This window comes from Lampris incognitus, chromosome 3, assembly GCF_029633865.1.
Source record: "Lampris incognitus isolate fLamInc1 chromosome 3, fLamInc1.hap2, whole genome shotgun sequence".
In the NCBI taxonomy this organism is placed as follows: domain Eukaryota; kingdom Metazoa; phylum Chordata; class Actinopteri; order Lampriformes; family Lampridae; genus Lampris; species Lampris incognitus.
Window position 1 is genome coordinate 14489742 of NC_079213.1, and position 270149 is coordinate 14759890.

General features: G+C 44.2%; 4 protein-coding genes and 1 pseudogene across 6 annotated transcripts; 2 read left to right on the forward strand and 3 right to left on the reverse strand.

Moving 5' to 3' along the window:
• Window positions 1-20322: 20322 nt before the first annotated feature.
• On the forward strand, window positions 20323-23149 carry LOC130110588 (transmembrane protein 60-like). The gene is made up of 3 exons (XM_056277745.1): window positions 20323-20423; window positions 20957-21062; window positions 21281-23149. Exons 2-3 carry the CDS (start codon window positions 20979-20981, stop codon window positions 21596-21598), a joined length of 402 nt encoding a protein of 133 aa, XP_056133720.1. The 5' UTR covers window positions 20323-20423; window positions 20957-20978; the 3' UTR covers window positions 21599-23149.
• Window positions 23150-32164: 9015 nt separating this feature from the next.
• On the reverse strand, window positions 32165-70585 carry LOC130109667 (lysine-specific demethylase RSBN1L-like). Its single transcript, XM_056276666.1, has 13 exons — window positions 69962-70585; window positions 63429-63477; window positions 63141-63299; window positions 57491-58041; window positions 56788-56946; window positions 42565-42702; window positions 41622-41764; window positions 34946-35116; window positions 34690-34798; window positions 33557-33842; window positions 33288-33352; window positions 32661-33200; window positions 32165-32485 (listed from the first exon to the last, which is right to left on the reverse strand). Exons 1-13 carry the CDS (start codon window positions 70583-70585, stop codon window positions 32165-32167), a joined length of 3315 nt encoding a protein of 1104 aa, XP_056132641.1.
• A 3900-nt stretch (window positions 70586-74485) lies between these two features.
• Window positions 74486-148269, reverse strand: LOC130109302 (tyrosine-protein phosphatase non-receptor type 12-like). Of its 3 annotated transcripts, XM_056276134.1 has the most exons (19): window positions 147756-148269; window positions 117178-117286; window positions 115378-115454; window positions 113686-113781; window positions 111738-111776; window positions 111339-111410; window positions 110535-110594; window positions 109718-109860; window positions 107330-107396; window positions 107075-107152; window positions 105104-105202; window positions 102357-102442; window positions 89244-89433; window positions 87158-88157; window positions 83340-83411; window positions 81860-81913; window positions 81313-81399; window positions 79744-80171; window positions 74486-77028 (listed from the first exon to the last, which is right to left on the reverse strand). In XM_056276134.1, exons 1-18 carry the CDS (start codon window positions 147852-147854, stop codon window positions 80110-80112), a joined length of 2490 nt encoding a protein of 829 aa, XP_056132109.1. In that variant the 5' UTR covers window positions 147855-148269; the 3' UTR covers window positions 74486-77028; window positions 79744-80109. The 3 variants fall into 3 exon arrangements, with proteins under 3 accessions (XP_056132109.1, XP_056132110.1, XP_056132111.1); XM_056276135.1 differs by lacking the exon at window positions 83340-83411; XM_056276136.1 differs by lacking the exon at window positions 83340-83411 and having other exon boundaries at window positions 81309-81399.
• Window positions 148270-174239: 25970 nt separating this feature from the next.
• On the forward strand, window positions 174240-177163 carry LOC130110772 (dual specificity protein kinase Ttk-like; annotated as a pseudogene).
• A 2565-nt stretch (window positions 177164-179728) lies between these two features.
• On the reverse strand, window positions 179729-259020 carry zgc:113263 (uncharacterized protein LOC503753 homolog). The gene is made up of 24 exons (XM_056277182.1): window positions 258770-259020; window positions 239280-239482; window positions 237592-237696; window positions 233584-233679; window positions 222236-222346; window positions 218222-218345; window positions 216760-217159; window positions 215898-215959; window positions 215474-215729; window positions 208432-208610; window positions 202284-202506; window positions 201885-202057; window positions 201134-201225; window positions 198731-198888; window positions 198420-198565; window positions 195146-195395; window positions 194925-195043; window positions 194347-194584; window positions 193851-193990; window positions 193305-193551; window positions 192294-192424; window positions 190606-190849; window positions 184369-184478; window positions 179729-180953 (listed from the first exon to the last, which is right to left on the reverse strand). The coding sequence occupies exons 1-24, from the start codon at window positions 258816-258818 to the stop codon at window positions 180928-180930; spliced, it is 3882 nt and encodes a 1293-aa protein (XP_056133157.1). The 5' UTR covers window positions 258819-259020; the 3' UTR covers window positions 179729-180927.
• Between the last annotated feature and the right edge of the window lie 11129 nt (window positions 259021-270149).

Here is a 270149-nt window from a genome sequence, read left to right on the forward strand (position 1 = left end):
TGTGTGTGTGTGTGTGTGTGTGTGTCAGTCAAACCAAACCGGTGCTTTCCATAAAGCGAACCAACACAGTGTAGTTTTGTGCACGTTTGACTGTGCATGCGTTCCTTTTTTACAGACCATTTATGGAAACAGGACATATAGCTTACCAAAGACACACACAGACCCAAATGTGCGTTTTTACAAGTGCGCACATGTGTATTTGTGAGCATGACATGAGGCTATTTTCCAATGGCTCTCATAATATTTTACATCATTGCTCATGTAAGCAACTAAGCCTTTTTAATCTGATCATTTAAATCCGTCATCTGTCCTCCGCTCCACTCCAGCACGCCAACGCTCTTCTCTCTGCTCTAGATGACTCACATTGCCGTACCATTGTTAATGCCTCACATAAACTTGTGAGCATTTTGTCTCTATACAAAGACAGTCAACGAGCCCCCCCCCCCCTTTATGTTACTGGCCATATCTCCCAGACAACATTAGCCACTAATCTTTCCTAAATTGCATGAAAAATACTTCTATATATTTCTTGCCGTCTACTCATCAGACATGGAGGACTGAGCATACTTAAGGCTAAACGGTTGTCTGAGCACCGACTGCCAGTGAACACAGCAAACAGCTCATTTGATAAAACTCTTTGCGGAAGAGTCAATTCCCTCTGAGAGGGCGACCTTGGTCACTTTGCTCCTTTATTATTATTTGATTAGACCATGTCCGGAAATTTCCTCAGGCTGGCAGAGCATAAGAAAATGACGTTAAGGTCAGAGGGCTGAAGGCTTCCTTTCCCTTGGACCCGTGGTGTGTAACTGTATACTGGTGCCTCCTCCTAATCCTCTGCCTCTGTCAGGGAATAAGGGACTGGGAGGGGGGCCGGCTGGGCCAGCGAGCCTGTTTTAACTGGTCACACATCCGACTTTGTTTTCTTGAATCCCCCCTTTAAGTTCCCTTCGGCATCGCTTTAAAGCTCCTACGACGAGACTTTCCACTGATCAGTCTCAATCCAATTTCTTTTTTTATCCCCAATTGTACCCGGCCAATTACCCCACTCTTCCAACCCATCCCGGTCGCTGCTCCACCCCCCTCTGTCGATCCGGGGAAGGCTGTAGACTACCACATGCCTCCTCCGATACATGTGGAGTCACCAGCCGCTTCTTTTCACCTGACAGTGAGGAGTTTCACCAGGAGGACGTAGTGCGTGGGAGGATCACGCTATTCCCCACAGTTCCCCTTCCACCCCAAACAAGCACCCCAACCAACCAGAGGAGGCGCTAGTGCAGCGACCAGGACACATACCCACATCTGGCTCCCCACACGCAGACACGGACAATTGTGTCTGTAGGGACGCCTGACAAAGCCGGAGGTAACACAGGGATTCGAACCGGCGATCCCCGTGTTGATAGTCAATGGAATAGACTGGTATGCTACCCGGATGCCCCCAGCCTCAATCCAATTTCAATGCCTCTATATAACCGCCATAACCAAATGGGACAATCAGCGAGAAGATCAGATATGATGATTCCTAATGCTCGTCTCTGGGTCTCTGCTTGGTGTCTCTGCTGTGGGTAAACTGTGAATACATGTATCATCTTAGTACTAGGTGTGTCGGCCCTGTGATGGACTGGTGGCCTATCCAGAGTGTCTCCCCGCCTTCCGCCCAATGACTGCTGGGATAGGCTCCAGCATCCCTGCGACCCTGAGAGCAGGATAAGCGGTTTGGATGATGGATCTTAGTACTCTTACCATGTACTAAGAGGAGGAGTGTGTGGGCCCAGCCCTAAGAGATAAGGCATGGGAACAAACATGTAGTGGTCCTGGCAAGAAGAGATGATAAACTCTGAACTTCTGTTTGAGATGTGGGGTAACTCGGATAAGATCAGATATGACATGGAGCCGCCCTATGTGTGGTACCAAGATGTGTTTGCCAATGTGTAGAGACTACCACAGACGGTCCCAAGAAGAGCGTATAAGAACCCTACATAGACGTGTGTTTTCAGAACCAGGCCACGAACTTGCTGGTCTACTTCTCGGCAGGCTTCCCATGAACAGCGTATCATCATATCTACTCAACCCTGAAGTCAGTACTTATTCCTTTGGGCTTAGCAAACCCTCACAACAGATTTAAAAAACGGGATTTCCATGACACAACAACAACTCTAGACACTTACTTGTCTGTATCTGGCTGCTATGGTGAAGATACAGGACATGTAGTAAATGCATGTCAATAATGAGGGACTCCTTCTGTACCTCACTCTGTCAGATTTGCCCAAAACGGTGGTTCTGATGAAAAAGAATACCAGTACTTCGAATTCGGTACCAGCACCTTTTTTCGGTACTTAACTATCTCTGTAATAACAAAAACATTATTTCTTTTGTAAAAAAATAGTTCCAACTTCTCAGTTTCAACATGGTTGTCTGTCTGTGTCTATCTAGAACATTTTGTTATTTATTTAGAACATTTTGTTGAAACACTCCAGACAAAATAAAACCCCTCCCTACCCCCCCACAAACTGTCCCTACGGCCTCCAGCCTGTCAGTCACCAGGGCAAAGCGTCGTGGGTGTGTGTGTGTGTGTGTGTGTGTGTGTGTTTGTCTCTCTCTCTCGGAGGAAGCACGTGATATCCTGATCTAGAAGTCGTAACAGCCAGGATAGTTACTGTAGTGGGGTTGGGAAAAGGGGGGAAAATGGCGGGGGAGGGAAAAAAACCCAAAAACAAGAGCAATTTTCGGCTCGCCCTTGCCCTGACTGTGTTGGACTTGAACAAGCTGAAGGTTTAGGGGTCTCTCTCTCTCTCTCGCTCTTTCATAAGGAATCTTAGCAATATTTATTTTTAATTCACAACACAACCCAGTTCAAGGTACTGGAATTTGGCACCGATCGATCTAACGCGAGTAGGTACTCTGCAGTACGGACGTAATTCAGTCGGTACTCTTAAAAGTAGTAGGTACTGAACCCTATGTGTATGATTTTAGCTTTAGTGAGATTGGAAAGATGATCTAATGTCTTGTGAGGGTCCGTTAGCTTTCCCCATAAATGATGCCTGTGTATCAGCCCTCCGAGAAGCCTGATGCAAGAGCAGAAGTGAAGGCCTCTTGCAGCAACTCGTGATGTGTAATCCAAGACTCTCTCTCTCTCTCTCTCTCTCCCCGCTATCCAGGGGTGCTCTGCATATTTCATAAAGTGGACAGGTTACATCTCTTAGCTGGAGAAAGGGTGCAAGTGTGTGTGTGTGTGTGTGTGTAAGAGAAATAGGACACTGCACAACCAAGGATAAAGAGGCAGAGGTGTCAGGGGATTCAGTGTGTGCGTGCCTGTGTGCGTGTGATCATGTTTTCCATTATATGGGGTGATTCCTTAACATTATCCAGTGACACCAAACGATCCCCCCTGCACTTAAGGTACCCTCAATATAAACACATACGCACACAAATATAGAATATATGATCATACCGGTAAACAACGGGGTTGTGTGTTGATCATATGTTGCTTTTTTTTGTAGTTCATTTGATTTTGAAATCAAGCCAGTAATCTCTACTCTCATTAACTCAACTGTCTCACATGTTAGTTTTTATTATGATGATGGAAGAATAATTTTTAAAAAAAAACCTCTTTATTTGGATTTTTTCTCCCCCTTTTTTCTCCCCAATTGCATCCAGCCAATTACTCCACTCTTCCGAGCAGCTGTCCTGGTCCCTGCTCCACCCCTTCTATCGACCCAGGGAGGGCTGTAGACTACCACATGCCTCCTCCGATACATGTGGAGTCGCCAGCCGCTTCTTTTCACCTGACAGTGAGCAGTTTCACCTGGGGGACGTAGCGCGTGGGAAGATCACACTATCATTCCCCCTAGTGCCCCCTCCCGCCCGAAGAGGGGCCCTGACCGACCAGAGGAGGCGCTAGTGCAGCGACCAGGACACATACCCACATCCGGCTTCCCACACACAAACACGGCCAATTGTGCCTGTAGGGCCTCCCGGCCAAGCCGAAGGCAACACAGGGATTCGAACCGGCGATCCCCGTGTAGCTAGGCAATGGAACAGACCGCTACACAACCCAGATGCCCCGGATGTTAAGTTTTTATTACAATGTTGGAAGAATTTTTTTTTTAATGCTTTATTTAAAGATGCAACATTAGGTAGAAGAAAACAGTTATGAATGAGCTGTGTCTCATAAAGTCTATTGTTTTGGCAAGTTTTGCTTAAAATATTTGCTTGTAGTATTTCTAATCCAGATGCATTTTCACTTTGCACACGCTGTCCAAACCCTGTCGGCACAGTCTAACAGCAGACATTGTTCAGAGGCTAGCGAAGCATTTGAGTTTGTTTACTTCAACCTGTTCGAGCCGTCCTCAGATATACACTACCGTTCAAAAGTTTGGGATCACCCAAACAATTTCGTGTTTTCCATGAAAAGTCACACTTATTCACCACCATATGTTGTGAAATGAATAGAAAATAGAGTCAAGACATTGACAAGGTTAGAAATAATGATTTGTATTTGAAATAAGATTTTTTTTACATCAAACTTTGCTTTCGTCAAAGAATCCTCCATTTGCAGCAATTACAGCATTGCAGACCTTTGGCATTCTAGCTGTTAATTTGTTGAGGTAATCTGGAGAAATTGCACCCCACGCTTCCAGAAGCAGCTCCCACAAGTTGGATTGGTTGGATGGGCACTTCTTTGAGCAGATTGAGTTTCTGGAGCATCACATTTGTGGGGTCAATTAAACGCTCAAAATGGCCAGAAAAAGAGAACTTTCATCTGAAACTCGACAGTCTATTCTTGTTCTTAGAAACGAAGGCTATTCCATGCGAGAAATTGCTAAGAAATTGAAGATTTCCTACACCGGTGTGTACTACTCCCTTCAGAGGACAGCACAAACAGGCTCTAACAGGTACTATTTAATGAAGATGCCAGTTGGGGACCTGTGAGGCGTCTGTTTCTCAAACTAGAGACTCTAATGTACTTATCTTCTTGCTCAGTTGTGCAACGCGGCCTCCCACTTCTTTTTCTACTCTGGTTAGAGCCTGTTTGTGCTGTCCTCTGAAGGGAGTAGTACACACCGGTGTAGGAAATCTTCAATTTCTCGCATGGAATAGCCTTCATTTCTAAGAACAAGAATAGACTGTCGAGTTTCAGAGGAAAATTCTCTTTTTCTGGCCATTTTGAGCGTTTAATTGACCCCACAAATGTGATGCTCCAGAAACTCAATCTGCTCAAAGAAGTGCCCATCCAACCAATCCAACTTGTGGGAGCTGCTTCTGGAAGCGTGGGGTGCAATTCTTCCAGATTACCTCAACAAATTAACAGCTAGAATGCCAAAGGTCTGCAATGCTGTAATTGCTGCAAATGGAGGATTCTTTGACGAAAGCAAAGTTTGATGTAAAAAAAATCTTATTTCAAATACAAATCATTATTTCTAACCTTGTCAATGTCTTGACTCTATTTTCTATTCATTTCACAACATATGGTGGTGAATAAGTGTGACTTTTCATGGAAAACACGAAATTGTTTGGGTGATCCCAAACTTTTGAACGGTAGTGTAAATGTAACAGATATAACAAATATCCTGGACTGCAGCTCAGAGTATCAAATAGAGAAGTTATGTGCGTATGTGTGTGCACATGCGCGCATGTGTGTGTGTTTGTGTGTATGTGGTACAGGAAGCCAATAACCTCAAACTACATGAAAGAGGCATACAGATATACCCACCCAACACACCCAGAGACTCCTTTACTCGTTGCTCAATGCACAAGTTGCAGTATCCTTCTAAAACTGCTGCCAGTCTACACAACACACACACACACACACACGCACGCACGCACGCACGCACGCACACACACACACAATACAGAGCAGTATTTTTCTGTAATGCTTCTCTAGAGAGGAGGGGAAGTAGACTTTCATCTGTCTCTCCCCCTTTTCCTCTACCGCTCTCCATCTCAAGTTCTTTCTCTCTCTGCACCCCCCCCCCTTCATGGATTTCCTCCAATGTTCTGAACCTTATTAAGATCAGACCAACTTGTAGAGTGGCATGACCAGTAACTCGGGTAAAAAAAAATATCACACATGCACAAACACATCCGCACACAATGTGGAATGGTGTCACTGTGTTAGTTAGCCAGGTCACAGCTTTGTGTGCGTATGTGTGTGTGTGTGTGTGTGTGTGTGTGTGTGTGTGTGTGAGTGTGAGCGAGAGAGAGACAGGAAGCAGACACACTCACGTCATCAGAGCAAACAGCGTTAAAAGGGCATGTGATGTGCAGGGAAGAAAAAATAGTAGTTACCCTACATTAACTCCAGTTCTATCAAGCAAGTGTGCAGCCCTCTAACGGACTTCACTATTGGTTTACCCAATCCAGGCTCCGCCTCAGTACCTGAGAAAGATCTTTACACTCACCGTCCAATTAGGTGGTAGGAGCCACACAGCGCTCCAACCCCTATAAAACCCCTGCGTCTCCGCTGGGGCCTGCTGGGCTTATGACTGGGGCCAGCTGGGCTTATGGTTAGAGGGCTACGTATGTACTAGAGTTACATTCAGGGAAACTACTATGTCATATGTGCTCCACCCTTTAACGTGCTTCACTACTGGTTCACATCGAAGGCGAAGACCGTTATGGTCCAGTGTACTCCCAGCTCAGCCCGAACTGACACCAGTCCAACACCTGCCAAACAGCAACCTACACAGCAGCAGTCCAACAGTCGAGTACTGACCCTTTGAGGGTCTTGTACTGTACTACAACAACCTGCCAAAGGCTGGGCACAACAGACATCCCAGTCAGCTGAAGACGAGGCCCCCCCAGACAGTGTGCCAAGCACAGAATGGGACATAGCGTCAGCAGTCCACTGACACGCCCCTGAAATGTGTCATAGAGGATGCAATGCCCATAGTAGAGTGTGCCCTGAGGCCCACTGGGGCGGGGTGGCCCATTGCATCGTAACTCTTGTGGATTGCATCAAAAATCCAGTGAGCAAGCCTCTCCACAGACAGAGGGTCCCCCTGAGCCCGACCGCCATGGCAGACAAAAAGATGATCGAACTTCCTGAAAGTCGCCAAGTGCTCCACATAACTGTAAAGTGACTGCACCAGACAGGGTGTGGAAGCGCTCTTCCTCCCTGTCAGAGTGAGGAGGAGGAAAGTACGTTCTCAGACGGATGACTCTCAACCTGAACAAGGAGGCAATGACCTTCAGCCGGAAGGACGAGTTGAACGCAGTTCCACCAACCTCTTGTCACTGACCGACACGCAGGAGGGATGTACCGACAAGGCACACAAATCCCATCCTCCACCCCCCCGCCCACTCTCTTGGCTGAAGAGAAAGAGAACTCCCATCTTGATAGACAAAAACTCTTGAGTTCGCCTGACCTAGCGGCTCAAAAGGCGGGCCAGTCAATTCATCCAGGCTAGTCTGCAGGTCCCACTGAGGAACAAAGTGTTGACTAGAGGGCCTCAGCCTGCAGACTCCCAACAGGAAGCATTTAACCAAGGGGTGGCTGCTGACAGTGAAGTGACCAAAACCATCATGGCGCGCTGTAATCGCTGCTACAAACACTCCCAAGGTGGAAACAGCACAGCCACCATCAAACAGGTCCTGTAGGAACTGCACAAAATCTTACAAAAGGTAGGCGCATGGGTTGAGGGCCCTGGCATTGCACCAGTCTACAAAAGCCCGCCAGCACGTAGTATAAGCCCTGGAGGTGGAAGTGGCATGTGCATTCTGAATAGTTGTGACAACCGTGACCGAGAGGCCCATGTCGCTAAATCTCATCCTCTCAAGCTCCAGAACAAGAGGTGCCGTCCCAGAACTGGACACGAGAGAATTCCAGCCTCTGCCTGTTGCAGGGCTGTGGACAGATCTGGGACGGGCCACAGACCCACCACCATTATCTGAATTAGGTTCGGGAACCACCTGGCACCCGGGCTCTCTGGTGCCATGAGTATCACTGATAGGTGTTGAGTAAAGACCTTGTGAAGCAGTTGCATCATCAGCCGCAGGGGCGGAAATGTGTACAGCAGGCCGACAGGCCACACTGGATGAGGTAACGCATCCACCCCCAACAGGGGAGCATCGTCCCTGTTTGATTTTTATGCCTACCTCTGTTTAATTAAATTTATTCATTTTTGTTATGTTACATTTACCCTATGTCTTGATAACATATTGATTGTATTGTTGTATTGACAATGAAGCCATACTTTGTTATAGTATCCTTACTTTATAATGATGCCTTAATATGTTCTGTTTTTGTCTCAGTGTTTGTTGAATGTTTGTTATTGGAATACTCGTTTCTTCAATAAAGAGGCAGTGGGAAAAAAAGACATACCAACACCTAGCAAACGAAAATGGCGAACAAGCAGAAATGGATAGAGTTTTTTTCAACTAGTGGTTCAAAGGCAACTAAAATCAATGACACAGTGGTTACTGAGCACAAGGCCGAAACCACAGCTAACAGCACCACCACAGCCGAAAATGAACCAACGCCGGACACTTCAGCAGAGACTACAGCTAACGTCAGCAGTGGAGGGGACACTGGGCATCAACAACAAGCCACTAACGTTGCCCATGCCAATGTTAGCACTGCCCAGCATGATGAACCCTTTCACCCAAAAATTAAATTCCCAGGAAGAAAATTTGGCACGGAGAGCTTTGAGAGAACATTCCAATGGGATTGGTTTGAGAAATGGCAATGGTTGCATTATGTAAAAGAGACCAGCTGTGTGCTTTGCGTCATCTGCAACAAAGCAGTGACCAAGGGATTATTGCATTATACCAGTGACAGTTCTTTCGCTAAGGGGGATTTAGCATTGGAATAAAGCTCGAGAAAAGTTTAATCAATACGAATTATCAGACCTTCATTCAGATGCAATGCGCACGTTAGCTACGCTCAAAACTACTACTCCTATCAGTGCTATGTTATCAGATATAACAGCTAGGGATCAGAATACTGCCAGGACATTTTTGGAACTTTTATTTAGGACCATTAAATTTCTGGGCCGTGAGAGAATGCCAGTCAGAGGGCATAGCCATCGCGATGGCATTCTTTGGCAGCTTATGCTGGAGAGGACGCACTCATTACCTAAAGCCAGAGAATGGCTTTTATGCAGAGATAAGTGTATGTCGGATACGATTCAAAACAAAATCATTGAAATGTTTGCTCATGCAATACAGCGAGAGAAAGTTTCTGAAGCTCAGCACTGTTCTTTTTTGGGACTTGTAGCAGACGGAACAACAGATATTAGTGCCTGTGAGTAATTCTCGTGCTGTTTGCAGTTTGTGGATTCCTCTAGTTTGACAGCACGTAACGTGTGCCTGGGGTTTTACAATGCGTGTGACTGATCAGCAGAAACACTGTTTTCATGCATTAAAAACATTTTCCTGCATTTTAATTTGCATATGAAACGTCTGCAAGGATACTGTTTTGATGGTGCATCTAATATGTCTAGGTATTTCAATGGTGTAAAATTGAAGGCATTGTGCCCAGAGTCCCTGTATGTCCATTGCAGCAACCATGCATTGGACCTTGTTCTACAGGAAGTAGCAAGGGAAGTGAGGCTAGTTGCTGCCACATTAAACTTTGTCCAAGGAGTTTCTGTTGTCATTTGAGAATAATTCATCCACTACCTGAACCGCTTATCCTGTTCTCAGGGTCACGGGGATACTGGAGCCTATTCCAGTAGTCATTGGGCGGCAGACAGGGAGACACCCTGAACAGGCCACCAGGCCATCACAGGGCCGAGACACACACACATACAAACATTCATACCTAGGGACAATTTATTATGGCCAATTCACCTGACTGACATGTCTTTAGACTGTGGGAGGAAACCGGAGCCCCCGGAGGAAACCCATGCAGACACGGGGAGAACATGCAAACTCCACACAGAGGACGACCTGAGATGACCCACCAAGGTTGGACTACCCGGGGCTCGAACCCAGGACCTTCTTGCTGTGAGGTGACCGTGTTAACCACTGTGCCACCATGCCGCCACCATTTGAGAATAATCAAAACGGAAATTTGTTCCAATTTGTTCCAGTCGCTTTTTGGAACCGAAGAGGGGGTGTGCAATGTCTTGGGACTATGCCCTACTCAGTGGTACATCCAAACTAATGCCATCTCACGAGTTATCTCAGCATACATGGCACTTCTTGAGACTCTAAAAATATTGGAGACAGACAAGAAAATGTGGGGCAAAACCCAAGCCAAGATATCTGGACTGAACACACAAGCAAAGAAACCGAGTACAAATTTCGGCTTGGTGTGCAGCAAAGCTCTTTTCAGACCTTCCAAGACAGTGGCCAGAAGTCATCAAAGCACAATGACCACTGCTTGTTCTTTGGCAACAGATGTAAACACTGAGGAGAAGGATTCAGTAAAGCAACTTATGGACAAAGTTAACACCTGTGCAGCCCGCAACAATCTGGAAATGCCTGCTCTCAGCAGGATGAGCAAAACCCCATCTCTTCACAACACCACTGAACCCGAAAAGATGGTGTCCAACTCAGGAGAAGTGCAGTGGAGACGTCAGCTCTATGAAGTCCTGGATTTAGTCGAAATGGAGATAGGACGAAGATTTGACCAAGAGGGGATGTGAGTGGCTGACGAGAGAAGCCACGCTCATTGTTGATGCTGCCAATCGAAACTTCTCGGGACTGAATGAGGTTCCCCTCCCAAAACAGGTGGACAGATCACGTCTGCAATTGCAGCTGACTTTAATGGGTGACCTGGCCAAGGAAAAAAACATACAGCTCTGCACAGGAGGTTGCCAAATTTCTGGCAGCATTGCATCCACAAACCTGGGGGCTGTTTAAAGAAGTTGAGAAATTTGTTGAACTTTGTTTGTGTCTCGCTGTGTCAGCTGCCTCATCAGAAAGATCATGTTCCACCCTATGGCGACTTAAAATTTGGTTGCGAAGCACCATGATCCAGAAGAGATTGACACATCCAGCTATAATGCATATTCACAGTAACATTTTGGACAGCTTGGCCGTACCATCCCTCATTAGACGTTTCATTAGCAACACATCAGAACGCAAGGCTAGGTTTGGTGCCCTATAATTTCAGGTAAGACATGGATTTATTGATAACACTGCCACTGTGCAGTGAATGTATTCTGCACTTGTTGTAATAGCAAATCGTTAATGTTTTTCATTAGTAGCGCTGCCACCGTGCAGTTAGTTTTGGTTGTTAGAGTAGCCTAAATCAGTTGTAATAATAGAATGACGTGAGTTTTTTGTTGCGCCATACAGTTTGTGTTGTGGTTGTTAATGTTGCTTATTGGTTCTACGTATTAAAAGAGAGAGCTGAATAACCGTCCAACAGTTTCTGCCCATTTTGTTGTTGTGTATGCAGATCAAAAATAAAAGGGCAGATTCCCAAAAAAAAGTTGCCTGTCTTTGGTCATTTACCATTCCAAATCTGCTACACATGCACCTAACAAAACAAAACAATGATGTCATATTTTAGTTGGCAGCCCCCCCCCTTATTTAAAACATGTTCCCATGCGCCTGGATGGTAGTGTTGATGCATATGCACTTAACAGAGTGGCATAGTGTGTCTTTGCTAGGGGGATACGGCGGGTTATTAGCTTCTCACTTAGTGAGGTGGGTTTTTCAGTGAGGCTGGGTAGAATGCTGTTCTTGATTGCCAGTCCAACACAATACAATGTTGATGCTGTCCGCCAAGGGGATAGACTCTCCAGAAAAAGGTGTACCCTCTTCCTTCCTCTCTCAGGGAGCCTTCACCCAGGAGCCTGGTTTCACTGAGAGCAGCGGATGTCCATGTTCTAGCGTCTCAGTTCCTCAGTAATTAGCACAGTCTTTCGATGCGGTCTGTTGGCATCATGATCAAGGAGAGTCCTAACATCCCATGTTGCCAATTTGAATGCGATCATTTTATTGTTTTTACCGCAGGATGGAATTCCCGGTAGGTGCGGTAACATACCCAGGAGGTTGGTTGAGTGGGCAGTTTTTAGGCCACCTTTTCGAGGCCCCACCCCAATTAGGGTGAGCAGTGTGGTCCCTAAATAGGGCCGTTCAGTCACACGGGGATCTGCCAAAAGCAGCTGCCACTAAACCCCAGCTGCTAGTGACCATACACCCCATGCCGCTGATGTGCAGGGCTCTGACTAAGAGTTCCCAGGGCAATTCTACCCTGCTCCCATCGCCAGACACCCCAACACTACCAGACTTCAACTGGATATTGTACACCATGGCCAGAGGCGGAGACCTACGCAAGGAGGTTTTTAAGAGTGCCACAGGGGGTGCACAGTCCTCAGTAGCACTGTCTTTGCCAGGACAAGTTGGTCCTGGTGGCAAGGGCTTTATACCCAGGATGACCAGTCACCCATCATTACTGCAGGAGGCTGCCGGAAACTCCAGACTGTTGAAGAACCGCCTAATGTGTGCCGCCAAACATGTTGCTTTTCTCTCAGGGTGTGCTCCCCTAGCCTTTATCTCAATAGACTTCCCACGAAGCAGCGGGGCAGTGGTTGGCCATGAACAGCCTTTAGGGACCACTGCAACTCCAAGATCCCCTACCAAGTTTGCCTGAGGCTGCAAGGTGCCCAGTTACCATGTGTGGCCACGAGGAGGCCTGGCTGGGGTCTTGGCGAAGGAGAGGCTACGTTCTGGTGGGGGAAGGCTTATGCACTGGGCTGCTTCCTTGTTCACCACAAGGGCTAGCCAGCGACAGCAAGCTGTAAGTGAGAGGTTAGAAAAGCAGGCGGTAAGCAAGCACGCATCTTTCCTCTAACTACTGCACTAAATGCATCACATCACCCTGTGCGAAACACACACACACACGAACACATACACATTACCTCTGGTTGTTTCGTCTTCACAGCCAAATTAGGACAGGAGCTAGGCATTTGGAAAAAAAAAAGAGAATGATAGAGGGAGAAAGAGAGAGAGTCAAATAAATTCAAGAGCATGTCTGATCTACTAAAGCAAGAATTTCAAAACTACATTTGAGATTCAAAGCAAAGGACCAATGTATTTGCGTGCGTATGTGTGTCCATGCTTGTGTCTGTGAGTCAGCTCTTGGTAGTGCTTTACATCTTAAAAGCTGTGGTTAAGAATGTACTTCAGTGATGAGAGAGGACTTATGCACATAGGCACATGCACACACATTAGAAATAGCCTTGAGGTTATGTAAACACTACTTCTGAAAGATGCCCACAATAAAACTGCTGTGTGTGTGTGTGTGTGTGTGTGTGTGTGTGTGTGTGTGTGTGTGTGTGTGTGTGTGTGTGTGTGTGTGTCTAAGACCTTATGATGCAGGTAAAGTCAGTCAAGAGAAACATTTTGGCGTCTAATAATCTGTCTAATGATTGCATCTAATGCCTGCAGCAGCTGTCTGGGCTTCCGGAGATTTTCTGATTTTCTGTGTGTGTGTGTGTGTGTTTGTGTGTGAGACGCTCTAGTCCTTTCCAAACTTTGGGTTTGGCTGAAGGAAGACAACACAGTGAGGTTTGAAATGCCTCTTTCCTTTGTATTTGCCCCCACATGCCAAATTGGAAAAAACACGAACCAAGGACCCACGCATGCACACACTTAACTGTATGATTGCTTAGAAATTGTGATAAATATCAAGCAGTAGCAGAGCAAAGCAACGCCGGCCTATTCACCGAGCAAGACTCCTGCAGCTTCTGAGGTACAGAAACTGGACAGTGTACAGCACGGCATAGTAAACACTGGTTTGACAACACAGTTTTACTTTCATCTGTTCCTAAAAAGTGGAACAAGAACAAACCACAGCTAATGCTCCAAAGCTGTTTTTTGCTGATAAAACAGCAATTAGTGTAGACCTAGTACTTGATAACATCATAGCTAATGCTACCAAATTAGTACCACTGTCAAACCTCATGGGACCTAACCAAACCATTTGTTCACCAGCCAGGTCGCAAGATACTAACAGATGACCAAGAAAGAGATAAGTAATAAGGACTGTATGTTGTGGAATCGTGTCGTCAGCTTTTTGCTGAAACTCAAAACAATGTCCTTGCCACTGTCTCCATCCTGGCCGGCTTCTGGCCACCATCCATCTAGATGTCTTGATGCATGCTCAATAATCCAGGTAAAGAAATCCCAGAAAGCTGAATCAGTTCATCTGGACACAAAGTTTATTGGGAGAAACGTTTCACCACTCAACTGAGTGACTTCACCAGTCTCAGCTGACTGCAGGTATCCCAACCTTATAGCACAGCACAAGCCTTGAACTTATACGGTGCATAAGATGGTAGACTACAGGAACAACCTGAGATTCAGCCTCAGATGCAGACAGAGCAGGATTACGCCAAAGAGCCTGCAAATCAAATCTTCTGTCAAGGGCCACTGAGCTACCAAGATCCTCCAGAAGGCACAGAGCCAGCTCTTATACGAACAGGTGAGACAAACTAATTTTATCATCAATGCTTTGGAAGCCAAAGAGGAACAGATCCAACAGATACTTACATCGCATCTAGATGAGACCACTTTCCAACATGTGGTTGATTTCACGGAGCAGGCTCATCTAGCACAACATGGAAAGTCAGAAACCAGGCAGCAAAGGAAGTTCAACCTACTTGCTGCATGCCAGAGACATCGCCAGACAACGGACAGCACCCTCAATGGCAGACAGAGAGATGGACGCCAGACACACGCCGGCAATGTGGACAAGTGGGTGAAAAATCTGTCTGATAGACAACTCACCCTGGCGGGAAAGACATCCTTGCTAAGGGGCTGAATTTTGCTGTCACGCTGAGGCAAGTCCCGCTAGTGGAACTGATCACAGCCACGGACTCGGCAATCCATAACAACAATATCATGGACCCGGAAGCAGAGCAACTGTGGACAAAAATTTCAGCCTGCCTCAGCAATGCGAAACCGCCACTGTCCAACATCAGTAGAGATGAGAGGAATGCACTCACAGCTGTCAGTAAGGACAATAACATCATCATCCTTCCAGCGGATAAAGGTAGGTGCACTGTTTTATCAAACTAGACAGACTATCATGAGAAAGTTATGATGTTACTTAGCGACATAAATACTTATGAGCCCCTGAAACGAGATCCAGGTAGTGGTTACAAGAAAAAGGTGATAGATTGTCTGAAGCTGTTAGAACAGGTCAACGCTATTGACAGAATTTTGTACCATAGATTATACCCAGGGGAAGCCACACCTAGTCTTATTGGTTAATATAAGATAAATAAACAGGATGTGCCATTATGGCCTATTGTTAGTATGATTAACTCAGTGACTTAGAACATCTCTAAGTTTCTGGCATGGCAGTACTGAACATCACATTCAGAGCACTATGGATTTTGTGGATAAGGTGAGGGACATTATTATGGAGGCGGATGAAACAATAGTCTCTTATGATGTTACGCCCCTCTTCACAAGCGTTCCTGTTGATGAAGCAGTGGCGATAGTCCATATGAAATTACAAAACGACCCCACCCTTAGCAAGAGGACCACCCTTAACACTGACCAAGTGTGTCTGCTCCTGAAGCTGTCTTCAGTCCACATACTTCACATATAGAGCGCAGTACTATAGGCAGAAACATGGGTGTGCTATGGATTCCTCAGTATCACCTATAGCGGCCAACTTGTATATGGATGAAGTGGAAAAGAGGGCTCTGATGTCCTATCCTGGGACACCACCTAGCCATTGGTTCAGATTTGTGGACAACACATAAGGTTAAAATTAAATCTCAGAATGTACCACATTACACTGACCCCATTAACTCTGTGGACAACCACATCAGGTTCACCAGGAAGGATGTGAAAAATGAAAAATGACAGGTTAGCCTTCTTAGACTGTGAAATTGCAAGTGGTGATGGGGGACATTTGATTGTTGATGTTTACCATAAACCAACACATACTGATCAGTACTTAAGGTCTGACTCTCATCATCCACTGGAGCACAAACTAGGAGTCATCAAGACGCTGTACCACCGAGCTGACAACATCCCTACCAACACAGCGGCTGGGGAAGGGGAGAAATCCCACAGTAAATAGGCCCTGGTTAAGTGTGGTTATCCTAACTGGACATTTGTAAAAGCCAGGAAGACGCCCAAACAGTGCACCAGCTGATCGAAGAGAGGAGAAGGACAACAGCTGCCTAAGCGTAAACCAGTGGTTATTCCGTATGTGGCGGGAGTGTTGGGAAAGTTAAGACACGTATTTTCCAAACACTGCTTCTCAGTTGCTTTCAAACCCCAAAACACGCTGCACCAGAAATTGATCCACCCCAAGGATCGGGTCCCCCAGCACAAAGAGAAGCGTCGGGGGATTGCCATGAATTGTACATTGGGGAAACCAAACAGACTCTGGCAAAGAGGATGGCACAACACAGAAGAGCCAACCATCTACAGGCCAGTAACTCTATCAAGGATGAGGATGTGCACATCCTTGATAGGGAGGAATGCTGGTTTGAACGGGGAGTCAGAGACCATCTTACAATGCTGTGATTGCAACTATTCCCCAATCCTCTTTGAATAGTACACGTGGCCATTTTAACTCAAATCAATGGCCACGGCAATTTGCATATGAAACCGATCGCTGGTTTCGGTTGTGACAGAACTCTGTCGGTTTCGGTCGTTATGCAACTGTGCTGTTTATATGGGTGGAGATACCTGCAGTCAGCTGAGACTAACGAAGTCACTTAACTGAGTGATGAAATGTTTCTCCCACTAACCGTTGCGTCCAGATAAACGGATTCAACTTTCTGGGACTGTCTAGATTGACAATACTGGTAGTAGCGTCACCGCATTCGCCATACTTCCGTTGTCAGTCACCAACAACTCCACCATCATCACTTCCGCAAGCAGCCATTGTCAAATCTCTCAATGGCACACCCATCATCATCATTACCACTGTCAACTCAACCACTTTCACTACACTATTAAATCATCACCATCATTATCTGCACCACCACGGTTGCAATCAGCAGCAGCAGCAATTCACCTTCTGGCCTTTAAGTTAAAACAATAGGAATCTAATTAATAAGAGAAGTAACACTTTATCTCCTCAGGGTTTGACTTCAGTTTTTGCTAAAGCCGTCACTCGGGGATGAAATAAACATCTGGAAGCTCTGAAATAATAAATGAAGAAAAATAGCTGTTCTTTCCACTGGCCATAGCAACAGATGTATCCCGAAATTTCACCAGCCACTTTAAGCACATTACCAGCTAAATACCACTCTTAGAATAGACATGATCCACCAGATCTTATACAAGGCTGGCAGAGCAGACATATGGACTAGCCACAGCTGCAGCTTTTGGCTGGTGGGTAGTGACAGCCTCGGTAATCTTTCATCGAACATGCTCTCTATGAACAGAACTGGTTCTTCCTTGAGTAACATATCACCCTAATCTTTCAGAGAAAATGTTGCTGTATTCCGTTACAGTTCGTCTGAGTTGACAAAACAGCTTGTCGTCTGGATATTGCGATAGCTAAGCCAGTCAATCTTTGCCTATGGTAACAAACAAACACTTGCAGCCACTTACGATATAAAAATGACAGGATTCAATATTGGACTCATTGTCGTAGCTTTCTTCAGTCCACCTCTGTAATGCAAAACGATATGGCAGTCTCGGCTATGATGTAACTATATTGCAGCTGGTGATGTAACCAGCACTCCAGGCAGATTCAACCCATACAATACACGCCGCCTGTCTGAGAGCTTTATGGACTGAGTAAGACCGAGATGGAAAAGAGAGCGTATAAGAAAGAGAGAAGAGAGATACAACAGAGGGACCCAGTCTCTCTCACACACACTTCTCTCTCTGAGACAATAGACTGCAGCAGGTCGGCGGAGGGTACAGTTAAAGACACACACACACACAAAACGAGACACTTAACTATGCAGTCAGTCAACCACTGCAGTTCACAATGGGCCAATGCACATACAAGTGCACAATGCACTGAGGGCTGAGCTCTGACCGCCGGCTGCTAAAAAGATGCCGGGAACATTTGGTCTATATGACTCTAATTCACTGCTGAGTGGGTCAATAGCTTAACAGGCTGTCCCCCACCCCCAAACTTTCCTTTCCTCTCTAATGAAGGTAAGGGTCTACTAAATGTGTATACTTTAAAAATAATCAACCATATTCCCACAGTGGAAAAAATTCACACCCGTTGTAACTTGAAGTGTCCCATACAAACGCTACCCTACTCTCAAGCACCACGTGGCTTCCCTGGTGCATTAGTTGATCATATGCCTTGCTCAGGGGCCGCTCAATAATGGCTGCTGTAGGATGGAAGAGAGTTGAACATCTTACAGCTGGATCAGTTTGCAGATGAAAGCTAAGTGAAAATCCTATATACCTTCTCGGTAATTTCAAAAAGTTGACCTTTGACCTCTTTTCTGATGAAAAAGTTGTTTTGAAAGCTGTTTTTTGCAGTGTATTCTACATGTGAATATCACGGCTTTTAGCCGAGTGTATGACTTGCTTTACAGTGGGAATGAATAGTACGGTATTCATTCTCATGGCCCATTTTGTTTGATGTTGGTAATCATTGTACATCCCTGTGGATAAGAACGTCACTGAAATGCCTAAAATGTGAAAATGCGAACAAAGGAATAGCCCAAGATATTTTTGCACATTCAAGTATCTCTTCCTGATGACAACTCCATCTCAGTGAAACCACCAGAGATAAAGTGTGTGGATTAAAACAGAAATCCACCACATGATATGTCTATAGCTGGCAACCCAACATATTAACTTGTTCCACAAATATGTTGAAATAGCTAACAATGATATTTATACAGCCTAAATATTGTGCCCATATCAAAACATATGTCCTCGCAATACATTTAAATACCGTGAGGCGCTACTTCAAACACTTGCTTTGCATTACTGCTTCTTGGCACATCCATACATCTTTCTAAAGAAAAGAGAAAAAAATAGCTGGTACACTATACAGCCAACAGCCCAAGTATTGAGGAAAGTGGTGTTACACTGATCTTATATGATGACTGTAAAAAAGCCCATTACCTTGTGCAGTGTTTGCTCCATAGTGCTGAATAGGATTTTACTGGTATGAAAGCCACACAACAATGCAAGTGTTGGGTGCATTACTATTAAAAAAAAATTTTTTTAAATCTCCTATATATACCTACTGGAATCTCCCTATGCAGTGCCTGTATCACGGAAAATGTCAGTGAGTTGTGACAACACCAATCAGACACTGGAGGAGCCAATCTATCTGGATAGGAATATCCATGTTGGATGATGGGCAGCCTTGCCAAACTCCCAGCCTGAAGGGCAGCTCAGATCTGTGACAATTTTCCAGCCTGCTGCTCCAGTCGTACTGGAAAGGTACGACTGGAGCCCATAGTTAACGCTGGTTAACTGTGCCAAAGGCCAAGTGAACTAGAATAGAAGTTTGATTTTCTTTTTCACCAAACTGAGCATGGACTCGGCTATCTTTATTTGTATGGCTCCTACAGCTTAGCCTGCTCTTCCGCCCGCTACCAACGAGATGCAGACATGTGTAGAAATGTTGGGTTAATTCAACGAGCAGCTTGTCTTATTGCTCAGTTTTGCCGGAGCTGCTCAGCCAAAAGCCACTGAGCACAAAGACCCCGGACAGCTTTCCCTAAAATGAAATCCTGATCAGTGTTATTCAAACATGGCATGCAAGGCAAGGCTTACCTCCTCGATAGCAGCGATAGCAGTCCCAAGTCCACAGGCGAGACAAAAACTTATACTCTCTTTAACATCAGTGTGGACAGAACGAATCTAGCCGGTCTCGTCCATTGTCTGTCCAGGATCCTGACTGAACGTCTTTCGCCGTCGATTTTTCGAAGCGACAGCTTTTCCCTTCTCTCACTGTGAAAATACAACTTCATCTGCTACGGCCGAAATGAATGGCTTAAATGCGCACTCGCTTTTGCGGCCCAATTTCGATTTTGACGGCCACGCTAATTAAACAGGATGCGCTGCAAAGTGGGCGCGCTGTCATACCCTCACTTTCATCGCTGTGACCAAGTCTGGCACAGGCTATCTGCCAAAATGAACACCATTGTTGCCGTTTCCATGATGAGCGCATTAAAATCGTTTGTATAGCAGCAAGGAGATGGATTCAGAAGAATGTCACTGACCTCTAGGGCCGGACAAGCTTTACTGCAGAGGAAGGATTCAGTCGTGCGCTTTTGTACACACTTTACGATCAAGGTCTATTGTGATTGACATCAAGTCAATCTAATAGCAACCGACCAATATAGTGCCTCAAAGAAATGAGCCAATTGATGTTTAAAATAGGCGGGGCAAATTCAGATAACGGAACCAAATACTGGATCATTAACGGATATATCGTTAGCTATTCATGTGAAATATCAATGACGTTGGAAATCTCCCTGAGAAGTACCAAAACCTCTGGGGTTTTTTTAAAAATGGAAGCGAAAATGCCACTTGCCACTCTCGAAATAGCCTGAAACGAGGTAGTTGGATAAATAGTGTCTGGCTACGCTGCAAGATGATAGTTTTCATGTTTGATGCTAGCAAGCCTTGCTGTGATGAAGGAAGGGTAATTAGCTAGTCTAGCCACCGAAAACGACGATTAAATTACATAACGTTAGTAAGTTTTTTTTGTGTGTGGTTGTTGGAACCAACAAAGCCTTATGTTTTTGTAATGCCAATGTGTCTTTACTGATGTGTACTGTGCAATATCTAATTTCATGTGTTGTGTCTCTGTTCATATGTGATAACTGTAGTACAGTGTAATGTCTGACATACTGGGTCAGACATTAGTCCATTTGTGTCTGGGCTTGCATTATTGTGGTACTTGCGCTGGCTGAAGAAGAATTTCCTCTCAGAGGACAATAAATGATATAACTATATATCAATCATTTTGTTTCTACAATTTCCTTAATCTAGTTCATGTTAAGTTTGCTAGGTGTAAATAACATAGCAGTAAAAGTGTTAGTTGACATGTCTGTCCCTTTATTCAGTCTTTCTTTCCTTTTCACTCCAGAATCTGTCTACAAGTCACAGATATGTCTCTGGCCCAGAGGGTCTTGCTAACTTGGGTCTTTACCCTTATCTTTCTTATCATGCTGGTACTTAAACTGGATGGGAAGGTAACTGGCCTCATTTTAATATTCAGCCACATACGTAACATTTAAGGAGAGCGCTGATGTATATTCTCTTCTGCAAAATTCAGAATTTCTTACAGTATGGTACTATACTGTAATGTAACTAACACTGGCGAAGTAATAGGTTTAAGCTTGGACTCTATATGAAACTTTGTTTTGGAAAAGTATCTTTCATGTCATCTGAACATTTGCTTTCATTGCAGGTACAGTGGAACTGGTTCCTCATCTTCCTCCCTGTCTGGGTTTTTGATGGTATCCTCATCCTCATGCTCGCCGTCAAGATGGCTGGCCGCTGCAAGCCTGGCTACGACCCGCGCAACGGCTCTCCAGACCTGCGTCTTCGTGCCTGGTACCTGACGGCCATGTTACTCAAGCTGGCCTTCAGCCTCACATTGTGTGCCAAACTGGAGAAGCTGGCAAACGTCAAGCTGACATTTGTCTGTATACCGTTGTGGACTATGTTGCTAGGAGCTTTGGTGGAGCTCGGCATGAATATTTTCCCTGAAAGGAGAGAGGCTTAAGGAGAGGAAATCACGGTGTCAGACTTGAACGTGAAGCATCGAATGAAGAGAAACCTAATGTAAGAATGAGAGAATGGGGTGATTAGTGGACTAATGGTGTGCGTATACCATTGTGGGCTGTGTTGCTGGAAGCTTTGGTAGAACTGGGCTAGACATATTTCAGGTGTCAAGGGGGGCTCAAGGAGAATCAAATTGTATAAAAAGAACAGTATTAACCCAATGACTGTGTGACCTCATGAAAAAAGATAAATTTTAATTTGTGGGTCTACCTCAGACTACTTAAGTAGGAGCGTTGATGGAGTTTTGACTCCATCAACATGGAAGATAGCTACATCAAATGGCAAACAGCACATTAAGAATCAACCCATTTGACAGTTGCAAAAACTCCGCAAAATAACAGGGCTCATTTTCTAAGTATTGTTTAAAAGAAGGTAGGAAGGGAGTCGTTCTAAAGACTCGCCTTTTGGAGCCCTGTGAGAGACTACTGTGAAGCATACACTGGAAAGGACAATGTGGTCCAGCAATGGTCGTCTTTTAATTTGTCATCTGTAATATCCAATCTCCTGCTGTAGACACTGACACTGTATATAGTAAGCTAGCACAACCAACTGCTCTCATTTCTGAATGTTGATAGGAGGGAAAAAAGCAGTCATTTAAAGAATTTGAGGACTGACTCTGATTATATGCTGTGAATTTTGAGGGGGCCAGGGGATTTTTCACATTGTACTATTTTATAATATAGAACATACGTCATTGTGAAGGATTTCAAAAACAAAATAAGTCACCAGTGTTTTGTGTAGGGTTTGAAAATACTGAGTTACAGCATGAGTCAGTGTGAGAACCAGTATCCATAGCAGATCATGGTCTTAATTCCATGCAAATTATCTGGCTGACCAGGCAATCCAGTATCCAGTACCCCTCCAGAGTTTTATCATACAGGCTAAACCTTTTAAACGGCATGTTTCCTTATTCTTGCCTCGTGTGTTACTTATACTATGTACTGTGAGCCTCAGTATATTGTTAGTATCTCTGTACTAATGTCACCAAGACAAATTCCTGTGCAGATATAAGTTTGCAGTTGATAAGATTCCTCTGTGTTGACGATACACACAAAATTATTGGCCCCTTTGACCCGTGCAGTTATTGGACGTGGTGATTTTAAAAGTACCGTCTGCTAAAAACAATCTACCTGAAATGCGTTATGTCACACTGAAATATGATGTTATCATTAGAACAAAATATCCTCCATTGTGATGTGAAACGTCACACTGCCTGTAAATGCTCTCCAGCTGCCAGAGAATTACTTTTCATCAGCAGTTGGCCTTGTGGCTGTGTTGATTTAAAAGTGTGTGCATGGGGACATTTCCCATTTCAGTTATTTAGTAACAATACTTGCATGGGGACATTTCCCATTTCAGTTATTTAGTATCTATACTAACAGCTGAGATTGTGCATGAAAACAAAAAATTGTCTTTGTGCAATTTGGTTTGTGAGTCCCATTATAATGATTGCTCATTATTTCACTGCTCTTTGCATCATTTTGCACTACAAAGAAAATTGCCATTTTAAGATGAAACTATTTCATATATCATTTATGAATGTCATGTGAAAATAAATTGGTTTAAATTACATTGTAGGATGTTGATTCCTATCAGTGCTCTGCAAGTATTTCTTAAAGCTCCCATTATTCTTGGTCTTCCCAGAATCTTAATATGATGGGTGGTACTGATTCAAACAAAGTAAACAAGCCCACAGTGTCATCTATTGAAGTTCAAAAAATGGCAGACATCGGCAAATGTGCTGTGTAGCTGATACCTTTCTGTTAGAATTTGCTTGCCTCCTTTGTTTCGAGTTGCTGTTCTTACGTCACAGAAAGAGAAGTCAGGATTTACACTGATCAGACAAAACAAAACCACTGACAGGTAACTGATAACATTGATTATCTCGTTACAATGGCACCTGTCAAGGGGTGGGGTATATTAGGCAGCAAGTGAACAGTCAGTTCTTGAAGTTGATGTGTTGGAAGAAGGAAAAATGGGCAAGTGTAAGAATCTGAGCGACTTTGACAAGGACTAAATTGTGATGGCTAGTTGACTGGGTCAGAGCGTCTCCAAACAGCAGGTCTTGTGGGGTGTTCCCAATATGCAGTGGTCAGTACCTACCAAAAGTGGTCCAAGGAAGGACAACCAGTGAACCAGCAACAGGGTCACGGGCACCCAAGGCTCATGATGTGTGTGGAGAGTGAAGGCTAGCCCATCTGGTCCGATCCCACAGAAGAGCTACTGTAGCTTTTGCTTAAAAAGTTAATGCTGGCTATGACAGACAGCTGTCAGAACACAGTGCATCACAGCTTGCTGTGTATGGGGCTGCGTGGCCGCAGACTGGTCAGAGTGTCCATGATGACTCCTGTCCACCATCGAAAGCACCTACAATGGGCACATGAGCGTCAGAACTGGACCACGGAGCAGTGGAAGAAGGTGGCCTGGTCTGATGAATCACATTTTCTTTTACATCATGTGGATGGCTGGGTGCGTGTGCGTTGTTTACCTGGGGAAGAGATGGCACCCGGATACACTATAGGATGAAGGCAAGCCAGTGGAGGCACTGTGATGCTGTGGACAATGTTCTGCTGGGAATCCTTGGGTCCTGGCATTCATGTGGATGTTACTTTGACATGTGCCACCTACCTAAACATCACTGCAGACCAGGTACATCCCTTCATGGCAATGGTATTCAGCAGGATAATGCACCCTGCCACACTGCAAAAATTGTTCAGGAATGGTTTGAGGAACATGACAAAGAGTTCAAGGTGTTGCCTTAGCCTCCAAATTCCCCAGATCTCAATCTGATCGAGCATCTGTGGGATGTGCTGGAAAAACAAGTCTGATCCATGGAGGTCCCACCTCACAACTTACAGGACTTAAAGGATCTGCTGCCAACATCTTGGTGCCAGATACCAGAGGACACCTTCAGAGGTCTTGTGGAGGCCATGCCTCAACAGGTCAGAGATGTTTTGGCAGCACAATGGGGACCTACACAATATTAGGCAGGTGGTTCTAATGTTTTGGCTGATCAGTGTAAGTAGAATTCCATAGCACACCGCTAAACTGTCAACTGGTACCCAAAGGGGCCAGTAGTCTCTACTGGATCAAATGTGAACAGCTCAGTTACAAGCTGAGACTAATTTTCAACGTATTCTGAGTTTGAAAAAGTAAAGAATTTTGCAATAAGTCACAATTATATTTCATTCATGCAGTTATTAGCCTTACTATAAAGTGTTAATACTAGTACTACTTAAGGTAGAATTTGCATGTTCTCCCGTAGTCTTCGTGGGTTTCCAAAGGAATTGAATCAAGTGCAACTGGACTTGGTTATATAGCCGTGAAGACGTTTTGCCTCTCATCCAAGAGGCTTCATCAGTTCGTGCCTTTCTGACTAGACCAAGAGTCAGAAAGGCACGAACTGATGAAGCCTCTTGGATGAGAGGCGAAACGTCTTCACGGATATATAACCAAGTCCAGTTGCACTTGATTCAATTCCTTTGGATAACTATGACCTGGATGAATGAGAACATTCACAGACATGTTTGTGGGTTTCCCCTACATTTCCCTCCTACAGTCCAAACATGTAAATCAGATGAACTAAGACTCTAAATTGACCATAGATGTAAATATGAGTGAGACTATACACACAATGTGTGTAGATTTTTCATCTCGCAGCCAATGCTCGCAAGAATCAACCTCTATCCCCCTGCTATGCTGATTAAGAATAAGCAGCAAAAGTACTAATACAAATCATAAGTAACAGGCTATGAAATGCATACTAACTACAAAGTATGGAAGACATCAAAAATTTCAGTGTGAAATCTATGATCTGAGTCCAGTAGCAACAGTATTTTAATGGCCCCTTTGGAAGGTAATGAAATATCTCTAAAGTGAACTTAAAGGTTGGCTTTTCATGGAACGAGAGATTTCGTGTGTTTAGTGAAAATACCAGCAGAACAGACAGGAAATGTACCGAGACATTTTTTAACCACAGAACCAACAGCAGACTGTGTGTGTGTGTGTGTGTGTGTGTGTGTGTGTGTGTGTGTGTGTCTGAGCTGCACTTCTTATTAACATCACTTCCTCTTAACACTCGAGACAGGGCACATAAATACATGCGTCTCACACACGCTCACAGCATGGTCACTCGCCTCCCCCATCTCAACTCCAACTACCCCCTCTCGCTCTCTCGTTGCTCTCCCACCGCCTCTCTCTCCCACTCCTGCTAAAGGTCAGCTCTCTTCCTCTGGCGTTCCTGGTTTGTGTTTGAGAGAGCGAGAGCGAGAGAGAGATGGGGAGACCATGAGGGAAGCAGTGCGAGTTCAATTTGACCTGACATGCACCAGCCTCCAGTTGTAGGGCTACCGTGGAGTGTGTGGGTGTGTGTAGGCCCGTGCTGTCTGCTCTAATCCTGACCAGCAAAACTGCTGAGCTCATCATCACTGCAGACTGCGGCGTGTGGGTGGCTTGCATAACATGGCGAGAGAGGGAGAAACAGACAGAGACACACACAAAGAGAGAGAAAGTTACTGCTGATATCCTTTCCTTTTTTGAGTCATGAGACGTCTCCATAAACCCACATACATGAGCACATACTTAAAATGACACCTTGCCAGACTCGCCTAGGGTGGGTTGCTCGACCCATCCGGCACCTCCCCCCATAATCATATCAAAATATAAATATATTAGATAAAAGAAAATTAACATTTCCAATACGGCCATTTGTACCTCCAACACGAAAACAAGTTTTTACAGCTCTTAGGCCACGGCAAACCGTTAGTAATGCATTACATTGCAATTTTCTATGATGTGTGGGTGCAAACCGAAGAATGGGAAGCATGCGTTGAAAATGAAATCAGGAATTATGACCTCTGATGGAAGATTTTTTTGACACATTGAACCTTTTATTAGCTAGGCTCATACTTTAAAGTAGAAATCACACTACAAGGTTTTTCCTCTTTACAAAACTTCTTATGTACACTACAGTGCTGACAGTTAAAAATCACAGGAACAAAATAGCAAAAAAATAAAATAAAATTAACAGATAAATAATCTACGAAAACAGCACAAGCCCCTGAAGACTCCTGTTTTAGAACCACCTCTGTCTCATTTATACAAAAAATATAGAAGTTCCTATTTGCTTTTTGTTAACATCTGAAAACCAAAAAAGCATAAAAAGAGCTGTAGAGCACCTTGCAGCTGGCCTCAAATGCTTTTATTGTCGCCAGGCTCTCGCCCGGGCCGTATATAGTACAGAGTTCTGTCGCTGAGATGAAGCCAAGTGGCAAACTGACCCAACAAGGCTGCAATATTTTTTCCATCCAGGCCAACTCTTTTTTTTTCTTACACCAGAAAACATTTGTAAGTGTGTGTATAGGCTATTAGGAAGGCTACTCAAGAAAAACATGCCTCTGCTTTTGAGCTGCTTACCCACTGGACCACAGGCTTTAATCTACCCTAATTTACACCACAGGGGATTGGAACGTTCTTCACACCAAAATACAGCTGGTAGCTTTTAGACCCCCAATTTATGGGCTCTCTATGGTATCGCCGTCAATGTTCAACTTGGGCTCCGACTCTCAACCAGCGTCCTAAAAGGACAGAACTCCATCACTATATGGCTCTGGGCCCTTCACAGTTAAGGACAGGCACTGGGGAAATGTTGTGGGCTACATTAGCAAGTGGACCGATCTCCCAACATGTATAAAACACGGCCGAGAAAGCGGTCCTGATATCGGACCAATTCTGAGACCAAAAGTGAATAGTTTGATTCCAAAATACGATATCCACCACTTCAGAGAAAACATCAACTCACTGCTAATTATTACCAGTATCAACTCAGAAAGTGATTTATTGTACTTTTTAAAACTACAATACTGGTAAAACAGACCAGTGGGTGACATAAATAAGTCTTGTGTACGGGACCTTCTGTTCTTGAGAATATTGAACGATGAACTGTAGGTATTGTCTGGTCAAAGGGTTGATGTAAAGCGCTTCGAAAGAGAACTTTTCAATTATTTGTTGCAGGCAGGACAAGGTTGTTTCAAAGTAATTTATAGTTTATCACTATCAAGGCCTGGTTCACAGAGGTGCTAAGGCCCAAATGCATCACTGGAAGTGCTGATCTTGGAAGAAAATAAAAGTGCCCTTAATCTACATATTCCGTCTCGTTATTTTGGATAACCCGGGCTTGATTTTGACAGGAAATAACCCAAAAATAATTTACTTCTTACTTTTCCCCAACCAAGTGATGGAACCAGTAACCTTGGTATTTATATGCATTTAAGATGTTTTGACCCAAGTCTATGGTATTGGTATGGTTTCCAGTCAGAGCGTCTTCCTCATTCAGATGCTGTGAGATAACAGACATAACGGCACTGCATTGTGGTCTACTTGAGAGACTAACTCTTAACATAACCAAGTTGATTAAAGTAATAGATTTTGGATTGGGCAGATATATCAAAATATATTACTTTGAATGGCATTATAAATCTATTCCAAATATGCCCTCTTTCCTGAGCCCTCATCCATGTGTGTGTGTGTATGTTTTTATATATTTATAACTTCATTAAATGAAACCTTCAATGGTAGGGAAAGTGCTCAACAAACAAGGAGCAAAATAATCAAGTAATTTTTTAACTAGACAGTACAAGCCTGTTTCAAGCTATGTGCAATCATCAATCAAGCTCTAATGACTGCTGATGACTGCACATAGCATGAAACAGGCTTGTACTGTCCAGTTAAAAAATGACTCGAATCACTGTGTGTGTGTGTGTGTGTGTGTGTGTGTGTGTGTGTGTGTGTGTATATATATATATATATAAAATCCAGTGAGTCAAGTAAATTCTTTATGAGACAGCAAAGCCTATTTCATGCCATAAGCAACTGATGATTGCTTATGGCATGAAACAGGCTTGTACTCCCCATAAAGAATTTACTTGACTCACTGGATTATTTTGCTCCTTATTTGTTGAGCACTTTCCCTACGCTGAGTGTTTCTTTGTGAAAGTTATATGTAACTTTGTGCTGTAACTTCATGTCAAGTAAGTTCTTTATGAGACAGTAAAAGCCTGTTTCATGCCATAAGCAGTCATCAGCTGCTTATGGCATGAAACAGGCTTGTACTGTCTCATAAAAGAATTTACTTGACTCACTGGATTATATATATCAGGGCTTTTTAAAGCCTGGACCTCAGTCCGGGTGCGGACGGCAAGTCAACCCAGACCCAGCCTACACCTCATGTTATGAATACAATATGTTTAGAAGTGTAACGTTCTCTATTTTGTGTATTGCTGCTGCCAAGGTCATGTTACACTGGGGAATTTGCTTTGGGGGTAGTGTGATGCTTTTATTGCACTTACAGTAATGTAACGAGCGTAGTAGTTGTCACCAACTCGAGTAACACTAACTTAACTTCACCCTGGTTCAGTGTCTTCTCTGCTCTGCTCGGTGTGTGTGTGTGTGTGTGGAGGGGCTGAGAAACACCATCATTGAAACATTGAGCAGAAGAGAGGAAACTAGCGTGGCCATAAATGACAGTAACGAGTAGCGTACCGGTACGCGACAAACAATGCCATTTCTCCCACTAGGCTCGAATGTATTTTGACTATTGACCAGGTTATGTCCTAGTTCAGCTGGCTCGCAGATGCCTGGTTTCACATCCAACTTACTGAACTGTAAATCTGAATACAGAATTTTACTGTAAGGGCTCGGTCACAACAAAAAAGTTGAAAACGGGACCACTAAAACAATTTAAATAAAATACATTACTGTGTTGTACTTGAGACGATTGTACCGGGATTCAATACAGTCACACTGACCGTTAATGTCAATATGATATTTAAACCAATTTAGAGGAACAAATCATGAACCCATTAGATGATCCATACCTTTTATATTATCACACACTCTTATTCAGGCTAACTCTTTTTTTTCTATTTTGAAGAAAATGGTGTGATAGACAATATGGTCTTACACTGACAACTGAAATGCAAATGAAAAGATAACTTCTCTCAACATCAGTGTTCTCGGCAAAGTACTGGGACACTATACCGCCTGGATTATTGCTCATAATACAACAGTAAAGGTACTGAGATATAGCATGTCTAATATTGTTTAAGGACAAAATATTGTAGGGGAGAGCATGGCAATGTTATGATGTATCAATATATTATTGTATGAGAATACAATCGCGTGATATTGTACATCAATACTGTTTTACTCTTATTCTAGAAAAAGTATGATCAAAAAACAATTTCAAAACTAAGAGCAACTTGAGCTGCCCTTGACTTAAGTGACCACAACAAAATGGAAGCATTAACTGTGAGTGAAAACAGCAGTAGACAACTTTTTTGCTTTAACTTACCACGATGAAGAAAATGTTGACTGCACAGTGTAATGGCTATAGAATAACGACACCATCGGCGTTTACACTGGTTCCCTATAAGCCTCGCTTTTAGCCTTACAGGGAAGCAAATTCTGTTTGCCACCGGGTACGATCTCACGGGAAAACGAAGGCTCGGTTTATAGCACAAAGGAAGTGCGTCAACCATTGCACAACCAAAATAGGGAGAGGATAGCGCCGGTAGCTATCCCCAGCAGCGGAAATGGCGGACGGTGGAACAACCGAAGTGACAGTGGAAAGAGAAAAAGAACCCCATTGATGGGGGAGGCAAAGAAGGCAAAATGGGAGAGTGATAGAAGCAGAGGTACAACAAGAGTGAACCTCAGACGGGCATTCACTCAATGGAAACAGCTTTCATATTGTATCTGTTTCCCCATCGAGATGTGTTTCCCCCTAGCCAGACAAAGGGTTCACATGGAAACAGGTTAGCTATCAGGAATTATTAGGTTAAGGTAAGTGTTAGGTTAAGGCTAATCAAGCATCCCAGTGTTGTATCGCACTCTGGCTTGGGGGGGAACAGATCTCGATGAAGAAACAGAGTTTGATACAACACCTGGGACTTGAGAGGGTTCCAAACCGACATCCAGTAGGGATTCTTTCTACTGGATCAGTAAATAACACAACCTACCTACTTATTAATACTACTGAGTGTTTTAATCTGCCTTTATCATAGCACTGAGATCAGGGTTTCTAGTTCAAATTGGGATTCTTATGGTTGTTTCTTGCTTTGGACAGTAGCCAGGCTGATAATAAATGTAAAGTGATCAGGCTGTCTTTGCAACAGCGGTGCAACACAATAAAACAGTTGGAAACACTGGGGATGGGGGGGGGGTTGAAAAGTTGTCTACAGGCGCTTTAAGAAAAACCCTCATGACCTTTGTCATTTCCCGTATTTGAGACATCAGTGACAACAGCAGAGACCTTGCATCACTTCTGCTTCTTTTGTTTACTTATTGTACCTTACAACCAACAAAGTCCTCTATGAAGAAAGCTTTGGGATATTTTGACCAAGCACAGGGATGTCCAAGAGGGGAAAAGAAAATGTTTTTTTTCCCTCCCATTTTTATAAAGCTGAGATATAATGTCTTATCAGACCACCGGTGACATTTGGATAACTGAAAGGGTTATGCCCATTTCCAAAACAAGAACCATGCAGCAGACAAAGCCTGTTTGACTTGACTTGGGCCTGAAAACTTTAAAAATGGTCTAACCTGAATGCCAGAAACTCTACAGTTTAAAACCGAAGCCAAGTCCCATGGGAAATGGGTTTTTATACTCCAACGACCAACAAAAGTCCAAAGCTGTCAATAAACCTATGACTAAAAGTTTTAAAAGTTGCTAATAACAGCCTTTAACATTTTTTTCCCGAACCTGAACACAACCCAAGCCCGAGCATAGAAGTGTGAAATTCAGTCCATTCCAGCTCTATCAAACCCACTGAGTGCATATAAACATCAAGCTCTGATTATATACTAATACACTTCACTGTTTCCATACCAACAAACTCTATTATCATCTTTCTCATTCAATTTTTACATTGTTTTACATCAGAACCCCCAAATAAAAGCTTGAACATATACTCCTTTAAAAATGGGTATTACTATGTACAAACAACCCATTATAAAATCTCTTTGTTCTCCTCTTCATGCATTGGGGGCTGCACAGGAGGAAGGGGAGGGAGAGAGGTGGAAGGCTGGGGAGGAGGTGGAGGCGGGACAGGTGGGGGAGGAGGAGGAGTAGTATGCAGGGAGGAAGACGAGAGTGGGAGATGGGAGGATGAAGGCATGTGAAAAGACTGAGACGGAGGGGGCTGAGAGTAGGCTGGTGTTGAGGTTTGGTATTGAGGCCCCGGATGGAAAGACGCTGGGGGGTGAGAAAGGAGAGACTGGGAGTGAGGGGGAAAGTGGGAGTGTGGTGGGGGGAAAAATGCTTCAGTGGGTGGGACGAATTGGTGCAGGTGAGAAAAGTGAGGCAGATGGGACTGAGAGCCATGGGAGGACTGAAGGCCGACTTGTGGAGACTGGTTCACTTGAGGGGCTTTCAGTTGTGGTTGACTCATGATACTGGGGCCAAATGTTTGGGATGGGGTTTTACACGTGGCATGCAGGCGATATTGAGTTAAATGAGCTGAATGGGACTGGGAATGTGTGTTTGGACTGAGAAATGCACACTGCATTTGGCTGAAATGGGCAGGGCCCGGAGGTCGGGGTTGAGCGAGATGGGGGGAAGTGGTAGTGGCTGGAAGGTGGGCATGCTGCAAGAGGGGGGGGAATGAAGGGGCAGGGTTTTGTTGGAGGTGAGGAGAGGGGAGATCCTGTGGTGTGTATTGCTGTGCATGTGTTCCTTGGGGAGGGCACTGCCTCCCTGCGTCCTGTGGTGTGCACGTCGCTGGGCCCGCAGGAGTGTGCGAGTCCGAGTCCACACTGTAAGTCCATCTTTCTGAGAGCGAATGTGTCCGTGTGTCCGTCAGAGTGAGACTCTGTTTATCAGCAACTGTTTGTGTCTGTGTGTCTCCTTGAAACTCTGAGGACGCATGTGTTTGCATACCCAACTGTGTGTGTGTCTGCACATCCCCTGGGTGTGTCCATTTTTCGGGTGATGCATGACCTCTGACCTCCGACGCCATGTGTGTTCGTGGGTCTGCAGGCGCTGGCTGAGCTGTTGTGTCCGACTGCATGCGTGCACACGTGTCTGAGTGAGCGTTAACCTTTGGGCTGAGCAAGTCCTTGTCCTTGGTTTGATCTGGCTGAGAAGAGGAGGAATGATGGGAGGAGAAAGAATCAGCGTAGAGCCCCGCGGGCTTGGGAGTGGTGAGGAGAGAGGGTGAGGAAGTGGAGATTGACGATCTGGAGGAAGTGGGGGAAGAAGCAGGATTGGGAGCAAAGGAGGACAAAAAAGAGGGAAAGGAGGAGCAGTGAGTGACACTGGGTTCTGTTAAAGGAGTGGAAAAGGGATATGGAGGGACAGAGAAGGAGGGGGAAGACATGGAGGGGGAAGACTTAGAGGAGGCAGAGCGGGATGGGGAGACTTTGGAAGAGGAATTGGAGCCTGGGCTGGAAGACGATGTCCTGCTGTCCAAGTTATGATGAGGCTGTTGAAGATGGTGGTGAGGAGAAAGAGGTGAATGGTGTTGGTGTGCTTTGGGTCTCCCATCCTGATGAAGAGGTAGCACGGGACAGGAGGAAAAAGGGAGGTGTGGAGGAGGTTTGTGAAGGGAGAGCGTAGAAGATTGTTCTTTCACCTTTGGAAGAGAAGGAGAACCCACCTCTCTGGATCTCCCCTCAATGTCACTTCCTTTGCAGTCCGCTGAGGGGGAGAGTCGCATGGCCAGTGGAAGGTTTTGAGGACAGTGACTGTCCTCTTTCTCCGCTTTGACCACCGCCAAAGTCCTATATTTCATCACCTCCTCCTCCTTCATCCTCTCCTTCACCCCTCTCCCCTCCTTCTTCTCCTTCTTCACCTCTGGCCTCCTCCTCCCTTCCTCTCCCTCTTTCCGTTCCATCGCCCCACTCTCCCCCTTCAGCTCTGGCCCCTCATCAATCGCACTCTCTTCTTCCTCCTCTTTCATCACCTTGCCCTCCCACTCTGCTTGCTCCATCTCCTCACCATCTCCTCTGTGATACTGTTTTAGGCGCACATGCCAGGCCAGGCTGCTGACAGCGGAGACCGTCTTGAACTGGTGGACCACGTTGCGGGGGATGAAGTAGATGTCGTCATGACACAACCGGATGCGGGCATAGCGGATGCCCTCACGACGCAGCTGGTTTAGCTTGGCATCATCCACCCACTGGACACACTAGAGAAAGAGAAAGGGAGAGAAAGAAATGGGTGGCAGAGAAGGGGGAAAAGAGGAGTTTAAGTAAGGGGTGAAAGGGTTGCAAAACACTCATGTAATATTAGCCAGCCCCCCCCCCACCGCCAAAAAATAAAATGAATAAAATATAAAAAGAATTCTATTAGAAATTAAATAACCATTTATACCAGTTTTGCAACAGAGATCATTTTGAAATCTTATAGAGGCACTTTACTTAAATATCCCAATACTTTCCACTGTAAAAAAAAAAATTAAACATAACTTGCAAACAGACAAGTTAAAGCAATGTTCATTAATTCAAGAGCTTATGAAAAGATCTGTCCTTTATAAAGATATTAGCTCTGGACTGCTGCAAAACTATGATGAACCACCAGGTGGTAGGCCTTCCCTATTAATTTCCACTGCTTGCAAAACGTCATGATATTGCCTGGATTATGTAATGCTAAACAAGTGATTTTTCAAGAATTAATCTTATTCTTTATGATATTAAAAAGAAATTAAACAAAATTTTATACTTAAGTCTGGAAATGATAATGACAAAATTCTAGTAATATTGAGCAATGGTTATTGCTGATCCCCTCTATTGTCACCTTTGTTTGCATTAGTATGTCGGCTTGTGTACGCGCATTAGTATGTCAGCTTGTGTACGTGAAGTCCTAAACTCTGGTCCAACAGCATCCTGGAGAAATTTCTTATAATGAGTAACTCTACTTCATGCTGCTGCTGTGTGTGTGTGTGTGTGTGTGTGTGTGTGTGTGTGTGTGTGTGTGTGTGTGTGTGTGTGTGTGTGTGTGTGTGTGTGTGTGTGTGTGCAAGCATGATATATCACCTGAGACAGTGGTGGTTCATGTAGGTCCAGCTGTAGTCTCTGCACTACATCAGGGAAATCACCAGCATGGAAACACACAACATCTTTGGTTACAAGAGGAGGCTCCATGCTAACAGAGAGAAACAAAGAGGAGGTAGAGGAATAAGGGTTACATGATATCTGCATGAGTGCAATATGTGTATAAACTGTGTGATTGTACGTGTGTGTTTTATAGACAATCAAATTGACATGCTGTTGTTCTGCAGATGAGACATACCCTTCTCCTAAGTGTACGGCCTTCAGCACCCCCACGGCAGCTGTGGTTTGCCGCTCAAAACCCTGACCGATGTGATCAGCGTGGGCGCGGGTTCTATCCTCAAACAGCATCTCTCTGGGCTCACTGGTCCTGGGCAGGTACTGGAGCAGGTTTTTCACCTCATTTGTAGACCTTCAAACAGACAAGACAAAAAAACAGTCGATCAAGCCATCCAAAAAGTGTCAATGTGTGGATGGTGATAGCTGAGGGCCAGAGCTTTGTCTCCTGCTTTGTTCCCTGATCAGGCTCCCTCAATTCTTCTCAACTTACAGTTTGAAAACATTGAAAATGAGCTGACTGTTCTTGTTCCTTTAAAAAAAAAAAAACACCACTTTGGTATGATGGGAAAAAAAAGAACAGTGCAAAAGAGACACCTGAGCAAGGCGACACATCCTCCCACCAGCGTTTATTACCATCTTGATACTATGAAGGAGACCCATTTCTGCTGCAGGCCTTCGGACAGCTGGGAACCCTGCTTGCCCTGCCTCCTCACTCCCGCGGCTGGTGTGTCTGCGTGTGCGTGCATGTGTGTGTGTGTGTGTGTGGGGGGGGGGGGGGGTCATGGAAATACACCTGTGAACACTCTGGACTAGTAATTACACAAAACAATGAAACAATGATGGTTGACGATAAAAGACATGTAGTATTGTACAATACAGGATATGACAGGACAATTAGTATTGTACCATACGTTGAAACGTCTCCCTGCATTCTCTCACTGTACCACTTAGAGAACTACACAAGCAGACCTCATGGGCCTGTCCCTGTATTCTCCCTGAACAAAGATGTCAACCCATTGGCCAACTTCCAACCATACATTTTCCTATGCCTCACACCATAGTTCAAACATCTGGTCATCGCCAGTTAGGGGCCATATAGAATTACAAGACCCTGTAAGTTAAGCAGGGAAGATGGGACAGAAGATAACACCCATCCCCCATTACAAATATTCCTTACTCCCCTCTGGAGAGTTCACAAGACCTTTCTTTAAAGCAGATTTTATCTACATAGTATAGAGAAACAAATACACATTGAATAAATGATCATTCCTAATGTTTCATACCAATTTTCCTTCACGGGGGTATTTCAGACAACAGACCCTTGTGCTATGGAACACCACTAATCCCCGCCAGGCCCTTCTGCAACTTCCTACACCATGCTTTGCTTCTTCCGTTTACTGTCATAAAGTAACTGTATGCTAACCAAGAAAAGTTAGTGTAACTGGATATTTAGATGGATACTGCAGACCATTCTCTGTGTTGTGTATGCCCTGCCCAAGGGTCAAAACACCATCAATCAAAGTGAATTCAGTAAATACCTTGTCCTGCCAACATGTTCCACTGGACACTCCAGAGAATCCCTTTCATCTATAATATTATTTTCACTCTTTTCTTTTTTTGGTCAATATCGTTATTGCGCTTTCTGATATACAAACAAGTTGAAAACAGGCCAACAGACCAAACAGTATCAAATGGGAAGGCTATATCACACACTAAAGAAACATAGGGGGAGATCACATCTTCATCAAAGACGTCATAATTTTGTATTTCCCTATATGCAGTACAGCATCAGAAACACTAAACACATACAAATACAAAGATAAAACAACAAATTAAACAGTAACAAAAAGGGGGAAGCCATGTTATACATCAAAAACAAACTTCTTCTTTCGGCTTGTTCTCTGTTTTTCAGGGGTCGCCACGGCAGATTTTATAGTTTCCATCGGTACCATGTGAGGGCACAGCACCAGTGGCGGCCATTGTTAACCCGGGCCTCGACCGATTCAGTATGGTCTTGTCAATCTGCATACTGATTTGGCAAAATGTTATGTTGGATACCCTTTCTGACACAACTACTAACCCTATGGACGGGGGCACAGGTAAAGCGCTGGACGCCATCCCAGTATTCATGGACTTGCGCCCATGCCTGTCACCTTACACATCAAAAACAAACAAAAATTGTAAAATAAATATAGATAGATAAAAAAAGGGTGGAATCATCCCAATCAGAGACAGCATTCAAGTCTTCATTCAATCAGATCTAGAACTGGTGGTATTGAGACCTCCGGATTAGTAAGAGACAACAGCACATTGTCAGCATACAAGGAAATTTTATGAATATTACTCCCAGCTGAGATACCTGTAATAGAAGGGGTGGGTCTAATAGCCTATGCCAAAGGCTCGAAAGCAGTTGCAAATAAAAGTGGGGACAAAGGGCACCCCTGTCTAGTAGCCCGGCCCAGGTGGAAATAAGATGATCTTTTGCCATTTAGTAACTTCTCCCAGCTAATAAAGCCCATTTTCACTCTTTTCTGGCTCATTTCTTTCTTTGAGTCATCTAACTGTCTGTGTGTTCATACTTGACAGATGAACACCACAATACCATGGTGAATGATTGAAGAATTTCACTTAATTTACCACAAAATGTTACAAGATGATAAACTGGAGCAGCAGAAATCAAATCTCTGACAGCAAAGGACCAGGAGCTGTGTGTTCAAATAGTGAAATCTTAGAAAATACAAGGTGAAAAATCAGAATCTTGGTTAAAACCTGGAGTGCAAAAAGAGGCATCACTTAATAAATATCACTTAATAAATATGGACAAACCTGGACTGAAGATGAGTTAGGACTGACAGGACATGGGCTCAGAGGAAAAACAAATGGATGAGAACACACACAAGGAGTTAAAGTCTTACAATGGGCTGTGTTGCTAAACAACAGAATGTACCGCAGTCAGCTCTCTACTGGATCAGTGACTCACGCTGGAGCTGTAGTCAGATTTATACAAGCGCATAACACGCACGCACTCAGACACACACACACCTGCAATGAAATTCCAAGGAAAGCTTAAGACTGTGCAGTTGTGTGTGTGTGTACGTACACACACACACACACACACACACACACACACACACACACACACACACACACACACACACACACACACACACACACGACAGCAGCTACACTACCAGTTCTGAGCACTGCAGCCTGTATTCATTCATTCAGAGATTAAGGGAGAGAGAGCCAGACAGAGAGAGAGCCAGAGGAAGGTGGGAGAGAGAAAGGAGCAGAGGAAAGAACACAGAGAGTAGCAGGGAGAAGAACACACACACGCACACACGCACACGCACACACACACACACACACACACTAAATGAGCTGGGTGACAGTAATAAATGTAAAGCAAGGAAAGATAGGAAAAACACAGGAAAATGGGTGGGGTGGAGGTAAAAGGGAGGACGGAGAGAGCAGAGTGATATAAAACGTCAAACATCCATTATGTTGTGCACGGTCTTCCTCTGGCACTGTGTGTGAGGTCCTATTGTCCTGCTCACATATGCGGCAGCATTCACTGTGTCCCTAACTCTACCATGTCGATTAACCCTGGAGACGGGATTCTCGTATAATTGCTGTCAATTTAAATGATTCTGGTTTTGAGGGGCTGAGTTGAAATGTAGAATGAGAAAAAAGTGAAAAGAACATGAAGGACAGAGAAGCAGAGGGCGAGAAGTGAGAGGGTGAGGGGTGAGGAGAGGAACATAGTAAAAGGGAGTGGAGAGGGGAACAAGGGAGAAAGAGAGGATGAAAGGAGAGGGAGGGGAACCATCATCTGATGACAGAACTGCTCATGGACCTCTTCTTAAAGAGACAGCACACGATTAAACAAGATGTGCGGTGTTGAGATGTACTGTGTGCTATGCTCATCACAGTGTCAGCTTGTCATGCCCCTCTCTTGCTATCAGGACAGCACCCAAAATAAGCGGGTTTTTCAAAGACCAAAACAAGGAAGACTCAAATTGCACATAGCTGGCTTGCTCAGCGCTGTACCCATCCACAGGCTCAAAGGAAATCCCTTTTACTGACTTTACAAGAAGGGCATCTAGGAAAAAAAAAACAAAAAAAAGAGTGGACAGCGCAACTTTTAGCTGGTTACTGAACATAACCCAAAACTTCAAGCACTGATGTGCAATCTCTGTGGCTATAAACATGTGATCTCGCCTAAAAATAATGCTAAAAATGTGATCTCAGCAGGTAAAAACACAAACTTTCTAACCTAATTTCACAACTTTCCATTACCTCAGTCATATTTCCAGGACATGTAATCAATTTTATCATCTTCCAGGTGTTTTCCATGACTATAAAACTAGTCTATAAATCTCCAGGTTCTCCAGGACACATGCTAACCCTGCAAATAGTGTGTTTTCAGTGGAAGAAATGACTGCTTACAGACACAGATTGGCAGATGCAAGCACTGAACAGGCCATCGTTCAGTTATGCGACAGTCTCCATAACAGGTAATTTACCTTACCATTTGTGTCCAATTAGAAACAGTACATTCTGTGGTAGCATCTGTCTAAGCAACTCTTCATCACCTGGTAGCACTAAACAGATGCTTTTGGGAAGCAGTGGTCAGGGCTAATTAGTCCCTTCAATGTAGATACAAAACCAGTTTGTTTCAAAGTATCTTACAAAATGGCAGGGGGCATGCGAAAAGTACAAATTAAAATTTAAGCAGTAAATCGGCAAAATTTTTTTTTAAACAACTGGTTAAACTGAAAGGCCAGAGAAAGATAAATAAGGTTTAAGACAAGTTTTAAAAGTTCAAACAGATGACTCACTATGCAATTATTGAAAATCCACTTCAAGAATGGCGCTTTACCTCTAAAAGCTGAAAGCTCCCTTCAACTTCAACTCTGGACCTCTGAAATCCGCGCTGCTCATCTCTTAGTGCTGTCAGATATGCGTAACAGCATGCGCTTTCCACTGACAGCAACATGAATTAGAAGCCAGAGTTGTATGGAGAGGATCCCTGTGGACACCCTATCTCTCTTTCAAACACAACATATGTCGATGCTGCAGACAAAATCTCATTGCAAACCAGGTCACAGCATTCTCTCTCACTCTGTCTCTCTTTCTCACCATCTATATCAATTCCTATACATCACTTGCTTCAAGACAGTGCTCTCTCTTGCTTGCACACACACAAAAGCAGAAACATATACATGTGATATGTTATCCTTGTGGGCTTACCATAGAAAGGATGAATGATGTGACATGAGACAGAAAGCATGAAAGAAGGGAGAGGGAGAGGGTAAACAATTAGAGGTTAAGAGGAGAAAAAGATTAGAAAAGGAAAGGTGGAGGGTGGGGAGAGGGTGAGTAGATAAGAATGGGAGTTGACCATAAATGAAATCATAAAAATTGTTGCATTTCACTTTCTTGTATTATGGCTCTGCTATTGAGAAACAGGAACTTGATTGCTATTGGAAGATGCTGAGAGTGGCGGTGTGGAGGGGAGAGCAGGGAGATGGAAGGAGAGAAGAGAGGAGGTGATAACCTGACCACTTTTCATTATGCGTTTTTGCAAAAAAACAGATTTCTTCATCCCCGGCTGCGTTTCTGACAGCCAAGTGTACACACACACACACACACACACACACACGCACGCACGCACACACGCATGCACACACACACACATTCTTGACATCAAGCCCTTCAGACAGTGTCTAGACGCTGGTCCAAGTGCCCTTGAGATTCGCCCATCCTTCAAGTGCACTTGATAGGCCCCCCACTTAAGATCAAGAGCACAACGGTATATTCTTGTTCATCGGCACAGGCGCTGTGCATCAGAGGTCAATGTGTATACGTATATTCATATGCGAGTCTATACATTGCTTAAGTCTAGACACTAAATAACTTTCATTCAGTAAGGTTTGACTAAATGCAATGGACAGGTCCCAGGTGGGAACATGTGCGTGAGTGTGAAGGAGAAAAAAACAGAACTGCCGAAAAAGCACGTGTGCCCATCAAAGCTCAATATTGCACTGATGACACAAAAAGCCAAAAAAGAGGATTTTTTTTTTTTAGGCAAACATTTCAGAAAAAGAAAGATGTGTTTACTGTGTATATAACTCTGTCTGTGTGTGTGTGAGATGACACACATTTGGCTGGCTGGCATGTGAAGTAGCGTCTCTGTCTGGCCCTGATGTCGCTAACATTAACACAACGATGATCTCATCTAGGTGGTGAACCACACACACACACACACTCCCCCTCTCTCTTTGCCTCCTAGTTCCTCTCCTAGAAAGAGTGTTTTCCTCTCTGTGTACATGTATGTTGTTGACAAATCATAGTGTGGAAAACAAGATACTATACATTCACATACATACACACACACACACACACACACACACACACACACACACACACGCATATGTGAATATGAGATAGATTGATAGCTAGAAAGCGAGAGAGTCATGTTTGTGCAACTTAAAAATCTGTCTTCACAGGGTCTGAAGAGCAAAATGGCAAGCTGTTAGTTACATGGCTCAACAAGGAATGAGGACACAAATACTTGTGTTATTATGGACTCAAACAAACACCACTTAGTTTTACAGCCAACACAAACAACATTCAAAGAGACTCAAATCCACTTAATTCTCTCTCTGTCCCTTTGCAGCACTTAAGGGGAATCCAAACCACCGACTGGTATCATTACCATGCGTGCCAGTTTTGTTTGTGTGTGTGTGCATTTGTGTGGTGTCAGCACAGAATACATTTTCAGCATGCTTTTGTACTCATGAAGTCTTTTGAGACTGTGCGAGAGTATGTGTGTGTGTGTGTGTCAAACTCACCTTTTTCTCCTGAAGGGGGACTTTGGTATGTCAGCCACAGGTATCATCTGCTCTCCTGGTCTAACCCACATGATGGGACCATCGTCACTCTCTGTAGGGCTCATTAGCCTCAGACTGGAGAATGATCCCCATGGCAGCGTACACTGGACCCAACCAGACAAAGAGAGGGAGAGAGAGAGAGAGAGAGAGAGAGAGAGAGAGAGAGAGAGAGAGAGAGAGAGAGAGAGAGAGAGAGAGAGAGAGAGAGAGAGAGAGAGAGAGAGAGAGAGAGAGAGAGAGAGAGAGAGAGAGAGAGAGAGAGAGAGAGAGAGAGAGAGAGATCCAGCAAGAATGTGAATGACAGGAAGGGCAAGAGAAGGACAGAGACATACAGAGGGAGACAGAGACAGGAATGTTAAGAGAGGAATAAAGATGAAGGGGTGAAGAAAGGAAGAATTGAGGGAGAGATGGGGAGGGCATCCAGAAGAAAAAAAGAAAAATCTAATTCAATAATTGATTCATTTGTCTACTTAGTCTTCTATTTATTTGTTTATTACAGAGCTGTCCCAAAAATTATATCCATCCATCCATCCATCCATTATCCAAACCGCTTATCCTGCCCTCAGGGTCACGGGGATGCTGGAGCCTATCCTCGGTACAAATTATCCCTCCACAAAAATACCACGGAAGTGCCACAGTATTCTAAATTTGTATAGTTGGATTACATTTTGATTATAATTAGATTACATTTTGATTATATCCAGATAAATTTTGATATATCTGCAGTTTGTTACACGTTGTCTCAGATCCGATTGTTCCATGAACTCCATGACAGAAAAAAAAGCCTTCTTTAGTCCATAAACACAGAATCGCCATCCCACCGTAACACACAATAACTCATTCATTTGTGATCCATCCACATAGCCATTTGCTATTTCTCCTCTCCACTCCATTTCTGACTCACCTCCAAGAAAGGTGACTCTTCCAGCATGCTGAGAAACTCTGGGAAATAATCCCCGACCTCCTCGTCCACGGCGCCCACCAGGCTGATTTGTCGCATGGCCCCAGCTCTGTAGGTACCATGGCTGTATGTTTTCTTCACCTAAAACAACCATAGGAGATCAATGATGGCATCATCCAGCTGCCTCACGGCTCTGGCTCTACAGGCAGTGCAGAAGTCGAGGCTGTGTACTCTTGCAGGAAAAGACCCACTGGTAAACACAGTGCATATAGTACACAATTTGACCCTAATAACCAACATATCTATGGATGCAATGATTATTTTCAGTATTTATGAATCTTATTTTTTCTTAATTCATGGATTAGTAATTTCATCTAAAAATATCAAAAATAATTGCAAATGCCCATCACAATTTCCCAGAGCTCCAAGTAATGTTTCAAAACTATCAAATCTGATCAGCAAAAAAAAAAAAAAAAAAAAAACCTCAGCAAATGAATGTACCATCTCTTTGCCTATGAAATTTATAAAACGACTTAAATGAAAAGGGTATGAGGCTCTTTTCATTTGGTGACCATATGCATTGTTGTGTTTTCAACCCAAAAGGTAGGTTACACAAAGTAATAGCGGCATACTGAATACATTCCTGGTTTAGCTTTTTCTAAATTGTAGATATGACTAGATTTTCAAGTTGCAGCCAGTTTTGATTCACTTTGCAGCCATAATCGATCATCCATCCATCCATCCCTTATCCAAGCCACTTATCCCAACCAGGGTCGTGGGATGCTGGAGCCTATCCCAGCAGCCATTGGGCAGCAGGCGGGGAGACACCCTGGACAGGCTGCCAGTCCATCACAGGGCTGACACATTGACACCTAGGGACAATTTAGCATGGCCAATTCACCTGGCCTACATGGACAACCCCGGGGTTCGAACCCAGCACTTTCCTGCTGTGAGGCGGCCGCGCTAACCACTGCGCCACTGTGCCACCCTTGCTGTGAAGCACACACAAACACACAGTCCCACAGTCCTACTGTATTATTTTTATTATTTTATTATCAATCATTACCAAATTAAAAAAAAAAAAGTTCTGTTAGTTGGAAATTAATTAAAGAGAGTGAAAACTCCTTACAAAATAGCCTTGACTGAGAGTCTTAACAGCTCTCAGCCTGGATTACAAATCTGTAACTGAATTTTTAAATTATTTTTTTTTCCACCACTACCAATGAGAGACAGAGCGTTACAGGCATAGTCCTTTCAAGTGACGATCCACCAGGATAAGCCTTTCAACCATTTTAGTCTGAAGCTCAATATTCCAGCTTGAACAATGTATTGTAAAACACACTAAACCAGTTTTGAATGTTAGCGTCATAATCACTTAGAGAAAACTACTGAGGTGTCAAAACACAAGCTACTTGCAAGGCCACTGACCATGTATAGGCTTTTTTTTGTGTGTGTTTACATGTGTGTTTGTCTGTTTAGTCGGTGGTGTCAGTTGATGTTTCCGCTCTACCACGGACCAATATGACTCAACAAACTGCTGCTTTTTACTTGGCTGACTCTGTTTTTGTGTGGATCCCTTTCTGCCATACACTTGGCCTCAAACAATGTGGACATCTGTGCACATGTGTTTGTGTGTGCTTGCAGCACATGCATCATGTGGTCTGCATGCTGTACTCTTGGCTGAAATCTCAGTATGACTGTGTGTGTGTGTGTGTGTGTGTGTGTGTGTGTGTGTGTGTGTGTGTGTGTGTGTGTGTGTGTGTGCGTGCGTGTAAGACAGATGCTTGGCTGCACGCCTCCAGTGAGTCACCACTAACAACAAGGCGGAGAAAGGGAGAGAGAGAAGAGGGTGAGGATGGGAAGAAAATAAAAAAGGATGAGGTGAAGACAGACAGATGAGGAAGAGAGGATGGACAAAATGGAGAAAGGAATGAGAAACAGAGGGAGCAAAAGACAAAGACAAACAGCAGAGATGACAAGGAAAACGAGGAGAACCCCGTGTTACCTCCGGCTTGGTCAGGCGTCCCTACAGACACAATTGGCCGTGTCTGTGGGTGGGAAGCCGGATGTGGTTATGTGTCCTGGTCGCTGCACTAGCGCCTCCTCTGGTCAGCTAGGGTGCCTGTTTGGGGAGGAGGGAGAACTGGGGGAGAATAGCGTGATCCCCCCACGCACTACGCCCCCTGGTGAAACTCCTCACTGTTAGGTGAAAAGAAGCGGCTGGCGACTCCACATGTATCGGAGGAGGCATGTGGTGGTCTGCAGCCCTCCCCAAATCGGCAGAGGGGGTGGAGCAGCAACCGGAATGGTTTGGAAGAGTGGGTAATTGGCCAAGTACAACTGGGGAGAAAAACGGGGAAAAATCCAAAACGCAAAAAAAAATGGAAGGAATGAGAGACAGGGTGCAAAAGACAAAGACAAACAGCTGAGATGCCATGGAGAACGAGATAGGATGAGGGTAAAAATAAGGAGGAGGAAGAAGAGGAGAAGAAGGAGCAGGGATGCAGAGGGTGATAAGGAGACAGCAGCGAAGGAGGACAGCAAGAAAGGCGACGTCAGACAGGAATAAGTGGGGGGGGGGATTAGAGGAGCGAGAATGAGGAGGAAGGCTGAAGAAGAGGTGGAGAAAGAAGGCCGAGACAAAGCTGATAAAGATGGAGGCGACAAGAAAGAGCAGGAGACAGCAGGGAGGTGCCTGGTAGCTCCCAGGTGTGCCTTTAAATGAGCCACTTTTTCTCTGAATTGCTCCAGTGGAGCTGCTCGGAGGCCAGTTGTAACAAGATTGTGATCATACAGCTTGTAAACCCCAAGGTGTGCAAGTGTCTGCAAGGGGATGCCACACATGTTCACACAATTACAGACACACAAAGACTCCAGCACATGTACCTGTAAATAAGGACACGATCTTAAGTCAACTCAGCCCAGTAAAATGGGATATTATTCCAAGTCAGCCAGCCTGGTTTAATAAAATCATATTTGAAGTTAACTGGTTTATAAAGCCCTATTTGAACTGGATTAGTATAATTCTTGTGGAACATCTATATGGGATAAAGGATTTCTGTATTTTCTCCAAAATTACTACACATAGCCCGGTGGTAAAACATCATTATTACAATTTTTTTTTGAGTTAGCAATTGAGAGCAAATACTCCATTGCACAGAACAAACTGGAGATAGGCACAGTAGCTAACGAGTTCGATCTAGCTGGCGACACTGGAAAGCACAATCACACTTAGTCAAACAAAGTGAATGTCAGTTCCCACTGGACTGCCATTATCAGAGAACCTCAGTTTGATGAAATACCAAAGGTAATTTGCTCTAGTTTTTACTTTTCAGACCCTTTACTTTACAGATACAAGGTTTTTTAGCACTATGTTACAATATTAAAGAATAAAAAGGCATTACATAATTTCACCAGAGTTCAAATGTCGAGGCTCCATTTGCAACACTGTAGTAAGGATTAGTGTGATTTAGAGAGGGACATAAGACAGTTGTCCAAGAAGTCATTAAATCAGACTGAATTATATCATTTGTCAAACACAGAATAATTTTTGTCAGGAGTAGTCATAGAAAAAGCAGACCTTGCTAGATTTTGTTTTCTACCAAGTGGGAGAAATTTTAGCCCAACATGACTGATGGGACCAATTTGCCCTACATTGCATCACATTGTATCACTTCGACTTTTGCATGTCAATTCTGACATGATATACTTTATTACATCCATCCATTATCCAAACTGCTTATCCTGCCCAGGGTCGTGGGATGCTGGAGCCTATCCCAGGAGACATTTTTTTTACTTTATTAATAATTTATTACAATTTTATTTGTTTTATTTTATTATTAATTAATCATTATTTATTAGTATTATTATTATTTTCTAATTTTATTATTTATTAATACTTTACTACAATTCATTACAATTATTCTGGTGGTAATCATCTGCAGGACTCCCCTGACAAAACTGATCCAGTTGAAATAGGTGCGCTTTGCTTCGGAGACAGGAAGAGTAAATAGCTGCTCGTTCGACCAATGAGGAACATCTGTGTCTTATCAGCCTCTTATTAGAAGCCTGGCTCCTACATGGAGGCTTTCCACTGTGCAGCAGAACAGCGCTGAACTGCTGTCTACAAACCCTAAATGGGAGAATTTATCGACAGATATATGACTGCGGTAGTGCAGCGGAAAGAAAGCATCGGTTCCAACATGAGCCAGGCGTTTGAGGTTTTGGTTAACCAATATGCATAGTGCTCCAGAACGCTCCTCATTTGTGTCTTTTCAACAAAGTACTTGAACCTTGTTACAATGATCATGTTCAACTAAGTTGGTTAAATAGGAATGTGTGAAACCAGTGAACAAAACAGTTTTACACTCACACAGCAAATAAATGGTTTCCCACAACTATGGTATTCTATCCACATGGGACAGCCCTAATTCTGTCTTATTGATGTTTTAAGCAACAGCACATCCAGGGAACAGGTAAGACATGGTGAGTGGATTATAAAGGTCATGGGTTCAATCCCCACAATAGCTTTTGACTGTTTGTGAACAAATCAGGTCTCCTATCAAAACATCGAACCCTACCAGTCTGGATGAGAGAACTCACTGAATGCTTACGATGGAAAAACAGTTATTCCATCCATCCATTATCCAAACCGCTTACCCTCCTCTCAGGCTCACAGGGATGCTGGAGTCTATCCCAGCAAGCATTGGGCATCAAGCGGGGAGACACCCTGGACAGGCCACCAGGCCATCACAGGGCACGCACACGCGCGCACACACACACACACACACACACACACACACACACACACACACACACACACACACACACACACACACACACACACACACACACACACACCTAGGGATAATTTAGTACTGCTGATTGACCTGACCTCCATGTCTTCGGACTGTGGGAGGAAACTGGAGCACCTGGAGGAAACCCACACTGACTCAGGGAGAACATGCAAACTCCACACAGAGGATGACCTGGAACGACCCCCAAGGTTGGACTACCCCGGGGCTCGAACCCAGGACCTTCTTGCTTGAAAATGGTTATTCTTGTCAAAAACCCCTTTGGGAAAATAGTTCAAAAAATATTTAGTTTGGCTTTTAAAATTTAGCAAAATAACGAGGGAGAGGGTGGGGATAGAGAAGGTGTGCGTGTCTGCCAGAACGACTCAAGAAAGAAAAAATAAAATGAAATAGGCTGAAGTGCTCTTGTTTAACCTGAGTGAAAAAAACAATATTAATAATATTAGCATATTGCTGTACTAGGTAAGGAAAGATAAGGTAAGAGGAACATGCAGAGGACAGGAAGCGATGGAAACAGATGATCCGCTGTGGCGACCCCTAATGGGAGCAGCTGAAAGTACTAGTAGTAGTAGTAGTAGCTGTACTAGGTAAGGATCTTAATATCACTTCAGAGAAAAAATAAGCTTGAGCGGCAAATATAATAAAATTTTGGGTATTTAGTGGACACTGGGTCCTGTGATGGACTGGTGGCCTGTCCAGGGTGTCTCCCCATCTGTCGCCCAATGACTGCTGGGGTAGGCTCCGGCATCCCTGTGTCCCTGAGAGCAGGATAAGCGGTTTGGATAATGGATGGATGGATGGAATATATTTTGTGATGTGATGTAATATATTTTGTGATTATTCTGTGATGGACTGGTGGTCTGTCCAGGGTGTCTCCCTGCCTGCCACCCAATGACTGCTGGGATAGGCTCCAGCATCCCCGTGACTCTGAGAGCAGGATAGGCAGTTTGGATAATGGATGAATATATTTTGTCTGGGATGGACAGGCCAAGCTACATCTGCAAGGGTGTGTGTGGGTCTATGTGTGTGTATTTGTAATAAAACGTGTTCTATGCAGACGAGTTGAAAATACAAGTCATACCTAAAAGCTTGGAATACCTAGGCTTACTCTACATATATTAACAGCAACTACACACAAACACCACATTAAAAACTCCCACTGAGCCCTAATCTAGAAACAGAAAGGCTCTGTGTGTGTGTGTGTGTGTGTGTGTGTGTGTGTGTGTGTGTGTGTGTGTGTGTGTGTCTCAGCAGGGCGTCCCCTGTGTTGTGTACGGCAGAGAACAGCCTCTCACCATCACAGTAGTGCACTATTAGTTTGCATGGCCCTTGCTTCAGACAAATGGATGAAGTTAACCATCTGCAACCTACATACATATCTTGAACAAGCACACAAAATGTTTTCTCCTGCAGAGAAGACTTTTACTGCTTGGATTACACACTCCTTATTATCATAATTAATTCCGATACAGATGAAGATACACACACACACACACACAAACAAACAGGCACACACATATATTGAATGTTCAACGAGAAAGCACAAGGAACCAGGAAATTAAATAAAGTGATTTCCTTGAAGCCTTCCTGTTCATGATGCTTTGATCCTTACACACACACACACACACACACACACACACACACACACACACACACACAAGATGGAATATGTATACTAGAGCATCTAAGCGAATTCAGAGGGCAACTCTGCTGACATATACGACCACTGGCATGTTTTCCTCCCTTATGAGACAAGACAACAAAACTGCCAGACTCAGTGAACAGTCTTTGAGAAATGTAAAACACAATCACCCTTTCTTTACAGTCCACTGTTATTCATACTGACTGAGACCAATCCGCTAATCCCCTGCCAAAATTTAAAGGACAGTTTTTAAAAATATGCCTTTAACGTTGGTCCAGTCCATATTTGTGCAGTCTGATTTTAAATCATAGACATAAAGCTTTGGGTCTCTCAGCCTTGCGATCCATACTATTGATCGCTTGATACCTAATATAGGCAGCCAACTAAAGCAATTGAAGTTCCTCATACATTTCTTTTTGCACCAATTACAATAACCTTGTATAACAGTGTCCACTATCCAGCCCATCCATCCATCATCCAAACCGCTTATCCTGCTCTCAGGGTCGCGGTGACGCTGGAGCCTATCCCAGCAGTCATTAGGCAGCAGGCGGGGAGACACCCTGGACAGGCCACCAGCCCATCACAGGGCCCAGTGTCCACGAAATGTCTGAAATTTTATCATGTGTGCCGCTCAAGCTTATTTTTTCTCTGAAGTGATATTAAGATCTTTACCTAGTACAGCTACTACTACTATTACTACTACTACTACTATTACTACTACTAATATTCCTACTACTGCTACTTTCGGCTGCTCTCGTTAGGGGTCGCCACAGCAGATCATCCGTTTCCATCTCTTCCTGTCCTCTGCAGCTTCCTCTTATCTTAATCTTTCCTTACCTAGTGCAGCAATATACTAATATATTAATATAATTTTTTCATTCAGGTTAAACAAGAGCACTTCAGCCTATTTCATTTTATTTTTTCTCTTTTGAGTCGTTCTGACAGACGCACACACCTTCTCCATCCCCACCCTCTTCCTTGTTACCCAAATCCCCAGTGGGAAGTCTATTAGATCAACTCTCTCTCTTCTCCCATTCTCCACTCCACTCGGTATACCCAATTCTTAATTCAATTAAATGAGTCTTTTTTTCTCTCTAAAATCCTTCCCTCGCTGTCTTGTGTGTGTGTCTCTCTCTCACACAGACACACTCAATGAGAAAGAATCAATTCCCCCCATCAAATCACCTCTTTACTGTCCTATACATCCCTTCCCCTCCCCTCCATCCATCCCTCCTTCCCTGTGAGTTTCTCTCTTTAACTCGGTCTCTCTTCCTTTACCACCATCTCTCCGAGTCAGCCAACCCGCGGTATCTCCTGTGTACCGGCTCCATGAGTCTAGTGATAAACCTTTACCTCCTCCACCCTCCTTTCCAAACAGATATGAGCGATTTCGTCACAGTTTAACTTGGCTGGGATGTCACTAGAATCAACAAAAACAACACATAAACGCTGTTCAAGTACGTAGGGTACGGACAAGGTCGTTTGTGTCATAAGCAGAAACAAGTCTGCTGAAGATGCCTCACTGCGGGTTACTGAACAGAAAATACAAGCACCACGCCCGCAAAACAGCAGCCGTCTTTGGGACCTGCAGACACATAATTTGATAACAAAAGAAACACCGACTGTGTCGCACACAGCTCATTATCAGTTACGATCCACGTAATTAGGTTACACACACCGAGGAGCAAGTGCGTGCTTGTGTCTGTCCTACGCGTGTAAGTCGTGCACATGTGTCCTCTGTCAGGCGTTACGAAACTGTTTTACACTTCAAGGGCCCGCGTTTGACATTTCCCTCTCGGCCCGAACCGAGTACATGTACGACAGAGTACACACAAGCGCACACACAGCATAAACATAAACACGTGAAAACATCACAAGAGCAAAATCGTTCGCATGCAAATGCCCCCCACACACACACAAACCCATTGTGAAAAAAGCAGGCAAACACAGTCGTCTGTGTGCCTAGAGCGGACCCGTTTCCAAACAGCAAAATATAAATAGAAGGATAGAGCAAAAAACAAAACAAAAACAAAAAGTTTTACCAGAGACAAAGAGAGACGGAGGAGAAAGCTGGGGGGCTAGAGTGAGAGGGAGGGAGGGAGACGGGAACAGAGAAGAAGAAAGAGAGGGAGAGGGGAAGATGAAAAGCCTGTATGTGAGAAATCCTCCATCTGTGTGTGTGTGTGTGTGTGTGTGTGTGTGTTGCCTGCTAAACCAGAAATGTGCATTACGAGGGTGGCCATTTCCCAAGGTCATTGTTAGCCTTCCTGTATGTAAGCAGGGATGGGAAAATTTAAAAAAAAAACATAGCAAGAGCAGCAGACAATATCGAGAGCCTAACGAGAAATACCACTGTTGAAGGGAAACATTTGAAATAAATACTCTCTATTTTTATCTTTCAGTTAATTGGGTTAGCGCCACTGAGATTAAGGCTCTCTTTAACGAGGTAGACCTGGGCGGCAGTGGTGCACACAAACATACGGACATCTACAATATTGACGTCATTATTATGAAGATGTTCAAGTACAGAAGATAGGGTGTCTGGGTAGCGCAGCGGTCTATTCCGTTGCCAAACAACACGGGGATCGCCAGTTCGAATCCTCGTGTTACCTCCGGCTTGGTCGGGCGTCCCTACAGAGACAGTTGGCCGTGTCTGTGGGTGGGAGGCCATATGTGGGTATGTGTCCTGGTCGCTGCACTACCGCCTCCTCTGGTCGGTCGGGGCGCCTGTTCAGGGGAGGAGGGGGAACTGGGAGGAATAGCGTGATCCTCCCACGCGCTACGTCCCCCTGGTGAAACTCCCCACTGTCAGGCAAAAAGAAGCGGCTGGCGACTCCACATGTATCGGAGGAGGCACGTGGTAGTCTGCAGCCCTCCCCGGATCAGCAGAGGGGGTGGAGCAGCGACCGGGATGGCTCAGAAGAGTGGGGTAATTGGCCGGATACAATTGGGAAGAAAAAGGGACAAAAAAAAAAGTACAGAAGATAGCCAGAGAGCAATCCGGATTTACCTCATGCCACAAAACTGCACACAAACACACACGCAAATGCACACACAGACCATACAAACACATCAGTACCGAACGAACATGGGACAACGATATAAATAGGACAACTGGGAAAAAGTCTGGGCATGTCACCCTGTCCAGAAAATGAATTAATAGACACCACCAGTGACACACACACATATATTGTTACGACACAACACACACACTTGTTTTCCTAGTTGACTTCAAAAGACTTGTAGAGTATGTTGAGAAGAGTGAGTGAGGGGCCTCGAGCTACAATAACCTCATAATTTATTTTTTTAAAGGACAAAAACGAGAAGTAGACACCGCTTCCTGTTTGTATGGGACTCTGTAGCCTCATCACCGAACGTCTGCAGTCTGCCTTTCAGCTGGTACCACTTCTGTTTCTTTTGGCTTCTGGCTCTCCCTCCTGCTCTCCTCTCATCATTTCACCGACTTGCTCTCTCTCCCTTTAAACCAGTGTCGTGCTCTTTCCTTCTTTCCTGTGTACATACGTATGCAAACAACCCCGACTCCACGCTCAACCCTTTTCCATTTCCTTCCTGCACTTGTTTTTTCTCCTCTTCTCTCTCGCTTTCTAGAGCTGGGAACCACATTCGATTATATGCCAATATCGATATTCTGATATGAGATATCATGTGGAATACTGAATCATAATATCGTGTGGAATACTGAATCATAATATCGTGATACAGCATGATAAACGCTGTCATTTCCTGGTCTTAAAGGATGCATTACAGTATTCTAATGTATTACTAATGATCATTTCTCAATTAATTTTCATCTCATTTCCTTTTGTGTAAATATCTTATGAAAGCACTAATAGCCTGCCTCAAAATTTCATTACCACATTACTGATATCCAAGTATTTCATCAAAATTATAGTTGTGGGCATCCAGGGGGCATGGCGGTCTATTCCGTTGACTACGAACATGGGGATCGCTGGTTCAAATCCCCGTGTTACCTCCGGCTTGGTCAGGCAACCCTACAGACACAATTGGCCCTGTCTGCGGGTAGGAAGCCGGATGTGGGTATGTGTTCTGGTCGCTGCACTAGCACCTCCTCTGGTTGGTCGGGCGCCTGTTCGGGGGGAGGGGGAACTGGTGGGAAATAGCGTGACCCTCCCATGCGCTACGTCCCCCTGGTGAAACTCCTCACTGAGGTGAAAAGAAGCTGCTGGTGACTCCACATGTATCGGAGGAGGCATGTGGTAGTCTGCAGCCCTCCCCGGATCGGCAGAGGGGGTGGAGCAGCGACCGGGACGGTTCGGAGAATGGGGTGAATGGCCAGGTACAATTGGGGAGAAAAAGGGGGGAGAGACCCCCCCCCCCAAAAAAAATCAGTTATATTTGTATAGTAAACCAAAACCTTAGGAAATGTAGTCGAGCCTAATCTCTCACCCTTCATTTCTTGGTTGTTCCTCACCTTTCCTATTTTCTGTCTTTCACTCTAAGATTTATGAGGAGAACTGATTGATCAGTGACCACCTAGTTTTAGATGAACCAGCTGAACCCTCATCTTAAGATGAATTAATTATGAAATTAGTCCAAAATTGCTGCCTCTGAGCAGGGCACACCTGAGCTGATGGTACTGTTGATAATGTAGTCATTTAGTCTGAGAAACCACAGACGTGGGCTAAATCATCTCAAGCTGTTGTTCTACATTAGAAAGAAGTGAACAGATGCTTTAACCAGCAGGTTATGACCACAACAACACAACTTTTCTCTCACTCTCGTTCCGTCTCACTACACTTACTCCTGTCTACTTCTGAATCTTCCCTTTTTATGTCGAGTACAAACACCCCTTTATTTTCTTCCTGTATTTGAGCCAAAATCCCTTTCTCTACCCATTTCTTAACACCGCCATCCTCCCTGTCCCCCAATAAACAACGCCCCCCCCATTTAAAAAATATATATACATTTTGAGGGGTAAATCATTGGTTACTAGGAAAATCAGGATAAAACAAGACACGAACTGAGTTTGACTGAGATATAAATAAACCTGCAATCATATCAATGCACACTGACCCTGATGTTAACACCAGCACCCAAACTTATCACTCATACACACAAATGACCACCCACAAACAGAATGGCACTTACAATGCACAAGGTCTTATAGAGACGGAGGCCTCATTCTATGTTTTTGGCTGGATCGCAACAGCGGGGCCAGCCCCTACACATGCGGTTGTCTGTGAGTGAGTGCCTGAGTGAGTGATGGATTTTCACCATTGGTCGGATGGCCGAGTTGAAGTTTCCCCATTGGCTGTTGCTCTTTCTAAACGAATCAACGCATTTTCCATTACGTCATCAGATTTTACACAGAACCAATGTCACAACAGGGACTGTTTACACATAGTCGCGTAAAAACAGCACTTTAATAAATGTAGTCGCGGTCCAGCCATATATATTAGGTTTCAACCTAGTATATATGTGTGTTGACCCTCTGGTGCTCTCCTGCAATCACAACTGTTGTTGCTGACATATGCACAGAGACATGCAGGCCAAAATGAATACAGAAACAAAGATATCCAAGACACCCATAAATATTGTTCACTTTCTCTTGGGCCAAGCCAAACCACAGACACACCTTTTCAAACTCTTTGTGCACGTGAGCAAATTTCGTACTAATGACCCCCATGGCTCTGCAGTCAATGCACAAACCTGCAAAGCAGCTCTTAAGTATATTATTTGAACAGAGACCAACACACCAGTGTTTCTACACTAGCTTGGATATACACTCAACACACATACAGTTACTGGGTTCAACTTGAAACTACACCCCACAAACACATGCACACACACACACAGACACACACACACCCCTACAGAGATGCAAGACACACTCCACTAACCATGACGGTCATTTCAACAGACCACATGGTTAAAATGCAGAGCCAGCAGACAGACATGCAGGTTGTACATGCATGTGCGTGTATGCACGCATTTGTGCATGTGACTATGAACCATGTAGGTCATTAGTATGTAGGTTGCTTGTGGACATTAAAAGAGTGAATTTATGCAAAAACAGTGAAGCTGCTTTCACATTACCACACAGTTGGTGGTGCTGACTGTACACGGTTTTAGCAAACTTGTTAATATCCATCTGGCTACACGCAGATAAATGCTATAGAGCTCCAGCTGTATAACTGACAGTAAAACAAAACACTTCTCATGCAAACATGGTAAACCCATTTACAAGGCGACATTTCACCATGTGTACACCTTAATTGTGGTTTCTGTATGTTGCTATTATATTGTTGTACAGCTCAAGAAATTCACACAACTACACACACACAGCTTCTCTTCCGTTTTGGGAAGGGCCTGGTAATATAAATGGTGTTACAAACTATCACAAGGACCATCTACTGTGCAGATATTCCTTGTACACAGACAGGTCAGTAACTTTAGGAGACAAGGTTCACTTATATGAACTTTCAGCGCAACACACATGACAGTGTTCTGCATCAGTTCACGCATAACCCTTGCTAGTGACAATCGAGAAAAATAGCACAAGCAAAACCATTGTTGTGCTGTAATTTGAGTGTGTTTGTGTATTATGAACATGCCAAAGTCTGAAGACAAGGACAACTGTGATGTGGTATATCATAGCCTGACATAGCCTATGTTCTTACTTGGCATAATTTATTGTATGTGGACAACACCACAAGACCTCATATTATGTGTGTGCTATGCCAGGTGCCTCAATAACTGTGTTTAGTAGGTAACAAGACAAAATTTTAGCAGGATAGTGTGGTTTCGCACTGCGTAGCGCATCACTGAAGCATAAATACAAGAGGAAAGCTGTAGTATTGCAAGCTATGAGCTGGTGTTTTGTTCAGCGCCAAACACTTGGGAAAAGCTGATATTTAAAAACCTGGTATTTAACCAAGAAAATATACGTAGTAGTCCCCATGAATGTTAAGCCTTTAAAACATTTTTAGCTCCTTTTCTAGCTAGGAATTACACAAATTAACCTTTTTTTTCAGGGTGTAAACTCCTGAATGAAAATTTACCTTCATCTACTTAGCGCATAATTACAAGTATTTTTTTCGGATGACTGTAAGTCAGAAAAACCAATCACAGCACATGCTCTCATGTAGATGCCCCTCATGGCATAAAGATTTATGAAGAGAGCAGAAGATTGGTCCCTTTGGTTTCTATAATGCGAGTCTACAACTACCGTCCAGGCTCCCTCAAGTCAGAAATCCCGTTGCTGGCCATCTTGAGCACAACTCCACTAACAAAATACACTTGGCAATAACTAAAAACAATAACTAAACACAAATAACCACTGAAATCTGCTTTGGATTTTTGGAAGAGTGATAGAAAAACAAATGCCATTATCTAAAACTGCAAGCTGAAGCGTTATGCCCAATCCTCTGTCTTGCTGCCCATTAGAAATTATCCATCAAGGAAGTCCATGTCCTTTTTCTCTATCTGCATCCAGCCCTCCATCCAACACAGATTTCTCATCCATCTCGTGTATCCTGTGTGTGTGTGTGTGTGTGTGTGTGTGTGTGTGTGTGTGTGTGTGTGTGTGTGTGTGTGTGTGTGTGTGTGCATGTCTAGAAATAAGCTAGAAGCTGTGTCTGTATTAGTTTGCTTCCATTAGTATTTCTGTACATCCATATGTTCTGTATTTTTGTTAGCATTCAGATCCCTGTGTGTGTGTGTGTGTGTGTGTGTGTGTGTGTGTGTGTGTGTGTGTGTGTGTGTGTCTGAGAAAGAGTCAATCCTAACCTGAGAGTAGAAGTTAGTCATAGTGGTGGTCTCTATATCCTTCTTGCCCAGTATTTCCATTTTAACTGGAGCTGAGGGAAACTTTGTAGAGAAGTAGTCTAGGAAGTCAGGTAGGTAGGTAGCTGCCCCATGGACAATCCCCATCACATAGTGGGCTGCCTGGAAAGCATAGTCATTTAATTAAAAGCCAGTTAAAAGTAAAACTGTACTAGACATTTCAAATTAAGGTAAAAGTGTGATCTTAAATAATACAATCACAATTTTTTTCTTCTAATACTGATGAAGGGTTTCATCTCTTCACAGTCACAAATGTAAACTAAGCTCTTCTTGTCTCAAAACGCAAACAAAAATCATGTTTAACTGTGATATATACACAGGCAACAAATATTAATGTGAATAAAAACTTCAATCAAAAGAATCACAATAAAAAAGCCAGTGATGGGGCAACAGATGGCACAGTTATGCAACAACAGGCAAGAGCTTAAACTTCGAGAACTCCACAACTTTTCATATCCAAACTTCAACCCAAATTCAATTCTAATTAGAGTGAAATATATAATCATGAAAAGACAAGATATGAAATATGTTATAAAATATGTTTATCAGTAAAATCACTAAGCCAGTGGTGGGGTGATGTGGGAACCAAAGCAAATGCAATATGGTTCCCTTTGTTAATGATGAAGATCAACTTAAATCTATAAACCTGTGCAGAGTCTTCGCTGAATGCCAGTGTGACGAACTCCTGGGCGAACTTCTGCCTTTGGGCCGAGGAGAGAGAGGAGAGCTGCGACGTGTACGCATGGGCTACCAGGGCCCCTCCATTAGGCTGGTTCTCTATGTGGATGTAGGGAGCAAAGTCTAAGCCCTTCATCCCAGGATAGATGCACCGCTGCTGGGATTTGCTTGCCAGAGTGTGGGGGGACTGCAGGGTGTTAGGGAAAGAGGCGTTGAAGAGGAATTTGGATGTGACAGGAGGGGAGGTGGAGGATAAGAGGTGGGTGTTTTTGTTGTTGTGAGGAGATGCATGGATGGGCAGTGGGGGTTTGAAAGGAGAGGAAGATGAGGCTGAGGAGGAGGAAGGGGAGGGAGAGGAGGGAGGCAGGAGGAGCAGACCAGCACAGATGGTTTGGCTGGAGCGGTGGTACATCTTCACCCGCTTGTGCTTCTCCCCCTCTTTATGTTTCTTCTTCTTTTTTTTCTTGACTTTTTTGATCAGCAGCTCCTCCGAGTCAGTCTTGACTTTCTCCTTTTCACCTGGACATTGAAAGGTGGGAGAGAGTGGAAGGGAGGGAGTGAGAACAAGAGATAGAAATAGTGGTAAGAGTGAAGGTGGTCTAGCATAATCCATGAATTGAGATTTCAGAAGGGCAAACTTGAATGACTGCTTACATGAAAAATAAAAAAATATTATAGGCAAAATGGTTCAGTTTGTACTTGTTTGCTAAAACATACCATTACACCGCTTATACTTGGCTGAGTGGTAGTGATTGAATTAAAGTAAACAACTCAAAACACAGGAACTGGCTTCTTGGTTGTTTTGCTATTGTTTGATACCAAGTCCCCCCTCCCCAAAAAAATGGCTCCTACTTACAGTCTTAAGCAAACTATGCAGCAACAGCAACAAACAATATCTACTGTGGGCAGCATTTGAAAATGGCAGATGCCAGTGGCCAACATGCTGGCTAACCACTACCTTTCTATTTGAATTTGCTTGTCTTACCGAGTGCCCAAGCTTCATTTCCATTTTGAAACGTTGTTGTTCGCATTGCTCAACAACCGAGGCCAGCATTTAGCTACAAAATCACATGAGACCCATCTAAAACTGTCTTCGGATAGCCTAAAAATGACATAACTGATTATTTCAACAGTAAACCCTGAAGTGATTTCCTGTCATACCACCAATTATTTAGCAAACAGCTAAAATGTCTCTTCTCTTAAGAGTGACACACACACACACACAAAAAAGAAATATGTGTGTGTGTGTGTATATATATATTTTTTTTTAATATATATATATATATATATATATATATATACACATATACATACACACATCAACAACACGGATACAGGAAAAAAGATTTTAATACATTGCAGTACAGGCCTGTTTCATGCGTCTCGCACTCATCAGCTGCTAATGTGTGTCAACAAAGAATCATACAGTTTGCGTTGCCCGGTGTCACACCTATATATATATATATATACGTATATATATATATATACATACACACACACACACACACACACACACACACACATATCATCAGTGATAACTCCTTTTAGTCTTTCTATCCGTTTGTCTGATGCAGAGATGTACACAATGACACTGTGTGTGTGTATGTGATTTGCATATATGTGGTGGTTGGTCAACGCTCACCAAGAGATTATATAAGTATTTGATGTTAGCATGGATTTAGCTTAGCCAACAGTAACCATAATAATGATAATAATCATCTTTATTTATATCACACCCCTTATAAACAGTAAGAGCATTATCACTGTGCAATGCCACACGTCACAGGCAAACATCTGTCAAAACAACTGTACTCTTGAGAGAGTGTGTTTGTGGCGCGCATGCCTGTACACACACATGCTTGTGTATGCACGAGTCATGTTTCAGGGGCAGTGCTGCAACCTCAGCATAATTCCAGCACTAGCTGCAATCTCTCGCACGCGTGCGCGCACACACGCACACACACACACCTTCAGACAAATTTGTATCCTATACACGTCCAACACCAGATAAAGCAGAACAGAGACGAGCAAGGACTAATATCATATATATATATATATATATATATATATATAGCTTTTTTCCCCCCGAAACCGTCAATGGTGTTGTTATAAGTGCTCAACTAATGAGGAGCGGAATATCAATACAGATACAGGAAAAAAAAGTTTTAATACATTGCAGTTCTTTGAGGAAACATTTAAACTATAACAACCAATGGGGTACGTATTTATGATGCACAGCAACCAATGGAGGGGTAGGAAACATTACAATCACTGGGTTAAGGGACTGGGGCTTGTTTTGACAAGTATTTAGGGACCAGGGTACTGTTGAAATGGCGTACATTTAAAATATAACAAGGTAATTTATGTGAATCGCATAATGGGGTGGTGTAATACTGCAATGTATTCAAACTTTTTTTTCCTGTATCTGTATTGATATATATATGTGTGTGTGTGTGTGTGTGTGTGTGTGTGTGTGTGTGTGTGTGTACATTTTATATATATATATATACGTATATATATATATGAGAGTGAAATTATGGGAGAAGGTACAGCAGTACAGCTAATCCCAAGTCTGCGTGCACGAGCGCACATGCGCACACAATTTTGTAGTAAAATAACCGAGGCCCTGCGATTTATTGCACTCATCCTGAAACACTCACCTCAACCTTCATCAAAACAAAACTCAAGTGTAAAACCTTACATTTCAGCATGTATCAAAGTAATTTCAACATCAACTCACATCAGCTCAAATTTATTCATTTATTCTCCATAAAGAAGAGCTTTTGTTACAGGGACAACCAATGACAGAAATACGTGGAAATAACAAATAAAAGAGAACAAAATCTCACATTACCCCTACACTTACCCTTAATGTAGCTTCTGCTCTGGCAGTTCGACTTTCCAACAAACAAACATCTAGACTCACATCACCTACACATGCGTTGTGAAGAGGAATGAGTCTTAGCAGGGACTGCATCAACAAGTCACTGAAACCCCGCAAGCTAATTTACTGAAGGCCGGGTGAGCGTGTCAGCCTAAGTACCAAAAATCTAAGTGTAAAGTGTTCCCTTATGACTGTTCCAAAGTTTAAATGCCAACGTGTCCTCACTTTGGAGGGATTTCCCCATTTAAATGAGGATATCCTCGCTAGGATAGGATCATACACTCACAAACACACACACACACAGTCATTTGCAACTGGGCCAGTCAAGAGTCAGCTAGACGGTCATGATTAATTTAACATCAGACGTGATCACGCATATGCACACGTACATGCACGTACACACACACACACACACACACACACACACACACACACACACATACACAAACACACAGAGTTAAGAAAGATCAGCGGTTGTAAATCAATGTCAGAATGGCCACATGCCACTTATTGATCTCCGATATCTGCTGTTTTCCTGGCACATCTCCCCCTTCTGGCTCTCAAGCTGTAAATCTAACACTCCCTTCCTCTCTTCCTTTCTCTCACTCGCTCCCCATGATAGTTAACTTAACACACTATAATTAAAAGCTGTGCACTCTTTCCTGGTCTTCTCCCTCTAATGGGTTCCTCTTCCTCTCTCTCTGCCCCGGCTCTGACTAAATACAGCTCTCTCTATCTCCGTCTCTGTGCTTGTAAACATCACACTATCTGAATAAAAACTTTCTGCCCGTCTCTCTCGCACTCTCTCTCTCTCTGTAGTGAGTGAATAAATCCACGTTACAGAGACTGGCTGCCCGTTCCGCAGACAGCGGGCAGATTAAAATGGCTAGCCACATTATCCCGTTGTGAGCGGTATCTATAGCTACTGTCTAGTTTATAGTGCCAGAGTCCCTGAAATATCACAATGTGGCCACAGAATACTTGCACATAATAATTGGAGGTATGAATGAGACCAGAACAGCGTGACACCGAGATGATGTGCGCACATGTTTAAAAAGGTCAAATCTAAAATAAACAAGAGGGGGGAAAAAAGAAAAGAACCTCGGGTGACAAACGGAGTTGCGCTGCAAGGCTCCGATTACAGAGAGGAAGAGCGAGAGAGTGGGAAACGAGAGAAAAGAGAGAGCGCCAACATGTCAGGCCACTTCTCAAATAATTCACCGCTGTGAAACGGTCAACAAAGAAACCGCACACTCGCTACGCAAGGTGTCACACAAAGGACACACAGATATCTACACACACACGGCAATATTTGGGGAGCAAACTTTGCCGAGCATCAAGAGAGAAACAGGCACACGGAGAAAGGTGGGTGAGAGAAAAAAAACAAAACAAGCTATTCTGTGTAATAAAAGGGAGAAGAGTGCTGGAAGGACAGCGAGAGAGAATAAGACAAAAAAGAGACCGAAGAAAGAAGGGAGAAGAAAGAGAGGCCTGAAAAAGAGAAATGGACATTTAGTGGTAAATGGCAAAAAAAGAAGGGGGGGAGGGGGGTGTTGAGAGTGAGAAGTAGGGTGTGCCCTTGCCTGCCCCTCGGCTTCTCCCATTACAGTCCTGGCTACCAGACACGTAACAATCACACACGCGCACACGCACATACGTGCACACACACACACACACACACACACACACACACACACACACACACACAGGCAGTGGACCAGACTAAATATAAACTTCTGGTGCAACCCCACAGTGTGAGGACCCATTGTTGCATGGTCAGAGGGTCAACTTAATACCAGGGACCTACATTTTGGGTCCCTGCATACTTTTCAGAAACTTTTCCATTACTCAGAATTGGATCTGTATGGGTCTACTCTCAGTGCCGCAAAGCCCAGAGCAACCCAGCAACTGTGTATGCCACTTGAATGGTACAAATGTGGGAATGATATCGCAGACAAGACTCTCTGAAAGTGGGCCAGTGCCACATACATTTGGCTGCTTCACCAGCGTGTGTAATAGGATATTTTTAGTGAAACTGACTGTGCAGAAAATGTTAACATTTTTCTCTATGACGTGGTGCAACACTGCATAGAAACACATTTATGCTGGTTTTAGTACAATGGTAAATTATGAAACAGGTTGCCACAGTCCAGCGTTCTGACTGGCTGATACCCATACCACTGTTTTACCATGCCAATGTTTCTCAGCAGTTTTCAAACAGGCAAATGTTAAGTATTGATTGTTCAAACTTTCAAACTGTTACAAAAGGTCAGATCTCATGTTTTAGGGACTACTTTGATGCAAAACAATATCTTTGGGTTCATAAAAATTAAAATAAATTGCCATAATTAAGTCTTGTAATTGCCATAATTCATTTTAATAATTTGAAGGCAAACAAAGTCATCTGAGCTGTGATTTATACTGATTTTGTGAATTGCTCTAGGTAAATGATAGAAAGATGTAAATAAAAATGCTGAGAAGTAAATATAACACAGAATTAAAAAAAAACAATGGACAGGTTGAAAACAAGTACAGCTCTCTAGTTGTTGGGTTGTTCTGTGAAATGGAGAGATAACCGTGTACAATGTCAGAATGGAGAAGAAAATTTTTCTCTCACACCCTAATTTCATGAGTCACTGCATAATTGGTGTATAGTATTAATCATAGGCTTAAAGTGTACAAGTGTGTGTGTGTGTGTGTGTGTGTGTGTGTGTGTGTGTGTGTTTCTACCAACCTTTTATTGGCTGCTTCACTTCTCCGTTTTCCCTCTTGATCTCGTTCATCACTTTGTGCTTCTTCTTCTCCTTCTCTCGCTCCTTTTCTCTCACTCCTTTCTTCTTCTCCCTCTCCTTCTCCCTCTCCCTCTCTTTTGCCTTGTCCTTGCTAGAGTGCTCTGTGGGAGAGGACATGAGCCCATAAACATACTTTAGTGACAGACACATGCACAACCATGTACGCAAATTCTGGTGTTGCAGGTGTGAGAACATTTGCATGAATTTCCGTTCATCCCCTGACGCTTTACCTCGGTACTGCCGACTACTGCAAGGCCTAGAGATTTCAAACCTGAAGAGCTGCACACAAGCAAATGTGTTTTTTGATTTCTATCACTTTTGCAGCCGAGACAACAGATGCATGTCCAAACCGTGAACGCTTCTGAAGTTTTTCGTTTTATTTATTTATTTATTCAAGGAGAGTGGGTAGTCCACTCAACAGTATTTTATTTATTTATTCAGACCGAAGGAAAGATGAAAGTGAGGCAAGGAGAGAAGGAGCTGGTGGGATTCAACCCTCGGCCAACAGGGATAACAATGTGATATCAGAGGGAGCGGACATAACCACTTGACTGTATCTGACTAACCTCTGCACAAAGCCGTTTGCTTTGGGAGCTAAATGGTAAAATGGTAGATGGACTGCATTTATATAGCACTTTTCTAGCTGCAACAGCCACTCAAACCGCTTTACAATAAAAAAAAATAAGAAAAAAAAAGACATGCATGTTAGGGTCAGTACTCCCGTCTGTGCCCATAACAGAGGCATGGCAAAACGAACTGGAGTTGGTCCCTGGGCGCTGCACGGCGGCTGCCCACTGCTCCTAGCTACACAGCTAGGATGGGTTAAATGCAGAGAAAGACTTTCCCCACAGGGGATTAATAAAGTAGCAAAAAAAAAAAATGCCTCACATTCACCCATGCACACACTCATACACTGACGGCGGTGTCAACCATGCAAGGTAACAACCAGCTTATCGAGAGCAGTTAGGGGTTCGGTATCTTGCTCAAGGACACTGACATTTTTTGCAAGGAGGAGCCGAGAATTGAACAGGCAACCCTCCAGTTACCAGACGACCTGCTCTATCTCCTGAGCTACTGCTGCCCCCAATATGGGGCCGCTAACTGGGAGCACCTCCATATCACCAGGCCTCGGTCCAGACCTGTATGCCAGCCCCATGCACCACATCTGCCACCAACGGCCGCTTTCCACTTTCTCCCTTTCCCACAGCGGCCATCATCCCTCCGCCCGGCCTTGAGTTCTTCGCCCTGGCCCCTCCCGACTCCTCCATCGCTGCTTTCCGTTTCTCATTGTAAGTCGAAATCTCGTCTCCTCAAGTACTTCCTGTCCCCTTCTTGAACCACATTGCCCCTCCCCGTCTTCCAGCTCAACTTGCTCTAATATGCCCCCATGTTGATAATTAAAACAAATCCCCGTCTACCTTTTTTGCCCTCTTTTTTGTTCCCTCCGTTATGGGGTACTTATGTTTTATCCATGAATACAATACAGGTATGTTTTCTACATCTGTTGTCTCGCTGTGGCGGCTTTGCCCTTCGCACTCCCTTACAATTATCAATCTAGGAATTTAAGTTTGATGTTATAGTTCTTGTGAATTGTTTGATGTAACCACTACGTAAATGTACCAGATAGAAGAAGAAGAAAAAAAAACATTGGACATAGTGAAAACAAGTACAACTCTAGTTGTTGTGGTGTTCTGTGAAAGCAAAAGCTGCGCCCGAACAGTCAGAATGGAGAACATTTCCCCTTACACGCCCTTTAATGACACACACACACACACACGCACGCACACACAAATACACACACAAATGCACACACACACATACGCACACACACACACACACCCTCTCGGGCGATTCAGCATCTCTCACCTCCAGCTAAGCCAAGAAGAAAGGCTCTCGAAGATAATCTTTGTCTTAGTCATTCTATAAACTATATTCACCACTCTTTATTTTCATACTTAGTTGATTTTTAGGCCTACCCCCCCTCCAAAAAAAGACCCTCGTTTATTTTTATGTTGTATTTTTCCTTTCAGCTCCCGTTTTTTTAATTCCTTTTTTCCTTTTCTTTTTGTTTAACTCTTCCCTGTTCGATAGAACTTTCTCTTTTGAACTCGGCCAGAGCCGTCTTGAAAAGGAAGCGGTGTTTTCATGGCACTCGCTCTCCGGCGGACACGGCGAGTGTCAGAGCGAACACAGTGGGGCCGGCTTCACTGTTTGCAGGATCAAAAGGAGAAAATGCTTGGAAAGTAAGACGACTTAAGGGAGGCGGTTTGAGAATTAGCAGTACATGAATAGGACACTTTCCACTGACCAAATTGTGAGCACTTGGAGAAATGCCTCGACTTTTCAAACCCGAGTTGGCCGGTTGTCTTCGCTAGATGCTGAGCTGGTTGGCTTGCCATTAAGACATAGGCCTGCACCTTGGTAATTGTTAAAGGAATGTTAAGAATCCCAACAAGCCATTTTTACGAACACAGAGATGATTGTGGAAAAAAAATTCCCGTAGTGTATTGAATGGCTTGTGTAGAGAATAAGCAGTAAAACTCGAAATATCAAAGCGTTACCTAAATTTAAGCTGACACGCTTGAAGGAATGAGGACCAACAAGCACAATGGAAGATTTATGGCAGTGCAATGCCACTGTACAATTACTGCATTACTTCAACCTGAAAGGGGATTCTTATAATCTATATAAAGGCTGGCTGGGGAGACACATTTTCGGCATATGGCTTAGCCGATCAGGGACAAAATCGGCAAAATCTTCAATTCTCACAGCTGGAACCAAGCGTCACCTACCAAAAAAAAGAATAAAAAAAATCTAACTTTTAACATCCATCCATTATCCAAACCGCTTATCCTGGTCTCAGGGTCTCAGGGATGCTGAAGGCTATCCCAGCAGTCACTGGCAGGTGAGGAGACACCCTGGACAGGCCGCCAGGCCATCACAGTACACACCGTATTTTACCAAAAACAGCAGAAGCTCAGTAACGCTCATAAAATTCACCAAAAGTCACCTAAGTGCATCAAACATGTTACACGAATAATGTGCAAAATATATTACAACATGTGAATCCACAGTATTAGCACAAAATACAATAATTTTTAATTCTGTTAAAATCACGTTGATGAGGAGAGCATGGCGTGATGGCCTATATGAACTTCCCCTGATTTTAAAAGGTCATAGGTTTGAATGCCCGATCATGGTCAACGCGTCCTTTAACTGACATTTGTCGTGATATTGTGCCACTGAGCAAAACCATGAAACCCAATCTGGTCACTCTCTGTCGCCATCAGCGAACAGCAAGTGTGGCTGAAACCAACAGGGTGATTAAAGAGGAGGAAAAAGCTTGGAGCCAAAATGACATTCTCTGTACTGTGACGAGATTCTGATCACATAACGCCACTAACCATTTTTCATTAAGACATTGGGACTTTTGTTTTTGTGTAAATACACACATACATGCACACACACGGTCTCCATTACGATGTCAATTTTTCCAATCCAGAGACATATTTACCTGTTTTTACACTGTCTTTCCTGTCACTCTCTTGAAAATAAGTTGTCTCGCCAGTGCACATGAGCCTAACTTGACATTACAACTTTTGCTTTCCACTTCATCTTACAGGCACTTTAAAGAATTTCTTTTTTTACAAACTATTCGTTTAATTTTTCTGACAACAGTCTGGGTGCGTCATAATTAAATAGCCTAGCTTTCTACATCATTTCGTTACGAATACACACAATTATATCCATATTTCACAAACAGTAGTTTACCCTGGACGTGTCAGCGGCCCGTCGTTAACATCATAGATGTGACCAAAATTCTGGTCTACAAAAAAAATGGAAGAATTTTTTCCCCATACTCAGCTACAGTACATTGCCTCATGGGGTGCTGGAAACTAAATGTCCTCCTTAAGGACACCTCACCAGGCTGGACATTGTGGATTACGGGGGACCGTACCTGGACTACCATGGCTACAAAATGGTCTCTCTCACCCCGTCGTTCCTAAATCTCAGCCGTGACATTTCTAAAATGTGGCTGATAATCACTGGTGGTGCGTTCAGCACATGCCGTTGGCCTTGCTCAAACAGCAAACTTCCTACTAGCCTGCACCATGTGACCCCACGCTGAATACACACTGTGCTCTCCAATTCAACGACCTGGAAACAATCCAAATGGACAATCAGAGATGTAAACTTAAAAAGTGCATTTACAACGTCGAGAAATAAAAGGCGGAAAACTGAAACTCAATATTACTTTTTTCGCAGGCACGTACAGCCATGCTTAATCCTGTATTTATCCAAGGAAGCGCATCGTGAATGTTCTTTTTCCAGCAACACTCTGCTTCACACATATTCAGTTACAAATATTTACACCTGTGAGCTTTTGGGTACAACCGCATCCCCTTTTAATGGGCAAAGAAGCAAATCCACTGATGTGGTTAGGGGTCAGGTTTCAGTTCAGGCTCCTCAACAGAAATTACTCATAAGAATTAAGAGGTTTATCGTCTTCAGATTTCCCCAAATGGTTAAGAGCTTCGAAGCCAGAGATCTTACCATCACAAGTATGATTCTCTGGCTTTTAGGCTGTCAAAACAACAGTCCAGCAATGCAAAATAATGTGTTTTTTTTGTTTGTTTCAGTTATCACGAATGCAACGCAGGCTATTTCATAAAAAAACACAATGACAGCATTATTGATCATATATATATATATATATATATATATATATATATATATATATATATATATTCCACTCCTCATTAGTTGAGCACTCACAACACCATTGACGGTTTGGGGGGAAAAATGCTCTCTATATATGTATATATATATGTATGTGTGTGTGTGTGTGTGTGTGTGTGTGTGTGTGTGTGTGTGTGTGTGTGTGTGTGTGTGTGTGTGTGTGTATACACACACACACACACACACACACACACACACACACACACACACACACACACACACACAAGCCAAAATAAATCCCAAATCAAATCAGTACACGAGTGAGGCCTATATTGTATGACAGAACAATAACATTAGTTGTAGTACTATAACCATTATCATTTCTTATCATTGTAGTAATATTTAATTATTAATATCAATGAATAAAATATTCATTAAATGTTTGCCATCTTTTTTTTCATCAAGGTGTATTCCATTTCACGCCCTGCTGAACAATGCCTCTTAGCTGTAACGCACTGTAAAGTACAGCTTGTTGCAGCACCGCTGAATTATAATACAACGTCTGTTGAGCTCTGTAGCGACACTGGTCCGTAGGTCAATAAGGCTGCACGGCTTAATATCATGACTCGTCTTGACGCGCCTTCCGACAGTTGTGGCTGTCCAGAACATGTCATGACCTCCTAAACGAGTCAACTGGAAAACAGCGACGATGACATCATTCCCATCACACACACACACACACACACACAGGCACACACTCACAGACACAATGCGCGCGCGCGATGACCCTACCCGAGTAATGGGGACAAATAAACAGAAGCATGCACATGAGCGCATCCTGACAAACACACGCAAACAAATAAACCCTCACAAACAAGCGTCGTTCGTGATACGGACACGGGTTTTCATTCGGTTTGGAAGCGATTTAAACCGTATCTGTAATTTGAACGCCACGAAATGGTAGCATAGCTTATCGCCATGAAGAGTGCATTTGTTGTAATGAATGACCTTACGTCATTTCTGTCTGGGGCTGAAAGCGAAAGTTGGGACACACACGGACACGAGTAAAGGGTGTTTTATCCATTTTTTGAATAGTGTTAGACTAAATAAAACGAGCCATTGCGTACTTAATTCTATTCGTCGGTTGTTATAACAGGATGTGTTAGCAGGTATATTGCTCCCTCGATCGCCTTCTCCCTCTCATAGCTAAAGGTTATAGAGGGGGGCGTGGTGTTGTATCAAAACACCACTTACTCTATAATGGCGGGCGACTGTCATATTGTTATGACAACAATATGCAATTTACACACACATACATACACACACGCACACACACACACACACACACACACTCTACATCAGAGGCCGTAAAATGATACGAATCAGATATACCATTCACATATCCTTAAATTCGGTGCAATAAGCAAAGATTGGCGCTTGTTTATAACGTCGCATATTAGTTCTGCACTACATTTGATCCGTTCTTGGCCGTGAAGCAACAAAGCAAAGCGCTGAATGAAGAGCGTTTAAACGCGCCTTTTCAGTACGATGCAACATTTTGCAGAAGCACCGGTGCATCCGGTTAAAATGTAATAACGGGGCCGCTGGACCGCTGCCCCGGGAGGGCTCTGGAGCTCTCGAGTTCATACGCGGGTGAACAGGCTACGAAGGCAGCTACGGCTGCTGCAAATAAACGCCTAAACCCGGCTAAAAACGACCACTACACCCGACATTTTTAAATGTTTATGCGGGTCCTAACTACGGCCAAATGGGCACCAGCTTGTTACGGGCAAGTTCAGGTGACGTTTGGAAACGTATTTCGAGCAGGAGTCCGAAAATGGGACTGTGCAGGCAGGCGCACGCGCGCACATGCACACACAGACACAGGGCCACATGTTCCTATCCCCGAGTGGCGAAACCCGACAAGCAAAGTATTTGAAAAGGGACTTCTCTATCTGTGAACACAAGCAAAAGAAAAACAAAACTTTCAATGAAATGTTTCTATCCTGACGAAGTCGGCTGTTTAGGTGCGTAAAAAAACAACCCCAGAGCGCAAAAAGCGATTGGGATCACACGGGCCTACCTTTCTGTGGCAATATGACATCTCCGTTTTCTCTCTAATTGCAGAATTGTTAGTGATTCCGCTGATGACGTTGTTGTTGTTGTTATTATTACTACTCTCGGTGGTCAGTAGCTTATGCTTCTTCTTCTCCTCCCCTCCTTTACCCTTCTCCCTCTCTTTCTCCCGCTGTTTATCTTTGCTGGGTTTCTTGGGTTTGGAGCAGGAAGGCGCCTTGTGGAGGAAGAAATCGCTCTGTTTGAAGACTTTGTGGATGTTTGCGGGCTGTTGGGATCCGACGAGAGGCACCGAGGAGGGGCTGTCGCCGCTCACCCTAGCCGGGCTGAAGCCCCACAGAGCCGCGTCGGCGTAACTCTGCTTGACGGGCTGTTGGAGCCTCTCTTTAGTCAGGCTGTTTCCTCCCACTCCCCCATCGCGGTTGACTTTCTTCGGTTTAACGCTCTTCTCCTCCACTCGGACCTTCTTGGGTGGCGGCGGGTTGAATTCCCGGGAAGACTGAGAGCGGTTGTCCGCGGCTCCTTTCGCCTCCGTCGGTTTAGCGAGCGGCGGGACCTTGGTGGGGGGAGCTGCCCCGGCTACCGTGCTAGCAACCCCGGCGAGGTGACTGGAGCTCAACGAGTCAGCCATCTTGAGCCTTCTCTCTCTATTTACTCGCTTCCCCCAACGGCCACCGCCGCCGTTTGTCGGGAGGGGGCGGGGCAGATGTTTGACGGGCAGGCGAGGGGCGGGGGCGGGGCGGGGCAGGAGCTTGACTGACAGGCGGGATTTCACGTCCGTCTATGTAGTAATGTCGCAGTGAGGGTTAACGTATCAGGCGCGTTTTTAACATCACGGGATTTTTTCCCCCATTTATTTTTCCCTGCGGCAATTTGAATTACATAGGTAAAATGATAAGTCAAGTCAATTTTAATTGGGCATGTACGATCACATACAAGGAATTTGACTTGGCACATTGCTCTCAGATGCACAACATAATTAACGCTGTCAAACATTGTTATTATTATCATTATTATTACTGTTATGGACTTTGTCATTGCCCATATTACAATGAAACGTGGAATTACATGTTCTCAGGATAGTGCATGTATCGTGCATTTTGCTCACATAAGTTAAAAACAGGTGCAAGGAGGTATTATGTGGTATTAAGGCTGCCATTGGTAGTAGTGATATAGTCAATATGTTATGGTTTTACATGGTGCAAGAGGGGCAGGAGTAAAAAGATATGCACATGGTTGCAGTGCATGGTAGTGCAAGAGTAAAGAGATATATACAAAACAAATTTTCTACCCCTGTCCACTGCTTGATTGGACAGGGGACATTTTTTCTGCAAAAAAACCCCCCAATAAAAATAGCCTTTTAAAAAAAATTCACAAATTGGATCAGTCAGAATGTGTTTTATTAACCAAATGAGTTTATGCATGCAAGGAATTTGACTTACTTGCTAGCATAAAACACACAACATTGTGTGACATTAAAAAATGATTATGTAAGTTGTGTTGGCAAGGGAAGTAAAGAAGTGTAGGGAATAGTGCAAAAGAGAGAGTGCATAAATAGAAAAAACAAAACAATACAAATTGGGGTCTCTATTCAAACATGGGTATATTGCACCAGCTAGCGAAAACATGAAAAGGAACAGGAATACATACAGTCATATTGTCCTGAGTCAGTGGTTTTTAAAAAAAGTATAAATGTGGCTACTGATTACCAACTGTAGAGCTGGTGTGAGTAAAAGGAAATAACTAAAGTCAGTGGGTACTGGATACCAGCACTGGAGTATTCATTTCCATTAAAGTCCATGAAGGTACGGAAGTGCCTTTGGTACTGAGGTGGATTCAGCAGCAGTTCAGTTATAAGTAAAAGGTCAAGGCATAAGGGGAGAAACTTCTCGTGCCTAATTGGTTAAGTTTTAATTGTCTGGTGTCTAGAACTCTGAATGTGCAGTGGCCGGGGTGAGAAGGATGGGTGATGATTTAACTTGTGTGATGACTTGCAGACGGGTGGCTTGCAGACAAGGGTCCTCTCTGCAGACTGGGTGTTGTGCTGTATTATCCCTGCTCTGTGAGGTGGCTGATCCAAACCAGACCCGCATAGAAGAGGTGAGAGTAGACCCGCATGTACACGTTGGTGTCAGGTTAAGTGTGTGTGTGTGTGTGTGTTGGGGGCTTCTCCTGAAGTCAACGTACAACTACACAATCAGCCTTCACTGTCCACCCTCAGATTGTTGTAGCAGCACCAGGGAGCCAGCCGCTTGACTCCTCGTCTGTATGCCAGACCCAAAGACAAGCTGCAAGAGTGGATTATAGAATTTGAATTGCAGGGACGAGAGGTCGACAGTTTTTGAAATGTTGGCTATGTTATCTAAGAGTGTGTTGATTTGGAATGGAAATGATGAAAAGAAAAGCTCTAAGCTCGCCACTTCACCACTGAATGATCTCATCCCATGTCTTTCTCTCTTGTAAGGACACCCGTAATCAGTACACGATGCTACTGCCATCGTTTCATCTATCATGAATTTACAACACATATTTTCTGGATTATTATCACCCCCAGGGCACTCGAGCAACCACAACCTTACCTTTGAAAAACTTTGTGGACCCTTTCTCAGTCATCTTACACTGTGGAAGAGTAACTTTCAACATATTACCCATGTACCCCCTGCATAAATCAAGCTTTTTTTTTACTTGAAATTCACATGGGAAAAAAATCTAGACTTGAGCCTTGAAGGAAAGCTGCGGTCAGTCTGAGCAATTTCATCCTGCTGTCACTGCACAAATGCACCGTTCAGTGATTGGATGTATTTATAAGTCATTACGTAACATGTTAAACTGCTCTATGGGAAAACCAAAGCGACCCATTTCAGACTGCAACTTGGCTCTGTTTATGCCATACCCAAACCCTGATACTTTGCGCGTGTAAGTGTGGTATTTTAACGGAAAAAAAACAAACTTCATGTTATCTGGTGTGCAGCCCAGAAAACAGAAGGAGAGAGTGAAATATGAAATAACAGCGATCGAGTGTACAACACTGAGAGACAGACAGCAGTGAGGGAGCCATGTTATCTATAGAAGCAGCTCTGGTTTGGCATAACTGGGCATTTATCAAACTTAATATCAGCTGGAGTCTTCTCATATGCAACATGCTCTGGTAAAATATGGGCCAATCAAACGTATTATCAATCACGTAAAGCCCATTCAGGTTAGACTGCATACATATACTGCTTAAGTGTTTTTATCGAAGAAATAAATCCTAGTATTATTTTCACGGTTAAAGAATCTGTTTTCTGTATTTGGTGGCCAAAGTGCTTTCAGAATAAGTTATTTGATACTGTAATGCAAGTGATGGACCCTCGCTGTCAACAGATACACCAGTTACTAAATGACAAATCCTCCCAATGCTATAATGGCTAGAAAACAATCGCGAGAAGCCCCATTATGCAGAAAAAAATAGGCCTTTCAGAAATGTAATTGATCGCAGTCGCTATTTTGTACATACATACAAAAGGCCTCATGATTAGAATTAGTGGGGGGGGGGTTGTGTTTTTTTTATCAGGATAAAGAACGTAGAGAGGGAAAGGATTAGCTCCGCAACCTGCACCTAAATCCAAAACTGGGACCAAAATAAAGGGGCAAAACATGGCAGCGAGCCAAGACTACCCCCAAACACCACCGGCTATAGCAGTTACAAAGGGAACACTGGGCCGTTCACGTGGGGAATAAGTTAATCGCATGTATTGGCTCCGTGCAAACAGCAGGGCCCAACCTCCCCTCTAACCGCTCCCCACTCAGCATGTGAGACCACCCGCGGTGAGTCTAAATATGTTTAAAGTGAATACAAATGTGAAAACCATAAAATCTGTGGGTGTGTGGTTGAGAGAGAGAGAGAGAGAGAGAGAGAGAGAGAGAGAGAGAGAGAGAGAGAGAGAGAGAGAGAGGGAGAGAGAGGAAAAGAGGGTGCATGAGTGCCTATCCCACCTGTGGTGAGTAATTAATTGTCATATTAGTGTGCACGTGTGAATGTGTGTTTGTTTGTGAGCATATTGTCCACTCAGTGTGTACATGTGTACCTGTCAGCAGTCCCCTGCTGTGTCCAATATTTAACTACGTCCCTTGGAAACACGGATTTCATTGCACACACACACACGCCTAATTACTGAAGCCCTTCCTCTACAGGCAAAAGGCCGGGATAATGGATACCATTTTTTCCTCAAAACTTGACTAAGTAAATCTCCCATAACGCAATGTCCAATGACAGCTGGTAACACAGGCGTATCAACGAGTTGCAGGACTCGCTATTAAGAGAGGATATTGTTCCGGAGAGCGCCTAAGGGTCCTGTTTTCATAGATAGCGCTTCCAAGCAAGTATTAGTGAGACATGCAGGAAAAATCTCATCTATCATCATTTCACGTGGCCCTGAGAAACAAATGTTAAAATGATTTTAATAACCCAAATTAACTGCTGACAGGCTCCCATAAGTAAGTCCGTGTCCTTGTCTCTGACCAAGTAGCGGCGTACGCTGCACTACAAAAGCAACCAGCAACTGTTTTATTGTTTGTAAAGGTCATAGGTTATGACAGAGGTTTTGAAAATTCCTATCACCAAATACTATACACATAAAAACTGCACTGTTACACAAGCTCAAACAGCAGATTAATGTCACAATTCCCATTTTATTCATGTCATTAAAGCGCTACCTCCTCTTGAGCTTTGTAGGGCAGCACACCTGCCCGGGTCTGACACGTCAGGCCGAGTCTCGGCTCTCCGGCGCACCTCTCGACACGCTTCCGTTACCAACTCAACACTAAGAGAAATGAATCGTTGACTGATCTTTCCTTTGCATGGGCACGTCAATAGAAAAACACATTTTCTTTCTTTCCCCTCTGCCAAGTTTATGGATTGTGCACACTTAAAAAAAAAACACACACACACACACACACAAAGCTATTTAAAATGAAATACCCAACGAGAGGCACAGCATTACGTAATATTCATTTTTTACTGATTGATTTCTGCAACATACAAACACAATGGGTGTGGGTGTGTGTGTGTGTGAGGGGGGGGCATGAAGGAGGAGGCGTGGCCAAGTGTCACGCAGGAGGTGATGGGCAAGCAGCAGCGAATCACATCACTCACTCTGCTAAATACAACAGGAGGGGGGCGGGGCGGGGGAGGGGCGGGCTCTCTCTTAAAGGCACAGGTGGGCTCTTTCTGAGAACAAGGCTACTGCTTTGGAGACGGGGTGGGGAGGCCAAAGTGAAGCTATGGATGAAGAGAGGGAAAAAGCTGGTGTACAGAAAGTGTCAAGAGGAGGCGGACGGGGAATCGAAGCGGAGGGAGAAATAAAGTGAAAAGGTAAAACAAAAAAGGGGCACGTCAACATATCCGCCCGTCTACTTGACGGCATATTGTGTCACCTCGAGACATTGTTGGAGATGCATTGGTAATGCGTTGCTAGTGAGGTGTGTTGTGCAGAGAAGCGTCAGGATGTGTGGGGAAAATATCAGCATTTTCAAGAGTTGCTGTGTAGAGGAGAAACGGACAGCAGCAGAGGGAGAGAGGAGGCTGAACAAGAGCAAACAAAAGGAGGAAAGAATGAGCGAGATGAAGAAAGGAAGGCCTAAGATGTAAATATCGAATTACTTTCCGTGTCACTCTCAGGTTTTTTTTTGTTTTGTTTTTTAAATCCTCTTACACATCTTGTGAACTAATTCAAAAAACGGTTATAACCGTGCACAAAGAGTAAGCAGAATGAAATAAGACCTTGTGTGAAAGAAGTACAAGGTGAAAGCAATACTGATGAGAGAGAGAGAGAGAGAGAGAGAGAGAGAGAGAGAGAGAGAGAGAGAGAGAGAGAGAGAGAGAGAGAGATGAAGGGAGGCTGAAAGAGTGAAGTGGAGGGCGAGGGCTCCGTGGACTTGTGACAACCAACAACTGCGTATACAAAAATAACTTTTGAAATACCATTTACAAAAAAGACCATTATTATTATTATCATTATTATTATCATCATCATCATCATCATCATCACTACAATCTTATTCGGAGCCCATTGTAGCCATCTTGAAGGGGGACCAGTTGGCAGTCGACGCTTTTCTTTCACCAACTGAATAAAAACATATACTTTATTAAATCTTCTAAGCATATAATTCAAACATTAAAAAAAAAGACAACCCTGAAATATTTGCCAAAAGCAAAACCAAAGGGCAGCAGAATAATTTACAGTTTTGAGGGTTAAAATATCGTGAGGGGGCAGGAATCATCATGCATTGACTTTCTTACATCTTCTGTTAATAAGAATATTTAAAAGATAGCAAAAAAAAACAAACTGAAATATTATATACCTAAGTTGCCCTGTACATTTCTTTATTTTTATAAAACAATGCATATATAGTTACGGTAGCTATCGGAGAAATAAAAGTTAGCAGAGAATGATAAATCAGGAGATAACAGTAGTCCTGGGTTCCTAGTCATTGCCGTCCTGTTTTGTCGTGTTTTTTTTGTTTTTATTTTTGGAGTCTCTACACATACGGAAACAGGTAAAAGTAAGTTTCACTGATGAAACCATCAAATGAAGTCCAGCGTGTGGAAGCAGATTGTTCAGAGAAACTAGACATCACCTCTGCGCTTCCCGGATGTGTTGCAGGATTAATTCAACAAATACATATACGGGGGGAGAGAGAAGCCCACTTGATAAACCTACAAACATGTTCTCATGTTCCCCTTCCCTTAAAACCCCTAGCCGGGGTTTAACCGTGTACTGTAGGTGCTCAGTGTAGTTTCATATCACAAAAAGACTGCTAAATCACACCTTTTGAAAGGGTAAATTTTTCAGTTGGTTTCAGTTTAATCAGAAATATTTCAAAAATCTCATTACCTGAAGACTTTCACTTCAAGTGTCGCGTGCACTCGTTAACAGAAGACAAATGAGATTGTGCCGTTTCACAGGATGTACAGTGTTCTCCATCAGAATGAGTGAGGCTGGCCCGGGTTTACCATGGTTAACCTTCTGCGACTGTTTAAAATAACTCAGGATGGGCTCGTGTACGGTCCCCTGTCCGAAGGCCTCGTTTACACTGCGGAAACGAAAACAGAAACGCGGAATGGAAACGTGGAGCAAAAATGAGGAAACGAAAACAGAGAGGAGAGTTAAGAGTTTGATTAGAGAAAGGTCAGGGACAGGAAGGAAAAAAAAAGCAATAGAGCCAAATATAGGGGAACAGAACTGAACAGAAGGGAGGAAAAGAATTAAGGGGGAGTGTCATTGGCTGTCTTCTCTGAGAAGTGGAGTAAGGCAGGCTCATGGTCCCAGCAGTGAAGGCCAGAGTCACAGACAGAGTTTAGTTATTACTACCAAGAGTTTCAAGTCATTTGCACCCATTTGTGATATGGATCTGGAAAAGCGGGACAGTCCCCCCCCCCCCGCCCCAGGAACTGTATTTAGGGCTGTCGCATCAATATAAGCACAGGACAAAAGTCTGGAAAAATACAAATGCTAACATAGCAACCAATCCCATTTGACAATTGTTGCCTTGATAATCGACACAGCTTGAATGAGTCTTTGTCCAATTATATTACTTGTCTCAAATCTGCAATGAAAGAATTTCCAAAAGATGTTATCGACAAATTGCTATTATTACAACAGGTTACACTTTGGGCACCGTGTTGTGTCCTCCTATTCCTAAGTTGCCAACGTGTTTCAAATATCTAACAATGGCTTGAGTAACATTGCATGTGAGACGCTGACATTCTACAGGCCTGCTGGCATTGAATCAACAGCTACTAAGCAACAGCTACTATAGAGCGGGACTATGAAGCTAATATGGCCACCATTGATACTTGCATTGACCAGCTATGTCAACTATGGCTCTGGTGAAAAGAGAGGGCCGGCATAGAATTAGAAGGTACTAGAAGACATGACTGCAGCTATGAAGGAGTCAAGGGAATGGTGAAAGGTTGGCAACAGACAGCTCTAGTCATTCTGTTTCTATGCCGAACATTGGAAATGTAGCACCAGCGGGGACAGAGCGAGAGAGCGGGGGACAGAGAGAGAGAGAGAGAGAGAGAGAGAGAGAGAGAGAGAGAGAGAGAGAGAGAGAGAGAGAGAGAGAGAGAGAGAAAACCCTGGCAACCTGTACATACCCAGCAGCAAAGGTTGCATCGTGGGTTATCGATTATCTAGGTTTGTTTTCAAAGATTGTTGCTCATTCATTCAGCAGAGAGAGGCAGAAAGCGGGAGTTAATATAATCCTCGGAGCAGACCAACAATCAGCTCCCCAAAGCTACTTCACTCATGAAGGATAATTCCTGTTTTAGTTCAAGATAAAAGGTAGGAGTTTCACAGAACAGTCGACTATCAAAAGCACTAGTCGACACCGTGCATAGTTGTAGACTAATTGTACATCTGTGGTTTTACCACTGTGCAGTAATAAAGCAATGCAATCTACAGCAGATACGCAGCTGGGGGCGCTGTGGTTCCAACATAGATTTGTTGGAAAGATCATGCACGTTATGCCATGTCAAATAAACAATAATTTTCTACATTATGCTACGTTAAATAAAAAGAATTTAAGGTATCTAGTGAAGGAAAGACTCCCGCTATCCCTGTGTTTCGGTTTAACGAGTGACCATGTTAACTGATGACTTTAGTGACGGCTGCTGTTGAAAACACAAACAGAACACTTAGTGTCATCCTAAAAGCCTTTAATTTTACTTTAATCCATTTTAAATACATTCATCCGTGTTTAATATCTACACTAACCATTTGTGTAAGTTAAATTGTGCTCTGCAAGACTCGTTCACTTCTCATGTTTCTTATAATGTGGGAAACAAGCCGCAGCTGTATTTTATACCGTTATCCCCAATCGGAAAATGGCTCATATTCAGTCATTTAACCTGTAATGTCAAATTCCTCATTAGATGCTAGCTGCTCTGCTAATCTGTTTCCCCCCCCCATGTTAAAAGTAACTTTGAGAAATGTGAATACTTCTTGTTGGCAACACCATTTAATTTACATAATGTAGGACAAAAGGGACCAGACAAATATATACTGTATTGAACCTTCAATACTGTGTTGAACATTCAATCTAAGATAATTTAAGGCATTTCAACAGCTGCCGTCGGCTGAAAGTCGCCAGAATACGGTCACAGTCGCGTTGTTATTGCAGTCAAATAGAATATCTTCAGCCCAGACAGGCTCGCTGGGGGTGCAGACCAATCACATTGCGGCTCATTTGTAAACAGTGTCTTAGAGCCAATCGAGGACTATTTCACCGACCCCCAGGTTGGTCCCACCTACATTGTTTAAACCTTAACTGGTTGTATTTGAGACCATTTTGAAGAGAACTGATCGTTGTTAAGGGGGGAAAATATATATATCTCCCGCGATTAATCAACTACTTTTTCGGACTACTAAAATGCAGTAGATGTGAATGCCCTAATAAAAGGTTACATTTTTCATCAGTTGGCATGAAATAAAGTAAAGCTTTTGTTCATTAAAATCAACGCAACATATTCCTGTAGGTTCCTGCAGTGATAAGTATTTGCCCAGCTAGATTTTTCTGTAGAAAAACTTGCAGCTTTGTTTTTTTTTTTTTGCAACGTGGTCCCTGTTCATTTCTGCAAACTCACTACTTGAAGGCAGCGCCTCCTACTTCTGTCGACTGAACGCAAACATTTTTATAACTTCATTTGAGTACAACACAATGAGTGAGTTTTACCTGATTCTTAGACAGCCCGCTTGTCAAAGAATCATGTAAATATGAAAAACAAAACAGGAAATATCCTTTTACCATTAGTGGGGAAATTGTCAAATTGATCTGAGGTCAGTGTCTAGAAAAACCCTAACATCAGGAATCTGAAAAGGTAGAGGTGGGACCAGGCCAGGCAAATCATTTGTCCAATCAGTGTTCGTCTCCTCTGCACAGCGGCACTTTGATGGAGGGTCCGGAAGGAGGACTGGAGGACGTGGAGGAGATAGGTAACTTAAATTGGATCAGGTGTTGACACAGATTTACATAGGGTGTTTCTATGTAAAAATGTGCTATTTATGTAGCATCTGTAGCCTTGGCGTTGGATCGACCAGGTGGGATTAGAGAAGTCCATCTCCTGGTGGTAATGTGAGAGGGGACCAGTAGGTGGATGGATGGACCACTACATCATGTCCACTCCACAGGGGGATCTTGGGGGCCTTTAGGCTGAATGCAGCGGTTACCGAATCCTACAAAGGAAAGGAAAAAGAGAAATCTGGATTGGGTCTATTTCTCTTTACATAAATGGAAAATACACCAAAAGGTTTTTCCTTGAGAAAATAAAAGAGAAAAAAGTCTTGTAGGGTTAGTCTCGGTCACCAGGGATCATTTTCTGTTTTTCACATCATATTCATGATCATATTCTGATATCCTGCCCCATTTGTATTAACCTGACACAGTGAAGACTTGAAGGGGCGTGAGATGGGCGGAGATGTTTAATCCTATGATTTAATGAGATTTGCTGCTAACAAGAACTAGCTTGTACTGTGACTTCCACAGGGAGGATGAATGACATTACACTGAGACATTAAAATGAAAAGACTCAACTGATGTGTATAATTAATTACAAACTGGACAAAGGATCTGACATTCAATGTTGTCTGTGGTTATCTGACGTGATCCTCTGGTAAGAGGCTGTAACAAACGAGAGAAATAGCGAGGGGGGGGGGTGAGTAACGCCTTGTCCACACTAATACGGACATTTTGCGAAATCCTCTACGTTTTGGCCTCTCATCCACACGCAAACCGCGTTTTAGGTTACCAAAACTGAGATTTTTTCAAAACTCCTTCTGAAGCGCAGATTTTTAAAACTCCGGTTTCTGTGCATCCGTCTGTACGTTTAAAACGGAGCGTTTGAGAAACGACGTCACACAATTCGCGCATGCCCACCGTTGCTTTGTGTAATGAGCGTGCAGCTGAAACAACAACAATGGCGGATTCGCCATAGCACATTGGACCGTGTGCCGTACAGGCATTACATAAATACATGTGAAGAAACAGATGTCAAATACCTAGAAATAAAATAATAATCATTCGCTACTATTGTTTTTATTTTCAAATCACCACCGCCAAAGGAAAATAAGCTCACTACGTATACTCAGAATGATCTTCGCTGGTATTTGACGTATCATTGCTATAGACTTTATCGCCACCTACTGGCCTGGCATGTATGTTTGAGCGTTTGTAGTCGTTTTTGCTTTCTGTAAAGAGATATTTTGTAAAACGAAGATTGTGTGGACGGATTTTTTTTTATGTCAGGAAAATATCCGTTTAGAAAAATATCTATACCTGTGGTCAAAGCCTTAAAAGTGTGTGTTTGAACTCACCCACCAAGGTCTGCTTTGCTGTCTGTTGCTGTGACGTCAGCAGACAAAGGATCAGTGGAAGGCGATGGCCTTTTACTGCACTCTGACATGTCTACATGGAGAGAGAGAGAGAGAGAGAGAGAGAGAGAGAGAGAGAGAGAGAGAGAGAGAGAGAGAGAGAGAGAGAGAGAGAGAGAGAGAGAGAGAGAGAGATGTTACTGGAATATATCGCTGGTATTTTATTCTCTCTTTCCTTCTCTCTCACACTCAAAGTAACAGGTTTACTGTTGTGATCATCACACAATCCTTACATGCACAAGTATACATATATATACACAACACATACAAAGACATACTATCACTTTTTAGACATGCTATCTGTCGCTTTCTTCCTTCCTACTACTGAAACGCTGTACTGTTTGTTTTCATCTTGCTGTCTTTAATAGATTTGATATTCAGGTGCACTAAACAAAATCTTACAGACAGACAGACAGACAGACAGACAGACAGACAGACACACACACACACACACACACACACACACACACACACACACACACACACACACCTACCTCCATGTGGGCTGGTCCATTCAGCTGAGGCTGAGGTCTTCACTTCCAACGGGTCTGACACAAAAAGCAAAATGATGAATGAAAGGGCAGAAGGAAACTGATACCACCACAAAACAACATGAACAATCTGCCAGGACACACACACACACACACACACACACACCTGCAGAAACGTACACTCACGAACACACACAAGATCCTTTCTATTTTTGATTCCTTTTTAATGCTGCTCTCACTTCAACTCTGCCCCCTCCTTCCTCTTTTCCATCTCCTTCTAATCCACCACTAAATGGCGGTCAAAAAAAGGAATGTGGGGTTGTGTACACGGGAGTACAAAAGCAAACCACAATTTCTGTGAAACATAGAGAGCGGGTGGATCCATAAGGAAGTTATGAACCCTCATTAATTCAAACCATTTGATCCCCTTTTCGCAAGGAAAGGGAGGTTACACACGGAGAGGTTACAGGTGAGGGAATATTTGGGTCACCAAAAATAAGGAAGGTGCCAAAACAGTGATGCAACTTAATGTCGGCAGAGGCCCTAATATTTTTAACACTGATCTCGTTTGCTCCTGTGTAATGTAAGCCACAACATTAACCCTCTATGTCTCCATGCTTTCCTCAATAAATGTTCTGCTGCTTTTGAGCAGAACATAAAATGTGGTGGGTCTGGCAGATCTGAAGTGCTGCCACTGGCACCCTCTAGAATCAGAAAATGTATAAAAGATTTGAGCAGCACAGGTGTTTGTTTTTTGACAGATCTGTATAGAACTATCTTCTTGTCATGCTTGCACGTATTAGTGTGGCTTGACAGTTTCACCTCCCCGCTACAGAGGCCAGCAGTGAAGAGAACACCACAGGAGGGAGGTTGGGCTGTGTGCTTACAGAGACATTCCCGTAACAAAAAGGTTGCAGGTTTGATCTACATTGTTTTTGTTTTGTTTTTTGTTTTTTTTGTCTCCATCAACAGCCATGAGCAATGTCCCAATATCAAGACCTACCTACTCAATGATTTGTTCTTGATAAGAATGCATGCTAAAAGCCTAAGCGGTAAATGTGTCTTCTTCGCTTTCCAACTCATGACTCCAACTATTTCAGTTCTAGTCTGGAGCCACTCAATGTGTGAAACCAAACTTTGCTCGTTGCTTTTGTTCACACCACTTTGCATGAGTTTTTTTTTTCCTTCTTCTTACAAATACATCACAACTTACCACTTACTTGAAGCACTGTAATCAACTACTGACCAGGGAGTTGGGATGCCTCTTTAATTTTGATTTTGGATACTCATGGAGACTCCTTCTTCTCGGCTTATTCGTTTTTATTCATCGTTTACCTGTTTGGGAACTGACCAATGGCACTTTCCTGTCTTCTGGATTTTGGCCCAGTGAAAAACACACCTGTGCTACCATCCAGGAAGTAGTTCTGAGGACCTTCACCAACAGGAATCATGCACTTGTGTACCTTGACCAATAGAAACGCACCTGTGGCCAGTATGAAGGACTCGGGGGTTCTCTCAGGGAGGGGGGGAGGGGAGTCGTCGCTGTCCCAGCAGTCTGGGTCAAAGGTCAAATAAGAACCACCGTTAATAACTGACCGGTGAGATAGAGAGAGATAGAGACTAGCAGTCAAGCGAAACACTCAATCGATATTTCAAGACAAACGTTTCCAGGATTCCTTGATTTCTTGCCCCCTTGACTATATGAATGGAAATACAGTATGTAATTTTTGGCAGTTAACTTTTCTTGGGTGGATGGCCAACACTTCTGACATTTGGCAACAGAGATGCCAGGTCAAATATCAATTTAAAAAATGTTCCTATATCAATAAGAAACATTAGGTTAGTATTGGCAAAAATGGCCCTGTTCATCACCACCCTTAGACTCACAAATGGATATGTGAGATACTTTATTGAACTCCATGCATCATGGGTAGCATTTCAAGACACTGTCGATAAGCAACAGAGCCAGAAATATTATCTTGGCACAATGCATTTTGTCCTTAAAACCCACAATGTTATCCAAGCTGATTTCATCTTAAGCCCTGTTCAGACAGGATTAGTTTCAGGACAATGTCAGATTGGAAAATTAACAGGGAGGATCTTTAATGTCAAGTGACCACTTTGAATTGGATAGAAGAACTCTTAAATCCAACTCAAAATTATGGCGATGGAAGTGACTAGGCGTCCTTAATTTCCATGTTATGTACTAATCACTTAATGCAACTAATATGCATCCCAAATAACAACAGTTAGAAGTGGCCAGTTGTTAATATCGCTGCACTCAATCGGTTAAAAATTGCCTGGACGGCCAATTCAAAAAGGACTTAACTCATGGACAAGGGTTGGTAATAATTACACTACCGTACATTCTCTAGTTGAATTTATCTTGTCCAAAGAGTGCTTTCTCGCCAATCTCCATCCCAGTTGAAGGCCGTATTCCCTTGAAAGGGTACTCTTTTGTCCTGACCTTTACGAATACCGCCCTCTGCAGATCTGAGAGGGATTAAAGGGGAACAAGAAATGAGGAATCAAAGAAATTCTTGATCTGGATTTCAGCGGATTCAGGTAACACAGTGTCAGAGGGCAGCAGCCACAGGTACACCCATTCACCATTCACCATGGAGGTCAGCAGGTGGCGCTACCACAACCATGTGAGAGCGCACGCCAATATCATTCAAAATCATATCATCACGACTGGTTGAGGACCTTTTATCTTCAAAACGTCAAATGACAAAGAAACAGTAAGAAACGTGTTTTATATACTTATATGATCTCTTTACATTTGTGCAGAAAAGGTCACAAGGATTTCACACAACAGCAACAATATATGACTTTGCCACAAAGTGCCATACCACAACCAATAAAACAAGCATTTTATAAGCCAATCAAAAAAGCAGTCATTAGCTACAGGTAGCCAAACAAAGTAGTGCTCACAAAGCAGTCAATTAGTTTACGCAACCAATCAACATAGCAGATATTGGCTTCTCAACCAATCACAAAGTGCCACCGCAGCCCAGACAGATCATTTGTTTGACAGTTAAGCAGGTTAAAAAAAAAAAAAAATCAAACCCCCAAAAAACAATTCCACATCAGGACTTTAAGAAACTGAAAGGCGGTTTCAAATACTGAAAGTATTCAAGATGTGCTTGATTTGTAATGCAAGAACCTCTTTGGGATACCTTGACAATCTCAGTTGTTATCTTTATTATTTAACAGAAACCATTAAATGATGCAACACGCCCGCGCTCCTCCCGATATCCCACCAATAGATTAGTATTGTTAGCGGCGCTCATTAAAAACAAGTGGCACAGCTCGCAGTATCCTTGGTTTTCAATAAAACATACCAACAAAGCTAAAGTTATTGTAAAAATATCCCATTAAAAAAAAGTCTGTATTCTCTATGGTCATTTAAAAAACTTCCCAGCTTGAAATATGGTGACTGCTATGTAACTACTCGAATCTAACCTTGGCCAAGAAGGTTGCCTCATCACAACAAATCCAGTGGTGTCAGGTCAACTGTCAAGCAACAAGAAATATTATTGATTTTATGATACCCTCCTATGACTAGCAATTTTCTCTCATGCTCGCCATATCGTCCTTTGTGGCGGGGAAAAAAAGCTTTCTTAATGATGTTGATAGAAAAAAACAAACAAAACACCTGTTCAAAGACTATTTGACCAAGGTCTGCATTAAATTATGAAGTTTCAGAACTGTGGAGCCCTTTGGGATGCAGTCTCAGAACTGCAAATCTAGTTTTTTGTTGCATAAACATGGCTTTTCCCCCTCCCAGTGTTGCAAGATACACAGTTTTGATTGGAAGTAAACATTACGGGCCACATAACAGCAATCAAGCACAATTAATACTTTCACTCAACTATTTGAAACAGAGTTAACTTCCGTTTTACTCGAGTTTCTTTCCATTCCAAGATTAATGCCATTCCAAGCCAAGTCAAATTCAACAGCAAGAAGGTGCCTCAGTCGGGGCTGTTGATCTTACAATCTATGGGGGAGATTTCATCTCTTCCACCCCAACAGATCACAACCTCACCGCAACGTTGCTTCGTGATTGTAAGGCCATTCTGATGCATAACACAACACAGTCTGACACCGTTTGCTAGCTCAAGATCTTTTCAAACCATCGTGCATGAAGTCATCTGATATAGGAATTGTATAGGCCAGTGTCATGCAGTATTGTTCCACCACCATTCAACATGCGCACACACATTATGACTTCTCCGCACACACACACACACACATACGCACACACACACAAAATGCATGTATGAAGATAGCGAAATGCACACACAGATGCCAGACCTTTCACTCATTTAATGATTCAGCAAATCTCACACACTCACACGCTCTCTCTCTCTCTCTCTCACACACACACACACACACACACACACACACACTCACACACACACACACACACACACACAGACACACACACACACACACACACACACACACACACACACACCGAGTACAATTGTTTTGACAGATGTTTGCTTGTTACATTTGCAGCATTCCACACAAACCAACCAATTAGTCATCCAGTCATATTTTCTGTCAGGCTCAGTGGAATCTTTGTCTCTCATCCTGTTTCTGTCCCTCTGTCTGCTGCACCAACAGCCTGTCTCAATTTTTTCCTCTGTCCTCAACAATTTTCTTTTTTTTTTCTGAATGGCTTTTACACATTCTTTCTTTTCACTCCGCTTCCCTTGTTTTGTTTTTTTGTCAGACTCGTCTTCTCCCTGTCTCTGTTTGTCTCTGTCTGTCTTGTGCACTATAAATTACCAGACAACATTGTAGTAAAAGTGGGCTTCATTTATGTTTGAGTCTGTGTTTGCATGTGTACGTGTGCACGTGCACATCTATTTGTGTCAACAGACACAGCCCGTCATTACTGTGTGGTCTGTCTGAGGTCTCAAACTGTCTCCTTACTCACCCAGAGAATGACTCTACCCTCTTGTGTTTATGTGCATATGTGTGAGCGTGTGTAGACAGAAGAGGCAGAGTTTGGTTCAAATGTCAGACTCGCTCTTACTGCCACTAAAACATGGACGTTAAGTAAGCGCCGCTGGAGTCATTAGGAATGAACTGGGCTTGAGTCAGTTAACCTGAAAAAGTGTTTGGTTTTGCATTAATTTTCCAGATTATTAAAACATCACCTCCATTTTTACTTGACTACTTTTCCTGTGAATCTGTTCAATATCTTGTCAGCTACTGATTTTAGTAGGTTCAATTAGCTAATGAATTTGTGCGTCAAGATTATCGCAAATGTGTAATTAAGAGCCGTACTTGCTGTGGTCGCTGTGGGCGACGGAGAGGTTGTCCCGGCGATGGACATGGGCAACACCTTCCTGGGCTGCTGCTGCTGCTGCTGCTGCTGCTGGTCCCTGTGGTGGGGTACCGCGGTTACCGTGGCGGTTGCCGTGGATACACTAGAATGCTGATAACTCCCCCTCCCTCCAGACATCTCTCTGTCGCCCTCTTCGTCAGAGTTGTCGGAGTGCAGGGGGTTGGTGAAACTCAGGGCAGTCCTAACAGGAGTGGAGGAGGAGGAGGAGGAGGATGTGGAGGAGAGGTGAGATGAGCAGGAGGAGGAGGAGGGAGCGACACGGTCTGAGGAGGAGGAAGATGACGAGGTCTTGGGGAGATGTTTTTCTGGGCTGCTGCTGGGCTGTGCCCATGCAGCATGGCCTGCCTTCGCCTCTCCTTTGTCCCCTGCCTGAGCCTCCCCCCTCTCTCCGCCTTTCAAGGGGAGATGGTTGGGTCTGGAAGGGAGGCCAGCGTCCGCTTGACTCCCCCCACTACCCACCCCTCCTCCTCCCTCCGTGCCAGAATCCTCCGACAGTGAGGAGCTGGAAGTCAGCAGGGATTGGCCAGAGCGGGCCTTGAAGGCATGGCATCGTTGCAGCACACCCGCACTATTGGCTGAACCAGTGCTGAGCCCACATCCCACTCCCGTGGAGGAGGAGGTATCAAAGCTGCGAGGTCCCTCCTGCAACGGAACCTTCTTAATCTCAATGCTCAGCTTCCTCTCAATCCGTGGAACGCCAGAAGCTTCCAGAGCCGGGGAGAGGGGGGAGGAGGAGGGCGATTGGGTTGGACCAGGTTCTGATGTCAAAGACAATTTGCTGTTATAGTTCTCGTTGAGATCTGTATTTGCAACCTGGGTTTGGGTAAGCTCTTTTTGGCTGGGTGGATTCTGGCCTTTCTGCTCCGAGGGACTGATTTGCTGTTTTGAGCTCGGTTCTGATTGGTTCTGTTGCGGACTCAGTTGTTTGTCCACTTGATTCTGGGAGAGACGAGACGAGACGAGACGAGACGAGAAGAGAAGAGAAGAGAAAAGACATAAACCAAAACCTTTTACATTCATATATCTTCCACAATTTCATCATTTAAGATAAATTATTAAGCATACAATTGTGCAGAGCAATTGCCAGAAATGCAGGAAATTCAACAATAAATTTTACATAACATATACACATACAAAAATTAACATCCATCCATCCATTATCCAAACTGCTTATCCTGCTGTCAGGGTCGCGGGGACGCTGGAGCCTATCCCAGCAAAAATTAACATTTGATATTGATATGTCAGAGTTCCCATTCTTTTTAGGAAACCATTTTCCAGGACTATTTGAAGACATTTCCATGACTTTTACTTAGACATACATGACAGCCATTGCTCACAGAACATCATATTATTCAATACTAACGATCAGTGGAAGCCTCAACAGTCTCCAAATGGACTGCCCAAACTTCAAGCACTGATGTGTTATCACAGCGGCTAAAAAGATAAGATCTGTGCTGAAAATTGCTAAATATATTGCCGTTTTGGAGTGTAAAAATATTTTAAAACTATTTTCCATGACATCAATAATATTTCCAGGACATTTGATCAATTTAATCACTTTCTAGGTGCAGCCATGACTTGAACATTAGTCATTTAAGGGCGTTTTCACTTTAGGTACGATTACTTCGGACCATGCCTGAGTACAATTGCCCCCACCCTGCTGGTCAGCTTTCACATCAGTAATGTTGTTCTGCACCCGAGTAAACTTGTGTATCTTCAACATGTGCTACACTCACACGCAAACTTCAGAGGAGACAGACGGCGTTGAGAAATGCCTTTGTAGCATAGCAGTCCACTTCCGTGTTTTGGTACAGTTGTTTTCACAACTGATGCGAACCGTACCCAAGTACACATGAACCACTTGAGACCACCTTTCCAGTTGGACCCGGGCGAACTGGACTTTGGGGTCAAGTGGGGTCGGGTCCGGGCCCGGATCCCTAGTGTGAAAGCTCCCTGAATTTCCAGGTTTTCCAGGGTGCATGGGAACCCTAACCATTACACATATTCAAACTATCTCAGCTTTACCTGTGTTAGGCTGTGCTGTCCGGAGGCCAGGACGTGTATGACAGGCTTGGGGTGGTAGCGGTCATTGTCTTGCCGTACGTTTGTGACTGTGGGGAAAGCCGAAGGGGGAGACGGGGTGAGGATGGGGGGCACTGGGTGAGGCTCAGGGGGCTGTAGGATCTCCTCCTTAACATCACCCTCTGCCTGGGAACTGGAGAAGGACAGACAGAGGCAGAAGGACACAAGAGTGAAAGGGTGTGAGACGGAGAAAAGGAAGGAATGAATTCTTTAAAGTGCTACAAATTGTCATCTCTGATTTAACTCATGTTTTTGTTTACCAAGCAAGTTTGCACAAAGGAGTAATTTGGACATAAGGAACATAAAATAACTTGTATATCCAAGAATATTAAAAGTATAAAGGAGTAAATGGATTAAGGAAATTGATATCTTTGGAAGTATCAAAAGTATCTTTGTACAGAGTAAAAAATTTAAAAAAAAAGACAATAGAAAATCTACAGGTAGTGAATGTCTACCATACAGTATTCACACACCTGGTAACCAGCAACCAGGCAATACTCAACGTGTTGTTGCAATATTCCAAGTATTTTCTGTTGATGTAAAAGGGAAAAATCTATTTCCTTCACACTAAACACGATTTCCTAATGTGAAGAAAGACAAATATGTCTAAATAGGCTCATATAAAAGTCTTCAACTTGAAGTTTCTAAAGTAAGGGTTCTGAGGATCTGAGGGTTGTAGTTCAGACCGTATAGGAAATTAAAAATCTATTAAAAGTCAGACATTTCATCATCGCAGAGTTTCCCGCCAACATTCGAACAGCCATGTTTAAATAATTCTACATCTTGACTCGAATGATGAAACCCAAACCTCCAGGGTGAAATAAATGTCAAACTGGGGGAGTGGATGAATGCGGGGGAAAAGCTGATTTTCTGCTCAGTGTTAACTTTTCACCACTAGGTGGCAACCAAACTAGCAGCAATGTGCTCTTAGTATAGCTGAGAGAAATTACAAGTCTCAAAATGTTGGGTTTCCAGTGTCAAACTACCCACTGCATGTACTCTGCGGGCTGAGGGTGACGCGCTCCCCTGACATGGAGCAAAGTGAAAAATAAGAATTTGAATCACCACCACACAGTTTAGCCACACAGTTATGCCTGCCTACAGCGGTATGACAGATCCATCCTTAAGTGGAACTGTGAAAAAATAAAAAAAGTCACGTATTCCTTTCTTTTCCATAGCATCCAGCTGACAGACAGAAGAAGTTTGTCAATAAGTAGGCCTATTAACTTCACATGGCGCTCGCTGTGGTGGCAGGTCTGAACGGCAAACAATGACATGAGGGGAGACTTCCATTAAGGCTATATACACAACATTGGGGGGAATTCAAATGAGCATTTACAGGCTCTTCATCGTACAGATTTTAAACAGACCTTAATATGTTTAAGTGTAGGTGTGTGAGAGTTACCTACAGGATACTGAGGTTGTGACCTAGCTTGCTACGCTTACATGGAAAGCTACATAGACATACTGAGTTTCCCACCACAGAAGCTGTATTGCGTTGCACGCCCATTTTTCTGCCCACTCTCATTTACACTTACACTCTCTCTCTCCCGTGCCCTCCTTCACACACACACACGCACGCACACACACACACAACAGTGGAAAGATCTGGCGGTGAGCCAAATAAAGAGCACATGACTGAGGCAAGACGCTTGCCTAAAATGGCACATGATAGTGGTGTATGTGTGTATTTTAAAAAGACAGTGAGATAGACAGAGATAAGGAAATCTACAGACAGACAGACAGACAGACAGAGAGAGAGAGAGAGAGAGATAGATAGATAGATAGAGGAACAGTGCTTCGGGGGGGGGGGGGGTTCCTTAGGAGAGCAAGTCTTGTTAAAACGTTTTGCATCCCGAGCCAACTTTAAGTCGTAGTAATAGTGCACCAAGTCTCTTTTTAAACCACCATTCTGTGACTCTAGCAGGGCCGCCGCCACGCACAGGCGCATCACGCGCTGTGCGTAGGGCACCAAGTGCCGCAGGGGGCACCGAAACAGCCTAATAATCGTCATAATAATCATAATGATAAAACTATTAAATTTAAGATGAAGCACAACTAAAATAGGCACCATTAGACCATTGTAGGCAATAACAGATACACAAATGCTCGAAATAACATGAATCATGGTGCCCCCCCCCCCGCCCCCCTCTGTGGTTTGCGTCTGCCCTGACGTCACAAACTCGGAAACACAAAAAAGCCATTTCGGACAGAACAGCGCACAGCCCTGTATACAGCTGATGCGGTAAGAGGAATAATGTTATTCCTGTGCAGCAGGAATGGAAAATACCTGCATTTATTTGTATGAAGTTCGTCAAAACATTCAGTTTATATTCCCAAGGGAAAAAACGTTTACTGCGATATGTCTTATTTCTTTGTGTTTAGTTACAATGTTGCCCCCTTCTGGTATAACCCGGCTATTACTGGTTGGCTCAAGTTGGCTGTCGTCGTCGTCGCAATCATTCTCTTTCCGTGACGCTTGTGGCGAGGACGGAGCAGGAGCACGACTCATATGATCCATATTGTAACTCGAACTGGACCAACTGTTATTTGACTCGTCGCCAGACATCAATAAACGGGACATTTGTCGCATGAACCCGACGTGTCTGCGTGGGCGTGGTTTCTGCTTTTGAGTCGTGACCAGAATATAGGGGTCACACTGGTGCCGTGACCCCTCGTCTTGATCAGCAGATCGCCAGATACTTCACGTACGATGTGGTACTCCATAGTGTTTTAAGAACCTGAACCCCAAGCTACAATCCTCTTTTATTCCCCCTCCCCCAAAAATTATAGTTGTGTGATGCTGTACATATTTTTCTTGTGACTAGTTCAACTAGCTTAGCAGCTCTATTGGAATCTCATCGTGGGAATGTTCTCCCGAGTTATGCTGATATGCGAGTTATTTTATTCTGAGTGCACATTTCGCCATATCCTGTTCTCTCTCAGACGTATCATTTTAAAGACAGATTTGCAGCAGAGTAATTTTACTCCTCCTTCTCCAAGTAGTGGAAAAACTTTTTTTTAGCGAACGCTTCTAACATATTTAAATATGTACACTTCCATAGATACAACATCACTTCTAAGATACGGCGGAAGGTGTTGATACCAGTGCACATCACGGTGGGGCCAGGCCCAGGACCTCTGTACATTTTACACTCCCCACATCAGATTATGCTACTGTTGATTTTGATGATGCTCAAGAGCGAGCGCGGTATCACATACGCTGCTGAACAGAGCATTCACAAGCCACTTAGCACACCTACACCCAAGAGTACACAGCCAGAGACACGGGTGTGTTGGCTGAGGAGATAGGGAAACGTGGGTGAATCAGTTGCAGCACGACTTTTGTCTGAGAGTGATTTTGGTAAGGCAGCCCAGTGCTCCAAGGGTCGATGTGGGTCTACCTCCAACATTCAGGCCACAACCTTAGATTTAACTCGGGTGAATGTTATTGTGAAACCTGACGCCAGGGAACCTCCAGTCTACAGAGGGGATGGGTCAGGTAAGTGTAGCATTCACGAGTGGACAGATTTGATGGGGATGTACATGAAAAGGAGGAACATCGCACACACAGACCAGTCAGATGAGATCGTGTGTAGACTTATGGGCAGAGCCAAAGCGGTGGTGAGGGTCAGCTTACGCAACTATCAACCACTCGGTCATGTCACTCAACCAGACCACATCTATGACATACTTAAGCAACATTTTAATGAGATGTCACACTCGACTGTTCCACTTGCAGATTTTTACAGTACACTTCCCAGACATGGCGAGGGGCCTTATGATTATTGGCTGCGTGTGAACAGAGCTGCTGACATAGCAGACGAGTGTCTGGTGAGACAGGGCAGAAGAATGCATAATCTCAGCAGTGAGGTTGCACTGATGTTTATAAGGAACTGCCCTGATCCAGGCCTAGCACTCATATTTAAATGTAAACCTGCTAACTGCTGGACGGCCAAAGATGTCTGAGAGTTTCTAGATGAGTATCAACGTGAAACCAAATCAAGAGCAGGCATTTCCGTTCATACTGTACCAAACTTGTCAGCAGTCCGCGGCGGCAGCTCGCAACCTCACCACTACTTTCCCCGCTGATGGGCCCAGCCTCGACCGTATGGCAGACATGTTAGGGCAGATGCTTGATATGCTAAAGCAGAGGGAGGGTCCCAGACAACCCCGCACGCCACCCCACGGCACACATAGTAGAGGCACCTACAGAGCACCCCATGCTTGCCACATGCAGATATATAATAAACGGAACTTTCGTTTCGTAGCTGGATTCTATCTGCATCCGTTTGTAGGTTAGGCAACTACGTATATAGCGTTGCTTTGTAAGCTTTAAAAATGTGTGAGCTCCCTCTAGAGACGTATCTAAGTAGTACATCACAACAATTACATCCCGTAGCCTACTACTACTACTTTCGGCTGCTCCCGTTAGGGGTCGCCACAGCGGATCATCCGTTTCCATTTCTTCCTGTCTTCTGCGTCTTCCTCTAAGAAGACATCCCGTAGCCTACTGGTAGGCACAAATGTACTGGTGTTCCTCTTGTTATTGCAGAAGTAGTAGTAGTAGAGTTGCACAAAAGAGTTTATTACTACAGAAGCTTCTGCTCTATTAGCGCTATTTATCTGTGTACATAGTTGTTGCTGAATGAAATTGCACATTTGGTTTCTATTTCTCTGATTTTTTTTATGGTAGTAGTATTTATAAGACTGTTGAAATGTTGTCTGTTCAAAACAATTTTTATTTAGGGTTGCATGCATTTTTCTTAGTTGATCAATCATGGATTATGTTTTATTTAGCTCAAGGCATTTAAGGTCTTGCTTAAGTTGTAGCCTATTAATCATGTTTTCGTTTCCTGTATGAATGTAAATGCAAAATATAACGTTTTGTAAATCATACCAGGTTTGAATAATAATAATATTAAGCATACATAACTGTTTGATTAATTATTTACACTAAGATTTGTTCTGTGTGTGCGTGTTTTGTTTTTTTTGTTTTTTTGGGGGAGGGGGGGCACCACAAAGCAATTATGCTTAGGGAACCCAAATGGCCAGCAGCGGCCCTGGACTCCAGTATGGCCTATATTTGCAACAGTCAGCAATCTTGTTGCAAGGGTTACACTATATCTATCTCATGGGGGAGTTTTCTGATGAGTCTTTAGATCTGGATGACTCTGGAAGACATTTACGACTGCTCTGCTCGGCACTATTTCAGTGGGTTTTATTTGCGATCAGAATAAAACAAAACACAACTCGAACCCATCTCAACACAAAGAAACAAGTGTCACATTTCCAGAGCAGTGAAAACATGTGATTACAGGTGATTTTACTAGTGTGCGCAGCGAAATATAATGACAGTAGAGGTTTACATTCATCCCCCACAGCGCAGCAACAAAGAGTGTTGTCCACATTGTTTGCAACACCAAAAAGGCAGATAATGAGGAAATACCCAACAGCGGCGTAAGTCTCCGAATGGCCAAGTTTATTGTTGTCGTCTTCATGCATTTCTACCCCCTTCATATTAGAAGATAAATACGAGGTGAGAAAAATAATTTCAAGGCCGATCTGTTGATCCACACGGGAGAGGTTTTCTTTACTTTCCCATGGAGGCTGGCATGCAGAGTCACCTCATCAGTGCACCCACAGCACTGCAGCTCCCCTATTCTGTCAGGTATTAAACTATATCCACCTGTTGTGTCAGGTCTAACTAACCTCCGAGTAGATGACTGATACAACCAGCGAATATATTTGACAGAATAAAAAAATAAATTAAAAAAACAGCAGTACTGCGGGCCCTGGAGGATCTGACTGAGAACCACTGGCCTACATCAGTGAACTGTGGGTCGCGTGTTCAGCATCTTGCTCGTGACTGTTTGTGGTCACGATGGAATTGAACTTGTGACTCTCCGGTTTCCCGTTCCAGTCAGCTCGCTCTAACAAGCCGACACTGTGCGCTTTGATGGGCCTTCTTGTTATTTCATGTTAAACCAATAACATCAATAAAATTACCCACATTAGCGTAGCATCTTAACGTCTCCACGACACTTATTTCTGAAGGAAAACACACATTGGCCCGGAGAACTCTGGTAGCTACTCTCTCCCTCATCTCCACCGGCTAACCAAGATAACCACATATTTCACAGAAGCACAGATGAATCCCCAGCGGGACAGCAGTTTCCACGGGGAGATTAATCATTCAAATGTAAGGAAGTTTACCCTGGCCCGGCATCTCCCTGTGGGAAAACTGGTCCTTTCTTAACTAGAGACATCTTCTGTGGTGTGCAACATACTGGTAAAGCAACATGAACTGTTGCTCAACTCTCTCTCTCTCACACGCACGCACGCACGCACACACATACACACGCTTTGCTGTGTACTATACACTATATGTAAACATCCTCAGTGGAGGATAACACGTTGCATTCTTACCTTACGTTGCCCACGGGCATGTGAAAACACACACTTGTACATACAGACACACACATGCAGCAAACACGGGTCTTGTGGTGCACTGTATACAAAACATATTAAACTGATTCACTGAAGCTTCTGATACAGGTGCTGATGTGGGTGAGGAATGCAGGCTCCAACAGTCCAGATACACGTACACAGTTTATACAGCCCGGTTAACTATGGGGCTGGAGCATCGAAACAGAACCTGTGACACAGTGGCACAGCACAGCTCACTGTGTGTTCCACTCCCCCGCTGTGCCCCACAGCAGAAAAGCACTCAAATAACCCATAATGCTTTGCCAGTCTGGCAACACTACTGAAGCCGCCTAAACAACAATGGACACACATTATGAACAAAAGTGCATATATGACCCTCATATGGTAACACACACGGACCCACACAGACACAAACACCTCACAAAGAAGCAGGACATGAGCCACGTACATTTGCATGATGATGCCATTGAGTGGACGCATGCACGCGCACCCACACACACACACACACACACACACACACACACACACACACACACCAGATATTTGCCTCAGAGGGGAAACACTACATTTTTAATCAAACCACTATTTCAGTGGGACCCGCATGCAGTCATAGTAGGATTTATCTGCTAATAGGCAGAGCTTCGTGTATGTCCATAAACTCAGCTGAATCCACTACTACACACATACACATGCACATGTGCACACACACACACACACACACACACACACACAAACACGAGAAAACAATGCAAAAAAAGGTTATAAAGTGCTTTACAAAACAAGAATATATCTAGTTAAATTGTTATCAACACAAAAGGCAGATATGAAAGAAGGTAAAAATTAGTATAATAATACACACACACACATACACACACACACTATACTGCTGTTTGTGAGGAATGTCCAATAATTGTGTTATTATGCCATTTTCCTGATTGCATGGTTTCGAGTGAACAAAGTGTGTTACCATATATGATTGTGTCGGGTGTGGCTGCACACACGTGTGTATGTGTGTGTGTACTTGTGGTTGTGCAATCCAACCATGACTCCCTGTGTGTAACCTTGATGTCAGCCTCATTGGAATTTCTGAGGTATTTCGGAAAGACGTACAAACCACACACACACATTCCTGAGACACGTAGGGAGTATGGCCGGTGGAATGTGGACTATGTTGGTAAAAATAGCCCCCACTAGTGTTGAAATAGTCAGGCTTAAACTAAGCCTTGACATTGTGTCTTCAGGGAACCAGGAAATACGGGGGGGGGGGGGGGGGAGAAAGACGAGGAGAGACGTACAGAGAGTGAGAGAGAACATCATACTCCTAATGCAAGGTTTCCTTCTCTGAGGCGTTCCTGAGGAGGAGGCTGAAAGTTGGAAGATTAAGCGAGGATGGGAAATACACTTTTATTTTTTTCCCCAGTCAGCAAGTCAGTCACTTGTACATCCCTATATTTCACTACCCACTTTGAGCTTCCTGTTCTGCCAAATGTGTTTTTCAAAACAGACTGGCAGCTATGAACGACGCTGGGTGTCTAACAAAAGTGTTTGGGATGAAAAGCAAACAGAAAGGACTCGGTGCAGTGACTGCTGTCTCAGAGTATTTTTCTCTTAACTACAGTTAAACAAGATGCCCGACAGGTTTATAAGGACACTGTGGTACACACAGGGTTCGTAACACAGATATATATAGAAGAAGCACATTATGGATGTCTGAGCCCAGGGGTCAGATGATAATGGTGATGACACCAATATGGGAGTAACGTCGCTAGCAGTGTTCCAGCAATGGGCGACAAAGTGAAAGACCCCATCATAAACACTTTCAGTGACAATGACACATTCCCTATGAGATTAAAGAATGATGCTGAGGCAACGCCTTGGGCACTTTTCACCATCGGAGGTGTTCCCGAAGGTGAAAACTGAATTCAATTGATAAAATTCAAGAGGGGAGTGTTAAAAGCAAGAGTGACGCTGGAACACTGGGTAAGAGAAAATAGGCCACAACCCCTGCTGGGGCGCCCATAGCAAATACTGTAGGAGAGAGAGAGAGAGAGAGAGAGAGAGAGAGAGAGAGAGAGAGAGAGAGAGAGAGAGAGAGGGGTGGCAGCGAGAGGGAGAGAGAGGAGGGACGACAAGAGAGTGAGAGAGAGGACGGATGATAGAGAGAGAGAGAAGGGACAGCGAGAGGGAGAGAGAGGAGGGTTGACAAGATAGAGCAAGAGAGGGGGGGGGACAACAGAGAGAGCGAGAGGAGGGATGAGAGAGAGAGAGAGAGATCATGAGATGAGAGGGAAAGCACGCCGGGCTTTCTATGCCATAAACATAATATACAAACAGAAATACCAGTTAGAATTTGGTTAAAATTAACTGAGCGTGTTATTGAACCAATTGCACTCTGTGGCAGTGAGGTGTGGGGTCCACTTACAAAGCAAGACTTTACTCAGTGGGATAAACACCCCACTGAGACCCTGCATGCAGAGTTCTGCAAGATCCTCCTACATGCCCAGAGGAAAGCTACAAACAATGCATACAGGGCAGAATTAGGCCAATACCCACTAATACTACAAATACAAAAAAGAGCAATTAACTTTTGGACACATCTAAAACTAAGTGACCCCCTCTCGCATCATCACCAAGTCCTGCAATGCCAAGAGCTGAGTAGTACCAGGAACCCCCTTACCCAACTGGTCCTGAGGCTGAGAGCACAAACCTGCTCCATTAACACACCTCAGAAACAGAACACATCACCAATCAGACTCAATCAAATTACCAAACAGCTAAAACAAAACTACATCACTCATTAGCAAACACAAACCAAACTGATCAACAACTCAGAAGAACCTTGACTGTATGCAGACTGAGTGAGCACAGCCTTGCTATTGAAAAGGGGAGACACAGGAAAACCTGGCTCCCCGCAGAGCAAAGGCTGTGCTGTCGCTGCACCTCATGAGCCTGAAACAGACCTACACTTCCTCACCACATGTGGACAATATAAACATCTACCAGAAGCACATTTTAAACAATTAATAACAAAAGGTTTTCTAAACCTACCAGATGAAGAAAAACTACCAGTCCTACTAGGGGGAAGACCCAAAGAGCTGTCAGTTAGCAGCAGTCTATGTTGCTGCCTGCCATAAAGCGAGGGACAGTGAGTGTAAGTTAGCAGCAGTCTATGTTGCTGCCTGCCATAAAGTGAGGGGCAGTGAGTGTAAGTTAGCAGCAGTCTATGTTGCTGCCTGCCATAAAGCGAGGGACAGTGAGTGTAAGTTAGCAGCAGTCTATGTTGCTGCCTACCATTAAGTGAGGGACAGTGAGTGTAAGTTAGCAGCAGTCTATGTTGTTGCCTGCCATAAAGTGAGGGGCAGTGAGTGTAAGTTAGCAGCAGTCTATGTTGTTGCCTGCCATAAAGTGAGGGGCAGTGAGTGTAAGTTAGCAGCAGTCTATGTTGTTGCCTGCCATAAAGTGAGGGGCAGTGAGTGTAAGTTAGCAGCAGTCTATGTTGCTGCCTGCCATAAAGCGAGGGACAGTGAGTGTAAGTTAGCAGCAGTCTATGTTGCTGCCTGCCATAAAGTGAGGGGCAGTGAGTGTAAGTTAGCAGCAGTCTATGTTGCTGCCTACCATTAAGTAAGGGGCAGTGAGTGTAAGTTAGCAGCAGTCTATGTTGTTGCCTGCCATAAAGTGAGGGGCAGTGAGTGTAAGTTAGCAGCAGTCTATGTTGCTGCCTACCATTAAGTGAGGGGCAGTGAGTGTAAGTTAGCAGCAGTCTATGTTGTTGCCTGCCATAAAGTGAGGGGCAGTGAGTGTAAGTTAGCAGCAGTCTATGTTGCTGCCTGCCATAAAGCGAGGGACAGTGAGTGTAAGTTAGCAGCAGTCTATGTTGCTGCCTGCCATAAAGCGAGGGACAGTGAGTGTAAGTTAGCAGCAGTCTATGTTGCTGCCTGCCATAAAGTGAGGGGCAGTGAGTGTAAGTTAGCAGCAGTCTATGTTGCTGCCTGCAATAAAGTGAGGGGCAGTGAGTGTAAGTTAGCAGCAGTCTATGTTGCTGCCTGCAATAAAGTGAGGGACAGTGAGTGACAGTCACCTGACACACGTTGTTGCTGCCATATTCGATGACAGTATGTTCTTTTGTTTTGTATCATGTTTCTTTGCTGTAGTGTGTTTGTTTTCAATGGTGTTTTCCAACTGATGTTTGGCTTTTTTTTTCTTCAATGTTTGGACACTTGTTTTATCAATATGTGCATTGTTACGTCATGCCAATAAAGCCATTTGAATTTGAATCTGAATTTGAATTTGAGAGAGAGGAGGGACAACGAGAAAGATAGGAGGGACGAGAGAGAGAGGAGGGATGACGTGTGTGAGAGAGAGGGGAAGGATGACGAGAGAGAGAGAGGATGACAAGAGAGAGGAAGGACGCGAGACAGACAGAGAGAGAGAGGATGACGAGAGAGAGAGGAGGGATGACAAGTGAGAGAGAGGAAGGATGACGAGAGAGAGAGAGAGAATGACGAGAGAGAGGATCATTATTGTTGTTGCTGTTATTACAATCATTGCTGTGTTGTGCTGTTTTTTTACATGCTTTGGCAATATGTACAAAAATGTATGTCATGCCAATAAAGCAAATATTGAATTGAATTGAATTGAATTGAGAGGAGAGACAAGAGGGAGAGAGAGAGGAAGGACAACGAGAGAGAGAGAGGGGAGGGATGAGAGAGAGAAAGAGAGAGGAGGGATGAAAAGAGAGAGGAGGGATGATGAGAGAAAGAGAGAGGAGGGGTGACAAAAGAGAGGAGGGATGACAAGAGAGAGGAGGGATGACAAGAGAGAGAGAGGAGGGACAACAAGAGAGAGAGAGAGAGGAGGGACGACAAGAGAGAGAAGGGGGCAGAGAGGCACAAGAAAGTTTGAAATGAGGGCTGAAAGGAGATTAGAAAGTGAGATAGAGACAAAAATAAAGGGATAGAGTGAAGAAAATTAAGTGAATTTCTTATTTCTAACCTCGACCTACAAGTACATGCAGAGTGTGTGTGTGTGTGTGAGAAAGACAGAGAGAGACAGACACAGCGAGAGAGACTGAGTAGATAGAGGAAGAGAGAAGGGGCCTGTACAGTGATAAGACGGCACGTGTTCATGAATATTATTCATGCATGTGTTGTTGTATCTACACACATTTTGTGGCAGTGTATGTGAGTGAGTGCATTGACAAAGATGTGGGAAAGCTTCGAAAGACACACAAAAAAAACAAAACAACTTTTTTCCCCAAACAGCTTACGGTGGTGGAGCGGCCAACGCGGTGTTGCATCCTGGGCTCGAAATTAACGATGTCCCGATGTCCCGGGGACCATAAAAAAATCCTACTGGGACACAAATATATTTTGTCTGGGACAATTCCGGGACAGTGGAAAAAAATGTCAAAGTAAATTTCGAAATAGGTGTTATTTGCAAAGTCATTAATTATGAGTATCTAGACGTTACTTTGTCATTTGAATAATTTAATAAAAACGTGTGAACGGCGAAACTACAGAAGGCTTACGTTCTTGCGGCGCCTCACGACAGGGCAGTCAATCGCCCGTTCGTGCAAATCATAGAATGCATCTACGTCATCCACTCTGCCAGTGGCTGCTGCTTGACTCGCGCCAATGCAGCATTCATAGAGCCAGAGCGATAGACCATCATCAACCACAGTTAAAAGAAGAAGAAGAAAGAAATGCTGAGGTGGTTGAATAAACAGCCCCCTGATGCAAGCCCCAATACTGCCGACTCCCGAAACTAATATTCATATGTTTAATAAAAGAATAAGTATTTTAAACTTATATGGTGGACCAGAGTCCATGGTGTGATGATTAAGTGACAAAAAAGGATCAAATTATATGTATTCTGCATAATTGGGGGGGGGGGGGCGACGACAAGAATTAAAATTTGGGACACTGTTGGTTATATCCGAGACAAAACAAAGTAGAATTCGGGACAGTTGTGGGACACTGAGGAAAAAAGTTAATTTCGAGCCCTGGTTGCATCGTGTTGGTATAGAAATAAAGCTCTTCCTCAGCTCACACCACTACCGAATACTACACAACTACTACATTACACAAAACGGTGACGTTAAAGCTTGGTATCTGCAGGTTGGTGAAGAAACACAAAAGGAGGCGGTCAGTCTGACAGGGGAGGACGTCTGTTGTTCCACTTGGTCAGGTTGATGTGGCGTTGTCATGACATGCTCAACACAGACTTCAGCTTCCTCCAAACACAAACAATGGCCATTGTTTATCGGCTGCCTCACGCCCAAAGTGTTTCATTGCTGCGCGAGCCTGTCCAGTCAGTCAACACGTGAAGAGCACCTGGTTTTACTCCTGCGTGCCCCGCTTTTCCAGTAACCGCACAAAACATGAAGGCCAGGATCACACATCTATACACAAATTCACCACACGAGTAACACAAAAAGAGCAATGAACAAATCTGACCGTTTAACCGGTGTGGACAGTACCGACACAAATTAAGTCACTGCAGCATCACTGTCAACCTTGTGAACCTAAACCACCAAAACTTGGAATGTGGAAGGATTTGCGTGTGTGTGTGTATGTGTGTGTGTGAGTGTGTGTTTGTGTGTATTACCTGCGAACGCGGGGAGGCTTTGGGGGCGGCGTGTCCCATTTCTCATCACTTGATTGGTGGCCTGCCTTGTCTATACTACTCTCATCCTGGACACACGGACACACACACACACACACACACACACACACACACACACACACACACACACAAATCAATTCTCAAAATTCCCACTCAGGCTTTTCTTATTCAAATTTCTGGGGTTTTTTTAATTTTTTTTTTACACGGACTGTGCAGCTCCTTCACGCCAACATCAGTTTCTTTTGTTTGGGGGCGGGGGGAGTTTCTCCCCAGTTGTACCCGTCCAATTATCCCACTCTTCCGAGCCATCATGGTCGCTGCTCCACCCCCTCTGCTGAGCCGGGGAGGGCTGCAGACTCCTCTGATACATGTGGAGTCACCAGCTGCTTCTTTTCACCTGACAGTGAGGAGTTTCACCAGGGGGACATAGCGCGTGGGAGGATCAGGCTATTCCCCCCGAACAGGCGCCCCAACCGACCAGAGGAGGTGCTACTGCAGTGACCAGGACACACATCCACATCCGGCTTCCCACCCACAGACACAGCCAATTGTGACTGTAGGGATGCCCGACCAAGCCGGAGGTAGGGGGATTCGAACCAGCGATCCCCGTGTTGGTAGGCAACAGAATAAACCGCTATGCTGCCAGGATGCCCCTGCACGGTTCCTTTTGAGCAAAGGCATATAGCCCAAACTGCTTCAGGGGTACGGCACTGCAGGTTGAGCAAGCAACCTGGCTTCTCTGATGTGTGTGTGCAGGGATCTGTCTGTGTATCCATAACAATATGGAGCAGTGAAGTTGTGTTCATATCGTTACCAGACAGGTGTCACTGGACATTAGTGAATTCCAGCATTAGTCCTCTGTTATGTCATCACCCTGAGGTTAAATGTACTGCACGCTGAGACAGAGGTGGCTGTTCTGTTAAACACCTTCAACAGTCTTCTCTACCCCTCCGATATCTTCCCCCCTCTTACCTCCCAATGCACTTCCACGGTGCCTCGCTCCCTCTTTCCCTCCCCTCTGCTAAAGCTGCTTTGTTAAGACTCTCCTTCCTCCTCTCATCCCTCCTCTGAGCTCCTTCCTACCCTGCTCCTCCTTTCCTCCCTCTGTGACTTATTAGTTTCACTTTTTTCTCAGCTCCCGTGGATGGATGGAGGAGGAACTTCTGCTACGACCAAGTCATGGAATAGGGGGCAGAGCAGACTGCATGTGTGTGTGTGTGTGTGTGTGTGTGTTTAAAATTCTACCAAGGAACTGACTAGAGGATATCCACTCTTGTTGAGCTGGAGAAGGAGGGTTAAATTATGTTTTCCTTCTGTGTCCGTGTCCGTGTGTGTGTGTGCTGTGAGAATCAATTTTGTAGGGATACTTCCTGCAAACAATAATCTCTGCATGCGAGTGTGTTAGTCGCATGCAGAGATTATTGTCTTTGTGTGTTTGTGTGTGTGTGTGTGTGTGTGTGTGTGTGTGTGTGTGTGTGTGTGTGTGTGTGTGTGTGTGTGCGTCACTGAGTGCTTACATGCAAGCCTTTCGTTAGCATAGTCAATCATTGTGACCAATGTTCCGGTACATGTGGGTGTTTTGTTCACCAACAATGGCTGACTGCAGTTGAGTCAGTGTGTGTAAGGACTGAGTCAGTCCGGCACACAGATAGCGTTCATCACACACAGCACATCAGTGTGTCTGTCCGAGTGTGCGTCTGTGGAAAATGATTAATATAGTTTACCTAAGTGTGGGGGCACTTCTGTCAGTTGCTGGTCAAACTGAGACTACCTACTCTTCGAAAAAAAAAATCTAGATCTATTCGCACAAATTGCGAAACAACACAAAAAATAAATAAAATAAATTCGCCGTTTGATGACATCTGACAACTGTCTTGTACCCGCAACTGCCCGAGTAATACACATGTGTAGACGCACTTGTGTATGTGTGTTTTTCACGGGTCCCTCTTTCCCAAAGGATATGTGTTCATTCTCAGGCTCTAAATGCATTATGGGAGGGCGGTGATGTCATCATAACTTCCTGAGCAGGAAATCGGGTTCTGGAAGACTGCCAAAGGCTTTCTCCCTCTCTTACGTTCTTATCTGTCCCTCCTCTTAGATTTCTCTTTCTAACGTCCATCTCTTCGGATCGTCTAGTTGGTTTGTACGCTCACCTGTGCCTGTTGTGCGACCAGCGTTCTCGGCTGGGTGGGACGAATGTAGGAGCCCACAGCGGCACAGAAACTCTAGAAAACAGTGAAAAGGTGCTGCTGATGGGAGCTGGTGAGAGCAGAATAACGGAGCTGAGTAGTGAGATGCTATGAGAGGAGCGGTGGCAGCTTCGTCCCGTCTCCCTAGACCCCAAGTAAAAAAAAAAAAAAAAAAACCCAAAAAACTCTTTCAATCTACTAATCTGTAACTTGCTTTTATCTATGTAAAAAAAAAAAAAAAAAGATTTTATGAAAACTTCCCCCTCCTGCTCTTTCAACCCCTTTCTGTCCTTTCCTCTCTTCCCCTCTCGCCCTCCTTCCCTCCCCTGTGACTCATTATTAAGGAGTTTTTCCCGCTCTCCAAGTCTGTTACTCAGACACATCCTGCCTTTCTTTAGCGTCACCGTGCATGTGTCTTGTGTGACATCTTGTGCGTGTGTGTGCATTGTGTGAGAGAGCTGGCAGGCACATGCATGCGTTAGGGAGCGTGAGAGCGAAAAACAGAGACTGTGTGTGTGTGTGTGCATATGCTCGCCATACCATGCCATCATGTATCTTTGTGTTGGTCGGACTCTCCAGGAGTAGAAGCTGTTTCTCAAAGAGTTGAGCAATTGCTCTATGGACTAACTCATACTGCTCCTAGAATCAACGAGACAGATAGATATTGATCGATATAGATAGATATGGATATAGATAGATATTGATAGATATAGATAGATATTGATAGATATTGATAGATATAGATGGATATTGATAGATATAGATGGAAATAGATAGATATAGATGGATATAGATAGATATAGATGGAAATAGATAGATATAGATGGATATAGATAGATATAGATGGATATAGATGGATATATATAGAGACACATAGACAAAAACAGAGTGAAAGAGGGGAAAATGAGACGAGAGGTGAAATAAATGGGGAAAATTCAACGTGACTTCAGGGTTAAAGTTCTGTATGACCCTGTTTACACTTTGCTTTAAAATGTGTTTTTGGGAGATCGGCTCACAAGTGGACAGTAAGACACATCGCCGTTTACACCTGTCTATCATGCGCCTCCAAATGCATCCTGCTGACCACTTGTGATCAGATTTCATTACTCGGAAGAAGAAGAAGATTTCGGTACTGTCAACGTCTTGTCGGAGACACATCAGGACACAGTAGCGTTTACACTACAAAAGATATGTGGTCAATGCGTCTCAGACCACCTCGGCAAGTGGTTTGAGTAACCGGTTCGCAAAACGTTTTGGTGGTCGTTTACACTTGTATTTAGGGCTGTCCACTTGGGATCCCGATCGTAAAAAACGCATTTTAAAACCAAGTGTAAACGGGGTCTATGTCTCACCTAGTATTTATCATATCCAAAACCACTAATACAAGACGTACTGAAAAATACTATAGCAGGTGAGAGGACTATTAAATCATGTTCACGTTTCGCTTTTGGAGCAAATAAGGCAAATATGTCACAGAGGCAAGGAAAAAAAAAACATAAAACAGAGCTATCTGTTGAGAAATTATCTTTAGTATCTACTGAAATAAAAGCATATAACCTGTACCCTGAAAAAGCAGTGCAATTTGATTGATAATTACTTAATCTTGACCTACAGAGGAAATCGATAATGTTTGTCAATTATACCGTTTACTTTTGGGAGGGGGGATCCCCCCCCTTTTCCTCCCCAATTGTATTCGGCCAATTACCCCACTCTTCCAAGCCATCCCGGTCGCTGCTCCACCCCCTCTGCCGATCCGGGGAGGGCTGCAGACTACCACATGCCTCCTCCGATACATGTGGAGTCGCCAGCTGCTTCTTCTCACCTGACAGTGAGGAGTTTCGACAGGGGGACATAGCGCGTGGGAGGATCACGCTACTCCCCCAAGTTCCCCTCCCTCCCAAACAGGCACCCCGACCGACCAGAGGAGGTGCTAGTGCAGTGACCAGGACACATACCCACATCCGGCTTCTCACCCGCAGACACGGCCAATTGTGTCTGCAGGGACGCCCGACCAAGCCAGAGGTAACACGGGGATTCGAACAGGCGATCCCTGTGTTGGTAGGTCACAGAATACACCGCCACGCTACCCGGGCGCCCTTTAGTGCATCGTCTGAGCATTTACAAATGTCTCGACACATGTCAGTAAACACTAAGACCTTTCAACAGACCCTCACTCTGTTGTTCAAAGCAATGTCTTGGATGGCTGAAATCCCATTTCACCTGACTCCGGGGGGTGTGGGTTGATTTTAAAAGTATTCTTTTTCCTTTTTTTTTTTGGAAAATATGCCTGCCTGTGTGTTCAAAACTCAACGAAAGCAATGAGCGGTGGTCAATTTATTTGATACCCTAAGAAAATGCAACTGATTGTGACTACAGCAACCTGTGTTCTTTGCTCCTTGGAAATGTTTTGCTGCGGCGGCGCCTCCAAGCTCATGAGAGGCCATTTGCAGCGATATATGTCTAGCTGTGCAGAAAGACCACAAACAAACTAATAACGTAAAACCAGCAAACCTTGGTCTGCACGGCAGAGTGCCGCTGCGTCCTCATTTCCTGAATCAAACGGAATACGTTGAAATCGTCTGGAATCTTCTACAAAAACGCACAAAAAGTCAAGAGTTAACACTCAACATCGCACTATTTCACAGTACTGAAGCAAATGAAACGCATATTCAGTGGCGAAAATGTGTGTGTGAAGAGAAAGAGAGTATATGGTACGGGTTTAGGCAACTGTGTTTTTCGGCACAATTGTGTGTAGAGGTTACGTACCCCGACTTTGAGCAGGTTCCATGTGTAGTCTATGGCACAGATAGCACCAGTCCTCCCACAGCCTGCACTGTATAGACACACCGAATTGCACAGCTTAGGTTCAGTGGGTTCACACACACGCACGCATGCATGCACACACACACTCCTCACGGGTGACCACTTCTGCAGGATTACGGTTCTCGCAAGGGCAAACACACAAGTGAGTCACACGCACACCCAATCACATGTGTGCGCACATACACAATATAAACCCGAGACAGGATGGAGACAGAAGCTGGTGTAAGATTATGTGATATTATGTCTGACACACACTTGTGCACGCACACAAACGCACTCGTAAAATCTCACCCAACGTCTGCAGAGAATCCTCTGCTGTTCTGTCTTACTAGAACAGTTGCTCCACACACACACACACACACACACACACACACACACACACACATAAACACGCACCGAGCTTTGAGTCCCGCTGTGTAACGGAGGAACCAGGAACTGTCCTCGGGCTGCTCATTATACCTGATTACACACACATGGAGATGGTGTGTGTCTGTGCACTACCGCGCATGCATTTTCTATGTCTAGCAGAGGGTTGAGAGCTTCGCCCGAACTCGGTCTTTAAAAGACATTTTCATTAAATATCTTCTCATTTACCCTGCCATCGTTCAAAGGGTCTGTCTCTGAGGCTGTTTCTAATTAAGCAGTTTATTTGTCAGCTGGACCAATACGGTTTCGGTCTGGATTGTTCCCGAACAAGCACCGAGGCGAAGGGCTGGCTCATTTTCATGTGCGCACATTAAGACGGGCTGATATTATTTGGCCCCCAAATTGCCAAGTCTTTAATTGGAGCCATTACCGCAGGATCAAGGTGCATTTTGGGTATGCAAGTTAATAAGCTGTAGCCAGTCACTACCAATTGGAGGTACTGCGTCACAGCCTCTTTTTAGAAACGCAACCGAGTGGATAAACTCACACATTTGTGCTTTTGTTGGCATTGGGTTTTGCACCAGTGTGTGCTGGGTTTGCTGGTGTGCCCTAATGAAGCCTGGCTTCAAAGAAATACTCCGTACCTGCTCCCCGACTGTACACTAACACTGTCCCTTCAGAGGAAACCACTGCCTTTAGCAACTGCACACTGCCCTTTCAGAGGAAACCACTGCCTTTAGCAAGTGTCTCCCATCCAAGTGCTAACCAGGCCCCGCCCTGCTTAGCTTCCAAGATCAGGCATTATCAGGGTGGTGTGGCCGTACGCCAGGCCTTTAGCACATGTCAAGTCACCCAGATGTTTAACAACATAATAAACTGAACTGACAATTAAAATTGGGGATGAGCGAGGGTGGGATCAAGGCTGACTAACACCTGCTTGGGATGTGATTTTATGCAAATATTCAACAAAGATTTTGGTTCCAAACACCAATTTATCCATTTGCAGTGGAAGGAAATCAACCCCTTGTATTTCAAAATCATAAATGAACTCATTGTAAACAAAATCTTTTTTTTTCTTTTGTTGATCCCCCTCCCCTTTTTTTCCTCCCCAATTGTATCTGGCCAATTACCCCACTCTTCCGAGCCGTTCCGGTCGCTACTCCACCCCTTCTGCCAATCCGGGGAGGGCTGCAGACTACCACATGCCTCCTCCGATACATGTGGAGTCGCCAGCCACTTCTCTTCACCTGACAGGGAGGAGTTTCACCAGGGGACGTAGCGTGTGGGAGGATCACGCTATCCTCCCCCCCCCCCCCCCGAACAGGCGCCCAGACCGACCAGGACGCACACCTATATCAGGCTTCCCACCTGTAGACACGGCCAATTGTGTCTGTAGGGACACCCGACCAAACTGGAGGTAACGGGGGGGATTCGAACCAGCGATCCCCATGTTGGTAGGCAACGGAATAGACCGACCGCTATGCTACCCGAATGCCCGATAAAATCTTTTTGTTTTGCTAGTAACAAGTCAAATTAAAGCCAAATTTATTTGCACAGCCCCTAATCACAGTCAGGTCCCAGAGGGCTTTTCAGTCACGTTACATCCTTCAGCAGATGTTCAAGACCCCCTCCAGTCACGGTTTAAGACATAAAATGCTGTTTGATATAATAAATCGTCTGATGTGTTTTTTCTACAAAGTAAGTTCAATTACCTTGTTAAAATCCTTCAAATCACATCTACCCCTTCTCCCTCATTAAAGAAATACAGAATCTACGAATATGCAAATTATCCCAACCCTCAATTCAAAACTCCCCTCCACCAAATCTCAGAGTAGCTGCAGATGCACGTTTGATGACAAGCTCTACTTTCATTTCCGCATCACAATGAATCCTCATATGTCTGATGTTCATACGCATACAATAGTGCGTATGTGTGTGTGTGTGTGTCTGTGTGCGTAGACCTACCTGCAGTGTACACATATAGGAACGTCATCTTTCTCCTGGTATTCTCTCATTAGTGCTATCATATCCAGTATGGAGTCAAACGAAGAGGGGACATCGTGGTCCGGCCAGTTCATGTAATGGAACTGAGTCACCCTCCTCGACTCCTGCAGGGGAACAGGAAGAACGTTTTTTTAAAAGCACCTGTAACCTGAAGGTCGCTGGTTCAAATCCGAAGAACAGCTGGGGAAAAACCCGGGGAGGCAAAAGTGACTGCCAAATCCCCTAACCTTCCTAAATAACTGCTGTTGCTGAGCCTTTATGCAAGGCCAGGATGTGAATGTGTTTCGCTGGATGAACGCGAGGGGGACAGGGGTTAAAAAAATTGCAAGCGTTACCCTTCCCAAGATAAATACTTTACTTTTTTTTTTATCATTATTTTGATATACTTTATTAATCCCCATGAGTAAATCATGCTCTGCATTTAAGCCACCCTAGCTGTGTAGCTAGGAGCAGTGGGCAGCCGCTGTGCAGCGCTTGGGGACCAACTCCAGTTCGTCTCGCCATGCCTCGGTCAGGGACACAGACAGGAGTACTAACCCTAACATGCATGTCTTTTTGATGGTGGGGGAAACCGGAGCACCCGGAGAAAACCCAACGGAGACATGTGGAGAACATGCAAACTCCACACAGAGGACGACCTGGGATGACCCCCCCAAGGTTAGACAACCCTGGGGGTTTGAACCCAGGACCTTCTTGTTGTGAGGCGACAGCGCTAACCACTGGGCCACCGTGCTGCCAACTACAAACTAAAAACTAAATAAAACCATGAATAACTTACATTCTCATGCTCCACCATCAGCGTTCTGATAAAGTAGTCTGTTCTGGCCTGCTCTGATTCCTACGGAAGTAAAACATAAAAGATAGAAAGACAGAGCAACACAATTATGTCAAGAAAACCTCAACTCAATTCAACATACATATATTTGAGATTGGCATGACCATTTAGACAGACTTTTTTGCGCCCCCCCCCCCTTTTTTCCCTCTCCCACTTGTATCTGGCCAATTACCCCACTCTTCTGAGCCATCCTGGTCGCTGCTCCACCCCCTCTGCCGATCCGGGGAGGGCTGCAGACTACCACATGCCTCCTCCGATACATGTGGAGTCACCAGCCGCTTCTTTTCACCTGACAGTGAGGAGTTTCGCCAGGGGGACGTAGTGCGTGGGAGGATCACGTTATTCCGCCCAGTTCCCCCTCCCCCCCAAACAGGCGCCTCGACCGACCAGGGGAGGCGCTAGTGCAGCGACCAGGACACATACCCACATCTGGCTTCCCACCTGCAGACACAGCCAACTGTGTCTGTAGGGACGCCCGACCAAGCCAGAGGTAACACGGGGATTCGAATTGGCGATCCCCGTGTTGGCAGGCAACAGAATAGACCGCCATGCCACCTGGACGCCATTTAGACAGAACTTTTGTCAGAAATAAAAACCAGAACAGCATGCTCACACTGCCCGCACAGACAAAAATGGACAAAGCAACTGCTTAGCAAAGGATCTCTTTCTCTTGTTCATTTACTCAAAACACTGAAACACAACAACGCACAAACACAGCATCCATATCAGAGAGCCATCTATACTTACGCAGGATATTCTGAAAGGGCCGAAAGACATAGGCTCCTCCCCTAGCATTGGGAAATACCGTTCACACTTTTTCTAACCAGAGAAGAGAGAAAAAAAGGGGTTGGCCGACAAGTGAGCATCAGACAGAAACAGACAGAAACCACTGTCTCCTCTCGACAAACTTGTTCTCAGAATTCATTCGACAAAACTGCAAAAAACACTTCACACATAAAGTCATAATACATGCACAGATTTTCACACACACACACACACACACACACACACACACACACACACACACACAAACACACACACACAACAACAACACACGTCCTAGGTGTGCACATGCAACAAACACCCACAGTCACAAATACACACACACACAAATACACACAGAGGGATTCAATGTCATAGGCTTACCCTGCCCATCTCAAACTCTCGACAAGCCATCACAATAACCTGCAGGCACACACAAACAGGAGGGATTATAGTCAGTATTTTAAGACTAAACCGTTTCACAGCTAAAGCTAACCTCCTCTTCACTGCACTCCTGATTTTCAGCCGCTTGTACTTTTGGTGACCAGCAAATTCAACTTTTCCTCTTAGCGCCTAAATCACCGTGAGGGGACTCAGTGAAATGCTTGGGACAGAAATGCAATTATCCAAAAAGTACACAGTTCTGCTTTTAACCCCACATTTTTCTACATATCTTATTTTAAAGCTTTTCTTAAAACCGTGAGACGAATCAACAGAAACAGTCAAGTCCCAGGTAAACTGCAAAAAAAGTGAAAATAAATGAATAAATAAAATAAAATAATAATGAGAGGCTACCAGTTGTACGGAGTGCTATGTATCAGATCTCAAACAAGGGCCATGAGAAATAAGCTGGGTGAGTTACGCATCCTCCCCCAGCCTCGTCTAGGTAAGCAAGAAATGGATCTCAGATAGCTGACATTTTTTTTCTCCCTTTTTCTCCCCAGTTGTATCCGGCCAATTACCCCATTCTTCCGAGCTGTCCTGGTCGCTGCTCCACCCCCTCTGCCGATCCGGGGAGGGCTGCAGACTACCACATGCCTCCTGCGATACATGTGGCGTTACCAGCCACTACCAGCTCACGCTATTCCGCCCAGTCCCCCCCTCCCCCGAACAGGCGCCCTGACCGACCAGAGGAGGCGCTAGTGCAGCGACCAGGACACTTGCCCACATCCAGCTTCCCACCCGCAGACACGGCCAATTGTGTCTGTAGGGTCCCAACCAAGCTGGAGGTAACACGAGGATTCGAACCAGCGATCCCCGTGTTGGTAGGCAGCGGAATAGACTGCTACACTACCCTGACGCGCCCTAGATTGAAGGGTAACAGAAGGGTAACTCTTGTGCAACCTGGATTCAGAGTAGTGAAGATGGTGGACAACTTTGAACTGGATCAGCTGGTGTCTACTGTTAACGGGGCAGGACTGTATTATAGACAGACTCTTACCCCACGCCACATCAGATAATTCAATGCCCAATTCCCCTTTCAAAGCCTCCCTAATTTTCCCAGTAGGGGCTATAGTACGACCATCAAACAAACATACAACCTTAGAAACCAAGATGCCTGGATTCAGGAGGGTTCTTCTAAGATATCGAAAAATTTATGCTGCCCTTGAAGGGTATCAAAGTCATGAATCGTGGATTGGACACGGTGCCTCATTTGTATGTATCGGAAAAAATGTGAGCGAGGCAGCTCAAATTTCTCTCAGCAGACTGAATGATGCAAACAGTCCATCTACATACAGGGCTTCAATAGAAATGACCCTTCTCCCTCCAGGCGTGGTAGTTTTTTTTCTTAATTTTTTCAATGCAAAACGTGACCCCCCCCCCCCCCCCCCGGGTCTTTCAGGGGGTTCCAGGAGGTCCCACACAGATAAGAGAACTAAATGTCTCTATCATTTTTGAGAATGGTTTCGCTGGTTTCACTCTCAAATCTTTTACCCTTCACATCCCCCTCCCCTACATTTTCATTGATATTACTGACAACTATTATTGGACTGAACTAAACGTTCCTGCATTGGCAATCCACTTATTCCTTCCACAAGCCATGCTTTCCTCTCCTCTATCCATCCATCTGAGTCTACCTCCTGTCACTAGCATTCATTTCCTCTCAGCACACCACTATCTATCCCGATGTCTCCCTTTCTCTTTCCATCAAATAAACCGTATTCAGAGATGAACTGTACTTCAAATCGTTCATATCCTACTCCCCAGAGACAGCTTTCAGGCGACGGTCTCTGTCGTCTCATTCATCTCCTGACTACCTCTCTGCATCTCTTCCCTCTATCCTTCAGTCTGTCCTTTCCATCCCTCTATCTGACCAGGCAGCTTCACTTACAGCTACGTTGTACTCCCAGTTCATCCTCCAGAAGTCGATGACAGTGTTGGGCAGGGGGCCCTGGGTGGCGATGTAGGCCTCGGGACCATCTACACCCTGGATGGATGGATGGAGAGAGGGAGGGACAGAAGACAATAAGTCGTCATACTAACTTTCTGATCATGAACCAGAAAAAAAAAACTAGAAAAGTGCACTCAGTAGAGTAGAGTGTAGATCCCCGCCAGGCATATCTCCTCTTCTCTGGTGCTTGGACTTAGACGAAAAACCAGCTGAGGAGTTAGCACTCAATTGCAGTATAAAACAGGTTTTTCAAAGGTTTTGAATCACCACAACCACGAGAGGTCCTTAATCATACAGACATAGTAACTGTGCACAAATATTATTAGGCTGACAGGCCCAGTAGTATGCGAGATTAACAGCGGATAAATACACACACGCAGAGAGATGGTAATAAGCCATTATATGACTTCTGCACAGCCCCCAAGTTGACTGAATGGGAAATGTGGGGAAAAAAAGCTTTTAGTATGCAGCACTCAAGCTAAAAAAATCTAGCTAATAAAAACGTTCTGCCTGTCAGTCTGTGGATGTGCAGCCTCCTAGGGGGACCCTTGCACGAATGCGACCATGTCTAATATGATCTTGCACTTTCCAAAAAGAAGAGGTTTGCTATGCAACCATTTTGGTTTAATCCTAACCCTGGAAAAATAAAGGCAGAGGTTATTATTTATGGTTCATCCAGTGTTCCTCCAGTTGTCCTGGGCTGGGATCAGCAGCCAGTGATTTGTTGACTTGCAAAATACGATCGACTTCTCGTTTACTTTCAAGACTCATACCCGAACACCTGTCCCCCCCCCCCCGCTTTCCTCCCCAATTGTATTTGGCCAATTACCCTACTCTTCCGAGCCGTCACGGTTGCTGCTCCACCCCCTCTGCTGATCCAGGGAGGGCTGACAGTGAGGCGTTTCACCTGGGGGACAGAGCACGTGGGAGGATCAGGGTATTCCCCCAAGTTCCCCCTCCCCCCAAACAGGCCGAGGAGGCACTAGTGCAGTGACCAGGACACATACCCACACCCGGCTTCCCACCCGCAGACACGGCCAATTGTGTCTGTAGGGACACCCAACCAAGCCGGAGGTAACACGGGGATTCGAACCGGAGATCCCCGTGTTGGTAGGCAATGGAATAGACCGCTATGCTACCCGGATGCACTCAAATATATATTTTGACACTGTCACTGCCCGATCAACCATAGATGTGGTGCAGCAACGGAAAGCAGTGTTGGTCGAGCGAGCTAGACAGTGAATGGAGAGAGGGAGTGGCGATAGCGAGAACAAACGTTTTTCAAAGATTTTGAATCACAGCAAGCACGAGAGGTTCTTCATCATACACTCACAACTGTATATAAAAATCTTATGCTGACAGGTCCAGTAGTTTGCGAGATTAGCTGCAGACAGACATACACAGACACATGCGTGCGTGCAACCAAACTCCTAATCCCCTCCTGGCGATCCCCCTGGCGGCGACAACAACTTGTAGCTATTATGTGAACTCATCTTACATCGCCCCTTTAGTCGATGTGAATGGGTTTATAGTGGATAAGTGTACTCTTTGGTGATTTATGTCACTTTATGTAGCATTTCATTGAGAGTAAATTCGGATAGTGTGCAATGGTTTTTTTTTAAAATCTCTTACCTTGATGAAATTGGCATTGATGTAATCTGTGTCCTGATTGCTTGTTTTTAATGCCAGCTTCACCCTACTGTGATCAACTGGAAGGGGGGGACAAAGATAGAGAGGGAAAGAGAGCAAATGAGAGAGAGAGAGAGAGAGAGAGAGAGAGAGAGAGAGAGAGAGAGAGAGAGAGAGAGAGAGAGAGAACCGAAACATTTCATTTTAATCATTCAAAATATTTTGTTATTACACTGAGATAAAGAGAGAGGTGCTGAAAGAGGTAGAGCGAGAGCTGGCCAAGGCAAAGGAGAGAAAGAAAGGGACAGAAATAAACAGATGAAAAGGAGAAACATAAGTGAAAGAGATAGAGAGGGTAAACAAGGACAACGGGGGGAAAGGGGAAAAGGGAAATGAAGTGTAAAGGGGTTAATGGAATATGCAGCATTATCATTCCTGTGTGTGTGTGTGTGTGTGTGTGTGTGTGTGTGTGTGTGTGTGTGTGTGTGTGTGTGTGTGTGTGTGTGTGTGTGTGTGTGTGTGTGTGTGTACACTGTAAGTGTGCCTACACATCTGTCACGGATGCACCCTCTTTCCTTTTCCCAATGAGCCGCTCATTCACTAAAAGCTTAAATGAAAGAACGGATGGATGGATAAAGGAGAGAGGGAGATAGAGGAATAGAAAGACAGGACAGATGTTAAGTCCTGCAAGCTGCCTATGAGGTCATTAAGCTCTTCCTGACTGGACTGTTGTGTGCATCTTTGTGTGTTTTAACGTTTGTTGTGTGATCGGGTTATCACTTGACATTATGATGTGTGTCTGTATGTATATGTATGAATATGTATATGTATGTATGTATATATACATATATATACACACACATATATATACACACACACACACACACACACACACACACACATATATATATATACACACACACAGATAGATAGATAGATAGATAGATAGATAGATAGATAGATAGATAGATAGATAGATAGATAGATAGATAGATAGATAGATAGATAGATAGCTTTTTTTCCCGAAACCGTCAATGGTGTTGTTATAAGTGCTCAACTAATGAGGACTGGAATATCAATACCAATATCAATATTTTATTGATATATATATATATATAGCATCCCCGCGACCCTGAGAGCAAGATAAGCGGTTAAGACAATGGATGGATGGATGGATATATATATATATCCATCCATCCATTATCCGAACCGCTTATCCTGCTCTCAGGGTCGTGGGGATGCTGGAGCCTATCCCAGCAGTCATTGGGCAGCAGGCGGGGAGACACCCTGGACAGGCCGCCAGGCCATCACAGGGCCCAATATATATATATATAACAGTTATTATTGTTAATAATAATAATAACTATTATTAGGCTATACATTGTAATTAATTTATTATTAGTAACCTAATAAATTAAAATAACCTATTCATTTATAATAACTAATGGAATGGGGACAACTGGGTAAACATACAATTAACATGATGACGTTTTCTGTCCCCTTTTTTTGCTTCATATTTATTTACTGCGTCATCATTGATATTTTTATATAATCTCTTTTATTGATATATATATATATATATGTGTGTGTGTGTGTGTGTGTATGTACATATGTGCATAAGCACTTTGTGCTCTCACCATCTAAACACCAACCATTCCCACATGTTCTCCCTCCTAGCACCGTTCCCGCTCCCTCCATCTCTACCTCTCTCTGTGAGTATTTACACATCCATGTGAGAGTACACATTGGTGTATTTTTTCAGTCACATCAGTATTTGGCGGTGTGTGTGAAGTGGAGTCTTACATGGCAGTATATCTTTGTATCTGTTTTTCTTGACGTTCTCTTCCCTCTCTCCTATGTTGGTGGGGTAGATCTTCTCCGTCCTGTATTTGGTCGATAACCGTCGTAGCCTCTGCAACAGGCGGGAAAAGAACAGAAGAAGAAAAAAATGTATTATTTTCTCTGCAGCCGCCTTCCTTTTTTTGTTTTTTTCTTGCCCTTTTGTTGTCTTTTGTGTCTCTTCAGGGAGGACAGAAAGAATCACAGTGCTTTTCATGGTTATCTTTTCTCTCACCTACAGCGATGAGGCTTTGTGACAGCATTTCTTTGACGACACCGCGCAGCTGAAATCGACACATACTTTGCGAATGAAGCCGGGCAGAACGAAAGCAGAATGCTCTGAGAGAAACAACAGGCAGCAAGAAGGGGGGGGGGGATGGCCAGTGCATGACGTTCGCTCTCAGCAGGACCGCGCTGCATCGACAGGGTGCGAGGCCTCCAGAGAGCTCTGAAGCAGCATTGCACACACTAAGGGGATTGAAAAACGTCCTGTCCTCTTTCTGCCGCAGATGTGTCGGGCCGATACTTCTACCCTTCTGTCTCGCTTTCTCACTCAACGGCCATTTTGTTCTGTAGGTTGCTATACAGGTAACAGGAAGCACTTAACCGTAACCACACAAACACACAAACATGACTCAAGCCCCGGCACAGACAGGCCAATGTGATGGTATCTACACGGCCACCTCCGCGCCCATGCTAATGGAGGCGTGTGCACAAAAAGAAATATCCAACTTTCATCAACAAGCGGATGCCAGGGCCCAACAATTCATCGTTTCAGAATCGACATCACAATTTTACAAAATGTGCAAGTCACACTGCAGCGTAGAAATGTAAAGCAAACTCGGCCCATCAGCCATGTTGGGATAAAACTCTCATTGCTTGATAGAAAATCTAGTGAGGCCCCCTTTTGTATCACTACTCATCTTATTTATTTTTTTTTTACCATCTTTGACACCTTCATTAGATAGTGTAGGCAGACAGGAAATGGGGAGAGAGAGAGAGAGAGAGAGAGAGAGAGAGAGAGAGAGAGAGAGAGAGAGAGAGAGAGAGAGAGAGACAGCGAGGTAAGACATGCAACAAAGGTTGCTGGCTAAATTTGAACCAGCGACGGGTGCTATATGGTATAACGCTAACCACTCGGCTCGGGGCGGGGGGGCTCTTGTGTGACTGCTCTTGAAGAACAATATTCCAGCTCATCTGAGAAAGAAAGACTTGGCCAGTCTGATTTCATTAGTTCTAGGACTACGGCCTTGCTTGGTGAAATTATGCAACTCCTTTTTATTCTTTAATATTGCGAAAACACAAAAACATCACATTGACCCTTTTTTTCCCCAATACCACTCAACTTTAGCACACAAACCTTCAATACACACACTGCCTCCCCCACAACATCACCATGACTCCTCTCTCGCTCTCTCATATTTTCACTCTCTCATTCTCTCTCTCTCTCATATGTGACAATGCGTGAAGTACTCTTCTCTCACACACACTCTCTTTTTCACTCTCTCCTCACATTCTCTCCCCCCTCTCTCCCGCTCTCATTCTCACATTCTCTCCTACTCTCTCTCATTCGCTCCCCCCCATTCTCACATTCTCTCGCTCCCTCTCGTATGTGTGACAATGCGTGAAGTAATCTTCTCTCACACACATTCTCTCTCTCTTTCTCTCTCATTTTCACTCTCTCCTCACATTCTCTCCCTCTCTCGTAAGTGTGACAATGCGTGAAGTAACCTTCTCTCACATACATTCTCTCTCTCTCTCTCTCTCTCTCTCTCTCTCTCTCTCTCTCTCTCTCTCTCTCTCTCTCTCTCTCTCTCTCTCTCTCTCTCTCCCTTTCGCTCTCATTTTCACTCTCTCCTCACATTCTCTCCCGCTCTCTTTCTCTCCCTCTCATTCTCACATTCTCTTTCTCTCATTTTCTCCCTCTCATTCTCACCCCGTGGAGGGGCTCACTTAGGTCTGAGGGACAGTGTCGGGCAAAAGAGCTGCCGCCCTGCAGTGGAGGGTTGTACATGGTGTCGTGGCTGTTGATGCTTTTGTCTGTCATTAATTCTGATGTTAGCCACCACTGCCCATTTTGCACTAATCGTGAAACTGTCTTTCATTGTTTCATGGCATGTTGTCGACTGCTGCCACTTGTTACTTTGCTGGAAAATGTTTTTGGGTTGTTTGGGGAAGTCTTTTCCAAACCCATGTTCATTCTGGGCTACAGGCACTCTCAGAAAAAACAAGGCCAAATACCAGCCTTTTAATTTCATTCTGGGGAGGTCAAAGATGGCCGGGTACCTGAGCCGAAGAAACAGGATGGAGAAAGCTGGGGATGATGATGCTGTTTTTGCGTTTATAAAAATGTTAAGCGCTCGTTTAACAGTAGATTTTTGCTACTGCACAATGACGGACGATCTGGAAAGTGTTGGCAGTGTGTGGTGCTGTAAAAATGTGCTTTGCTGTGTTGTGGATGATGAGCTGATCTTTGGGAGTGTCCTGAGGTGATGTAGATTCTGTCAATCTGATGTTGGTTTTTATCCCGCTTATTGTGTTGTAACTTTTTTGTAATTTTTATCAGAGTATTGTTGAAAATCAGTCTCTCATTCTCTCTCTCTCTCTCTCTCTCTCTCTCTCTCTCTCTCTCTCTCTCTCTCTCTCTCTCTCTCTCTCTCTGTCAATGCCAGTGATCTTACACAGTTGTTACAAGGCAATGAAAGATCTGGACACATTCACAACTGTGTGGTGTTATAAAGGGGTGCTGTGTTCGACCATAAAGGATGAGCTGGTTTTTTCTGCAGAGCTCGGATAAAAGGGGTCTTACCTGTTTGGTTTTTTTTTTATGTTTTGAGTTGTTGTTGAATGACTGTTTTTGGGGATTGTTAAAAGATGCATGTCGAGTGTTTGTAATTTCACAAGCATCTTTTATATGTTTAGAAAGATTTCAAGTCTGTTTTTTGTTAATGTTTTTCTGTTAAATAAAGACGTTTTAAAATTCAAAAAAAATTTCTCTCTCTCTCGTATGCGTGACGATGCGTGGAGCGACCTTCCACGGCTCTAACGTTTAATGTTGAGCGACACTAATGAAGACAATGACTTAATGGGAACAGCAGCACAATTAAAACTTGTCTTTGAAAGCAGACCGCACCGCGACTCAGCTCGGCCCTCGGACACTGCGGTCCATGAAAGAAAACTGCAACACATGTAGGGGCTTCTCATTAACGGGGCTGTTGATCAGAATTGACCGCAGATCCGGTAATTCATCGTCTAACCTACCTGCGTGAAAAAGATACCAGCGGGGGGGCGGGGGAGCCGTTACCGTAAATCGTTATTCTGAACATCGTTATCTTTCCCCTGACTCTTGACTTAAACATTTGGCCCCTTAAAAAGACAATCCCTTATAAAAAGCTGCATCCGTGTGTGCTCAAATTCACGGCACAATCTCCTATTTTCGAGGGGAGCAATCCCGACACGCAGTCCTGGAAGCGACGAGCACTTCGCGAAACTGTCGGCGAATTTGACGGCACACCGCTCTCTCGCGCTCTCTCTCGCTCTCTTTTTTAAACGAGCTCCTCTGCCATGGCCCGCCCGGAGTGTCGTATCGTACAACTGTGAAGAGCTTCAAATGAATGTCAAGAGGTGTGAAACTTGAAACGCTCCCGCGCCACTTTGATAGCAGTCACACGTACGCAACTCTACACGGCCCTTTCACCCATTTTCAGGCGCTCCCGCGCCGACTTCTACTTCTGTCACTTTCCTCTCCCTGTCGGAATGAGAAAATTAGGCATCACTTGTCTTCATTTCGTTTCTGTTTTTTTTTGCATCTGCCTCTCTTCTCTCAACATCTACCACCACCACCCCCCACCCCCCAACTTCCCCACGTTCACCGAGTCTCTGAGAAAGTCCGCGTGGGCGTTCAAGCTTCTGGGGCCTTGTGTGAAAATGGCTTCCGCCTCTTCTTGTGTACACACGCGCACGCACGCACGCACACACACACACACACACACACACGCACACACACACTGACTCTCTCTGGCACCTAATGTAGGAGGCAACTCGTGCTACTGTAACTTCTGTACGTGCTGTGTAGTAACTGATTCACTAAGTGTCACACTCCTGAAACATTTTCGTCTCACTTTCGCTCCCTTTCCGAACCATTTAGTGGAATAATGTGGAGGTGGTGTCATTTACAGCTTGAAGAAAATTGCTTGAAGAAACGCGTACACCGAAATGCACATCTATCCAAAACAGTCAAGCCAAGCCTAAACTTTCAGTCAATCAGCTCCAGCTAGAGTCGGCTTGGTTCTATTTTGCTGCATAGCAGAACGTGACATGATTGAAAATGGCTATCAGGGGCGTCCGGGTGGCGTGGCGGCCTATTCCGTTGCCTACCAACACAGGGATCCCTGGTTCGATCCCCGGCTTGGTCAGGCATCCCTACAGGCACAATTGGACATGTCTGTAGCTGGGAAGCCGGATGTGGGTATGTGTCCTGGTCGCTGCACTAGCGCCTCCTCTGGTCAGTCGGGGCACCTGTTTGGGGGGGAGGGGGAACTGGGGGGAATGGCGTGATCCTCCCACTCGCTACATCCCCCTGGTGAAACTCCTCACTGTCAGGTGACAAGAAGCGACTGGCGACTCCACATGTATCGCAGGAGACACGTGGTAGTCTGCAGCCCTCCCCGGATCGGCAGAGGGGGGTGGAGCAGCGACCGGGACGGCTCGGAAGAGTGGGGTAATTTTGAAGAGTGAGCCGGATACAATTAAGGAGAAAAAAAGGGGAGGGGGGGATAAAAATATATGAAAATGGCTATCAAAATATACATGTGATTATTAGCTAACTTTAACAGTGCCTCCACCGGCGCAGCATTGAGAGCATCCTTGCACCCGTCACACAGTCGGCATTTGTCAGTGTTACGAGTTCTTTTATCCAAAGTGAAGAAAAGCTTTCATGACCTTGGAGCCAAGATAAACTATTAACAACGAAACGTAAATGGAAAAAAAAGAATGTGCGTCAATTTCTATATCAACATTTTTTTTTAAATTCTTGCCTATGAAGAATAAAAGTGCAAACCTTTGCACACCGGTGGATGGACAGGGGGTTCGATCCCGGGTCAACAAGGCAGAACAGGAAAAATTCCTGCACACTGTCCTCTATACTTGCAGTCAGAGAGCTTTAATAACTATAAACAATGTTTGGGTACACAGGCCTTCATCGGGTATTTTTATTGTTTATAGTTATTAAAGCTCTCTGGCTGCAAGTAAAGAGGACAGTGTGGGAGCTGTTTTGTTTTGGCTGTGAGTGATGATTAAAATGTTTTTTTATTTTTTTGATCTCATATTTCTGTCCTCAACTTCAGGATTAACATCCTGAACAGCTGTGGACGTCAGTAAGAGAGCAGATCTGTCTTTGCTGTTGGCACACACGCCACATTCACATTGGTAGAATGCACACACACACACACACACACACACACACACACACACACACACACACACACACACACACACACACACACACACACACACAGTATACAGAGACGCTGGAGCTGGAGATAATGAGTTTTACATGCTCGTCTACGTCTGCATGGCAGAAAGAAAGACAGAGAAAAACAAGAGAGGAGAGATTGTGAGAGGGAAGGAAGACAGTAGGCGTCAACACAGCCTGTTTGTGTTTGTGTCAGTATGTGTGCGTGTGTGTGTGTGTGCGTGCGTGGGTGGGTGGTAATGGCGTTAAAGCTCCTCTGGCCTCCCTGTGAATTACATTTTCAAAAGAGCTCTGCTTCTGTAATGGGCCAAAGCCCAAGAACAGACACACAGACACACACACGCACAAAATCGCACACACGCCAAAACAAGAAGTAAACACACACAAACAACCAATGAAAGGAAAGGAGCGGAGAGCACTTCATCCTTTAAAACACTGACATTTCATGACCGTGAGCCCTCCAGAGTTGGGGGTCTTAACTTACAACCCCCTCATACGATGACGAACTGCATAACTGCACTATTCATCTGAGGAGGAATTGTGAAATAACGGTTGAGTCTTCATTTGAAATATAAGGCTTTACAAAGCGTCCATAATTAGGTTTGGTCAGCAAACAGGCCAAAGCAGCAGCGGACTGGGTCATCACCGGCGGTCCGTTATGATAAAAACCATCAATGTTTTAGAGGACACCCCATCTCTTCGGAGGTCAGCATCCATTTGTCCACATTAGAGCATCCCTTTTGTGTCTTGCTCAGTGACGCTTCGTAATATCAGTGATTTGTTGTAATTTTAACCATTGAGGTACTTTCAAGGAAGTGTCACAGATATGGAATAAGTCTTTTCATTCAGGCACTCTAAAAGATGTGTGAGACTTTTTTTTTTTTTTTTGCTTTTGATATACCAGCGGCATGGTGGCACAGTGGTTAGCACAGTCGCCTCACAGCAAGAAGGTCCTGGGTTCGAACCCTGGGGTTGTCCAACCGTGGGGGTCATTCCAGGTCATCCTCTGTGTGGAGTTTGCATGTTCTCCCCGTGTCTGTGTGGGTTTCCTCCAGGTGCTCCGGTTTCCTCCCACAGTCTAAAGACATGTAGGTCAGGTGAATCGGCCATACTAAACTGTCCCTAGGTGTGACCGTGTCAGCCCTGTGATGGACTGGCAGCCTGTCCAAGGTGTCTCCCCGCCTGCCAACCAATGACTGCTGGGATAGGCTCCAGCATCCCGCGACCCAACTTTGGATAAGTGGCTTGGATAATGGATGGATTTTGATATATTTTATTAATCCCCGTGGGGAAATTATGCTCTGCATTTAACCCATCCTAGCTGTGTAGCTAGGAGCAGTGGGTAGCTGCCGTGCAGCACCTGGAGACCAACTCCAGTTCATCTTGCCATGCCTCAGCCTGGGGCCCAGACAGGATTATTAACCCTAACATGCATGTCTTTTTGGTGGTGGGGGAAATTTCAGCACCCAGTGAAAACCAACCGCAGACTAGGGCTGTCACTTTAAGAAAAAAACATATTCGATATTCGTGGCAGAATTGTACCCATATTCGAATTTGGATTCGAATTTCCACGTAAAAAACGGTCTTTAAAATGGCAAGACTAAAAATAACCTGTAATTTATTGACCAGTAATTATTTTGATCATGCGTTTTACCATTTGTATCCACAAGAGGGGACAAGCAGACAGACAACATATTTCGGTCGAAATAATTAGTGAAGTTTAATGCAAATTATGAAGTCAAATGTTGCCATATTTTCAAAAACAATTACCACAGAGTATGCTTCTCAAACAAGTAATATTAATGTCAATAATCCTCACGGCAATTGGGCTGCATTCAGCGCTGCCATGGCAATGTAACGTAGGCTACTAACAGAACGTGGCCTATAAGTAGCCTAGGCAAGCCCACCAAACTAAATAACTAAAATAAATAATAATAAAATAAAAAATAGTGGGTTATGTGGCCTTTGTAAATACGATTATACATAGCCTACACATAGGCCTAACTGGACTGGGAGGCTACAAATTATTCGCCAGGAATATCAACTGGTTAACGTATTCAGTGTCAAGAGCGGAGCGCTTTTTGTTAACAATATTCCCAGCTGTGGAAAAGACCCGCTCAGAACGCACTGATGTCCCGGGAACACTCAGGTACTTTCTTGCAAGCTGCGCCAGGTGGGGATATTTTGCGCTACCCAGCGTCTTCCACCATAGAAGAGGATTGCTGTCTGCTGGCATCGTTGTCTCTCTTCGGCAGGACCACATCTCTTGGTGCAGTACATTTTCTTGGTGGTCTCTCGTCTCGCCCCTTCCCTTGTATGTTTCTCCAAACAGATCGCCCATTGCCGTCAGGGCCGTTTTTCGTGCATGAGTGTCTGAGCTTAACGAATGCTCATCTGTCCCACTTTCAAATCTCACGGCCATTTCTTCTTTAATGTTTAGGTGCACTTGGTCCTTCTGTTCCTCTGATAAATGCATTAAACTATGAAAGCGGGGATCCAGGTATGCTGCTTTATTCAATAACATGAATGTTGCTTCGTTATTTTTGTCATAACGCTTCCCCAAATCTGTGTCGATCTTTGCGGTCATTTCCCTCAAGCTGTAGGGCATTGCATTAGGAATGGGTGAGCCAAGTTGACACAGTAGTAGTACATGCTGTAAAGGCAATACAGCAGAAGCTGTGGGATATTTGTTAGTTGACAAAGCCTCAGTCGCAATCTTGAACGGTCTAAGTATTTCACGCATCTGTTCGACCATGGACCATTCAGTTGTGGTTAGTTCGAGATTTGACCATTTTTTCTCAAATATTACAGCTGCAACAGCTGCCTGTTGTTCCGATGCCCTGCAGATCATTTCATATGTACTATTCCATCGCGTGATGCAATCGTTAATTAATTTATCAGTTTTCAAGCCCAGCAAACGCTGTTTATCCTCCAATAGGTAGCTGTCGGTAGGTGACCTGCCGAAATGTGCGGCTGCTTTCTTTAGCCTGCTAAGTGTCATGTCTATGGTTCTGACGTCTAGCCCTTTACGTACAGCTAGATTGATTGTATGTGCCATGCAAGGTATGTTAACGGTATCGAGGTACCTCTCCACAGCATTCACATAGTTATGTGCATTGTCTGTTGTGACTGCGATCACCGATTCACGGGGAATGTGAAAATCCCTCAGTGTGCCAGAAATGCACTCCGCGACATTTTCTGCAGTGTGGCTACTTCTCAAGTCTTTCGTTTGTAGGACAAAATCGTTCAGTTCCCATGCCTCCGACATTACGTGTGCTGTAACTGTAACATAAGCGTCTGTGGCTATAGACGTCCACCCATCTGTAGTGAGTGCAATTTCCTTATCGCTTAGTATCTGGCATACATTTTCACGAGAAGTATCGTAGAGTTTCACAATGTTTTTAGTTATTGTGGTTCTGCTGGGATAGTGTAACGTGGCTCAATTTCACGGAGAAAATCTTTAAAGCCTCCACCTTCCGCGATGCTTATTGGCCGCATGTCTTTACATATGAATTTGGTGAGTTGTGAAGTGATCGCCTCTTTTCGTGTAGAGGACAGAGCAGCCGAAGGTGAGAAAAACGTTGTCAGCCTGGGTTGTTTAGCAGCAGCAGACGCACCAGCAGGGTCCTGCAGTTCTTTGAATTCGGCCGGATGATGGAACTGCATGTAGGTTGGTCGTGGAACTATGGTATGCTAGTTCACGCTCACATAGTTTGCATATTACCTTGTCCTTGTTTTCAGTGTTTCCATTTACAGTCCAAAAACCAGTGTTTCTAAATCGCACTCCTAAGATTCTCTGGAGTGACGATCTTTCTGGTATGCTGATCATCGGGCTCGTTGTCGGCAGCACCAAATTCCTCCATTTTCTCGTTTCTGGCTGCAGCCTAGGCCTACGTTTCCACTCCATGGACTTATGGGTAATGGACTTATGGGTAATTAGAGCTGGAATTCTTGCCGTAGCCTACTTTCAGCATTTTTGACATTGATTAATTAATCATTTTAAAGTACAATCAATGTATTTATTTATTTATTTATTCAATTCGAATTTCCCCATTTACGTTCGAATCTCGTGTTTTTATGCAAATTCGAAACTAAATTCGATATTCGAATATAATGTGACAGCAGTACCGCAGACATGGGGAGAACATGCAAACTCCACACAGAGGACGACCTGGGATGACCCCCAAGGTTGGGCAACCCTGGGGTTCAAACCCAGGACCTTCTTGCTGTGAGACAACAGCGCTAACCACTGGGCCACCATGTCGCCACTATCACACTACCATGCTTAATATTTTGCATAAAACCATTTGCAAATAGCTTTTATGCTATCTGTTACACAGGTAGATAAATGGGCATGTATGCCTCACATTCATCCATTCATACACACACACAATCATACACTGATGGTGGAGGCTGCCATGCAAAGCGCCAAGCTGCTCATCAGGAGCAGTTAGGGCTTCGGTGTCTTGCTCAAGGAAACTTCGACACACTCTCTGGAGCAGCTGGGGATCGAACCAGCGACCTTCCGATTACTAGGCGACCCGCTCTACCTCCTGAGCCATGCCGCCCACGTACACTTCGAAGGACACTTTGAGGTTGTATTGTAATAAAAGGTCTAAAAGAGCTGTTATACAATTACAGGGTATTCTTCGCTTTTGATTATGGGCATCTCTGTGATGTGGGTGATAGCTGGTTGTGCCTTTCACCTTGACTCATCACCATCACACCCACTGACAGTAAAAAACACTCTTTTAGGTGTCATTGCTCTGCGGTAATAATAAGTTACAAATCTAGAGTGATGCTGTTTTTTATGTAGTACATTTTATACATTCAAAGGCAAATGCAATGTTCTTTAACTTATAGCATCTCTCCCACTCTCTCTACCCCACTGCTTTCTTTTTATCCCTCTCTGCTCCCCTTTATTCCCTTTTATATATATATATACACATACATATATATAAATTTTAGCAAAGTTTTACTGTGGAGTTGTTCAGTTGCTATGAATGAAGCAAGAAAGGCCTTTAGAATTTAAATTCTCCGCTTCCCTTTTCGCTCACAGACTGTTTTTAATTACTCTTGCTTCCTCCGTTACGTAAAAACACACATAAAGCACAAAAAGCCTGTGCGCGCACTCGCATGCAGACAAACAATGGAGAAGGCTGCTGGAGGATGCAAAGGAAATTGCCCAGAGAGTGAGTGAGCGAAAGCGCGAGAGCAAAAGAGAGAAAAAGAGAGCGAGAGAGAGAGAGAGAGAGAGAGAGAGAGAGAGAGAGAGAGAGAGAGAGAGAGAGCGAGAGCGAGAGAGAGAGAGATTAAAGGCCCAACCAATCTGAACCTTGAGAGTCCCGAAAGAACAGGAGAGGCGGAACGTGGAGAGGGAAAGAAGAAAATTAGACGGGAAGAGGAAAGCCAAGGCTTTTCAAATGGTGGAGAAGAGAGAGAGAGAGAGGGAGGAAGGGAGAGACAGAAGGAGAAGAAGAGAGGAAGAGGAGGAACAGGGCCAGGGCCAGGGAGGAGAAGAGTGAGGTAGAAAGAGAGGCAAAGAGAAAGGGGATGGAGAAGAGGAATGCCAGGGCTTTTAAGAAGCTCTTGGTAACCGAGTTAATGGGTTCTTTTATTCCTCCTTTCTCTCGTTCATTCACACACTCTCTTTACACACTCTGTCGCTTCTGACTAGCTTCTGTTCTAGCTTCCTAATGGGCAAGAATGGGCTGAGACAGAGGGATGAGACACAGACACAGAGATTGAGAGACACAGACACAGAGATTGAGAGAAAGAGAGAAATATAGTTCTATCTCTACTTACTTTTATTCATCAATTAAATTAATGTGTGCTATCCCAAAAATCAGCCTCCAAATTAACAGAATAATTCTTTATACCCGCTTAATCCAATCTGAGGTTGTAGGGTGGCTGGAGCCTCTCCCAGCATGCCTTGAACAAAGGAAATCCTACACACGCCACCAGTCCAGACACACTGGCATCACACATTCACACTCATACGGGCAATTTACAGTCTCCGACTCACGTCATCTGGGTGTCTTTGGACTGTTGGAGGAAAACAGGCAGGACTTGGAGGCAACTAGTGCTGAAATGATTAGCCTATTACTTGATTAGATGAGCGACAGAAAACTAATCGATTACAATTTTGGTAATCGGTTAAACATTTCAATCATTTATCAAGTAAAAATAAACATTTCCTGGTTACAGCTTCACAAATGATAAGATATGTTTGCCTTTCTATGATTCATGTAGTTATAAAATGAATTCTGCGGGTAGGTTTCTGAAGGGTATACAGTATGCCCCCGAACCCCAATAAGCGGCCCGCAGGCCAGGTCTGGCCCACGAGAGCCAAATGTCTGGCCCGCGCCAACCCATTGGCACTAACGCACCTGTCATAACGTGAAATAAAGTGTGCAACATGAGAAATAAAGTGCATGTTGCTCTACTTTATTTTGACCTCACCCCACACCGTATACTCGACCTACGCCGCAAAGACGTAAGACGTACTCCGCACTCTCTACGGTCCTTGACTAGACAGGGCCACTCACCCGCTAAGTCACAGATAGTCAATAACTCCCCTAAACCAAGAACAAGGCCTGCGTGAAAAAGCACAAAGTTGACCAGGAAAACCGTCAGTTCAAATCTTACCGGACTCATCAGTTTCGTTTTATCTTACCGGATCACGTCAATGCTAAACCAACATGCTTGATATGCACGCAGACCGTAGCTGTCTGCAAAGCAGATAATCTCAAGCAGCATTTCAACACTATGTATGCTGCCGGTTTTAATGCCAACTACCCTACAAAATCAGATCACCACGAGCAAAAAATAGCGAATATGATAACATCATACAAGCACTCCCTTTCTACTATTCTAGTGTGTTGGTGTAGTGTTCTGTGCCTGTCACGTCTCACTCTCAACCTTCACCGCTGGCTGGCAGAAAAGCTAACAGGAGCACTGAGCACTTAAGTCTCTCCCTGCCAGTACATAGCCTCTCCAACAGCAAGCCCTATGTAGTGCCTCCTCGTGGCGACACACGGTAACTGACCTTGGACCCTGGCTGAACTACAAGGGACTCGGAGGAGGTCTGGCCCCTAGATGTGCGGTACACAGGCCCACCGGCGTGTGGATATTCCCCGATGCCCACGAACCAGCCCCCAGCTATGGGTTAAATAGTACCACTGCCTAGTGGATACCTCGGGAGAGGAACAGGCTACAGGAGTAAACCCCCACAGAAAATCAATGTCCACAATGCCGCTGTTTTTGTTTTTCTTGCCCTTTTGTATGTGTTTAAGTTGGGAGAGTACTGCTGGCGTTGTGTGTGGCTGCCACTTCTCCCTCTCGTAGCCCTCCTTTCCTTCCACCCTTGTATGTCTGTGTTATGTTTATCTGTTGTCTTGTTTCACCCCGTTTATTGTAAAGCAACTTTGAATGTTAGAAAAGTATTAAATAAGATTGATTTATTATTGTTATTATTATTACTATCTGTAAATCAACATCAGCACAAGTGCGTGGAACAGCTGCATCATTGCATGTTGCATGGAACCGTGCTAAAGCGAAGATGCCATTCGCTGATGCCGAGTTGATTAAAACGTGTGCAATTATATGGTTAGTGAAGTTTTAAGTCATGATGAGAAAAACAAGAAAACGGTTGTGGAGCTATTAAAGCAGGTGCCATTGTCAGCTAACACGGCAACAAGAAGAGTAGAACTTTTAGCAGAGGAGCATTCTACGCACCAATCTACTCACCAATTTGAAGAAAGCGGAAGCCATATCGCTAGCCATAGACTCACCCTGTGACCAAACCGATATGGAACAGCTATCTGTGTTCGCAAGATTTTTTGATGGGAAGACCTTTTGGGAAGAGCTCCTTTGTTTGGTTCCTCTGCCTGGGTGCACAACTGGGGAAATCATCTTTAACATATTAACATAGTTCTTCAAGAAGAATGGCTTAGAGGTGAGCAAAATTGCGTCTGTTGTCAGCAATTGGGCTCCGTCAATGGTGGGACAACACAAGGGCTTGGTAAGCAGGCTTGCCGCTGTTAATGCAGCACTCTTGGCATTTCACTGCATTATTCACAAGTCAGTGTTGTGCACTAAACTGTGTGGGGAAATGAAAGAGGCGACGGATACTGTGACGAGACCGGTAAATTTCGTTCGCAAGAGTTCTAGTCTACAATCTTGCCTTGTAATTACAGATTAAGGTGATTAGATGAGACATGATGTCACAAAAAATATTATATGCCATTGCCTTATTGTCACTTGAAAACCTCTGATATTCTTGGGCTTTTTGGCTCAGCAGTCTGGATAAAAATGACACAAGCTCATCACGCAGATCACACACCCTCTCCAACACACGGCCTTTGCTCGGCCAGTGAACATCATTATGCAGCAAAGGATCCTTGTGTTTCGCTGACATTTCTTCAAGCAATGCTCTGAAAATGCAATGTCCACACTGTTGCGGACATGTACGAGGCGGTTGAAATTTTCTGGCCACAGCTGAGCCTTTTGGAGAGAGACATTCACGGGAGAAAGTTGCACTTTCCATGTCTGCAGGAGCATTGCAAGAAGAACAAAATGCAGGAGGATCCAGTAATGAATAATTTCATGATGAGCCTGGCAGAAAACTTCAAAGAATGATTTGAAAGCTCCCCTAAAGTCTCAGGCGACACCCTCCTCTTCCTGAGACAGCCATTCTCCACTTAGGCTGATGGCCAGTGGACTGCAGAGGCCAAATGGCTGGTACCTTCAATAGATGAGGCAACTCTTCAGATTGAGGTCTTGGAGATGGGAACATCTGATTTGCTCTAAGCACAACACAAGGATGTTGGGGTGAGTGACGTTTGGATCAACGTGGTTTCCCAAGCTCAACTCAAAAACATGAGAGCTATTGCCCTGTGGTGGCCTGGCAGCCTGTCCAGGATGTCTCCCCACTGCCACCCAATGACTGCTGGGATAGGCTCCAGCATCCCCGCGACCCTGAGAGCAGGATAAGCGGGTTTGGATAATGGATGGATGGATGGATGGATGGATGGATGGAAAGCTATTGCAATGCTCCAACTCACAATTTTCCCTTCCACGTACATATGTGAATCATCGTTTTCTTCAGTGAACTAGATCAAGAACCTGGGAAGAAACAAACTCTCCAACGCACATCTTGGCAAGCGCCTCAGACTGGCCACAACAGAATACAGGCCTGACATCGGAATGATTACCTCATCCCGTCACTCACACTTCTATCAGTGATTGGTGAATGAACATCCATTTATTTTTGCCCATTTGTCCATTATGAAATGGTTAGTTTTGGACTTATTTTGTTTCAAGGGTGTATTTTTTTTTCTTCTTGTGTGACCTTCAACACAGGCTTTCATAATCCCAGGTCTAGTACTACTACTACTAACAATAATAGCAGCAACAATAACATCTGAACATGAAACAACTTTTTTTTTTTTAAATTTATTTCTGATTTTTCCCTTTTTTCTCCCAATTTAGTGGCCAATTGATCCCTATTTTAATTCAAACACCCACCCTCGTATTGCATGCGTTCGCCAACTGCATCTCTCCGGCCGGCAGTCTCGAAGGAAAGCGCCTCCCCACTTTCGTGACAAGGCGAATCCAAGCCGAACCACTGTTTTTCCGACACACACAGAGACGCATTCACATGACGAACACAAGCCGACTCCGCCCCCCTCCCGAAGACAGCGTTGCCAATGATTGCTGCTTCATCGAGTCCGGCCATAGTCGGATCTGACGAGACCGGGGCGCGAACCCCAGTCCCCAGTGGGCAACTGCATCGACACCAAGCCGATGCTTAGACCGCTACGCCACCGCGGACGGCGAACATGAAACAACTTTAATTGGTGCAATAAAAAAAATCCTGGACGTTTTGGCACTTGGCTTGGCATGCATGACATAATTTGGCCCTTGGGGAAAACTAATTGGGAGACCCTGCTGTATGCTGTGTACTGTATGGCAGCGGGGGGTTTAAACACAACCGGAATATAGGTTAGGTTTAAGTTTGAATATCAAACACACAGTGCGTATTTTTCTCGTATACATAGTACACTCAAAACATTGCAGCTCACCAAAATATATGGGCTTGTTTCCCTGCATCAATAGTCATGACATGCGAGTCACTGGTCGCAATAAAACCATATTTTAGGTACATTTCATCGTATTTACTTTTGAAGAAAGCTTTCTTTTTTTGCAATCTCAGCCACCGCTGTCTCTGCGTTGTCGTCATCATTAGATCTTATCTCCCCTACCTAGGGCGGCACGGTGGCCCAGTGGTTAGCGCTGTCACCTAACAGCAAGAAGGTCCTGGGTTCCGACCCCGGGGTTGTCCAACCTTGGGGGTCGTCCCAGGTCGTCCTCTGTGTGGAGTTTGCATGTTCTCCCCGTGTCTGCGGTGGGTTTTCTCCGGGTGCTCCGGTTTCCCCCACCATCAAAAAGACATGCATGTTAGGGTTAATACTCCTTTCTGTGCCCCTGACCGAGGCATGGCAAGACGAACCAGAGTTGGTCCCCAGGTGCTGCACGGCGGCTGCCCACTGCTCCTTGCTACACAGCTAGGATGGGTTAAATACAGACAGCAATTTCCCCATGGGGATTAATATAGTATACCAAAATCAAAAATAAAAAAAATATACCTCTTCCAAAGAAACTTAAGTGACGTCTATTTCTTACTCATGGTAGCTACCTAGTTGCAACACGCACATCAGGTAGGTAGGTAAGTGGGTGATGACTGACTGATCTTATGTGCGTTGCATTAATCAAGTTCACCACCAGTATTCTCACCCTGTTGTGGGCATGTCAGGGAATGGTGAGGAAAGGTGCAGCACAGACAGACCGTGCCAAGTTCAATGTAATTACCACACAAATAACCTATAATGTTACATGTTTACTATTCAGGTTTTTTAATTTTATTTTTTTCTTTGCAGCCCGGTGGTTGGGGACCGCTGCTGTATGGTATCACTTTGGGCTCTGTAGTGAGCATTTGCCATTATTTTTGATATCTTATAGACTAATTGATTAATATAAAAGATCATTTGTAGATTAATCGCTAATGAAAATAATCATTAGTTGCAGGCCTGAGGGCAACCAGCACTAACACGGGGAGGACACACAACCTCGATACAGATAAACTGGGACTAAACACCATGCAGGGCCCTCTTGGTATAAGACAACAGCACCAACAGCGGACCCGCTGTGCCTCCTGGAAACACCTCGTCTGTCTTTTTCACTTGTTTAGACACGACAAAGCATCTCTGAATCTCAAAGCAAAGACTGACAGGGAAAGACAGGGTGGAAGAAGACGAGACAGACGCAGAAAGGGAGGAAAGGAGAGGAGAGTGAAAGCTCAACGGCGGGAAGGGAGGAGGCTGTCTGTGACTCTCGTTCTCCTCCCTCTCCTCTATCACTTCGTCCGTTATTCCCATACGCTGTGTGTAAAGGTCCCTCCTCCATACCTCCCTCGTTTGAGAGGTCACTTTGGTCACAGAGGGAACTGAACTAACTGCGGATGACAGGATAAGGAACATACTCTGCTCTCAGGTTCACATAACCAGTCAGTCCTTCATCCCCTTCCTCACTCGACGTGTTAATTTCTCATGACTGCTGGAAATGCCGAAAACCCGAAAGCATCTGAGAGCAGAGCTAATGTTTTAGGCAGTACACTAAGATGAAGCTAGATTCAAATGTCTAATCCAAATTCACTCCCTCGGGCGTTTCTTCCTCCCTTTAGAGGAGCATGGTAATCCGGCGCGACTTGTCGGAGTCCCTTAGGTAGGGGAATTAACGAACACAAATGATTTAAATGATAGATAATTAAGTCGCTAATTTCTCGATGTCCTCGTCATCCTTCTCCTTCCCCTCCCCTCCCCCAGCATTTCTATTTCTCTTGGGCTCTCTCTTCCTCTCCTCTATCCCTGCCACAGGAAGTGTATGGTGTCACACTGAAATTAACACACACGCACACTCACACGCACACACACATTAAAGCACACACACACAGGGCGTTGCCCCAAATAGACTGGTGCCAGCTCAACTGACCCCCCTCAGGGCACAAACAGAGATGGCTGAGTCCCATTTCAATGCCCAAATGCACACACACACACACACACACACACACACACACACACACACACACACACACACACACACACACACACACACACACAAGCGTGCAAATTTCTTCTCAATGACTTGACCCCGCCGTCTAGAGACTCAAGGAGGCAATGGCAGTGAATGGTTAAAGAGAGACAGAGACACACAGAGAGAGGGATGGAGTCAGAAAAGAAGAAACAGGAGAAGAAGAAATATCAGGAGAACAGGGTGCGTGAGAGAGAGCAAGAATGACAGAGACTGAAAGCAATTGGTAGATGTCTGGAAAAAGAGAATAGGACAGTGATGAGCAAGAAAGAAGAAAATTTTAGTGAGACTGACAGGGACGGGACAAAGAGCAGAGAAAGAGAGAGGGGGGTGAGAGAGGGAGAGATAAGTAGAAAGAGAGAGATGGTGGTTGTTAATGGGTCTAACCTACTTTCCGTCTGCTGCCTGAATAAGTCAGCACCGCTGTATTTCCCTGGCACACTGAATAATTCACACACACACACACACACACACACACACACACACACACACACGCACACACGGCAGTAAGGGCTGATTGGCAGAAAATGCGCTCTTCCGGCTGTTGGTGGGAAAAAAGGTTTGCGTGTGCGTGCGCGTGCACATTGTGTGTGGCCAGGAAGTGGGGGCGTCAAGTGCTAGTGGCAGATAGGCTGCATCCACGGTCACCTTTCAGTTCATACCTCAACACACACACACACACTCTCTAAAATAGGTCACATCTTACAATGCTCCCAGAATAATCCATCTCTTGCACTATGAGCCATACACAGAAAAGATGCACTGCAGCACTACACAGGCTCTGAAAGGGTTCGGCCTCAATGGCTCTCTCTCTCCTGGAAGGGCTGTCATAGTCATAGTCCTCTCTTTTCTACAAACCTCTCTCCACCTTTCTCTGTGACCTTTATTAAACTCGTCAATTCATCAAGTTTATCGCCATTTGCGTGAATTTCCACTCTAATCCTTTACCCCATCCGTCTTGCTCTCTCTTCTTCTTCCACTCTCTCCTTCTATCTCTAACAGGTAAACTCCCACGCTACATAGAAGATGGGTGAAGACGATGGGATATTTCATCTATGTGTAGGTTTTCAAAATTAATATAACAACAAGTGAATGAATTCAATGAATAATGTCATATGAATATGAATGAGTATGAATATGAATGTCACAACCAGGATTTTTCGCCAACACATTTATTGATATCTACGGAGATACATTCGTCTCTACAGCCTCACAACCAGCCACAAGGAGGTCAGTGTAGTTCAGGGTCAGCTGCAGAACAACGCCATCAAAGCAGGAGGCGATACGGTGTCCTGCTAAAGGACCCTTCAGTGGCGATTATACTCGGGTTCTCCAGAAGAAGGACAGTCATTCTAACCACTAGACCACCATGCTGGCCAATGAACAAGTCACTGTCACTTTTAGAAATAAAAATAGAATAGTTTACTCCTAGTCATCAAGTACTATCAGTGCGGAAATGGCATGATGATGATGAAGCGCCCCACCCTGGTCACCAACATGAGCCAGGGGTGTGTGTGTGTGTGTGTTTGAGACCATATCAGCCTTGAATCTTAAGAGAAACACGTTAAGATAACTAGCAGGCAAAAACACGACTTGCAAACACACACACACACACACACACACACACACACACACACACACACACACACACACACACACAGTGACGATTTAATGCACAGGTTTTCTTTGGCTGGAGCCCTGAATTTCAAAGGGCCTCTGGATGTCTATTAGAGTGTAACTTGTTCCCCAGGTCTGATTCCAATTCCATCCACTGCATAATTTTGCAAATTTTTAAAAAGTGGGCAAGGGGCTGCAGGGGGGCGGATGTGTAAGGAAGGAGTATTTGGGGAGATCCGCGAGAAGGGCCCGGTGAGCATCCAGAGTCGCCACTGCACACCACCGTAGTCCCCTCCACTGGCCCACCTTCCGGCACAGTGTCGGACACCGCCCCACGAAGACACCCCAACCGCCACAGCGCGGATGCACTGCAGACAGAAGGAGGGTTATTAGAGGCTGTTACCCCCCCACTTTTTTCTTTTTTTTTATTTCATGACATAAACAAGTCCCAACTGGTCGACTCTCAAGTCAGCATTGGTCTTGCAAGGATCGGGGCTGATTTAAAACAGTAGATGGCGAATCGAGCCAGTTTCAACCCATGAAATGCCGTTTTTTATAAATTTGGTAAGAAATGTCAACATTAACACCAGCATTGATGTGTTTCATCACCGTACAGTCATATCATTTCGTTTACAGCCCAAAAAGCTAGTGCAGCACCTGTTTGGGTGTAATACCCCCTCTGACCACAATCTGGGTGGCACTGTTCGTCCGGTCACCACAGGAAGAACATACTGTCTGCATATATGTATGTCTGTCCTTCGAGTTTCCTTCGAGTTTCTCAACAACTGCTCATCCAAACAACTTCACACTTGACACTGCACTTCCTTGCATCCTCAGCAATACACCAACCACGTGTGAAGTCGATCACATGAATGGTTGTCGAGAAAATTGAAGGACAGACAGACAGGCAGGCAGGAGACAGATTTCTTCCAATTTAGTTTGATAATAACAACAACAACAATAATAATAAAATCCTTTTAGGGGAGGGTTAATGTCATAAATCCTGTGTACTGATTGGCCAGTTTGTTGACACTGATTGGTCAGGTTGGTGTCACAGTGTTGCAACATTATGAGCGCTAGCATCCTCTTGATAAAAAAACCACAAAAAAAAAAAAAACATGGCGGAATTTTGGAGACACGAGAGTGGTGCTCAAAAGCGAAAGGCCCAAAAAGAAAAAGATAAGCAGGACCAGGAGTTATATAAATAAAAAAAAGAAAAGAAGTTATAACAGGATTTTGTTCCTTTGAAAAGGCTCAAAGCCACGAAGCGGTAGGTGTGAGTCGTGTGACTCAGCTACCCGACGAACCTCAGGGATTTTGCTGCTAAGAAAACCAGGCGTAGACACTTCTAAGGGTAAGTCAGTGTTTAATTTTAATGCTTATTATTACGGCATCCAGACTATTTATGCAGCTTGCGATGCATCTGGTGTGGTCTGTTGCATTGGCGGTAGTGTCTGTAGTTGCGCTGAACTTTTGAAGTGTGACATGTCATGCTGTTGGAGAGAGAGATGTTTGTAATCTTTGAAAGATGTGATGAAATACAAATGAAGTGAATTCGCGTACGTGCGTTTGTTGTGGTGAGGCGTGGCTTAGCAGTATCACTATGTGCAGAGGTAAGTCAGTTCGTTGTGGTGGCGGATATACGCTTGTGGGGAGCAGAAGGGGCCCACAGGCTTAGCCGAGCCCAGGGGCCTATGACAGGATTAAATCGCCCCTGCATGCACATGCACATGCGTGTGCGCACACACACCACAGAGTGTAAAGTTTGCTTTACCACTGAATAGCCGATGTAGGTCAGTGGGACGGAATGAGTGGGCAAAGGATCTTGGGGTAAGGGCGCCGATCTCTCCAGCTCTCTTTCTCACATCTCCCTTTCTCACATACATACACATACACAGCAAGGCGGAACAATTACCACACTGGAAATGTGTCTGTGTGTGTGTGTGCGTCGAGTAATTACTCATCATTCACTGGGGTAAAGCAAGAAGGGCTCTACTTAATCAGCCACCGGGCCCGTTTTTCTGTCAGTCGTCCCTGCTGGTCTCTCCGATCCCTTTTTAAATTCATCTGATGGACGGGTTTGAAATGCTGCTGCTGTGTCAGCTTTTTCCTCAGACTGCCATTTAGATTATGAATGTGACTCAACATAACACAACGGTTTATAATAATGGTTCAGAAATCCCCATCAGATGTGAACACTACCCCTTCATAAATACACACACATACACAAATTGGAAGAGAACACCGCTAACACTGGAAAGCCTGCTAAGCCAATCGCCAAGTCGCACACTTGAATGAAAAGTTGTATTTTTTGTGTGTGAGCATGTGTGTCGACATGTGCATGCACACATCTTTGTGTAGGTGGTAATTTGCAGGAAGCACCTGGACTGGACTGGGTGGGCCCGGTGTGACCAGCCAATCAAAACCAACATCACTTCTGGTTGCCTTCTTCCTGTGTCAACTAAAATCCCAGACGCACAACCATGTGCGTACCATGCATGCATGCAACCATGCATGTCCCTACACAGACGCTAGCAGGTAGATACAAACACAGGTGCACAAATAACAGTCCCTTTAAATAAGGAGGGGACTGCCTGTATATGTGTATGTGTGTGTATATATATATATATGTATGTATGTGTGTGTGCCATTCCAACAATGGAGAGAGCAAAGTAGTAATATGGGAGGGGGGCTGTAGATGGAGCAACGAGGAGAGAAATAAACAGACGAGGTGGAGAGCGTGTCCGAATTTCCTCCCAATAACACCACTGAAGGATGACAGACAGTAATACTGACTTATTACCCAGCCTTACCTACACATCTTGGACAGCAAAGTGGCTTTGTGGTGAGACCAACTCTCACCCACAGAACCGGGGGGGGGGGTTTAGGCTCCTCTAATGGAAAGTATCTGCCCTATGGAAAACTGCATCCCTGAGGGTATCATGTCTAATCGTTTTACTGTATGTCAGCTCTCTCTCCCCTACCTTTTGTCTCGTTCCAAACCAACACCACAAAACATGAGACGGGAAGACACGACAAGGGTTCGAAGAGCCCACTGAACAGCGCCGAGCGCTGCAAACTCCTGCATTTATTTCATCTCATTCGAATAAACTCCGCGTTTATCTGTGTGAATCCAGACGGTCGGGTGGGATTTCATGAGGGGAGGGAGTTTGATTTGGCCAGCAGGCGATAATGGCTGTGCATTTTTGGAAGAGTGAAAACCGATATGTGATTGGCCTGTTTCAGTTTGGTGACGGGAGATCACTCGTCTTCTCTCAATCTCGCCCCCATTTCATTGGATTTTTTTTTGTTTTGGGAATTTCCTCTCTTTTTTTCTCCCCAGTTGTATCTGGCCAATTATCTCACTCTTCCGAGCCATCCTGGTCACTGCTCCACCCCCTCTGCTGATCCGGGGAGGGCTGCAGACTACCACATGCTTCCTCCGATACATGTGGCGTTGCCGCTTCTTTTCACCTGACAGTGAAGAGTTTCACCAGGGGGACGTAGCACGTGGGAGGATCACGCTATTCCCCCCAGTTCCCCCTCCCCACTGAACAGGCGCCCTGACCGACCAGAGGAGGCGCTAGTGCAGCAACCAGGACACATACCCACATCCAGCTTCCCACCCGCAGACACGGCCAATTGTGTCTGTAGGGAAGCCCGATCAAGCCAGAGGTAATGTGGGGATTCAAACCAGTGATCCTAGTGTTGGTAGGTAACAGAATAGACCGTTACACCACCCGGACGCCCTTCATTGGACATTTTTGTTAGTGCGCACTCGTAAGTTACTGGGGGGAAAAAGCACTATGTGCCTTGAAGAGAAAAACATAATTATTAAAAAAATAAATAAATAAATTTGTGATTTTTCTAGAACATACTGTTAAACAGATGTAAATCAAGTTAATCTAAAAGAGGAAACAAGAATGAAGATTACATTAATAATTTCATGGGAACTATAATGGTGAGTGGAGCGTGGCAGCCATGCACCCAACTTATAACTTCCTGTGTGAATTCAAATTCATATGGGCACAACCGCGGCGGTCAGGAGCCGGCGTGCCCACAGGAAGCAGTCTTTACATACAGCACAATCTCCCTCATTTGCAATGAAAATGTGTGCCGTTGGCCTCCTACCTCGACAGTACTGGGAACTTGACACGTTATTAATAACTCTCTCAGCCAAGTTAGTGGGTATCTTTGCATGTGTTTTTATTATTCGTTGTAAAGTTTTCTTATACTTCTGTTTTTGCTTGACGCCTCCCTGTTGTCCTACTCTTTTATTACTCGCATCCATTTTCAAACTTGTCCTCATGCACATTTACACTACAAATACCCCTGAGATCTGGAAAACTACTAGAACAAGAATGACATCCCCCATTATTATCATATTTTTAGTACTAAATGCACCGAGTCTTACACAGTAGAGATGTTTAAACTTTGCCAGTCAGCCAGCACCAGTCTTCACCCAGCTTTCTAATAGTTCCCAACAAACAGCAGCGGCTGCGACCACAACCGGCCTCCACCAGGTGAAGGTTCAGCAACGCTAGCTACAAACAGAGCTGCCTGGCCAACACATGGGTAGGAGGCCAGAACACACGGTGACGGCAAGTGGTGAATGTGAGAGGAGGGCAGTAAACCAACCCGAAGTTATGTTCCTCTACCGGCCACGCTGGCGAGTAGACGGGCTTACCGGTACTTTATGAAACCTGACTACATATGTGGGACACAACACAACCTTCCAAGGGAAGATGCCTGGTCGGAGAAATTTTATCCTCATTTGGCTTTTGGTTGGCAGGGATTTCCCACCCTGGATCTAAGCCTACGGGAGGAAACAGATGTGAGACATGGAGAAATAATCCCCATCCCCTGGGACACAACTTCAGTGTGTTGTGTGTGTGTATGTGTGCGTGTGCACATTGAGTCCAACTGGTGAACTTATACTCACAGGCTGGCTGCTCCAACCTTCAGGCTACTGCCGCCATCCCAAAAAGTTTGTGTGTGTGTGTGTGTGTGTGTGTGTGTGTGTGTGTGTGTGTGTGTGTGTGTGTGTCCTTGTATAAATGTCTCTCTTTCTGCATATGCATCTTTGTGTGAAAGTATGTGCTTGTGCACGTATCGGGATTGTGCATGTATGTGTGAGTGTGTGACAATGCCTGTGCTTTGCTGTGAATGCCTACACGGCCTTATCTGAAGTTACACCGAGCATGTGTCATTATGGTAAAGGAGATGAGCCCTGCTGTGTCTCTACTTTCTCTGAGAGAGGAGCAGCGAGCAGTCGGCTCGCCACACTCAGCCAGACACGCACAGACACAGCATTACGGGATCATTTGCTGTGTGTCTGTGATCTTCATATACTGGTCAAGAACGCTCCTCGGTCTTGTCGGTAGGTTAGGCAGCCCTCCTTGTGCTCAAACACACGTGCATGTGCGTACACAGACAGCAGAAATATTTTTGTTCCTTCCCTCAGAAAGACTGGGCTTAGGGGCAACAGGCTGGATTTTGGATCAGGCTCTGGGTAGATGGATAGGAATGCGTATGTGTGAGCGTGTGTAGTGCATGTGTGTGTGGGTGGGTGGGTGGGGGGGCATGACAGGATTGTGACACCAGGGCAAAACGGAAACTCTAGTTACAGTAACTTGAGGCGGGCTTACAGTGGCTGCCACACATTTTAACACTCACACACCGGAATATGAACACATTCGCACAACACGTAAACAACTGCCCTGTGGACCCCCCCCCCCCACTCGGCTGCCTGGGACAGTTCCCCACTAGTTCTTTGCGTTGCCTTCAGAACGTCCTTACATAGGGGGACAAAGACTCTGTCCATGTAAAAGAGAGAATCTAATCAGCAACACAGACACACAGCCAACTCTCTGTCGGCCATGCCGGTACAACACATAAGCAGCAGTTGAGTAACCTGAGGGCTTTGCATCATTGGCCAATAACTTCTGTGAGTCTGTGTGTGTGTGTGTGTGTGTGTGTGTGTGTGTGTGTGTGTGTGTGTGTGTGTGTGTGTGTGTGCATGCACACATTCTTCAGCTTTTAGCACATGATTTGGAAGCCTTTGTGCCCTTGTATAAAACAACCCAACACACACGCACACACGCACACACAGAAGAGGAAGCCCCCCTGGGGACAGTGGAAATGTTTAGTATACCCCAACACACACACACACACACACACACACACACACACACACACACACACACACACACACACACACACACACACATTTTGGCATTTTCACTTCTCATTTTCATGCTTCCCCCCTGAGTGTTTTATGTCTACTAAGATAGGACACATGTTTAGTGTGTGTGTGTGTGTGTGTGTGTGTGTGTGTGTGTGTGTGTGTGTCTGCTCTGGATCTCTTTGAAGTGCTGCTTGAGAATAATCAGCTTGCAGAGGTGGGGCAGAAACATACAGGCGCGTGCACACCTCTGGGCACACTGCACACAGTTGCAGTCTAGACAGGGTTTAGACACAGGATATCAACTTCTGCGTGAGTGAGTGAGTGTGCGTGTGTGTGTGTGTGTGTGTGTGTGTGTGTGTGTTTGTGTGTGTGTGTCTGCATGTGAAAGAGTGTGTATGTGTTGTACATCAACAAGAATCCTGAAACTAAGATTTAGCAGGCCTATTGACAACCAAAGCAATAATGTAGCTACATAGTATGTGTGTGTGTGTGTGTGTGTGTGTGTGTGTGCGTGCATGGTTTTGTGTTTTTGCCCAAGTATTACGTGTGCACGTCATTCAGCTGAATGAAGTAATTTCCTTGGTTGTTGTTTTCCTATACAAATATAAATGCATCAATACGAGCCAAGCGCCGCTATTGATGAGCGTGTGTGTGTGCGTGTGTGTGTGCACATAAGGGAAGAGAAATATTTAGAGGGTGTATGAGTGAGTCACCAAGGGACTGTGGGTGAGTGAGAGACCATCTCAAGTTGTCCTGAATAAAAATCATGCCGTGTAATTAAAAGAGCAAGACGCGGTTCGAATTGGGGGTTTGTCTAACTTGAACAATTAGCACGCCCTCCGAAACCCACGACCACCCCCCTGCCCCCTGCCCCTGAGGAAATGGCATGGCGCTAATCCTGCTAAAGATAGAGGTTCGACTCACACTTTGACCATCCATACCAAAACGTCTGCACTCGTGGTACCATAACATACTCCGCCTACCAAGTGGCACATCTTTTTATGGCGTCGGGGCGACCTCGTGATTAATGAGGTCACCTCGTAAGTGAAAAGGGCTTGACTCATCACCCACCGCAGCCAGTGTCCATCCATCAACTGTTCTGCGTCCTACTGAGCGTCCTTGAGCAAGACATAGCACCTCTACCCCCGCTAAAGCCAAGTCATACGAGTACTGTCAAGACCAAAACACACTCTATTAAATGCTCCCAAAACATTCCCCGGAAGCAGAACCAAAATCACCTACGGGACGCAGCTCATAGCTGAACACATGCCGCTGTAAATCGTAATCCAGTACACGACACCATATGCTTGTGTAATGACAGAATCCTATACTAATCTGACTTTTCTGTTATCACATTACTACAACTATGCCTCAAAAGAGCATCCTAAACTGTGGGCCAGGACTCCAGAACCTACCAGATCAGGGGTTCCCGATATTTTTCATGCAGTGACCCGTGGAGATATTTTTTGGTCCGGGATCCAAAAAACGTTTTGTACAGTAAAATAAGCAATAAGTCCACACCGCCTATCAAAATGCAAGGTAACTGACAATCCTCTTAATATTGTTCATCAGCGCAGTATTCCCGTTTTCGGTTTTGAGTCACAGCCTACTTAGTAGACTACGTGGGCCCTACTACCAATGATCAAATGAAACAGACAAGGCGTGTCAGTATCATTTTAGTGATATCTGGAATCCAATTTAATCAGGGCATTGTTTAAATTGACTCAAAAAGTATGAAGACAAACGCTCCCTTTCCTTTTTTTTTGTATTCAAACTCTTTCTCCAAACAAAATGTGTTTATTGTGGATGTCCCGTGACCTCCTGCTGCAACCCGGGGTTGTTTTTTTTTGGTATTTATTTTGCCCTTTATTAGACAGTGACAGTGAAAGGCAGACAGGAAATGGGAGGGGGAGAGAGAGAGAGAGAGAGAGAGAGAGAGAGAGAGAGAGAGAGAGAGAGAGAGAGAGAGAGAGAGAGAGAGAGAGAGAGAGAGAGAGAGAGACAGGGGTATGACATGCAACAAAGGTTGCCAGCTGGAATTCAACCGACGACGGCGGCGACCATGCAGCCATGTGGTATGCACTGTAACTATCCGGCTATGGAGGCGCCCCATGGGTCACAACCCATACAGTAGTTTGAAAACTACTGTAGTAGACTATGGTTTATCATGTGTCTCCCTACTTGCAATGTTTTGGAGGTCCTGTTATTCCTTTATTAAGGGGGTCCATACTGTTCCTATGCAAACTGTTAGAACACCTCTTCACCCTTGACAAACACTTTTGTTTTTACTGATAAACAAGCGCAACCCACGATGAGTTATGGGCATGTTTCTCCTAGGCTCTTTACATGGCAGGAGTACTAGTATGTTTCAATGAGCCTGAGCCCCACAGCAAGACTAAATACCCTAAATTCAGATACCAGGGTGAAATAGTCTCAAACCCCCTCATAAAGGCCGTCAAATTGCTTTGGGTGAGTGTAGAACAAAGTGTATAATCTCTGACTCCCTTCCTACCGGGGGACTGTAATTATGTCCATAAAATGGAATCTATATATAGACAACAATAGACAGCTTAAATATGTGTTATGCCAGGGTGGCTCAGTAAGCAAAAGCTTACAACATATAGTCGCTTTTATACATCATATGCTTTAAATTAACACTAACAATAAGCAGCTTGCCAAATATATTTGCATGCCTGTGACTAAATACTCCTTGCCACTTTGGCAGACAGACGTGTTGTGCTCAAGGTTGCTTAAAAATAGTGTAGATGCTGAATAATTTAAGTGACTGGTAAAACCATGAATCCAATAGCCATCAGACAAAAAAAAAAAATTTCCTTGAAGCCTCTGGCTGTACATATGCAATACAGCTTACAATGACTCAATGGGCTTTGTCACCCTCCTTAAACGATGTGCTAGAATCCTCAAATCAATTCCATATTACAACTGTTATATGGCGCTGCACACGGTGAGGAGAGAAAACATGTGGATGGATATGAGATGGATTTGATAGAACACTATAACGTATGACCTGATCCTGGTTAGCCATCAGAGCATCCAAATGGACATAATTTTCTTTACTGTAAACGCTAGATACATTGCACTATGGGTGCTCTCCCAGAACTGAATAATGATAAAAAAGGAGTCTTGCACATTTCTCTCTAGCTAAGACCTCTTGAGTGAGACAGGAGAAGCAGATGTGATAAGAGTTTAGAAAGCCAAAGGTTGCCGATTTAAGTTCTTGCAACTGAAACAATATAGGATAGGTTGAGAAAGTGAACAGTAATTCCTCCATTATCCTGAACAAGTGGCATTAAGGCGCTAGTTAAGCAAGGCACTTATCCTCCAGCTACTGCACTGGAGCCCCACAGGTACACAGTAGATGATGTTTGTATTGGGCAGCTCCTAGACATGAATGTGTATAAATGAATCAACATGAAAGCGTTTTTTGTGGATACATACAAGTAAAAAGACCACAGTGCAGCTTACAACACATGCACAGTGGCCTTTCCAGCAATTTAGCCAACAGATTCTACTCAAGTGTGTAAAAGACGTCACCTAACCCAACCGATACCAAGTTGGTTAGACCATTCATATTTTGGAGGTCCCTGAGAGATACCCTTGTTTTAGAAATACGCTTTATATTTTTGGTGGCATGTCCCTTGAACACAAGCTCTGAAATGAATGGCCTTGTCAACAATCCCCATGTACAAAAACCTTTCTATTAAATAAATAATAATAATAACTCCACTGCACACCACTGCACATGAGGTCACATTAAACGAGTACTAGCTCCCTTCTCTGTTCATACGGCCTTTCCTCAGTCTAACGGCCCTGGTAGGGTCGGCTGGTCTTTGCGCAACATCCGCAATCTCCCCACTGCAACACGCGCTCGCACTACTGGGCCGTGTCATCACCTTTCGCACATACTCGCTTTGAATGAGAAACCGCTGGTTCTCCTTCAGGATAACTCTTAATAAAACACCTATTCGCCGAGAAGGCGGCCTGCCAAACACGCAACGTTCACTAACGACCGTCTATTTCCGAGGGACGACAAAGCTCAAGTTTTTTGTTGCAGCCAGAACTAAATGTTATGAAATAGGCCGAGAAAGAATGTTGCAAGCTCCAGCAAGCAGCCTATGTGAAGTAGGAAGGGAGTGTGCCTGTGCGCGTGCGCGCCCGTGCGTTGTGCCTGTGACTTGAGGCTACATAAGGAGAAAAGTTAACCGCTCTGCTGCGAGGCACAACCAATCCCCCTTTTAAACTCAAGGAAGCCAAATCACCAAATTATACAGCGTGCCGATTTAAACACGTCGCCGGAACACGCGGTGTTTTAAAAACCTAACGGCATGTGTAAAGCGCGGTTTGCCGACATGGCTTAACAAATCCAGCGTTAACGCAAGCTAGCTCTTAGCCGCTGGTTAGCATAACATCTGTGCCTTACCGGGGACACATGACGATATCTTGTTTATCAAAGGACTATGCAGATCATATGGTCCACTACCAACGCCGCCGCACCATTACGTCTAAAGTCAAGCGGGACAATAGTTATTTCCCAAGGATCATTCGTGATAAATCTGAAGCTTTGCTAGATGGTAAAACAGAGGAAACAACATTGGTAGCTTACATGGGGATGGGGAAAGCCATAATAAATAAGCAAACAACCCCGCTGTAGAAATACCATATGTCCCCCAGCCTAACTTTAGCTCAACGGCACAGCAAAAGCACGCTGCGGCTGTGTGTAATGGGTGCTGCTGTGAATGGGACCTGCGGTGGGCTTAACTAGACAGGACCGGGTCCTCTGTGCGCTGGAGGGACACAATGCTAGGCCGCAATACGAGCCTGGAAATGGGAGTAAAGAGAAAAGCGGAGGCATTGCAAAGTGGAGTGCCGCTATACCTCAGCCTCGCCTCGGGGGTTACTGGATAGGAAGCAGCGACGGCAGAATGGGAAGATCAGCACCCAAATTTAAAAAGTCTGGAGAGACATATAACAATTTCGAGAGGGAAATATGGAGACAGAGAGGGTGGGGGGGCCAGAAGGCGTGTGTGTTTGTCTGTGTGTGGGAGAGAGAGAGGGGGGGGTGTCATATGTTTTAGGAGGCTAATTCCGACCCACCATAAAGTCGCTCCCGAAGTTGTCCTCACCCCTCTCGTCCCCCTCTCGCATGGCGTTCACCCCTTGGATAAACTTTCTCAGGATGCTGGGTTGGTCCATCCTTCGGCCCCGTGTTTGTCCCGTGGCTTTCCCACGGTGCCTTTTCTTTAAAAAAAAAACACCCCTCAAGTGACAAGAGGAGAGCAAAATAAAGAAAAAAAATAAAAATGAAAGGGATATGAAGGGAAATAAATAAATAAATAAGCTTCACGGGTCCTCCCGGAGAATCATCGTTTCGACACCTTCTTCACCACCCCATGTTCTTTATGTTTATTTTCTCCTTCTTTCTTCTTCTGCGCTGCGTTATAAAGAGGAAAGGTTATTATCCCACGCCGGAGAGCGAGTTTTTCCTGTCTGCAAGTTTGTAAATGTGACCGATAGGTAGCGTAAACTGTAGACACTTTGTTCTTTCGTAGGTGGGATAAGAAAAGGGGAAAAAAAAGACAAAAACCCTTCTCTGGTCAATCTATCCACCCCTCCCTATGTCGCTCTCTCCCTCTCTCTCTCCCTCTCTCTCTCGCTCTCTCTCTCTAGGTTGCCACATTCACACACTCGTTATTCGCTACTGGGGAACATCCGGATTTGGGCGAAAGCCGCTGAGAAAAAGGACTTGCCCCTTCCACAATATCGCTCACTCTGATTGGATACATGCCGAGACAAAGTGGCTTGTGATTGGTTCACACTAACGCTGATCTCCCAGCGTAGCTACGTTATTGGACAAAAACTACTGTCTGTCATTTTGTCACCGTTCTTTGCCGTGATTGGTGGAATTATACTCAGCGACTGTACGGCAGCGTTCAAGCGTTGTGCTGACCGATATTATAAGGGAGGCTTTCACTACTGTCTGCGGTCACAGCAGGAAGATGTCAAAAAGGTGCCGTTTTCGGTTAGCGTGCAGGTTGAAAGAGGCAATATTTTAGGCCTCGATTGCACTAAAACACATGATTGATATAAGTTTGCAATATAGAATTATAAAAAGTAAAATTATACCGTATACGAATAGGGGTAGTGCACTCAGCACCGGGCAACATGATGGTCAGAATGAACATAAATGTTTAAAAGAACTGACGTATGTGACAAAGTGATTCTAGACTGAAGCAACCCTACAGTTGAGCCGAAATGAACTGTCCCAGAAGTTAACCTAGTTTCTACTTCAGGTCTGCCTACTCTGTTCTGTCGCAATGCTACAGGAGAAGAAACACACGATGTTAGATATTTTAGGAATCAATAAACACAGCTAGTACCAAGAGGCAAGTTATTAAACTCAATCAAGGCAATGGATACTAAGTTCTTATTTGCATTTGTCTTTGTGTGTATAATTGCCAAGGGGGGGGTATGTTTCCTTATCAACTCGTCACCCTAAACCACAGCACCCAAACCCTTACCTGTTTTCTGAACCATGTCAAATGTAGTTGACAAACACCAGATTCCTATTTGAAGTAATGTACAGGGGGAGAAGCTGCAGGTCATAGGAGTGTCACACATACACGCACACACTCTGGGAACTGCCCAGTGGGCATACAGCAGCTTCCTTCAGTCCATGAGCGGTTTCATTAAGGCAGTTTGGAGTTGAGTGCCCTGCTCAGGGGAACCCCAAAGGCAATTGGTGGAGGATGATAGTCTTGTTTTTCTCTGTCAAATAAAGAAACAGCGCCACCTGACACACACACACACACGCACAAGGTTTTGCAGTGCCGTAAGCAACCAGGCATGCATAGTCAGGCGACATTCTTGACCCAGGCAGAGGTCATTACATATGTACATATTCTCTCTCTCTCTCTCTCTCTCTCTCTAATACCTGATATTACTATATGCTGCATATACATTATGTATCATTTTTGTCTGTATGATATCTATCTATCTATCTATCTATCTATCTATCTATCTATCTATCTATCAATCTATCTATTTATCTATCTATCTCCATAAATAAATATCTGCCTAAATTATTGATAAATTAACGACAAATAATTTAATTAATTACTTAAAATTGATAGCAAAGGGTAAAAGCTTTTGAAAAGACAAACAAACAAAAAAAACACTAATGAGAGAAACATGCTGAAGCTTGTTTGAAGTCTGACATCATTGTGAAGTGGTTCAGGGATAATCCTATCATGCAGTCCACGCTGGATTAGAATCTGACCTGCTACATCACACACTCTTGGACAGATAAACAGACACAGGCCAAATGCATGATTTGACTGATAGATAGATAGATAGATAGATAGATAGATAGATAGATAGATAGATAGATAGATAGATAGATAGATAGATAGATAGATAGATAGATAGATAGATAGATAGATAGATGTGTATATGCATGCATTCATACGCATACATATTATTCAAAGTAGACATAGAAAGACACAAAGTGTGTGTGTGTGTGTGTGTGTGTGTGTGTGTAATGCATGTGAAAGAGTTTAACCAGGCCCCAGTGTAAAGAAACAGCACCCAGCCAGCAGATTAATAGGTCAGATATGTAATCTGGATTGAGATAACCAGGAATAGAATAAAATAGATTTAGAATGAAATATCCTCACCATGGATTAGAGAAGTAGGTAGGCATGAGCAAATACCCTGTGTGTGCGCATGTGTGTGCAGAAGAAGAGAAGGGAAAGAGGAGGAGAGTCTGTGTTTGTGTGTCTGTGAATATCTACATTATTATTGATATCATAGAAGTATTATTTGTTGTAGTCATAGCAGTAGTAATACATTTACATGAATCAAAGTATGAGCATACATTAAACCAACGTTTGAAGTGCACACGAGAAGGCGAGACACACGACGCGACAACTAATCAGACCAACCATGAAACAACACATGCAAACGCCACTTAAAACTCCTCACACACGTTTGACAGTGAGGGTCCTGCACAAATGCAATAAACCCTCCTGCAGAGCTCGAGAGTGGACCAAGCCGAGCCTGGGTAATGGCAGCAACCGTGGTAGCTTAATATTTAATAATTACATCAGTGTTACATCATCCGCAAGAGGAGACGGGTGGGAAGTTTGACAAGGTCCACTGGAGCTAAACGTAAAGTTATCCAGCTAATGAGGACCAACTGGTGAGAGCAAGAGAGATGAAGAGGGGTGGACTGGTATTCTGGATGGACTCGTCAGCGGACCGAAACGCAGTAGACACTCGTTCATGATTAACTTACTTGCAGTGGACAAACACACACACACACACACACACACACACACACACACACACACACACACACACACACACACACACACACACACACACAGACCACAAATAGCCCCAACCACTCAGTAGGGAATCGAGTCTCCCTGTTTTCCTTAAGCTCTATCAGTGACAACAAACAAACCCCTCCATTCAGCCCGGCTGAGAGGGAGACGAAGAGGGGACGCTGTCACCGAGCCAACAAGCTCTTCCACACACACACACACACACAATTCAACCTACTTAATGCAGCTTGACACCAAAGGAAATATACAAACCCGGGCAGGCCACCGTCATGTGCAGTAGGGGGCACTAGTAGAGGCTGAGCAGCGTGGGGGTCATTACAGTAGGCCTGCACAACAGAGCCACTGTCCACTTCTACCACTATCATCTCTCTTGCTCGTCTTTCATTTTTCATCCCCTTCTCTCGCCCTTATTTCGCTCTCCCTATACATGTTCCTTTCTACTTTTTTGTTTTTTTAAATTCACTTCCCTCCGAGGCCTCGTGTTTAGCATTTTCTGTCTCGGGCGTCTCCTTTTCTGTTTTGTTTTTGTTTTGGTCTCATGGCTCCTCTCCTTTTCAGTGATGCGGCGATGCAAACACAGAGAGGTTCAGGGGACACTTGGGGGGGGGGGGATCATGAGAAAGTGAGACACTGAGGCATGGAGAGGTAGTGATAAAGGGCGAGGTAAGCAGAGAGCAGCTCTATCTCTTTTTTCACTTGTGTGTGTGTGTGTGTGTGTGTGTGTGTGTGTGTGTGTGTGTGTGTGTGTGTGTTTTGAAGTGGTCCAAATCAACTCACATGGCTACGTAATTTCTTCGCTTCTGCAAACCCACAACACCACTCTCGGTTTCTCCTTTTTGACCTGTGTGTGCCTGGGTGCGTGTGTGGTTTTTGTTTTTGTTTTATTTGGCATCACATATTAACAGTACTTTCACACAATTATCTCTGGTCAGATACTTTAACCAAGTCCATCCGTCTTTTCTGCATTTTACAGAGTAATTACAGAACACACACATAGGACATGGGGTGCTTTTCCATTCGAGATAAAAAAAGAAAGAAAGAAAAAGTACAAAATATAAGAGTACCTATGTTTTCAAATGCATTGTGTATATATATATATAGTTACAGAAGTGATGCTGAGACCCACATATTCTCCACATATCTCACGTTACCGCCTACCCAGTTCACACACGTGCATGCATGGCTGCAGTGTTGAGAGGAACCTCGCAGCGCTACACTATCTTTTTCAGGAAGGAAAAAAAGCCTCATTTAACACAATGACAGTGCACTTCTTAAGCAACACGTTGTATCATCAATGGGTTTTATTGTCCTGTGGTTATGAAACCTGCATAGCCCACAAAAAACAAAACACATGAACCTTTTATTTTAGTCATGGTGGGGGAAAAAACACGACTGAAGGGCACGTCGGGACGATGAGCATGCGTTTCGCACAGTGTTATATCATCTTATATGATTATACACAAAGGAAGGTGTAGAATAGGAAAAGAAACAGGCAGCATCATAGGTGTTTGCAGGAAGCTGATGTTAAATACTTTGAAGTATTTCACATGTTAGTTACAAGAGTAACTTGTAACTAGTGTTAGTTACAAGTTACTCTTGTAACCAACACTACTGCATGAGATATCTAAGCAGGCAGCAGGGTGGACAGCACACAAGTATAGCGTACATACATTATAGAGTCATGTACAATGGTGGAGGGCCAAATAAACTCTAAGCTGGGTTGTTGACTGGATATGGGTCTGCGTGTGTCAATCTGGTTTTGCACTGCAGCTGCCACATCTGTGGTGATGTCACTTTCTGTTTATGAATATACGTTTGTGTGTCTGTTCTCATACTGTCACAGCTGGTGCAGCCGGAGCCAGTTTACACAACAAAGAGGACACGAGCCATGTCTCCATCAGACTATAACAGCGCTGTCTGGTCATATTAGGGTGGAAGTGTTGTTATATTCTGTGTGTGTGTGTGTGTGTGTGTGTGTGTGTGTGTGTGTGTGTGTGTGTGTGTGTGTGTGTGTTTTGAGGAAGATAGCTGTGTCATTGCATCATCGAATCATTAGATGTTTGGTCATTGCTGTGAGTGAAACCAGTAACGTCTCTGTAGTCTGGTGTGTGTGCGCGCATGTGTGTGTGTGCGCGCATGTGTATGTGTAGAAGTATAATTGTGTCGCTGGCACCCGCTGCATTATTATTTGTGTGTGCGTGTGTATGTGTTGTATGCATGCATGTGTGTGTATGCGTGCAAGGGGATGCCTCCTCCTTCACAGACCAGTGGAAACAGGTCAAGCAGGCTGCAGAAAACAGGAACTGAAAAACACTCTACCACTCCTGTCCTGTGTGTGTGTGTGTGTGTGTGTGTGTGTGTGTGTGTGTGTGTGTGTGTGTGTGTGTGTGTGTGTGTGTGTGTGTGTGTGGTGTCTTCTCCTGGATCGCCACCTTGTCGTGGTGGAGAAGCTTGCATGTAGCATTGAGCCCAAGAGCTATGCCGTCCAGAGCTTGGCGCCTGGTAGGGTCACCCAAGGCGGACAGGTCAAGGAGGAGGTTCCAGACGAAGTGCGATCCAACAAAGATCCAACAAAGACCTCAACGGCAGAACTGGTGGAAGATGTCTCCAGGTCACAACGGCAGTGAAGGCGGATGAAGGCTGCAACAGAGGGTGGTTCCCAATCGTCTTGGTTCTCCATGCCATTGGACTCTGGACACCACCTGCCAAGGACCGTGTGGTGGCTGCAGGAGCATCAGCCACCCCACGTAAAAAGCTGTCACGCACAGGCGTCCTCCCATTATGCTGCTCCAGGATCGGCCTCTACACCCTGAGGACCCCCGAGAGAGGACGGTCATACTCAACCCCAAGTCACCGCCGAAGATGATGATGTGTAGTGCATCATCATGGTACCTTCAGTGGTAGAATCTTTAAAGAAAACGTCGTGGTCTTATTTATAACCCCCCCCACACACACACACCTGTCTTTCTGATATTCACCCCTCATTCAAATCTTGTTTTTCTTCCTGTTCTGTATATTCTCTATCCTCTCTCGTCTCTGTGCCCCTCTGTCCAAATCGCTCGCATTTCCTTCATTTTCTCCCTTCACCTCTCTTTCTCTTGCTCTGCTTTCACCCTCTCTCTCTCTCTCTTTCATCCTATCTTTAGTTTCATTCTCTTTGTCCATCTCTGTCATCCCTCTTCCCTTCCTTCATTCCTCTTTTCCACCCTCTCCCATCACATCTTCTGTCTCTTCCCCCTCAATCCCGCTCCCACCTTCACAACTTTCTTCCTCCTGACTCCTTTCACTCTTTTGCGCTCTCTCTCTCGCTCTCTCTCTCTTTCAGTGGAATGTGCTCCTCAGTAGCAGCTGAGATGTGGAATGTTGCTGTAACAAGCCCATACACAACCCCTTGGAAAGGAGGCTCTCTTCACACACACACACACACACACACACACACACACACACACACACACACACACACACACACACACACACACCCTCTTATTGGACACTACCCAGTTCACAATATGGCGGCATGCACATCTACGTGTGTTAGACGCGCAGACACGAATAAAAACAAACACACAAAACACGTAAATCCAGTTGGGCAGAACATGAAGCCACATACACACAAAAAGTATCCAGACACTACTGCAGAAGGTAAAGGTGCCCACACACACACACACACACACACACACACACACACACACACACACACACTAAAGGGAGAACGTGAGCCTGCCTGTTGCAGTAATGTAATGGCGTGAAAATATCTGCCCAGGGGCTAAAAGAAATGATTCAGCGACACGTTACACAACCCAGTCCAGTGTGCGTATAGCCTGCTGTACGCATGCGCGCGCGCACACACACACACACACACACACACACACAACCACAGACTAATATAGCCTCAGAACCTTTCTTATTTTTTCACATCAGCTGATCAGAATCCACACAGTGCAACATCATACTGGTATCATGTACTCTGACCCAAACAGCACCATGTGGGAAACCCAGCAAACAGTACTGGTATCCTGTACTCTGACCCAAACAGCACCATCTGGGAAACCCAGCAAACAGCACTGGTATCCTGTACTCTGACCCAAACAGCACCATCTGGGAAACCCAGCAAACAGCACTGGTATCCTGTACTCTGACCCAAACAGCACCATGTGGGAAACCCAGCAAACAGTACTGGTATCATGTACTCTGACCCAAACAGCACCATGTGGGAAACCCAGCAAACAGTACTGGTATCCTGTACTCTGACCCAAACAGCATCATGTGGGAAACCCAGCAAACAGTACTGGTATCATGTACTCTGACCCAAACAGCATCATGTGGGAAACCCAGCAAACAGTACTGGTATCATGTACTCTGACCCAAACAGCACCATGTGGGAAACCCAGCAAACAGTACTGGTATCATGTACTCTGACCCAAACAGCACCATGTGGGAAACCCAGCAAACAGTACTGGTATCCTGTACTCTGACCCAAACAGCACCATCTGGGAAACCCAGCAAACAGTACTGGTATCATGTACTCTGACCCAAACAGCACCATGTGGGAAACCCAGCAAACAGTACTGGTATCATGTACTCTGACCCAAACAGCATCATGTGGGAAACCCAGCAAACAGCACTGGTATCATGTACTCTGACCCAAACAGCACCATGGCAGCCTCCCACCCGCAGTCTGACTCATTAAAACATGCTGGTACGTTCCCCATTCAGACACCCAAAACAACTTAGTGTTTCCCAAGCCTGCGGATCATCCAGTTGCCCAAAACGCAGCAGGCTGGGCAGTCCTTCACTTCAGTTCACAGCATCAGCGGTGAGAGGCGTCGCTGGTCGGCTGCGTCGTGCAGGCTGAGTGGATTTCTGAGCGTGTGCGGTAGAATGGGCTTGCAAAGGTCAGAGCGTGGTGAGGTGGGTGATGTGGCACTGCTCTCCGCTTGGTGTGTGTGTGTGTGTGTGTGTTCGTCTTCGTTAGTGACACAAACACTGGCAGCCAGTCATTGGCGGTTGGACGCTCTGTCAGATTTAGATATAGATAATTACTGTCCCGGACATTCAGGGCTCTGTGTGTCTGCCCGCGCACACGTGTGTGTGTATCTGCACATGTCCGTAAGTCTGTCTCTTTATTTGTCCACTAAGGGACATCTTCAGTCAGTTCAGACTGAAGATGTCCCTTAGTTGAGTGATGAAACGTATCTGTCAGTAAGCGTTGTATCCAGATGAACTGATTCAGCCATCTTTGAAATCTAAATTATGGTTTCTTCCTTTTTGTGGTGTAGTTCGGGCCGAACCGTTTAAACCTCCTAGAACCACCATCCTTTTCATTGCAAACATTTTATTAATCAAATGGGGCGGGGGGGGGGGGGGTTGTATTCACAGCGCGTTAATACGTGCATTGTACTACGGAGCTTCTACTAGTCCCTGTCGCCATCTAGTGGTAAAAGTAGAGCAGTGCAAAAAAGCAACAAGACAAGGACGGACACCTACCTGATTTAAATCATCAGAATCAGAATCAGAACCAACTTTACTGGCCAAGTGTTCTCATGAATACGAGGAATTTGATTCCGTTTTACAGTAGCTTCTAAAGGGAGAGATCTGGCTAATATGATGGAGAGAAGAAAGGTAGATATACTGTGTGTCCAAGAGACCAGGGGGAAGGGGGGTAAGGCTTCTAGTACTTAAATATATCGCTCACAACAAAAAGGGTAACAAAAACTAAAAACTACTACTACTACTACTACTTTCGGCTGCGCCCGTTAGGGGTCGCCACAGCGGATCATCCATTTCCATTTCTTCCTTTCCTCTGCATCTTCCTCTGTCACACCAGCCACCTGCCATGTCCTCCCTCACCACCTCCATAAACCTTCTCTCAATATACCGAGCATCTCTCCTCCACACATGTCAGCCATCTCAATCTTGCCTCTCTTGCTTTGTCGCCAAACCGTCCAACCTGAGCGGTCCCTCTAATATAATCATTCCTAAGCCTGTCCTTCTTCGTCACTCCCAGTTAAAATCTTAGCATCTTCCACCTCCTGCTTAGCATCTGTCACCTCCAGCTCCGTCTTCTGTCTTTTCGTCAGTGCCACCGTCTCCAAACCATATAACATAGCCGGTCTCACAACCATCTTGTAAACCTTCACTTTAACTCTTGCTGGTACCCTTCTGTCGCAAATCACTCTTGACACGCTTCTCCACTCGCTCCACCCTGCCTGCACTCTCTTCTTCACCTCTCTTCTGCACTCCATGTTACTTCGGACAGCTGACCCCAAGTATTTAAACTCCTACCCCTTCATCAACTCTACTCCTTGCATCCTGACCATTCCACTGTCCTCCCTCTCATTCACGCATAGGTATTCAGTCTTGCTCCTACTGACTTTCATTCCTCTTCTCTCCAGTGCATACCTCCACCTCTCCAGGCTCTCCTCAACCTGCACCCTACTCTCGCTACAGATCACAATGTCATCTGCAAACATCATAGTCCATGGAGACTCCTGCCTGATCTCGTCCATCAACCTATCCATCGCCATTACAAAAGAGATAAATGGAAAAATTAATAGAATAGAATAGAATACTAAAGGTAAGTATGTATGCATAACATGGTTCGGAGTTACTCAGCTATTCAGAGTTTTGTTATGGCTGAATAATTTATAACTTATTATATAATTTATAACTTATTTGCCGGCAGCCATACCAACACGTACCCTGGCTCTGCCAAATGATGGCACCTAAGCAGGTATGCGCTTGGCTAGTGATAGGAGACCTCTCAGGAAAACTGAGTTGCTGCCGGAAGTGGTGTCGGTGGGCCAATAGGGGACAGACTTCCCGCTGGCCCTAATTTAAATATATATATATATATATATATATATATTTTTTTTTTTTTTTAAAGAATTTACTTGTCTCACTGGATTACATATATATAAAAATTCCAATGCCCCAGTGCAGTGACAGGGACATGGTGCTGTAGGATATGCCGTCCTTCGGATGAGACATTAAACCGAGGTCCTGACTCACTGTGGTCATTAAAGATCCCATGGCGGATCTTTAGGAGGACATGCAGGTGGCTGGCGTGACAGAGGAAGATGCAGAGGAAGAGGCAGGAAGAAATGGAAACGGATGATTCGTGGTGGTGACCCCTAACAGCAGCAGCCAAAAGTAGTAGTAGTAGTAGTAGTAGTAATAGATCATATCTTAATCCGTCAAAAAAATAAAAATCTAATAGCTAAGCAAAAGCAAATTAAATGTGCTGTCATTGAAAACCCTGTCGGTACGACAAGCTTGTTTAAATCTTAATTTGATTTTGAGGAAATTCACTTTTATCCTCCACAAAAATGTTTTATATCTTATTAACATCACCAAAACTTGGCTTTGCTCTCACTACAAGTTGTGTTTATTTGCCTTATGTGTTCGGTGGAGTGTTTGTGTATTTAAATGTTGCCACTGCTACACAACAATTGCCCCCCTGGGGACAAATAAAATCTACTTGACTTGAAAAACAGTAACAGCTCACTAATTATAATTAACATTGCTGGTCCAAGCTTGGTTCAGTTTTCAGACACTTCAGTTTGAACCTGCAATACATGTTGTAAAGGATGACTGACTCAAATGTGACCCATTGCAGTTATAGGAGAAGTTTACAATGCGATTTCGCACAACTTAATGCCTGCCATGTGCAGTGGTGGGTAGAGTAAACAAAAACGGTACTCAAGTAAAAGTATTGTTACTTTATAATTATATCTACTCAAGTAAAAGTAAGAGTACTTGTAAAAATAATTACTTGAGTAAGAGTAAAAAAAATACCATGTAACTTCATTAGATGCGATTTATGACATCAGTTACATACAAACAGAGCCTCAACATGTAATAACAAATGTAGTTTACTGTAAACATTATTTGTCATATCCAGAACCAGACAAATGACAAAATAAGTGCTCTTAAGCACTGTTTAATGCATTAAACAAGAAAAAAAAATGGTGTCACTGAATCCTCAAAGAAGAGCCTCCGATACAATCTGCATTGTGCATGTGTGTGTGTGTGTGTGTGTGTGTGTACATATGTATTCAGTGTACAAAATATAAAAACTTAACTCTTTTTTGACAAATTTTGCTAAAAGATACATATTATGAAACTAATAACATTACATGAATGTATCACAACATGACCTCAACCGGTAATAACAAATGTGAAGTGCACATACAGTATATAGTTGTTTAAGTGCCATATACAGAAATAGATAAATGAAAATACACACGTAAACTATATCACTCACTCAAGGAGAGGCTTGGATGAAGTCATTCGAAAAATAAAACATATTCCACTAAGTAACAAATTATATCTTTACCGTATAACACGTAGCATATACTAATGCACTTTTGCCATTATGGTGTTTATATTTGTCCCTCATTCCTGAGTGAGCAATGGGAGTTTTTTAATGAGCAATGGGAAATTTTGAGCACAGAAAAATACATTTTGCAAGTAAAAATCTGTTGTGTGCTCAGTAAATGTATTTGCAGGGATTTTAGATTTCCAGCCAGCGGACATGACAGAATCAAATGGCGAAAAGTAACACCACATGCCACAAGAAATCATTCACTAGCTTATCAGTAATAGGCACTTTTCTCCACTTTTTCACTTGTTTTCAAAACATCCATCTTTTGAAACCAATAGCACAGTAACAACACTGTTTAATCTCTTAACACATAAAACTCACTGAACCCTCGAACAGCAGGAGAGGTTCGGTCAGTCTGTATTTTTGTGTATATTCGCTTGTCTGTGTGTGTCTACAAAACATTGAGTGTCTTCATGAGTGTTTGAGAAGGTTAATGTTCATCCTGTCTTGAACAATCACTCAGTAAGGTGACTGTTAAGCTTCAAAAGTACTTGGCTATCCAAATTCTTGGACTCAAGTCATTATCTTTTGGCAGTGAAGAGAACACCCGCATGACTAAAAAGTCTCTCACACGCTGCAGATGTTGGGAGACTTGTGTTGCTTTTAAGTGAAAACTTTTTTAGTTGAGGAAAGGAAAGTAAAAGATCCATACCTCCTGTGACTGGACATGCAAGGTACTTCTCAAGCTGTCCAACCTCTGGGTTTCCTCTCTTCACGGATGCGAAGAAGTCCTCCTTATCAGACGGGCTGTCGTTTAAGGGAGCATCGTCATCCATGCTGATGGTGAGGTGACCTTTGATGTAGTCAAGCCCTGTGGAAAAATAAATACTTCAAATAGTTTTAGTGTTGACATCCTTCTGTAACTCACTACTGACAACACAAGCCATGAAGTCTAACCTATACATAGATTAGTAGCCTAAATGAGCTCAAAATGATCCCCTCTTGAATTAATGACGATACATTACCGGCTTTTAAGATGCTCTCCTCGGTTGTCATGCATGTCCTGACCTTTGGCAGGAGAATGGTGGCAGCAATAAGCTCTGGGTCCTTCATGACATCCCCAAAATGCTTCTGGAAGCCATGTTGTAGGGCTGCAAGGAGTAGTCCACACATTTTGCAGGTTGGCTGCAGCCTCCTCAACTTGTCTTGCAGCTGGTAGAGTCGGCAGCAGGAAGCACATGTGGACAGATGATTCCCCTTGGAGGATATTCAGGGCCTTAGTAACTGGCCTCATGACTGCAACATATTCCACCAAAAAGCCAATTTCAGTTGCAGTTAACCTTCAAAACACAGTAATACCAGTGATATTAGTAAAATAAATTGTAATTGTCATTTGAGTTTTTTTGCTTGATTATTCCCTGACGGGAGCAACCAAAAGTAGTAGTAGTAGTAGTAGACTCTTTAAAAGCACGGTATGTAAATTCATGTATTATGTATTTATTTAACCACCATCTACAGGCCAAGTCTAGAAAGGATATCACCCTTAAGTTAAATAGCACTTAATACAGGCTACCATTAAAGGTGCGGTAGAGGTGCTAATTGTATTAGATCAAGCAGCAACAACCATAATTCAACTATATTTTAGACTACATACGATGATAGCAAGTATAATTTTTCATAGCATCAAAAATGATTTACCACGATCCCACCCCCAACAACTTACAACTTGATGTTTAATGCTGTGCACACATTCCGGATGGCACTCTCTCCTTTCTCCTTATGGATCTGGACAACTTTATCCACAGTGAAGTAGAGGATGCTCCAATGTGTGTCATTGGTGTTGGAGGAACTGTAGTCTGCACTCATGCTGCAGTCTCGAATGCTAAGGCGGACCTGCTGGTTTTGTTCCCAAAGTGCTTGACATTTTGCAAAAGCAGACCGAGAGAGCCTCTTGTATGTCTCACACCCAACTTCTGCAGCACCGGCATCCGTGGTTGAGAAAAGATTTAGGAGATGGCAGGCACACTTATGATGCCTTGGGAGTAGATACTCAAGGCCAGTGTCGTCATTCAAAATAGCAGACATCTTGATACTCCACCTCTTCTGAAGGATGATAAACTTCTGGAGCACTCTCATCCTGGTCATCAGTGGCTTCTTCCTCGCTTTCACTATAAACTCGAAATGCCTTTAGGCAGTTTGAGCCACTGTCAGTTGTTGTCCTGGTCACCTTGTCCCTGATTTGGTACTCTGAGTGTATTTCCTCTAATGCTGCAGCAAGGACATCAAACATGTGGGAGCCTTTCATGTGTCTGCAAGCCAGCACGGCAGAGCACCTTGCTAAAGAGGTCTGGTCTATCCAGTCGCATGTGACTACCAAGTAACTTCGTTGTCTGGCAGTGCAGCAATCAGTGGCTGTAGAGACATGGCTCACAGAAGTCATCTTCTTTATAATCAAGCTCTGTTTGGCTCTGGCAGCTTCTTGTATTTTCAGGACCACTGTTTTTCTTGACATTAATGTGCAGTGCAGCTGTAATGTTTGTACCATGCTCTTGAATGAAGGTCATTCAACCACAGAGAACGGCTGGCTGCTTTCACATATAAAGTTCAGCATGGCCTTGTCAAAGGTTCCCTGCCTTACCCGTGGGACACTCACAGAAAAGGCACTTATTTTTGCATTCTTAAGGTGAGGTTCATCAGTTGGGGCCAGTCGGTGCTTTCGTTTCCTGCTGTTTTCTATGCAGTCTGTATACAGCTTTAGCTTGCTGGGGTGAATTCACTGTTGAAAAGGAAAAAACAACACATCCATTTTTCAATAATATAATTTCAAATTCTGCATTAAAAGTAGAATCAACATCACAAAAAAGACCTCATATTAAAATAACAGAACCTTCCTATCCCATGCACTTTGTAAAATTGTGTGCCTGAATAAACTTCTGAAATAACAATGCAAGACAAAGTAAATTTCTCCATAACTTTGCATTTAGGTTTAATAGGGTGCGTGCACGTGTTGAGTGACTCTCTCTGTTCCTATAAACGATCCATAACATTACTGTTGCGTTAACTGGGGATTCATTTCAATATAGCTACTGTACCATTTCCTTCCCAGCTAAACATAAACCATTCATCAGATCACACATATACACACACACAAACACATTCATAGGACATATTGTATACAATTAATCTTAACGTTGTATTAATGCTCAATATTAGTTATTGTCTACTGTCCAAATTTTTGTTCAAATTGTATTTTGATGCTTTGGCAACATTTTTCTTGAAACTTCCATGCCAATAAAACCCTTTGAATTGCACTGAATGCAGTCGGTGGTACAACATTATTCCTTTTTGAGAGTTCAGATATTCAGACATTGTTAGTAAGTTGCTTATTGGGATTCCCAATAACAGAGTTCGGTGAGGCAACATTCCCTAACCTACTGCAAGTGAATGTCTGCGATATCGTGTCATGACTACGTCCTCCCCGGCGCCGCCCAGTTCAACATGCTAGCTGCCATGTAGCAGTTAGCAATGTGGATACTGTTGTATAACATGGGATTCTCAACCCTGAAGCATGTGCTGCTAGGTTAAGAGGATTTGGATCTCCAGTAGAACGACCCTCTCTCATTAGTTAACGTTAACTTAATTAGGCCAATAACTCGTAGCTAGCATTACTTTCACGAGTTAGTCCATGGGCCAGAGCCCAAAATTTCCTATTTCGGTACACTCAAGGTGGCAAAACTTACTTATAATTTTTGAAAGGATCCATGTCTGTAGATGATATTTTGGTATGATAACCATTCCTGAGTGTATCACGGTTATCAGCTCATGAAGTTAACCACCCCCTAAAGTAAATTGCATTTTAGACGCTGGTGCATATCCTGGTTTAGCCTCATGGTCAGGACATTTTTCAATGTTCTATAATATTGTCTTTGGTATCATTTTAAAGGGGACCTTCTTAGCTTTCATTCAAGCCCTGTTGTGGATATTTCTCACAAATATAGAGGTCACTTGAGCTCTTCAACCCGTCAATAACACACATCTTTCTGCAATGTTCGCCTAAACTATATACTTTCTTTTAGCCCTGTGGCATCTAGGAATATCAGGGACACAAAACACAAAAACTGGAATACTCACAGGACTGTAAAGATTCAGAAAATGTATAATATACCCATACTATTTCATTGTGTGAGGTGATTGTGAACCTTAAATTAGAAGGGCATGATTACTAAGAAACTAACTAGACCAAAGCCAGTTAGTCCATGGGTCAGACCAGATATCGATATCACCCAAGGTGACACAACTTCACTGGTGCCATTTTATTTGGTACACTAACAGAAGTAAAATATAACCTTTCCAAATGAGCAGCTATTTCATTTTTCTTTCAGGAACCTGTTTCTGTGCCTCTCACGATTGTGTATTTGCCCAGATTTTTACAAATATAGCATTTCAACACCCCTGGTACTGATTAGCCTAGCTTAAACTCTGGGACAGTTCTTAGTTGGCCAACAACCAAGGATAACCAGTACTGTGTACTTCCATTCATTGTGCTAAGCTAGGCTAACGTGCAGCCAGATAGCTTTCTACTAAACACATATAGAGGAAACTGGTATCTATCTTCTTGTCTCACTCTGGAGAAGATTGTAAGCTAATTTCCCATAATGTTAGCATGTTCTTTTAATGTATATGTTAATATGATTAGTTAAAGTGGCTACGAGGAACTTTCATCTTGTGTTGATTTTAGCGGCGTCATGTGGACAAAATACAGCTGTTGCATAGCAACTAGGTAATGTATCTATTTGTGGCTATGTAAGATAAATAATGGTAATATGACGCTGGTGAAGCAAAGTAAACTTTGTTTTAGTAGTGTTCATACACCTAAGTTACATGTATTTGTTTGTATGTGGCAGGTGAAAACTGACTGAATATGGCCCCTGGTGAACAAGCAAGTTTTCACCCAATACCAAAGCGCCCACGGGTGGAGTGCATTATCCACTGTTCTGATGATACAGATAAGCTGGTTTCACTACAAAGTGTCGACTCATGGAGAACTCTGCTCAGGGCAGCTCAGATACGAAATCATGCACCAGTTTTGAAACTGGCAAAAGACATTCCTGAGGGACAGATTCCAGCAATCTACTATCACAGAAAGTGTCGCAGTATCTTCACTATGAAGCAAATTCTTGATGGCCTCCTTGCAAAAGAAAAGAAAAGTTGTGTCTCTGCTGAAGAGAAACAATCTAAGAGAGTAGCTCGACATGCTCCAAGTACATCTAGGACTTATGATGCAGAGTGCATATTTTGTCAGAAAAACAGCAAATATTCCAAGAGACAGAATACGAGAGAAGTACTGGTGCAGTGTCGAGAACTGCGAGCTGATGCAAAGATCAGGAGTGCAGCCACAAAGAAAAGGGACAGCAGAATCCTTGCCATTGTGAGTAGAGACCTTGTAGCAGCTGAAGGGCACTACCACAGGTCATGCTATAGACTTTACACCAAAGAAGAGGTTTCCAAAGGAGAGGTTGCCAGCAATGAAGATGATGATGCTGCAGCCCAGTATGAAGCTGCTGTGAATAAGGCATACAATGAGCTGTTCCTCTTCATCAGGATGGAGCTTTTTGGCAATCCTCAAGTGATGACAATGACTGATCTCTCTTCTAGACTGGTAGCTTCAATAAACTCCCAAGGCATTGCCCAAGTCAAGGAATCAACCAAGAAGCACATAAGGCGAAACCTGGAGAGTGAGTTTGCTGGAGCCTTGCAGATATTCCCTGATGAGAAAGGAAAATTCCTCCTCTATCCCGATAACTTGTCCATGAGGGAACTTGCCAAAGAAAATCAGTCTCTCAAAAGGGAGCTGTAGACCCTGAAAAGTGTCAGTGCACAAGATGTTATAGCCAAAGCAGCCATCAAATTGAGAGCAGACATTAAAAGTCAAGATGTTCCTCAAACCTGGCCGCCTGAAGTCAAACCAGAAGCAGATTGTCCTACCATTCCAGAGTCGCTCATTATCTTCCTGTACTCTCTAGTCACAGGCTCAAATGATCCTGATCATGCATCCCAGAGAGTGCAGTGCCTTCTGCAGTCATTTGGCCATGACATAGTATATGCAGTGACATGTGGAAATACCAAGCCTTCCAAGCACATTGTTCTGCCATTCAGTGTCAAATCGTTGACAGGAAATGTAGAGTTGATAAACATCCTCAACCGACTTGGTCACAGTGTGTCCTATTCACAGATGGAAGAGATCAACACTGCCCTGTGTCTCCAGAAACTCTCGTCATCAGGGAGTGGCATTGCCCTTCCAGCTAACATCCATCCTGGCATATTCACAACTTTAGCCTGGGACAATATCGACCGTCTTGAAGAAACTGTCAGTGGTGAGGGAACATCTCACAGAGTCAATGGGATTGCTGTGCAAGCAAAGCCAGTCAACCCACTTCCTGTCCAACCCATGCCCACTGTTCCCAAAACAAAGAAGAGAAGCATTGATGGACCCCCACCAATGTTACCAACTTACAATGCTGGACAACGGGTAGGGCCACCACAAAGCAAAAAGTCAGATGCCGATACTGCAGCCAATACTAAGCTTGCCAGAGAGAAAAACCTTCTTTGGGTCCTAGCACGCATGTCACAACAAGAAGAACAGTCAGTCAGCAGCTGGACAGGCTTCAACATCCTGACTCGAGGAGAGATGACGGTCATCCCCGACAATATAGGCTATCTGCCTACCATCAATGCTCCAGCGACACAAATGTCTACTGTCAACGAGGTGCTTAACCAGTCACTGAGCATCATGCAGTGCTTAGGCCTGAGGAAGATTGTCTGTGTCTTTGACCAAGCCCTGTATGCGAAGGCTGTCGAGATCACATGGAAACACCATGACAAGTTCCATGATATCATCGTTAGGCTTGGGGTATTCCACACCATCTGCACACTGCTGGCAATAATAGGAAAGCGTTTCCAAGATGCTGGACTCAAAGACCTCTGCATTGAGTCTGGCATGATTGCAGAAGGCTCAATTGCTGGTGTTATGGATGGCCGCAAGTACAACAGGGCAGTGCGACTACACAAGCTCCTGTATGAGGCTCTCATGCGACTGACCTTGAATGGTTTCCTGTCCTGGTTGGAAGAAACTCACAGGAATGACATGGTTCACCTGAATGAGACACTGAAGACCATTGACAGCCTTGGGAAAGAAGTCTCACAACATGCTTTGAAGGAGGTCCTCGAGAACAGCTCTTGTACACGCATCATGGATCTATTTGAAGTCTACCGTGAGTTCCTTAGAGGTGGAAACGGCAGCCTCTCGAACTTCTGGATGTCCTATTTGGACATGGTTGAAATCTTGTTGGGGCTCATCCGAGCATCCAGAGAGGGAGACTGGATGCTACACTTGGCTAGCATTCGAGCAATGATCCCATGGTGCTTTGCTTATGACAGGATGAATTATGCACGCTACCTCCCCTACTACTACGCCCAGATGTCTGAGCTGCCCATCACACACCCAGATGTGTACACAGAATTCATGGAAGGAGGCTTCTCAGTCCAACTGGGCTCCACCAATCCCTTTGGCCGAATCCCTGTTGACCAAGCTATAGAAGAAACGGTGAACAAAGACACCCAAACAGCTGGAGGGACAAAGGGATTCAGCTTGAAGCCAGGAGCTGTGACCAAATATTATCTCACAGCTGAGTATAGAAGCATGTACCTCAGACAGCTGAGAGACCTGACAGGTCAAGGCAGGTGCAAATGGTTTCATCCAGATCTACAGAGTCCAAGGATCAAGAGAGATGAAGCAGATGTCCAGTCTCTCATGGACCTTATGGAGAATAACTGGCTCAATCCTATGTCCCCTGATGAGATTGATTTGGTTAGCCTCTCCACTGGCAACATGGCTCCACCTGATGTGACCATAGATCTCTTGAGAGCTCTTGAGAAAGGAGAAGAGGCCTACCAAGCATTCCAGCAAACAAGGTTAGATGCAGACCCACCACCTGGGAAATTCCACGACAAGATGACCAAGCAAAGTCTGAAAACATTTTCCAATGTCAGCACAAAACAAGCTCATGGAAAGAAAGCACAGGATGTGGTTCTGAAGGCAGATAGAAACCTTTTCAGTCACATGATCCTGGTGGCTGAAAGCAGGAAGGTGAATCTGAAGGATGTCCTTGCCTACCCATTGGGCCCACTACCATGGGCACTGGCAAATGCTGATGGGTCCTTACGAAAAACAAACAAGGCTGCACTTGCCAGAGAGCTTGAAAAGAATGTATCTCCTGCAGAAGACATCCCAATCCCATCTACTTCCATCATTGATGGGATGAGCCTGGTCCAAAAAATGAATGGCAACAACAAAACCTTTGCACAGGTGGCAGAGTCAGCCTTGACCCAGGTCCTCCATGAGGGAGCACAGAGTGGGAGGATTGATGTTGTTTTTGATGTCTATCACCAGACTTCGATCAAAGATGCTGAACGACTGAACCGGGGTGGAGACATCACTCTCCAGTACAAGAATCTTGCAGGGGGACACCACGTCCAGCATTGGAGAAAATTTCTGTGCAGTTCCTCCAACAAGACCAGTCTCATCAAGTTTCTGGTGGAAGAGTGGAAACTCCCACGATACAGAGCTATGCTGCATGGCAAGGTGTTGTACATGACCTGTGAGGAAACCTGCTACAAGTTGACAGAAGATAGGTGTGAGGAAGCAGCAGAACTGCACTCCACACATGAAGAAGCTGACACCCGTCTGCTCCTGCATGCATTGCATGCAGCAAATGCGGGCTCAAAGTCAGTTATCATCACAGCTGAGGACACTGATGTCATGGTGCTTTGTCTTGGCTTCCAGAAGGACATCACCTGTCCCATCTACCAGAAGTGTGGGACTCAGAACCGCACACGGTTTGTCGACATCACCAAACTGGCAAGTTCACTTGGAGACAGCATCTGTGACAGCCTAATTGGCTTATATGCCTTCACAGGCTGCGACACTGTCAGTGCATTCGCTGGTCGAGGGAAGCTGAATGCCCTGAAGATAGTGAGAAAGCACACTTCCTGCCAAGAGACTTTTAGTCAACTGGGACAGACATGGAATGTGAGTGATGAGCTGTTCCAGAAAATTGAGCAGTTCACCTGTCGGATGTATGTTGCTAATAGCAGCACTGCTGACGTGAACAAACTGCGTTACCAGCTCTTCTGCACCAAAAGGGGAGAGGTTGAGTCCAGCCAGCTGCCACCATGTAGAGACTGTCTCTTTATGCATGTTCAACGAGCCAACTATCAGGCAGCAATATGGAAGTGCTGTCTGCAGGCTAACCCTGTGGTGCCAAGCCCTACTGAGTATGGATGGACAGACGATGAAGGCAAGCTGGCCATTTACTGGATGCGCTCCCCACCTGCACCAGATGTGGTCTTGGAAATGCTAACATGCAAGTGTGTGCATTCATGCAAAATGCCAAGCTGCATGTGCCTGTCAAATGGACTTCCATGCACAGACATGTGCAGGTTACAGACCTGCAGTAACCAAAAACAGCAGGATGGTCCAGAACTGGACTTTGAACTTGGGGAGTCAGATGATGAGAGAAACGAGCAGTTTGATGAATGACAGTGTGATGATTCTGATGGTATTACTGTGGTAGTAGTCTATTGATGCACAGGATGTTGATTCTGGACTTGGTTACCCAGAGCTTGATAACAATAATGTAACCATATTCACATATACCCATTACCCTACCCATTACCATTACATATACCCACTAATGATATGGGATTACATGTATCATTGACTAAGTATATGTAAATGTCAATGTTGTTTAAAATATTAAAATAGTTCATTACCTCACTATGGTATTCCTTTTTATCATGTATTTTGATTGTGTATTTAAACAAATGTATAGAGACCAGTTTGTGACCTAACTGGCTTTGGTCTAGTTCTCATTTAAGGCTCACAATCACCTCACACAATGAAATAGTATGGGTATATTATACATTTTCTGAATCTTTACAGTCCTGTGAGTATTCCAGTTTTTGTGTTTTGTGTCCCTGATATTCCTAGATGCCACAGGGCTAAAAGAAAGTATATAGTTTAGGCGAACATTGCAGAAAGATGTGTGTTATTGATGGGTTGAAGAGCTCAAGTGACCTCTATATTTGTGAGAAATATCCACAACAGGGCTTGAATGAAAGCTAAGAAGGTCCCCTTTAAAATGATACCAAAGACAATATTATAGAACATTGAAAAATGTCCTGACCATGAGGCTAAACCAGGATATGCACCAGCGTCTAAAATGCAATTTAGTTTAGCGGGTGGTTAACTTCATGAGCTGATAACTGTGATACAGCTGCCACTCAGGAATGGCTATCATACCAAAATATAATCTACAGACATGGATCCTTTCAAAAATTATAAGTAAGTTTTGCCACCTTGAGTGTACCGAAATATCGTCTGGCCCATGGACTAAGTAGCTTCTTTACCGTCACGTCTTCTCAGATTCGTTGTGGAATTCTTGAATGTCGAGATGTCCACCGCTTTGGGCTCGCAAAGTAGGCAGCGCATAATATAACTGTCATTACTTTAAGTTTGAAACTCAAACAGGTCCCGGATGTGTGGCCAGGGACGCGCAAGGGCCTCGTCGTCTTCTCCCGAAGCAGGCGGAGGCGTTCCATCTTCGGCCATGATCACGAACCGCGTTGGAAGGGGTCGTGGAGGGGAGGGGGTAGGGCCACACGCCCGTCACTCTGCGGTGTGTGATTGGCTGGTAGGCTCCCGTATCTTATCTCTCATTGTCGGAAAATCGCTGTCTTGGGCGTGAGCTCAGCTGAATGTAAAAATTATTTAATGTATCAGGAAAAGCAGCGAGACGAATGTAGCCAAATGTAACGGAGTAAAAGTACACACATTTTATCAGAAATGTACTCGAGTAAGAGTAAAAAGTATTCTGCAAAACAACTACTCTTAGAAGTACAATTTATTTTAAAAGTACTCAAGTACATGTAACGGGGTAAATGTAACGAGTTACTACCCATCACTGACGAACGGGCCGCGCCTGCTTGTAAGATATACCTTGCTCGTCGTGAGCTTGTGGCTACAGGCTTACTTCAATTTAATGACAAACCTCAGAACTACAGAGCCTAGGAAGATTCTTTCAGACTGCAACCAGTGGTTTCAACCTGACACCAAGTGAGGAGATGGCTCTCTGTTTAAGTTGCTCGGCAAAGAGTAAGCAGGACATGTCCAACAGATAACAGTACACATCAACCATCCAGAAGCGGGATTGGCAATGATATGGGACAGACTCGAGCAAAGTTATGGCTCAACAGAAGGGATAGAAGATGCTCTGTTCAAACGAACTGTCACCTTTCCAAAATTTAAAAACCGGGATTATTCTAAACTAACAAAATTGAGCGATCTACTCATGGAACTACAGTCAGCCAAGGCTGAAGGAGACTTCCTTGTCCTCTCTTTCCCCGACACGCCAAGAGGCGTCAACCCAATAGTACAGAAGTTCCCATTTCGTCAGATGGTGCATTCTGCAAGCGTCAAAATCGTGTTCCCTATCCTCCTTTGGCTTACTTTGTAGACTTTGTTAACCAGGAGCAGGAGGCAGGACACAGACATGGCTCCCAGGACCAAGAAGACAGTTTGGAAGCCAAACAAACATCAGGAATGTTCAAAAAAGGGTGAGCTGTCGGGGGGTTAACGAAGCAAGAACTTATTACATTAATACCAAAACCTAACAAAGACATTACGTTTTTAGATAATTGGCGTCCATTAACAATGCTCAACTCAGATTACAAATTGTTAGCTGCATTATATGCCCATAGATTAAAGCCTTGTTTGGAAGAAATATTTCTGTTACACAGTCAGGCTTCATGAAAGGTGGACACATCTCAAACAACATCCGCCTGGTCCTGGATATTATCGACTATTCAGATCTAATCCATGATGATGCAATTATACTATCCCTAGACTTTTACAAAGCCTTTGATACTGTTGAGCACCTCTTTATTTTAGAAGCTTTGGTTCATTTTGGTTTTGGTAAAAATTTTAGCAATATAATCCAAACTCTGTATAAATACAGCAACAGTAATGTCTGGTTAAAGGCACCTCTCCGCGTTTTGAATGGATGCCCAATATCTGCTTATTTATTTTTGATAGTGGCAGAACTTCTTTATTTATATGTTGTTCACTGTTCAGATATGGAGGGTATACAAATTGGGGATAATTATCTAAAGATAAGCCAACTGGTTGATGATACATGTCTTTTTCTAAAAAATGAAAATCAGGTTCCAATCATCCTAGAGTCTTTAAAAGATTTCTCAAATGCCTCTGGTCTAATTACCAATCAAAACAAGAGTGAAGTAATGTATGTACATTACACTGACAAAACATCTACTATATGTGGGTTACAAGTGAAACAATCAGTTCAATACCTTGGTATTAAGATAGACAAAGTGTCCTCTGATAGAATTTTAGGGAACTTCTGGCCCAAATTAGAAAAAGCAAAAAATATCTTTCATTTTAGTTGCTGGTTACAGAGAGATCTTACAATTCAAGGCCGAGTGTTGCTATCTAAAGCGGAAGGCATTTCCAGGCTTGTGTACCCAGCTCTCTATGTTGACAACAAAACGTGTGCAGCCATTAATTCACTCTTATTTAAATTTATTTGGAAAAATAAGACTGAAAAAAGGAAAATAATCATTAGAAAATACTCTGAGGTGGCTTCAATGCTTTGGACTTCAATACTATTAATAATATCTTTCAAATCAACTGGATAAAACACTGCCTTGCTGATAATGATTCTTATATCCCCAACCTGATTTTTGAGAAATGTGATGGATTAAAAGTTTTACTTTCCTGTAATTATAAATTTAGTTAATTGCCCCTTAAACTAGCAAACTTCCACAAACAGGCTCTTGAAGCCTGGAAATTAGCATTTAAACATAATTCTCCCCCCATACCTGTACTATTTGGAACAACCAGTATGTACTATTTAGAAACAAGACTACCTTTTTTAAGAACTGGATGGACAATGATATAATATTTGTATTGGACTTGACAAATTCCCAGGGTGGGCTTTACAGTCATAAGGATGTTATCCAAACAACTGGTGCAGACCTTTCTAAGAATGAATATGAAAGAATTGTCAAGAGTATATCTACAAGACTGATTCATTTCGTAAAGGCTCCTTTACTTTATGGCCCGTTTTTCTGGAGAACTCCCCAAAATTAAAATAGGGGGCATAAACCTGCTTGATCGCAAATGTAATAATATGCACATCAGGAGAACACTTATTTCAGATGAAAGCTGCGTTCCTAAAGCATTATATATTTGGAAGCTATCTTTCCCAATGTCTGTCAATGAAAACATATGTTCTGAGTCTAACAAGTTCTTCATACCCAATAAAGTCAAAGAAATTCACTTGAAGAGACTCCATAAATATTACCTATGAAACACATTTTTATGCACATTTAAAGCAGAAATCTCAGCAAAATGTTCATTCTGTAACACAGAAGAAGACACTATTTTACATTTATTCATTAATTGTCCTTATTCCTCTAATCTATGGACAGATATTGCATCAATAATTTTTGATACATTTAACAAACTAATTGGTATAAAGAAATTATGGTCATGTTCCTTGATTGCAACACTGGCTCATCTCCTGTAGACAATGCTCTCAAAATTCTGTGTTTTGTTTGGTAAATTTCACATTCACAAATCCAAGGTGATGGGCTCCAAGCCAGATATTCGTTTATTTGACATTGATCTGATATTCTTTTTCAAGTCCCTTACCGAAATAATTTCTAAGAAAAAGGAAATGAAAAAATCTCTCATCTTGGAAAAAATACTAAACACATTAGATAAATGAACAGCTTAGATTTACATTGTTGTTGTTTTTTTCCTCTGAGACTCCTAACATAGTGACTCTTATCATCACCTGATCATCAACCTCATAAGTTTTTTTTTTGTTATTTTTGTCAACCTTTCCTTGTTTATTTATTTTATTCCTTTTATTTTATCTTTTTGGCATTGTATTATATTTAGACTATAATTATTAGTTTTTTATGTTTTGACTCTCCCCTGTACTGAAACTCTAATATTGTATTGTTGCAATGTAAAAAAACAATTGTACATGATTAAAAATAAATAAATAAATAAAACATGTAAAAAATAAATAAAAAACCCCATCAGGAAGTGTGTATACAAAACAGATATTTCCCACAGCCACGTGATACTGGCGAGCCCCCAACGAATTCTGATGACTGCGATTGTGCCCCATTAATAGAAAACCGCAACCTCTACGTAAATATCGTGCATTCCGAGAAAAGCCCATTGAAAATTGTTAATAATAACAATAATAATAATAGTTACATTTATATAAGCCGTTTTTTACGTTTTCTAAAGTAATTCTTTATGTGTTTCTGTATTATGTTGTGGTCACTTTAAGAATCACAGGAAGTCAGTAACAAAGTTACGTAACGTGACCAGTAATCCGGAAGTAAGTGAACACGTTTAAAATGGAGACCTCGAAAAGGGGGCTTGTTGCGCTATAAGCGGGTCGGCTAATGGGTGGGTGTGCTATAAGCGGGTTGGATAATGGATGGATAGCTGTGAAGAGAGAAATAGAGTCATTTCGTAGCGCTTTAGTCCCGTTAAACTTTAGCCGGGCGAATTTCCGAGCTGTGAACCAACGCTAGCTAAGTAGTTAGCGTTAGCCTCGTTGCTAACGCTGTTTGGAAATAGGTTATTTTGAATACATCGTTGGCCGCCCCACTTCTGAATTTACTTTAGTTTGTTGATTGGACGAAACGAGTAAAAAACGAGTAAAAACTCAGAAACGAGTAAAAAAAAAAACTACGTGGAGTTATGGTTTACTTGTTTGCCAACGCAAACCTCCGCGTGAATTCCAGATGGAGGACGAGAAACGCATGGACAGAAAGCAGCAACTAGCAAAGCTTTGTCAAAAGCTAAGAAACATGAGAAAAACATCTCAACGAAGATGACACGGACAATATCAACCAGGTGATCGGCTCAAACTCTCCTGAAACATGTTATGCATATCTGGTTGACACGGAGAAGAGAGCTGACCCCCGCTCGGATTCTAAACATCTCGCCAGACTTCTGGACTGTTACATCAGGGTGATCTCCTACATACCGCTTGGAAAGCATGGTAAAAATGAAAGCTATGCCAGGATGCTGGTCAGATTTGCTGAGTTAAAAGCGATCCAGGATGTCAACGAGGCAGATGTAGACTTCACTGTAGCTACATCTCACAGTCCAAATTTTGCTTTTGTTCATATTGCCCATGCACAATTTGAACATTCACAAGGCAATACAGAGGAAGGCATTCACATTTTGCAGAGAGCCATAGAACTAGATGCAAAACCGAAAGAACTACTGGAGACTGCCTTGCAGAGCCTCCAGTCAGGAAAAGCATGGCACCATTATACAGAAGATGAAGAGAATATCTCAGAATTCTGTAAAGATTGTAAAAAGTCTGATGGGACAGGTGACTTAGTGCTGCCCAGTGTTTTTAGTTCAGGGACAGAGCCCCTGAATGGATTATCCCACCTGAAACGAGCAGGTGTCTTGCCAGGGAGAGTTCCTGTAGTTCCCTTCTCTATCCCAGAACGTGATGATGACAGTGATGGGTGGTCCTCAAAGCCAAGTGATGCATTCATCCCTAAAAGCTTGTCCAGGCAAACATCTGGCTCAAATATAAGTGCAGTGTTTACCCACTCATCCTCCAAGAAAAGAGCTGTAAATGGGAGATTTTCTCAATTGTAAACCCACAACTGTTAGTCCAGAGCCATGTCCTTGGGAGGATCAGACAACCATAGACTCCACCACCACACTCTTTAACAGACAGGACAAGAAGAATACCTTTAGGATGGAAGATCCCACTTTCAAATTTGAGCAGATCATCAATTCAAATTCCCCTGCGTCATGTTGGACATATCTGCTTGACTTGGAGAACAGCGGCAACCCTCACACTGATAGCAACCTCCTCACTAAGCTTAAAGGCTACTATTCCAAAGTCTTCTTCAGACTTCCAGCTATGCCAGAATATTGGTGAGATATGCATAACTCAAGGGGATTGAAGATCCAGATGAAGCACAGGGCCACTTCATAGTTGCAAGATCATATTGCAAAGGCTTTGCCTTTGTGCACATAGCACACGCCCAATTCGAAGTCTCTCAAGGTAATTTCAACAAAGCCACTTCAATTCTACACAAGGCCCAGGCATTAAATGCTCAACCATCCGAGCTCCTGGAAGTGGCCATACATAACCTCAAAGCTAGGGAGAAACAGCTCATACCAACCAAAAGGGAAGAAAGTACCCCAGACCTGCATGCTGATGCTCCACTATATGTGGCAGCTTGTGGGAACCAGGACTTGCAGGTTCCGACTCAAGCATCAGTGGACCAATCCACTGAACAAACTAAACCTGCTAACAAGGAGCCTTTGCCAGAGTGGAAGATGCCAGCTGCTATTAGCTGTCATATTTCTCCTCAGGAGAAGTACATGACACCCCCTGACCCTCGACCTGTTCCTTGTTTGCTGGACTGTATTCCTACGCCATCCCTTCCTCTCCTGTCCAGACTAAATCTATCTATGGTCTGCCAGACACCCCAAAACTACAAAAATCCCCAGGTTGACAGCTATGTCATTCCTGTTCCAAAGAGAGACCCTGAAGTTGTTGCTTCTGTAGTGCACAGAGCAGCCCAGGCCCAGAAACCCTGCATGCATCCCAAACATATGTCATATTCCCCAACCCCACAGGATTCCCTCACCTCTTTGTCCAATGAATCCATCACTATCAAAGGCAAACAATTCTTCATCCTAAAAATGATTGGACAAGGTGGATCTAGCAAGGTTTATCAGGTCCTGGACCACAAAAAGCAGCTATTCGCTGTGACGTATGTAAACCTTGAGGAGGTTGATGCTCAGACTATTCAGAGTTACAAGAATGAGATTGAGCATCTGAATCACCTGCAGCAATACAGTGACCAGATAATCAAGCTGTTTGACTATGAAATAACCAACAGTTACATCTATATGCTGATGGAGTGTGGTAACCTGGACCTTAATACCTGGTTGCGGAACCACAAGGCTGTTAACCCATTGGAGAGGAAATTTTACTGGAAGAATATGCTGGAGGCTGTCCATACCATCCATAAACATGGAATTGTCCATAGTGACTTAAAGCCAGCCAATTTTGTCATTGTGAATGCTTCACTCAAGTTGATTGACTTTGGCATAGCTAACCGCATAAGACCAGATGTAACAAGCATTATGAAGGACTCACATGTAGGGACCCCTAACTATATGCCCCCTGAAGCCATCAAAGACACATCATCCAAACCAGGAAAAGTGAGCTCGAAGATTAGTCCCAAAGGGGATGTGTGGTCCCTGGGATGTACCCTGTACTGCATGACCTATGGGAAGACTCCATTCCAAAGCATCACCAATCAGATTACCAAGTTGCATGCCATTGTCAATCCATCTCATGAAATTGAATTTCCCGACACTGCAGAGGGAGATCTATTGGATGTGCTGAAGAGATGTCTGGTAAGAAACCCCAAAGAGCGAATCTCTATCGCTGAGCTCCTAGAACCATCCATATCTGCAGCTCCTGCCACAGGCCTCTTCTGAACCAGAATATCCAAATAACAGTAATGTCAAGCAAATATTAACTGACCTTGCAGCCCTGCAGTCTCCCAACAGCATCATCAGAGCAGCTAATAACTTGGCAAAAATGTGTATCAGTGGCAGGAAGCTGGATGTTGCAGAATGTGCAAAGTTGTCAAGCAAACATTCTTGGAAAATGTGAATAGGAGCTAGTGGGTTTTTTTTGTCAGCTTGGAACATGTTTTAGTTTTTAACCACCAAGCTGTAATAGTATGTTGTGTTCAATGTTTATCGTTCAATCTGTTCAACTGTTCAATCTTTATCCTTGTATTGCTGTCATACTTTTTCTTACCTGTTACCTGTTTGGTTACTTGTATTGAGTAGATTTTTGAATAATTTCTAGAACTTTGATTTTTTTTATGCAATTATATTTTTGCTCAAAATGCACTTAGGCCTCTACTCTGTTATGTTTAAAATATGCCAGTATTACATAATCTAAAGGAGATGTTTCTAGTTCTGGTCCTTTCTGACAAGCTGTTCCAGGTTTAAAAAGGATTGTTTTTGTTGTTGAAAAAAATAATAAAAATATTGTTTGGAAAAAAATTTGAGCATGACACAGAGTGCTGCTCTGGGTCTACCCCAGGGTCTCCTCCCAGTTGGCCGTGCCCAGAAAACCTCCAAAAGAGGCACCCTAATCAGATACCCGAACCGCCTCAACTGGCTCCTTTCGAAATTCATATAACAATAATTACAAATAAATGAACAGATAATTGATTACATTTTAAAATATGATGCCATATATTACATTTGAAGTTAAATATACCATAAATACAATTTGTAATGGTAAAAAACAAGGGGATTTAATTAATATTAAAGCACAGAGGCCCAGTGGTTAGCATTTTTGCCTCACAGCTAGAAGGTCCTGGGTTCGAACCCTGTGGTTGTCCAACCTTGGGGATCATCCCAGGTCGTCCTCTGTGTGGAGTTTGCATGTTCTCCCCATGTCTGTGGTGGGTTTTCTCCGGGTGCTCCAGTTTTCCCCACCATCAAAAGAAACATGAATGTTAGGGTTTACACTCCTGTCTGTACCCCTGACCAAGCCAATGGGAAAAGAACTGGAGTTGGTCCCCGGGCCCAGCATGAAGACGGCAGCCCACTGCTTCTAACTACACAGATCACAGCTAGGATGGGTTAATTTGCAATAACTGAATTGCCCCAAGGGGATTAATAAAGGAAACTTAATTAATTTGATGAGTTGGTATATTTACATTGTGTATGTAAATATACCAACTTTGCACATGTTAAAAGCAAGCATAGTGTGATTATGCTTTTTGTATGTTTTAGTTTCACCCTTCCTTGCAATGTCAATAAGCCTGTGGGCAAGGGGCCAACTGTCTTCAGAGTCTTGATGTTAGGGAGGCGTTTATCTGACTGTCAAGTTATATACCGCACATATATTGAGGACAGCACACCCACTCATGTATTTTCATAGTAGAAGTAGTTCTTTAAGATTCCCATTTAACTTTATATCGTATTAGTAATTGAGCATTATTACAGCACTGCTATAATAATGCTCAATCCACTCCTGTGAAGTGTCACTTAAACTGCCCATGACTACTTTCATCCCCCCCCCCCCCACACATCTTCTAAGATCATTTTTCTCGTTCATGAAAGCACTTTGAAACTCCTTTAATGTTTCTGCCGGCCATCTCATCTCCATTAACAAGGCAGAATCATGGTTTCATCAGAACATCCGGTCTGATCTGTACTCCGTCTTGGTGAAAATGACGGATAACGGGATGAAAGCAGCCATTTTCATGAGGCGTACATTTGTATGCCTTTCTACATTTTGTCATCATTTATCACACACGCAGAAAATAAAATTTAAACACAATGTAAAGCCATAGCTTGTAGAATAATATTCACATTTGGGGGTATAATAATGGAATCAATTTCCTCACATTGACCGGTATTGATTTGTCTAGACATATTCCTTCTTAGAAATGGTTTACCTTTTTTTTTTTTGTAAGACGTGACATCTGCAGCTCCTGTTCTCTGCATTCATATACTGTTTAACTGCTTTTATTTCATTTTGAGAATAAATCTGACTCTGCAGATGCCTGACCACTCCACGGCAATTGGTGTGACTTCCCTGTCAGGTGCGATGGGACTACTTCCAGGTCCATCGGTTCGTGTCTATATGGTAAAACATGGCGAGTCAGTGAATGTTTAATAATGCGGCTAGGTCAAGGAGGATGACGGATAATGAGCTGGAGGCAGATTTGGCTTCAGTTGCCGCCTGAAGAGCAGTTTAGATGGAGTGACCTCTCTTTACAAAGAGCCATTTGGCTGGAGGAGAGCTGACTGCTGCTCGTTCAACAGATTTGGGGTTTACTGGAATATATTGACCGTAAACCTTAATGTATATATTCCAGCAAACCTCAATATTTTGTTATATAAAAACAAAGCATATTGGATATATTATTATGGACTCCTTTTTGCTTGTATCAACCGATGTGCAGCTATTTGAGGGTTATGTTGAGGTAATTTGTTGTCTTTATCAAGCTTCACTTTATCATTGCACTAAGTGTAACTGTAAATTCTGTATTAAATGTATGTAAATGGGACATTGAAACTGTCTGCATTTCATACTCATCTAGTAAAGTGCTGTAATTAACCCAATCCCCTTATTGGAAAACATATTTTACTAAATACAGTCACAGAGGGTATGAAGAAAGCCGTTTTGGAGAAGAGGAGATATGCCAGATCCCAATACCTTACTTTATTTCCAAACATTTATTTGTGAAAACCTATCAAAATCTTATTTCAAGACTTTGACAGACTTTCCATACTCCAACACACAACACGTCCACATTAGCAAATAAATAGTCAACCAATATTAGGTGGCACTAGTTTATGGAAACAAAACCTCCTTCAAACATTTCAAGTTTGTTATAATTCTTGTGTATAAACGTTACCAGTAAAAAAAAAACATTTGGAAATAAGACAGAATAACACCTAAAAGACACGAGCGAAATAAATTTCACAATAAACGGGTGGGCTCAGGAAATAAATAAGCAAAAACGTGGCACTTGAAAAAAAACAAAAAAAAACTGCAGGTGCAACATCTCAGAGCCCACAAAACATCTGATGGAACAAATATTCTCAAAACACACTTGCATTTTACATGTTTAGATAACAGTCCTAAATCCAGAGAAATGTAAAATGAGTCTAACAGGAAACGTAACTTAAATTCCTAGATTTCTAACATTTTCAGTTTAACAAGTTTGGCTGTGAAACTCACATAGCCCCAATATTACAAAACAGTGAAATAACACAGGCTATCAAGCCCTTATTTTTTGCCTTAATAAATGTGCTTTAATGCCCTTCCCTTTAGAGTTGATGCAAAAAATATATTAGAAAAAAACAAAACAGAAGAAACCTTGACATGATATTCAGAGGCCTATTTGCTTGCCAAGGGTCTTTTTCACCCCATTGTTACATTTCACATTACCACTTAAGGTTAGTTTTCTTGACCTTGTGTTAAACGGCTGCACACACACACACACACACACACACACACACACACACACACACACACACACACACACACACACACACACACACACACACACACACACACACACACACACACACACACACACACACACAGCACCCCACTGTGTATGCAGGTTTAAAAGGGTTCATAAGCAGAAATCTCCGGGCCACTCAAATCACAGTAAGACCAGAAAAAAAGAAAAAGAAAAGGGGGGGTTGGGTTTAGGTGCAGCAGGACGAGCTAAATTGCCCCGGTTTGCCTCTCATACATTAACTGCAGTTCTCCTCGGGGTATTAACAATGCAACGTTGGCATAAAGGTATCCACTTGTTTATCGGATTTTTTTTTCTTGGACCTTCTGGACGGATGTTGTGAAGGCTCACCGTCTCCTCGTGTGCGGTCGGGTTTTTAGGGTGACGGACAGCTGCCCGAATCTGGAGCCAATAAACAATGGAAAAGTTCAGACGTTGGGAATGAAATTGTGTGCTTCACCAAATTAACTATATAATAAACTTTTTTTTAAACGTAAAACACTAAGAGCCTTACAAAAACACTCCACAAATAGTAAAACTGAAAATATTAGATAACAACAACGATAATAACAATGTCAGATATGAATTAATCCCTGTTACAGAAGGCTAAATACATGCATCTGTAGCCTTGCAACTAAAAAGTGGGATTAGTGATGACATGTTTGATGGTAACCAGTGAATTAGTGAACATCTGCCTTGTGAAAAAACAAAAAGAAAAAAACGATGCTACCCTAGAAGTCCTTGGTCTGCTGTGATCATTCCTATTTGTGATAATATGCGTCACCTTTGTGGTTTAGCTAGTTACTAGTTCACCAACCTGGATCGGACATGAACTGCTTCACGCCTCCTCTCAACCAAGGAGATCTGCGCCCGGCTCGCAGCAGACTCACGAGTCAGTCGCTAAACGCTTCGCTCAGCTAGACGCTGTGACGCCGTTTACACCTGGCATGAACATGCGTCTTGGGTGGTCCGATCACAAGAGGACAGCGTTAAGTACAGGTGTGAACGCACCCAATGCGTCCTCAATGTGTCTTGAGATCTGATGGTTCAGGCCACATTTGCAGGTGGCCTGGGACGCATTTGTCCACATCGCATTTGAAGTGTAAACGCATGTGTCCCGGGATGCACTGAAGGACCAAAGCCTCCTCTGGGTTTAGTTTTTTTGTCGTTGTTTTGTTTACCTCGTCTGTAATTTTTGACACACATCGGACCCACAACTGTGGAACAGCCCTGCCCGCTTGCACATTCAAGTTCAACTTCAGGTTCAAGTTCATTTATCCACCGCGGTGCAGAGCCTGACCCTCTCAAACCTGCCAAAATTATTAAATAATCTGAGCCTGAACTGACGTGATCGGGTCGAGCCCGATAGGGTTCAGATTGAGAATTACAAACTCTAGTGTTGAGATATTTACATTTTCCCACACAAGTTTTAAGAATGACTTCTGCTGTATATTTTGAGCACAGAATGAGAAAAGGCAAAACAATCGGATCCTGACGCTCCTAATTCACTCAGATACAAATAATCTGATGAAGGAAATTAACTATCTGGTGCAAAATGCATTTGCTGTTTTCCATGCCACTGCAATCATGTGAAACTATTTACTCACAACAGACTATTTTTAAATACAATAATATCAGGTCAGGGGTCTGAAGGCTTTCAGACAGATCGACATCATCATCATCATCAGAATAAATAATGTTTATTTACATTTTTAAAAACCTATTGTGCTTCACAACAAAGTGGAATGGAAATTTAAAAAAGAAGTGCAGTTGGGATAGGGGATGATTTATTGTGTTTCTTTAAGAGCACTTCAAAGTTTGTATGACAACATAATTTGGTAGACTGACAGTAATAACTTACGGATGTGAAATACATCATACTAATTGACAGTGCATTCAAATGAGGCTCGGGTGAGCAAGGATGTCTCATTTTGTTAAATGCCTGTTGCTTCGACTGCCCCCTCCTCGCGTTGCTGGGCATGTTTACGTGCAGCGGTTTTAGCCTAACTAGCAAGATTCTAAGCAACTGGAGGCAACACTTTTGTTGTACTCTACATACATCACAAACCCTTGAATATAAAAACGACTGATTGAAATCGGTTGATAAATGTAAACGTTATAGTGCTTTTTATCCAGATAAACCGCAGCTCCCCCATTCACTTGTATTTGTTTACAGGCCGGTCTTACCCGGTGCAATGTGACGGCGATGTTGACGTATCGCAGCAACAGGCTGAAGCGGTCAATGCAGCGTCTATGCATTTAGAAGTCCCCAGACGTGGGCGTCCTGGTAGCGTAGCGGTCTATTCCGTTGCCTACCAACATGGGGATCGCCAGTTCGAATCCCCGTGTTACTTCCGGCTTGGTCGGGCGTCCCAACAGACACAATTGACCGTGTCTGTGGTTGGGAAGCTGGCTGTGGCCGGTCGGGGTGGTCGGTTGGGGTGCCTGTTCAGGGGGGAGGGGGGAATAGCGTGATCCTCCCACGTGCTACGCCCCCCTGGAGAAACTCCTCACGGTCAGGTGAAAAGAAGCGGCTGGCGACTCCACGTGTATCGGAGGAAGCATGTGGTAGTCTGCAGCCCTCCCTGGATCGGCAGAGGGGGTGGAGCAGCGCCCGGGACGGCTCGGAAGAGTGGGGTAATTGGACAGGTACAATTGGGGAGAAAAGGGGGGGGGGGAGTCCCCAGACGTTGGTAGGCGGCGCTCTCAGATTGTCGGCTATCGTGAGACTAGGCTCGCGGTAACTCAGAATGGATCCCAAGCCTATGACTCAAAGGCCGTGATGTTTGGCACAAATGGTGATGGAAGAGTTCAGAGTTAGGGTTTGGGCTCTGCACTCGGTCATAGAAACGGCATGTGACATTGGCTGTACTAGCGGGGGACAAAGCACAGCCTCTTTCTGGTCTAGGATGGTGAACTAGTGACGACCCTGTTCCAACAATGCTGTGCACATAACTGTTTGCAAAATGTCTCTGAAGTCCCGCATCATCGCTTATTTACAGCTGCCGTGTCCAATGAAGATGAATGTTGCTATTATTAGTCTTCACTGTCACACCAACAGGAAAATAAAATCTTAATCCACGCAATTCACTTCTGAGGATCAGATCTGGGTTTGGGGGGGGGGGTAAAAGATAAAAATGCCCTCCTGTCACTTAGGATAATGAGAATCTGTCTTATAGTTGCCCCCCCAAAACACATTTACTCAATTTCTCTTCCAGCCATCATCTTGCATTATCTCTGATGTGTTATGTCAGAACTGCTCTCTGTTGTTCTGAATAAGTGATCCGATGTCAGAGGAAGTGGAGAAGATTGCTAAACGCTGACCAATTTGTTTCAAACATCACTTCACAAATGGTTATTTACTGTAAAAAAACAAAACACGGCCACTGGTACTGTTGCAGCTGGACCGTGTATTCTCACAGCAGATCTGAATGTAGATTTTAAAACAGGAGCACATGTTTAAACCTACTTGGCCCAAGCAAATCTCTCAGACTTATGCGTGTTCAAATCTTTTCTCTCTCTTCGTTAAAATTTTCTCTCCATTTGTTCACCATCTCCTTTGCATCGTCTGCCTCCGTGTTTTCGACTTGTCTCCAAAACACTCGACATGAACCTAGCAGGATCTATACCGTGAACCTGAACGCCGTCACTGCAGATTTTCACCTCGACTGCCAGTCTTCTTGTATTCACAAATTACCGTAAAAATCACAGCAAATGCAGCGTGCGATTCAGGCTGCGGCTGTTATGAAAGCACTGACATGGATGTGAACTGTGTAATGCAATGCAACAGACGACGACAGCTGGGAGATGAACTCACCATTGACATTGCTGGACTCCTCCGCTAAGGAGTCTTGGTTTACATACTGGCTCCCAAGAACCCTCAGCAACTGGTCAAAGAATTTACACTCCTGCTTCTCTCCTCCGCCCCTGGAAATATGAAAACAACATTTTAGCCAGTTTTTACAAGTTGCATGTCCAGAGCAGCAGATAACATGCAAGAGTCACAGCCTAACTGAAGTGAGATGACAGCGTTTGCTTTGAAATGAGTTGTTAACTTCTGTTTGGCACAGATGGAAGAAAAAAACCTCAGTAATCAGACTGAAGTTACCTTTTTTTTTACCCCCCCCCCCTTTTTTTTTCTCTCCAATTGTATCCGGCCAACTACCCCGCACTTCCGAGCCATTCTGATCGCTGCTCCACCCCCCCGCCACTCCAGGGAAGGTTGCAGAGTACCACATGCCTCCTCCGATACACGTGGCGTCGCCAGCTGCTTCTTTTCACCTGACAGTGAGGAGTTTCGCCAGGGGGATGTAGTGCATGGGAGGATCACTCTATTCCTTCCAGTCCCCCCCCCCAAATAGGCACCCCGACCAACCAGAGGAGGTGCTAGTGCAGCGAGCAGGACACATATTCACATCCAGCTTCCCATCAACAGCCTATTGTGTCTGTAGAGATGCCCTACCAAGCCAGAGGTAACACGGGGATTCGAACCCCGTGTTGGTAGGCAATGGAATAGACTGCCACACCATCCGGACGGACTGAAGTTACTTTTGATGACAAACAATGTTTTAGATTATCCAAGACAGTAAATGAAGATTCAAAATCATCTAGATTGTAAGAAGGTAGAGCCAAATGGTTTTCCACACTTTGGAATTGTGTCTTATGTTATTTCTATATGATAAGAGCACACTGTATGTGTGCACTATATGATATGTACACTATATGAGCTACTACTACTTTTGGCTGCTCCCATTAGGGGTTGCCACAGTGGATAATCCGTTTCCATCTCTTCCTGTCCTCTGCATCTTCCTCTGTCACACCAGCCACCTGCATGTCCTCCCTCACCACATCCATAAACCTCCTCTTTGGCCTTCCTCTTTTCCTCTTCCCTGGCAGCTCCATGTACACTATATGATAAGAGTTACAAATGGTGAAATGCAATTAACTATTGCAAGTCTTTTTACCTATATCTCCTAACATTTTGATGTTAACCTAATTTGCCGTTTACTTGTTGCCCTCACAGAATGGATGGAAATTAGCCTTCAGCCTCTTTCATGCACCAAATCAGTACTTGTTTGTTCTCATGATTAAATCATCAATGCCTCCGTGTTAGCCATCTTTTGTGTTCCAGCCCAAATAACACTGAAGAATGGCAATGGACATCTAACCCATTTATATTCTCAGATTAAGTAGAGTTGAGTACATACTAGGTAGGTAAAGAGGGAAGGTAGGGAGCTAGGTAGGTTAAGCTATATGTTCAAATCATTTGACAATAAAAAAAAAAATATTATATTGCATATCATTGCAAGACTGGTCCCATATTTTGCATTTGCTTGTTTTCTTTTAGGTGATACTGCCATCACTATACAGTGGAAACTGTTAATAGTAATCACAGTAATAGTGATAAGCAACTTTGATCCATCCATCCATTATCCAAATTGCTTATCCTGCTCTCAGGGTCACAGGGATGCTGGAGCCTATCCCAGCAGTCACTGGGCAGCAGGCGAGGAGACACCCTGGACAGGCCACCAGGCCATCACAGGGCAGGCACGCACGCACGCACACGCACAAACACACACACACACGGACAATCTAGTACGGCCGACCCACCTGACCCACATGTCCCCGGACTGTGGGAGGAAACTGGAGCACCCGGAGGAAACCCACGCAGACATGGGGAGAACACACAAACTCCACACAAAGGACAACCTGATTTTTTTTACCAATAGACTTTACTGACTTTTGACTAGCAACTTATATGGATCAAAAGTGGCTGGATGAAATCATTCTTATATTAATGCTGTTTAAATAATCTGGTTATTGTCAAACGGTCTGCTTAAAGTGATCATTTTGGGTTTTCTTACACTTGAATTAGAAAAAAACAAAAACCAAGGTAATTGAAATGTGGAATTGTTGTTCAATTATTTTTGCCTTACTCCACAGAGCAGTGCCACCTCTGAAAATGTGTCTCTGAAATCACCAGACAGACAGAAGCGGCACAGGCTTATTTCATCATTAGGCATCATGTTACTGATGTTAAAAATGTATTTTAAGCAAGCTGAGTGATGTTACTGTGACACAGTCTATTCTCAAATTCCTGTTTGAAGCAGCTGACATTTTGTTACAGTACAATAGTAGACACCAGCACACTTGTCCTTATTTAATAAGTGTACCTGTCAATCAGATGGTATAAAAAAACAACAAACTCTCGATTTCAGTTCACGTGATCTACCGATTACAGTGATCGTATCGGCCTGGGCGGATGTGATCACTATAGATGGTTTCAACTGTACAACTAACAGTAATAATAACAGTGATCTCTGACAACACATGTTGCCCTTGACAGACACACATCATGTATGTAGTAAGTATCTATGTACGTAGTATGTATGTATGTATCTCTGCAGAGAGTCTCCTGCTTCAAGTTCCTCGGTGTGTTCATCAACGATGACCTCACCTGGTCCAGGCAATTGCACTTGGCAGTAAAAACTGCCCAAAACCGCCTATACTTTCTAAGGAGACTCAAGAAGTTTGGCAAGTCTACCAAAACTCTCACCACCTTGTATAGGTGCACCATAGAGAGCAGTCTCTCTAGCTGCATTACTGTCTGGTACAGCAGCTGCTGCATTGCTGATTACAAGGCCCTCCAATGGGTGGTGAAGACAGCGGAGTGCATCATTGGCTACCACCTCCCTCCATGCAAGGCATCTACCACACACGATGCCTTAGGAAAGCACGGAAAATCACAAAAGACTACAGCTACCCAAAGGCTATGGGTGTTTACGTTGCTGCCGTCTGGTAGACATTACCGGAGCATCCGGCATGGACTACCACACTCAAAAACAGTTTTTCCTCCCAGGCCATCAGGCTTCACAACCAGCACATGATCACCTCAATGTAAGCTCTGGTCACTTCCTATGTAAATTCAATGTACATCACCACAATTTAATGGACATATTCATCAGCACTCCAACACTTTATGTTTATAATATCTCACACTGTTATTCTTATTGTCCATATTCAATACAGTCAAGATGTTACGATACTGCGCTATGGTAGTGCTTGGGGCATCAAGGAAGTTGTTTTGGGTGCGTCGGTATAGAAATTAAACTAAAGACGTCAGCAGTAAAGATACCTACACACCAACATCCCTGGGCTGGTAAAGCCTCAAAGAACAGTCCACATGCTGAGGTCAATGTAAAAAGTATCATCTTTAATTTGAGACATCCATGCTAACAAACAGTGCTCAAATGCACACAAAAAATAAATTAAATAAAAAGTGAATACAAACAGCAGCAAATGTTTCAGTCCTAGACTTTCACTGGTGCTACAGGCATGAATCCCCCCCCCCCCCCCACACACATTTTCTCTCCAATTGTATCTGGCCAATTACCCCACTCTTCCGAGCCATCCCGGATACTGCCGAGTTCAGGGTTTCTCGCACAAGAGAGGCACCTCTCTATCGGGACTCCAAGGACTCTAGAGTGGCATCAGCAGGCATTATGGTGCGGACAGGCAGGAAGTGGAGAGCCCAGGAAGGCCTGGAGATAACAGAGTCTCGGCTGAGACACAGGACTTTGGTGGGCACAATGGCAACTGGACGGGCAGGGCTGGGAGCCATCCTACAACCTTGCTATGATAAGGCCCATGGCAAGCACAAACGCCATCTAGTCCTGGAGGAGGTGCGGGGTAGGTATCGAGGAGGAAAGGACCAGCAGAATGGTGGGCATGTGGCAGCAGGGAGCATGGACAAGGTGGGAGGGTGTGCTGGAGAGGAAGATATCCTGGGCAGATAGCTGGCAGGCAGAACCGCAGCGGATCAAGTTCATGGTACAAGCTGTGCATGATGTTCTGCCTAGCCCAGCAAATCTCCATCTCTGGGGCAAGATTGAGTCTCCATCATGTCCTTTGTGCCCTGGAAAAGGTTCACTTGAGCACATCCTCAGCAGCTGCCCATCAGCCCTGGGGGAGGGCCGTTACTGCTGGCGACATGACCAGGTGCTGAAGACAGTTGCAGAGCCCATCTCCAAAGCTGTAGCCAACAACAAGCAAGCCCGCGGACAGAGGAACATTGCCTTTGTCAGGGCTGGTGAGCAGTCTCAGTCACAGCCCAGATCAGCAGCCAGTCTCCTCACCGCTGCGTCAGACTGGGAGCTGTGAGTCAACTTGGGGGGGGGCAGCTCAGGTTCCCGGACCACGTTATGACAACTTTGTTGAGGCCAGACATAGTGCTATCATCAGCCTCTTCAAAACAAGTGCTCCTTATAGAGCTGACGGTTCTCTGGGAGGACCGGATGGAAGAGGCAAATGAGCAGAAGCGGTCCAAGTACCAGGAGCTGGTGGATCAGTGCTAGAGGAGAGGCTAGAAGGTGCGTTGTGAGCCCATTGAAGTGGGGTGTAGAGGCTTTGCTGGCCATTCACTGTGCAAGGTATACTATCTACTTGTCATCACTGGGGCTGCTAAAAGGAAAGCCATCAAGTCTTCCATGGAGGCTGCAGAGAGGGCCTCCAGATAGCTTTGGACCAGAAGGCGTGATCTGTGGGCCAATGCTGCTGGGACACAAGCCAGGGCCTGATCAACCCTGGCTGGGTCACCTGAGCGAAAGTGTAGGATGTTGAAAGACCCGAAACACCCGAGGACCTCAAGAAACATCACTGATGATGTGTCCCAGTGCATCCTAGGATGTATCTTCAATTTGTGGGAAAACCATGTGAGACAATATATTAATCATCTCAGAGTATTTTTAAACTTTAAAATGTGTCTGGAGGGGTATGGTTCTTTAAAAAAAAATTTTTGCACATGAGCACTGTTCGTTAGCACGGATGTCGCAAATTAAAGACAATACTTATTCTCCCCCCCCTTTTCTCCTCAATCGTATTTGGCCAATTACCCCACTCTTCTGAGCCGCCCCGGTCACTGCTCCACCCCCTCTGCCGATCCAGGGAGGGCTGCATACTACCATATGCTTCCCCCTATACATGTGAAATCGCCAGCTGCTTCTTTTCACCTGACAGTGAGGAGTTTCGCCAGGGGGATGTAGCACATGGGAGGATCACACTATTCCCCCCAGTTCCCCCTCGAACAGGTGCCCTGACCAATCAGAGGAGGCACTAGTGCAGTGACCAGGACACATACCCACATCTGGCTTCACACTCGCAGACACAGACAATTGTGTCTGTAAGGGATGCCTGACCAAGCCAGACGTAACACAGGGATTCAAACCGGCGATCCCCATTAAAGACAATACTTTTTTCTTTTTTTTTTTAGGTTTGGATTTTTTTCCCCTGTTTTCTCCTCAGTTGTATCCGGCCAATTACCTCACTCTTCTGCGCCTTCCCGGTCGCTGCTTCACCCCCTCTGCCGATCCGGGGAGGGCTGCAGACTACCACATGCCTCCTCTGATACATGTGGAGTCACCAGCTGCTTCTTGTCATCTGACAGTGAGGAGTTTTGCCAGGGGGACGTAGCACGTGGGAGGATAACGCTATTCTCCCAGTCCCTCACTCCCTGAACAGGCGCCCCAACTGACCAGAGAAGGTGCTAGTGCAGTGATCAGGACACATACCCACATCTGGCTTCTCACCCGCAGACATGGCCAATTATATCTGTAGGGATGCCCGACCAAGCCGGAGGCAACACGGGGATTCAAACTGGGATCTCTGTGTAAAAGACAATACGTTTTGCATTGACCTCAGCATGTGGACTGTTTTTTAAGGCTTTCCAGCCAACGGATATTGATGTGCGGAGCATCTCTACTGCTGATCTCTATTGTCCATATTTCCCATCTTTACAGACTCTGGAACTGCTGCTTGTGTTTTACTGGTATGTATATTTTTGTTATTCTTGGCATTTTTTTTTGTGTGTGGTATTTTTGCCCTTATTTGTGACTCTTTTTAATAATTTAATATTTTTCATGGCTACTAGTTATTGCTTGCCATGTCTTAAGAATTTCATTGTTCAGAATGATCCTGTGCGCTTGATAAATAAAACACAATGACTTGACTTTGTATGTATGTATATCTTTGCAGCCTGTGGCAAAGCCATAGTGTTTACCTTCTGCCTTCAATAAACTGGCGAAAGTTGCCCTTTAGTCTCTTGACCCTGCTCTGACACTGCTCAGCGGTCCGTAGGTAGCCCTGGCTGGCCATGGCCTCAGAGATTTGGACAAAGATGTGTTTGTTCTTGATGGAGCTCCTCAAGTCCTCCTGGATCTCCTCACTCCCCCAGATGTCCAGAAGGACCTCAGTCTCACTGTCACTCCAAGGCAACTTGGAGCCATCGGCGGCCCATTGGTTAACTGAGGTAATGAACAGAAAATGAGCATGTGATTAAAAATGACAACAAGAGAGAAGACAACTGCGAAGATCATGAGGAATAAGAAAACAAAATCAATTATTTGACTGATGTTAGCGGAAGAAAAATTGTGTGATGAAAGTGATGCTTAGCTAAAGTACAGACAGGACATAGCGTTGTACTTGGATGTCAAAAGGCTGACAGATACATCTGACACAATGGGGGCAAGGGTGCATACATCGATCAGCCAAAACATTAAAACCCCTTGCCTAATATTTTATAAGTCCCCTTCATGCCACCAAAACAGCTCTGACTCATCAAGGCATGGACTCCACAAGACCTCTGAAGGTGTCTTGTGGTATCTGGCACCAAAACATTAGCAGCAGATTCTTTAAGTCCTGTAAGACACGAGGTGGGGCCTCCATGGATCAGACTTGTTTTTCTAGCACATCCTGCAAATGCTCAATCTGATTAAGACCTGGAGATTTTGGAGGCCAAGGCAACACCTTGAACTGTTTGTCATGTTCTTCAAACCATTCCTGAAAATTTTTTGCAGTGTGGCAGGTCGTATTATCCTGCTGAAAGAGGCCACTGCTATCATGGAATACCGTTGCCATAAAGGGGTGTACTTGGTCTGCAGCAATGTTTAGGTAGGTGGTACGTGTCAAAGTAACATCCACATGAATGCCGGGACCCAAGGTTTACCAGCGAAACATTGCCCAGAGCATCACACTTCCTCTGTTGGCTTGCATTCTTCCCATAGTGCATCCTGGGGCCATCTCTTTCCCAAGTAAACAATGCACACGTACCCAGCCATCCACATGATGTAAAAGAAAATGTGATTCGTCAGACCAGGCCACCTTCTTTCATTGCTCCATGGTACAGTTCTGACACTCACATGCTCATTGTTGGTGCTTTCAGCAGTGAACAGGGGTCTCATCATGGGCACTGACCAGTCTGTGGCTACGCAGCCCCATGATGCACTGTGTGTTCTGACACCTGTCTATCATAGGCAGAACTAACTAATTCAGCAGTTTGAGCTACAGTAGCTCTTCTGTTGGATGTAACAAAATAATCAGTGTTATTCACTTCACTTTTCAGTGGTTTTCATGTTTTGGCTGATCGGGGTATAACACAAAGCATACAATGTAAGAAAAGGAAATAGTTAAGAAAAACTGATGGGTTTATCAGAAGGGATGTTTCTAGAAACAGTGACAGACTTATGTGAAATATCACTGAAACTTTCATTGTTTTGGATGCTTAAAGAAAGATGACAAAAGGACAGCATCCGTACTTATGAGTACATCATATGGCAGATTAGGAAGCCCTTGTTCATGTGTTATGAAGGCGCAAACCTAAAGGTGATGTAAAACCTAGCTTCACATAAAGCTCAACCTTAATAATTTACAACATGGTGGTTAAGAAAATTCAGGTTTTGTTGGATTCACCTCTCTTTTGTTCAACCTCAAGTTCAGACTCAAAGGCTTCTCCGATGAACAAGGATCCTTGAACTGACCCATCAGCTTTCAGCTCCCTGCTGAAGATCTCCTCCATCTGATTGAAGAATTTAAACTCCTCCCTGAAGGTAAAGAACAGGTGTTAGAGAGAATTCTCTCTGTTTTGATCCTATGTCCATCCATCCATTATCCAAATGGCTTATCCTGCTCTCAGGGTCGCAGGGATGCTGGAGCCTATCCCAGCAGTCATTGGGCATCAGGCGGGGAGACATCCTGGACAGGCCGCGAGGCCATCACAGCCCCCCCCCCCCCCCACAGACAATTTAGTTTGGCCGAGTCACCTGACCTACATGTCTTTGGACTGTGGGAGGAAACCGGAGCACCTGGAGGAAACCCATGCAGACCCGGGGAGAACATGCACATTCCACACAGAGGACAACCTGGGACGACCCCCAAGGTTGGACTACCCCGGGGCTCGAACCCAGGACCTTCTTGCTGTGAGGCAATCCTATGTGCACAATGTAAATATTCTGAGAAATGGGTGCACATACAAAACTAATTGCAATAGTAGGAAAGTGTAATGAGTCAAATGCAACATTGTTTTTACAGCTTATTTCTTATTTTGGATCAAAGCTGGAAAGACAACTGTTTTTCATAATATTACAGTGTTTGATAGTTTATACAAATTGCTTTTATGTTTCAAGTTTTTTATTTTACATTACCTGAAAGCATTAGACTGTACTTTGTTGTTTATTCTAATCACAGAACCACACGAAAACTACAAATTACAACCAGCGGGGCAAACCCCATACATCCAACATCTAATTAAAAAAAAGAAAGAAAAAAAAATGAATATGTAGTTGCAAATTTAATCTGGCCCAGACCAGATCTAAACTTTATAACATTTACAGTATTAGTGTATTTTTCATTTCCAAATTCTCGAAATACATTTTCATAGCAAAAGAAAAAAAACAAAACATTCAAAGCATTGTCATCACTAACTTGTCATGGAAGAAGCCAGCTTTAAGGCGCTTTATTCGGGTGTAGCACTGTTCTGTGGTCCTTATGAATCCCTGAGCTCTCATCTTCTGAGAGATGTACTCGAATACATGCCGGTTCTTCAGGCAGCCTCTCAGGGCGACCTGGACGTCGTCCTCCCCCCACACCTCCAACAGGGCACGGGTCTCCTTGTCTGACCAAGGCAGCTTTTTGCTCGACTCGGCGAGGTGACTTGTTGAGGCTTGGTCATCTAAAAAGAAAAAAAAAGAACATTATGCTTAACTTGGCAAGACATAAGTCAATAACGGCCTTTATTTAGACTACGCATGATTGGACATGAAGTACAAAGTGTCAAGATTATGGTATGCTTCCATTTCTTAACTTTCATCCCCCGTCAATCAGGGTGTTCTGTTATAGTTTAATGATTCTCATTACTTTCATCACCCTGCTTGTTTGTGTCGCCATTTCAGCTTCTGTGCAGAATCTATTGTGATGTCTCTGTGTAAAGTTCATTTTGAATCAATTTGATTCGATACTGGAGAAACATACACATGTCTGCCTCCTGGTCCAGTAAAGGCTGCTCAGCGTCATCATCCCCGGCGCTGTCTACATCTGGACAGAGAGAGTCATCGCCGAGTACAGGCTCCAAGAGCTGGTAGTACCTAAACAGTATGGGATGACCTCCGCTTCTGACAGAACACAACAAATGGTAAAACTGGAAAATAGTGCGTGAGACTGTATTGCAGAAATCATTGCAGAAACCTTCATTTTAACCTTACCAAGTGAAATAAATTTCAATTTTCACAGGGACTGAAATTCATTTCACTATCGTTCAATGCTTTAGCCACATTATGAGGTGATAATTCTCAAAATTAAAGAGATAACCAACTCCCCAAACTCATCCATCTATCCATCCATCAATCAACCAACCAATCAGCTAAAAATCCACCCAGTTAACCAATCAACCAGTTAACAAACCAACTAACCAACCAATTACACAACCCTAGAACGATGACTCCACCAATCTCTCAATCACTTCATTTACCTCCGGCTGCTACAGAAACGTCTGTACGTCTTCCTCAATCTTTTCATCCTTGACTGGCACTGCTCCATTGTCTTTGTGTATCCCATGGCGGCCATCTTGTTCGCAATTTCAGCAAATATGTGCCCGTTACGGAGGCAAGTTTTCAGACTGTGCTGCACATCATCTGCCGCCCACAGTTCAATGAGAGCTACAGTCTCTTGCTCCGACCAAGGAGGGTATTTGGTCCCGTCTGCACCTGCTTTTTTCAGGGGAAAACCAGAGAGGCCGTTGAAACACAGAACCAAATGTGAAACACTTTTACTTTGCTTTTTGATGAAGGAAAGGAATCTACCAATTATGTGTTCTTAAGTGTGCCATCAGGTTACACTTGAAAGCCATCCAATACAACTACTGTGTTCTCCTGTTGGCTGCTGATTAACTTTAATGGTTCATATAGGGTTAAATTTCCTGTATTTTACGTGAGGAAACTTTAAATACATGTAATCTGGGAATTGGAATCTAGCTGAAAGCTTCTGTTATGAACTCCAAATGGTATCAAAATAGCTTTAGGTATAAATTAAAGCATTGGGTGTGTATACCTGCATCCTGGTCCACCTGTTCATCTCTTTCGTCATACTCATCAATAGAGCTAGCCTCCTGTCCGAGTATTCCCTCCAGATGGTGATAAAACTTATACTCAACTTTGTTTCTTCCGCACCTAAAATAAGGAAAGCACATTATAGTGTAAACACTGCAGCACCTTCAAAGGAATGAATGAACACAGACAGAAAGGAGGGATAGAGAGCGTGATAAATCTCACTTTTTCCTGTCGTAGCACTGGCGAAAGTTGTTCCTCAGCGACTTGACTTTCCAGCGGCATTGCTCCGGGGTTTTGGAGTAGCCGAGACTGTGCATTTTCTCTGAAATGTCGGCGTACACGTGTCCATTGTGGACAAATCCCCTCAGGGCAGTCTGAACTTCCTCTTCGCCCCAGATGTCGATGAGAGCATGTGTCTCTTCGTCAGACCAGAAGCCAGGCGCTACCTTCTCAGATGGCCCGCTAATTTCTCCTTTTTTAGGAGAGCAAAGACAAATGAATACGTCAGTAGTCATGAGTAAATTTAATGGCTCTGTGATGCTCAGATGACGTTGCTGCAGTGCTGGGACAGTGCTGTTCTGTGGCAACATTTGGGGAAGGCACATCATGTGCTTCTGCATGCAGTGATTTCCCAATATCCATTTTTCTTATTTGCATTATCTTTTTAATCACCAAATTGAGCCATTAAGTATTTTTCTAAATATCTAAGTCTGTTACCAAATCATCTACTTTGCTTGCTCAGCACATACTGCACACCTATCCGTCCTGGAACAGGGATCTCTTTTCCCCTTTTTAAGGCTTTAAACATGTGGGGAAACTGTTGTTTAAAGTAGTGACGCCTGAGAGCACTAATGAAATACTGAGAAAATGACCCGGTTAAGCCGCGATCATATCAAAAAGCACCTTTTTCTGGGGGCGTCTGGGTGGCATGTGAAGAAGATTGGATATGCATAAACTATAAACCGATTTTCTTCACGTGGCGGTCTAGTCCGTTGCCTACCAACACGGGATCACCATTTCAAATCCCCGTGTTACCTCTGGCTTGGTCGGGCATCCCTACAGACACAATTGACCTTTCGCAAAGTACCGCCCCAGAACGGTGCTTGTCCAATCCTACCTTAGCAACGGTCCATCAAGCTTTCAAACACACAACAAAATGCTGAAACGGTGTGCCTATGGGATCTGCAAATCGGATACTGAATAGTTAGGTTCGGAAATATTTGGACAGTGATACAATTTTCATAATTTTGGCCCTGTACGCTACCACAATGGATTTGAAATGAAATAATCAAGCTGCAATTGAAGTGCAGACTTTCAGCTTTAGTTTGAAGGTATTTACATCAAATTTGGAGGAAGGGTTTAGGAATTGCAACAATTTTCATACATAGTCCCCACATTTCAAGGGACCCAAAGTAACTGGACAAATGTAATCATAAATAAAATGTTCATTCTTGATACTTTGTTGAGAATCCTTTGCAGGCAATGACTGCCTGAAGTCTGGAACCCATCGACATCACCAAATGCTGGGTTTCCTCCTTTGTGATGCTTTGCCAGGCCTTGACTGCAGCTGTCTTCAGTTGTTGTTTGTTTGCAGGTCTTTCTGCTTAAGTTTTGTCTTCAGCATGGAATGCATGCATGATCGAATTGAGATGATGTGATTGACTCGGCCATTGTAGAATATTCCACTTCTTTGCCTTGAAAAACTCCCGGGCTGCTTTCGCAGTATGTTTTGGGTCATTGTCCATCTGAACTGTGAAGCGCCGTCCAATCAACTTTGCTGAATTTGGCTTAATGTGAGCAGACAGAATGTCCCTATAGACTTCAGAATTCATGCGGCTGCTTCCGTCTTCTGTCACATCATCAATAAACACTAGTGACCCAGTGCCATTGGAAGCTATGCATGCCCATGCCATCACACTGCCTCCACCATGTTTTACAGATGATGTGGTGCGCTTCGGATCATGAGCCGTTCCAAGCCTTCTCCATACTTTTCTCTTCCCATCATTCTGGTACAGGTTGATCTTAGTTTCATCTATCCAAAGAATGCTGTTCCAGAACTGGGCTGGCTTTTTTAGATGTGTTTTCGCAAACTCTAATTTGGCCTTTCTATTCTTGAGGCTTATGAATGGTTTGTACCTTGTGGTGAACCCTCTGTATTTGCTCTCGTGAAGTCTTATCTTCATGGTAGACTTCGATAATGATACACCTACGTCCTGGAGAGTCTTCTTCACTTCACTAGATGTTGTGAAGGGATTTTTCTTTATCATGTAAAGGATCCTGCGATCATTAACCGCTGTTGTCTTCCATGGACGTCCGGGCCTTTTTGTGTTGCCGAGCTCACCAGTGTGTTCCTTTTTTCTCAGAATGTACCAACCTGTTGATTTGGCCACTCCTAATGTTTCTGCTATCTCTTTGATGGATTTTTTTCTTTTTTCGCAGCCCAAGGATGGCCTGTTTCACTTGCATTGAGAGCTCCTTTGACCGCATGTTGTGGATTCACAGCAACAGCTTCCAAATGAAAATGCCACACCTGAAGTCAACTCCAGACCTTTTACCTGCTTAATGATGATGAAATAACGAGGGAATAGCCCACACCTGCTCATGAAACAGCTTTTGAGTCAATTGTCCAATTACTTTACGTCCCTTGAAATGAGGGGACTATGTACGAAAATTGTTGCAATTCCTAAACCCTTCCTCCAATTTGATGTAAATACCCTCAAATTAAAGCAGAAAATCTGCACTTCAATTGCATCTCGATTATTTAATTTCAAATCCATTGTGGTAGCGTACAGGGCCAAAATTATGAAAATTGTATCACTGTCCAAATATTTCCGGACCTAACTGTATCTGAAAAGTTTGGAGGGGGTGTAATGTTCTTTCCCTTCCCGAAACCCAGAACGCAAGAAGCGCAATGTCGGCAATAGATTTCGCAGTATAGCAGACCCCATGGCCAGCTTAATCCATCCAAAATCAACAAAAATACCTGTCTGCTCCAAGCTAAGCTTGCTACTAGCTATTATTGATAGCTAATACAGCTAACGTATTATTACTGTTACTTTTACCCACACAATGCGCTGATTTCTTCCTTCATGTTTTGATGTTTTCCGGCTACTTCCTGGATAGTTCTGAAATGCTTGACGGGCATAGCAACAGTAACTAAGGGGGGCGGGACTTTGCAAAAGGTAAATTGGCCGTGTTTGCAGGTGAGAAGCTGGATGTGGGTGTGTCCTGGTCACTGCACTAGCACCTCCTCTGGTCAATCAGGGTGCCTGTTCAGGGGGGAAGGGGAACTGGGGGGAATAGCGTGATCCTCCCATGCGCTACGTCCCCCTGGTGAAACTCATGTCAGGTGAAAAGAAGCGGCTGGCGACTCTACATGTATCGGAGGAGGCATGTGGTAGTCTGCAGCCCTCCCCGGATCAGCAGAGGGGGTGGAGCAGCAACCAGGATGGCTCGGAAGAGTGCTGTGCTATTGCTGACACTGTATTTTTTTTACCTGAGTCATCTACTGAGTCGCTGCTGGAGTCCTCTGAGAGTTCAATGGATTCTGTTACCAGAGTGGAAGATGTTGAGGGTTGCTTTTCCAGTATTTGCTCCATCAAGTCATAAAATTTAAAATCAACTCGATCAGTCCCTGAAAAGCTAGACAGACAGAGACACAGTTTTGACGGGTTGGTCACAACAGCGTTAGCACACATGCAGAACACACAGAAGTACGCACAGAGTGCACAGGATAAACGTGGCGAATCATAGAGATGAGGATAAGATGAATCTGTACTCCAAGATGTGTCCAGGACCTTAATTTACCTCATATTTTCCTGACACTGGCGGTAGCTCGCTTTTAGCCGTTTGATCCTGGTGTGGCATTGCTCAGCGCTGCGGGCATAACCGCTGTCGCTGAGTTTTTCTGATATCTTTGAGAAGATGTGGCCATTGTGGGGGCACCGTCTGAGGTTCTTCTGGACCTGAAAACAGGAGTGAACCATGGATCAAAGAAGGAAATATGGACATTATTTCATTCCATTTATGCAATAGGCATAATCCTTGAGTAAAACAGTTGATCTGAACTGGGTCCTTCTCACACTTGGGAATATTATACTTTGAAATAAGGCAATAAGTTGTAAGTCTAATTGCTGCACCGTTTTGACTCTGTTGCCTTTGCATAATACAATTTCCCTACAGATGTCAATGAAGTTTTCTTGTTCAACTTCTAAGATACAAACATATTGATCATGTCAAGTTTATTTATTTCGCTCGAAAATACAATTACACTGTCAACGGCGCTACATGCCCATGGAGGAAATGGGTAGATTAAGTAAATAACATTCTCTAAGCTCAGACCCTCAGTTCAGGCGGTGAAATACTCCACAATCTAATGCTTAAATGATTTAGCTACAGTATAAATTTAATGTATTCCACCATACATAACGTTGCTGCTTGATCACAGAGAGTTGAATATGGACACATTTATTGCGAGAAAAAGTTCATCACTCATCTAAGTGACCTCTTCAGTCTCAACTGACTGCAGGTATCCACACCCTTATAAACAATACAGTTGTAAAACGACCAAAACCAATGATCGGTTTCATATGCAAATTACTGTGACCATTAACTAGAGTTACAATGGCCACGTGTACTATTCAGAGGATTGGGGAATAGTTGCAATCACAGCATTGTAAGATGGCGACAGATGTACTCTTCGCCCCCTGCCCCCCGGTACAGGGATGCGATACCTGCAGTTAGTTGAGACTGAAGAGGTCACTTGGATGAATGATGAAACATTTCTCTCAATAAATGTTGTGTGCAGATGAAATGATTCAACTTTCTGTGATTTCCTTACCTGGATTATTGAGCATGCATCAAGACAATTTGTTATTTTGTTGCTACAACTACATCCAATGGAAATTCAGAGCTATGAACTCAACATAAAAACTACATATTTCAAGTCTGAGCAACATCAGTGACAAAACTGTTATTATAGTTTGTAATAGCAAAAATATCATTGGTACCGTATTTCCCAGACTATAAGTCGCATTGCAAAAAACGCACTGTTGTGAGGGAAAAAAACCCATATCTATATACTATATATCTACCTATATATAATTCATTCATTATATATATATATATATATGTGTGTGTGTGTGTGTGTGTGTGTGTATATATATATATATATATATCCATTATCCAAACCACTTATCCTGCTCAGGGTCGCGGGGATGCTGGAGCCTATCCCAGCAGTCATTGGGCAGCAGGCGGGGAGAAACCCTGGACAAGCCACCAGTCCATCACAGGGCGCACGCATGCACACGCACACGCACACGCACACACACACCTAGGGACAATTTAGTACGGCTGATTGACCTGACCTACATGTCTACGGACTGTGGGAGGAGGAAACTGGAGCACCCGGAGGAAACCCATATATTATCTATCTATCTATCTATCTATCTATCTATCTATCTATCTATCTATCTATCTATCTATCTATCTATCTATCTATCTATCTATCTATCTATCTATCTATCTATCTGTGTGTGTGTGTATATATATATATATATATGTATATATATATATATATGGATGATTGCTTATGTCATGAAACAAGCTTGTACTGTCTCAAAAGAATTTACGTGGATCACTGGATTTTATATAAACTTAGCGCAAAACGTAAGGGAATTGGTGTTTGGTAGATTATTTCTTTGTTGAACAATGCTTCTTGGCAATAAATCTTATATCAGGCACCTGATTGTCAGCACCTGGGGTACCAGAAGCTCAAAAGAAGAGTCAACAGCAACAGCAAAATAAGCTGTTTGGCGTTGGCAGAGAAGATTTGCAAATTTTTCATGGGCGCAACCCACATACTCAGCTCTGCTGCTCATCCCATAAATGCATGTTCCTTACAAATGTGGCCCCATTTAAAAGGGAATTAACCGGCTTTCCAACGGTATAAGATTTATTGCCAAGAAGCATTGTTACAACAAAGAAATAATCTGCCAAACAAAAATTTCCTTACTTTTTGTGCTAAGTATATATCACTTTGGTGTTAAAGTCGCATTTATATGGCGGTATTTTCAATTGCATCACAAGATTAAACAGTGTCATCTAGTGGCCTTAGTTGAAATGAAGTGTATTCGTCCAACGAAATTACATTGTAAAAAAAACAACAACTTAGAGTCCGGGAAATACTGTATTTTAGCGGATTTGCCCTGCCTGGTAGTCTCCCCAGAGCTCCAATAGGATGAGAGTCTCTCTGTCGGACCAGGGGACCTTCTTCTTCTCCTCCAGAACACCAACACAGGCCTCTGCACAGAAACAGACAGTAAGAGGAGTTGGAAACATTTTCCATACTTATATTCATTCCACAGCATACCACTGTGAAGCTGGTACTGGTTTGGAATAGCTCGTGACTCATTTTGGATTAGTACTGTTAATACTTTAGAATGAGCATCAGAATCATCACTGTCTCACTACAGACAGACGGTAGTCACATGGAAGTCTAATATAACTGAAATATAACTAAAAAACATTGCAGGAATAACAAGATACAATTTTGAAATTACCTCTAAAGTGGATCTAAACTGCAGGTTTGTTTGCATGTTAGAAAGTTTATAAATGAAAACAAAAAACACTCCAGCCCACGAAAGATTTCTCGTCCCTTTGCCGAGAGGTCAAACTGTTTGAATGAGGGCTGCATTTCTCGATAAGGACTTTGTATGGATTTACATGTATGGATTAAGATGCTGTATCTCTGTCATTCCTCAGGCTGACCCTGAGCTGACCTGTCCTCCCGGAGGAAGGGACATGAAGAGGAATTTCCTCTCCGGGTTCAATAAAGTCAATCTCAGCAAAAGAATTACTTAGATTAAAAAAACAGAAAAGGAAGGAAAATTAACAACATCCAAACTGGGGTGAAAAGGTTTTTACAAACCAGCTCTGATAAATACAGACTATTCAGATATACCAAAATCCTGACGAGAGCAACCAGAGAAATCTTTATCCATTGACTCTTCTTGTCCGATATCAAGGTCAGCGCTGTTGCCGTCGGTTAACGGCACAGATGATGGCACGTCCTTCAGAAAAATTCTCTCCAGTTGGTCGTAAAACTTGCACTCGACTTGCTCCCGTCCCTTTATGCTGAAGTTAGTGGATGAAAATGAGAGGGGAGCCTCAGGAAAACAAAAGTAATTTTGGCGCTTCACCAAATGCCTAAAACACTGTTTCACTTAGTTTTTACTAATGCTTGGTGAACAAAAATTAAAAACAGTTTAGCTGATAATTTCATTACATAATCTTCCAACCAAAATGATGCACAGCAAAACTGTATGCATTGTCGGCATTCAACACATTTGAGTTTACACACTTGTTCTCGTAGCACTGTCTGAAACTTGTTTTCAGCCGTTTCACCCTCGTCTGGCACTGCTCTGCTGTTCGAGAGAAGCCCTGGGCGGCCATCTTGTCAGATATGAGAGCAAAAATGTGGCCTGTTCTGTGCATGCCTCTCAGTTCCTGTTGGATTTTGTCCTCACTCCATATGTCAATGAGGGCCAAGGTCTCAAAGTCTGTCCATGGGACACTTCTAGTCCCTTAAATAAAATAAAAAAAGAAAAATCAGAAACACTTTATTGGCAAAGTAAAATAAATGTCAAGATATACATGTGAGCCCCCTGGACTTCTCAGGTCATCCGGGAATGGTCTACTAACTATTTCCAGAGATAAAACAAAACATGGAGAAATAGCATGTGGTTATTATGATGCTCAAAGCTGGAGAAGATACAAGGCTTGCCCAAACACATGTCCTACATTGCTTTTAACTGAATTCTATGCCATGTGAAAGTTGCACTTTGACTTATTTAGCTTGCACTTTGATCCTTGTACTTGGACTCTTTTTATTCATTTTATGCTATTTGATTTTCCTGAGTTTTTAATCTTTTAATTTCCCATCCGTGCTACAGCTGTGCAGACGCTTTTGCTCTCCGCTTTGACTTCCCAAGTTTTCCTACTTTTTTGTTACTTCTTGCTACTTCTCCATGAACAGTACTTAACAACTAGATTATCTGTAAAAGTGACCATGGTTTTCACAAAGTTTTCATATTTCATCCCTTTGAGGAGAAGAGACTCTGTCCACAGCACTGAGGCTGAAACACAACGAGTCCTGCTGCCCTTGGGAACCAGACTGGCTTTTCTTTGTGGAGATTGTTTACAGCTGGAGGCTTTGTTTTGCTTTGGGAAAAATGCCTCCTCTCTCTTTTCCCTCCACTGAATGCACCAGCTGTGCCACACTCAGCCAAAAAATCACAGAGCTTGAAAAAAAGAATCTCTATGCTCTACCAAATACAAGAGGACGAAAAACTTATTGACACTCTGAGTGCTGCCTCCCAAGCTGATGTCCCGGAACTGGCTCATGATTAGAACCAGGGACATGAAGCACATTGCAGAGGGGCTTTCGGACATAATGAGCCCCGCGCCAATGACTATGTGAACACTATTCCCTGGTTTGACCCAAAGCAGCTTGAGACCGACACCACAATAGATCTGTTCAACCCCCTAGTGTCAAACCCTGAGCTCTGAACAGACGCTGTGTGGGGTAAAAGTCAGACACAACAAGCACAGTTCCACTAATATCTCACCAGAGGTTCAGCTGGGGAACCGGTTTATTATTCTGGATGAGCTAACTGTCAGTGAGCACTAGCACCGCTAGCTCAGAAGCTAACAACAAGACCCGTGCAGCCATGGCCCATGATACAGCTAAGCCCTTGAGGAGCATCTCTCGGTGGCAGCCGGAGGTAAACAACAGATCAGTAGCCACTAAAGCTAATCTCATATCATCAGTTTTGAAAACTGTCTGTCTACCTAACGCTATGGTTAGTGACATGGTCCAAAACTGTCGCATGTTATTCAACCAGCCGAGCACGGACACTCTTATCAGGAATCGGGAATACTTTGTCAATGCCATTTCTCCCAGCCCACAGCAGTGCAACACAAAGGCAAAAACACATCCAAAAACTACAAGGACACACATATCCAAACTAACACATATATCCAAACTAACACATAGCCAAACTAAAAAAAAACAAAAAAAACACTGTCCAAGGGAATGAACGCCAGCCAGGATGACTGTCGGAACTGCCGGTCTGCACGGGCTAGCAGTTAGCTTAGCCTGCCCCGCTTCTGCGTCCTGTCAGACCGCCCTCGGTGTTTCCTCTTCGGGTGGAGCTCCAGGCAGGGGCCATGGTCCTTGGGCCCACCAGACGCGGCAGACCAGGCTCCCTCAGCCAATCCAATGCCAGCTCTCCAAGCCAGACCCCTTCAACACACTGCCCCACACTCCACACGACGACACCAAAAACACCACAGTCAATGCCAGGCGAGGCCACCACCAGTCCGCCCTCAGTGTTATCAGAACTGCCAGTCTGCATGGGCTAGCAGTCAGCTGAGCCTGCCCGGCTTCCTGTCAGACCACCCTCGGTGTTACCTCCTCGGTTGCAGCTCCGGGCAGGCTGTGGTCCCTGGGACCACAAGATGCAGCAAACCAAGCTCTCCCAGCTGATCCAGCACCAGCTCTCCCAGCCATCAAACAAAGACAAAACTAGACGCCGACATGGACAAAGACACTGCATGGATGGTACTCGGTGAGGCCGCCGCAAACGTGAATTCATGCCACCATCTTCCCACATTAGTACTGAATGAGGCCACTGCAAACGTGAATTCATGCTGCCATCTTCCCACACCGGAAGCATATTATGGTGCATGTTGGAGCTGTTAAAATGGGACTTCATACTCCTAATGGACATTCTACAACAAGTCCCAGCTCAGATATTTGTGTCAGGTCCAATCCCCACTTTAAGGAAAAAAAATTGAACATTTCAGCTGCTTGCTGGCATTAAATACCTGGCTTTCCTCCACTTGCACTGCTCAAAAACTGAGCTTCATTGGCGACATCAACCTGTTCTGGGAGCAACGAAATTGTTTCAGAATGGATGGGGTTCATTTATAGAGTGGGGGTCCACACGCTTACTCCCAAACTATGGCTTCCAGTACCCCACAGCTGATATTTGAAAAGGGTCAGGAATATCTGGAAAAAGTAGAGCAAGCTTTCCTACCAAGAAAAACAAGACAACACCATGAATTCCCTCCCCCCTCGCATCTCAGAGATATCTCACGTATGCTAAGGGTGTAGAATAAAGGGATTGACAAGATCTATGTGGCACCAAAAGTTCTCACTTATCCAAACAAACCAAGGGCAATCTCCCTGCAGTCAGCATTACAGGGGCATGCTGACTACTAGGACCAACTGGGTCCTTACCCCCCCTCCCCCCTTCAGCTCATGTCTCCCATGGCTTACTGGGTATGGACCCAAAGCTGCCGATACAGCCCACCCCAGACAGCGAGGAGCAACTCCAAGGTCTGCAATTCCTGATTTGACCAGCTTCAGGAAGAACAAAGTTAACTAAAAGCGCACAGCTACTTTATTTTAATCTGTATTGAATTTGACAATGTAGTTTTTGCTGGTGATTTAAACATCCATGCTGACAACCCCCAGGACAGAGAACTAAAGAACTGTGTTGTGTTGTTGATAATTATGAACTGATTCAGCATGTGACGGAGCGCACATACAACAAGGGGCACACTCTGGACTTAATTATCTCCAAGGGTCTGAACATTTCTAAGGTTGTGGTGACTGAGGTGACTGATGTTGCTCTCACCGATCATTGCTCCATTTTTCTTTTTCTTTTTGAGAGTACTATCTCCATGCGCAAAAAATGCTCAAACAGAGGTAATCACAAAATGGCATATCACTCAGTGAGCTTGTAGATAATTTTAATTCTAAAATGGCAGATGTTATCAATGCCATTGCACCCGCTAAGGTGAAGCTGGTCTCTGGTAAGAAAAGATCCATGGAGATGTGCCACACTGGTCAGAATAGAGAAAAAGTGTCGTAAAACTGAACGCAGGTGGCTAAAAACAAATCTTACTGTTCATTATGGCATCTATTATGAGAGACGCCGCATTTATAATTTGGAACTGAGAAATACAAGGCAGTCCTACTTCTCAGACATCATTGCCAAAAACAATAATAATGTGCCTTGTTTACCACTATCAACAGACTAACAAACTCTCTTGTGACAGTAGCCTCTGAATTTCTATCTACCAGGGCCTGTAATAAATTTGTCTCATTCTTCATTGACAAAATTCAGAAAATTAGACTGGCAGTCCGTGCCTCCGTACTAGGTACAGGGTATACGTATGTTGTCTCTGTGTCTACCTAAAATAAATTCATATAGCATGACACAATTTGATGCCATCAACCATAAAAACTTGGAGGACATTATACAACAGCTGAAATCTTCCTCCTGCTGCCTTGATATTCTGCCAACAGGCATTTTCAAAGATGGTTTTAACTGCATGGCATCAGATCTACTACAAATTGTCAACATGTCTCTTCTCTTAGGTTTCTTCCTACAGGCCCTGAAAACTGCAGTCATCAAGCCACTTTATGAAAAAAAAGAAAAAAAAAACCTAGACACTTCACTAATGAATAATTATAGACCCGTCAAACCTCACGTTTCTAAGTAAAATCATTGAAAAAGCTGTTTTCCAGCAGCTGAACAACTTTTTGGCACTAAACAACAGTTTTTATGTCTTCCAGTCAGGATTTCAACCACACCACAGCACTGAGACTGCTCTTGTTGAGGTCTTTAATGACATCCACTTAAACACAGACAGTGGCAGAATCTCAAACCTGGTATCATTGGATCTCGGTGCTGGATTTGACAGTTGCCTACAACATATAACCAGACCAATTTGAAAACTGGGTGGGACTTTCTGGCACCGCATTCAATTGGTTTGAATCCTACTTAAAAGGACAGGGACTACTTTGTGTCTATAGGTAATTACAAATCTGAGCATACAAAAATGACCTGTGGAATTCCCCAAGGCTCCATTCTAGGGTCACTTCTGTTTAACATCTATATGCTCCCACTAGTTCAGATTATGGAAAACAACAAAATATGTTACCATAATTATTCAGATGACATACAGATTTACATAATCATATCACCAGGGGACTATAACCCCATACAAGCACTGAGCAAACAACAAATCAACAATTGGATGACTTGGAATTTTCTTCAGTTAAACAAAGAAAACTGAAGTAATTGTTTTTGGAGCCAAGGAAGGATTAAAAATCAGTGCTCAGCTACAATCTGCAATGTTAAAAACCACAAATCAAGCCACAAATCTTGGTGTAGTCATGGACTCAGACCTGAATTCATATAGCTACATTAAGACAATTACAAAGCCAGCCTACTATCACCTGAAGAATATATAAAGAATTAAAGGTTTTATGTCTCAGTAGGATTTGGAAAAACTTGTCCATGTATTTATCTTCAGTCAACTTGGCTACTGTAATTGTGTCTTTACAGGTCTCTCTAAACAATCGATCAAACAGCTGCAGCTGATTCAGAACGCTGCTGCTCAAGTCCTTACAAAGACCAAAAATGTGGATCACATCAATCCAGTTCTGAGGTCATTACACCGGCTTTCTATCTGTCAAACAATTGATTTTAAAACTCTGCTCTTGGTTTATAAAGCACTGAATGATTTAGGGCCAAAATAGATTTCTGATCTTCTGCTACAAAATGAACCATCCAAACCTCTCAGATGGCCTGGGACAGGTCTGCTTTCTGTCACCAGAGCCAAAACTAAACATGGAGAGGCAGCTTTCAGTTTTTATGCACCACATATCTGGAACAAACTCCCAGAAAACTGCAGCCCTGCTGCAACTCTCAGCCCTTTTAAATCAAGGCTTAAGACGTTCCTGTTTGCTGCTGGCTACGATTAAATAAAATTTGAAGCTTTTGATTATCGTCTTACACTGCACTGCAACTTTTACTTTACCTTTTTATTTGTTTTTAAATGTCTTTTTATTGCCTTATGTTTCTTGTCTTAATGCCTTTTATGTTTTATGTAAAGCACTTTGAATTGTCTTGATGCTGAAATGTGCTGTACAAATAAATTTGCCTTGCCTTTTTAAAATTTCTTCGTCTTATACTGCAATTCTGATTTCATATCTATTTATGCCTTGTACAAAGCACTTTGAATTGCCTTTGTGTATGACATGTCTGCAAATAAACTTGCCTCTTCTAAAGTAATTTCTGTTCATGGTCTGGAATTAGAGACAGATCAGCCATTCACAAAATATCCCACTTCATACTGATATGCAAAAATAAGGCTCTATGTTTATATTAACCTTTCAGGCGAATTTTTTTTCTCTTCCCAAACTGTATATTTATTATACCCAGTGAGACTTTCAGTTTATATGTTGGTTTGATTAACAAGAATATAAATCCATTTTCCCGCCTGTAATTCCATGTTTTGAATTTGTAAAAGAAAATAATGGAGAGGATCTCACACGTTGTGAGTTGCTGTGACTCTCTGCCTTCACTGGGTCATGAACTCATCATAAATTTGAATCTATCAACAAGAGCATAAAAGTAATGACTCCGTACCGCTGTCCTCTTGTCCAGTGTGACTGAGAAACTGCCAGTCTTCACAACCGTCATTGGACTGGTCTCCATCGATCCCCTCGTCCACGTCGTATGCGACCTCGGGGACAGCAGAGGGGGCCGCGGTCCCAAGCACTCGCTCCAGCTGATCATAAAACTTACACTCCAGTCTTGGGTTCCCTCTAGTGTTGGTTCAGAGAAATAAGCGATGAGAAATTTATTAAGAAAATAAAATGTATAAGAGCTTCCCATAAAACTCGTCCTCTGATGCTCTTTACATGTACGTTTTTGGTATTGGTGTGCATTTCTTTCTTTCAATACAGTCGTTTATCATCTTTCGATGGTACTGTATCATGATAATCTCTTAACAGATTTTATATATTTATATATATATATATATCCATCCTTTCATCTAAACCACTTATCCTGCTCCCAGGATCGCGGGGGATGCTGGAGCCTATCCCAGCAGTCATTGGGTGGCAGGTGGGGAGACACCCTGGACAGGCCGCCAGAGCATCACATATATATATATATATATATATATATATATATATATATATATATATATATATATATATATAAACTCTAGTGAGTCAAGTAAATTCTTTATGAGACAGTATAAGCCTGTTTCATGCCATAAGCATGAAATAGGCTTGTTTCATGCTTATAGCATGCTTACGGTGCTTCATGGTACCAAAAAATTGCTTATGGCAAGTTTTACACACACACACACACACACACACACACACACACACACACACACACACACACACACACACATATATATATACGTATATATGTCATTTTTTCCCGAAACCGTCAATGGTGTTGTGAGTGCTCAACTAATGAGGAGCGGAATATCAACATGAGCAGCTGATGAGTGCGACACACACGGAACAGGCTTGTACTGCAATTTATTAAAATCTTTCTTCCTGTATCCGTGTTGATATATATATAGTTTTAACAAAATTATATATACTATAAAACTTGTTAAAAGAAACACTCAACAGTACGGAAAGTGCTTATCCGAATTAGGGTTGCGGGTAGGATCTCTCTCTCTCATATATACACTGCTCAAAAAAATAAAGGGAACACATAAGCAATGCAATGTAGCTCCAAGTCAATCACACCTAACCTGTCCAGTTAGGAAGCAACACTGATTTGTGAATCAATTTCACCTGTTGGTAAATTGTCTAATTTCCACCTGGTGGAAATTAGACAATTTGCAAGACAACCCCTATAAAAGGAATGGATTTGCAGGTGGTGGCCACAGACCATTTGCCTGTCCTCATCTTTTCTGGCCGATCTTTGGTTAGTTTTTCATTTTGCTAGTGCCCTCACCACTAGAGGTGGCATGAGGCGGTATCTGCAACCTACAGAAGTTGCTCAGGTAGTGCAGCTCATCCAGGATGGCACATCAATGCGTGCTGTGGCAAGAAGATTATGTGTCTCCCAGCACAGTGTCCAGAGCATGGAGGAGGTACCAGGAGACAGGCCAGTACACCAGGAGACGTGGAGGGGGCCGCAGGAGGACAACAACCCCGCAGCAGGACCGCTATCTGGTCCTTTGTGCAAGGAGGAACAGGAGGAGCACTGCCGGAGCCCTACAAAACGACCTTCAACAGGCCACTGATGTGCAGGTTTCTGCTCAAACAGTGAGAAACAGAATGCATGAGGATGGTATGAGGGCCCGACGTCCACAATTGGGGCCTGTGCTCACAGCCCAACACCGTGCAGCCCGATTGACCTTTGCCAGAGAACATCTTGGTTGGCAGATTCGCCATTGGCGCCCTGTGCTCTTCACAGATGAGAGCAGGTTCACACTGAACACGTGACAGACGTGAGAGAGTCTGGAGACGCTGTGGAGAACGTTCTGCTGCCTGCAACATCCTCCAGCATGACCGGTTTGGCGGTGGGTCAGTGATGGTCTGGGGAAGCATATCCTTGGAGGGCCGCACAGACCTCTACGTGCTAGCCCGAGGTACCATGACTGCCATTAGGTACCGGGATGAGATCCTCAGACCCATTGTCAGACCATATGCTGGTGCAGTGGGCCCTGGGTTCCTGCTCATGCATGACAATGCTCGTCCTCATGTGGCCAGAGTGTGTCAGCAGTTCCTGTATGTCGAGGGCATTGATGCTATGGACTGGCCTGCACGTTCCCCAGACCTGAATCCAATCGAGCACCTCTGGGACATCATGTCTCGTACCATCCGCCAACGCGATGTCGCACCGCAGACTGTCCAGGAGTTGACCGATGCCCTGATCCAGGTTTGGGGGGAGATCCCTCAGGAGACCATCCGTCGTCTCATCAGGAGCATGCCCAGACATTGTAGGGAGTGCATACAGGCACGTGGAGGCCACACACACTACTGAGCCTCATTTTGAATCGTCTTGAAGAATTTCCACAGAAGTTGGATCAGCCTGTGTTCTCATTTTCCACTTTGATTTTGAGTATGATTCTGAATCCAGACCTTAATGGGCTAATGATTTTGATTTCCATTGATCATTCTTAGGTTATTTTGCTCTAAACACATTCCTCTGTCTAATAAATAAAGATTTTCAGCTGAAATATTTCATTCATCGAGGTCTATATTGTGTTTTTAGGTGTTCCCTTTATTTTTTTGAGCAGTGTATATATATATAAACTTAGCACAAAAAGTAAGGAAATGTGTGTTTGGTAGATTATATACATATATAATACAGTTAGTCAAGTAAATTCTTTATGAGACAGTACAATCTTGTTTCATGCCATAAGCAATCATCAGCTTATGGCATGAAACAAGATTGTACAGTCTCATAAAGAATTTACTTGACTGACTAGATTATTTTGCTCCTTATTTGTTGAGCACTTTCCCTACCGTTGAGTGTCTCTTAAAGTTATATATACATAGATATATATAGATATAGATATATTGATATAGATAAATCCTACCAGTGGCTAGAAAAGGCTGAACTGAAGGACAGCACAGAGGATCTGATCATAGCAGTACAAGAACAGGCACTCAGCACCAGATCGGTTGAAGCAGGAGTCTACTTCACCAGACAAGACCTACGATGCAGGCTGTGCAAAGACGTCCCTGAGACAGTCCAAAACTTAGTAGTAGGGTGTAAAATGCTAGCTGGGAAAGCGTACACTGAAAGGCATAACCAAGTGGCTGGGATAGTGTACAGGAACATCTGTACTGAATACAGACTGGAAGTTCCCAAGTCCGAATGGGAGACACTGCCAAAGGTGTAGAATGAATGGCAGAAGTAAGAACCTGTGGGACTTCCAATTTCCAGACTGACAAGCAGTTGCTGGCTAACCAACCAGACACTGACGAGGAATAGAAGAAAGCAGAAGTGATCAATGTAGCAATCCCGCGCAATGGCAACATCAGGAAGAAAGACCATGAGAAGCTAGAGAAATACAGAGGGCTAAAGGAAAAACTGGATCGGATGTGGAAGGTGAACTCGACAGTAGTCCTAGTGGTAATAGGAATACTAGGGACTGTGACCCCCAAACTGGGAGAGCTGCTCCTGCAGATTCCAGGAACAACATCTGAGGTCTGTCCAGAAAAGTGCAGTACTAGGAACAGCTAAGATACTGCGCAGAACCATCAAACCCCCAGGCCTCTGGTAGAGGACCCAAGCTTGAGGAAAACACACACTACCCAAAAAAGGGTGAGAGGGATATTTTTTTTTGATATATATATAGTATATACACATATAGATATGTATCAAATCTTTGGGAACAGGACAAGATTTTGGTATTGAAAGCACTCTGGTTTCCATGTCCGTTGTAGTCCGAGTAGTATTGACCAATCATGGTGAAGTAGGTGGCGATTTCTATAGGAAAATGCTTTGGTGGCATGTTGGTAACAGTCCATGTGGGGAGCAAAAGAGGCCGAACGCATTGGCCGAAATGTTGTCTGGATCTAAAACACCTGAAAAAAGTATTTGTGTATTAGAGTCCACGGTGGTGTAGCGGTCTAAGCATCGGCTTTGTGTCGATGCAGTTGCCCACTGGGGACTGGGGTTCGCGCCACGGTCTTGTCAGATCCGACTATGGCCGGACTTGATGAAGCAGCAATAATTGGCAACGCTGTCTTCGGGAGGGGGTCGGAGTCGGCTTGTGTTCGTCACACGAATGCGTCTCTGGGTGTGTCGGAAAAAGCAGTGGTTCGGCCTGGAGTCGCCTTGTTGAGGAAGTGGCGAGGCGTCTCCTTCGAGACTGCCGGCCGGAGAGATGCGGTTGGTGAACGCATGCAGTACGAGGGTGGAGTTTGAATTAAAACTAGGGATCGATTGGCCACTAAATTGGGAGAAAAAAGGGAAAAATCAGAAATAAATCAATTTAAAAAAAAAGTATTTGTGTATTCTTTGGAGAAATGTTCGGCTCGTGTTGACTACTTGTGAAACAATTCTGTCGTAGACGACGTCTCTCAACTCCAACTCCATTCTTGCTTCTCAAGTTGCTAATCTGACTGTAAACACGGAACAGTAAGTCTTCACAGGAAACGGAAGCAAGCAGCCAGCAGAAGCCCTGAAATATTGGGTTGTCCCCAGAGGCTAAATCGGTGTCAGACATCAGTCATCAGACGATTTAACCTTTGGGTTCCAAGATTGGTATCGTGATGACATTTCAAGATAAGATAAGATAAGATACTTTATTGTCATTGTGCGCACACAACGACATTACATCTGGTGACTCTCACACCAGCAGCACTAGACAAGGTAAATTATTAAAAAAAAAAAAACAAGATAAAAACAAGGACAACCAACATTTAGTATGACAAGTGAGGTAGTAAAAAACAAGTGAGGTAGCAAAAAATGATAATGAGACAATAAAAGATAGCAGCGGCTTTTAAAGTTCAAAATAGTGCATGAGATTATTGCACATAGTTGTCCATATTGCAGTGGCTTTAGTACCAGTTAGTCCTCAGCAGCTATAGGCAGGTGTGTGTGTGTGTGTGTGTGTGTGTGTGTGTGTGTGTGTGTGTGTGTGTGTGTGTGTGTGTGTGTGTGTGTGTGTGTGTGTATGTTGGGTGGGGTGGGGGGGCGATGGAGGCTACAGCTCTGGGGAAGAAGCTGTTCCTCAGCCTGTTAGTCCGGGTTTTGATGGTGTGGTGTCTTTCCCCCAATGGCAAGGGAACAAACAGACAGTGACCTGGGTGTGTTGCGTCTTTGCTGATGTTGCTGGCTTTCTTCTGTAGGCAGCCAGCATACACAGCATCCAGGTCCGGGAGCACAGCTCCCACAATCCTCTGTGCTGTCTTTACCACCCGGGCCAAGTCCTTCCTGCTCTCTGCTGTGCAGCTGGCATACCACACTGTGACACATTGACAGAGGATGCTTTCTATTGTGCTTCTGTAAAAGTTGACCAGCAGCTGAGAGGGGAGACCGGCTTGTTTAAGTTTCCTGAGGAAGAAAAGCCTCTGTTGTGCTTTCTTCACCAGTTATATGGATTCCCAGGAATTGGATGTTATCCATAATATGCACCTCTTCACCGTTTGCATGTGCAGTGGGGGTGGGGTGGTCTTCCTGGATCTCCTAAAGTTCACAATTTGGATGTTGTCATATCATGATAAGTAATCATGTCATCCAAACTGATGATAATTGAGACTATATTACCTAAAACTTCTGAAATATTTGTGGGAGTATTATTTGAAAACTAGTTTTGGTTTGATATTATTACCAAGGAGGAACCTATATGATGAACCAGAAGTCTATTCTTAAATATGGTATTCTTGTATATGTAACCAGATATCATGCTATACACATTGATATTGTGTTGGAAATTCCCTATGATTATCATTAGGATCATGTTTTTCCATATCACCAAGCACAACATACACAGTCTCTCTTCTTCTTAATGTTGTGTCTAAAGTGATTGGGTCTTCATGTTGTAACTGTAGCCACATGAGGAGGAACCAAAAGGGAAGGAACTCGTGATAAATTGTGTAAAGGCTGTGACCTTAAAGTGGCTTGGCCATTGTATTGCGTTTGTCTTGTGCGTTTCCATTCGTATCCTTGTGAACTGTTGTAGAAAAGACATTGTTCTCTTGTCTAGGTTTGAGACTGTAGCTTCATACCTAGCATGAGACCACAAAACAGTGCATAAACACCTTGAGCCAAACCAGGCCTCAACTGCCTTAACTAGATTATCCTTGAGTTATAAACACACTCACATCTGGCCTGAACTATACAGGACTCAGTAATTCCCCCCCCACCTCTTTCTCTCATACACACGCATGCATGCACGCGCGCGTGCGCGCACACACACACACACACACACACACACACACACACACACACACACACACACACACACACACTTTTTAAGAACCGTAGGACTTTGAAGACTTCCCACATTGTTGTAGAAAATCAGATATTCTATATGTAGTCTGCCATGTCTGAACTTTGGATTCTCATACCATTATGTAGCCTGCTATATTTTCATTATCGTATGAGCTGTACCGAGTCAAATTAAACCATATTGAATCAAAAAATGTAGGTCAGGTGAATTGGCCGTACTAAATTGTACCTAGGTGTGAATGTGTATGTGTATGTCGGCCCTGTGATGGACTGGCGGCATGTCCAGGGTGTTGCCCCGCCTGCCCCCCAATGACTGCTGGGATAGGCTCCAGCATCCCCGTGACCAGGATAAGCGGTTTGGATAATGGATGGATGGATAAATAAAAAAGATTAAAGATTAACCAAAAAATTAAGTGCAGTTACTGCCAGATTTCTAATGATCGTCAAATGCTCTACATCCATGACCAGACCAACTGTCTGAATTGAAAAATTTGTACAACCACAGCAGGCAAACAGGATGAATATCATGTATCATATATTATATCATATATTATAGGATATAATATCATGATGATGATGATAATGGACTTAACTTAAAATCATGCAAGATAATGAAAGGAAACAATTATGAAAGGAAAGAACAACAGACACAACAGAAAGACGGACAGACAAAAGGAACAAAAGCCAGACAGAATACATTAGAATGACAGACAGACAGATAGATTATAGATAGATCTACACCCACCTTTTGTTGTGGAGGCACTGGCGGAAGCATTTCTTTAGCCGCTTGATTCTGGTCTGACACTGCTCCACAGTTCTCATGTAGCCCCTCTCCGCCATCTTTTGTGAGATGAGAGTGAATATGGGCCGGTTTTTCAGGCAGCCTTTCAAAACCCGTTGCACCGAGTCCTTCCCCCAGATGTCTAGCAGGTTGAGAGTCTCTTCATCCGACCAGGGGACTTTGGCATCAGCTGTCACTTGGTAAGAAGCCTCCTCCGGATCTGAAATGAGACAAGAGGTGTTACTGACATGGGGGCATAAAGTTAAAACACTATTGAAAGAATGTATAAAAGACTTAACTATCAGTCATGCCGGTGAACAAACCTGACAATTATATATATATATATATATATAAATTAATTCATGCATACATCTGTAACAGCACATACCTGTGTATTCTCCCCATATGGAAATTAAAGGAGATTGACCTGAACTCTCCAATGAGGAGTCACTGTAAAAGTTAAAACACACACCCTCCTTAGACCAACATGTCAACGTTCTCAGCGGATCATGATTGAATTTAAGTGATAAGCTTGAAATTGAGTGTTTTTGCTGGCTATGAAGACAACAAGTGTGGTTGTCTTTTCCAGATATACTTCTAGGATTTCATACCTATCTTAAAATGAAAGAGACAGGCAAGATAGGGGAGAGATTATGAGGCGGAGGCACGTTGCTTCTTTTTTTTTTGGGATCCCCCCCCTTTTCTCCCCTCAAATGTATCTGGCCAATTACCCCACTCTTCTGAGCCATCCCAGTCGCTGCTCCACCCCCTCTGCCGATGCGGGGAGGGCTGCAGACTACCACATGCCTCCTCAGATACATGTGGAGTTGCCAGCCGCTTCTTTTCACCTGACAGTAAGGAGTTTCCCTAGGGGGACGTAGCGCGTGGGAGGCTCACACTAGTCCCCCCAGTTCCCCCTCCCCCCTGAGCAGGCGCCTTGACTGACCAGAGGAGGTGCTAGTGTAGTGACCAGGACACATACCCACATCCGGCTTCCCCCCTGCAGACACGTCCAATTGTGTCTGTAGGGATGCCTGACCAAGCCCGAAGTAACACGGGGATTCGAACCGGCGATCCCCATGTTGGTAGGAAACGGAATAGACCGCCACGCCACCCGGACGTCCGGAAGCATATTGCTGACATCGGCACTCACAATCATTTCAAATACTTGGCACCTATGATCACTGATGTCCTCATATGTAACAAATAACATAATATATATACAGTATACATGATTATACATATCTTACAGATAAGCAGATGCCTCTGTAAGTCGTTTTGAGGGAGCATCCAAGCCCCCACTCAGTTTCCTCTTCCTCAGGATCCGCCCTCCCCTCATGTTATCGCTGGTTGCTGAACCTGTGGCCTCAGGCTCTATGGAAGGTGCGATGTCTGTGGAGTCCACTTCCTGTGAGAATTTACTATTGCTGCCTTGAGCCCTCAGCCACTGCTCCTCTCTCAGGTTATATGCGAGTCTCTCTGAATCGCTCTCTACCTGGTCATCGAGAATGTCGTATTGCTCTTCTTTCTCTGGGAGGGGGGAGTCTTCAAGGGCTGACATGTGGGAGGCTGTGTTAATGACATGTCTGGTCGATGGAGGCAAGGACAGGGAGGAGAGGATGCAGTCGTCCATTGGTAATAAACTGGGATCTGAAATGGAGCGCGGAAATGGTTTACCGAGGCCTTAGCCCAGTCCAAACGGTTCAGTATTAAGATAAAAAGCATTGGCATATCAAACGTGGGTCCATTTGTCACTTGGCAAAATGTAAACAGAAAAAAAAAATTGAGATTCTGATCATTGGACTGTATACCCTTACCCATTGGAATTGAAACTCTGAATGTAACTTATTGGATAGAAAGTACATTTGTTTGCCATCTGGTGTTATTACAAAAAAGCATTTTAATATTCCTATTACTATTCCTATTTAATAAGTGGATGCTTGGCTTTTTTATTTTTGTGGAATTTTCCCCTTTTTCTCCCCAATTGTATCCGGACAATTACCCCACTCTTCCGAGCCGTCCCAGTCACTGTTCCACCCCCTCTGCGGAGCCGGGGAGGGCTGCAGACTACCGCATGCCTCCTCCAGTACATGTAGAGTCGCCAGCTGCTTCTTTTCACCTGACAGTGAGGCGTTTCGTCAGGGGGATTTAGCGGGTGGGAGGATCACGCTATTCCCCCCAGTTTGCCCTCCCCCCCAAACAGGCGCCCTGACTGACCAGAGCAGGCGCTAGAGGAGGACACATACCCAAATCCGGCTTCCCACCCGCAGACAAGGCCAACTGTGTCTGTAGGGACACCCAACCAAGCCGGAAGTAACATGGGGATTCGAACTGGCAATCCCCGTGTTGGTAGGCAATGGCATAGACCACCACGCCACCTGGACATAATGCTTAGCATATCTGAGTGCCACCCAAGTCCTGAATGATGACTGGGCATTTCCCAAATAATTGAAACATGTATGTGAAATTGATGCTAATTACACTGGTATTCTCTTGCTCTGTGCTTCTGAATTCCCTGTTTAGATGTAAATAAATGGTAACCACAGGGAACAACGGAGACACTTGAGACACAAGGAGTCTGTCACTGTAGCTGAAATGTTGCTCTTCTTTTAAGTGTCGACCCTTTAGCCAACTCAAGCCATCAATTTTCAAAAATCTTGTGGCACAAATGCCAAAGTTATGATGCAAAACTACCTACCAACAGCAACCCACCTTTCTCTTCGATATGGCCAAGGTTTCTGTGGTGCTCAAGTATAGCCTTCATGTCTTCTGGTGGGGAAAAGGATTGTAAACAGTCATCTAAGAATGACGGAGTGTCTCCAAGCCACGCTACCATCTATGAAAAGAGATTAAGCAACTAGCTTTATTAAAGTGCTTTCCCTACATTTATTTGTTACAGGCTGCAGATTTCACATCACATCGGCTCATTTAGACTCAAGTCAAAATAAACTAGGGAGTATATTTGACATGGGGGGTGTCTCTTTTTCTTTAATCCATATTGACTAGTTCTCATCCTGCACTTGAGATTAAGCTCTGTTTAGAGTATGCATATTTTAATTTCTGTGCCTGGAATTACTGATATGAATATGATGAAAATATGCCCTAAACTGGCATAGGCATCTGATTAGGATGCCTCCTGGGCGCCTTCCTTTGGAGGTTTTCAGAGCACGTCCAACTGCAAGGAGACCCTGGGGTAGACCCAGAACTCACTGGAGAGACTAAATGTCCAATCTGGCCTGGGAATGTCTTGGGATCCCCCAGGCAGAGCTGGAGGGCGTTGCTGGGGAGGGGGACGTCTGGAGTGCCCTACTTAGCTTGCTGCCACCGCGACCCTACCCCGGAGAAGCGGCTGATGATGAGATGAGAGATGAGATGCCCCAAACTTCCACAATCTTATTATTCAAAATTAAGGAGAATCAGCTTAGGGCTATTTTTTAGAATTGTTCTTCATATCATAGCATAGGCACTACAACTAACACCCCATTTTGTAACTGTGGCATGTTGTAATGGTGGAATATGGCTACACATCCACAATACAGATTGAAGCCAAGGAGTGAAGGTTGCTAGAACTGCTTTTAAATGGCTTAATCAAATTCCTTTGTTCTTTCTTTTTGCATTTTTCTCTGCATATTTTTAAGCTGGAGGGGCTGCATGTCCAATCTGGCCTGGGAATGCCTTGGGATCCCCCAGGAGGAGCTGGAGGGCGTTGCTGTGGAGAGGGACGTCTGGAGTGCCCTACTTAGCTTGCTGCCACCGTGACTCGACCCCGGAGAAGCGGCTGATGATGAGATGAGATGAGATCTTTAAGCTGCTGCAAGTTTTTCACTGATTATTTGTCAGTCTCAGTTTAATCTTGATACCTTCATATGACCGACGTAAGAAAACGACACAATGAGCAGGAACGTTAGATATTGGGCCAGATTCCCTGCACAATCTGACAAAACAATTTATGACACACAGATGGGATACATAGCCACAACCAGGGGCGTTTCCAGGATTTGAGGACATTTGGGGCTTAGCCAGACTTCTGTAGGGGGGTCCGGGGGATCCTCCCCCGGAAATTTTTTTTGATAAACAAGCTCTATTTTGATGCATTTTTATGCACTCCGGCACCTTATTTACATTCAAAGTACTTGTCTTAATCATTGAAAAATTGAAATGTGTACCTCAAAATTTGTTTACTCTCCAGATTAATTATGAATTGTGATGTTAAAAATACTAGTAGTTGTTAGTAATTAGTATAAGCATTGAGTAGAAGCAGAATACTTCACAACTGCTATCATTAAGCATTTATTGACATGCTACAGTACCAGACAAGAGAATAAAAGTTAAATGTATTTGTTAACATTAGTTTATTGGAATATGACATTTTCTTTCACACACACACACACACACACACACACACACACACACACACACACACACACACACACACACACAGAGTTAGTTTAGAGACCTGCATCACCGACGTTTCTTTTTTTTTGTCGGGCTTCACATAGGCTTAAATTTATAAATTATATTACGGGTTACACTCAAAATGTTCAGGGCTTAAGCCCCAGCAAAATGACCTGGTGACACCGATGGCCACAACCTTAGCTACATTACCCCATTTCTGTTTATATTGCAAACAGCTGTTTTTCCCATAATACCACTACACCTCTCACTCTTCTCTTCAAAATAAATGCAAAAACTACTCGAGGCCGAATGGAGATATTTGTGACAATAGGCAATGCTCACGTGAAATGATGCCTTCTGCGAAACACCACCGCTTTTGTCCACAAGGGGATGTAAGTCAAAAATCAAAAACTCCCTTTTAGCAGCTTTAATTTCGTTTTTTTTTATTCAATTCATTATTGTTACCTTTATGTCTTGGTTGAAATTGTTTTTCTGCAAAGTGATTTGTAACATTATGTGGTGAGTGGGGATTGAGCATTGGTTAAGAGATGGAGGGAAGCAAAAGCGGCCCACAAGGTGCACGTGCGCCCATCCTCTTTCATGGGGATATCGCTTTGCATTAGTCATGGCCCACCACACAACGCTAAATCCTGAGGCGTTAGCCATGCATAACATATCTGTCAGGAGTGGTGCACACGCTCTGCTTTGCATTTTCCCCAATCATGAAATCACATCTGTCATGTCACGAACACTAGGGAAACTACGGGTTATTGGGCATTTGATAAATTTCAATCAGTGTTAGCTCATTACAGAGTCACCATGCTCAGACAGATGGTCCTCTTTGGTATTTTGGAAGGAAATGATCCATACATTTGTGTACTAGGTTTGGTGTTTGGATCCTCACTTTCAGGGTTTATGAGATGTTGATCATTAGATAGCGCAATCTGACAGAGGCTACACACTTCAGATATACCCTTCCCATCTCCTTCAAGTGTGGGCAGGATCAACACCCTTTCCCTGATGACTGCAATTCTGAGATGAACTCTTTCAAAAGATCCCCATCCACACTCTTGTGCGTTGGCCTTCTCTCACAGAGCCAGAGAACAGAAGCGGCTGTGTTGCAAAAGAGGTTTGCTGATGAGATTTTTCTGCCCTTGCCCAGTTGCACTAACCTCATACACTATCTGAAACTCCCCCCCCCCCGGGCGAGTGGTGCTTACCCAACCCTACTGTTCGCCTGAATATAACTGGGAAGTAATTCAAGCAGAAATAACAGGAGAGATGGACGTCAGAGTAATAGAGGAGTTAACAGCATCTGGTCTGGCCTCAATGGTAATTGGTACAGAGGCACCATAAGGTTTAGTGTGGTTTCTAACAATGTGAAGGCAGTGTCCTGGTTTGTTACACAAAATACCCATGGTAGACAAATTCAGCAATCAATTTAGTGATTGGTTTTATCATTTGACACTAGGGAGAAAAAACATTCTTCTCTGAGGTGGGAAAGTAGGGCCAGCAGTAGAGAGACCATATCAGGAGATGGAGAGATGTGGGAGGCAATGAAGCCCAACTAAATCTCTTCTTTATTTGTCTCAGTTTCAGAAGGCGCTGATAGGCCCTGGACAGTTACCCCCCCCAGTTTTCTTTCTTTCTTTTTTAAAAAAAATTTTTCTCCTCAGTTGCATCTAACCAATTACCCCACTCTTCCAAGCCATCCTAATCGCCGCTCCACCCCCTCTGCCGATTCAGGGAGGGCTGCAGACTACCACATGCCTCCTCCGATACATGTGGAGTTGCCAGCCGCTTCTTTTCACCCAACAGTGAGGAGTTTAGCCAGGGGGACGTAGCACGTGGGAGGATCACGCTATTCCCCTCAGTTCCCCCTTCCCCCGGAACAGGCACCCCGACCGACCACAGGAGGCGCTAATGCAGCGACCAGGACACATACCCACATCTGGCTTCCCACCTACAGACATGACCAATTGTGTCTGTAGGGATGCACGACCAAGCCGGAGGTAACATGGGGATTCGAACTGGCGAGCCCCGTGTTGGTAGGCAACGGAATAGACCACTGTGCTACCCGGACGCCCCCCCAAGTTTTCTGTGCAGAAGTCAGCACCGAAAACTTCCTGAAAAAGCCAATTATTCTCTAGAAACCGACAGACTCAGTCCTGGAATGGAATGTACTGGTTTAAGTCAAAGTGATGCATCTTTTATGTTGAACTCAGGTTAGCTTTAGAAAAGTTCTATAGGAGATCTTTTATCGTCATAATTGTTAAACACTTATGATGCATATTGGACACCAAGCATGCCAAAGTTGTTTAAAAAAGGCACCTGTGTGAAGTCTGGAACTGGCAGGATCTTCTCTAGTCTTGATATAAACTCCCACACCAGCATCTCGAGTGCTGTGTCATACTTTGATCCAAAATGAACAGGAAAGATCTCCTATACCGAAAGAGAGAGAGAGAGAGATAGTTCACTTTGTTGTACATTTCACATTAAGGCTGTGTGCACATAGTCTATACAGCCCTAACTGACATCATAAATATCTAAAACTAAGAAATGTGGCATGGTGCAACCCAGCCCCCCCCCCAAAAAAATCTTTAAAATTCATCTCTAAAACAACTGTAGACTAGTGAGCAGATTAGTATTATAAGGCGGGGAAATAGCTAGCATCCTGAACACATTACATTACATGGCAATGTTCGGAAAAAGCAGAAGTGAGTGCAATTTTATATGTACTAACAATTTGTCAATGTTTTTTTTTTAAGCAATATGTTTATTGAATTTTGTTTGCAAATTACATCAAAACAAGTAATAGCACAGTACAGCAAACATTTTCACCCTACCCCCCCCCATAACCCCGTCCCTATAACAAGTAATACAATTCAAAGCAGGGTTAAAGAAGATAATAAAGATAAAAATTCAATTAATAAAAATAATAAAATAAAATAATAATAACAATAATTTCTTTCACAGACTGATTAGAGGGTGTGGTTTTTTTTCCAGTTGCTTTTACGCATATAAACAGTCAGATAGAGTTGTTCTACTCCCCCAGAGCTGGTTCTTGATGAAGCAAGTTACCAACATTAGTATTACGTCTTAAGAAGTACAGAAACAATCCCCAGATTTTATCAAAAACACTTTGTTTACGTCTAACAATATACATTATCTTTTCCATTGACATGTTTGAAGCCATTTCTTTAACCCACATACCAATTCTTGGTCCATCAACACTTTTCCAATTAAGAGCAATTACACATTTTGCTTGTAATATACACATATCTATAAATCTGAACTCATTGCTATGTAAATGTGGGGTGGTAGGATATAAACCAAGAATAAAAAGCTTTGGACTCAATGGTAATTTCTTTGACAAAATTTGATCAATCATATCAACAACATCTTGCCAGAAGGTTTTCACTTCCACACATTCCCATATACAGTGAAACAGCGTCCCCCTTGCCTCACTACACTTAATACAGGTATCAGGAATATTGTCATTAAACTTGTGCAATTTAACAGGAGTTATATATGTACGCATCAGCCATTTATACTGTAGAAGCTTTAGGTTGCTGCTAACTGTCTGTCTCTGGGCCTCTTTACATGCCTCACTCCATTCTTCTAAAGATAGTTTTCCTCCTCTATATCTCCCTCCCATAATCTCAATTTTGTCTCTGATGATTCATCAGATCCAGATACAAATAAGTCATACATAGTTGAAATTAAACCTTTATCATAACAGTGTTTTGTGACTGCAACTTCTAATATAGAAATGGTAGGAATGTCTAATGAATGGCTTTGACAGGATATAAAACTCCTTAGCTGAAGATATTTGAAAAAATGATTCCTTGGAATGTCATACTTGGTAGATATTTCCTCAAAGGACATGAATACTTCATCTTCCTCCCTGTACATGTCTTGCACTTTCCTTAACCCCTTTTCAGCCCATAATTTAAATCCCCTATCATTTTGCCCTGGTTTGAAATTGGCATTACCCCAAATAGGACTGAAGCGTGACCGGGACATATTTACATTCAAATACAAGCATCGAACCAAACATCAATCATATTCAATATTATAGGGTTGTCTGTATTTTTCTTCAGATATTTACGGTCTGCTGAATACAAATACAGGTGCAATGGTAAGCCCGGTTTAACAGAGCAGGCTTCCAGATCAATCCAAGCTGGGGGACTTCCAGGTGAGAAGTAAAACATCATCGACCTTAATTGTGCTGCCCAGTAATACCATTGGATATTTGGACATTTCAGGCCTCCTCGATCATATGGTAGATAAAGTAAAGATAGACGTAATCTAGGACGTTTATTTTGCCAAATAAAGTTGGTAAACAGTTTCTTGATTTTCGTGAACAAAGATGAAGGAGGGGGTAGGGGGATATTCTGGAACAAATAAAGAAATTTGGGAAGTATATTCATCTTTAGGATATTAATCCTGCCGATCATTGAAATAGGTAAGGATGTCCAACGCTCTATCGAAGCAATACTAGCGTCCAGGATGGGCTCATAATTTGACTGAGCAATCTTATTCACCTCAGGGACAATTTTTATTCCCAGATATGTAAATGTGTCTGTTGGGTTGAAGGTAGAAGCATAAACAAGACCATTCTTCCTCTCTGTTTCATTCAGTAACATTATAGATGATTTGGAGTAATTAACTTTATAACCAGATATTTTCCCAAATGATTCAATAAGGCTTAGGTGCGCTGGGATAGATTTATGCAGATTTTTAAGCATTAATATCACATTATCGGCGAAGAGTGCTACCCTGTGTTCCAGATGTCCCTCTCGAATTCCATAAATATGGCTGTGTGTCCTCACCGCTATAGCAAATGGTTCTATCGCTAGGATAAAAAGTAAAGGCGATAAAGGGCTCCCTTGAGGGCAACTTCTACAAATGTTAAAAGGTTTAGAAACCTTACTATTCGTCAAAACTTCTGCAGTAAGCCCTGTACAAAGCAATCTTACCCATTTGATAAATGTATCCCCAAGGCCAAATCGTGTTAACACCTCAAACAGATAAGGCCATTCAACACGGTCGAAGGCCTTCTCTGCATCAAGTGAAAGTAAGGCCGTGTCAGGCGCCTCCCTCTGACTGTATAAAATATTGAGCACTCGTCTAACGTTATGAAAACCCTGTCTCCCTTGAATGAATCCATTCTGGTCTTCTCCCACTACTCTAGGTAGAAGATCCTCCAATCTTCTTGCAAGAATTTTACAGAGTATTTCTGTATCAGAATTTAGGAGACTAATTGGATGCATATTTTCACATTTTGTATTTGGTTTCCCCGGTTTTGGGAGTAAAGTGATTAGGGCGCCCCTCATAGATGTAGGGAGAAGACCATTCTCAAAGGATTCCTGAAACATCTCCAAGAGGGGTGGTATTTGAAATTTTTTATAAATGTCTATAGGGATGCCATCTGGACCCGCTGATTTTCCAGCCTGCATACACCCAATTGCTTCTGCAATTTCCAATGCAGTTACATCTTGATCTAATACTCTACTTTCCTCTTCCGAAATTTTAGGAATATTAAGATTGTCTAGGAATTGTGTTTGCGTGTCCAGATTAGGAGAGCACTCAGAGCTGTATAATTTCCCGTAGAAGTCTCTAAAGGCTTCATTAATCTCTGTCGGGTCCACTATAGTTCTACCACTTGGGACTTCAATACAATTAATAGACCTTTCTGTTTGTTGTTGTTTAATGCGCCATGCTAGAAGTTTTTCTGGCTTTTCCCCCTGATCATAGTGGGACTGTTTGAGTCTCATTAAATCAGCAGCCGCTTTATTAGCTGCCAGTTCATTGTACTGTGCTCTAAGCAGTAGCAGTCTTGTATGAACATCTGTAGGTATATTTCTATTATTATATATTTCTGTTTCCAGTTTTTTAATTTCCTCATCTAATGTCTTCATTTCAAGTCGTGTAGCCTTTTTCTTGGAACTAGTGAAGGAAATGATTTGGCCCCTGATAAAGGCTTTGAAAGCCTCCCACCTTGTGCTAGCAGAAGTCTGGGACTTGTTACATTCAAAATACAGGTCAATCTGCTTATCTAAGAAATCTATGAATGTAGGATCCGCAAGCCACCTGGGTTGAAAACGCCATCTCGGGGGGTCGCACACTAAGTTATTATCTTCATAGGTCAAGGATACTGCAGCGTGGTCAGACAGAACTATACTACTATAATGACATTCATCTATTTTGGAGACAAGTAGCGCTGAAACCAAAAAGTAGTCTATGCGTGAGTGAGTTCTATGAGTACCGGAATAGCAGGAATATTCTACTGCGTTCGGTTTACCATGCCTCCAAACATCAAACAGATTCAATTCCTTCATAAAATGGTGTATCGTCTTTCTGGACTTACTGTGGGTATCATCTAAACCAGTTGACCTGTCTTTTGAAGGATCTAACGTACAGTTAAAGTCACCAGCTATTATGTATTCCCCAGGATGATTTGAAGCAGTCAAAAACAGACTATTATAGAATTTAGAGTCATCTTCATTGGGGCCGTAAACATTTATCAAAGTTAAGGTTTCAGATAATAACCTACCCTGGACTATAATATACCTCCCTGCAGGGTCCTTAACTACATGCTGTACCCGTAATGGAACCGATTTATGAATTAGTATCATAACCCCTCTAGCTTGAGCGGTGTAAGGAGCAGACAACACTTGACCCTGCCATCGTCTTGCTATTTTGGGAACGTCCTCATCCACCTTGTGTGTTTCTTGTAAAAAAACGATTTTTGATTTCAAGGATTTTATCCTGCTCATTACCTGTTTCACCTTTGTGAGTTTGATCAAACCCCTACAATTCCACGAAGTAAATTTTACCTTGCAACTCTCTTACATTGATTCCGGTATGTTATATTAGGAACCGTAGTGAAGAAGTACTTTGACAAACCACACCCACTGATGAAAGAATAAATAATAAAATGAAACCACAACAACCCACCCTCAACCCCATATGAACCTAAAGTCCAGGAACTCTGGACATCCCCTCCCATCCCACGTTTAACTACCGCTAAAACGAGTTTCTCTACCTTTTCTTTTCTTCTCGCTCCAGCTCGCTATCTTACTTTTTCTACATACTAATCACACATAACATCAGTAATGAACTGTGCAACACTTACAACATGTAGGCATATATAACATTAACCACCCGAACACATACACAAACCTGGAACCCGTGCATGCAGACTGGAAGGCGAGGAGAGGGAAAAGTCTGTAGCCTGGTCACAAGAGTCCGCGATGCATTGGGCCTTCCTTCCTCCAACAGGCACATAAACCGATGATGACTCTGTCCCTTAGGCCTAGGCCTACTTGGATGTGCCCATGTCATTTCGGCTGGTGCTTGGACATTGTCTCTCATTCAGGGTTAAGTGCCTTCCACAAAAGCTGAATAGTCTAGCTATAAACCAGACTCCGTCCTGTCCAGGTAGAAAAATAAAGCCTAAACAAAAACAAAATGGCGACAGCCCGAACACGTAGCTACATCTTTGGTGTAAATGGAAATAAAATAAAATAAAGTGAGCTTAATAGCCTACTGCATCAGTCCTTATCCGAGGGATTGAATAAACCTCTCCACTTCTGCTGGGGTTTGAAAGGTGTGGGGTCTCTCGTCGTGTGTTACCAGGAGCCGGGCTGGAAAGATGATTCTGTGCTTGTGGATCCCCCGGTCTCTCAGCTTCTTCCGGACCTGATCGTAGTCGCGCTGCATCTTGTGCACCCCAGCAGAGAGGTCGATGTGAAAACGGACCGGCGTGTTCTTGTAAAGGACCTGTCCCTTGGTTTTGGCTGCCTTTAGTACTCGCTCCCTATCCTTAAAGTTCATGAACCTCATGATCAATGTCCTTGGACGACCCGTGCGAGAGTCTACCGGAGCGCCGATTCTATGAGCCCGCTCCACTACCAAGCCCTCCCGCGGATCCATGTTCAGAGCCTCCGGCAACCACTTCTCCAAAAATGCAGGTGCATCTTGGCCCTCTTCTTTCTCCGGTAGGCCCACCAACCTTACGTTATTTCGCCGACTCCTGCATTCCAAGTCCTCCACTTTGTCAGTAAGGCTTTTGACGGTGCTTTCCAGCGTGCTAACTCGGGGTGTTAGCTTCTTAACGTCGTCCTCCACGTCAGAAATCCGTTGTTCAGCCTGTTCCATGCGACCCATGCATTCCTGTATTTGTTTCTTTACATCTGCAATTGTCGCTTGCACTCCATCAATTTTCTTGTAAAGTCCACTTTTCAAAGACTGTATGGCTTTCATGATATCTAGGTTGCTATTCTTATCTGTGTCTAACATTTCGTCATCTTCTTCCTCGTGGTCGTCTCCTTCGTTAGCCATATTTTCAACCTGCATGGCGTCGCTAACCTTCTCAGCCTCTTCCTCGTGTCGCGATTTCCTTTTCTCCTTCTCTTTTTCTCTCTTTGCCTTTTCTTTCGGGTTTTTCCCTGACATTTTAGTTCTGGGTACTCTTATACACGTATTGCGTGACTTTAGACAAGATTCGGATTAGTATTGTAGGATTAATTTACACGGTAGCTGCAGAGCTTGAGATGTGCGACCTCCTAGTCCCTCGCCATAACCGGAAGTCCAATTTGTCAATGTTAATGACTCTCTGCTATTCCACTTTTAAGCTGGCATGTGCAATTCTTGTTAACGATAACTTGTGTAAGGTCTTGTCCTCATCTCATATGAAACCTGCTTGAGAAATCTGGCATATACAGGTGTTGCCTGTAGTACATCGAGGCATCTGAATTCCTTAAATCTGGTGAGATTTTGTGGTCTGTTGTTAAATCATTCTCCACTGTAATATTTCTAATATTGTGGTAGCTTTTACACCAGTGTGTTTGTATTTGAGATATGAAAATGTAGGGTGTAGTAGGTAAGGGCGGATAGTGACTGTTGGTGGAGAGGCAGAAGAGTGGTCTATTGGGATCACAAGGTGCACCTGCGGCTTATTTACCAACCCACATACTGTATGTGTTTTTAATAGACACAGATAGAGGAGCCCCCTGGAGAGAAACCGGACACCAGAGACATACACACCTAAACTCTAGTAACAAAGACACCCTGGGAAGGCTTATGTGTGCAAAGATCATTGAGCTTCTGCAAAAAAGACGAATAAGGACAATGATATTGTGTATTTTTTGGGCTCAGGATAGTTTGATTGATTTCTCTTAGTAGAACAACAGACAGAAGCAGAAGTTCCTCCTGTGCGTTCATTCTCCCCCCCTTTTTTTTCTCCCCAATACACCCGGCCAATTATCCCACTCTTCTGAGCCATCCCAGTCACTGCTCCACCCCATCTGCCGATCCAGGGAGGGCTGCAGACTACCACATGCCTCCCCCGATACATGTGGAATCGCAAACCGCTTTTCACCTGACAGTGAGGAGTTTGCCAGGGGGATGTAGCGCGTGGGAGGATCATGCTATTCCCCCCAGTTCCCCCTCCCCCCCGAACAGGTGCCTTGATCGACCAGAGGAAGCGCTAGTGCAGCAACCGGGACACATACCCACATCCGGCTTCCCGACCGCAGACATGGCCAATTGTGTCTGTAGGGATGCCCGACCAAGCTGGAGGCAACACGCGGATTCGAACCAGCAATACTTGTGTTGGTAGGCAATGGAATAGACCACTATACTACCCGGACGCCCCCGTGCTTTCTTCTTAAGAGGCTTAAAAGTAACGCTGAGAAAAACAATTTATTCCACATAGGTGCATGAAATTATATTATCGAGGATCTTTTTGTGAAATTTGTCTTGGCAGCTTCCGGGGAAGCATTTAGATTCAGAATCAAAATCATATTTATTGCCAAGTAGTTCAAGAACACACAAGCAACTTGACTTGGTATTTTGGTGCAAGAGGGGAAAATGAACAGCAAACAGTAAGGTAAAAGTTAAGAGTAATAAAATATAGATAAAATAAAAATGAATAAAAAAAAGGCACAATAATGGGGAAAACACTGGGAATATGGCAAGTACTCTTTTTACAAAATGTTAAATGAGAATTTTAAATAAGAAGTTATTTACAGAATGAGAAGTTGTTGTAGAATAACAATTATTTGAAGGGTAGTGCGGGCTTCATGCAAAGTGTCCACATACAGAGGGTACCGTAGGACAGGTCGATATATTGCATTGTTTGTGCATGTGAGTGTGTGCATGTTGTGTAGGTGTATGTTGTGTTCCGGTATGGAGAGGGGGGTCAAAGGGTGGGGGGTTGGGTGAGGGGCAGTGTCGGTGTCTGGGGACTTGTTAGAAAGGCCTACAGCCATCAGTGTCTGTGATATCTACAGTGCATCCGTAAAGTATTCACACCCCTTCACTTTCCCCACATTTTGTTATGTTACAGCCTTATTCCAAAATGGATTAAATTCCTTTTTTTTTTCATCAATCTACATATAATACCCCATAATGACAAAGTGAAAAAGGTTTTGTAGAGATTTTTGCAAATTTAATAAAACAAAAAACTGAAATATTGCATGTACATAAGTATTCACACCCTTTGCTATGACACTCAAAATTGAGCTCAGGTTCATCCTTTTTCCACTGATCATCCTTGAGATGTTTCTACATCTTGATTGGAGTCCACCTGTAGTAAATTCAATGGATTGGACAGGATTTGGAAAGGCACACACCTGTCTGTATACGGTCCCACTGTTGACAGTGCATGTCAGAGCAGAAACCAAGCCATGAAGTCAAAGGAATTGTCTGTGGACCTCCGAGACAGGATTGTATCGAGGCACAGATCTGGGGAAGGGTACAAAAAAATGTCTACAGCTTTGAAGGTCCCGAAGAGCACAGTGGTCTCCATCATTCGTAAATGGAAGAAGTTTGGATCCACCAGGACTCTTCCTAGAGCTGGCCGCCCAGCCAAACAGCAATCAGGAGAGAAGGGCCTTGGTCAGGGAGGTGACCAAGAACCCGATGGTCACTCTGACAGGGCTCCAGCGTTCCTCTGTGGAGATGGGAGAACCTTCCAGAAGGACAATCATCTCTGCAGCACTCCACCAATCAGGCCTTTATGGTAGAGTGGCCAGACGGAAGCCTCTGCTCAGTAAAAGGCACATGACAGCACGCTCAGAGTTTGCCAGAAAGCACCTAAAGGACTCTCAGACCATGAGAAACAAGATTCTCTGGTCTGATGAAACCAAGATTGAACTCTTTGGCCTGAATGCCAAACGTCACGTCTGGAGGAAACCAGGCACCTCTCATCACCTTGCTAATACCATCCCTACAGTGAAGCATGGTGGTGACAGCGTCATGCTGTGAGGATGTTTTTCAGCAGCAGGAACTGGGCGACTAGTCAGGATCGAGGGAAAGATGAATGGAGCAAAGTACAGAGAGATCCTTGATGAAAAACTGCTCCAGAGTGTTCAGGACCTCAGACTGGGGCGAAGGTTTACCTTTCAACACGACAACGACCCTAAGCACACAGCCAAGACAACCAAGGAGTAGCTTCGGGACAAGTCTGTGAATGTCCTTGAGTGGCCCAGCCAGAGCCCAGACTTGAACATCTCTGGAAAGAACTGAAAATAGCTGTGCAGCGACGCTCCCCATCTAACCTTACAGAGCTCCAGAGGATCTGCAGAGAAGAATGGGAGAAATACCCCAAATATAGCTGTGCCAAGCTTGTAGCTTCATACCCAAGAAGACTTGGGGTTGTAATCGCTGCCAAGGGGGCCTCAACCAAGTACTCAGTAAAGGGTGTGAATACTTATGTACATGCAATGTTTCAGTTTTTTATTTTTAATAAATTTGCAAAAGTTTCTACAAAACCTTTTTCACTTTGTCATTATGGGGTATTGTATGTAGCTTGATGAGAAAAAAAAGGAATTTAATCAATTTTGGAATAAGGCTGTAACATAACAAAATGTGCGGGAAGTGAAGGGGTGTGAATACTTTCCGGATGCACTGTATCTCGGTCGACTCAAAAAAACAAAAAACAAAAAAAAACAAAAACAAAAAAAATCAACCCATTTGGACAAAACAAAATGCAAAAAAACAAACAAACCTAAAACTGGTGACTGGTCCATCTCATAACCGTTCCATATTTTGCTTTTGAAGAGTCTTTTTAGTTTAGATAAAGTACCACATGTTTTCAGCTCATCACTGCAGTTATTCCACAAACCAACTCCCTTGGTTGTAACACAGTGATGTTTTGCATCTTTCCTTACTGCTAATTTTTGAATATACACGTTCCTCTCAAACTGTGTGTACTTTCTCTCAGTTGGAACAACCCTTGGATAATAACAGGTATTGCTGATTTATTACTCTGTACATAATTCTAATAGCTTTAAAAATCAACCAAATCTTTAAATTTTAGTGCTTTTATAGTTTGATAAAAAGTGGATATGTTGGTCTGTTCTCTGTAAATGATTTTATTTACAATTCATATAGCTCTTTTTTGGAGGTTGAAGATTGGATCTGTGTTAGTTTTGTATGTGTTCCCCAACACTTCCACACTGAGTAGGTAATATATGGGAGAACGAAGGAACAGGGAAGCTTGATTTAGTAGATCTTTGACTTTATTCAGTATTGCAATTGATTTGGATATTTTAGCTTTAATATAATTTATGTGCAGATTCCAACTTAATTTGTTGTCTATTAATATGCAGAGAAATTTAATTTACAATTTCAGATTCAATTTCAGATACAATTTCTATGTCATTTATCGTGAGTTTCTTGCTTGAGTTGGTAGATCGATTCCTAAGGATTATAAATTTTGTTTTCCTTAAACTCAGTGTTACTTAATTGCATCAAATCAACTCTTCATCCTGCTCAATTCCTTTTCCACTGTATCCAAAAGTTGTTCCAAGCTGTCTCCACAGCAGAATAAGTTTGTATCATCTGTGAATAGGATTTTGACACTTAACATATATTGTTTATGTACAATATGAACAACAATGGTCTCAACACTGAGCCCTGGCGTACCCCACACCTAACCTTCAGTAATTGTGCTTTGAAGTTTTGTATTTCGACATATTGGTACCTATTCTGTAGGTAACTGGATAACCAGCATAGGCCTATCCCTCTGATACCATATCTTTGTATGTTTTTTTTTATTAACTCAAGATCTACACTGTTAAATGCTTTTTTAAAGTCCAGAAATACCCCTACTGCATATTCTTTGTCTTCTATTGCCTTTGTAATTTCTTCTACAAATTATCAGTGCAAATGAAGTTGTACTGTTAGCTCTAAAATCATATTGTTGTTCATAAAGAACATTATTTTTATGATAAACATTAATGGAGTGGAGGGCTTTCGGTTTGAAGTTGGTGAACTGTCTGAGGCCCTTCCAGAAAAAGGCCAGGTTGTTTTCTGAGAACTGTGTTGAAGTTTCTCAAAGTACATGTGATATCAATTCCCCAGTTTCACCTATAGTAGCCAACTTGTACATGGAGGAGGTGGGAAAAAGGGATCTAATGTCTTATCCAGGGACACCACCTAGCCATTGGTTCAGATTTGTGGACGACACCTGGTGTTGTCCACAAATTAAATATCAGGACGTACCACATTAACTTGGTGGACAACAACATCAAGTTCACCAGGGAGGATGTGAAAAATGACAGGTTAGCCTTCTTAGACTGTGAAATTGCAATTGGTGATGGGGGAAATTTGATTGTTGATGTTTACCGTAAATTGAATGGGAGGGGGGAAAAACTTTATCTCACCTGGAAAAAGTGTTCTCTTTCAGAGGTGTCCTCCAGTAAGGTATGGACCAGCTCCACAAAGTTTACCTCAGATTCCTCCACTTGGTTGATTGTTGCCTGCAATACAATACAACATGCCACACACACACATACACACACACACACACACACACACACACACACACACACACACACACACACACACACACACACACACACACACACACACACACACACATGCGCACACACATGCGCACACACAAAATCGTGCTTGGTTGAGAACATGTTCAAATAACATTACACAAAGCCCCTGCAAAACGTGACAGAGGAGCAAAACAGTGGACATTGTATCAAGAAAAAAATAAACCCTGGTAAATATGAAAAATTGTATGTTAAATACATTTACATCTGAGCATGTGGTGCTGTGTAGTTCAATGGGTAAAACATGATACTAACAGAGGGTCTGACTGCCACTGGAGTAACTCATTCTAAAAATGTAGAGCGAGATGCTTTGGATCAAGTGGTCTTATCGCATAGTGTGTGTGTGTGTGTGTGTGTGTGTGTGTGTGTGTGTGTGTGTGTGTGTGTGTGTGTGTGTGTGTGGAGCTGGAGAGTGTTTAGGAAGCCGGTTGCAGACTAAGAGCACAGCAGTGGTTAATTGCCAGTCAGCAGCCGCAGCTGCTAGCAGTTAGATAATCAACAGCAAACCTATTTCTGGGTCTGCTTGCAGTGAAACCAGGACCAGAGCTCTGACCAGGCACAGAACGTGGTGGAGCAATGAGAAGGCCTGTTGTCAAGAGACTTTTTTTTTTTCTTATCGCATGATCTATTCGTCTTCGATACATTTCAGGAGACCATCCCCCTACACCGCAAGGAACCATCAACTGGCTGATGATCTAAATGGGTTTTACAGCAGGTTTGAAAAGCAAATTTTCACACTCCTCACCCTCTCTGGCCACAACACACAACCAACTGCACTCCCTGCCAGCCATTCTCCCTTCCCCACTGAACCCCCACCCGCACTCAGGATCTGTGTTGAGGACCTGCGCCAGCTCTTCCAGAGACAGAGGGCCAGGAAGGCACTGGGCCCGGATGGCATGTCACCCTCCTGTCTTAAAATCTGTGCTGACCAGCTGGCCCCAATTTTCACACAGATCTTCAACAGATCACTGGAGCTGTGTGAAGACCCCTCCTGCTTCAAGAGCTCCACTATCATCCCGGTCCCCAAGAAACCCCGTATCACAGGATTAAACAACTACAGGCCCATTGCCCTAACATCTGTGGTCATGAAATCCTTCGAGAGACTAGTATTGGCCAACCTGAAAGAAATCACAGGCCCGCTGCTCGATCCCCTGCAGTTTGCCTACCGAGCAAACAGGTCAGTGGAGGACGCAGTCAACATGGGATTGTACTACATTTTCCAACACCTCGACTCCCCAGGGACATATGCAAGGGTCCTGTTTGTGGACTTCAGCTCAGCATTCAACACCATCGTCCCACATATCTTCCACTCCAAACTCACCTGGCTCACTGTACCAGCCCCCATTTGCCAGTGGATTAAAAACTTCCTGACAAACAGGAGGCAGCTGGTGAGGCTGGGGAAAAATCACATCCAGCACCCGGACAATCACCACTGGTGCCCCACAGGGCTGTGTGCTCTCCCCTTTACTCTTCTCCCTCCACACAAATACTGAACCTCAGGTGACCCGTCTGTTAAACTCCTGAAGTTTGCGGACAACACAACCATCATTGGTGTTATCTGGGATGGTGATGAGTCTGCATATAGACAGGTTAATCAGCTGGTCCTCTGGTGCGGCTATAACAACCTGGAGCTGAGCACGCTCCAAACAGCGGAGATGATGGTGGACTTCAGGAGGAGTTCCCCAGCACTGCCCCCCTCACCATATTCAACAGCATGGTGTCTACAGTGAAAACCTACAGATTTATGGGTTCCACAGTGTCCCAGGGCCTAAGGTGAGCATCCAACATAGACACAATCATCAAAAATGCCCAACAGAGGATGTACTTTCTCCATTAGCTCAGCAAGTTCAATGTGCCTCAGGAACTACTGATTCAGTTCTACACTGCAAAAATCCAGTCTGTGCTCTGCACATCCATCACTGTCTGGTTTGGATCAGCCACCTAACAGGACAAGGATAGACTACAACAGATAGTTAAGTCTGTAGAGAAAATCATTGGTGCCAACCTGATCTTGATTTCAGGACTTATACACCTCCAAACTCAGGAAATGGGCAGGCAACATCACTGCTGACCCATCACACCCTGGTCACAACCTGTTCCAATTCCTCCCTTTGGGTAGGCGCTACAGAGCACTGTACCCCAAAACAACCAGAAATAAAACAGTTTCTTTCCACAGGCTGTCATTCAAATGAATGCTTAACATTGTCAAATAAATCCAACCATTTTGTATATACTGTAATGTACATTATACGTATACTGGTACGCTCTGTCATGTTCATTTACCTCAGGCATGTATGTAAGTAACCTGCTAACATCTATTTCAGCATCTCTGATATATTCTCTGTATCATTCCACTTTATCACCTCTTATTTCACCTGTATAAGTCAATCCTTGTGTATATATCTGAAGATTGTTGTGTTGTAGTGTTGTTATTCTATGTTAAATACACAGACAACCACGAAACCAGAGTCAAATTCCATATATGTGTAAATCTACATGGCCTATAAACATGATTCTGATTTCCATAGTGCCTGAGCATTAAAGTCACTTGTCTAGTCATCTGTCCATCCCACAGCATTAGAAATGTATCTGAGTATTGTATCTTGGGAAATCTGTATTTTCACTTAATACTGACATGACTTGTTTATTTTCATACATGTCTCAGGTTTGTATTAAATCAGTGTCTGAAGGGTCCAAAAGTAAGGAAACAAACCTGGCATGTGATAGTGGTGGGTGGAGGGCTATGGAGGATGCCAGAAGTGACCTATGGGTACACCTGTACCCAATTACAGTATTATCTGTGCTCCAATAAGCACTGTTATAGGAAGTCTCCCTACTAAGCCCATTTGGAGGATACCACACCAAGGTTTTTTCCAAAGCCTGAAAACAACATTTCTAGATAAACATTGGACTATCTCATCTCATCATCAGCCGCTTCTCCGGGGTAGGGTTGTGGTGGCAGCAAGCTAAGTAGGGCACTCCAGACGTCCCTCTCCCCAGCAACGCCCTCCAGCTCCTCCTGGGGGATCCCAAGGCGTTCCCAGGCCAGATTGGACATGCAGCCCCTCCAGCGAGTTCTGGGTCTACCCTGGGGTCTCCTCCCAGTTGGATGCGCTTGGAAAACCTCCAAAGGAAGGCGCCCAGGAGGCATCCTAATCAGATTGGACACTATTGGACAACTGAACTATTGGACTATTCCTCCCCAAAAGGCAACAGCAAGGATTGTATTGAGCACTGTTATTGTTTTCATCACTAATTTGTGTAAGGTCTGATGTAAAGACACAGAATGCAAGAATCTTCCCCAGCTGTGTTAAGTGACATTCAAGAGTCCGACAAGTGTCACACAGACAAATTAATCATGCAAGCGTTCTCAACTCCCAACCAAATATGAAACTGTAGTCGTGGGGTATGGTTTAGCCTCGGCTGCAAGCGGAGAGAGAGGGAGCATGGGTCGCGGGAGAGCAGACCAATAGCGTGGCTGATTAGTGATCAGCCTCAGGTGTGCCAAACTAACAAACTGCCCTTTATATTCTGCAGTGAAGCTGGGTCCTGGACTGACAAATTGACAAGCAACACAAGCAAACACAGATGAGACAAGGAGAAACTGAGACGAGACGAAAACGGAGAAGGAAAAAGCTCCAGAAAGAGTTTCGTGCACCGCTGCAGTGTTCGGAAAAAGACATCTGATTATGTAAATAGTGTAAATAAACGGAAGCCTGTGTTTTCACTAAACTGTCCATTGTCCATCTCACAACTCTACCACTGGCAACAGTTTTGCCACAGACACATTACAGTTACATGTCATAATAACAGTGACGGATTACTTACATGGTGGTCCTTAGCGGTGCTGATAGGAGCCTTGATTCGGTCTAGGTGAGGCTGAATGGCCTGGATGTCAACCGGGTTCTCACCACGACACAACTCCAAAACCAGCTTGATTTACATAAAGAAAAAAGAAAAAAAAGTGTTAACACCAGAAAACCAGCCTAGTAGGGCACATAGATAGCAAAAATGTATTTAGTTGTGTCTTCTCAGTCAACACAATGCTTTTGTACATTGTTGTATGTGGCGGTCTGTGACTTTTTTTGTGTATTTTGATGCTGCTTGCTTGGCCATATGCCCATTGAGAAAGACATTAGTGATTTTAATATGAATGGTTAAATGCAAATTACTGAAAAAATCAAAATATCAAAACTGACTTGAAATGCATCTCGATAATCAGCAGTGCACTAAAGGCATTTTATAGTGATTGTATGTGTGTCTTTATGTCCACCTGATTTGCACATGTTAAATTTAACTCAATTCTTCTATTATAGCTTTATCAGAAAATGTCATATATTATCATGACATTGTAATATAGCAGTATTACTAAAATATTATCACCTACCCTGCCACAGAACATAGTGAATATAGTTTTTACCCTCTCTGCACTACACTTTAAGTGTGGTTATTGCACATTCATAAGGTGCTTGTAATGTACTGTGGTGATCAACCTATTACACACCTAAACTACTGATAACTGTTATAATTGTTATCTACTTATTGAATACTTGCAGTATTTGCAACCTGACATGACATGCATTCTTGGCTGTGAAATATATGATATTGATTTGTAATTTGAACCTCCTCTTACTTGCCCTATTGTTGAGCTTACCTATTGCACAATTTCACAAATAACACTTGACATACCATATATGACTATTTTACACTGAATAAGAGCGTCTTTTAAATGACAAATGTAATCATGTGTGAAAATGTTTGGGGTATCAACAATTCAAGTGCTACCAAGAAAGCAATTGTTTTGACAAGAATACCTACAACAGACATAGGTAGGCAACCACGCACTATGGAGGGCCAAGAGTATGCAGCAGGTTTTCTTTCCAACCAATCACAAAACCAGATAATTTCACTGTGTGTGACATCACCTAGTACAGTGATTAGTTGGAGGGAAAACTTGCATTTGGTACATAGTTCCTTTTGTCTGACATCCAAATAAATATGAAACCAGTGATACCCTAATGAGCCATTGAGAACCATGTGTATACAGGTTTTCCTTTCAACCCAGGTGATTTCACAGATTAACATACCTTCAACCAGACAGGTGAGGACTAATCAGTGAAATCAGATGTTGTAGTTTGGGGCTGGAAAGAAAATCCGTATATACACAGCTCTCCATGGCACACGGTGGGAAACCAATACTCTGGACTAAACAATGGCGAAACCATGGGATTGAGAATTTATTTAGTCAAGCTGTATGTTAAGAAAAACCATGTAGAATGTGACTTTGGTGGCTGACGTTGGCAAATTAGCAGACAGCGTCGAAATACAAGTGCAGAAGCAGTCCATATGTGAAAATGTGCAGTTTACGTATTGTAGACTGGATTGTTCAAATCTTGGTTCCTTGGGAGTGGGTGGAGATTTAGAAATACTGACTGCCCTGTCCTGCACCTTGAGTATAAACTTATTTCGGTCATTCCTCTTAGACAACAGTGAACACATTAGCAGAGGACTATTACCCTGGCCCTGAGTCCCAGGATGAGCTGTGCCCTCTGACTATAACTCATCAGCTCTGGAACCAGCTCCGTCACCATGGTAACAAACTCCTCCAGCATCCCATAGTGATCCACTAGTCCTTGCTGAACAACTTGCCACATTGCAGCGGAAAAAAGCTGCAAGGGTGGGGCCAAAAGGCGGAGATAGGACACTGGAAGATCATTACCTGTGGAAGTGCATGGAGAGAGACAGAGTAAGTGATGAGAACAGAAACAATGAGTGCAATTACAACTATGATGGCAGGACACACGACTACATTTATTGTACTTGGCAAGCTACGTGACCCTGATTTAACTGATATTTTTATCCACAGTGACTTTCAAAAACCTTGGCAACGGTCAATGCCTCCAAATCCCATAATGGCTAATAAACTACCCATTAAAGAACATGAGCTGGGGACAAAACAGTGCTATCGCTGAATAGTTGGAGTGGACCATTCAACATGAATTTATTGCGCCCATATTAAAACAGTTGATTCTCTATTAATTTCAGTTGTGAATCCTCGTCTCCCATTTCATAGATCTTTCTGTTTAAGCGGTCATATTTCAGTCAGCTATAGCACTTCTGAGAGAAATACTTTGTTGTTTACAAGCTGAATCCAAGACAGGAAATTAGTAATCAAAACATTAAAGTATTCAGCTGTAGCTGTACACAGTATTTTCATCCCTAGGGAGAGAAAAAAACCGCACTGTATAAACAACACTGCTAGGGAAAGTTTAAACTTTGGTAAATACAGTTCTAGTAACCAGCTGCACTTGATACAATTCCTTTGGATAACTATGACCTGGATGAATGAGAACATTCACAGACAGTCCTAGTAACTGTAATGGTTTACATCAGTCTCTTATTTTGATACCTACACCCATCAGCCAAAACATTAAAACCACCAGCCTAATATTGTGTAGGTCACCCTTGTGTCATCAAAACAGCTCTGACCTGTCGAGGCATGGACTCCACAAGACCTCTGAAGGTGTCCTGTGGTATCTGGCACCATGATGTTAGCATCAGATCTATTAAGTCCTGTAAATTGCGAGGTGGGGCCACTGGTTGGACGTGTTCTTCCAGCACATCCCACAGATAATCATCAGATTGAGATCTGGGGAATTTGGAGGCCAAGGCAACACCTTGAACTCTTTGTCATGTTCCTCAAACCATTCCTGAACAATTTTTGCAGTGAGGCAGGGTGCATTATCTTGCTGAAAGAGGCCACTGCCATCAGGGAATACCATTGCCATGAAGGGGTGTACCTGGTCTGCAACGATGTTAAGGTAGGTGGCATGTGTCAAAGTAACATCCACATGAATGCCAGGATCCAAGCTTCCCCAGCAGAACATTGCCCAAAACATTACACTGCCTCCGCCGGGTTGCCTTCTACCCATAGTGCATCCTGGTGCCATCTCTTCATTAGGCAAATGACGCACACGCACCCGGCCTTCCACATGATGTAAAAGAAAACGTGATTCATCAGACCAGGCCACCGTCTTCCATTGCTCCATGCTCCAGTTCTGATGCTCACATGCCCTTTGTAGGTGCTTTCGGCAGAGGACAGGGATCATCATGGGCACTCTGATCGGTTTGTGGCTACGCAGCCCCATACACAGCGAGCTGTGATGCACTGTGTATCCTGACACCTGTCTATTATAGCCAGCATTAACTTTTTCAGCAATCTGAGCCACAGTAGCTCTTCTGTGGGATCAGACCAGATGGGCTAGCCTTCACTCCTCATGCGCAGCAATGACCTTTGGGGGCCCATGACCCTGTTGCCAGTTCATTGGTTGTCCTTCCTTGGACCGCTTTTGGTAGGTACTGACCACTGCATACCGAGAACACCACATAAAACCTGTCGTTTTGGAGATGCTCTGAACCAGTCATCTAGCCATCACAATTTGGCCCTTGTCAAAGTCGCTCAGATCCTTACACTTGCCCATTTTTCCTGCTTCCAAGACATCAAATTCAAGAACTGACTGTTCACTTGCTGCCTAATATGTCCCACCCCTTGACAGGTGCCATTGTAATGAGATAATCAATGTTATTAATTTACTGATCAGTGGTTTTAATGTTTTGGCTTATTGGTGTATACTGTCATTTATGCAATTGAGCATATTCGCTGTTTGTTTTGTTTAGAGATAAAATTAAGCCAGACCCCCCCCCACCAATTTCCTTTAGATTTTGTCCCTTAAGACAATGGACTAGATATGAGGGGGGCTTCTTTTAACTTTGTGATAATGTTTTAATGTTATCTCGTTACAGTTCCTTTGGACAATGAGGCGTCTCTTAAAGCTGATGGTCAGGGTCGAACAGTCAATGTGTTTTAACGAGGGGGAGTCATACGTCCTATAATCTACAGCTTCATTTTTATCAGAATCAGGTTTTAACTCTCAGCACCAAACATTTAAGATACAATCAGAGCAGCGCCACCCAGCTCAGCACTTTAGTTTTCTGTTTACGCAGCTTTGTCGTCTGTCTTTACCTGCTGTATAAAGATGTCATTAGAAGACCATTACAACACGACATGAATTACAGGCACCGTCTTTTGCCTTGCACCACCAACAGCATGCATCACAACACGTATATATTTTGACTCGTACTTCTGGTCTGCAAAACTGAACACAGTGCATTCATTTGCGATCATCTCTCCAAATACACGCACCTCGAATGTTGTCACTTTCAGTTCCGCGTCTAATTTCCATTGAGCGACCGTCACACACACACACACACGCACGCAAGCACACACATACACACACAAAAGATACAGATCAAATATTCCGGTGGGTTCCTCCGATCAGAGAAAAGGATTCTGCTATGATATGTATTTTTTTTTTTTTTAAAAGGCAACTATTGACGTTTTGTCAACCCAACGAGACCAAATATGAAATCGTCATTGGGCAGGAAACATGGCCAGGTCATTCGGCTCGGAGGTTTTTTTTTTTAATGTTTGGATTGTCGATGTGGGAGGAGAGAACAAAGGTTCTGGTCTCATCCGCCTCAGTCCAGATCACGGGAAACCCGCTTTCCTGGTTGGCTGTGGAAGACCGGCTCAAATCGCCGTACCTTTGCTTTCCCACCACGAGATGGCGCCCTCTTCACACGACCGGGGCCGATTTCACCCCCCCCCGCGTTTTTTTAAAAACAAGTTTTAGTCCACAAAGTTAAGAAACGCATAACATTACAGCCAGAGGGATACGCCAAAAATACAAACACACACACACACACACACACACGCACACAAAACAACAATCAAATCAAAATTCAGATAGTGACATATTTTCTTACTTTAGATCTCAAACTTTGCAGATGATGAAATTTGCCATCTCCTAAAGAGGGGTTTCTTTATTTATTTATTTTTTCATTTCAGGAATATTCCCAAATCTGTCCGGATGGACCTCAGTGTGCACACATCTAAAGAAGAGCCACTAAATAGATTCATCCTCAGCACCACAAAAACTAAACTCCGATTCAATCATGTCTATTGTCTATCTGATTAGGCAAGGCAAGGTCTATACGCTTTTCTTTAATCTGAAAACACTGGATCAGGGGTGGGCAGTCTTATCCAGACAGGGCCGGTGTGGGTGAAGGTTCTTGTTCCAACCAAGCAGTTAGACACCTGATCCCACTAATCAACCGGTAGTCTTTGCTGAGGAACTTCATTAGGAGACAATCCGCTAAAACAAAGAGTGGAGTTTTTTTTAATTATCATTATTATTATTATTAATAGTGGCTGGTGTAAAGATGTGGCAGTGATTCTGCAGCACTGTTCTCCTGTTCTGGACCCCCCCCCCCCCCATCAACTACAAACCTTTCCACCCCCCCCCCCCCCCCCCGAGTTCGCTTCATTCATTCTGGCTGGTGTTTACGTTCCACCGCAGGCCAACATGCAGTACTCACAGCGCATGCTCGCCGACCAGATACTGCGCGTGGAGCGGACAAACCCGGACTCTTCCGTTATTGTGCTCGGCGACATTAACAAAAGGAAGCTCAGCCATGAACTACCTAAATGCTGTCAGCTGATTAAATGGCCGACCAGGGAGGAGAACACTTCCGATCACTGTTACACTACAATCAATATCACACAGTCCCCCGCGCTGCACTGGGACACTGACCACTCATGGTCCACCTGATTCCTGCATACAAGCAGATATTAAAACTGGTGGGCGTCCGGGTAGCGTAGCGGTCTATTCCGTTGCCTACTGTGGCAACTCCAGCTTAGAGAAAAGGACCCCACGACAACTTCTTGTCTTTTGAATTAACTTCATCTAGGACTGGCAAAACGACAGTAACATGCAGCAGCTGGCACTGTGAACACCCAAATTGGAGGGTGTAACGCACACACATATACCGGAAACAGCCGGTCTTTTCAAAATAAAGCTCCAAAATAAAAGCTCATGTTACACCAACCCTCCCCCTTTAAATTCCAACATTCCCCAGATGTAAATGAACCTGCAAAACAATAACAGTGATGTTTTCTTTTCTTTTAGTTTTGTTTGCTTTTAGCTGATGTACACCTCAAACATATACTGGTGTCTCAGCAACAATTTACCCATATAACAACTGAAAAAAAAACATGGGTGATTTAGCATTCATTCTCCCAAAACTGTCCACTTAAATATTCAGTCTATCTGGAGGTTTGCGGGTGCGGTGTGACCTGCGCACTATCCCCGGGGACCTAGCAGGTGGCACTGGTAAGGGAGTTTTAGGTGGACCTGATGCTGGGGACTGGAAGGGGTCTGTGCGTTATTGTGAGAAGGTCTATCCTCTCCGGGGGACACCAACACCTCTACCTGACTGACTCTCTCTCTCTCTCTCTCCGGCAAAGTCTCTGGAAGACACGCCCCCCCCCAAGTAGTCTGTCCCGCCACAGGATGCTCCGTGGAACTGAACTGACCGTCTCTGAGCCGGTATCATGATGCAGGCACACATGGTCCTGATGTCTGTGGAACACAAGTCAGTCAGTCATCTTAACAACATGGGAGACTGGACCACTCTGCCTGAGAATAACCCCAGGTAGCCATTGCTGAGTGTTATTACTGCTTAAGTTCCTCACATAGACATGGTCATCCGGTTTTAACTGTCTCTCTTGTGCATGTTGATTATGTTCCCCCTTCTGTTTTTCCTGCTTCCTTTCCACTTTTACTTTCATGTCCGGGCGCAGCAGGTCCAATCTTGTCTTGGGCCTACAATCCATCAGCATCTCCGCTGGAGTGCGTGCAATTGTGGTTTGGGGTGGGAAGCAGTATTTAAACAGGAAACGTGAAAGACGAGTGCTAAGCGAGTCCCGTCATCCACTTCAGCCCCGCCTTCATTGTCTGAACAGCCCGCTCCGCAAAACCATTTGAGGCTGGGTGGAAAGGAGCCGTCCGTGTGTGATGAATTCCATTCTGTTGCATGAACTCACTGAACAGCTCATTAGTGAACGTTGTGCCATTATCAGTGATCAGAGTGTCCAGCAACCCATGTATAGCAAACACTTGCCTGAGTCTGTCTATGGTTGTGTGGGCTGTGAGGTTGCTCATGATGTGGGCTTCTATCATTCTGAGTGTGCATCCACCATTATTAGAAACTTCTGCCCCATAAAAGGGTCAGCAAAGTCTAAATGTAGCCTAGACCAGGGGTGGTCTTCAGCATTCTTCTCCCAATATATACAGCATCTCTCCTCCACACATGTCCAAGCTATCTCAATTTTGCCTCAATTGCTTTGTCTCCAAACCATTCAACCTGAGTTGTCCCTCTAATATACTCGTTCCTAATACTGTCCTTATTCATAACTCCCAATGAAAATCTTAGCATCTTCAACTCTGCCACCTCCAGCGCCGCCCCCTGTCTTTTCGTCAGTGCCACTGTCTCCAAACCATATAATATAGCTGGTCTCACAACCATTTTGTAAACCTTCCCTTTAATTCTTGCTGGTGTGGCGGACACTAGGGGCTATGCCTCTCACCCAGCAGGACTGTGAGCTGGGGGCGTGGTTTACGTTCCCGGGCTCGCCGGAGCAGGGTTGTTCCTGCTGTAGTTTGGTTTTTGGAGTTGAGGAATAAACATCAAACTCGCCTTGGTCTCCTGTGTTTTTCCTCATTCCTGCCACATTGGTGACCCCGAATTGAACATGTTTGGAGCGGAAGATGTGTGTGAATCCACTTCGGCCACGCCGCCCCAACTCTCACAGCCAGCCGTTCTCGCCGCGGCTGTGAAACTCCCAGATTTCTGGCAGAGCGACCCGGCCTCGTGGTTCCAGCATGTCGAGGCGCTGTTCCACCTGCGTGGAATCTCCGCGGACGACTCCAGATATTATTTGGTCGTCGCTGCGCTGGACCAGCAGTCCACACGCCGGGCCATGCAGCTGTTGCGCGCCCCTCCGCAACACGATAAATACGTCGCCCTCAGACATCTTCTGCTCCGGAGGTACAGTCTATCTACCGCAGAGAGGGCAGATAGAATCCTTTCCCTATCCGGTTTGGGCGACGGGACGGCTGTGGATCTCACGGACAATATGCTGTCCTGTGCGCGCGGCTTTGCCTAACTCCCCGTGTCTGGCCGCTGGTGACTGCCGAGGTTTGGCTGAGGAGGCCGATCGGGTCCTGCTGGCTACCAGACGGTTCTCTGTGCAGAGTGTGGCATCGGAGCCTCTGCAGCCGACGTCGGAGGACGCGGACCCGGCAGTGGTGGCTGAAGTGACTGCCCGTAGACGGCGCGGGAGCGGCCTCTGTTTCTTCCACCAGCGGTTCGGCGGCAAAGCGAGGCGCTGCGTCCCTCCGTGCACGTTTGAGGCGGCGGGAAACTCCAGGGCCAGCGCTCAGTAGCAGCTGTGGGCGCTGGCGGACGTAGTGAGCTGCTCTTCATTAAGGACACGATGTCAGGAAGACGGTTTCTGGTGGACTCAGGCTCGCAAAAGAGCCTACTCCCTCCTGCTAAGACAGACAGGTCGGCCCACAGTTAAGTGCAGCTAACGGTTCGTCCATTGCGACGTTTGGCACAAGGTTGGTGAATTTTTGCTTCCACGGACGCCATTTTGAGTGGGACTTTGTAGTGGCCGCCATTACTGTTCCTATTATCGGCGCGGATTTTCTGTGTGCTAATGGTCTGCTGGTTGATGTTGCAAACCGCAGTTTAATTGACGCTGTGTCTTTCGCCACTGTTCCGTGCGAGACAGGGGGAGCCGGGCCGTTAACACACGCTAACTTTTTAGCATTAGGGGATGTTTTTCAGCGCTTGCTGGCGGTTTTTCCATCGGTGACTACGCCTGCCTTTTCCACCGCGGTTACTAAACACGGGGTACAACATTTCATTCCCACTCTGGGACCGCCAGTTTTTGCGCGCGCGCGGCGCCTCGACGCGGTAAAATTGGCTACAGCTAAGGAGGAGTTCGCCATCATGGAGCGTCTGGGTATAGTGAGGCGTTCCAACAGCCAGTGGGCCTCGCCGCTTCACATGGTGCCCAAGGCGGATGGGTCGTGGCGGCCTTGCGGCGATTTTCGCCGCCTGAACAACGTCACCGCCAATGTCCTCTATCCCATCCCACACATACAGGACTTTTCCATACGCCTGGCAGGTACCACTATTTTCTCTAAGGTGGACCTGGTGCGCGGCTATCATCAGGTTCCCATGCGCGCAGAGGACGTGCCCAAGACCGCAGTGATCACCCCGTTTGGGCTTTTTGAGTTCATGCGCATGCCTTTTGGCTTGAAGGGGGCAGCGCAGACCTTTCAGAGGCTGATGGACTCGGTGTTGCGTGACCTTGATTTCGTGTTCGTTTATCTCGACGACATATTAGTGGCCAGGCCGTCAGCTGACGAGCACCTGGCGCACCTGAAACAGGTTTTCCGTCGTCTGGACGAACACGGCCTGATAGGCAACCCGGCCAAGTGTCAGTTTGGACTGCCGGTGATTGACTTCTTGGGTCACCGCATTTCGCCGCAAGGCGCGGTCCCGTTGCCTTCTAAGGTGCAAGCAGTGGCGGAATTTCCCCGCCCAGTCTCTGTTAAGGCATTGCAGGAATTCTTGGGCATGGTGAATTTATATAACCGTTTCCTCCCTCGCGCTGCCCACCTCCTTCAGCCACTTTACGAAGCCCTGCGGCTTAAGAAGGCTAACGACCCTGTCGACTGGACTCCCGAACAGGTCCAGGCCTTTGACGGAGCTAAGTGCGCCCTGGCTAACGCTGCCCTCCTCGCCCATCCCACACCCACGGCGTCCATAGCTTTAACAACCGATGCGTCTGACATAGCCGTGGGGGCTGTGGTTGAACAGCGTGTGGCGAATGCGTGGCAGCCACTCGCATTTTTTAGCCGCAAACTGCGAGATAGCGAGCGCAAGTACAGCGTTTTTGACCGGGAGTTGCTGGCACTGCACCTTGCAACCCGGCATTTCCGCTTCCTGCTGGAGGGTCGCCCATTCACGGCTTATGTGGATCATAAGCCGCTGACTTTTGCGATGTCCAAGGTGACTGAGCCGTGGTCTGCTCGCCAACAGCGCCACCTAGCAGCGATCTCCGAGTTCACAACGGACATTCAGCATGTGGCCGGGAAGTCCAACCCTGTTGCTGATTGTCTGTCGCGTGTGCTTGTGTGTCCTCTGCACCTCGGTGTGGATTTCTCCGCTATGGCTGCCGACCAGCCCAGCGAACCGGACGTCCTTGCCCTTAGGTCAACGCGTACCGGTTTCAAGCTAGAGGACGCTGTGATGCAGGAAGGCAGTCCTGCCCTCCTCTGCGATGTCTCCACCGGCCGTCCCCGCCCCGTTGTTCCAGTGGCCTGGCGCCGTCGAGTTTTCGATTCGATTCACTCCCTCTCCCTGGAGTTCGGGCGTCGGTGAAGTCGGTCGGTTCAAAGTTCGTCTGGCCTGGCCTCCGCAAGGACGTCAAGGGGTGGGCAGCTGCATGTGTAGCGTGCCAGCGCGCTTTGGTCCACCAGCACACTAAATCGCCCCTCGAACCGTTTCCGATCCCGGCCAGACGTTTCGACCACGTGCATGTGGACCTGGTGGGCCCTCTACCTTCTTCATAGGGTTTTACGCACCTGCTCACAATGGTAGATCGGACCACCAGGTGGCCAGAGGCTGTCCCTCTATCCTCCACAACATCCTCGGATGTTGCACGCGCTTTTCTTTCCTCCTGGGTCGCCCGTTTCGGCGCTCCGTCAGATATCACCTGAGACAGGGGCCCCCAGTTCGTGTCAGAGCTCTGGTCGGCACTTGCGCGATCCTTGGGTGTGCAGGTACACCGCACTACCGCGTATCACCCTCAGGCTAACGGGTTGTGTGAACGTTTTCACCGGTTGCTCAAGGCAGCGCTGCGCTCTCGGATGGTAACTGGGTGGATCGTTTACCTTGGGTTATGCTCGGGTTGCGTTCGGCTCCTAAGGAGGACCTCGACGCGTCACCCGCTGAGCTGGTGCTCGGTCAGCCACTCCGCGTCCCTGGGGAATTTTTGCCTGGGAGTTCTGCTCCTCGACCCCGTCCGGCCGTTTATACTTTTTTGTCCGACAGCACTCGGGTTCCAGGCCCCGTTCACCACTGTTTTCCGCGGTCGTTCGTGCCTGCAGAGCTCATGTCGGCTCGTTTTGTTTTTGTACGGCACGATGCTCACCGCTCGCCCCTCCAACCCCCATACGATGGCCCATTTCGGGTTCTTGAGACGGGTCCTAAGGGGTTTGTGCTAGATACGGGTGGGCGTAGGGAGCGTGTCACGCTAGATAGGCTTAAACCGGCGCACAGGGTGGCAGGCGAAGTTGTGTTTCCGGCCGAAGTTCCCCGTCGGGGTCGTCCTCCTTCCAGGACCCCTGCAGTGTCTTCACGGGTTCAGCGTTCTGCTTCTCAGCCGGCTTTGGACTGTGTTTCACCTACTGTTTCGGCTGAGGGACGGCGCAGCCATTATGGCAGGCTGCTTAAGCCTCCAGTGAGACACTAAGTTTCTTTCCAGGAGTCCCTTCTGGGTGTTCGGGGGGGGGGCTGTGTGGCGGACACTAGGGGCTATGCCTCTCACCCAGCAGGACTGTGAGCTGGGGGCGTGGTTTACGTTCCCGGGCTCGCCGGGGCAGGGTTTTTCCTGCTGCAGTTTGGTTTTTGGAGTTGAGGAATAAACATCAAACTCGCCCCGGTCTCCTGTGTTTTTCCTCATTCCTGCCACACTGGTACCCTTCTCTTGCAAATCACTCCTGGCACTCTTCTCCACCCACTCCACCCTGCCTGCATACTCTTCTTCACCTCTCTTCTGCACTCCCTGTTACTTTGGATTGTTGACCCCAAGTATTTAAACTCATACGCCTTCATTAACTCTACTCCTTGAATTTTCACCATTCCACTGTCCTCTCTCATTCGTGCATATGTATTCTATCTTGCGCCTACTGACTTTCATCCCTCTTCTCTCCAGTGCATACCTCCACCTCTTCAGGCTCTCCTCAACCTGCACCCTACTCTCACAACAGATCTGATAAACCTGGTCTGGTGACTGATGTGGTGATTCTTTCAGTCAGACCTCAAGAAAGGAGACTGGTAGAAGGCACCAGGTTATTATTATTATTATCAAATATATTTGTAGTAAGTAATCATCTGCAACATTATAGGCTAAATTTTATTTTAGCATTTATTGGTAGTATTCATAGTCAGTCAGTCAAGCAAGAAGGTCCAAACCTGGTCTTTTCACACAAATAAGGTCTTTCTACTACTCCTTAAATACAAATAAGGGATTTCTTTATTCTCAGGTGTTTCATTTGAATGTATGCTTTAGCTTACTTTATGCAAACAATGAGTTCATATTTTTGAGTGAGAATGAGTCATCTTTTTTATTTGCCTTTTTCATAGGAGCAACTTGTATAAGGGGGTCAGTTCACCTCTGCCTGAACTTTCCACGCTCAGGGTGGACAAGGTCTATAGTGACTTTTCTAGTGGTGTGGCTCCTCTCATAACAACCATGGCCATAGCTGATAATGTGCCTCTGGTAGAATCAAGTTCAGTAAAGTGCAAGAAGGAAGTATGTTGTCCTAACATTTGCCAAAAAAGACGGTGCAGAAAACCTGTCCCTTCTCCCCCACAGCCACCACTTTCTGGTTACAGGCTGGGACCCTCTACCTGTTCTTTCATCTGTTCTGAGCATCAGCAGCTCCACATGATGTTCCTGGCAACATCATTTGGGACAGCTCAAAAAATTGAGAACAGCACAAAACAGCAGAGTTCCTGTGTAGAGTGGCACCAACTAAGGTGGTCCCGTATCACCTCCACCAAATTCAGAGAGGTCTGTCACACCAGGGGACAGACTTCTGCTGAAAATCTGGCAAAAAGGCTTCTGAGACCCAGTCATTAGACTGCAGACACGAGGAAGGGGCTGGACATGGAACCTAGAGCAGTAAGAAGAGTCCTGCCGAGCAAGGGAGGTCAACCAAATGTCCTTGTGGGTTCCTTATCCACACTGACGCACCTTGGATGGGTCATCACCTGATGGCATAATGTATGATCCAAAGGGGCAGCCAGAGTTTGGACTTGTTGAAATTAAATGCCTAAATGTTTCGAGTTATGTGGACTACCCATACATTAAGATCAGTGAAGGCACACAAACACTAAGGAAATCCCATCTGTACTTTTGGCAGATTCAGGGTCAGCTGTTAATTTCTGGACTTGAATGGTGTGACTTTGTTGTCTACACACAGGAAGATATGTTCATTCAGAGGATTTCCAGAGACAAAGAAATCACAGCCACAATCAAAGAAAAAACGGACTATTTCTTTTTTAATTTTTACTTCTATGCTTCCCTGCAATAGAGAACTGCTCTGCACACTGCCTTAATCAGCTCAATTTGTTACAGGGATAGTCAGTGGTAGTGTATATAATGTAATACTATGTGTTTAAATGTTTATCTGTAATTTTCTGTAGTGCACTAATATTTGTTGTTAAAGTGTACTAAAGTGGCAGATCACATTCATTCATTCATTCATTCATCTTCAGCCGTTTCTCCTGGGTAGGGTCGCGGTGGCAGCAAGCTAAGTAGGGCACTCCAGATGTCCCTCTCCCCAATAATGCCCTCCAGCTCCTCCTGGGGGATCCCAAGGTGTTCCCAGGCCAGTTTGGACACGTAGTCCCTCCAGCGAGTTCTGGGTCTACCCCGGGGTCTCCTCCCTGTTAGCCATGCCCAGTAAACCTCCAAAAGAAGGCGCCCAGGAGGCATCCTAATCAGATGCCCGAACCACCTCAGCTGGTTCCTTTCGATGTGAAGGAGCGGCGGCTCTACTCCAACCTCCCCACCCTATCTCTAAGGCTGAGCCCAGACACCCTACGGAGGAAACTCATTTCAGTTGCTCGTATCTGCGATCTCACCCTTTCGGTCACTACCCAAAACTCATGACCATAGGTGAGGGTTGGAACAAAGATTGACTGGTAAATCGAGAGCTTTGTCTTCCGGCTCAGCTCCCTCTTCACCACAACGGTCTGGGACAACATCTGCATTACTGCTGATGCTGCACCCTTCCGCCTGTCAATCTCCTGCTCCATCCTACCCTCACTCATGAACAAGACCCCGAGATACTTGAACTCCTTCACTTGAGGCAACAACTCATCCCCATCCCGGAGGGAGCAATCCGCCATTTTCCAGTAGAGAACCATGACCTCAGACTTGGAGGTGCTGACTCTCATTCTAGCCATTTCACACTCAGCTGCAAACTGTCCCAGTGCGAGCTGGAGGTCATGTTCTGATGAGGCCAAGAATTGCATCTCTGCGAAGAGCAGAGATGCAATTCTGAGGTTCCCAAAATGGACACACTCCTCACCTTGGCTGCGCCTTGAGATCCTATCCATGAATATCACAAACAGAATCGGAGACAAGGGACAACCTTGGTGGAGCCCGATACCCACCGAAAATGTGTTTGACTTTGTGCCAAGAATGCGGACACAGCTCTCACTTTGGTTATACAGACAGATCACATAACATGGTTAAATAAGTTTGAGTTAAAACAAAAAAAAGGTTATAAATGCTGTTGCAAGAACAATATTTTCCTCATATTTTCGGGTGTTTGATTAGAAAGAGAACTTATTTTAATTGTAATTATAACCATTCTAATTATCTGTTAACTCCCTTTGCTCCATCTGTTTCACTCTGCGGATGTCTCGTTTTTCTCTCTGTATTGAGTGTTTTGACAGTGATTGTTGTTATTTGGAGTGCTTTAATTCAGTGTAATAAAGATAAATGATTAGCATTAGAATGTTGTGTCTTGTATTAACTACAGTTATTGTTATAGAAAGGTAAATGAGCAGAAGTGACAGGTGGGTGACCAAAAAACATTTGAGTACCAGTTAAATTGAACAAAGTGAATATATTTCAGGAAACCAATACTCAGTAACTTGAACAATATAAACAGATTTCATGTATATACAAAAAATTGCTATTTACAAGATTCACATTTTATCCTCAAGATAGTATACAACTCATTTCATCATCATTGAATAAAGTAAAATTATTTCAATAAACCAATATCAAACAACTTTAATATAACACAGATTTCATGTAATTATACAGATAATTGCTCTTTACAGGACTGACATTTTGTCCTCAACACAATGCACATCTTCTACTAGGCTTTTTGGGGGATGGAGGCAGTGGCATCCTCAATAACGCTATTCAGACTTCTTTGCCTATGCCTTTACAACAGACATGTTTTCACCAAGAGCTAAATCGACAACTGCAGGATCTGAAGCCAAAGTGTAGTCGTGGTCCCTGGGGATTGCCTCCTCATCCGGTGTGTCATCCTCCGCCACTGGTCACTCTCTCCTCTCCCAAACCCCTGGTCTTGGAAGTGGGACAGAGAAATTGTTCCACTCAAACAACGCTGGAACTGCTCCCTTCTTTAACACTCGCCGCCTGTCTCAGACCTTGGCTCAAGAAAATCTTTTTTAAAATGTCGGCTACAAACGCGGGTATGGTGGCTAATGGTGAAGTTGTCCCTCCGAATAGCAACAATCCGTTTTTGCCTGGTTTCCGCACCGGAGGGGAACATATTAGTACTTTGTTGTACTTACTGGATATTTGGCACAAATGCACACAGCAATGTTTAGCTGTCATGCTATCGGTACATTGAAATTTAAACTTCTTTTTCTGAGACGGCGTCGGCATTTGACAAAAATCATATGAATAGTATGGATAACGGAAGTGAACAAGCTGGCAGAGACTTTACCGGAACTACATCAGCACCACTGTGTGCATATAGGCTATTGGCCATGTCTGCAGGTGGGAAGCCGGATGTGGCCATGTGTCCTGGTTGCTGCACTAGCACCTCCACATGTATCGGAGGAGACATGTGGCAGTCTGCAGCCCACCCCGGCTTGGCAGAGGGGGTGGAGCAGCGACCGGACAGCTCGTAAAAGTGGAGTAATTGGCCGGATACAAGTGGGGAGAAAAAAGGGGGGAGGGGACCCCCCCCAAAAAAAAAGAAATTAAAACTCTCTACACCTGTTGTGATGACATATAAGAAGTGGACCAGTGAAGCTATGGAGGATCTTCGCATGTGCTTGGACTGTACTGACTGGGATATTTTCAGGACTACCACCAACAGTCTGGATGAGTACACTGAGGCTGTGACGTCTTACGTAAGCTTCTGTGAGGACAGCTGTGTACCATCATGCAACAGGGTTAGTTACAACAGCAACAAACCCTGGTTTACAGGGAAACTCAAGACAGCTTAGGTTGGAAAACAAGGAAGTGTTTATGAGTGGGGACAAGGTCTGCTTTAAAGAGTCTAAATACAAGTTTGGCAAGGCGGTGAGAGATGCTAAACGACTGTATTCTGAGAAACTTCAACAACAGTTCTCAAAAAACAATTCAGCCTCTGTCTGGAAGGGCCTTAGACAGATCACCAACTACGACAGTCCACTAACGGTACTAGACCCAGAAGCATTATTTTACAGTTTGTATCATGTGTCTGCAGGGATGTGGTGTGGAAGGATGCAAAGAACTCCTCCTACTTGAGAATATGACTTGCCATTCAAGGAGGATTTCTCCAAGAGCGACCAAGAGAGGAGGCAGAAGCTGTGGCCAGAAGTGCAGAGGGCTCGGGCAGCGGGGAAGACACGTGTTCTTCACTGGGGCCAGAGCTTTCATTGAAGGAGAGGGCGAGATCATCCTTACTGGTTGACTATGTGACAATTCTTCTTCCCACTAAACTGAGATGTAAGCCTATGGTAGGCTAAGGGTGTTGACTCTGTCACTTTGCAAAATATGGGTGAAAAAAGCTCCACACAGATTAATTTTAGTTAATACTGGTGGTTAGTCAATTCTTTAAATGGATCTTCTTGCATTATATTTTATTAAGGAGCATTTTTGGGGACGATCCAATCACCTTAGCGTATAACTTGGCTTATATTTTCAAAGAGGTATTTCTTTTCACGAAATTTGAAACATTGTGATGCTGTGTTCGCTGCTGACCTACTTACCAAAGTAAAAGTTTTTTCTACATCTATGCAAAAGAGGTTATAAGCAATGCTCAATAATCCAGGTAAGAAAATCAAAGAAAGTTGAATCAGTTCATCTGGATACAACATTTATTGACGGATACATTCATCACTCATATAAGTGACCTCTTCAGTCTAAACTGACTGCAGGTATCCCCACCCTTATAAACGATACAGGGGCATAATGACCGAAACCAACTTGCTTCCCAAATATTGAGCTTTGGCCGTGTCTGCGGGAGGGAAGCCTGATGTGGGTATGTGTCCTGGTCGCTGCATTAGCGCCCCCTCTGGTCGACCAGGGCGCCTGTTCAGGGGGGAGGGGGAACTAGGGGGAATAGCGTGATCCTCCTACGTGCTATGTCCCCCTGGTGAAAATCCTTACTGTCAGGTGAAAAGAAGCAGCTGGCGACTCCACATCTATCGGAGGAGACATGTGGTAGTCTGCAGCCCTCCCCGGATCAGCAGAGGGGGTGACGCAGCGACCGGCATGGCTCGAAAGAGTGGGGTAATTGGCCAGGTACAATTGGGGAGAAAAAGGGGGGGGGGGGGTAAAAAAAAGTATTGAGTTAAAGTGAAACAAGCGAAACCAATGACTTAAGAGATCCAACTGTGGACTGAGTAAAGAAAATAGGAGCTGAGAGACTGTTTTGATGATACAGACTAGCAACTGTTTTTTTTTTTACTTTTTAACTGTTGCGACAATATACATGAACTGACAGATACTATAACTTCCTACATAATATTCTGTGAAAGCAATTGTGCCCAGACAAAAATGGTCAGAATATTTCTTAATAATAGACCATGGCTATCTAAAGTTCTCCAAATGTGTTTTAATGAGAAAAAAAATTGTATACACATTAGAAAATCTGTAGTTAATTGCAAAAAATGTTGCCTTTTTTTTTACATTTTTCCAAAAGCACTTTTTGAAAAATGACTCCTACATGTGGAACTTCATTCCCAAGTTTGTTATTGATCAAATTGGAAGATTCCCCTTCCTACTTGTATGCAATTATAAAATACCAGTTAAACTGTCAGATATTCATAAACAGGCTTTTTTGGTGTGAGATTTAATTTATAAGCAGAATTTTTCACCACAATGTTATTATATCTGGAATAATGGTGATATTTTATGTAAAAACAAGCATATTCTTCTAAAGAATTGGTCTGACAGAAACATCTTTTTGGTGAGTTACCTAATTACCCCAGAAGTTCATTTCTCATTTCAATTTTCTTGTCACAGTTAAGGGATTTGCTCTGGTAATGGGGTCTATTCCTAATGGTTCTGTAATTTTGTGCAAAGGTTTTTTATATCAAGCTCATGTTTCTTTGGTTAATCCTGTTGACACTCCTTGTAGGAAAATTTGTTTCTCACCATCCTGTAAGAATAATAACAAAGCTATTCGCTCTCTGTGTCAGACTGAGGTCATCATAAAGCCTTATGTCACTACATATGGAGTAGCTTTGCTAGGAATATCCATCCATCCATCAATCCATTATCCAAGCCGCTTATCCCAATTGGGGTCGTGGGATGCTGGAGCCTATCCCAGCAGTCATTGGGCAGCCAGTACATCACAGCGCCGACGTATTAGGGACAATTTAGTACAGCCAATTCACCTGACCCACATGTCTTTGGACTGTGGGAGGAAACCGGAGCACCCGGAGGAAACCCATGCAGACATGGGGAGAATACACAAACTCCACATAGAGGATGACCCGGGATGATCCCCAAGGTTGGACAACCCTGGGGTTCGAACCCAGGACCTTCTTGCAGTGAGGTGACCGCGATAAGCACTGCACCACCATGCCAACCCATTTTATTTTGTTTAAAGTGAAAAATAAGGAAAAAAATAGAAAATTGATTTGGTTTTAGCGCAGTCGCCCGTGGTGCGGGGGACCCGGGTTCGCACCTTGGCTGCAGCGGTTCCCGGCTGCCCCCCGAATTTGCTACAATATCAAACAGTGAGCTAAGAATATTCCTTGGATAAAAGTTTGGTCATTGTCTCACAAATATTTTATGACGAATAGGATTAGAGAGGTTTCCTTTAAAATGATACACAAATTTTGGTCGAGCGTCCCTACAGGTTGGGTCCCTACAGACACAGCTGGCCGTGTCTGCGGGTAGGAAGCCGGATATGGGTATGTGTCCTGTTCTCGGCACTAGCGCTTCCTCTGGTCGGTCTGGGTGCCTGTTCGGGGGGGGGGGGCTGGGGGGAATAGCGTGATCTTCCCACGTGCTACGTCCCCCTGATGAAACTCCTCACTGTCAGGTGAAAAGAAGCAGCTGGCGACTCCACATGTATCAGAGGAGGCATGTGGTAGTCTGCAGCCCTCCCCGGATTGACAGAGGGTGGAGCAGAGATCGGGATGGCTCGGAAGAGTGGGATAATGGCAATTGGGGAGAAATACAAACACAATTGGGGTGAAAAAAAAAATCTTACGCAAGTTTTATCCTGCTAAGCATTTTCTCAAGAAATTTAAAGATGATCTAAATATAAATTGTTATTTTTTGCTCAGCTCATTCAGAAACTGCCCCATCTTTTCTGGCATTGTCGGTACTCTGAAAAATTATGAAAAGAAAAAGATTTTGAACAGTACATAAATGCCAATAAATCTTATACCAATAAAAAGGCCATAAAAACTGTAATGGCATGTGTAGCATTAACTGTATATGTGCCTTGATTCTTAAGTATTTTTATCCAGTGTTTCCCAAACTTTTTTTCTGGGGATCCACTTTTTCAAAATGACAAACCATTGTAACCCAATTCACAATAGACCTTATCTATAAATCGTGAGAAGAGTCAATTTGTGCATAAACGAACGTTCCTGACCATTTTTACTGCCATTTCTGCACCATCTTGTTATCTTGAACAGGTAAACCAGCCATTTCGAAGAGATAAACGTTTGATAAATCACACTTTCATGTTATGCACGTGTTACTGAAAACATATGCACATGTTAAATACTTCACAAATGAGACCAAATAAGTGCATTTAGGTGGAGTTAACAGGCTCTCGTTTTTTTCCCTCTCACCAGTGAAACAATGTACAGCTAGCCTTTCGTCTTGCATTCAGTAAGTACAATTATATAAGACTTATATCTGCAGTACACCTTTGAGCCACAATTATCACAAACACGATTATCAGAACAATACATATATTCAGTACTATCAAAAACATGCTTCTTGTTGAAAAGTTTTTGAAATGCTCATGCCTATTATTAGAACAAGAAGGCTTCTGTTTAAGTGCAGCTACAGTCAGTCAATCAGTGAACAATCACGTTGACCACACCAGGTCTATTCCATGTCGAATCTCATTAGGCCCATTATGTGCTATTTACTTATCCTGATTATTATCTTTTTAGGCCTACTCCAAATATCCAATTGTGCATGTTACTTACACCTAATGTGATAGGCGGGCCTGCTTACTTTTTAGTATTGCATTCCAGTCCGGCGTACAAGAGAGCGCAACGCGCATTGTTCAGTCTTTCTGGCGGAAACCGCGTGCAGTAGAAATACAAACGGGCTCCCTCGTGTGGCTCAAATGTGTACCGCAGATATGCATCTTATATAAAAGACGAGGAAATTCCGCAAATTTCTTTGGCGACCCGTCGCAGATTTTAGACGACCCAAATAAAATCTCCAGTGACCCCCCCCCCCAAGTATCCCGGAATGACTGGTCTATACAATTACAAATTATGCCTCGTCTTTTTTATTATTATCATTATTTATTTAACTCATCCCCACTGGCATGTCTGCTTTTTGCACTGCGCTGTGGTTATTCTTGGCGCCTATGTCCACCGAAGTGTTTCCCCCCCCAGCTAAAAACGTTAGGCGTTCTGAAAACGCCTGGCTAGCTGGAGGCGCACTGGAGGCGCAGCGTTTAATCAGCGGAGACGCTTCGGTTGCTGTGATACGGAATATCAAGCGGAAGTAAACGTTAATTCCTGTGTTGCAAGTACCTAATTTCGCCGATAGTTTGCGTTATCAACAAATAGGGCTAACCGAACGTAAAAATGTCGGCACAAGGTACAGTACCTGATAGACCCATGGCGAAAGAACCGTTCCTCCAAGCGTTATTTCTCATATTGATATTGTGGTAGTCCCGGGATATCAACTGGCACAGACATGAATACACGGAGTCCAGCAGTAGTAATTTCTCTTCCGTTTTGGTGTTGTTCAGTACTTGAACGTGAAGGATGTGACAGTTGGTCTTTATGGTATTTGTCCCGCCCCTCCTCCGCTATAATTGGTCGGATGGGTAAAAAGTGACAGTGACGAGCGCAGCGTTTTAGCCAAAATTGAACATTTTCCAACTCTCGCTGACCCGGAAAAAGGCCAAACGCGCAGCGCTCAGCACACAATAGACACTCAGCGCACCGTCACGCCGTCAAAACGTTACGTTTGTAAAGACACGGCGCTCCCGTTGCAAACAATTCAAAAAAACACGCTGGCCTCAGGAAAAAAACCCCGCTTTGACGGACATAGGCCTTTGTCAAAATGTATTACATGTGCTATTTGTTCACTAAGAAAAAGTTAACATGACTTCTTCGTCTTCTTATTAATATTAATATTCTCCCCCTTCTTCTTGTTGATAATGATGGTGGTTGGCAAACAACGTTATTGCGCATTACCGCCACCAACTGGAAAGGCGCGTCTTTTGGAAATTATACCAGAATCAGAATAAAGTTAATTGGCCATATACATGGAATTTGACTCCGGTTTCGTGGCTCTCTCGGTGTACTTTAACATAGAATCAGAATCAGAATACTTTATTCATCCCCGAGGAGAAACTGGGTTCTATTACAGGCACTCACGCTCTAATAACTAAAAACTAACAAAATTCAAGACAAGAAAATAGAACATGTATTTATGCATGCTCAATAATACAGGTAGGAAAATCAAAGAGATTTGAATCAGTTCATCTGGACACATCCCCGGGGCATCAAGGGGACGTCTAGAGGTCTTCCCCTAACGTCCCTGTAATATCCTCAGGACGTCAAGGGGATGTCCCGCAATAACGTCCCGGGGACGTCACGGGGATGTCTAAAGGACGTCTCCTAATGTCCATGTAATGTCCTCGGGCGTTACAAGGATGTCCGGCAATGACGTTCAAAGAACGTCCCGGGGACGGGGAAAGAAGAACTGGAGTAGTTCCCGGGCGCTGTACACCAGCTGCCCACTGCTCCTGGCTACACAGCTAGGGTGGGTTAAATGCAGAGAAAGAATTGCCCCACCTGGATTAATAAAAAAGAAAAAAAGTAGTAGTAAAGGTCCTCTCCAAACATCTCGTAAATGTCATTGTGTTGGGTTTCCATTATGTCATGGGGATGTTATTGCGGGATATCCTTGTAACGTCCCGAGGACATTACAGGGACATTAGGGGAAGTCCTCTAGATGTCCCTGTAACGTTCTGGGGATGTTATTGCGGGACGTCCCTGTAACGTCATGGGAACATTAAAGGGACAGTAGTGGAAGACCTCTAGACGTCCCCTTGATGTCCAGGACGTCCCCTTGACGTCCCGAGGACATTATAGGGTCATTAGGGGAAGTCTTCTAGACGTCTCTGGGGTGTCAAGGGGATGTCTAGAGGTCTTCCCCTAACATCCCTGTAATGTCCTCGGAACGTTACAAGAATGTCCCGCATAACGTTCAAAGAACGTCCCGAGGAGATTACAGGGACGTTAGGGGAAACGTAATATGTCATGGGGACATCAGGAGGGAATTACAGGGACGTGGGGTTGGGGTCTTCTAGATGTACCCAGGACGTCAAGGGGATGTTGTGGACCGTTCTTTGAACATCTCGCAATAACATTCCCATGATATAATGAAAACCCTACACAATAACAGTTACTGGATATTCAGAGGGGACCTTTAGGGGACATGCTGGGGAGGTTTTTTTGTTTGCTGGGTATATATATATATATATATATAACTGATCTTGTCCTTCCCTCCCTCTGACACACAAGTAGAGACACACATTGCTGCGTGCTTGACTGTCATCTCGGAGTGGATGGCGACAAACCACCTGAAGCTCAATCTGGACAAGACAGAGCTGATGTTCCTCCCGGGGAAAGGTTGCCTGCACCGAGACCTGGCCATCACCATTGACAACACCGTGGTGACGCCAACTCAGACTGCGAGGAATCTGGGTGTGATTCTGGACGACCAACCGTTGTTTGCTGCAAACGTTGCATCGGTTGCTCGCTCCTGCAGATTTCTCCTCTATAACATCAGGAGGATTCGCCCATTCCTCACCGACGAGACGGCACAGGTGCTCATCCAGGCTCTGGTCATCTCCCGGCTGGGCTACGGCAACTCCCTCCTTGCTGGTGCCCCGGCGTCGGCCATCAGACCTCTGGGGCTTGTTCAGAAAGCTGCAGCTCATCTGGTGTTCAACCACCCTAAGTTCTCCCACACAACTCTCCTTCTCATGTCCCTACACTGGCTCCCAGTAGCTCCTCGCATCCAGTTTAAGACTCTGGTGCTAGCCTACAGGGCAGTGAAAGGAACAGCTCCTTACTATCTCCAGGCCATGGTCAAGCCCTACACCCCCGCCCGACCACTTTGCTCTGCTGCCTCGGGACACCTGGTTGCCCCGTCGCTTAAGAGGCCCCTTATGCCGATCGACCCGGTCACAGCTCTTTTCTGTCCTGGCCCCACAGTGGTGGAATGAACTCCCCACTGATGTCAGGACAGTGGAGTCGCTGCACATCTTTCGGTGCAGGTTGAAAACTCACCTCTTTAAGAGCTACTACCCTGTTACTTGTTCTTAGCACTTATTGTATTCTACTACTACTTTCGGCTGCTCCCGTTAGGGGTCGCCACAGCGGATCATCCGTTTCCATTTCTTCCTGTCTTCTGCGTCTTCCTCTGTCACACCAGCCACCTGCATGTCTTCCCTCACCACATCCATAAACCTCCTCTTTGGCCTTCCTCTTCTCCTCTTCCCTGGCAGCTCCATATTCAGCATCCTTCTCCCAATATACTCAGCATCTCTCCTCCACACATGTCCAAGCCATCTCAATCTTGCCTCTCTTGCTTTGTCTCCAAACCGTCCAACCTGAGCGGTCCCTCTAATATAATCGTTCCTAATCCTGTCCTTCTTCGTTACTCCCAGTGAAAATCTTAGCATCTTCAACTCTGCCACCTCCAGCTCCGCCTCCTGTCTTTTCGTCAGTGCCACTGTCTCCAAACCATATAACATAGCTGGTCTCACAACCATCTTGTAAACTTTCCCTTTAACTCTTGCTGATACCCTTCTGTCGCAAATCACTCCTGACACACTTCTCCACCCACTCCAACCTGCCTGCACTCTCTTTTTCACCTCTCTACTGCACTCCCCGTTACTTTGGACAGTTGACCCCAAGTATTTAAACTCAAATGCCTTTGTCACCTCCACTCCTTGCATCCTGACCATTCCACTGTCCTCTCTCTCATTCACGCATAAGTATTCCGTCTTGCTCCTACTGACTTTCATTCCTCTTCTCTCCAGTGCATACCTCCACCTCTCCAGGCTCTCCTCAACCTGCACCCTACTCTCGCTACAGATCACAATGTCATCCGCGAACATCATCGTCCATGGAGACTCCTGCCTGATCTTGTCCGTCAACCTGTCCATCACCATTGCAAACAAGAAAGGGCTCAGAGCCGATCCTTGATGTAATCCCACCTCCACCTTGAACCCATCTGTCATTCCAACCGCACACCTCACCATTGTCACACTTCCCTCATACGTATCCTGCACCACTCCTACATACTTCTCTGCAACTCCTGACTTCCTCATACAATACCACACCTCCTCTCTCGGCACTCTGTCATAAGCTTTCTCTAAATCTACAAAGACACAATGCAACTCTTTCTGGCCTTCTCTATACTTCTCAATCAACATTCTCAAAGCAAACATCGCATCTGTGGTGCTCTTTCGTGGCATGAAACCGTACTGCTGCTCGCTGATCGTCACCTCTCCTCTTAACATAGCTTCTATTACTCTTTCCCAAATCTTCATGCTGTGGCTGATCAACTTTATACCTCTGTAGTTGTTACAGTTCTGCACATCGCCCTTGTTCTTGAAAATCGGTACCAGTATGCTTCTTCTCCACTCCTCAGGCATCCTCTCACTTTCCAGGATTGTGTTAAACAATCTAGTTAAAAACTCCTCTGCCATCTCTCCTAAACATCTCCATGCCTCCACAGGTATGTCATCAGGACCAACTGCCTTTCCATTCTTCATCCTCTTCATAGCTGCCCTCACTTCCTCCTTGCTAATCCGCTGAACTTCCTGATTCACTATCCCTACATCATCCAACCTTCCCTCTCTCTCATTTTCTTCATTCATCAGCCCCTCAAAGTATTCCTTCCACCTTCTTAGCACACTCTCCTCGCTTGTCAGCACATTTCCATCTCTATCCTTGATCGCCCTAACTTGCTGCACATCCTTTGCAGCTTGGTCCCTCTGTCTAGCCAATCGGTACAAGTCCTTTTCTCCTTCCTTAGTGTCTAATCTGTCATACAACTCACCATACGCCTTTTCCTTTGCCTTTGCCACCTCTCTCTTTGCTTTATGCTGCATCTCCTTGTACTCCTGTCTACTTTCTTCATCTCTCTGACTATCCCACTTCTTCTTTGCCAACCTTTTCCTCTGTATAATTTGCTGTACTTCCTCATTCCACCACCAAGTCTCCTTGTCTTCCTTCCTCTGTCCTGATGACACACCAAGTACCTTCCTAGCTGTCTCCCTCACTATTTCTGCAGTGGTTGTCCAGCCATCTGGCAACTCTTCACTACCACCCAGTGCCTGTCTTAACTCCTGCCTGAACTCCACACAACAGTCTTCCTTCTTCAACTTCCACCATTTGATCTTCGGCTATGTCTTCACTCGCTTCCTCTTCTTGGTCTCCAAAGTCATCCTACAGACCACCATCCGATGCTGCCTAGCTACGTTCTCCCCTGTCACCACCTTGCAGTCTCCAATCCCTTTTAGATGGCGCCTTCTACATAAGATATAGTCCACCTGTGTGCACTTTCCTCCACTCTTGTACGTCACCCTGTGTTCCTCCCTCTTCTTGAAATATGTATTCACCACAGCCATTTCCATCCTTTTCGCAAAATCGACCACCATCTGTCCTTCCACATTTCTCTTCTTGACTCCATACCTTCCCATCACCTCCTCATCACCTCTGTTCCCTTCACCAACATGTCCATTGAAGTCCGCTCCAATCACCACTCTCTCCTCCTTGGGTACCCTCTCCACCATGTCATCCAACTCACTCCAGAATTCTTCTTTTTCATCCATCTCACACCCAACTTGCGGGGCATATGCGCTGATAACATTCCGCAATAAACCTTCAATTTCCAGCTTCATACACATCACTCTGTCTGACACTCTCTTCACCTCCAGCACGCTCTTGACATACTCTTCCTTCAGAATTACCCCTACCCCATTACTCCTCCCATTCACACCATGGTAGAAGAGTTTGAACCCACCTCCGATACTCCTGGCCTTACTCCCCTTCCACCTGGTCTCTTGCACACACAGTGTGCCTACCTTTCTTCTTTCCATCATGTCAGCCAGCTCTCTCCCTTTACCAGTCATAGTGCCAACATTCAAAGTTCCAACTCTCACCTCCACATGCCTACCCTTCCTCCTCTCTAGCTGCCTCTGGACATGCTTTCCCCCTCTCCTTCTCCTTCGCCCAACAGTAGCATAGTTTCCACCGACACCCTGCTGGTTAACAGTACCGGTGGCGGTCGTTGGTAACCCGGGCCTCGACCGATCCGGTATGTAAGTCTTATTTATGATCCGCATATTTGATTTGGCAAAGATTTTACGCCGGATGCCCTTCCTGATGCAACCCTCCCCATTTGTCCGGGCTTGGGACCGGCACTAAGGATGCACTGGCTTGTGCATCCTCAGTGGCTGGGTTCTTAGCACTTATTGTATTCACTTAGTTAAAAAAAAATCTTTCTCACGCTTTTACTTTAGCACTGGTTTTGCGCTTAGACTCTTGTTTAGATGCACTTATGACCTCTGATGACTAGTAGTTCTCCTGATTTCCTACGTTAAATGCACTTATTGTAAGTTGCTTTGGATAAAAGCGTCGACTAAATGACTGACTGTAATATATATATCATCATTATCATCATCATCATCATCATTGGCAGTCACTCAGGGTCGAATATGGCCGTCCTCCCTCTGGGTCCTCAGGTGGGTGTGGAGGCCGATCCTGGAGCCGCATAATGGGAGGATGACCGTGTGTGACAGCTTTTTATGTGGAGTGGCTGATGCGCCTGCAGCCACCACACGGTCCTTGGCAGAGGTGGCCAGAGTCCAATGGCATGGAGAACCAAGACGATTGGGGACCATCCTCTGTTGCAGCCTTCATCTTCTTTCACTGCCATTGTGACCTGAAGACATCTTCTGCCAGTTCCGCCACTGAGGCCTTTGTTGGATTGCGCTTTGTCTGGAACCTCCCCATGATCTATCCACCTTGGATGACCCTGCCAGGAGCCAAGCTTCGGATGGCATAGCTCGTCATCAATGGTACATGCAAGCTTCTCTGCCACAATAAGGTGGTGATCCAGAAGAATGAATATACATATATATATATATATATATATACACACACACACACACACACACACACACACACACACACACACACACACACATGGAACTTGACTCCGGTTTCGGGGCTCTCTGAGTGTATTTAACATAGAATAACAACACAACATAAAAATCTTCAGATGTATACACAAGAACTGACCATATACAGGCGCATTAAGAGGTGATAAAGCGCAATGGTGCAGAAAATATATCAGAGATGCTGAAATAAATGTTAGCAGGTTACTTACAAACATACCTGAAGTAGATGGATGTGATAGAGCGTACCAGTATACGTACAATGTACAGTGCAGTATATGCAAAATAGTTGGATTTATTTGCCAATGTTAGACGTTCATTTGAAAGACAGCCTGCAGAAAGAAACTGTTTTTATGTCTGGTTGTTTTGGGGTACAGTGCTCTATAGTGCCCACCAGAGGGGAGGAGTTGGAACAGGTTGTGGCCAGGGTGTGATGAGTCTGCAGTGATGTTACCTGCCTGTTTCCCGAGTCTGGAGGTGTATAAGTCCTGAATGGAGGGCAGGCTGGCACCAATGACTTTCTCTGCAGACCTAACTGTCCGTTGTAGTTTGTCCCTGTCCTGTTTGGTGGCTGAACCAAACCAGACAGATGGTTAGGAGAATGAACTTGATTGAGAGTGTGTATATATATATATATATATATATATATATATATATATATATATATATATATATATATATATATATATATATATCAACACGTATACAGGAAAAAGATTTTAATGCATAGCAGAACAGGCCTGTTTCGTGCATCTCGCACTAATCAGCTGCTAATGTTTTTTTTTTCCATAAAGAATCATAGCGTTACATTGCCCAGCGTCACACCTCTCTCTCTCTCTCTCTCTCTCTCGCACTATATATATATATATATATATATATATACGTATATATATATATATATATATATATATATTCAATTCAATTTTATTGTCATTAAAAACAATGTGCAGGGACATGTTAAAAATGAAATGAGGGCTGTGGCTTCACCAAACAGTGCAAGACAGACACAGACAAACACAGTATAAGATATACACACATGAAGACCAAAAGCTAAAAATAAGTTAAAAAAGAGCACATACATATATATACTCTTAATCAAGTTTGTGCTAGTAGGATATTGAAAAAAATAGCTAACACTTGTACTTAGAACTTCTTTGTACTTAAAGACCACGTAAGTCAAATCTTAGCTTTATTTCTTTAAGGTTCAGTGTCAGTACCCTTCTCTCAGCATCATGTTTCGGACAGTAAAGCATAACATGTTCTAATGTTTCTTCTTGATCATGAAATTCACACCTTCCTGTATTATGTTTTCATACTTTAAATAATGTACTACTTATCCCAGAAAGTTGGATCAGTTCATCTCGACACAACGTTTCATGGGAGAAGCGTTTCATCACTCACCTAAGTGACCTGTCAGTCTCAGCTGACTGCAGGTGTCCCCCACCCTTATAAACTATACAGTGGCATAACGACTGAAACCAACGATCAGTTTCATATGCAAATCACCATGAGCCTTTACTAGCGTTACAATGGCCATGTGTACTATTCACAGAGGACTGGGGAATGGTTGCAATCACAGCATTGTAAGAGGCGACAGACGTGCCCTTTAGCCCCCCCCCCCCCCCCGCCGGTTCAGGGATGGTCTTTCCTTCTTCCCATACAAAAAGCCTCTTTGAATCCCCGTTCCTAGGCTCAGATGGCGTACAGCGCGGTAGAGGAAAAAGCCTGCGTGAGACAGTTACCAAGTCCTTGCACTCGTTCGCCTCAAATCGTCCACTCGGGTGATACTCTCCAAGTTTTGAGACGAGTGGCGGCGTCCCGTGTAACGTGGCTATTGAAGAGGATTCGACAACTGATGCTACTACGTCGCCTCCTGGAGCTTCTTGAGTACTGCAACCAAATACCCACATTCACGTTTTCCATATATTGAGCGCTTTATACACGATTTTTTATTGCTGGCCGCCAGCATTTTTTTTTTACGGAAGACAATTAAAGGACACCTTTGGATTCTGTCTAAAGAGACTTTAATTGCCTTTGGAATTAAAGCTGCGTCAGTATTATTGGATTATACTGAGAAAGGACTAACAGCATATATAGGGACGTTAATACAATCTCTTTTAGGTTTCTCGTAGGTGGACTGTTCTCATATCTCATATTTAATCGCCTGAAACAGGTTGAATTATATATATATGTGTGTGTGTGTGTGTGTGTGTGTGTGTGTGTGTGTGTGTGTGTGTGTGTGTGTGTGTGTGCAGTCGTGAGGTGGCTTCCTCACTCCAAACGTGGACAGTTTTAAGAACAAGACCAGCTGTTAAAACTGTCCAAGTTTGGAGTGAGGAAGCCACCTCATGACTGCAGGACTGCTTTGGAAGCACAGACTGGGAAGTGTTTGCACAGGTTGCAGACTTAAGAGGAATACACTTCAGCTGTCCTGGCCTACATTCACTTCTGTACTGACACAGTACTAACTACCAAAACCATCAAGGTATTTCCAAACCAGAAGCCATGGCTGGGCAGGAATGTCCGGTCTCTGCTCAGCTCGAGATGCTGCCTTCAGGACAGGTGACATGCTGACCTACAAAAATGGCCAGAGGGACTTGAAAAAGGGCATTAGAGAGGCTAAATGCAGATACAAGCAGCGCATTGAGGGGCACTTCACACACAACAACCACCCCCGGAGCATGTGGAGAGGTATTAAAAACATAACAGATTACAAAATGCAGCACCCCACACATCACCTGTGACAGCGCACTCCCTGACACGCTTAACCAGTTCTTTGCATGCTTTGAAGCGCAGAACAGCAGAGTGCGGGCCCAAATGACCCAGCCCAAGGAGGAGCATGCACTCGTCCCACAGCAATATCTGGTGAAATCCAGTTTGAGGAGAATCAATATCTCCAGAGCGGCAGGACCAGAAAGTGTCGGGCCGCACACTGAAGACGTGTGCTGACCAACTAACAAGAGTGTTCACCGACATCTTCAACCTCTCATTACAACAGGCTGTAGTCCCCACCTGTCTTAAATCCACCACCATTGTACCTGTACCCAAAAACACAGCAGTCAACTGCCTCAGTGACTATCTCCCAGTTGCCCTCACCCCAAATATGAAGTGCTTTGAGAGAATTATACTCTCTCACATCAAGGACATCATCCCCATAGATTTGGAAAGCCACCAATTTGCCTATTGGGGGAACAGATCTACAGAGGACGCAGTCTTAATTACACTTCATACAGCCCTGTCCCACCTGAAGCATCCGAACACATATGTCAGGATGCTTTTTATTGACTTCAGCTCCGCTTTCAATACGATAATCCCCCATGAACTGGTACACAAACTCAGCAACCTAGGATTAACCACCTCACTCCGTTCATGGATTATGGACTTTCTCACTCACAGACCACAAAATGTCAGGATAGGCAACCATACATCTTCAACCCTCATCCTGAACACAGATGTGCCGCAGGGCTGTGTGCTCAGTCCAGCCCTCTTCACCCTTTTCCACCCATGATTGTACCCACATTCACTCCTCCAACACCACAGTTAAGTTTGCTGATGACACCACTATAGTGAGACTCATAACCAACAACGAGGAGACACACTACAGAGAGGAGGTCCGACATCTGGCTGGGTGGTGTTCAGACAATAACCTGGTCCTGAACACCAGTAAAACAAAGGAGATCATTGTGGACTTTAGGCAATCCAGGAAGACCACCCCACCCCACTGCACATAAACGGTTAAGAGGTGCATATTGTGGATAAATCAAATTCCTGGGAATCCATATAACCAAAGAACTCACATGGTCACGCAACCCCTCCCACCTGGTGAAGAAAGCACAACAGAGGTTTTTCTTCCTCAGAAAACTTAAACAAGCCGGTCTCCCCTCTCAGCTGCTGGTCAACTTTTACAGAAGCACAATAGAAAGCGTCCTCTGTCAATGTGTCACAGTGTGGTATGCCAGCTGCACAGCAGAGAAGAGGAAGGACTTTGCCCGGGTGGTAAAGACAGCACACAGGATTGTGGGAGCTGTGCTCCTGAACCTGGATGCTGTGTATGCTGGCCACCTACAGAGGAAAGCCAGCAACATCAGCAAAGAAACAACTCACCCGAACTCAAAACCCGAACAAACAGGCTGAGGAACAGCTTCTTCCCTAGAGCTGTAGCCTCCACACACCCCCACACACACACCTGCCTATTGCTGCTGAGGACTAACTGCTACTAAAGCCATCGCAATATGGTCAACTATGTGCAATAATTCCATGCACTATTTTGAGCTTTAAAAGCTGCTGCTATCTTTTATTGTCTCATTATAATTTTGCTACCTCACTTATTTTTACTACCTCACTTGTTATACTAAATGTTGTTTGTCCTTGTTTTTATCTTGTTTTTAATCATTAACCTTGTCTAGTGTTGCTGTTCTCAGATTCACCAAACGAATCTCGTTGTGTGCGCACAATGACAAAGTATCTTATCTCATCTTATCCTATATATCTATCTATCTCTCCCTATATATATATATATATATATATATATATATATATATATATATAGGGATATATACCTTGGTTTAGTAATAACTGAAAATTTGCATAAAAGAGAAGATTTGAATATTATTCCCAGATTGAAAACCGTACAGAAAACCTTAAATCATTGGCTCACGAATGACTTGTCTACGTATATTGGGTCGTATTCTTCTGTCCAAAGTGGAAGGTTTATCAAGGCTTATCTACCCTTGCCACTCTTTATTTACTTTATCAAAAGTGGTAAAGTAATCTAAC

Excerpts from the sequence above, each read along its gene's own strand:
- LOC130110588 (XM_056277745.1), top strand. The coding sequence starts at position 20,979 with ATGTCTCTGGCCCAGAGGGTCTTGCTAACTTGGGTCTTTACCCTTATC. Across the intron at positions 21,063-21,280 it reads TACTTAAACTGGATGGGAAG|GTACAGTGGAACTGGTTCCT; the intron begins GTAACTGGCCTC and ends CTTTCATTGCAG.
- LOC130109667 (XM_056276666.1), bottom strand. The coding sequence starts at position 70,585 with ATGGCTGACTCGTTGAGCTCCAGTCACCTCGCCGGGGTTGCTAGCACG. Across the intron at positions 34,799-34,945 it reads GCCGTACACTTAGGAGAAGG|CATGGAGCCTCCTCTTGTAA; the intron begins GTATGTCTCATC and ends TCTCTCTGTTAG. Across the intron at positions 32,486-32,660 it reads GAACACACATGGCGTCGGAG|AAAGATGGACTTACAGTGTG; the intron begins GTCAGAGGTCAT and ends ATTCGCTCTCAG.
- LOC130109302 (XM_056276134.1), bottom strand. The coding sequence starts at position 147,854 with ATGGACCAACCCAGCATCCTGAGAAAGTTTATCCAAGGGGTGAACGCC. Across the intron at positions 115,455-117,177 it reads ATACAAAGATATACTGCCAT|TTGATCACAGTAGGGTGAAG; the intron begins GTAAGACTCCAC and ends CCCCCCTTCCAG. Across the intron at positions 80,172-81,312 it reads AGACAGCAAAGCAGACCTTG|GATTCGGTAACCGCTGCATT; the intron begins GTGGGTGAGTTC and ends TTTCCTTTGTAG.
- zgc:113263 (XM_056277182.1), bottom strand. The coding sequence starts at position 258,818 with ATGAGAAATAACGCTTGGAGGAACGGTTCTTTCGCCATGGGTCTATCA. Across the intron at positions 208,611-215,473 it reads CAGTGCCTCCACAACAAAAG|AGGGAACCCAAGACTGGAGT; the intron begins GTGGGTGTAGAT and ends AACCAACACTAG. Across the intron at positions 202,507-208,431 it reads CACTGGACAAGAGGACAGCG|GGACTAGAAGTGTCCCATGG; the intron begins GTACGGAGTCAT and ends ATTTTATTTAAG.